This window comes from Pantherophis guttatus, chromosome 7, assembly GCF_059756535.1.
Source record: "Pantherophis guttatus breed Tessera chromosome 7, ASM5975653v1, whole genome shotgun sequence".
Classification (NCBI taxonomy): Eukaryota; Metazoa; Chordata; class Lepidosauria; order Squamata; family Colubridae; genus Pantherophis; species Pantherophis guttatus.
In genome coordinates this window covers 38,687,616-38,975,973 of record NC_142069.1, presented here as the reverse complement: position 1 = coordinate 38,975,973, position 288,358 = coordinate 38,687,616, and the positions used below count along the sequence as shown (strand labels likewise).

At 37.0% G+C, this 288,358-nt stretch overlaps 4 protein-coding genes and 2 long non-coding RNA genes across 8 annotated transcripts; 1 reads left to right on the top strand and 5 right to left on the bottom strand.

Annotated features, from left to right (window-relative positions):
* Positions 1–109,160: 109,160 nt before the first annotated feature.
* Positions 109,161–136,894, bottom strand: EPYC (epiphycan). The gene is made up of 7 exons (XM_087874313.1): positions 136,878–136,894; positions 136,171–136,339; positions 119,485–119,632; positions 118,066–118,222; positions 117,355–117,559; positions 116,443–116,538; positions 109,161–109,331 (listed from the first exon to the last, which is right to left on the bottom strand). Exons 1-7 carry the CDS (start codon positions 136,892–136,894, stop codon positions 109,161–109,163), a joined length of 963 nt encoding a protein of 320 aa, XP_087730439.1.
* Positions 136,895–141,628: 4,734 nt separating this feature from the next.
* Positions 141,629–185,945, top strand: LOC117655640 (uncharacterized). 2 transcript variants are annotated; one of them, XR_015728930.1, is made up of 4 exons: positions 141,629–141,754; positions 143,854–144,021; positions 172,980–173,028; positions 183,868–185,945. It is a non-coding gene; the product is annotated as an uncharacterized LOC117655640 (long non-coding RNA). The 2 variants fall into 2 exon arrangements; XR_015728931.1 differs by lacking the exon at positions 172,980–173,028.
* On the bottom strand, positions 142,858–155,975 carry KERA (keratocan). Its single transcript, XM_087874000.1, has 5 exons — positions 153,436–155,975; positions 152,599–152,733; positions 149,966–152,229; positions 147,622–148,514; positions 142,858–143,553 (listed from the first exon to the last, which is right to left on the bottom strand). The coding sequence occupies exons 4-5, from the start codon at positions 148,505–148,507 to the stop codon at positions 143,387–143,389; spliced, it is 1,053 nt and encodes a 350-aa protein (XP_087730126.1). The 5' UTR covers positions 148,508–148,514; positions 149,966–152,229; positions 152,599–152,733; positions 153,436–155,975; the 3' UTR covers positions 142,858–143,386.
* On the bottom strand, positions 159,129–172,295 carry LUM (lumican). Its single transcript, XM_034403245.2, has 3 exons — positions 171,603–172,295; positions 162,451–163,353; positions 159,129–160,033 (listed from the first exon to the last, which is right to left on the bottom strand). Exons 2-3 carry the CDS (start codon positions 163,331–163,333, stop codon positions 159,879–159,881), a joined length of 1,038 nt encoding a protein of 345 aa, XP_034259136.1. The 5' UTR covers positions 163,334–163,353; positions 171,603–172,295; the 3' UTR covers positions 159,129–159,878.
* A 7,497-nt stretch (positions 185,946–193,442) lies between the features above and the next one.
* Positions 193,443–221,462, bottom strand: DCN (decorin). The gene is made up of 8 exons (XM_034403243.3): positions 221,413–221,462; positions 217,314–217,545; positions 211,425–211,537; positions 201,371–201,584; positions 199,312–199,425; positions 197,513–197,606; positions 196,619–196,757; positions 193,443–195,108 (listed from the first exon to the last, which is right to left on the bottom strand). Exons 2-8 carry the CDS (start codon positions 217,507–217,509, stop codon positions 194,914–194,916), a joined length of 1,065 nt encoding a protein of 354 aa, XP_034259134.1. The 5' UTR covers positions 217,510–217,545; positions 221,413–221,462; the 3' UTR covers positions 193,443–194,913.
* Positions 221,463–227,782: 6,320 nt separating this feature from the next.
* LOC148112813 (uncharacterized) lies at positions 227,783–263,249 on the bottom strand. Of its 2 annotated transcripts, none has more exons than XR_015728933.1 (4): positions 263,076–263,249; positions 229,105–229,268; positions 228,332–228,402; positions 227,783–227,897 (listed from the first exon to the last, which is right to left on the bottom strand). It is a non-coding gene; the product is annotated as an uncharacterized LOC148112813 (long non-coding RNA). The 2 variants fall into 2 exon arrangements; XR_015728932.1 differs by lacking the exon at positions 263,076–263,249 and adding an exon at positions 231,226–231,499.
* Between the last annotated feature and the right edge of the window lie 25,109 nt (positions 263,250–288,358).

The window sequence follows — 288,358 nt, the reverse complement described above, 5'->3', positions numbered from 1 at the left end:
AAGGTCATTTCAGGAGATGTGAGTTTGTTTTCTTCATCTGGGCAGCTGCATGTATATATTTTATCCTTTTATTTGTTTCATTAAAATATTTGATACCTTCTATTTCAAGATAAAAGGATCTTACTAAGAAGGTTATGTGAATTTTGAAATAGCAAAAGGAATAATAAATCAAAATGCATGCAACTCCAAATTATCTAATGACAGCAGAAATTAAAAAAGATTCGCACATGAGCCGATTATATGAACTGAAAGCAAAGATTTTCAAGATCTACCCAAGATAGATGCAGATGACGCCACACATATTTCTGCAGAAACAGAAAGTTCCAAAGAAAAGAGATCAATATCAAAGTCTTATATATTTGCAATATGATGGGCTTTATCCTATGTAGGTTAACAACAAAGATTCAAAGTCTGTCATATTATATTCATGTTACTTGCCCTACAAACAATCTACTCTAAAAAGTTCATAAATGAATAAATATTCATTTACTTACATATAGGGAATATAACTGGTACAGTATTATTCCCACAAGCATCTCAGTTGTTGCAGACTGTATCCTCTGTTGAACCTTATTATAGTGCCCTAGTTGAGGTATGATCAGGGCTTATATAGTGTTCAGATAGGGCTATAGCTGGTGTATCAGCCTAAACAAGTTGTCATACCTATCAAAACTACATCTGCTTCCTTTGCTTCCCATATAAGTTGCTTCAATAGTTTATTGATTCATTTAGATTGTTTTATATAACCAGCTTGCTAACCAAACATATTAAAGCAATACATGACAGAAAAATAAAATAAATATAACATCTGTGCTACCAGGGAATTTAAAAAAAAAATATTTTCACTGGTTACCTAAATGAGAAAAATGATTATTTACAAATTTCATGGTAAAGTTATTGTGATGAAAAAGACAATCTCTTGCTTAATCTATGTTCAATTTTAGGAATAATTCAAACATACAATTAAATCATTCAGCAGAAAATGTTGCAGTTAATTCTTATTTCCTAACAAGGATATTTCTATTCAGTATAATAGTAAATGCATACTATCTTCTTTTAAGATATTCCATCTCAGCCACCAATGCTGCCCTGACATCTGAACCTTGGTAGTATCAAGTATCTTGAGGCCAGGCTCTAGTTTACTGTAGCTTATTTCAGTCCTATTGGGTGCTCATCACTTGAATTTTCTTATAGCTGTAATATGATTCAGATGAAAGTTGGCTTTTGGGAATATAATGGGGCATTTTTGTAATACCTAGCCTTGCATATTTTCCAATCCTCAAAATATTTTTGTGGTAATACATCATAATGTTCCAGTCTTTTAGGGAAGAATGGAGGAACTAGTGAGGTGTCATCTACAGAAGATTCGAGATGAATTCAGTCGGGATTCAGTTTTGATCATGGAACAAAACTGACATTGATTCTTCTACTGGACAACATATGATGAGTTAGGACACTCAGCAACATCTGATGCCATCAACTGTGGCATCTTTCTGAATTGTCTGCCAGAAGTAGGAATAGGCAGCATTGTTTTATAGTTGTTCCACTGCTTCCTGAATGAATGGTCCCTGCCAACTATCATGAGGGAAAAAGCAATCAAGCCTATAATGGCTTCAGTATGGGATCCCTCAATGTTTAACATCTACATTCGGATGTTGGCATATTTGGGAGAGTTATCATCAATATATTGATGATACTCAGCATTATATAACCATTTCAAACCAGTTCAAAAGGTTTCTGAGTCCAACTCAATGTGCTGATTTTAATCTAATAAACCTTTTACAGTTTAGCTTTCAGTTCCCTTTTGGAGACAGGCTTTTTCTCTGGTGGGCCCAAATTTGTGGAACATCTTATCCTCAGGGGTGAAATATGGCCTCTTTTAGAAGGCTGTTAAAATAATTAAGTTCAATTTGGCAATAACAGGATGGATGAGTTGCTGTAGTCATTAAGTGAATCACTGCAGTTATTAAGTGAATCTGGATCACCTCATTGACTTGGCTTGTCAGACGCTGGCTGAAAAGGTTGCAATCCCAACATGACCCTGGGACAGCACAACTGTCATAAATACCTGACAGTTGCCAAAGACCTGAATTTTGACCATGGGGATGCTGCAGTGGTCGTAAGTGTGAAAAAAAAAGTCAAGAGTCACTTGTCACAAAGTTACTGTTGCAACTTTGAACATTCACTAAATAAATGACTGTAAGTCAAAGACTACCTGTAAAAAATATTTACTCAGTCAGTCAGTCTTACTTTGAAAGTCATTAGCTAGGCTTCAGAAATTTATTTTCAGTCTGATCTCTCTCTCTCTCTCTCTCTCCCTTCCTCCCTCCCTCCCCCCTCTCTCAGTCTCTCTCTCTCTCTCTCTCTCTCATGAAACATGGCTGTAGGAGCAAACTATGGCCTAGAAATAATTGTACTGTAATCCCCTACCTGACTTCTGCCCCACTGCCCCTCCTACCCCATTGATATACAGTGTGTGTGTATATATATATATATATATATATATATATATATAGATAGATAGATAGATAGATAGATATAGATATAGATATAGATATAGATATAGATATAGATATAGATATAGATATAGATATAGATATATATAGATATATATAGATATATATAGATATATATAGATATATAAATATAGGTCTTTGGTTATTCGGGTCTTCTCCCACGTAAAATTGGAAGTGTCTTGGCGACGTTTCGACGAAGTCTCATTCGTCATCTTCAGGCTGGTGTTCTCGGCTTCGTGCTTCCAGGAGCAATGTGAGATCGCAGCTGTCTCTTCCTTTTAACTGCTAGTGGGGGTGTGAGCTGATTGGGTGGGAACTTGGCTGTGTTCTGATTGGGTGGAGGTGTGTTCTGATTGGTTAGGGGCTTGGCTGTGCTCTGATTGGATGGGGGGTTGGTTGTGCTCTGATTGACTGGGGGTGTGTTCTGTTTGGGTGGGGGCTTGGTTGTGCTCAGCTTAGTCTGAGTTGCAGGGGGATTTGAGCTGGTGAGCTGCGTTGTTGTTGTTTGGCTTCGTGTTTGTGGCCGTGCGAGCTCTTCATGGTGGGTGTCAGTCTGCTTCATGTATGGATTGGAGGGGTTTAAAGTGGCTAATGATGCAGCTGCGGTCTGGCTTCTGGTCCTTGGTCGTGGCTCATTATCAGTGTGGGTTTGAGTCTGCTTTCTGCGTGGATGTGTGGTGGTGACATCCGGTGTGGCACTCGTGAGTGTGGGTCTGGTGTCATTCGTCGTGTTAGGGACTCGTTTGTCAATAAGGGCGGGTTTCCAGATGGCTGGTAGGCGGGAGGTATCATCTCGTTTGTTCATGCTGTGTGGGCGTTTTTCTATCTCGATGGCTTCTCTGATTATTCTGTTGTTAAAGTGTTCAGTTTTGGCGATAGTTCTGGTCTTTTTAAAGTCAATATCATGTCCTGTGGCTTTAAGGTGTTGGACCAGGGAAGAAGTTGGTTCCTCTTTTCTGACTGAGTTCTTGTGTTCTTCTATGCGTGCACTTATTCGTCTGTTGGTTTGTCCGATGTATGTGGTGGGGCAGGCGGTGCATGGGATTTTATTATTATTATTATTATTTATTAGATTTCTATACCGCCCTACTCCCGAAGGACTCAGGGCGGTGCACAGCTAAACAATAAAAACACATACAATACAAAATTTAAAAAATAGAATAAAATCAAATTAAATAATTTTGGCCCCGACAAATTTAAAACCCCAAACTTTTAAAACCAATTTAAAATTGAATATATAAATACTAAAAAATATTTAAAATTTTAAAAATCTTTTATAAAAGAGGGGGAAAATTAGGCCAGGCCGGCCTGGTGAAATAGTAAGGTCTTTAAGGCGCGGCGGAAGGTGCGCAGATCCGGGATCCTCCGTATCTCTGGGGGGAGCTCGTTCCAGATAGTAGGTGCCCCCACAGAGAAGGCTCTCCCCCTGGGGGCCGCCAGTCGGCATTGTTTGGCTGACGGCACCCGGAGGAGCCCCTCTCTATGGGAGCGTACCGGCCGGTGGGAGGCTATTGGTGGTAGTAGGCGGTCCCGCAAGTACCCGGGTCCTAAGCCATGGAGCGCTTTAAAGGTGGTAACCAAAACCTTGAAGCGCACCCGGAAGACCACCGGGAGCCAGTGCAGCTCGCGCAGGAGAGGTGTTACATGGGAACGCCATGTCGCTCCCATTACCACCCGCGCGGCCGCACTCTGTGCCAGTTGGAGCCTCCAGGTGCTCCTCAAGGGGAGCCCCATGTAGAGAGCGTTGCAATAGTCCAGGCGGGAGGTGACAAGGGCATGAGTGACCGTGCGTAAAGAGTCCCGATCCAGAAAGGACGCAACTGGCGAATCAGGCGAACCTGATGAAAAATCCTCCCGGTCACGGCCGTCAAGTGCTCTTCTAAAGACAGCCGTGAGTCCAGGAGGACGCCCAAGTTGCGAGCCCTCTCCGTGGGGGCCAATGATTCGCCCCCAATAGTCAGTGATGGCGTCAACTGACTATATCGGGACGTTGGAAACCACAGCCACTCAGTCTTGGATGGGTTGAGCCTGAGCCTGTTCCTCCCCATCCAGATCCGTACGGCCTCCAGGCACCGGGACATCACTTCAAGGGCATCGTTGGGGTGATCCGGGGTGGAGATGTACAGCTGGGTGTCGTCAGCATACTGATGGTACTCCACCCCGAAACCACGGATGATCTCGCCCAGCGGCTTCACATAAATGTTGAACAGGAGAGGCGAGAGGACCGACCCTTGCGGCACCCCACATATGAGGGGCCTCAGGGTCGACCTCTGTCCCCCTGTCAACACAGACTGCGACCGGTCAGAGAGAAAGGAGGAGAACCACCGCAACACAGTGCCTCCCACCCCCAACTCTTCCAACCGGTGCAGCATGATACCATGGTCGATGGTATCAAAAGCCGCTGAGAGATCTAACAGGACCAGGACAGAGGAGCACCCTCTGTCCCGAGCCCTCCAGAGATCATCAACCAACGCGACCAATGCCGTTTCCGTGCTGTACCCGGGCCTGAAGCCCGACTGGAACGGATCCAGATACGTCGTTTCATCCAGGTGCTGGGGGAGCTGTTGCGCGACCACACTCTCAACAACCTTCGCAACAAAGCGAAGATTGGAGACCGGACGATAATTTACCAACATTGCCGGGTCCAGGGAAGGCTTCTTGAGGAGAGGCCTCACCACCGCCTCTTTCAAGGCAGCGGGAAAGTCACCCTCACTCAGCGAAGCGTTTATAATCCCCTGGAGCCAGCCTCGTGTCACTTCCCGGGAAGCCAGTACTAACCAGGAAGGACACGGGTCCAATAAACAAGTGGTCGCGTTCAGTCTACCCAGAATCCTGTCCACGTCCTCAGGGGTCACAGGATCAAACTCATCCCAGATAACATTCTCAAGACCTGCCCCTGTCTCTCCCCCTGAGACTACCCAGTCGGAGTCCAAATCTTCCCGAATCTGAGTGATTTTGTCATACAGATACTGAACAAAATCCTCGGCTCTACCCTCCAAGGGGTCCTCCCGCGCTTCCTGGTGGAGCAGGGAGCGGGTCACCCTAAAGAGGGCGGCCGGGCGATTATCTGATGACGCAATAAGAGCAGCAAAATAACTACATTTCGCTGCTTTTATCGCCACTAAGTAATTCCTAATGTGGGATCTTACTAGTGTCCGGTCAGATTCAAGAAGACTGGCCCTCCAACTACTCTCTAGGCGTCTTTTCCGGCGCTTCAACTCCCTCAGCTCCTCGGTAAACCAAGGAGCCAATTGAGATCGGCGCCGGGTCAGAGGCCGCCGATCTCAATATACTCCTTGATTTTCTAACTCAATTTTGTCTTTGGGGTTCCTTAGGATGGTGGATATTTTTCGGTTTGTGCAGAATGCTGTCTTGATGTTATGTTTGTGGAGGATTTTGCTTATTCTGTCTGTGGTGCCTTTTATGTATGGGAGGAGGGCTTTGCCGTTTTCTTGTTCTCTGTCTTGGATTTTAGTGGGGGTTTCTTTTTGGATTAGGTTGGTGATCTTATTTCTTTGGAATCCATTGGATGTTAGTACGTTAGTGAGAGTGTGTAGTTCGGTTTTTAGGTGTTGTTCGTCAGCTAAGCGTTTTGTTCTGGAAATGAGTGTCTTGGCTACAGAGTTGATCTGGGCAGGGTGGTGGTGTGAGAGTGCGTGCAGATAGCGGTTTGTGTGTGTTTTCTTCTGGTAGATAGTGTGTCCTAGGGAGCCATTGGATTTTCTGTAGACTAAGACATCCAGGAAGGGAAGTTGGTTGTTCGCTTCTGTTTCCATGGTGAACTGTATTTTGGGGTGTAGGCTGTTGAGGTGTGTGAGGAAGTTGTCCAGTTTTTCTTTCCCATGTGGCCAGATTATGAAGGTGTCGTCCACATATCTGAGCCAGAGTTTAGGTTTGTGATCAGATTTTTCTAGAGCTTGGGTTTCGAAGTATTCCATATAGAGGTTGGCAATGACAGGTGAGAGGGATGATCCCATGGGTGCCCAGTGACCTACTTACAGCCCAGTGACCTACTCGTGTGCTTCGATGTCATATCCCTCTTCACCCAAGTACCAATCAAAGAAGCCTTGACAGTTATCCAAAACAAATATAACCCCCCAAAGCACATCTTAGATCTGACCAACCACTGCCTATCCAACACATACTTCATCTATAATGGACAGAAATACAAACAAACAGAAGGAGCACCCATGGGATCACCCCTCTCACCTGTCATTGCCAACCTCTATATGGAATACTTCGAAACCCAAGCTCTAGAAAAATCTGATCACAAACCTAAACTCTGGCTCAGATATGTGGACGACACCTTCATAATCTGGCCACATGGGAAAGAAAAACTGGACAACTTCCTCACACACCTCAACAGCCTACACCCCAAAATACAGTTCACCATGGAAACAGAAGCGAACAACCAACTTCCCTTCCTGGATGTCTTAGTCTACAGAAAATCCAATGGCTCCCTAGGACACACTATCTACCAGAAGAAAACACACACAAACCGCTATCTGCACGCACTCTCACACCACCACCCTGCCCAGATCAACTCTGTAGCCAAGACACTCATTTCCAGAACAAAACGCTTAGCTGACGAACAACACCTAAAAACCGAACTACACACTCTCACTAACGTACTAACATCCAATGGATTCCAAAGAAATAAGATCACCAACCTAATCCAAAAAGAAACCCCCACTAAAATCCAAGACAGAGAACAAGAAAACGGCAAAGCCCTCCTCCCATACATAAAAGGCACCACAGACAGAATAAGCAAAATCCTCCACAAACATAACATCAAGACAGCATTCTGCACAAACCGAAAAATATCCACCATCCTAAGGAACCCCAAAGACAAAATTGAGTTAGAAAATCAAGGAGTATATGAAATCCCATGCACGGCCTGCCCCACCACATACATCGGACAAACCAACAGACGAATAAGTGCACGCATAGAAGAACACAAGAACTCAGTCAGAAAAGAGGAACCAACTTCTTCCCTGGTCCAACACCTTAAAGCCACAGGACATGATATTGACTTTAAAAAGACCAGAACTATCGCCAAAACTGAACACTTTAACAATAGAATAATCAGAGAAGCCATCGAGATAGAAAAACGCCCACACAGCATGAACAAACGAGATGATACCTCCCGCCTACCAGCCATCTGGAAACCCGCCCTTATTGACAAACGAGTCCCTAACACGACGAATGACACCAGACCCACACTCACGAGTGCCACACCGGATGTCACCACCACACATCCACGCAGAAAGCAGACTCAAACCCACACTGATAATGAGCCACGACCAAGGACCAGAAGCCAGACCGCAGCTGCATCATTAGCCACTTTAAACCCCTCCAATCCATACATGAAGCAGACTGACACCCACCATGAAGAGCTCGCACGGCCACAAACACGAAGCCAAACAACAACAATGCAGCTCACCAGCTCAAATCCCCCTGCAACTCAGACTAAGCTGAGCACAACCAAGCCCCCACCCAAACAGAACACACCCCCAGTCAATCAGAGCACAACCAACCCCCCATCCAATCAGAGCACAGCCAAGCCCCTAACCAATCAGAACACACCTCCACCCAATCAGAACACAGCCAAGTTCCCACCCAATCAGCTCACACCCCCACTAGCAGTTAAAAGGAAGAGACAGCTGCGATCTCACATTGCTCCTGGAAGCACGAAGCCGAGAACACCAGCCTGAAGATGACGAATGAGACTTCGTCGAAACGTCGCCAAGACACTTCCAATTTTACGTGGGAGAAGACCCAAATAACCAAAGACCTACATACAAACACCCGCGAAAACCTGAGAAAACAAATATATATATATATATATAATTTCTTGTACTGTATACATTAGAAAATGTATGAAATGTTGTTCATATACAGGCAGTTTAAACTTTTAATGGGAATGCCTCAAGCATTTTTCTCATTCAAGACGTGATGCTGTGTGTGTATATGAGCGTGAGAGAAAGAGAGAAAAAGAGTGACACTGAAACTCTGCAAGCTTTTTATAACTGTCAGTTTTTGTTTCACTTTTTCTGTTTTTTAAGAAGTCTCGATTTAGTTCGTGTACTATAGTTAGACAGTGCTGAAACAAAATAGAAGAAAGTTAGAGCAGAATAGAAATAGCAATAGGACTTAGACTTATATACTGTTTCACAGTTCTTTCACAGCCCTCTCTAAGCATTTTACAGAGTCAGCATATTGCCCCCAACAATCTGGGTCCTCATTTTATCCACCTCGGAAGGATGGAAGGCTGAGTCAACCATGAGCCTGGTGAGATTCGAACAGCCAAATTGCAGGTAGCTGGCAGTCAGCAGAAGTAGCCTGCAGTACTGCATTCTAACCACTGCACCACCATGGCTCTTGATGGAAAGATAGATCCATACATTTATCTAGAGCAGTGTTTCCCAAAGTGTGGTACGTGTACCCCCAGGGGTACGGGAAGAGTTTGGTGGGGGTACGCGTTGCACCGGATTTTGGTGGGGATCACGTGGGAATATCCACTGCACCGTGCTTAGCTGCACCCACAAAACAAGGAAAGAAATAGGCATGTATCGCAGTTTTTACACGGGAACTGGGGCCATCATACATCGTATCGCAACTCATTATGGCGGGAACTTCTGCGCATCCTTTGCGCAGCTCGTGTTCGGCCATTTTTAAACTGCGGGAACATTAGCAGTTGACGTTGAGCCGCGGAGCTGTTTAAACGCCGGAGAATTGCAGTGTTATCTAACGGTTAGACAGTCTTGTGAGGCGTGACACGGCATGAATATACTGCACTTCGTTACAGAGACAACTTACTTCTTTAATAGTTAGTTCCGGGCGCCTGTTATCGTGCTTTAGTAAGTTCCACTGATTTTGATTATTTTTATACATAAAATAAAGCATATGTTTTTTATGAGGGGTACTCAGTGTAACGAAAATTATAGAAGGGGTACACATATGTCAAAAGTTTGGGAAACACTGATCTAGAGCATTATTTTTATCTGTTCTTTTACATAATTATAAGATTGAGAAATAAGATAAAATACTAACTCATAACCTACAGACTGGCATTTTTTTCCTTTCTGGAAAAGGTAACAAAATTCTAGAGAAAATGTATCAATTACAACATATTGTGACATGGAGTGTTTGATTGAAATGTTCACATCTTTATTTCCATGTAATTACTGTTTGGTTTCTATTATTTAAATTTGATTTTATTTTGTAATATCAAAATTTGTTCAAAGTTAAAACAAAGTGGGAAAGTCTGATATTATAAACCGGCAATAAACTGAATATACTGAAAATGTTTGATAATGTTTTAATTTCTCTCTCTCCCCCCATTCACAGCTATCCCCATCTCCACTTTCTTTTAATGCAAAACAGCAGCAACAACTGCTATTGGGCAGCTGAACTTATAATTTTTCCTTTGGTTAAATAATATATCTATTAAAATATCTCACAAATGCTTTTTCAACTGCCTTTAGCAAAGTTGTTATCCGTCCGTCCATCTGGTAAAAGTATGTATATCTGGATGCCATTCGTGTGTGTGTTTGCATGTCTATTATTTAAGGACTTCTGTGATGACTTGACAACTATCAACCATTCTTTTTGTAGTACTCACACTTTTATTGTTTTTTTTTTTAAATCAGTGATTTAAAATTGTAGAAAAATAATAATATCTTAGGGCAGGGGTGTCAAACTCAAGGCCTGAAGGCCGCATCCGGCCCATGGGGTGCTTAGATCTGGGCTGCGGGCCCACCCTGGAAACAGCAAAGGACTGGCCCATGGTGCTTCTGCCAGCGAAAACGGAGCCCAGGCATGCTGCATGCAGCCTTCCCGAGCTCCATTTTTGCTGGCAGAGGGTGCAGGAGGCCATCATGGCCGAAAACAAAGCTTCGATGAGTGACATCGAGTTGGCCACACCCCTGGCCATGTCCCCTCAGCCCCCCAAGGTCAAACACAACCCTGATGCAGCCCTCAATGAAATCGAGTTTGACACCCCTGCCTTAGGGTAATATGAAGCTGACATTTTCTCTCTTGGTCCAGTTCAGCTAGGGTGTTGTGGGTAAAATAGGAGGCTGAAACATTATGTATATTTTACAAGACAGCTATAAAATATATTATTTCTTACAGCTAGTAGTGGAGAAGTTTAAGAAATCTAAATCCTACTTTATCCTAAAGTGATCCAAAGAAAAATGTGTTTCTCATGAAAGAAAAACTTGTATTCTATTTATTTTTTTTTGCAAAATCAAAATATGCTAAAAAGATTTCCTTTCATATATGCTATGGTTCAGCAAGCAGCTCAATGTGCCATCTATTAGTACCCAAGAGACTATGGTTGTATCTATTTAACAAAATCCTCACATGTTTCACAAGAATATTCAGCTGCTAAGATCTAAGTCTCAGCTCTGAGATGAGGCAAAAACAGTTTTATTAAAAATGCTAGCAGAAAGGAAATGGAATCTTACATGGTTGACTGCAAAAGTTGGCACCATCATGCTTAAGCTTTCTTATTTCCATCAAAGTGAATGAAGATCAACTGATTGCGGTACAGGTTTGCCAGTTTAAATGCACTGAATCTGTTTTTGATTTAGGAACTACAGTATGAAATAAAGAATATAGCATAATATTTGTAACTTGTCTTACAAAGGTTATCCCATGTGGGGTGCTCTCTCCTTATGCTCATTTTACAAAAAGCAGCCATATCATCTTGAGTGACAAAGGGATAATTAAGCTTTTCTCCACTGATAATTTTTCTTCCCCAAATCATCTCCCTAAAACTCCAATTGAATGGCAGGTCTGGATTAAGACTTGCTGAGGCTTTAAACTATGGGGGTGCAAGAGCCATGTCATTAAAAGAGTAGAAGAAAAGTGCATAGAAAGCAAAATTGACTTGTCTGATTAAGAAAAGGGAAATAACCTCATTTATTAGTGACTGGAAACCCCTTATGGACTTTTTGCTGAAGAAAAGAAAAAAAAACCATGAATTTGGGATTTCTGGGTTTGATGATAAGAAAGGGTAAACTATGAAAAGAAGGAAATTAGGATGCAATATTAAAGAAAGACCATTAAATATAAATGCATTTTTAACTGCGGCTAAGAAGATTAGAATCTACTTCTTTATAACTTTTCTCTCTTTTTCTTTCTCTTTTCTTTCTTTTGCTTTTTTTTGTTTTTTAAATCTCTTTACTATTTTTCTTTAGCTCTAAAACTTATATTGTTTATATCTTGAAAAAAATTCTTTAATAAAAATTATTTTCAAAAAGTAGAGAAAAAGTGTATTACAGCATTACAGAAAATGAAGACAAAAACAACCAAGAAAAAGTTGAGTGGTGGTAGCAATAGGATGAAACATACTGACAATATGAAATCTCACCAGCCTTTAAAGAATGTTGCAACAGGCTATGCCAAATATGGAAGAACTTTGTGAATGGGCAAATCTCTCCAATGATATTATTTTGAGAAAGCATAAATAACACTTTCTCAATGTTCACATATGTCTTCTCGCCCAGAAAGATAGGAAATCCTCCTATTAATCAATGATATACAAACTGACCCTTTTTCATAATCGCTTCCCATTTATTGAATAGTGGGTCTTCCATTTGGTTATATCATTCAGCAGTTCCCTAGCTGGGAAGATAGTATGGAAAGTAAATGTAGCATAAACTGACATGAGTGTAAACATTTAGGGATATTTTTTTTTTTTACATATAAAAACTGAACTGACTTCTGAAAGCAAAAGCAGGTCATTTTACATGTAGGCACAGGAGAGCTTTCTGAGGTCATGATCTGTTTACAACATCTGGCAATATAATAATTTTCTTGCAACTTTCAACTGTGAGCTATATTAGACAACTCCTGCTTCCATGTTAACCTTTAGTGACTGTGAGTTGGGAATGAGGGGAGAAGTGAGCCGGACTGATTTAAAATGGCATCTGCTCTGGGGATTTCTAGTTGTTGAAGCCAAGAGCACTCCATATTAGTACCAGCCTCAGGAGAGGCTACATTTCAGAGGGACTTCCTAAAAGGAATATGCCATGCTGGAAATCCCAGGGATTATCTTTCAGCCTTTCAAATGCCAAACTCAAAGCTATTTCTACTGAGCAGTCCAACATCCTTCCTTGGCTTCCTACATGACATGCGTTTTCTAAAAATGTTTTCTCTTTCTCAGTCAAGTTCTGGCTCATTACCTTCTCTCTCAGAAATAAACCAACCCGATTGGCTCCCTTCTTTGCTAGGGCTATTTCTTACATAGGGTTCCAAATCTATGAGACAGCCCAGTCACCCCTGGCAGGCATCCTCCAACCACAGATGAATGGATGAGAGGATGAGAGTGATTGTTTGCTTGTTTATTATCAACATAAATATGTGCCACCCACTCAAATGCCTTGCATGCCACAGTCTTTACTATCTAAGAATCAATGTAAAAGGGGATATGAAGTTCCTGCTGGTATATATGCACTGGAATTCATTGTGACTATTGCTATTCTTATCTTCCTAAAGTCTTTGTGTTGCTAACATCCTGGTTTAACAATCAATCCTGGCAGCCTACTGTTGGGAACCAAAAATTATTCCTTCTAATGTCAAAGTATAGATCTTGGGAAAGTGTAGATCTATCTAAAAACAAGGAAATGATATCTGTATGGGTTAGGAACTTTACATTGTATTCATAAATATAATGTTTTGCATAAAAAGAAAAGAAAAATAAAGTTTTCAGAAAACCAAAATATCCTAAAAGGAAATTGTGTGCTTTCAAATAACAAAATGAGGAAAGCAGGGAAACAGAGTTACTCCTAGCCTTCTTTACCATCAAATGGTATTCTATCTGGGGCTTTATTTCACTGGTCTCTTATTGTCCCCTTACCAAGTTTTCTTCCATTCCTGTCTGTCCTTCTTTAAAGAGGTGGAATTTCTAAACCAGACAGATGAAGCTCGAGATTCAAAAGTCTGTCCAGACAGGGGAAAAACTAAAAAGGTGAAACTGGACAAAATAATAAATAAATAACTTCCTTATGTACATTTCAGATGTGGATTTCAGCAGGTTCTGACCAGTTCTGGAGAACCGGTAGTGGAAATTTTGAGTCGTTCGGAGAACTGGTAGTAAAAATTCTGACTGGCCTCGTCCCCATCTATTCTCTGCCTCTCACATCCAAGCTGATTGGGGAGGGAATAGAGATTTTACAGCATCCTACCCTTGCCACGCCCACCAAGCGTGTATGGGAGTATCATACCATCTATGAATTACTTTTAAATCATTCTCTGTATAGTCTTTGGTGATATAAAACATTACTTAGAATTTTTTTCAGAATGTAGTCCATTGGATGTCTGAGATATTGATTCTTGTCCATTTTGGGGGGTGATTCAGTAAACAGTGTGCAGGGAAAATCCAAAATATTGAAATAACAATATTACATTGTCATTTATTTTTAGTTCTTCGAATGAAATATATTGACTTTAATCATTTTAAATACAGAATCATACTTTGAGTGACCATAGAAAAATTTCTCTTTACCTGTAAAAGGTTCCATCTAAACCTTCCAAAGGGTATGTCCTACCTTTACAAATTAGTTATCTTTTATAAAGCCTTTTCCAGCTTCCAGCTTCCAGATGGATTAAAATTGCAGTGCTTAGAATTTGCAGATAGGGAAGCTGAGTATTCTTGGAATTAAAGTTTTAAGATATTTAATATGCATGAACTATCAAAGATCAAATAAAACAAACCTACTATATATGTCTTCTATTTTCATGGATTACCATATTTACAGTACAACCATAATTTGATATTTATATAATATGACTTTAGAATCAGTGAAAAATACTGATAGCTTGAATGCTTAAAACACAATAGTAAACTCAACATAGAAGTATGAAGAGAAATTAATTATGGTAGAAATAAACTGGCTGCTTTCCTTGGAATCTAATGCCTTAAGACTTTAGGGAAAGAGGTAAGGCAGGATTTGAAAATAGGATGAGATTGTTAGGATACTGAATTTAGTAGCTGGAACAGTAAGGTGTACAATAGGCCAAAACACATAGCTGTAGGTGATTAGACAGGGTTATCATCCTAGAATGACATAAAAATAAACAAATAGTTAATATTGGTAGAACATTTTAAGAGAGATGATTATATCAGAAAATATAGAAGCTAGGAGATAATTTGAATAGGTTAGGAGGAAAAATGAATTCAAGAAGATAATTTAGGCAAGAAATATTGTCCTAGAGCAGGGGTGTCAAACTCAATTTTATTGAGGGCGGCATCAGAGCTGTGGTTGACCTCGGGAGGCTGGGTGGGCCAACTGGGTGGGTATAGCCGACTGGGTGGGCATGGTCAGCTTGACACCACTCAGTGGGCACGGCCAACTGGGTGGTCATGGCCAGCTTGACGCCACTCCCCAAATTACTGGCATGTTTTCTCTTCACATTGGGTAGACTGGACCAAAGCCACACGGGCCTGATGTTTTCTCTTCACATTGGGTAGACTGAGCTAAAGCCACACTGGCCTGATGTTTCCTCTTTGCATTGGGCCGAGGCCCCTTATATTTTCCAGGATGGCCCCGTGGGCCGGATCTGACCACATTGCGGGCCAGATCCAGCCCACGGGCCTTGTGTTTGACACCCCTGTCCTACAGCAACAACTTCAAAAATATTGATTATATTCTAAAAACATTGTGAAGAAAGAATATACATACTGACTTCCAGTGTTGGCCCATTTACACTTATAAGCTTCTATTTCATGCAGTGGTTACCAAGCAAACATGGGCATGTATGAACAATATTTTAGAAATCAATGGACCCTGGGAATAATTTTGCTCAAGGTTGCAGCTTTTGAGAATAACCCGAAATATTGCTAGAATAATTGACAAGAACAGATGTAACTTTTCTGGTTTCTTCTAATTGTCTTTGAAAAGGAGGATTATTATGTGCAGTGCTAGATTGCTTTGCATTGCAGGATTGTATGATCCCAGTCTCCCCCTCCTGTGCCTTGATTGATAGATTGTACACACATTACTGGTGAACAGGGCTTACTGTCTTGAATAAGGCACTCCAAATATGGCCACTGTAAACACGGAAACAGAAATAGCTATTTTTCTTCTGCCTTTTCTCTGGTTATGTGCCATAGGGGGAAAAGGTGTGAGTTGTTTCTCATCTCTGTTGGCAAAGCTGCTTAAGTCTATTGGAATTTCTGCATTACTTTCCTTGGGATAAAACCTAGATTGAACCCTGGGTGTTTGATCTTAACTGTCACAAGAGATTACAATTTTACATTAACATAAATCTATCAGGCTAAATGAAATTGCTTTGGGTTCAGCCAAATGCAAGTAATGGAGGGGATCAGAGCTTGGCATGTTTGCATAGAGCTTTTAGACGGGGAAACTCTCTCTCCCCTGCTTTTCCATTTAATACAGTAAGCAATGCTTAATGTATTGTTTTCTTTTATTATTTAAAATATTGCCTCCTGGTACAGTGAGTAGATTAAAATGGCAGCGTTCCAAAGAATATCTCAAAACATCACATTTTCTTTTAGGGAGGGTTCAGATAGGATGAATGAAGCACTCTTGATCATTCTCCCACACTCACTGTTGTCTCTGCTTGCCACATAGAGAAAACCTCACAGGAAACAATGGGAGTGGAGAAGAGGTGTAACAAAGGACAACACAAAAGTCGCATTCTTCATCCCCTCCAACAATCAAACAAATTCAAAGCACCACAGGGAGAAATTTGAAAGAAAGAAAATTCTCAAGGACACCGAGAATACAGGAAGAAATCTGAAGTAGGATTCTCTTTACCCTATTTCCCTGGGCTTTGGAAAGGAAGCAACGACCTTGTAAGAAATGTTTTAGGGAGCTTGTATGTTATTATTTTACATCTGGAGTTTTTGCCCTTTATAAATGTATGTTTCAGATTTGGAATTCCAGATTTCTTTCTGGTTGTCAATGTCTCATAATTTAGGTTTGGACAGCTGCTACTTTAAGGAACATTTAACATTTCCCAGGGCCACTTTTCCATCACATACCTCAGAATAACAATGTACAATCAGTATTTGTATCTTAAACCTTTCTAGATATTTCCATTGATCTAAAAGATTATTAGCAAAACCTTGCAATGTGAAGCAGTATATAAGTCTAAGTTCTATTGCTATCCCTCAAGATAGAAAAAATAGTTGGATATCAGCAGCAGAGCTTGTAGTAAGCCACTATGACATCAAAATCAAATTGTGCATGCTATGGTACTTGTTTTGTAAGTGACACAATTATGAAATCTAAAACAATATGAATGTCATGTCATTTGTATGATGATATTATGAGATATGTCATAATTTGTGGATGCCCATTGATGTTAGATTTGTTGAAACCTAATCAAAACTGGCTGATCTTAGAAAAACTGATTAACACAGATATAATTAAAAAATAATAAAAATAAATTAAAAAACTAACAAACAATTTCAGATAATTCCCAAATAAGTATAATGGACATGTTTATGTCTTCACCAGAAGTTGAGTTCAATGTGAACATTTGATTATTTAAATTATTTTATATGTAGTGGGTGAAACATAGATTTCCATTCATTTGTTTTTCTCTCAAGCTACAAAATAAAAAGCATATATTTTAGATTTATGAAACTTGGCATATATGAAATATGTATGAAATACCATCAACTTACACTGCTTCCCACACTTTATGAATATGTATTTTTTGATAATATTTGTCAATCTAAAATTTCTGGCTACCATGGAGACTAGTTGTTGATGGATTTTGGAAATAAGATAACACTCTGTTTTAAGTATTTCAACTTACATCAAAGATTCAGTGCTCTTTTAGTCAAATTTCATTGCTGAAATAAAACTTTTATCATTTCCAGGATTTTTGCCTATGTGGATAAACTATTCCTTCCGTTTTGCTTCAAACAATCACTGATCTTTCACATCAATGCAACTAAGCTCTGATTGTTAAAAAAAAACCCCAAAACCCTAGCTATTTCCTTTAGGAGAAGAAAAATGAAGGTTGTAAATCTTTTTGTCAAAATATATACCAGCACTGCTGAAATTTGGTATGGTATGTTGAGGATGGTTCCTTTTTCTTTCTTCATATTTTTTTCCAGGCAATCAACCCTGCTCAGGATATTTCTGTAGATTATGGTTAGGATTATGATGACCTGAAGTAAATTTCACAATTTCTGAACAATAGTTATACAGGAGGAAGGATGCATGTTTCCTCACATTCTCAAACATAATCTAATATAGTAAAGAGCCTGAGAAATGCCATTCCTCTGGAGAATCGTCAGTCATGGAAAATAAGTCTCTCTCCTCCAGTCTCCAAGAATAAAATAAAAGTCTGAGTTAGCAACAACTTCAGCTCAGATTTTTAAAAAAGGAAGCTCTGAACCTTTAGAAGTATGCTTAAGAAAGAAAAAAAAGAACTTTCAATTTTATGATTTGATGACTATATCTGTTATGATTAGAGAACTCTTGGGTATTTTTACTATATTGTTTACCCTATATCTGTTTATGTTTAAACATAGAGTAAGAGGATATTTTATTATATGTAATGTAATACAGGGCTGTCAAACTCACGGGCCACTGGCTGGATGTGTCACGCACTGGCCATCCCCACTCCCATTTTAGCAAAGGAAAAAAAGTCACAATACATCATGTGACGACAACGTGACGTAGTACAAAATATAGTGTCATTTTGATTGTTTAATTTGTATACTTTTTCTATTACATTTTTATCTTTTCATTTTAACTTAGAGTAAGAAGTTGCATTTTATGTATTTGTATCTGTGCTTAAGAAAATAAGAAATTTCTCTTTTAACTCCTTTTTCCTTTTCCTGATCTCCTCCCTTTCCAACTTTTTTTCCTGTTAATTTGTATTTTATTTCTTTCTTAAACTTAATAACGTTGGTTAAAACAGGAGTTCCTCTCCAAGAAACACACAAAAAGAAGTATGTCTTCTGTGCTGAAATACTCATAGGACTTTAAAATCTTTGCGTAATTCAAACGATTGATAAGAAAAGGGCTACCCAGGAATAAGCTGAGTAAGGATCCTTTCCACAGGACTATGATTGCTGACAGCTGGGGCCTGGGTGAAATTACTGGAAGCCCTGATTTAAATCCTTCAATTTTCCAGGAGGCAGACCTAGAAAAAATGTTTGTAAATTACTTCCTGGCCTTGCTTCTGTTCTTGATATTCCAGCTGTTATCCTTGTGGTCATTTGATGAACTATGTCTGGAACCAAATTGGATTTGGGTCATGTATCTTTGCCTTTTCTTTTTATGGGATGCTTATGATTTTTCCTTTTTTAAAAAATTCTATAACTTTTTTGTGAAATTGTTTTGTGGTTCATTGATAGCTCTGTGGAGACTAGCTGGGCCTTTGGTAAGGATGGGCATCATTAAAGTATAATCTTCCTCATTTGGAATTCCAATAATGAAGTAGAATTAGTTTTTCTGCTCATTTTTATTTCATTTTTATTAGCAAACTAAAGCTGACTGGAACACATTGGCATCTATATTGGCCACCTATTTTCCTCTCTTATTAATATTTATGATAAAAGTCCACTATGTAATATTTTTATCTGTGATGTTTTAACCTCATACTTTGAAATGAACTTGGATCTTTGTCATAATGATCCTTGTCAAATATCTGTCTAGCAAACCTATATAGTATTCATTTAAACAATTTATATGGTCACTCATTTCACTAACGCAACTCTAGGTAACGTAAACAACAACCCAAGACAACTGCTAATGAACTTCCTGCAATAGTTCCAGCTTACTTTGTTTATTGCCTTGGTTCAGTGGTGGGATTCAGCCAGTTCACACCTATTCAGGAGAACCGGTTGTTAATTTTCTAAGCTGTTCGGAGAACCAGTTGTTGGAAGAAATCTCCTTTTGTTTTTTCCACTTTACAGGGCTAATCCTGTAAGGAAGGCAGGAAGGAAACATTCTGGTGTTGTTTCTAGCCTAATCTTTATTGCCCTGCTTACAGAAACTGCCTCTCTGGTTAACCCTTATTACATTGTAACAGCTAAGGCGAAGCGCCCATTGATGTGAGTGATGTTGAGTTGGCCATGCCCATACGGTCACATGACCACCAAGCCATGCCTACCCAGCTGGTCATTAGGGCAGAGAACCGGTTGTTAAATTATTTGAATCCCACCACTGCCTTGGTTATCAAAAGCATGTAGATTGTACATTGTCGATCAGTGGCTTCATGGTTGCATGTAGTATATTAACTCTTTTTCTAATTGTGTTAGCTCCTAGATTCTGCGTCCACTTCTAATCACTATTGCTAGAAGTTAGAGATACCTTTTCCTTGAGGAACAGATCACATGGAATCAGTAGTAAAAGCCATACAATCGATATAATATACCGTAACTTAAATGAAAAACTTCTCAACAACCCCAAAACTCAGGGGAAAAATCTGAAAGGCCCAACTCATGTAGTGACATGGCAGGCCAACTTTGATTCACTGCCCTGTTCCTTTCAGCTCTTCAATTATTAAACATTTTAGATGCTGTGCCTGAATCATCAAAGCTTTGATGTAGGCATGTTATTGATCTAAGATTTTAAAATGATATATGCATGCCAATTATCACGTTATTTGCCTTGTACAGGTATAAGAAACCATCTCACAAAACTACCACAATACTTCAAGATGTAATAGATGATTATTGTTGCATGAATTAGCATCCAGCCTGAAGTTCTCTGCCTTTAATGTGAGCCTGCAATTTGCAATTAATGTTCTGTTTTGCCAGTAATAAAGAATTCAGAGCTATGATGTAAATAATCATTTTCTTTTCATTCAAAAGGAAAAAAAAAAAAGGAAGTATCTTCTAGGTTGTATTTGTGGCATTGCCTGCTTCAATCTGTGGACAGGGAGCAGAGATAAACAACAAGGGTATGCAAGATATCTATACCAAATTCAAGGTCAGAGTGAGTGAAGTAATCCTTTTTTTAAAAAAAAAAGTAATAAAATGCTCCATCAAAAGATTGGATTAAACGACTAATCTGTGGACGGATTAACTATGCACAGCAGCAAGGTGGGGTGAGGGGGAAAAAGAAGGCTATGTTCATTACACTAGAGTATATATTTATGAAATCTTTCAGACTTTCCTTATATTTTTTCCCCAACAATCTGACCTTGGACCTGTGCCCTTTTGATTTATCTTGGCAGGGTATCTGACTTTTTGCTTCCCACTTAGTTTTACTGTGATGTGTCACCTTTTCTCTCTTACACCCCCAGCATTTCTTGGGTTTGCTTCAGGGATGGGTTCTAATTTTTTTTACTACCGGTTCTGTGGGCATGGCTTATTTTGTGGACATGGCTTGATGGTCATGTGACAATTATTTAGGATTTAGCAGAGGTACTGGTCTACTAGGCTTTTAACTGCTTGCAGAGCTGTACCGATCTACCCATTTATTTTTTGCAGGCACCGGTCTACTCATGTATTTTTGCAGGCATCGGTCTACTCATGTATTTTTGCAGGCACCGGTCTACTCATGTATGTTTGCAGGCACCGATCTACTCATGTATTTTTGCAGGCACCGGTCTACTCATGTATGTTTGCAGGCACCGATCTACTCATGTATTTTTGCAGGCACTGATCTACTCATGTATTTTTGCAGGCACCGGTCTACTCATTTATTTTCTTTTAACATTGATCAGCTGTAGGGTGGCTCTTTGAAGCCCTGGGGCAAGAGTTTAAACAGCTTTTTTCCCTCTAGCCATCAGCTGGGACTCAGGAGGCAGCAACAGATTGGGGGTGGGGCCAAATGAAAGGTAAGAATAATGCAGGGGGTGGGGGGGCGCGGGAGTGGGGAGGTGGGGGGCAGGGGGCAGAACCAGTTTGGTGATGTCATATCATCACCGCTACCGGCTCGGGAGAACTGGGCCGCACCGAGAGGAACCCACCATTGGTTTGCTTGATCTGCCAGCTATCACTGGAGCTTAAAGGACCATGGCACTACGTACTGCCACTGAGCTACCTTCCAGATGTGCTTTCTTCCCCATACTTCTTTACCTGGAAAACAGCTTGTTCTATTAAAGCTGCATGCATAATAAGACAGATTTAGTTAAAAAAAAACCACACAAAAGAAAAAAACCCATTTTTTTAAATAAAAAGAAAATAATTAGCAACTCCATCTGGATATTCTGAGCAGGAGATAAACAGTGGGGTAAATGATACTTAACTCTCTCTATCCCTTACTCACCTTCCATTGTTAGTAACTGTGACAGAAAAGAACAAACAGGCAGCTAAACTGTTATTGATGATGGCAAATTTATTTGCTTGTTCTTTTCAATTACACATACATACCCATCATGCTTTTCCCGTTTGGAGTAAACAATGTTATGCAAAATGCAGAAAACAAATAAGAAATAATAAGCCAAAGAAATTAGTGCAAGAAGTAAGAAAAAGAAATATAGCTACACTGAACAATCCAGGGTTGTTGCATACCTTGCCTTGCTGGTCAGTGCTGAAGCTTTCTCTAAGCATTTCATTTATTCTTACCCTTGCTTTACTTCATTAATATACCACTTTCTTGTATTCAATAGTTAATCTTACTGCTATTCATTCAAACTATACCATAATTCAAGCCCATTCACTTTATTATAAGCTTTTCCTAAACTAACAAATATGTAATACATGCACGTTCTGATTCATACCTTCCTCAAAGATCTGCTAAATTTATTTTTAACTTTTCTATAGAATTAATGACAGATGGTAAGAGGTGTATGCTGATTAAATGGAATAAGAAGAAAATGTCTAACAACTTCACCCCAGATTGACTAATTTGATCTTCAAAACAGCATTAATAGGATTGATAAATAGTTAAAAAAAACAAGAAAGCTTTAGCAAGAATTGCTTTTTGTTTAGATTGGCATATCAAATCAAATTTACTTAAGTTGGTGACTTCAATGACATGTCCTTGTAAGCTTTTTTTAAAACAATAACAACATGGAAGAGTTCTGATATTGTCTTTTTCTGGGACTCCCCCCCGCCCCATATCCCAATCTTGCCTACAGATATAGAATATCCCAGTGGTAACCAGATTCAATTCTGCTTAGCTTTTTGGAATCAGTTAAGGTCAATTAAGTGCTACCCTCTGCTGTCATTATATAATTGGTGGTAATATCTTCTGCAGAAACTGATAGTTATTTAAACTAAGTTTCTTTATTCCTTTGAGCACCTGGTCAAATTTTAGTCTGGGAGGCTAAAGAAATACCTATGTTCAGATAGGATTCCAAGAAAATCTATTCTTCATTAGATTTATTTACTAAATTTTTTTCAAAGGGATGGGATACCAGGGATACAGGTACTCCTAATTAACATTACAATTATTACCCATATTACGAGAAACCAAGCAATGAAGATAGCCCAGCACCAGGTAAAAGAAAGCATTGCCTCGAGCTTCAGATTCTGGTGTTCAATAGGAAAAGCCTATTACCTATAGCAGTAATGTCAAACCTTCGGCACCGAGTGCCAAAAAGGTCATGCAGAAACGTCATGTGTGCATGCGCGTGCTCGTCAGGGTTGCGCTCAGAAAAAGCCAAACTTCCGGGTTCTGGCGCACATGCGTACCTGACAATCAGCTGGCCAGCGTGCATGTGCACACTGGTATTCTGCACTGCCGCGCACATGAAAGACAGCTTATCATCGTGCACACATGCGTGCCAGAAAGCCAGAAGACAAACAGGCAAGGCTGCACATACTGGGTAACATGTCTTCACGTGTCACTTTGGGCATGCATGCCATAGGTTCGCCATCATGGACCTATAGGAAGAATGGCAGTGGCATTGAAGAACAATGTAACAATGTAATTGCCTGGTCAGGCTGCATTTTTAAATGTGAGGAATTTCTGTTTTGTTCTGCATGTAAAGCATAGAAATATTTGTCAGGCCAAATCTTAATTTACAAGAAAGAAAAAAAAAATCTACATGTGAAATAAATAATTTTCTGTATTAAAAATGGATTGTGCCAGAAAAACCTTATTGCCTTTTTTTAAATAAAGTAACAAGATTAGTGACGCAGTGAAATGCTCTGGACATAGTATACTTGGACATCAGTAAGGCATTTAACAAAGTAGAACATAGCCTACTTCTTGGTAAGATAGAATAATGTAAAATAGACAGCATCACCACCAATGAATTCTGACCAATTGCACCCAGCATGTAGTCTTCAATGGAATTACATCAACATGGAAGGAAGCGTGCGTTGCAGTGGGGTATCTCAAGGGTCTGTTTTGGGTCCAAAACTCTTCAACATCTTCTTAAATGATTTAGATGAAGGGAACAGATGGATAATTCTTCAAATTTGCAGGTGACACCAAGCCCGGGTGAGAGAATTGCTAATATTTTAGAAGATAGGCTCAAGATCCAGAAGATTTTGACATGGTTGAACACTGGATCCTATCTAATAAGATGCAGTTCAGTGGCAAGAAAAGTTAAGGCCCTGCACTTAGGCAGGAAAAACTGAATTCATAGATATATAATAGGTAATACCTGATTCAACAGTGGCAATTGTGAAACAGATCTAGATTCCTAGTGGACCACTGCTTAAGTATAGGCAGAAAAGTGCTGCAGTGGCCAAAAAACAAATGCAGTCCTGGGCTGCATCAAAAGACGGATAGCATCAAGATCATGAGAAGTGATATCACCACTTTATACAGCACTAGTGATACCACACTTGGAATATTGCATCCAGTTCTGGACATCAAAAAGGATGTTGAGACTCTAGAAAGTGTGCAGAGAAGAACAACAAAGATGATAAAGGATCAAAATTGCATGATAAATGATTGAGAGAGCTCAGTATGTCTATCTTAATGAAGAGAAGGTTTGGGGGAGACATGATAACTGTCTTCTAGAACTTGAGGGGCAGTCACAAAGAAGAGGAAATTGATTTATTCTATAAGACACCAGAGAACAGGAGAAGAAGTAATGGGTGGAAGCTTGTTAAAGACAGATACAATCTAAAAGTAAGGAGAAAATTTATGACAGTGAGAACAATAACCAATGGAATAGCTTGTGGTGCTCCATCATTGGAAGTTTTCAAAAACAGACTGGACAACCATCTGACTAGGATGGTATAAAGCTCCTGCCTTGAGCAGGGGACTGAACTAGAAGACCTCTGGGATCCCTTTCAGTTCTATGACTCTGTGTTTTATGTTCTATTCTATAATCTCAAGCTGACAATTCATCAAGCTTAACTTACAAGGACATGCATAATTTGTTTCTCTAAGGATACCACTAATTGAGTATGTTATGTATACAAGTGTATACATATATATTTATCCACACACATATATATTTGTATGTGTGTGTATGTAAGTGTGTGTGTATGGAGAAAGAGAGAGGGGAAAGGAGGGAGAGAGAGAGAGAGAGAGAGAGAGAGAAAGAGAGAGAGAGAGAGAGAGAGAGAGAGAGACAGACAGACAGACAGACAGACAGATTTGTGTTGAATCTGAAAATAAAAGAACAGTGCAGGGACACTACATTCAAGAATGTATTATGAGATGTAGAGGCAAGCCTAAAACAATATGTTAAGAGGAATGAAGGGATAAAGAACATTTTTATTTGCTGTAGAAGTAAAAGCAAATTTCCTATTTCTACTGTTTCTCTCTTAAAAATTAATTAATAGATTTAATTTTAAAATTTAGTATTAATTCCAATTGAACTGAAATTATTTGCTAGATTATTATGTCATCTATTTTGAAAGAAGTCTGCTTAGACAAGTAATGCTTCCAGAGATATGGATGCTAGTTAAAGAAAAATGTATCAATGTCACAAATTTATTCCCATAAATTTTCCATTCTATTGTACTGAAATTGCATATTGTACAGCAAATAATGCAGATCAGTCCTATAACTGATGCCCATGATAATAACTACTGTTACCTATATTCATATTATTAAAAAGGTAACAAAGCCTGTGTAAATACTCTTTTTTAAAATGCATAATAGAATTTAATACTTCATTAACAATGTCAGTAATAGTATTGTCAATGCTCTCAAAGCTACAAAGGATGATGGATATAGGATTTCCAAAGTAACTTTAGAAATTTGTGAAATTTTCTTTGAAATATGGTCCTATGGTTTCTCTTAAAACTCTTCAAGTATTTTACCACAGCACACTCTGTCAGTATCTCAGTAGATGAATTGGCTAGTCAAAACAGCTTGTTCAGGTTCACATGGAGTACAAAGCCTACAGTATGTTCTTCAAAAAAAAAAGTATATAAGAAATATATACAAGTACATATATTTATTTCTTTTTTTAAACATTATCACAAGGCATGTTGGCATGTTAATTCTTTTTCCTCTCCTTTTCCTTGAAAGATGCAGTGAGAGCTCCCTCTTCTGATTTAATCCATTTTAATTGTCAGTCAGAAACAAGGACAGAAAATGGATAGCTATTTCCATAGCAAACACTTTGCAACCGCCAAAAAAAATGGTTTTTCTACTATTTCAGGCAGGTTGTAACAATATATTTTTCAGAGATGAAGAAATATTCGATTAAATATATTTCCACTTTATTTGCACCTGCGGTTTGATCTAAGCATAGTACACAAAATTGTCTGCTACAACGTCTTACCTGTCAATGACTTCTTCAGCTTCAACCTCAATAATACACAGGCAAACAATAGATACAAACTCAAGGTAAACCGCTCCAAACTCGATTGCAGAAAATACGACTTCAGCAACAGAGTGGTCAACGCCTGGAATGCTCTACCTGACTCTGTTGTTATATCATCTAACCCTCACAGCTTCAAACTTAAACTGTCTACCGTGGACCTCACCCCATTCCTAAGAGGTCCGTAAAGGGGGCGTGCATAAGCGCACCAGCGTGCCCACCATCCCTGTCCTACTGTCCCCATTTATTTGTATTCATTTCCTTCATTCATGTCCATGTTCATATTTATACCTGCTATCTTGTACATGTTTGACAAACTAATAAAATAAAATAAATAAAATAAAATTGTTTCCCAGTTTGTGGGATAGGTTGCCTTAAGCAGCACCCTTCTCCTTTAGACAGAGAAACAATCTGTGGATTCAAAAAGTGCCTTCAATTTATTCATCTGTGTGGGCAGCTATTTGCAAACAGCTGGTGGCTGCAGCTATCCACAGGCCTGATTATTCAAAGTTTACATAATAATCCCTGTTCCCTAAATGGAGACCTAAGTGATGAAAACAGGGTTCCATTAGCTTTAGGATGTCACAGGCTTTTTTCTTTTTTGCCAGACACGTGTGTGACATTTTACCTTCTTTTAATTTTTTGCTTCTTTCCCCAACCTGGTGCCCTCCAGATATTTTAGTCTGTAATTCCCAGATTGGATGGGAATTCTAAGAGTTGCATTCCCATCCACTTCTGGAGGGCTTACTTAGGTTGTTACCTAATGATTCTATTCCTTTCTAGAATACACAATTGGAGTAATTGAATTGTGCTAAGGAGAAAGGGGAAGAAAACACTTCTTAAAACCATTGCCAGCATGTATGTAATGTACTTTACAACCCATACATTTTGCAGCTGGCTAAAAGATTTCCTGTGTCTCCATTATACAACGACAAACACTGTGTAGTACACCCAAGTACTGCAGTTCACCCCATAATTTGGGAAAAAGCCAAAATAAATGCTGCTTTACGGGAAAAATAATAAATGTCAGTGGCTACATTGGTACAGCAGTTTATATAACAAGTAATCAAATTGCATAGTCATGTAAGTGAAAAATGTTTTAAGGCAGCATGACCACATTAACTATGAAGAAGTACTATATAATCTTTAAACGTGAAGTCAATTTTGTACAGAACAGAAGCCATTCTGAATTATAGTGTGAATGAATCAAGTTAATTTTACAGAATATATGGGAATTATACTTTGAAAAAAATTAGATCTTCTTTCTGGCACATTTTGTAAATGTCTTTGAATGCTCATGCTTCCCATTCCCATTCCCATTCCCATTCCCATTCCCATTCCCATTCTGTGCACAGTGTTGATTGACCATATTATGATATAATAGAAACATGATACTCCTCAACCCTGTTAGATTATATATTTTATCAATTTTTTTTTAAAATCACCTTAATGAAGGAGAGCTGGACAGAGAAAGGAACACCATTCTGATGATGCTTTAGAGCAGGGCTGTCAAACTCGTGTTGTCATGGTGTCGTCATGTGACATATTGGGACATTTCCCCCCCTTTGCTAAACCGGGTGTGGGCTTGGCCAGAGCATGACGCATCCGGTCTGTGGGCGGCGAGTTTGACAGCCATGCTTTAGAGGATGGAAAATCTCTTTAGATTATGGGAGGAATGATAACACTAAGATTGTTTGTCTCTATGTACATCTGCCAACTCAGGGGCAAAGGATGGCCAAACACCAGTGTCAGAATACCACTGAGGAATTCACATGACCTCCTTATATATACATATATGTTTACATATAAAAGCAACTGAGTACAATTCTTTTCTGTAGACTGTTTTACTATTAGATTTTGCCTACATTCATTCATGCTGCCTCTGACTTTGTAGTTTCTATTCAAGTTATAGGTAATCCTCAGGTTGTGTCCATTTGTTCAGAACCATTCAGAATTATAAAGGAAGTGGAGAGGGGCTGAGGGGTGGAGGAAGCATTAACATCTTGGCCAAAGGGCAAGGGTAGTCGAAAGGTTAAAAACGGTGAGGGAGATAGGTGGGTGTCCTGCCTGAGCCTCTCTCTTGGGTGACAGAGATAGAGGAGGAAAACCTGTCAGACTTCTCCCCCCTTCAAGGCTGTACCACCATCTGTACATGGAACAGCCAGTGCAGCTGCTCTTGACCATGCTGGTCCTTGACTTGCAAAACTTGCTGTACACCCAGTTCCTCAAGGACTCAGGCACTGGCACCAGCAATATTACTAAGGGCAAAGAAGCCAGTGGCAGCTCTCCCAACAACACTGAGTCCAGGCAGCAACTGCATGTGTGCACTGCTTTGGTTCCTCCTTTCTCCTTTGCTGCTTCCCTCTTCTGACTTGCGTCTGGGAGCCACACTTCTTCCTGTTTCCAGATCTGCAAAGAAAGACTGTTCTCCTGATCAGGCCACCCTCTGGACTTCTTGCCTGCAGAGCTGCAAAGATGATAGAGAAAGTCCAAGTAAGGAGAGTGGCTAGGTCCCAGAGTGAGTACAGCTTCCATATCCAGTCTGATGTTGCCCCCTTCCTGGCTTGGCTAGCCAGGCAAGTTGTGGGAGAGAGTGGCTAAGAAATGGCTCCAGTTGATTCAAGTACAGCCCCATGGGTTGTATTGTTTCCACTCCTTCTGCTAAAGGATTTATTGGCTGATAAGGAGAGTGGCAGCAGAATACAGTGGACTCTTCAACTTTGTTATGCTGTGCAGAAAATGACAGAGATGGGTGGTGAAAAATAGGTGTCTATTGACAATAATATGTTTCACAAGAGGGCCTCATGGAACATGACTGCTGAACTTAGGCCTCTGACTGATGTTGGCAACTTGATGACATATTTAATAGAACAGATTGAATTAGTCAATCTTCCTCCTTACCCAAGAGTTTGAAAAGAGGAGCAATGCAGAGTGAATTAGCAGTCTGAATAACACACTAAGCCCATTATGAAAAGCTCTCTTTTAACAAACATATTCAAGAATACAATTGAGATCCATTCAGACAAGCACCTGGACTTGAATGCACCATTTGGATGCTCGAATGAGACTACCTCCAAAGTTGTATATGATTACAGTACATTCATTACACATACCAAAAAATATGTTGGCTCATATCCTTTGAAAATTCTGTGTTTTTTGACCCTCCAGTGAAACTCATCATTACCCTGAAGTTAGAAGGTAAACAAAAGTATCATTTTAAGGATTACTGCTGTCATAGAAACTGTAATCAAGAAAACTCTTTCATTAGAACAATTATCTTGAGATAGACCATCAATTAACGAAGAAGATTGGAGACTATACACTGCTTTGTCTTTCTTTCTACTGATCTTCATTTGTTTCATTGCCATATTTCATTCAATGGCTACCTGTATCATTCATTTAGCCCCTGCCAAAGGAACAGTGCTCTAAGAACTCCAAAACCACTTGAAGGATTGATACAAGAAGTTCCACAATTTCTTCCTTCTTAAAAATGTTCTCATAAGTAATATAAGTACAACTTTAATTACAGATAAAGAAGCATTAAATTAGCAGTGACTATGTTCATATGACATGGCAAGCTACTGAACAGTGGTAGAAAATCCACAACCCTCACTTGGCCCTTTTGTGATCTTAAGAACTTCCTTAGAGGTTCTTGAATATGTCAGGTAAAAAGATTCAGACCCATTTTTTAGAGATTAAAACAAAGATTTGATGTAAACAATCCTTAGAACCCAAATTTTTCTCCATCTTTTGGAATTTTAAAACTTCAAATCCCTCCAAGTGGAAAAAAAAAAGTCTTAAAGATTTAATCCAAGCCACTCTGATGATATCATAACGTCACCAGCCAACATCAGATGGCCTCAGATAGTGTCAAAATAACAGGTTTGACTGTCCCCATCACTCATTCAGGAAATTAGTTACCTGTCCATGCCATAAACTTTGGTTAATGGACATGCACCACCTGGCTTCTTATCCTTATGTGCCATAGCTACAGATATTCCTCATTTAGCAACTTGGTCATTTAGCGAAGTAGTCATTAAGTGAAACCATGACTGTGTTCATGATCTTTCTTTAGCTTTTATTTGCTTTATAGACTTGTGAGGGTCATAAATGCTGATAAGTTCAAAACACCAATTATAAACATTAAGAGGGCCTAATTCTGTTTGATACTAATGCATTCTTGTCCTCTGAAGTCCCTTCGTATGTTGTGAGGAGTTTTCAAATAAAAAGCTATAGGATAATATTCAAACTTCCTCCAGCTGCAAGCCATCATCTCGATCAGTTCCATGCATACATACACTTATATTATCATGAACAAAAATCACAAAGGCAGCTGCTGTATATTTAACATGTCATGAAATTCAGCTGCAACAGTTCATTCTGCCATGTGCTTTTATATCATGTCCACCATTAAGAGCTTTGTAGAACCAAGTGAACGCTTTGGGGCCTGAGTATCACCATCCAGAGTTGGGATTTGGAAAGTAATTTTCTGGCTACCATTAGCAGCACCCAGATAAATAATGACAACTAACAGTTTTTCCAACCCTATTGCAGGTCATGTTGCAAAAGCAAAATTTCAGATTTCATGTAGCAGAACACAAAGGGAGGTATCAATTATTATTTCAATTCATAACTGAAGATGACCAAATACCACCTGGGATTTTTCCCAAGGCCATACCTTGGTCTAATATCCAATTACAGATCTACCCTACACTCTCCATGCAACACTCACCCTCAACAGATTATGGAAAACTAAGCAGAAACAGATGTTATTTGTAGTTACTATGGAATTGTTCATGTTATTTTCACAGGATGGGAAAGATTCATCACTTTTGTAGTTTAATGAAAAAAGACAGTTTTCTAGTTTGAGACAGAGTTCTTGTGCTGACAGTTTATGGTTTTCTGTACTATCTATATAACCCGAACCAACAGTAATTTATTCAACAAACCATAATTAACAAAATTGTGGCTTTGCACAATATGTAAACACAAATTTATGCTTTATTCCAAACTCCTCATGGATTTGTATTATTATTTTTTTCTGGAAGGACTTCCTTCTCTCAGACTCATACCTTATTTTTCTTGTCTAAGATATACCTTTATTTTTGTCAGTAAAGTAAACCATATTTTAAACCAGTCTTTATTATAGACTAAATGTGCAAATAGGGACCACCTTTGGTGAGAAGGTAACAGCATTCCATGCGTCTTTGGCATTTAGTCACATGACCACGGAGACGTCTTCAGACAGCTCTGGCTCTTTGGCTTTGAAACAGAGATGAGCACCGCCCCCTAGAGCCAGGAATGACTAGCACATACGTGCAAGGGAAACCTTTACCTTTACTTTACCTTTAAATAATAATTTTCCTCCAATATTTCCAAGGTGATCATTGTGTAATTTATAAAGATCATAGATTGAAAGATTCAAGGTGGGGGATATATATTTTCTTCTTTTTCCAATTATCTATGAATCATACTTTCTGCTTGTAAAATTCTTGCTCTGGTGATATGTTACTTACGACTTGTACTAGCAAAATGAACAGTACTAGTCTTAATATACTTTATGGATTGGTCACTTGACCATATCAAAGCATGAGCATCAGCCATACTATAAAGAATTATAAAATGAAATAAGATTCAGGGAAATGAGATAAAATAGATGAGATGAAATAGAATAAAATATAATACATAAGATGAAGTAAAAATAAAAGCATAATAAGATAAAATAGTAGAAAGTAAAACATGTATAATTACATGAATAAAGTTCAAAAACAGTGTATGTTTCTTTGCATGCAACCTCAACGTGTTCTATAAAACGGAAATTCATAAATAAATAATCACAATCACACCAATTAGCCACCACAGTTCTTAACTTCTTAGCACAGATGTATCTATATCACTGAGATGTGCAATTCAGAGCAAAATATTCCATTTTTTTCCAAGTTTGAGTTTTTATTATTATTTAATGTTAGTTTTATAAAGCAACACTAAATATTATTGTGTCAACATTTTTCTTTTTAAAATAAATGTTATTTCACTGATAAATATGCATATTTTATATAACTAACTATTTCTAAAGAGAACATTAATTACACAAGTATAAATCAACATTGTACTTTTAAAATCAATGAACTACAAAAGAATGTGTAGGCATTAAATCAGAATACTACAAGCTTATAATGATAAATGTGTAATAAACACATTTAATTATGCAAAAGGTTTCTTTTAATAACTTTATTCTATAAAACCAAGATACAAGATACATACATTGATTCCTCAGTGTTTTGGAAATGTTTTTTCGTTTTTGTTCTTTAAATTTAAAATATTGATGCTGCAACTGGAATATGGTCTGATATTACAGTTAAACTGTGGTATAGTTATCTTCCTAATCAAGAAACTAAACAATAATTCCAGCAACTCTTGTAAGTTTTTTGTTAGGAAAAATAATAAAAATAATAATGTTGAAGTGGAAATCCAAGCCATCTACCAAATTAAATTCCAGGAAGTATACTTGCGACACTTTCTGTGAACAGGAACTCAATTTACCTAATGCTAGCTTCAACTCAGGAGGGACGCGGTGGCTCAATGGCTAAGACACTGAGCTTGTTGATCGAAAGGTCAGCAATTCAGCGGTTCAAATCCTTAGTGCTACGTAATGGGGTGAGCTCCCATTATATGTTCCAGCTTCTGCCAACCTAGCAGTTCGAAAGCATGTAAAAAATGCAAGTTAAAAAATAGGGACCACCTTTGGTGGGAAGGTAATAGCGTGCGCCTTTGCTGTTTAGTCATGCTGGCCACATGACCACAGAGATGTCTTTGGACAGTGCTGGTTCTTCAGCTTTGAAATGGAGATAAGCACCAGAGATGAGTTGGGAACAACTAGCACATATGTACGAGGGAAACCTTTACCTTTACTTTTAACTCAGTGGTGAAATGTAAAATTTGTTACAACCAGTTCTGTGGGCGGGTAGAAAAAATGCTTTTAAAAGGCTCTGACGATTAGGCAACTCAGCTGTGATCGTCAGAGCCTTTTAAAAGCATTTTTTCAGCCAAAGAAAAAAATGCTTTTAAAAGTAAAAAAAAAAAAAAAAGCCTCTGATGATCGCGCAGCTCAGCTGGGCATGTGGAGGGGGGGGGGCAGGGATTTTTGCTATTGGTTCTCCAAACCAGCCGCCACCATCGCTACTGTATCGGGTGATCAGGTCCGAACCGGGAGCATTTCACCCCTGCTTTAGCTTCAACTCATTCTTTCTTTCTTCACTTTTGACACTCAACTGTATACAACTGTGTGCAAAACTTGCTTCTGTGCATCACTGATGACAATGACACTTGTAAACAGCTTTCCGAGCTTTGCGTTGTGCTATGGAGGTAGCCTTTCCAGTAAAGAGGAAGAAGATGGCAACAGACACATAGGAATCTAATATTCTGCTTACTCCAGATAGGGAGTCCTGAAGGATCCCTCAGGAATACTGTCAGACTAGGTGCCCCCCCTCCCCATTCTCTCCCCTCATGAGTGATTATCATCATTTTAGAGCTGTTCCATCTTATTCTTCCTAAGATATTTTTCCTGGAATTAAAAACATTTGAGAAGTAGGAAAAGACTACTTGGAGATGGTTGTATAGGATTCCTTGTAAAAATCTCTAAATGGGACAAGTTAATTGCACAGTAAAAGTCTTATATGGGAATTCTCTCTGCTTTACCTAGGTTGTTCTTTCTCCCCACAATCCTTTATCTTACAAAGCATGGAAACATCATGCACTTTTTAAAGACATTTGGAGTGGTTTATAAGATGAGCTCATTGAGACATAGGCTTCATAAAATATGCATGCCATTGTTGACTCATATCTATTTAATATATAGTTTCATAAAAGCTTCCTTTACCTTTCATTTAAAATATTCAGGGAGGAACAAATGATAGGTAATCATCAGGAAGCATTGACTGCATCTTCCTGTAGCTCAGTTCAGCAACGTACAATTAGGAATCATCAATACTAATGTTACCGAACTTGGAACCATCACATCTGTCAAAAAGCAGGGAAGAAAAGACTGAAGCCCTGCAACACCCCCTATATAAGGAACCACCTGAGTCAGTCTCTCCTTCTCCATGATCACAGGCCATTTCATTGTCCATTGATGAAAATCAAAATCACTGCAAAATAAGGCCTTCTATCTACACCCTTTGCAGACAGTTCAGCAAGATCTGTTAACACGAGCAAACAATAGATACAAACTTAAAGTAAACCACTCCAAACTCGATTGCAGAAAATATGACTTCAGTAATAGAGTGGTCAATGCCTGGAATGCTCTACCTGACTCTATGGTTTCTTCCCCAAACCCCCATAACTTTAACCTTAGACTGTCTACTGTTGACCTCACCCCATTCCTAAGAGGTCTTTAAGGGGCGTGCATAAGCGCGCCAGCGTGCCTACTGTCCCATAATTATGTTTATACTTATATCTGTTATGTAATACATGCTTGATTGATTAAATAAATAGATAGATGATTAAATAAATAAATAAATAAATAAATAAATAAATAATAAAGATACCATGCTTGATGGTATCAAAAGCTACTGCTAAGATCAGGGGAAATGTACCATTCCATCCAGGTCTCAACAAAGATCATCTAAGAGAATGATCATTTAAATGATACTTTGCACACTGAGAAAGTTAATATTAATTGTACTGGGAGTTTTAAAACAGTAGACAATATGGTATTGCTTCTTTAGAGACAAGCATCTCGGAGATCTGCTATAGGTTGGGTAGCCAAAGAACTTATTAAATCAAATAATATTGTACTGGAATCTATCGGGCATATTCTTAACTGTTAATTAAAGTTTAAAGGGACACTTAAATAAAATAGCAATGATCAGATCTAATTTATTGCACAAACTGAAGGACTGATTGATTTGTTTCCTAAGGCTAAGCATTCCAAAGGCAAGAATCAATGAAGTCCTCTCAATGCGAAGTAATGCTATGAATCCTTCAAAAATAATTTAAGAGGTACCTCTCTGCTATTCATTAAATTATTAAAACTTTATATCTGTAATCTTTAACTGGGTAAAAAGTGCATGACAGAGCAAGAGTTTTTAAACCAAAGTGTCTCAAATAGGCTAACTTATAGTCCAAAATGTAGGATTCATGACTCCGATTTGAAATTTTGCAAATTTGTGATTGCTTCAGTACAGATGAAATGTATTTGTCCATACTTTATTCTTAGTTTGATGCTATGTATGTTATATAAACAACCAATTGTCTATGAGAAACACATAAAATAATGCATTTACAGCCACTGTTACAAATTTATAATGCATTTCTCTATCTTCTTTTATATGTGTGATGGCTCGGCAGTTAAAGATGCTGAGCTTCTCAGCTGGAAAGCTGATAGGGTTTGAGACCCAAGCACTGCACAATGGAGTGAGCTCTTTTTACTTTTCCCAGTTCCTGCCCACCTAGCAGTTCAAAAGCATTCAAATGCGAGTAGAAAAATAGGTACCATTTCAGTAGGAAGGTAACAACGTTCCATGTGCTTCGGCTTATAGTCATGCTGGCCGCATGAACACAGAAATGTCTTCGGACAAAGCTGGCTCCGTCGGCTAAGAAACAGAGATGAGCACTGCCCCCTAGAGTCAGATGCAACTGGACAGGAAACTTACCTTTATATAACATACAGAAAGAACAGTTATGGAGAGTAAAACTACAGGAATATTTCTACCTGAAATAATTGTGCAGATACAGTAGATAAGCTGGTTTTTATTGAAAAGTTCAATTTATACAGATTTTTAAATGTCAAAAAGCTGGCCTCTAGCTGTAAAATCTATGAAATATGCCCATGGTGTCTATATTACACAGAAGGAGCAAATTCCAATTACATATCACTTCATACTTCTCAATTTTCCTTATAAAAAGCCATTTTATTATTCGCATTTCAACAAACTGAGCAAACAAGAAATTCTCAGATGTGTATCAGCTTCTTTGGAGTCTTTTATATTATGACAAAGAGTCAAACAGAATGATCCCAACTTATCTAATTCCCATATTAAATCAACACACCTGGAATGTTGATAAAGAGTTGTCTTCTCTTTTCTTGGGGATTGCAGTACAATGAAAATTTAATTTAATGGACTATTTAGGGAGAGGTGGAAGCTATGTAAGGCATGCTATAAATACCTTTTGCTTAGACTATTTATGCTGTACATTAGCTGAAAATTGCAGGAACCTACCTCGTGCTGGCAAGGACATTATTCCATAAATAGCACTGATCATTTTGAGGTGGCTACTTCTACTCAAGTGAATAATAATGTTTCATTTTTTTTGTTGAATATAATTTTAGTAACATGCGCAGAGATTTGTATTTGCTTGATGAATTGGCATGCTTGATTATAGCAAGAGAGGTTAAGGTTTAGGTGTTTTTCACTTTCACAACTAATTGCTCTCTTAGTTCATAAACAGTAACCTGAGATAGAAGAAGTGGGGAGAATTAATTGAAAAATGAAAAATATAAAAGTGGATAGCCACTTTTCTGTAGCAACTATGATGCAGGGCTGTTTTTAATGCTATGTTATTTGAAAAATAATGCTGGAAATAGGTGCTTTTGTATACCCTTGTAAGAATTTTCAGGAAAGTAGAACAAATCAAAACAACCAATTTACTGCACATGCTTCTTTTAAAGAGGCTATAATGATTGTCCATGACTTCAAGTGTTTTTTTTTTGGGGGGGAATATGAATAGCATTTAATTAAAGATTAACGTTGACCCAGCAGTTTTGGGGTTTGAAGTGAATGACATGAGGGTTAGTCATGTCCTCTTTCCATATGGAGAAATAGACTAGATAGATCATTGAATTTTTATGTAATTTAGGGGAACGTAAGAAAATCATGTGGCTTCCATTTAAATTATATTATTTATTAAAGAAATTAACTTAGACTTTGACATTGTTTTTCATAGGCCACCAGAAACTACCAAAATTGTATTGCTAAAATTTGGTGGAAATTTTGGTGGTATGGTTTTTTTACATTTTTAAAAAACACTATCATAGGTATATTAAACCACTGCTATTGAGAAAATACTTATTCTGCCTTTTTCTAAAAAAGCATCTCTCCCCCTGCCCCCTCCCCCAACACAGCCGGAAAAAGGAGACAAAATGTTCAGCCTTGATTCCTCCAATGTCATCCTCACATCACTGCCAAGACCTCTGCAGCGTAATTGGAAACTGGAAATAATAATAGTTGTAAAAGTGTGATTGCACCAGCCAAAATAAAGTTGTCTGCCCCTTGGATAGTGATTCACATGTAACATTTGGAAGTAATTGTGTTCCCCTTTATGGGCTTCCAAAGGCAATTGCTTCATTTTGCCTAATAGTAGGGCTAGTTTTGACTAATTAAAGACAGCCTCTTGGACCTTTACCTCTCCCAGACTTTATCTATTTCGTAACAGTTCCTCCTCAATGATGTTATTTAAGCCTTCTTGGGGTTTAGCTGAACTGAATTAAGATATCCAGAATAGCTTCTCTTACATTGAAATGTGAATATGAAATTTCATCCAAAAATGTGAAAATAATAGAATCTGTTTCTTGCACCAATTCCATACATTTCTCTTGGCTTGTTCAGAAGCAGCTTAGAGTAACTTCTTTTCATTTGAAACAGGACTGTGAAATAAGGATTGGTGAATCTTTCTGAAAATAATTTTTCACGTTCATGATATAAATTCGTTTATGAACATTTACTGCATCAGTCTGAGAATTTGGAAATGCATACAGTGAATAGAATAGAATAGAATAGAATAGAATAGAATAGAATAGAATAGAATAGAATAGAATAGAATAGAATAGAATAGAATAGAATAGAATTCTTTATTGGCCAAATGTGATTGGACACACAAGGAATTTGTCTTGGTGCATAGGCTCTCAGAGTACATAAAAGAAAAGATACATTCGTCAAGAATCATAAGGTACAACACTTAATGATAGTCATAGGGTACAAATAAGCAATCAGGAAACAATATCAATATAAATAGTAAGGATACAAGCAACAAGTGTATATATGTATATTTATATATGACTTGTATACATTCCCAAATTAGTATATATTTGCATGCATATTTCTTTTAATAATGGCCTTTTTTAAATCTAGCATTATTATTATTATTATTTTTGCAATCAATTTACCCATCAATATCTGCTCCATCCTTCTTCAGGAAGCATCACCATGGCCATTTAAGTATCTTTAGGACATCATCTATTCTTCATTGAAAAGAAGTAAAATCTGTCCTTATACTTGTTATTTGGTACAATAATAATTAGATGAGCCTAGAAGATGTTGTAAGTCACCTGTGAACTGGAAAATGAACTCTGAGTACAAGAGAAAATAACAATGTAAATACAAAAATAGTATAAACAGAAAGTGAAGAAAATAAAGAACAGATAAAACTGATCAGATAAGTCTCAAAAAAAAAAAAAGAAAGAAAGAAAGAAAGAAAAAAGGAAGTCTGTCTTTCCAGATTATAGAAAACTTTTCTCAGTTCAGTATTTATTTATTTTTGAAATCTTTTAACTTATCCAGTTCCAAAAAATAATACATCTAAACATTAGGATGGTATTCCTAATTCCCCCTAGTTTTATTGCTCCTATAGAAAATAGTTGTAGGGACATTATGAAGATAACTTTAAAGATTGGTGTAAATTATCTAGCTTATAAAAAGGTTAAATGATACCAGTTAGCTAGTATCATTTTTATTCTGCCACTAGTACAACAATCTAGTTGAATTGAATTGCTATTTTTTTTTTTAAACAAGGAGACAAATAAAATCTTACTTCAAGATTACTAAACTTGATTTGTTTTCTGTCTTCTTAGGACATAGCAGGCATGCCTTAAAAGCTAATCATGATCCATCTGGGCACAAAGACTTTAAAGTCTGCAGGAAAGGTAGTTGCTCTTTTAATAGTATAATCACATGCTGCAGTAGATAATGCCAAACTGTTTGTGATGCAGCAGACAGATCTCACAGCAAAGTGTTATTGTCTTCCACATTGATCTTTATTTTAAAAGCTGCACAATAAACCTCCTGTGGCAAACATTTCTTATCATGATAATAAAATATTAGATCTTGATGATTTAGACCTTCACTATGATGACGTGCATGGCAACTTCAACTTCTTTCATTACTTGGTGAAAAGTCACAACAAGAGTCAATATTTGATGACCTTGGTTAACGTCAGAAAAGAGGAAATAGTATCAAGGTATGAGACTACGGGGTTTTTAATTAGGAATTTTTTTAAAAAATCTCAAAAGAATACAGCATGAAATCAATTCCATATTGATGCAAGAAAACATTATGGACATGCCCAGATAGTTATATACTCATCCGTCATCAGGCATTTAATTGTATGGCTGAAGTTAGATTTTACATTAGTCAACAGTAACATTTTCCAGTGCTATATAAAAATGAAAGCTGGTGGTTGGTTTGAGGAGCAAATGTTTTAGAAGCTTTTATTGCCTCTTAACATTAGTAAACGTTAGCCATTGAAGCAGAGATTTTCTAGTTATGGAGCAGAAGAAGGGTCTATATAACCTCCCATAGAAAACAAGTTGGGAACTTATCTGCCACAGCTAGTTATAAGGGCAGAAGAAAACTTATTCTGATAAATAATTCTGCTGAAGATGTAAATTTAAGTTCCTGCTTGACTATGGAACTGATTGGGCCAGTTGCTAACTCTCAGTCAAACAAGCTGTGTGGGTTTATAGATGTAGGGATAAAATACAGTAATATATGCCACCTTGAATTTCCAAAAGGAAAGACAGATTAGCAATGTAATAATAAGCAATCTAATAGGCATACTATTGTATCTCTTCATCTATTAACATTTATTAAGTTTGTTTCTTTCGAAGCCAGGACACGTTCACAATTTTATATCAGCAACAGAGAATAAGCAACATGGCATCATTAAATATTGGTTAAGGACAGGATTTCTAGGTAACCAGGCAAAACCTGAATTTAAGGGGACTGTGCACCGTCACTCATGCGCTAGTCATCTCTCAGTTGGATTATTGCAACATAAACTGCATGGAGTTATCCTTGAAGAGTATTTGGAAATTACAACTGGTATAGAACAGTTCTGGATGACACATGTGACATCACTGTTATGTAAATTGCAGTGGCTGCCAGTTTCTTCTGAGTCCAATTCCAGGTGTTGATCATTAACTTCAAACCCTTTATTGCATGGGTCCAGGGTATCTAAGGAACCATCTCAGTCCGATGGGACTAACCCACCCTGCTCTTTTCAGTGCAAGGGACTTACTTTGGATCACTCAGCCAAAGAATTTCAGTGGCGGGGAAGAGCCTTTTCTGCTGTGGCTCCCACCCTCTGGAATATTCTTCTGTTGGAGGTGACGTCCACTCCCATCCTGGCCTTCCAGAAGAGCCTCAAAATGTGGCTCTGCTGCTTGGCCTGGGGCTCCAACAAAGACATCCTACACTGGAGGTGACTGATGAATTAGAGAAGATTCCTACCCACATTTCAGTTTTTAATGTTTAACTTCTCTATTCCTTTTTTTTCTAATGTTAACTGTTTTTATCACTTTTTGTTATTATATTGTAAACCTCTCAAAGTCACTGTATCAGTGAGATGGTGGCATAGATATAAATAAATAAATAAAACACAAAACATATAAGGCAGGGATATTATTGAAGCTGTTACTATGCAGAAGAGCTTTTTATGATGGAAGCACTGTTTTCATTTGAACATATCTAATACCAGTTAGATGGATTACATGAACAATGACTTTATTTATTTATTTAATTTATTTATTTTTGACAACCATGTATAAGATAACAGATATAAGTATAAACATGATTATGAATACAGGAAATGGATGCAAATAAATGGGGACAGTAGAACAAGGACAATAGGCACGTTGGTGCCATGCACACCCCTTACAGACCTCTTAGGAATGGGATGAGGTCAACAGTAGATAGTCTAAGGTTAAAGTTTAAAGGGTTTGGGGATGAAACCACAGAATCAGGTAGTGCATTCCAGGCATTGACCACTCTTTTGCTGAAGTCGTATTTTCTGCAATCAAGTTTGGAGTGGTTTACCTTAAGTTTGTATCTATTGTGTGCTCGTATATTATTGCGGTTGAAGCTGAAGTAGTCATTGACAGGTATGACATTGTAGCAGATAATTTTGTATACTATGCTTAGGTCAGACTGCAACAGCTTACTCCAGAGTAGACAATTACTCTCAAGATGCTTTTCCAAACAGTATGGCATTCTCCATCACTTTGTTCTTGTGGATTTTAATATATCATTGTCAATGATCTTTTGGTCAGATGGTTCATCGATCTCATGTTTGCTCAGTTAGAATGACAGGTCTTAGTTCTGCCATAGCTCCAGGGCTTGGATCTGATGTTATAGGATCTGGTCTTTCAGCTGTTGTATCCTACTTTGCCCCTGATCTCTTTCTCCTCCTTGGGTAGAGGCATACTTGGAGTAGCCATGACAGAATCTCTTGTCAATTGTTTCTGAATCTTCTTCTCCATTTATTTACTGAAAAATATGGGTATTATTGTATAAATTATAAAAAAAATGTATTACATTTCATGAGAATTGCAATAGCATTTTTTTTAAAATCTAAAAAGAAAAGCAGTTAGCAATTTCAAAAATAGTGAATAGCATGATTCTTAATCCTATCTGAAACTCAGTATTTTTTTAATTATTATTCTTAGATTTGCTAGGTTTCTATTTATTCATTTCTATGGCAAACCTGTCAGTTAATGAAAGAAAATTATCCACTTATGTCTTGTATAATAATCATTATAGTACATCTACTCCCACCCTAAATGCAGATTACTTGCTAACGCTTTGGTATCTTTTGTAGAGTCTTGCAGAAAAACTGTAATACTGACAAATGTGAATAAAAAGCAACAATAAAATACTTGATGGATACTAGAGATACTGGCTAATAATTAATCATCATTAAGCAGATAGAAATATCTAAAGTTAGACAGTCATCACAAACAGATTTGAGAAATAGGTGGTTCAATCAAAGCAGGACACAGAACTGTTCTTTTCCAATTAGCTTGTGGCTCAGAATTGAAGCTTAGTTGCCAAGATTTGCTAATGCTAATGGCAGAGGGGAAAATATCTGTAATGGGTGGGGCAGTGATAAAATCTTAGTGAGCTGTGTCATCCATACTGAGATTTTCCCCCACCCACCCCCTGGCCTCAAGTTTTGGAGAGATTTACAATGTTCATCTTTTTTTTTAAAAAAATGTACTGTCTATTGTAAGCTGCTTTTACATTTTTTAAAAAATAATAAAATTGCAATAAACTGAACAATTGATGTTTGGCAGTATAATATTAAAATTTAATATTCCTATTCTAGGGGAACACTTTTATTCCCAGAATCACAAGCTTTTCAGAACTAATTTAAAAGAAATAGGAAGGATTGTTCTGTCATTAGTGGTGAATTATTGCAGAGGTTCCAATCTGCATACAATGGTATGTTGATACTCATTGTTAATTGGTTCCAGGGAGCACAATGAGTACCAAAATGCTGAGTACCAAATATATTTTTCTCATAAGGAATAATATAGTGAATCACAAGGCAACTGACACCAACAAGTTCTAGTTTGTGCATTGAGTACCAAACAAATGATGAGTACTGGGACAAAACTTTTGCATCAAAATGCATTGAGTACCAAATTCAATGAGTTTCAAAGCAGTTGAGTACCAAGGTACCACTATATCACAATGTACCATTAAAAGGGTATTCCTACCAGAACATGCATTTTACTATGAATTTTCACTTTCACTGTAGATAGATAGGCAAGCTCAGAATCTGTTTTCCTTATGACATTCCACATTCACCTTCAAGTAATTGGAGATTCATTGGTTCATTTCTGAAGCCAATCTGCAGTGATCAGAAAATGAAATTCTTCCTTCTACACCAGTGGTGGGTTTCAAAATTTTTTACTACCGGTTCTGTGGGTGTGGCTTGGTGGGGATGACTTGGTGGGCGTGGCGGGGGAAGGATACTGTAAAATCTCCATTCCCACCCCACTCCAGGGGAAGGATACTCTAAAATCTCCATTCCCTCCCCAATCCAGGGGAAGGTTATTGCAAAATCCTCATTTCCTCCCAATCAGCTGGGACTTGGGAGGCAGAGAATAAATGGAGGTGGGGCCAGTCAGAATTTTTACTACTGAATGTACTATATAGGGACAGAATAATTGAATTTTTATGAGGATTTGAATAACATACAGGGGGTGGAAGGGTTCAAGTTTTACAAAACATGATTTTGATTTGGATTATATTCTGAGGAAGTCATGGGGGGAGGGGAGGGTTAGGGAGGGCCAGGGAGGGCTGGGGGGGGGGGAATTGGGGAGAAAATGTATTTGTAAAACTTTTTAAATTAAAAAAAAAGAATTTTTACTACTGGTTCTCCGAACTACTCAAAATTTCTGCTAAATTTCTCCAGAACTGGTCAGAACCTGCTGAAACCCACCTCTGTTCTACACCCAAAATACCCTTCTCAAATATCCCTTTTCTTACTTTCCACAATCCCAAGGAGGCAGTAAGATGCTAGGCTCAGTATTTGATTTGACAATTAAGGTGGGATTTAAATATTATTATCAAATTGATAAGATAACCTTAGTAGGAACTATGTTTCAACAATAAAAATCCTACAGGAACAAGCCCATGTATGCAATGCAGGGAGGTGGATTGACTGTGACCCTACTTTCTTAGACAGTATCTAGAAATATTTAAAATAACAGATTTTAATTCTTAAAATATTTGCTTTACCTGTTGTTCATTCATTCACTTACATTGACTCTTTTTGGCCTTACAGGCAGGATTTTACCATTATTTTCCTATCTATTACTCCTTCTTTACTTCTTCTATCAAGGTCTTTCTCAAATCCCCTCATATTTTCCAAGTATCAGGATCTTTTTCCAATGATATTTGCCTTCATATTGTATTAGCCAAACTATTTAAGTTTTATTATCCTTTCCAGTGAGCAGTTTGGTCATAGTGACCTATTTAAATCTAGGTGCTAATGCCAATTGTTAGTTCAATGACATTATCCCATAATTGTTTTTGGATTACTTTAGAAGACCCAATTGCCTTTGCTAAATGTTCTTGTTTACAGTGTCTTGTGGACATGAGCTGATTACCTTGTGTTGGTCAAGGTCACTTGAAAGCTAACTAGCATTGTAGTCAAAATTACAAAATCTTTATTTTCTAACATCCCTTTTTCCTCCCAAACATGTTTATATAAATAATTTATTATTATTATTCTTTGATATTTATTAAATTGATTTGGTATTAAAAACTTGAAAACATTAGAAAGATTATGAAGCAGTATTTTAAAAAAAGAACAACAACAAAAAAAAAACAGCCAGATGAAAACAGTTCCTCTTCATCTCAGTAAAGGGATGTTTACACAAATGTCCTTTCCATAAGTAGATAACAGGACCAAGCCACAAGGGGTCAAAGGATAAAGTCATGGTTTTCTTCTGCATATTTAGCACATGCTAAATATTAACCTGCACCTAGAAAGGTTACATTTAGTAGAAAGAAACATAGATCCCAGATGTCAACCTTATTGATAAGACCTTGGCAAACGTTCCTGAATACTCAACTTTGGTTTTGATTAAGCTTTAGACTTGAGCTCAACTTACGCTCTCAGATGTACACCATAGCAGAGCTAAATAATTTTTTTATTGTATTCTAAAACAAAACAAAAGAAAAGAAAACAAAAAAGTCACTAAAATAGTTGATGTTTCTTTGTCAAGAAGTGGCAATTCCTTTTTTATATACATAGCAATTTTATTTCTGCTTCTTCTTTCTCTTGCCATTTCAATTATGTAACAGACTGTTTTTCCGCAGTTCAGTTTTGAAGCTGAATAATGATTAGTTGTTGATACAATTGATTAACTCTAATAATAGCTGACTCTCAATTTAGTAACCACATCATGACAATGTAAAGCTTCCAAACATTCAGAGTCTCCCAAATTTGCTAACTGAATTTGAATATGAGAAAAGAGAAAACTATTCAGCATTACATTTAATGTATCTAAAATTTAAGATAAAGTTGCTGTAAGTCAAATCAGATTTACACTTTGTCCTGGCTTGGCCTGCTATTTTTTAGAATGCTGTTTCTGTCATGCCGCTCCAAGTCCAAGCCCAGCCTGGAAAAACTGTGCAATCCTGGTGTTTGCATACTTGTATTCAATTTATTGAACAGTGGAAAAAGTGCTGTGAACTTCTTCCTTCCACATGTTTATAAAGAGGCTTTATATCAAGCCCCAACTGTGACTGAAGGCTATTTAAGGGGAGGGGTAGCATTTATGGAATCTCTTCAACTGATCTTGCCATTGTCCATACTGCCTAAAACTCTGGGAGCTGGAATTCCAATACATTTTGAAGGTATGAGATTAATCATGTACTAGGGCAATTTCCAAAGCACCACTGCATTATTTTCAAATAACCAGTCCTATTTCTAGTCTCTGAATATAAAGAGCTCTGAATATATAAAGTTTAAAGTCCTTGAATTGACAAATTTGATGAATCATCCAACTGAAGTAACATATAATTGTCCCTTTAAAAGATGTCACAATCTGTTTACAGGCAAAGATCAAAATGTATTCACTCAAAGAACAAAATGATGAGGCTTGCTCTAAACATAGCTCACTCTATTTCACTTCATAGAGAAAAAAGAGCTTTTTTGAAATGAGATATTGTCAATCTAAACTGATCCAATTTTTTAAAAAAAGATACTTTTAGTATACTTTGCCTGTCTTTAGATCACATTGGAAATGAATAACTCGGTAGAGAGTTATCAAGAGGTATTTATAGATGTATATCATCCAAAGATGAACTGTCAATGATTATTTCAGCTTCAACCTCAATAATACACGGGCATATAATAGATACAAACTCAAGGTAAACCGCTCCATACTCGATTTCAGAAAATACGACTTCAGCAACAGAGCTACCTGACTCTGTTGTTACATCCTCAAACCCCCACAGCTTCAACTTTAAACTATCTACCGTGGACCTCACCCCATTCCTAAGAGGTCCGTAAAGGGTGTGTGCATAAGCGCACTAGCATGCCTACCATCTCTGTCCTACTGTCCCCATTTATTTGTACTCATTTCCTGTGTTCATATCCATGTTTATACTTATACCTGTTATCTTGTACATGTTTGACAAACTAAATAAACAAACCACAACTTGAATAATAGTTCATAGATGAGATTTTGGCATACTTTTTTGATTCAGTGGACACATTTCTTATTTTAAAATCAAATAAGACATGTGGTAGATTTGGAATATGGATAGATACACAGATACACATTTTTTTTAAAAAAACTCCCTTCTTACCCTTATGAATGCTTTGTGTCTTCCTCAGACTCAGGTTCTACTAGAGGCCTGGGAATTCGAGGGTTTTGTGCAGGTTCTAAGCTGTTCCTAGCAATGCACCCTTCTGGACAGAAAGCTCTGATGTTTTTCCTAGGATCTGTTGGAGCCACTCTCCCAGCTTCGGAGTCATCGCCTCAAGTGCTCCTACCACCACTGGGACCACTTTGGCCTTTACTTTCCATATCCTCTCTAGTTCCTCCTTCAGATCCTGGTACTTCTCCAGCTCTCATATCTTTCTTCCTGATTTTGCTGTCACTATATAATGGATTCCCAAGATAGATATCATGGTTCTTGCTGCTTGCCCTGTCATGGATGTGTGCCAAATCCATTCAAATATGGTCCAATTTCTTGTCACCATCCATATTAAACAGGAATTACATTTGAAATAGCCAGCATCTGGGTCTCCTTTTCTTGATTATTGCATAGAAATAGAGAGGCTTTTGTTAGAAATGTTGAGCCTATTTTGGTTAACCCAAGTTCAAATTAAGTGTGATTACATTTACAGATCAATCTGCTCCTTTTCAAACCTTCCAATTCTAGTGATTATCCCTATCAATTTTCAAATGACCTGGTTGCTGTAATTCCCTAACAGATACATTTGTATTTTCTTTTACAATTTTTACCAGTTTCCTCCTTGGATTAAAGTTGCAGTGTTTTCTTCTCAGGAAGAGATCACTTTTAGAACGTAGCAAAAGTGATTTCCCTTTGACCAGGTAGAAAATAACATCTGCCACTAGATGTCCCACACTGGAAATCTTTATAGCTAGTTTTTCTTCAGTATTAATGCTCCACAGACAGGGCAAGAGAAAGAAGACACTTGGAGGCATGAAGAATGGATTCAGGAAGCCTTCCTAGAACCTTGGCTTGGAAGGAGTACTCTTATTAACCCTCTTTTAGTAACAATAGGAGGAAACGCTTAAAGATATAGATGAAACAGGAAGCCTGAAAATGTCTCCTCATCTCAATTTAAGGCAGTAGGATTCAGGGATTGATATTCTCTCAGGCAGTATTCTTCTGTCCTCCTCTTTCATCCTCCAAGATGAATTTGCCTATGTCATGGCTGAAACTCAGTATAACTTTAACCACTTATAACTTAATGATGGTATGATTCAATTAATAACTGTAGTGATTCGCTTAAGAACTGTGGCCAAAAAAAAAAAAGTCATAAAATGAGATGCAACTCACTTAATAGGTAGCTTACTTAGCAATGGAAATTTTGGGCTTAGTCATGATCATAATCTACCTGCACCTAACTTCAAATAAACCACATTTTATTCTGCAAAATTTAAATCTTGAAAGTTTGTATAGGATTATATAGTTACAATAAAATTGAAGATTTACTTCTCCCTAGTAATTTTCAATTTCACCTGCTTGAATTTCACCTCCACCTCCACAGCGGGTGGAGCAGAAGACCTCCAACCCGCTTATTCTATGTTATTCTATACCTTGTTTGTCTTCCTATTTTTCCTCTTTTTGCACATTTTGTCTTGTATAGGAGCAGTTGAAACTCTACTTTTTATGGCTTCATCACAGACTTAATCAAAGCAGACCAGATGAATTTAAATCAAGAGGTGACTTCTGGTGTATTGTTGTCAGTGAGATAAACTTCACTGTATATAAATTTAAAGAATTCACAGTAAAGGCAACATTGAGTTGAAAAACAACTTTATCTGTATGAAGTTCTAATATGTAATGCACTTCCACAAAATAGGAGGAAAAGATGAAATTTTGTTTCAAGGGATTTTTCCCCCAATATGTGGTTAAAATAATATCTTCCATACCAAGGAAGAAGGCCATGATTAGTGCAGAATTTGACTTAGTCATATTTTCAGGGCATTAATTGATAAAAAAAACTTTGGATAAAAATGTCCTTTGATCTTAGATATGTCTTTCCCTTTGTTATGAATTTTAGGAAACAATTTAAAGGGGAAGTACCAGATCAGGGGGGACGCAGTGGCTCAGTGGCTAAGACGCTGAGCTTGTCGAGCGAAAGGTTGGCAGTTCAGCAGTTCGAAGCCACATAACAGAGTGAGCTCTCATTACTTGTCTCAGCTTCTGCCAACCTAGCAGTTCGAAAGCACGAAAAAAATGCAAATAGAAAAATAGGGACCACTTTGGTGGGAAGGTAACAGTGTTCCGTGCGCCTTTGGCATGACCACGGAGACATCTTCGGATAGCACTGGCTCTTCGGCTTAGAAACGGAGATGAGCACTGCCCCCTAGAGTCAGGAACAACTAGCACATATGTGCAAGGGGAACCTTTACCTTTACCTTTACCAGATCAGTTGTCTGATACAGAGCTTATGCATTAAATGTACTATGTAACAGTGCATTACTATATCTCTTTTTATATTTCTAACTTAAGGTACAGCAATTTAAGTTTAATAAAATAAGAACAGTAGTAACAATATTTTATATCTATCATTTGAACTCATTCTTCAAAACATGATGGGATCTTCTATAAACATGCACTATGAAATACAAACCAGTTAAGGAGACTATGCAAAGAACTTTGGGCAGAATTGAAAAAAAGGGAATGATATGAAGCATAATAGCATAATGTAAGTTGTTTTCAATAATTTGCCATTATTTCTTTTTTGTAGAGATTAGGGTTATGCTTACACACATTTAATGGAGATGGTTACATTGAGGAGCCTTAGACAAAAAGCATAGTATGAGAGTATCTAGAAAATATGCAGGAAAAAGAAAAGACAAGTCCAATCTATTTGAAGATGTCATATTTGGATATTGTTTTTCTCCTTCTGTTCAATTGTGTCTGATTCTTGGAGACTGGAGAAGCCCCAACAGTTTTTTGGCAAGATTTTCAGAAGTTGTTGCCATTGGCTCTTTCCTAGGGCTGAAAGAAAGTGACTGGCCCAACTGGCTTTGTGCCTAAGGCAGGACCAGAACTCATGGTCTTCTGGTTTCTAGCCTGATGCCTTAACCATTGCACCAAACTGTGCATTTGGTGCATTTGTATAAAAATGGACAAAATTACATGCTACTGAATTAGAAATGAGAATAGGTACTCCAAGGGCTCTGCCAATTGGTCCAGGGCCCTGATGGGGGTGCATCATACAGAAGGTGGCTAATGGACTAAAAGAAGGTTCTGCTTTCACCTCCTGTGTTCTTTGTTTCCTTCCTTACCATCTTTGTCAATTTTAAGATTAATTTTAGTGTTATATTTATTATTGTAATATTTTAATGTTTTACTGTTCCTTTATTTGTTATAAGCTGCCTAGAGTCACTTCTTGCTATGACAGGAAGCATATAAATGTCATAACAAAACTATAAAACTATTATAGTCCAACCTCTTTTATTATTTTTATTGTTTTAAAAAGTTTTTAGTACTATTTATTATTATTTAGTAAAATTTCCAATTTTAATTGGAATATGTTTTTGGAATAGTAAGCTGGTCAGAGTCATTGACTGATATGGGCAGCTATAGAAATTGAATAAAGAAAACTCATTAACTGAGTAGCAGTCAAAGAACAGTGATCATCCCATAATAAGACAGCTGTTCAGCCCTTAAAAAGCAATATAAATGACCCTCAAAATGGAGACAAACTACTTCCTCATCAGCTAGTTGAAACTAAACATTTCAAGATGTTAAAACCAATTTGTTGATAACATTAGAACCATAATCAGTCAATCCTAATGTGTTTCTCTCAGGTTGTTGTGGCCCACTAGCTGCCAGTGGAGCTGGCGGCAGACTTGGACAATGAGGAGGTACTGGAGTCTGAGGAAGGCTCTGATGGATGCTCTGTGTCAGAAGAAGAGATAGAGCCAGGGCCGCCCGACATCTCCCAGCCACCGGAGAGGCAGCTGCCTTCAGAAGCTGAGATAAGTGGGTAGGAAGAACAGCTGGGGCCTGTTCTAGATGCACATATGCGTAGAGCTGTTAGGAGAGGAGAACAACTGAGGACAAGGAGTCGACTAAGGAAGCAAGGCACACATGGACGCTGAATGGCCCCTCCCTGGCTGAGAAATAAATAGAAGGGAAGGGGAGTGGTGGTTGTAGGAGACAACTGTTTGGATTTCGGAAGATTTGGCTCATTGTGTTTCGTGCCTCAGAGACTGCTTGCCAGAACATAATTTACAGCTTTGATGCTGGAAGCTTCTGGCCTGGCAATTATCTCAAGGAACTGATAAGGTCTGTTACTGCAGTTAACTCTTTGAATGATTATTGCTTGCAGTTTTTGGTGTGTGAATGCCATTAATTCACAGGAGATAATAAAGAGGGGTTTTTCGGGACAAGGAGTCTGTTACTTGTTTCTGCTAAGGCTGGGTCAGAACACAGGTCTGTGGTTCTGAGAATATTATTCTATCTACAGGGTAAGAACATGCAACTGAAAGTTTTTCTATTAGGGATGGATTAATCTAGCCTGATTTTGCTCAGGTTCTTATTTTCCCATTTTTGTTTGTATCAGTCTCCAGTATTTGGGTATGTGTGTTGTTTTTTTAAAAAAATCCCTATGAAAACTCATATGGTTTTCATGCAGTTTTTTTCTTAATGGACACATTTTTGCATTTAGCACGCCTGTGGTTTCTCTAGTTCTGAGATATCTTGCTTCACTTGCATTAATATAACAAATATTTACAGAACTGTACTTCATGGCATTACAACTTTACTGATCATTTCACATACTGCAATTACAAATAAATCTTCATGCAGGGGTGCTATTCAGCAGGTTCTGAAGAACCGGTAGCGGAAATTTTGAGTAGTTCGGAGAACCGGCAAATACCACCTCTGGCTGGCCCCAGAGTGGGGTGGGAATGGAGATTTTGCAGTATCCTTCCCCTGCCACGGCCACTAAGCCACGCCCAGCAAGCCACACCATGCCCACTGAGCCACGCCAACCAAGCCACGCCCATAGAACCGGTAGTAAAAAAATTTGAATTCCACCACTATCTTCATGTGCTAATTCATTATCATAACCATATCTCTCTTTTTGAACTTAAAGATTGGAAGATAGGCTACACATTCTGTCATACTTCTTTTTTAGATCCCACAGGACTAGAGATGACCTAATTCACTGATTTTAGTAACTTTAGCATTTAATGTTTAGAGTGCCTTTAAAAATAGTGGCATTTGAATGGAAAGAGTTAGGCCTCTAAATGTTCAGTCCTCTTGATTATGTTTCATAATTACAGAAAATGTTATACTTTGTACAGATGCTTAAAAGCATCTTCTTAGATCACATCCAGTAACATAAACGGTTGCTGGTATAAACCCAACACCCCATTTAAAGCAATCGTGGCTGAGCTTGGTAATTGCTTAATAATAAGCATCACAGATAGTTCAGCCATCATGCCATCTAGCTGAAACAAAATTCTACATTTTTTATTAATGAAAATGATGAAATATTTATAAGTTATTTTGTGACAGTTTACAGAGCTGCAAATATTTAGCCTGAAAATAAGCAATATACACACTTGGCAAATATTACTTCATACCTCTGCTGATGTCACTCAAAAAGACAATTTGTTGACTATAATTACAGTACATAAATGACAATGCTATACCGATGATCACTATTAAATATAAGTCAGAATCATACTCTGAAAAAGAATAATGACTCTGCCATCAGTGCACAAATTGTAATAATTCTAACACTTTCAAAATGTGACTTACTGATAAAGTTCTTCATTATTGAATCCAATCTAGGAAGCCAAATTGAATGACAGAAAGTAAATGCTTATTTTACTTCCTCCATAACTCTGAGAGTATTATCTTTAACTAAGCAAAAATACTTCTATTTTTACTTCTACTTCATATATGCAGTCAACATAAGGAAAACTTACATCTAGTGTCTAGTTCATCTGACTATTCAAATTGATTTCCTAAATGTTCATGCTCTCCACCTCCTTGAGTATCTATTATATAAAATCATCACTGAAAAAAAAAAGACTCTGCAGACCATAACTGGGACTTAGGAATTAAAAGGAAAAAGCCAGATCTCCCATAATTTTCTTTTATGTACACCGAGAGCGTATGAACCAAGACAAATTCCTTGTGTGTCCAATCACACTTGGCCAATAAAGAATTCTATTCTATTCTATTCTATTCTATTCTATTCTATTCTATTCTATTCTATTCTATTCTATTCTATTCTATTCTATTCTATTCTATTCTATTCTACTCTATTAACATGTGCTGGAATGCCAAGGTGGAACATGATGAGATGTGCTGTACAGTGTGATGACTCAAGATAAACATCTTCATGCATGTGATGTTGTGATGCACGTACAAAAAGATGAATCTTAGGTCATGTCCGAGTACATTTTGGCATGATCATGATTACAAATGGATGGCTATAAAATCTTCAAGTATATTATCAAGCTTTCCACTTCATCCTTCAAATAAGGGCAATTCCTTTAATCTAAATTACTTACTTATTTCTCTTATTTCTGACTGATACATCACATGTTTTGTTTTCAGCTGGTTGGATGATGCTTCCTGGCTGCATCTACTTAGAAAAATGAGATAACAAGAGATGAGACTCTGGAGAAATATTATAATGTCAAATGAACAATTTCAAGCAAGATGAAGCCATGTTTGAGCAGCTGCCAGTGATTTGCAGTCGGCAGATGATGACTAGATGGCACAAGGATGAATTCTTCAAAGCCAGATGGATTTTTGCAATCCAGATTTGGTAGCCCTACTCTGTATGTGTGGATTAAATTTCACTTTATTAACCATCATCCAATAATAGTATTTCAAAATGTACTTCTAAGAAAAGGGATAGTGAACATGACTTAAGCTAAGGAGAAATTTTACTATGAGAACTTGCATATCAAATTAACCACCTTATTGGCAATATTTTTAGAAAGCAATTTCAATTTTTTAAACCAGAAAACTTCATCTTTTTTATTTTCCTGGATAATACACCTTTTCATATTAATTTCACTCATATCTGATTCTTTTGAGTTCATAATTCTATTATTAGTTGACTCACAGATTGATCTTGATGATTCCTTCAGCAGCAACTTTATATGAACTTCTTGGTGTTTTGAAACCTCAGACAACTTGACTCTTCCCTAATTCTATCTTCCTTCCTCACTTTATGTGGGCAAAAACATCCTAATAAGCTTATTCTAGCCCTGGCCCAGCTGGTACATGGAATGTCTGATTCAGGCATCCTGTTTTTGAAGCCAATAATTGCACTGCCTTGTGTTAGCGTTGCAAATTTTCATGCCCTGTGAGGTTGTCCCGAAGGCAGTCTCTCTAGAGCTATAAAAAGACAATTACCTCCTCATCCCATGAGAGCCACTGAGTTTAAGATCATTTCAGCTGAAGTTACATTACAAAAGTTTCTGTGGGAGAAATGTTTCCTCCCTTGTGCACCCACTTACTGCATTTCCATAAATCAGTAGGTCTGGTTTAAAAATAATCCTACCCGCACCCAGCAACTACTGACTCATTTTATTATCCATAATTACATGTAGAGTCTCTTAGTAAGTAAAAGGGACAGCAGAAAAAAAGCGTTTAGGAAGCAGCTCCTTAAAATAACTGTAAAAGTTAATTGATGGTAAATATGTGAAATACATGTCAGCTGAAGATTAATTCAAACATATAGGTGCTTATTATATGTCATGTACATCTCTCATGGGAATTTTGCTATCTCCACATGTACTTCTTAGAAAATACATCCTCTCTAGAAATGTTTCTTATAGTTGAAATCTGAATTTGGTTTTCTTCTTTCTGATATTCTGAAAGTGTGTTGGGCTCATCTCCCCAAATTTTCATCCAGTCATTGCTCCAAGGTGAGGAAAGAGGGGTTAATGGTTTTTTCACTTTAAATTCTTACAAAGAAAGATATTTCTCATATGGTGGGATTTTCAAATGATTAACCCTTTGAAACATATTCTGTTAATATATGTTGCAAGAGAAGATTGTATTTATGGTGGGATCTGATTCTAATCAGTGAATAGGAGCAGTAGCAGTGGTGGGATTCTGCCGGTTCTAGGCGGTTTGGCCGAACCGTTTGTTAAATTGCTGGCTCGCCCCACCCCTTGCCCTGCCCCTCCGCACCACTGGGCGAGGGGTGGGCGAGCCAGCAATTTAACAAATGGTTTGGTGTTTTTTTATAATTTTATTGGCCTTGCAGCTGCCGCGGGGCTTCAAAGGCTGCCCTACAGCTGATCAGTGTTAAAAGAAAACAAATGAGTAGACCGACGCCTGCAAAAATAAATGGGTAGACCCGGTGGTGGGATTCTACTTCGGTAAAACCAGTTGTTAAGTAGTTAAGCCAGTGGTTGCCAAAGTGGGCGGTACCGCCCCCTGGGGGCGGTGGAATACCTTAGGGGGCAGTAAGAGGCAAGGGGGGCGGCAGGGGGGACTAAGTGGCAAGGAGGGTAGCCCCCACCCTTTGGCCTGTGCTTTGCAGCACTTACCTCCTTGCAAGCAAACAGCAAGAAAAAACAGTCCCTTCAGCTTCAGCATCGGTTAATTAGCACAAGTTGATTAGATCGGCCTCCCGACTCTCAGCTGATTTGCTCTCAGCTGTTTTGCCAGGGCTCTGTTGCTATCTACAAAGAGTGCTGGAGCAGATTTTTTTCCCCCTAGCCTAGCTATGCTGAAAAAGCGAAACTGAAAGTAAAGCAGGGTCTTTGCTGCAACGTTACAAAATGAGGCAGAGAGAGATTTCTTTTTCTTTTTCCTCACCAAAAAAGGTAGGTGCAAAACTGCAAACAATGGGAAATTTAGGGCAAAAGAGGAGAGTTCAAGATTTTAAAACACAAAAGTAAAAAAGCTCTATTTAACTATGGAATTGTAATAATTGAGATACTATTAATTGTATATTGTGTTGAAAGCAGAAATGGTTAAGTTGTGATTCGGAGGAATATATGGGGGAAATTATTTGGTTTATTATTATTGTTAAATATAATTAATTGATTTGTAAGAAATTGGATTGCATGGAAATAATTGGAATATTCATGTTCATATTGATTAATATACAAAAAAGATATTTGATTAAGAATTAATCAAGAATTTGATTAAGATTAGAGATGAGGATGAAGGGTAATATTGGTTTTTTTAAAAAATAGATGAGGAATAAATATGGCAAAAAGGAAATATAGAAATTGTAAATTTAATTGAAATGACTAAACACTGTTTAAATTTGTGAACCGGCCAAATACTCTGTTCAAAGAAAATACATTGTATGTTTGTATGTGTGTTTCTAATTATTGGTATTTATTCATATTTGTTCTCTTTTATTCTTTAAAGTTTAACAATTCATTCTTTATCTTAATATCTTTATATTTGTTTGGGGTTGGCTTTCTTCCCTTTCATCTTTTTTATTGTACAGCAATCTTTCTCCTCAAACCTACCACCTCTCTCTTTTCTTTCCTTCTTACTTTCTCTTCCCCCCCTCTTCTTCTCCTCCCTACTTCCTCTTCCTTTCTCCTTCTCCTCCTCTCTTCCTCCCTCTCTTACCCTCACAACTACTCTAATTTTCCTTCCCTTCCTTCAGCCCTCTCTATTGCTGTATCCTTTTATGCATATGGACTACTCAGAGGGCTGAAAAAGTTATTTCTGACTGGTCCTTGCACTTTTGACCAGTCCTCGAACTTACGACTGTCCTCACATTTTATGTTTTTGCCCTATTTTGTCATCATGGTGAAGAGAAGCAGTTGTGAAATGAGTGACATGGTTGTTAAGAATGCTACAATGGGCATAAATGATGACCAGTCATAAGTGCGAAGACCGGTCAAAAGTGCGAGGACCTGTCAGAAATCACTTTTTTCAGCCCTCTGGGTAGTCATTTTGTGCACATGGACTACTCAGAGGGCTGAAAAAGTTATTTTTGATTGGTCCTCGCACTTTTGACCAATCCTCGAACTTACGACTGTCCTCACATTTTACGTTTTTGCCCTATCTTGTCACCATGATGAAGAGAAGCAGTTGTGAAATGAGTGACACGGTTGTTAAGAATGCCGCAATGGGCATAAATGTGAGGATGGTCATAAGTGCGAGGACTGGTCAAAAGTGTGAGGACCAGTCAGAAATGACTTTTTTCAGCCCTCTGAGTAGTCCCTATGCACATACCCACGCCCACCCGGTCACATGACCAGCTACCACGCCCACCCAGTCACATGACCAGCTAGCCACGCCCATCCGGTCACATGACCACCAAGCCACACCCCCAACTAAGCCACGCCCACAGAACCAGTTGTTAAAAAAATTGAATCCCACCACTGAGCAGTAGCTATCTTATCTGGAGCAAGGAAAGAACAAAAGAGAAGCAATAGTTATCTGGGAAATGATATTCTGCTAGAAAAAGCAAGTAAAGAATTATAAACAGTTTATAGATTGTACTTATTGCAAATGAATCTAGTTAATATTGCTTAATGGAAAAGCCACTTTATAAAAACAAAAATGATCTTGTAAGATCTTGTGTATCTTAATTATTTTCATCTAAAGTGATCATGTTTAGGAAGAGTTGTAGAAAAATAGGGAAAATACTTTCAAAAGATGATTCTCTTTAATGTAGTTGTTATTCACTACCAACATCAAGCATAATTGTATGAATTTGAATTACCCCAGGAAAAGATGCAGCTGCTTTAAAGAATTGTACGTGGAAGTTGGCAACATTTGTGTTCTCGTATGCTCCAAAGCACTGCACTGCCAGCCATGTTTCAAATTAATAGATCTCATTTGAAAAAGAAGAGACTGGAAGCTGATTTCCCATTTTGACAATTTGCTGTTAACCTCTCTTACTTTTTCAGTATTTTGTCTTATCTTCATGGCAGAGGGTCTGGTTATCTTCAGGACTGCATTCTTCAATCATTTCTGCCCACCCATATGTTCAGACAGAAGGAGTGTGCTCCAAGTCTTCTCAACTCACCCTCTGTTCATTCTTCTTCCTTGGAATATGATCCAGAGTGGACTTTAGATGGTTTGTTCCAGGCTTTCTGGTATACAGATACACCCCAAACATATAGACATAATACAAGGAACAACAGAAACACATGCATAGATATGGGGCATACTTTGTTCTATAGAATTAAATACAGATGCCTTCTACGGTCACTCATAATAATTGAGTTAGAAAGAATTAAGAATTAGTAACTACCTTGCTAATTTTAAATTTTTCCTAGTGTATTCAATGTTGTGGAAAAAACAGCAGCTTTATATCTGACTCATGGAAAATATTAGAGTTCAACAGACAATTTGCGAACCATGGGTATCCTAATTTCTGTCTATTCTGAACTCAAACAAGAGTTTAAATTTCTTTTGGGCCCTTCTTGCACTCTTTCAGTTCATTTTACAAAATTTATTCAGCTAAAACAATTAATCAACATGGAAGCACAAAATGGAATTCAATTCTGTTGGTCTTTAAAGTGTGATTTACTCAAACTTAACATGAGCATGATTACACAATCTAACAAATTATTTTTTTTAAAAAAATGTCAGTTGTTAGCAAAGGATATATTATCATATTCATTATTGTTGGTTAACTTCTTCTAAGAACAGGCTGATTTTTTTTTACTAAAACGCTTTATATATTTATATTTAAAAGTTTTGTACTTGGTTGTGTGAGTGGTGGGAGAGAGAAAGTTAATTTGCTTGAGAGATGTATTAAATCAAATTATGGCTGGCAGTTAGAGAGATTTCCATAGGTAAATTGTAATACCAAAATGGCGACACACATACAATGACATCTGATGTAAGTTGCAATATTTCCATGACCATGTCATTATATACATGTCATGGACATTTATTCTTTATAATCTTCCTATACTTTTATTGTTTAACTGTTATATTCTTGATTTAAAACAAGAACACTTCAATAATAAAATATTGGTGAAAAGTTTATCCTCTGTAAAGATGGAAATCCCTTAAATATTATGCTACAGCAATTTTCCAAATGTTATATTACTGAGGATCACAATGATCAATGTAATGTTTAAGATGATATATGGAACTGTCTGATATCAAATCCAATAAATGAACCAACTTTGTTTGTATTAGCTACTAGTCTTACTGCCAGTATCTTTTGTGGTCTCAAGTAGAATTGAGTCTTTCTCCTGCCAAAGGCAGTTTAAAAGAGAGATATCAGTGATTGAATCATACAGTTTTCTTTTACTGATGTATTGCCCCTTCCTTGAATTACACACGAAGAATATAAAAATGGATTATTTTATTCTATTGGCAACATATAACATAAATGAGACAAATAGAAGCTTTTGTCTCACATTCAATTTGAGGTTGTGTATTTTTCCTTCAATCACAGAGTAGTAGGGAAAATCTGCACATAGTATGTTAGATAGTGAAAACATGTCTTTTAGATAAATTGTACACTTTCTAGATATTTGTGGATCCTACTACTATCATTTTACCATCTGCAGATTTCTATCTACCATGAAGATAGAGGGAGGATGAAAAGAGCCTTGGTAGTACAGTGGTCTAAGGTACCCTGTTATTAAGCTGGTTATTAAGACCAGCTGCCTGCAATTACTGCAGGTTTGAATCTCACCAAGGCTCAAGGTTGACTCAGCCTTCCATCCTTTCTAACGTAGGTAAATTGAGTACCCAGTTGTGGGGGCAATAAGCTGACTTTGTATAAATATACAAAAGGATGAAGGCTATTGCTGAGCACATTGTAAGCCGCCCTGAGTCTCCGGAGAAGGGCGGCATATAAATCAAATTAAAAACAAAACAAAAAAAACAAAACAAAACAAAACAAAAATTACGATTCAATCTATGGGCCTGAATATGTCCATAATATCCTTAAAAGCCCATTCAATTATCCTTCTCTTACTCTATTCTACTCTACTCTACTCTACTCTACTCTACTCTACTCTACTCTACTCTACTCTACTCTACTCTACTCTACTCTTCTGTTCCAGTATGCAATATCTTCCAGTAGCATTAAAATTATTAGTGCTTAGAATTAGCAACTATCTTGCTAATGTTTATTTTTTCTTAGGGCATTCAGTGTTGTGGAAGAACATCAGCTTTATATCTGACCAGTGGAAAATATTAGAGTTTAACAGACAGTTTGTGAACCATGTATATCCTAAAGCTCAGATCTAACTCCTTTATAAGGCATAGCTATAACCATTCATTAATTTTACTTATTTTACATGGTTCAAACAATTTTTAAAGGAATCTATTTCAGGATATGCTTAATGCACCGTTCCATAAAGAAGTGAGGTAAAATAAAATAAAGAGACCAGAATACGAATAAGTTACCAAATTTCAGATGGTTAAAGCTAAATGTTATAACACAACACATAACTCTTCTAATTATGTCTGACTTCTATTGAACTTCCTAGAAGTGGAACCCAGTTAAATTGTAATACTACTACATGGACATTAGTTATGAAGCAGCCTTGACAAAGCTAAAATAAATGGTCCTGGACATGGAATTCCTAACTGAAATTACTAAAACTTTGACAGTGTATGAGCTGAGCTGGGAAATGATAAGAATGGTTTTAAACTACCAAAGCACCTCATGCAACACACATACTTCAGTATGAACAGTTTTTTGAGGGTAAATTCAGAAATATCTCCTTTTCAGAAAGAATCGTCTTTACAGTGTGAATCCCACTGAATGATTTGTTTGCATCAAACTCTACTATGATTCCTGCAGCTATTAATCATGCATCTGCCATGGGGGGCAAAAAAGTCAGGAAAGCAGTTGTAGCAGTGCATAGGCCTGTTTTGTGCATCAATCAACATTACATGCATGAACAAAGGAGAAAGTGTTTGAACATACTACTGTGGGTGCCACACTGACTTTTGTGACAATTGGCCTTTGGCCATTATGTTCTTCTTACACTTCTAGCAGCCTGATTAATTTTATGTACATCAACTCAACTTGGGCAAAAACATTAAAACTGCCAAATCTGTGTTAGTAGTTCACAAGATATTATTTCTATTAACAGCAGACTAAACTACAATGGAACAATTTATTCTGTTGGTCTAAAGCAGGGGTGCCAAACTCAATTTCATTGAGGGCCACATCAGGGCTGTGGTAGACCTTGGGGGCTGGGTGGGCATGGCTGACTGGGTGGAAATGGACAGCTTGATGCCACTCACTTGGCATGGCCAACTGGGTGGGCGTGGCCAGCTTGACACCACTCCCCAAATTGCTGGCATGTTTCCTCTTCGCATTGGGTAGACCGGGCTAAAGCAATGCAGGTAGATTGGGCTGAAGCAATGTGGGTAGACTGGGCTGAAGCCACGCTGGCCCAATGTTTCCTCTTCGCATTGGGTAGACTGGGCCGAAGTGATGCAGTCTGGCCCCTTACATTTTCCAGGATGACATCGCGGGACAGATTCAGCCCGTGGGCCTTGAGTTTGACACCCCTGGTCTAAAGAATGGTAGAAGTCAATTCATTGGCAGTTGGCAGTTTATATTACTCTTGACTATTTCCATGAATATACAGATGTGTTATATTGGAATTTTATTTTATCTTATTACTTCAATATTAGTCAGAGACTACAATGAAACATACTTAGATTTTATAGACTCTTTCTTTTGAATGGTCATAAAAATAAACGTAGTATAAATGGAATCTCTTAATTTTTTTTAACAAAATATTTCAATGGCACAAATTTTAGAGTTCTTTTCGGGATAATGTATGTAGCTACTAACTGAGGCAATCATAGCTATCTTGGACAAGCAACAAATTAACCTTTTATTATTCTAATTTTCTAAAGAAATAAAATTATGGCAAATGAGAGTCTACAGAAATAATTTCCAAATAGGTGAAGAGAAACAGAATTTGCCCTTTATCTGTTAAGAATTACCTGAAAGTGTGTATGAAATACTTAGTAAACCTTACTATTAATATCTGGCACAGTATGTGAATATAGCATTTCCATAAAATGCCTATTACAATTGTTGGTGTCACTGGGCCATTCTGAAAATATTTATAATTCCCAGTAGCAGTATTCTTAGTTTCCAATCTATTTGCTATTCCCTTCACTGAGACTTGTTTGAGTCCCCACCTTAAATGCATTCAAAATACTTTAAGGAAATATTTATCTAGTTGAGCATTTAATTGCTCTGTCCAAATTTTTCAGCATTATTGCATTTAAGCCATTTAGGCTGTTTAGAGCTAGTTAAGAATAGCTTCAATATGGCACTAAGTGATAGTGTTAATTTAAATTCAGAAGAGGATAATTAAAGAGACATTTCAGACTCAGCAGTTTTCAAGAACAAGCTATAATCATATCATCTTCATTGTCATCATCATAATTTCCTTCAGTTCAGAAGATATGTTTTGGGGTTTTAGTGGTTCCTTCCTAATACATTTCCTTTTCTGCTTTGGTACTTTAAGCCACTGTAAAAATCCAAGACATATTTTAATAGCAAGAGGAGACAAGAATTAGCTAGTCTAGGGAGTTACTAAATTTTATCTCCCTCCCCAATTGCTAATATGGGGGACGTATATTAGGAGGGAAGGGTACTGTGACTATTATCTAATTGTTGAATGTGAACTGTACCCAAGTGTACATCCTCTGCTTCAGATTTTTCTACTACCCAAATTTCAAAGCAGAAAAATACAAGCAAGACAAGCCATCTTTTTGACTATTTACAAACCAAGGACTGCTCAGCTAGAAAATATTCCTTATTATATAAGATACATGGCAGTCATATCAAACAGTTGGTAGTCTTTAGGTGAGCAGGATACAAATGTTCCCTATGAATAAAAGTCATTTATCATCATTCTGTCTATTGGAGATGGCTGCATGTTTACATTCTCTGCATTCCTTCTCGTCTGTATAGATAATTCTCACAATTTAGGCTGAGGTATTTCTGTCACCAATAGAGTCCTTTTTTGGGTGGTGGGAGGAAAGTTTAGTAGGGATTTAAGCAAACATTTACCCCATTTCAAATTGAAGGCGCAACTCGTAGTCTTTCATTACTTGTATAGTCTTGTCATTCCAAATAGGCTCCTTAATAAAACCAGTTTTATATGGTTGAGAGAATTCACAAAAATAGCAAAGGTTCCCTACAACTTGGAGAAAGCAAAAGAAACTTCAGCAAAGTTCTGCAGCTTGAATTCTTGCTTTCATTATATCTCATTTTATTTTGGTTCTATATGAAGATGTGCAAATGAATATTCTCTAAATATTCTCAGAGAAAAATATTTTTAATATCTTCTCTTTCTGAGGAATTTTATTGATAAAATTGCTTTTATTTTAATTGGGATGAAAACTTTTAAGATCTTGACTGTGGCATAGATCTTTGAATATAAAATATTTTATAGCACAAGCTGTAATAAGTAGTTCATTATAGGAAACATGCATCAAGGAAATAACTATCAATGTTCAAATATGTCAGAATCTATCCAGAAATCCAATTCCCTTTAAAAGGATAGGTTTAGGAAAGAAGCACGATAGATGGAGCAGGCAATAGGAATAAATGAAATGTTCACTTTCAAACTACTAAGCCAAACCTTGCTGAGAAAGTGATAACAAGGTGAAAGAATTTTGTAGAAAGTAAATTATCTCCTTTCTTTCCATCCAATGGGTACTAAGAAGATACTTGCTTTATCAGAAACTTGCCCCAGTAGCATTGACTTGCCAGACAATAGTAAAAGATCCTATTATGTGGCAGGTGAGTTTCTTATATGTTCAGAAATTGTGAACATGACAAATATATCATTTAAGGAGTTGGGTTTAGAGTTATAGCTTCAGAGAGTACCGTAGATATTCTATTATCTGTCACCACCACCACCACCATCCTTATTATTATTTATTATTATTATTATTATTATTATTATTTATTATTTATTGAATTTCTATACCGCCCTACTCCCGAAGGACTCAGGGCGGTGCACAGCCATGAAATAAAACACATAAATATACAAAATTTAAAATCGAATAAAATGAATTAAATAAATTTGGCTGAATTAATATCCAATTTAAAATACCCATATTTTAAAATCCATTAAAAATTTAGAATTTACACTTAAAAGGGGGAAGATTTAGGCGAGGCCAGCTTGATGAAACAAAAGCGTCTTCAACTCGCGGCGGAAGGTGCGCAGATCCGGAATCCTCCGTATCTCTGGGGGGAGCTCATTCCAGATCGTCGGTGCCCCCACAGAGAAGGCTCTCCCCCTAGGGGCCGACAGCCGACATTGTTTGGCCGACGGCACCTGGAGGAGCCCCTCTCTGTGGGAGCGTACTGGTCGGTGGGAGGCTGTTGATGGTAGTAGGCGGTCCCGTAAGTAACCAGGTCTCAAGCCATGGAGCGCTTTAAAGGTGGTAACCAGAACCTTGAAGCGCACCCGGAAGACCATTTATGGTTTGTTGCACAGTCAGCCAGATGTTCTGACTGGATTTGGTATTTTTGTTTACCTATCGAGTTCTTTCCAAAGACCTGAGAAAGGCAGATCTGGATGTTTGAAGGTATTGCAGATATTGACACAAGATGTAAGCTATTCCAAGTAAAATTGCCTTTTGCAACTGACTGAGTGTGATTTTGTCAATGTCAATGGTGTTCAAGTGGTGCTCCATTTGTTTTGGGATTGCACCTAAGGCGTCTATTACTATTGGTACTAACTTTGCTTGCTTTTGCAGTTTTTCTATTTCTTTTTGCAGGTATTTTATTATCTTCTACAGTACCTTCTCTTCTATTTTTCTTTCTCCAGATATAGCCACATCCACAATCCAAACTTTTTTGTCTTTCTTATTGACAATTGTTAACTCTGGAGTGTTATGTGGCAAGTGCCTGTTTGAATTCTAAATTCCCAGAGCAATTTAGCTTCTTCATATTCTATCACTATTTTATGGTCCACCAATTCTTGTGTGCAGGCAAATGATATTTCTTGCAGATCTTCCAATGCATCATTGTTGCTACTTTGTCATACCCCTGCTTGTAGTCAGTCTGTGTGATCTTGCAGCAGCTTATCAGGTGGTCCACTGATTCTTCAGTTTCTTTGCATAGGCAGCACTTACTATTTGTTATTGTCTTCTCAGTTTTGACTTTGTATGCATTTGTTCTTAAGGCTTGGTCTTTTGCAGCCAGAATTGTTGCTGTTGTTTTTAATCTATCATCTATCTTTATCTTCAGGGATAATAATTAAAAATATGAATGTCAACCAAACTGTTAAATATCATCAAGGTTTTCTGGTTTTTAGTTTTGGGGGGATATTTTTGTTTGTTTGATAATTCAGGAACACAGGTTTAAAAAATGTGCTTTCGTTTTCTTTATGTGCATTATGTGAGACAAAGGTTTTAACTGACTAAATACTTCATCAGAGATGAATTATATCCTGCAAGACTCTAATTATTCTGGCTACTCCATCTATTTCAGTACCTAATATAGCTTGTCCTGAATTAATCAGCTTGACATTTGTGTTAAATTGCAATATTTTAAATCACCTATCAGCACATATTGTTCAAGTGCTTTAAAGGTAACATGACATTTTTTGAAATGGTCATATTATTCCAGGAGAGAAGCTGTTAACATCCACTCATCCCAGTTTGTAACAATTTGTAAATGAATCATTATAAACCTTGAGAGATCCATAACTCTACCAATTATTCTGCAGTTGCAGTCAGCATGTGAACTAGAAACAAAGGGAATGGAGAATCTGAAATACAAACTTTATCCAAAGTTCAATTTTTTTGAACTTTATACAAAGGCTTTAGTGAGTCTTTTTATTAAACCATATGTACTGTATGTCATATCAATGACATATCTTCACCATTTCAATAATTCACCCTTTTCTGAAGACATGTATTTGAAAATCCAGTTAATCAAGAAACTGAAGAAACTGAAGAAAATGTGCAACCCTAACCAGGAATAAATAAAAAACTAATGTACAATTTTGTATGGGGAAATGTGACTTGTGTTTTAATGATTTAATGGCAAAAAATGGAGGAGACAGCAATACAAATATTGGCATATTCTTTCATACATTCAACCTGTGATACATGCATTTCCTAATACAGGTAGTCCTCAACTTACAATAGTTCATTTAATGACTATTCAAAGTTACAACGGCACTGAAAAAGTGACTTATAACCATTTTTCATACTTAAGACATTGCAACATCCCCATGGTCTCTTTGGATGCTTGGGAACTGGTTCATATTTATGACGGTTGCAATATCCTAGGATCATGTGATCACCTTTTGCAACCTTCTGACAAGCAAAGTCAATGGGGATGCCAGATTCACTTCACAGCCATGTTCCTAACTTTAGCAACTGCCACGATTCACTTAAAAAATATGGCAAGAAAGGGTTCTGACCTAGGCTCCCTTAACAAGCAGGAGACAGAAATTGGTCCTGGCAAAACCTCTTTTATTTATATGACTGTGAATTACATTCATTCACAGTCAGCAAGGTTTGTCCAAACAGTTTTTCAAAGGAATATTTCTCAACACACCTTATCTCATTTGGCAAGCTGCCACTTAACTTGTTTCCAAGTTCAGTACAAGGCAAAACTTGACACAGAGTCTCTCAGAGTCACAGAACGAATGACTTGTTTCCTGCAAAAGCCTACTCCCTGTTTACTCCTCATTTATTTCTTGTGGGAGGGGCCAATCACCTCCAAGGTAGCTTTACTCCCGAGTCGATCCTGCTTTCTGAGTTGTTCTTGTCTTCTGGCAGGGTTGTGGCCCGCCAGCGGCCTGTGTGGACCGTGGCTGATCCCAATGATGAGGAGGCTGGTGTGGTGTTGTGCCAGCAGCCTGTGCAGCCAGTGCTCGCGTCGAGGAGGCAGAGACTCAGCCAGGGCCTTCAGAACCTCCAAAGTGGAGATAGAACCTCCTTCAAGTGGAGATAGCGAAGTGGAGGAGCCTCTCCTCAATGCTCGAGCACGCAGGGCTGCCAAAAGGCAGGAGTAGCTACTCAGGAGGAGGAGGAGGTCTCCTCGAGAGTAAGGCTTGAGGATAATTGGCCACTCCCTTAGCCTATTTAAGTCACACGCCATTAGTAAGTTTTTTGCTAGAAACAACTTGTAATTATCATCAGAGCATTTTTGGAAAAGTCTTATCGTATCTTGTTTTCTGGGCTGGTTGCCAATCTTTGCCGGACTTTGGTTTATTCTTGCTACTTAATAAATTTAATAAGGACTGTTGATGTGTGTCAATATCCTTGGGAATCCGGAGCTGGGGCAGAACAGGCAGCTCTGCGCATGTGCACACTGGGAACAGGCTCCAGCTATTCCTCTGCCTCACTGCTGTCTAACTCCCTCTCTGCCTCCGATGCAGAGCCGTTGTCCGAGCTTTCCCTAGCCCCTAGGACTGGCCCTAGTTCCTCACCAACTACCTCACTGTCCGACTCTGCTGCCAACTCCACTGGCCACCGCAGGCCACAACAGAAAGGTCATGAAATGGGGTAAGTTAACCTAACAAATTTCTCACTTAGCACCAGAAATTTTGGGTTCAATTGTGGTCATTTTAGGTTGTCACATTATCCTTACCATATATTTCATCTTTACCAATTAATGTAGAATCAGTTTGATGACCTTTAAATGGTTTCTTCTGTGGATATTAAATGTTATTTTCTTCTATTGAGATCCTCTAATCTGCCTGAAGGAAAAAAAATTGAATTATTTGGAGAAATGTGATTGGTTTCCCATTATGAGGTTTTTTTTTCAATTACTTTTTTATGTTTATTTTTTTCAGGTCTCAACATTGTGTTGTATTCCCCTTTTGCTAAACATTTGCAAAACTACTATTGTGAAAAGGCAATGATATTTCTCAGTTTATTGCCTTCATCTGGGCCTGGATTTTCACAATTGTTTTTCCATATGGAAAAACCATATTACCCTAATGTGTATTTTATTATTCACTTTATCATGGGAATGATTTAAATATATTCATTTCCATGTCCTGAGACATATTTGTCATAATTTTTGTTTTGCTTTACTTCTTCAGAACATACAACTTCAGTAGACTTTGTGTTGTGGTTGATTGCTATTTTAAAATGCATAGTAGTGTGAATACTTCCATGTTCCCATAACCAAATGGACATCTGGCATGGAAAAACAGGATAACATTTGTTTACAGCTAAGAATAAGTTTTGGCATTTATTTACAATTCAGGCTAATATAGTTTTCATTTCCTGAAGTTCTTGAATGAGAAACAATTTGTGGTTCTTGTTATTTGGTTGATAGCTGAAGCCCTTCTCCGATCTTTTTACTTAATGGGAACCTTTTTTTCTGTAGAAGTGACATAGATTGGTATTTTGGAACTTCCAATCTGATGAGCTTTCCATCGTGATCAGATTTCAAACCAAAGAATGCTTAACCAGAAGTGTATTCTTAATGTATATAGTGTAACAGCATAACGAGAATTGACATTAATTGAATGATACAAAATATATTTAGTGTCTCCACCTACTATTATAACATAATTGATTGTAGATCTCCTCTATCTGGGCTGTAAAAATCAAAAAGGTGATTAGAAAGAAAAATACTATTTCCTGCCATGTAATGGTCATCCATAGCTCTGTAGCTCCTGTGTGGAAGCCCTATCAATTCTAAGAAAAGATCTAAATAAATGAATGTATTACTTCTATTACAGCATTCACTAAATTCAAAATAGTTATTGATGAAAAAAATTGGAAATTTTAACAAACAAGAGACCTAGTAGAATTTGGTCTTGATTTAAACATGTGATCCTATATTTGGCACTCTATTATATATTAATCATGCATGTAGATTTTATTGAAAAAAAGACTAAATCATCATGCAGTTGTGATTACTGAATTGGTGATCTTAATTTTTTTTTGTCTGCTTTCTTTGCTCACTACAGAATTTGAAATGAAGACTAATTTTGGGATATTTGGATTGGATGAAAATTCTCCCAATTTCACTGGTATCTGTTTTCAAGTCTTAACCCTTAGGATTAGTTTTATTCATCGGAATAGCCATTCATATTCTATAATTTTAGGTTTAGAACACACAACTAGATACCATTTTGGGGGTTTTGGGTATTATAGAATATGATCTGTATACATGAGCAATGGATGAAGAAATTGAGCTCAGATTTTTTTTTACGAGAAAATTTGTTTCCCATGTTGACTTTGATCTATTCTTTTGAAGGGTATTGATTTCATGTGTTAACTAAAAAACAGAGTATTACAAAAGTTATTATAGATTATTTGTTCCATGTGGCAAAGATGAGATCATAACTGTCAAAAATGCTTATTAGAAAGTAACAAAATAGTGACCTACCAATTATTTATAAAAGAGAAGAGCAAGAATAAGTAATAAATGGTCCCAAAACTGCATCTATTTCTAAATGCCTTCTTGTGATTGTCCAGTCTGATGAGGCCAAGTTAGGAGACACAATTATGGTATCCAATTCTGAATTGAAAAATGATTCTGCACCAGGCACACAGAATAAAAATATTTTCCTTAACATGCATTTGAGAAAGCGGGTGGACATTCCCCTATTCTGTCTGCAAGGAACAGAGTATTTTAAATTAAAAATATCTTTATTCTTCAAACTATCCAGATCTTCTTGCAGATTACATTCAAAAGCTTAACTAGTGGCAGAAGAGAAACAGGAAACTATAAGTCAGTTCCCTCATTTCCATTTCATTGATCTTAAAATCAGGAATGGGTTTCCAAGGAAAGGGGGTTCAGACATGTTGAATCAGGCAACTATTTCAAACAGGTTATGGACAAGATATCTATTTTTCCTGTGTACGTCTAAAGACTAGAAGAATAGACTTCTATAGCATCAGGAAATTGTGTCTGAAATTAAATGACTTGCTTTAACCTTTGGAAAGGTATTTCTGAATAAAATCCTCTTAACTGGATAGGCTCCATTAAATTCAGAGTAGAAAGAAAAGTGCACTGAATGCCAGGAATCTAATTTTAATCAGGACATATATATTATGCACTGTGCTGTGATTAATTGGCTAATATAGGAATAATATATTTGTTGTCAAATTATTTGATGCTAACCGTAACTGAAAGCATTTAATAATTTTGGTCAATTAATGTTAGGGTTTGTTTAGAGTTATATTTTTGATTCTCCTTTCTCAAAAATATCATTGTTTTTCAAAACACTTTTATTGGAAATGTTCACTGATAAAATTTAAGATAAATCATTAGGAAAAAGAAATAAGTAACTACAAATTGCACTGTTCCTAAAGTAACTTTTTTTCTTCTGACATGAGATAGGATATATATATATATATATATATATATATATATATATATATATATATATATGTGTGTGTGTGTGTGTGTGTGTGTGTGTGTGTGTGTGTGTGTGTGTGTGTGTATAGTTAATATTTCGGGTTTCTTCCCGTGTAATTGTGGATATATCCCTAAAGAAGAAACCCGAAATATTAACTATACACACATACATACCCGTGAAAACTTACATAAACAAATATATATATATATATATATGAGGAAAAGAAAACAATTACAACTAAATGTATAAAAGAAAAAAAAGAGATTGCAAACTATCCATATTATATATAAAAATTTCTAACTCAGAATTAAAGTGAATAATAAATGATTCTATCATTTATTGAAATATTCTATCATTTGCATCAATCATTAAAACTGTTCCCTTCTGACAGAAATTTAATGACATTTTATAATATTGAATCATTTTTAAATAGTCTACATCAAAAGCAAGTAGACAGTATATAGCATTTTCAAAAACAGATATCTGGAATAATTCTTCATTTCCAACCTCTCCAAATAATTCTGGCTTTATTAGAATTTACTAAAGAAATTTTAAGATGAATAAATTTTGTTAGAAAGCTACTGGCCTATTTGGAATGAACATTTAATGAAGTAAATATGACTGTATATAAGACCCTATTTAATGTATGCTTTGTAATAGAGAAGTGGTAAATAGATATGTCAGGAGAAGCATAGCAGTACTTTCAATGCCTATGAATGAAATATTTAAGATATGTGACTGTTAAAAGAAAAAGGAATACAGATAGTTCTCTACTTACAACTCAAATTGAATCTAGAATTATGACTGTAAGTCATGTTGGTTGTTATGTGGATCACCACATAAGTGTTCCTGATTTTATTACCTTTTTGTAATGATTATTAAGAGAACACTGGCTGTAAAGCAAATGCTGTGGTCATTAAGCCAATGCTGCAGTTGTCAGGTGAAGGCATTATTATCATCATTTAGTGTATGGCGATCTTACATTAGCTAGGAGACTACAGTGTTAGTACATATCAGTTTTTGGCTGCCAGAGTGCTAGTCCATTCATTCATACTCATGTGATATCCAGAATGCACCATAGGGGCAGGCTAGCTCCACACTCAGAAAGGCTCACAGCATTCTGCAGAAGTCACCTTGCACTCGGGCGTCGCATTGGTACAGCTGGATTCACTCTAATGCATGAAATGCCATTATTTTCCCACCAAAGTGGTACCTATTCATCTACTTGCATATAACATGCTTTCAAACTGCCTAGGGGAGGTCCATTGTAACTTTGAATTATCACTAAGCAATTGTTCATAAATTGAGGACTACCAAGAATGAATGAGTCCTAAATTAATGTGAATACAAAAGGAATGACCAATATGACAGAAGTACATTGATATGGCTTGGTCATGAAAGAGGATGCAAGAAAATCAAATTATAAAACAAATATGTGAAGGAAAAGCAAACATTCAAGAGGAAAAAGACTGAGAAAGTCATGGTTTGATGGTGTTAATGATATCCCCAAAAAGGGAGCAGTTTAAATAAAAGGACAATGTCTGAAGCTGTGCATGGACATATGAAAGTAAGGATGTCATGAAAAGTTACAAAGATTTGGAGAAATGTAAACAATAGCATTAGTATAAGCTAAATTAGCTGTTTCTTATACTCTTTATTAGCCTGTGCCTCTAATATCTTTGATTGTATTTTTACTACTTTTCTGTCTTCTGCATAGCATTGCTTACCCCCAAAAGAAACAACATGGATCATATCTAAAAGTTGTGTGTGGGTGTATGTGTGTGTAGAACATTAACATTAAAAAAATTGTAATGGTGAGAAACTTTTCAAAACGTTTAAATAACTTGTCTCTAGAGAGATTAGAGCAAACTGACCAAAAGATTTATGAGTCATTTCATTAAAAGAAATAATTGCTCCTTTTTTTAGTGAAATCACTCTAGATTTCATTCACATTATCCAGCCAAGTGTAAAATTGCTTAGTGCCTTTGATACTTGAATCTCTGAACAATAAATTATTGATTCTAGTATTCTTATATTTGGGCCAAATTGTTGCTTGTACCTGTTTCACATCTTTAGCATAGGCATATAAATGTTAGAGTACTGTATAAAACTGTGATTTTTGCCTCTGCAAAAAGGTCAAAGTGGCTGAAGAATTTGGCTGCTGGATTTCTAAAGAATAGGGTCATGTGAAGCTAATTGATAAAGTAAATATCACATAGACAAATATTTAATAGTTTCAGTCAAGTAAAATGATGTTTCTATGTCTAATACTTTATGCTTAAACTTTGTTTTTACGTAAAGTAGAAGTAGAAGTCATATACAAAATTGTATGTCATTTTCCGTATAATTATTAAAATTTAGAATCTGCATGTATGGCAACTATTTATTTAGTAATACCATCTATTGATGAAAACTTTTTGGTTTATTGTCTCAAACTCCTGCTGAGACTTCTGAATTACTGGATTATAATTATGTTCTATTAATAGACAGAACTAATCTGAATTTGCAGACACCATTAACTCAGTGACAGAAACATTCTGCCCTCGCAAGGAGAAAAGACGGTGTCAAAAATGGCTGACCCCTTTGACTCGATACAAGAAAGCAATGCAGCCAAGCTTGCAACTCCAACAAGACAAAACAAATTAGCAAAAAGAGGAAAGGTGAAAAGGAGACTTTTGCGGTAGCTGCAGAAATGGAGGCAGCAGCTGAGTGCAGTAACCAGCAGATCTTCTTGCCAGCCTGAAAATCATCACGAAGTAAGCATAGTTGATCTAGTACAAGCATCCATAATACAGCAGGACAAGTTGCTAAAATGATTGATGAAAAGCTGCAGTGCTGGAAATAATAGCATTTGGGTCTGTTCAATTCACATTCACTCAGGCTTTTGGCAAAGGAGAGGGAGAGCCTTCACTTTGTGCCATCTAGCCATCATCTTTTACACTTACCATCTTTTATCTTTATTTTTTTATTGATTCTACTGTAATTTCTTTGCTTTATTGTCGTGAAGAGTCATTGAGAGTTCAGTGGCACATAGATTTAACATCTTATTATTAAATTATTATTGTTCCCAAATTATGATTCATCGGTGGCATCAGATCAGGAGCTGGATGATCCAGGACCAGCCTCTATGTGAAGCTGAGCCAAGCAAAACAGAGATTGCTGAAGCTATCAAACAGCATAAAAATGGCAAATCCGAAGAGCTCAGTTGAGTCATTGTGGAGGTAGGAGGCAGGGGCTCTCTAGTATTCAGTTATATTCACAGTCTACTCTCAATGATACATGTACAAAGTCCTGCTGATCTTATGCCTGCATTTTAAAAGGATAATAAAATAAAATGTAAAAACTATCAGGGAATCAGCCTTCTATTCATAAGGAGAAAAGACCTTGTGCAGAGCATGCTTACAGCCAATATAAGAATCTTTTATAGATCTTCCAGACTAGGAAGAGCCATGTGGCTTTAGACAAGGCTACAGCTGAATAGACTAGATTCTCATTGTCAGGCAATACTTGAGGACTCCAATGTATTGTCCAAGTCATTGTTGTCTTTTATAAGAGCACCTTTTGCAAGGTTAAAATGCTTAGTGGCAAAACCAAAATGGTCTGGACCTCTGGATCAAGGGACACCTCTTCCTTTAAAAGATTTATTTACAATCCCTCAAATGCAGACATGTGTTCTTTCCTTGGTAGCTCACATAAATGAAAAATGGCAAGCATCCAATCTACTGATATTATACAAAAGATCCTGTCCAGTTCTTCACACTTACAGATTCAAAAATATCACACATAAACAAACCATGGCTTTAATCACTTCAGTGGGTTCATCCATGATATGTACAGTTATGTGGGAATACAAGTGATTTTATCACAGAGTGATTCACAAATGTATCATAAGAGCTTTGGGACAGATCTTTTTATATATCATTTCAAAAAAGCCCAAATTATCTTAAGTAAGGCCACTGGACAATAATTGTTTATGTCCACTCCATAGATAGGGCAATATCACAGAAGTAGTTCTATTTATTTTGATGCAAATTTGACTCAATATAGGCTGAAACTGGAGACTGAAGTCTGGTAGTTCTAAGACTCTAAATTGTTGATTAATCAACATTATCTGGAGGAAGGAACTTGAAAAACTAGAGATGATAAGACCATATGTGTTGCTAAGCAGCATTATTCTGAAGATAGTGAATCCTTTCTCTTTGTGGTTTTGAAAGAATTGCTTTCCTTTCCTTATGACATTCTGGATTCTAAAAATAACTTCTTTGCATGTTTTTCAATAGATCTCTTTTTAGATTCTTGACATATCTTTCAAAGAAACTGGGACAACAACTTTTTGAATTATTCCACTTTTAAATTAAAATGAAAGTCTCTGCTTTGAAGTCAGGCAGATCAAAGTAATGCTATGAAGAAATTTCACACTGATAGCAATATATCATTGTGCTTTACTAATATTTAGTTTTCAGGTAAAAGAATGATCCTATTTTCTTATTTAAAATCAATCAATTATATATTTCATTTATAGCAAAGCTAATTATATATTTTTTCACTTCTGATGAATAAAAGGTTTCAAACAAAGGAAAATATATTTTGCCTCACATCATATCTATTTGTACATTATTATTTACTAAAATTAGTATTGGTATTGAAGCCATATTAAGGAAAAAAGAATGAATGGTATGATTATATTAATTTGCATGTTTAGTTGCATTGCCCCTGCTAATCACATTACATTCAACCAATTCTTATTAAAGCAATTACTATATAAAGATGAGGCATCTTGCAGCACTTTTTCATAGTAACAAATCTTAATAAATACTACAGCTTATTTCATCAGATGCATGGAATGGCCTTCCTACATTGGTTAGCCACTCATGCATCTAATGAAGTAACAGTTCATAAAAGGCTATAGCTATATTTAATTTTTTAAAAGTCTAAACAGATACAGTCAGATTCCTGCTGCTTTTTGTCTATTATAGATTAACATGACTCCCCTCCTACAATTTATAAGGAAGAACACAGCCATTTAAGAAAATATAGAAGGTACCATCACATCAGATGGTGATTATAAGATAAGCAATTATCCAAGTTTGTGGATGATGCTAAATTATTCAGGCTGATAACTGTCAAAAATAATTGCATAGATGTCCCAAGAGTTCTGCTTGAATTGGGTGAACCAGCTTGCAAATGTTCAGTAAAGTGATATATATGGACACCAAGACCCTTCACTCACACAGCTTTATACCCAAACACAGCTTTATACCCATAACTAATATGCTGTCTGTAACTAACCAGGAAAAAAAATGAACACAATATGTGGCAACTGTGCAAAAGGCAATTTTCATGCTGGGGGTCATTAGGAAAGGGGCTGAAGATAAGTACTACCCACATTGTAATGCCCCTATGCACCAAAGACAAATTCCTTGTGTGTCCAATCACACTTGGCCAATAAAGAATTCTATTATTCTATTCTTCAGAAAGCTATGACTTTTTCTGAAGTATTATGTTCAGTTTATTATTACATTCTCAAAAGATACAATGGAAGTAGAAGAAGTACTAAAAAGGTAACCCAAAAAATCAGGGGGCTCTAATACTTGCACTCTTTGGTTTAGAAAAAAAAGTAACTAAGTAAAGAAGTATACAAAATCATAAATAGCACAGAGAAAGCAATGACAAATTTCCTCTCTGAAAACATTTGAGTCAGAGATCAATCAATATAACTGGTTGAAAGTAGGTTTAGTACAGAGGAAAGAGAAGACTTTTGACATAGTACATAATTAACAGATGCAGTTCATAGTTCATAGTGCATAACTAACCCAGGCAATTCAAGACCAAGTGATGTTCATTAACTAATGGAATTGGCTAAATTCATGGAAGACATGGAAGATTATCAAGTTCTATTCATCTTGAAGACTCATTATTATTCTTGGAGAATCAGCAGTTTGCTTCCAAATGTCAATTGCAGAGGAACAATAACAGGAGAGGGGCATAGCTCCTTCCCCTGCTTGTGGCATCTAGTTGGCCACTGCAAATAACTGGACTAAGCAGTTATTCTTATACATGACGTCCATCTTGAAAGACATTTTAAGGTGAAAATGGTTAAATGCATTCTGCTCCCTTCACTGTCAGCTTCTGAAGAACAGCCATAACTTTGTTTCTCTGCATGATCAGGATTTTTGATCCCATAGGTAACTAAAACAATCGTAAGTAATATGGATGGAAATGAAAGGGACAAAGTAATAGCATGCTTCATCGTTCCTCACATGTATTTGTGAGCTCCCAAATAAGAGTTGGTAGCCTTCAAGTCTTACAAATCAGTAGCCCCCAACCTTTTGGGTACCAGGAACTGGTTCTGTGGAGAGAGGCTTTTCCGTGGACCAGAGGGGGGCATGGTTTCACACACTGCCTGCATCCTGCACACATACAGATGGGACTTCACTTGTTTGTGCAGCCTGGGGGTTGGGTACATGTTTGTATCTATAAGACTTGACAAATTACTGTTAACACTACAATCTGAATTGCCAAGGCATAGCAAATGTCCCTAGACCATGCAAAATTTCACAGACTCTTGCTGAGTCAGAATTTTGGTCATGTTTAAAGGTGTACACATAAGCATCCTCACAATATCCTTATTCTAATGCTTGTACCCCTGGATTTTATAGTCAACATATATAGAAAATATATTTAGAATGCTGAAATGTTATTGAAGTGAATGTCAGAATTACTAAGATCTTCCATTATAAATCATAATATGAAAGTCTGATTGTTTATTATAAAACTGCAGATTTGAAGAATGCCTATGCTTTCATAGTCACTCATATTAACTTAGTTCCCTAGAGTTTTTAATGAAAGATCTAATTGCTCAAGATGTAGCTAAGGATAATTCTGAATTCCATGACACCTCCACCATTTAATCTAAATACAAACACTGTGAAAGTCCATGTTCTCAGCTACAATTCTTGCAAGTGCTTCTGCACGTACACAACCATATTATTTTTTCCAGTTTTGATCACGAAAGCCAGATCTTAGTGTGAGTTCCAATCTTCTGTTCATCCTCTGCATTATGATGATTATGTAAGCAACATGTTCTTACATGTTCTTGTTTCATATCTGTAATCATAACTCTGATATTTCTTAATGTAAGAGGTTCACTGCACTAATGTACATAGCCAAGTAGTCTACTTTGATCTGGCTATTAGTAACAAAGCAGTTTAAAAGGTTAATCAACCTTTACCCAAGCTTTACTCTAAAATAATGCAATAGCTAGGTTTATATAGATACTATCTATTTAATTATTAGATCGGCTCAAGGAACTCACTGTCAAATACAACTCAATTTAACAAGCTTAATAGCATTCTTAAAATGTCATCACTTATGCTACATGTTTTATTTTATCATCTGATGTCAGTGGACATGATTCCTGTTAACTCACCAATATTTCAATAAACATTTAATAATCCCTTCTCAATTAAAGCATATCAGTTCCTTTGCCCAGTTACTCAAAGTATTGGTCTGCTTCATGCCAGAAGGTATAATTATTAATTTTAAGTATCAGGTTAAACACTGATGCTCACCCTGATGCAAGCCCTTTTCTGGCCCAGTGGGTAGATATAAAATTAAGACAATATACAATGAGTATAATAAGGAAGGGTTGTACATTGGCAAAATGACTACTTTAGTCTATTTCCAGGGATTAAATATAATGACAATGCATTAAGGGTTCTGATTTCCATTCACATTGTTTTAAGCACATAGATCCCCATTCCTTTGGTTATTGATAATGGCTTCCGTCATTGAAAAAAGAAAGATAGATATCAATCACAAGAACTATCAGATGCTAATGTCTTCACACAATGATATCGTTTCTTTAGGTCAGTTGAAACTTATTGCTTCATATTCTGTTTTAGTTCAAGGGAATTATCTGTACATCAAAAGGGCGACAAATAACCTAACATACACTGCATTCTGGTTATTCAAAAATAATGAGCCTGAAAGCAATGCTGACAAGGGCAACTGTCTGAACATTTTACTGTGTTAGCCAGATAAAAATGGATTCAGTAAGAAAAGAAAAAGTGAAAATGGATTTTGCCATCTACAATACACCCACTCATCAAAACAAAATGAAATGATTCACATTATATCAGAAATGGTATTTTAAAATTCCAAGCCAGGAACTATAGTTAGCTAATGTTTTCTCTATAATGATTGATGAAACTAAAAGCATTAGCAAAGTGGTCCTAATATTAATTGTATAGAAGCATTATTCACAGAGCTTGATAAATGAAGGATTTCTTAGTTTCCACCTACTGAATCACTTGAATCAAGCCCTCTGCTTTAAACATAATAAAGACACATTGCCACAGAATTTACAGAGGTCTGTAACCAAGAGACGTGATGATGTGAATGTTATGGGCACAAATCTTAACTGTGTGTCATTTTTCAACAGAAGGAAGTACATCGAGCTTTCCCTTGCTCAGTTGAATTGTTGTTGATGTAAGCGAAGGAAACAGTTACGCAGTATCTTTTTGAGGATTGTATGAAAAACAGGAATATATTTATTTTGGGATTGTCTATTACAAATCCTAACTCATTTATTAGAAGAAATTTGAATTGCACAATAAAGTTGTAGAATCAAGCTTCTGTTGAATCAAGTTTGATGTTGTAGAACAGGGATGTCAAACTGGCAGCCCATGGGCCGGATGCGTCACATGCAGGCCACACCCAACCCCCAGCTCCATGAAGGGGAAAAACTTCGCAATACATCACCTGACAGCAATGTGACATGGTGAGTTTGACACCTGTGTTGTAGAAGTTCTGTGACTACCTCGCTTCTGTTTATGATTTTGTGAAAAGATCATTCTCATTATGTTCACTTTATTATTTTAAGCTAGGTCAAGAAGTGGGAGCAATATTGTCATTTATTTATTTATTTATTTATTTATTTATTTATTTATTTATTTATTTATTTATTTATTTATTTAAATTTACATGCCGCCCTTCTCCTGTAGGACTTGGGGCGGCGCACAGAATAAAAACATGTAACAATAAGAAATCCTAAAAACAGCCAATATCAAACTCCAACAGAATAAAATTTTGTAGCAGATCAGGGAAATTGCTGAAACAGCCATGTCTTCAGGTCGGTGCAGAAAGTGCAGAGGTCAGGGGCCGTCCAGAGCCCAATGGGTAACCCATTCCAGAGGGTCAGTGCTGCCACTGAGAATGCCCTCATCCTGGAGGCCACCAGCCGACATTGTCTGGCCGATGGCACTTGGAGGAGGACAGCCCTATGTGATTGCACAGGGTGGTGGGAAGCCGGTAGGAGGTGGTCCTGCAAGTATCCTGGGCCCATGCCATGTAGGGCTTTATAGGTGAGAACCAGCACCTTGAAGTGGATCCGAAAGGCAACTGGAAGCCAGTGCAGCTGGCGCAGGAGAGGTGTTACACGGGAGTAACGGAAAGCTCCCGTAACAACCCATGCGGCCGCATTCTGGACCAGCTGGAGCCTCTGGGTGCACCCCAAAGGTAGCCCCATGTAGAGGGCATTGCAGTAATCCAACCGAGAAATAATGAGAGCATGAGTGACTCTATGGAGGGCATCCCTGTCTAGGAAAGGGCGTAACTGGCATACCAGGCAAACCTGTGCAAAAGCCCCCCTTGTCATGGCTGTCAGATGATCCACCAAGGACAGCCGAGAATCAAGGAGGACGCCGAGATTACGAACCCTTCCAGAGGAAGTCAGCGACTCCCCTCCCATCTGAAGTGATGGGGCAACTAGATCAGGAGATGCTGACATTCACAGCCATTCAGTCTTGGAGGGGTTGAGTCTGAGCCTGTTTCTACCGATCCAGACCCGTACCACCTCCAGGCACTGGGACATCACGGAAAGGGCATCTCTGGGTTGGTCTGGGGTAGAGATGTAGAGCTGGGTATCATTAGCATACTGATGATACCTCACCCCAAAACTATGAATAATCTCACCCAGTGGCTTCATATAGATGTTAAAGAGCAGGGGGGAGAGAACCGACCCCTGTAGCACCCCACAGGTGAGGAGCCTCGGGGAGGATCTCTGACCCCCCACCCAAACAAACTGTGTACAGCCCGAGAGATAGGAGGAGAACCACTGTAGAACAGTGCCTCCCACACCCAATCCCCGGAGCTATCGCAGTAGGATACCATGGTCAATGGTATCGAAAGCCGCTAAGAGGTCAAGTAGCACCAGAATGGAGGAAAAAACCCCATCCTGGGCCCGCCAGAGAACATTTACCAGGGCGACCAATGCCGTTTCCATGCTGTGCCCATGCCTGAAACCCGATTGGTACGGGTCCAGATAATCCATTTCCTCCAGGAATTGTGGAAGTTGGTATGCCACCACAGACTCAACAACCTTCGCTATGAAGCGAAGGTTGGAGACGGGACGAAAGTTGTTCAAGGAGGCTGGATTCAGAGCAGGCTTCTTGAGGAGGGGTCGAACCACCGCCTCCTTAAGTATGGTGGGGAAGACCCCATCCCTCAAAGAAGCATTGATAATCGCCTGGATCCAGTCTCCAGTCACCTCTCTGGTTGCTGTAACAAGCCAGGAGGGACATGGGTCCAACAAACATGTGGAGGCCCCCAATCTACCCACAATCCTGTCCACTTCATCTATGGAAACAGGGTCAAAGTCAACCCAGATGTTACCTTCAAGACTAGTTCCCACTTCCTTGTCAGATCCTGCCCAGTCAGAGTCTAAACCTGGTCTACTATGTCTTCCAAGTAAAAAAGTAAAGGTTTGTCCAGTTGTGTCTTACTCTAGAAGGCAGTGGTCATATCTGGTTCCTAGCTGAGGGAGTCAGTGTTGTCCAAAGATGCTTCTGTGGTCATATGGCCAGCATGACTATATTCAGAGCCACATGAGATCACCAAAGTGGTAGTATTTATATATTTGCACTTGAATGCTTTTGAACTTAAACCAGGCTGTAACCTTAGCTTTTTATCAGTTTATTTTATCAAGAATCCAACATTTGTCTAAATCCAGACTAATTTTTGATTGGGCCACTCTGTATCTTTTCTTTGTATCATGACAGCATATACCAAAGACAAATTCCTTGTGTGTTCAATCACACTTGGCCAATAAAGAATTCTATTCTATTCTATTCTATTCTATTCTATTCTATTCTATTCTATTCTATTCTATTCTATTCTATTCTATTCTATTCTATTCTATTCTATTCTATTCTATTCTTCTAGCATAACTTGATATTCCAGACATCTTTTTTTCTAAATAAAACCAAAGACCAATAACACTTATAGGGAATAGTCAAAGTTGTATCTTGGATTTAAGCAATTTCTAATAAACTCAGAGCTGCAATAAGCAGGTTTCCATGATAGGTACTTAGGGTCCTTTTGTAAATGGAGTAGCCATTGATTGCAAATTGAACGAGAAGAAGCAATGGTGTCAGCCGTTTAGTGATTCAAATCCCTAGTGCCGCTTAATGGGGTGAGCTCCTGTTACTTCTGCCGTCCCAGCTTCTGCCAACCTAGCAGTTCAAAAGCATGTAAAAAAATGCAAGAAGAAAAAATAGGGGCCATCTTTGGTGGGAAGATAACAATGTTCTGTGCACCTTTGGCATTTAGTCATGCTGGCCACATGACCACAAAGTTGTCTTCGGACAGCACTGGCTCTTTGGCTTTGAAACAGAGATGAGCACCACCCCCTAGAGTTGGGAATGACTAGCACATATGTGCAAGGGGAACCTTTACCTTTACCTTAGTAGTGGTGTGGCTGCAAAAAAAAAAAGATAAACAGTTTTAGACGGCATAGATGGAATAATAATTCCCAAATCATAGTGTGTAATTCCATTTCATTCTGCTTTGATCAGACCCTATCTTGTTTATTATGTATAGTTCTGAGCTCACATTTCAAGAAAGGTTCAGAAAAACTGGAACAGGTTCAGATCAGAGGGATTATCAGTAACTAAGCATTGTGAAGAGAGATTGAAAGAGCTGGGCATGTTTAGCCTTGAGGAAAAAAATAACTGAGATGGGTATCATAATGTTTTTCAAATACCTGAAGGAAGGTCAAGACCTGTTCTCTTTCATTCTAAGTGCAGGATGCAGAATAATGGTTTTTACTTACAGGAAAGCAGATTACAATTGAAAGAAAAGAAAATCCTATCTATTTAAATAGTTCAAATATTGGAACCAATTACTTGAGGAGAGGGTAATTCTCCTTCATCAGAAGCCTTCAAGCGCCTGCCTTGATGCTTTAAATTGGTTTCTTGCTCTGAGCAACTCTTATGATTTTAAAATGTAAGAGTCTTGGATTTCAAAAAGAACCTGAAAAAACAAAAGTAACAGCAGAAGCATTATTGAAAAAGGTTTATTATGTGATGTATTTATAAAAACAGTGGGACTAAAACACAGATAGTTAATATGCATTTTTTTTAATTTTTCAAAGTAATGTTTTTAGGAAAATGGAGGGAGGGAGACTATATATTAGATTTGGTTTTATCTTGGGCTGATGTCTTCTGGAGTTGGAGGAAGTTATTCTTAGCTCTTTACCATGGACAGATCACTTTCCATTGCTTCTGGAGCTTTCTGGTGCTACACCTCCTTTCCGGGTGGCAGAACCTATTCCAATGATCTGCCTTAGGCATTTAATGATTTCAGAGAGAATCTGGAGTTGTTCCTGGCACTCTGGAGCCCAGTTCAACTGAGGCTTTAATCGACACTTGGTTATTTTGACTTTAGACTGGATCATGCCTATCTGAACTCTCTATGACCTTGGATTCTAAAAAGCCCCATAGTTTTCAGAGAAACTCTGGGTGATTAAATAGAGTAAGATATGCCTACAACTCAACTGGAAGAAGACAAAGAGTTAATCTGACTAAATCTGAGTAAGAGCTTTTCTTAAAGATTACCTTCTTGTGGTTAGGGCAGTGAAAGGTTTTTTTTATACTCTTGTTGCATCATCAGAGAGCTAACCAATTACTCTTTTTAAGATATCCTGATCCCTTTGGAATGTGGAAGGACAACAGGAACATTTGCAAGGCTGCTGTGAGGATTATCACTATCACTATAATATTGAAGATATTATTCAATATCTTTTAGATAAAATCACTTGGGTTCATATGAAGTTGGAAACGGACTATATGGATCCTGTAGAGTTCCTAGAGACTGTGGATAGAGTGCAGAGAAGAGCAAAAAAGATGATTAGGGGGCTAGAGGCTAAAACATACAAAGAACAGATATAGGAATTGGATATGGCCAGTCTAACAAAGAGAAGGACTAGGGGAGACATGATAGCAGTGTTCCAATATCTCAGGGGCTGCCACAAAGAAGAGGGAGTCAAGCTATTCTCCAAAGCACCTGAGGGCAGGACAAAAAGCAATGGGTGGAAACTAATCAAGGAGAGAAGCAATCTAGAACTAAGGAGAAATTTCCTGACCAGTTAGAACAATTAATAAGTGGAACAACTTGCCTGCAGAAGTTGAAAATGCTCCAATACTGGAAGTTTTAAGAACAGATTGGATAACCATTTGTCTGAAATGGTATAGGGTTTCCTGTCTAAGCAGGGGATTGGACTTCCAACTTTGTTATTCTATTCTATTCTATTCTATTCTATTCTATTCTATTCTATTCTATTCTATTCTATTCTATTCTATTCTATTCTATTCTATTCTATTCTATTCTATCCTATCCTATCCTATCCTATCCTATCCTATCCTATCCTATCCTATCGTTTCCTATCCTATCCTATCCTATCCTATCCTACCCTACCTTACCCTACTCTACTCTACTCTACTCTACTCTACTCTACTCTACTCTACTCTACTCTACTCCATTCCTATTCCTATTCCTATTCCTATTCCTATTCCTATTCCTATTCCTATTCCTATTCCTTTCTACTCTATTCTACTCTACTCTACTCTACTTTACTCTACTCTACTCTACTCTACTCTACTCTACTCTACTCTACTCTACTCTACTCTACTCTACTCTATTTTTGCCTGATTATCTGAGAGGAATTCATACTTGGTGGCTCTCATGTAGTGGAAGAACTGTCAAAACTATAAGTTCAGCTACCTGTATTTCAAATTTCTATCCCAAGTGGGATGTATCTTTCTTTGTGGGAATGGTTTGTTTTATCCATCTGGGAAGAGCCAGTTGTCTCTACTCTACTCTACTCTACTCTACTCTACTCTACTCTATTCTATTTTTGCCTGATTATCTGAGAGGAGTTCATACTTGGTGGCTCTCATGTAGTGGAAGAACTTTCAAAACTATAAGTTCAGCTACCTGTATTTCAAATTTCTATCCCAAGTAGGATGTATCTTTCTTTGTGGGAATGGTTTGTTTTATCCATCTGGGAAGAGCCAGTTGTCTCTTTCTTATCTTCTGATGTAGCACTGCTATACTAGCATTTCAAATGACCCAGTGATGTTATCAGAAAATATACTTAAAGTTATAAGTAATTGAAATAAATGTTCAATGTTGTTTATATCACATGTTTAGCAGGGATTGAGAAAAACCTATAATAACAGGATAGCATCACCAGCCATGTAATGCATCAAAGATCTTATACAAGGATAACATTGTATAGCATGCAAGATAGAAGAATCACTTAGACTGGACAAATAGAAGATAAGGATTGTAACTGTTTAATTCTAAGGAGAGGCAGTAGCCTTAATATACTTAAAGCAAATAGTATAGTATGAAGCATTATTGCACAGAATCTATTTAGAAACTCTGCAATTCTTTTACAAGGAAGAGTTTATTTCCTTATATTTTTACTTTTTTTTTTTTTTTTACTGAGAAACCATTTATAAAGAATAATAGAAAAGGCCCTCTTTAAAAATACATAAAGGACAAATTTGATGCAGATTTTAATTTCTTTCTGTTGTAGCTTGTTGGGTTCCATTGATCTTCTGGTGTTTGATGACTATTAGAGTGGTAGTCTGATTCTCAGAGGTAAATGACAACATTAATTAAATTGTGTTCTGGGAAAATGAAAGTACTTTACAACAATATTTGCATTTCTGCCAATAAGCACTTTGGTACAACAGTACATTAAATTCTTTTCCTACTTCAATAAATTAGTATTCATTATCCAGATGCTAACTTTTATTGTTGCTATTATCTTTGTTATTAACTTTCCAGTCATTCTTTCCAAATCAAAGCAAGAAGAAAATAGGTTGTTTGATAATGTGTTCTGTGGGACTTAATATATGAAAGGCTAAGAACTACTGAACTTACTACATGACAATAAGGGAGACATATACACCATAAATTTATTCCCTCTGTTAATTCCTGAAAATATAATCTAACATAGCAGTTCTAAGTTCCTAGGATAAGGGAAAAAATGATGAATTACTATTACAAATTTTCTCAGTACTTTGAAGAGAAAGTCACCTAGACCTATGTGGACACAGGCATTTTAGCTGTAGCCAGAATGGGAGCTATCCCCATCAAGTGAGGATTTGGAGGGCCCTTTCCTCTGATCACAATAATTTCAGTAATTGGGAAGTTGGCAGAGTGGCATTTGGTTGGCTCCATCTCTACATTACAGACTATATTTTTAATGGTAACATTCCAGGATCTCTATCTGAGTCCTCATTGTTAAGATGTGGGCTTATATTTTATCCTTCACATTGTTTAAAATCTGTATGAAGTTGTTGTACTCAGCCTTCAGATAGTTTGGAATTAAATATCCTAATTATGGTAAGAATGGCCAGCATTTTCTTCCCCCACAACAGTATAATTTTAAGACATTTGGCTATTGTGTGGTATTGTAATATATTATACAAAGTGTAATGGGTGGCCTCAATGAATGAATGGACAAATCCTGGAAAGGCCAGAGACCAACAGGATCTTAGCTGAATTTTTCATAGCATAGGAATGGAACAATTTGGGGATGAATCTTGGGAAATGGATCATAGTCAAGCTTTTTTGTATCTGTTTTTTGAAATGAATATGAAGTGAGCAGTGAACCTGAAGAAGTGAGGATTGATTTTTCTGCATTTGATGCAGTAGGAGGAAGTTGATGTGGAAAGCTAACAATGAATTGTGTGAAGTTCTGTCTTCAATTAACTAATGCAAATCATAGCCAGAGGCTCATTCACTACTATTGTAATCATTTGTCACAACAAAAAATTCAGTCTTTTCCTTTCCTGTGCATAGCTTTTTCCTAAAACTTTGAGTAAAAAAAAAAAAATGGTGATATGTGGTAAGTGCATGTGTGAGTAAAGGTAAAGGTAAAGATTCCCCTCACACATATGTACAAATCATTCCTGACTCTAGGGGGTGGTGCTCATCTGCATTTCAAAGCCAAAGAGCCAGCACTGTCCGAAGATGTCTCCATGGTCATGTGGCCGGCATGAGTATACGCCAAAGGAGCATGGAACGCTGTTACCTTCCCACCAAATGTGGTCCTTATTTTTCTACTTGCGTTTTTTACATGCTTTCAAACTGTTAGGTTGGCAGAAACTGGGACAAGTAATGGGAGCTCACTCCATTATGCAGCACTAGGGATTCGAACCGCTGAACTGCTGACCTTTCGATTAACAAGCTCAGCGTCTTAGCCACTGACCAACCACGTCCCTCAATATATAAAACAAATACAAAATAAATTCATCTGATGAGTTAGGTGACATCAAGTTGAACTACTTCCTGCTTAATGCATGGAAAATTCTCCTCCATCTTGAATTGCCCTTGTGACAAACTGCAACTCTTCTAAGGCCATTCTAGTGAAATTGTAGATTTGGGCTTGCACTTTATCCATTGTCTTTCTTTTTCCTATCCCTGTCAGTTTGTTAGAAATAATCACTTCATAGCAGGTTTTTAAAAATGACAAGGTTGTATTTTCTGCATATTTACATTTGTCAGTGATTCAATGTTTACTTTTGATTCCAACTGTCATCTCTTCCTATGCAGATCCTCTACATCTTCATAGTAGAAAGTATAAAATGGGTGATGATATGCTAACAGTTACTGTATATAAAAGGTTATGTTTGATAAATTATATAATATACCAATCATGAGAAACAGCAAAAACAGAAACAGCAAAAACAGTTATGCTTCAGGATTGGAAAAATATACAACCTCAGATTTATAATCTTGTATGTACACTTTCTGCTTCTCTCTCAATATGATGAAAAAATAGAACAAAAACAAAATTAATACTGGTGGAGTTCGTGCAGAGCTTTGTGCCCCCCAGAGAGTTTGTCGGGCGGCCATTTTGTGTGAACTGACAGCCACCACCCAACTTGTTATTTGACAGAAGAGTTTCGCACTCTCCAGGTTTTCGGCTTGTGATTGCCTCACCAGCGCCGTTTGCCTTACTCTCCTCCCCAGCTTTGTGTTACCAGGCTCGGAAGCTTCGCGCTCCAGCCTGCAGTTTAATCTAGCGGTTGGTGGCCATTCAGAGGAGCTTCGCGCTCCCTTTATGACACCTTTCGTGGTGTTTGCTGCCTGAAGCCACCTCAGATAGCGCGGCTTGTTGATTGGCCTCCAGGCTTCTGCCTGTGCCAGAATTGTATTAATTCCTTTTAAAAGAATCAGACTTTTTGGCTGCTTGGCTGGCCATTTCTCCTGTCACTGCAGATCTATGGTGATTGCGGTTGCGTTGCCACAAGTGGCCATCCAGACTGGTCAGCACAATCCCTATTACAAAGATGACGTTGATATTATTCTGCATGGTCATGTTTATCTCATGCATTTAAAAATTAGTCTAAATGAAGTAATATGTAACTTAATATTTTTTTTTATTTCCTCCCCCCCTTTTATTTTTTATACAAAAGCAGTACAATAAAATAAAACTACACTTTCTCTAAAGTAAAAAAGTAATGGTACCTATTTGCTCTCATAACGGTAAATCCTAAACTCTCTGAAAATATGCAAATTTCCTCCTATGAAAGTTACTGATAATTACTCCTTTCAAAATGGGCAATTTTATACATATTTGCCACAATAACAAGTATAAATAGAATTGTTGGTATTTCCAAAACAATTGTGATGTATTTTGATAGATGAATAGAGATAGTTATCATTTAGCAATCAAAATTGGGACTGGGAACTCGGTCGTTAAGCTAAAGTGTTGCTAAGTGAAACTGAGACCGTGCTTATGATCTTACTTCAGCTTTTCTTTGCTGTACAGACTTGTGAAGAATGATTGTAAAGTTATTTTTCATTCCCATTGTAACTGCAACCATCTTGAGGCAATCATTAAACAAGACAGTCCCTATGCAAGGATTATTTGTAATCTCTATGACAATTGTTAATGAACAATTAAATTTGTTAAGCCATCCTTGAAAACATTGGCAAAAGCATTTGTAGTCTGCAGCAACAACTACTCTGGAACAATTTCCTGGGCACTGAATTTTTTCTATTCTAGCTATTTACCTGACCAGTATCTGTTTCAACACCTTTATGTTGGAATAGATAGCACACATTTAATTTGTACTAAGGACTCCAAATGAATGGCATTCCAGTTATCTTACTTTGATATCATATCTTACAAATTGATTGTCAAAATCTTAGAGTTACAGCATTTAAGTACAAGATTTGCAAAAACATTTAATTAAATGTCCTTGCTGTCCCCTCTAGAGACAGCATTCTCTTGATTGCATTGTGCTAGTGCATTTTTTTTTTTTTTGGTAATTCTGATATAATCTGCTTTTTCTCCAAGAAACTCAGGATGCTATCCAATGTGCCTCAGAAGTTTGTCGGAGGAGGGGTCCAATTTTCACTCTCATTTTGCTCCCATAACAAGCTCCTGAGGCAAATTAGATTAAGACTGTATGACTGTCCAATATCACACAATGAACTTCATCACTAAAATGGATTTTAATTGATTTTTTAAAACTTTTGACAGATGTCTATGGAGATTCTCAGTCATTCAGGTCCTGGTTGTCCCAAAGGTCCTTTTTCAGGAGGCAACTGGACTTTCTTGTTTTCTTTGAAGACGTTTCACTTCTTATCCAAGAAGCTTCTTCAGGTTCTTCTGACTGGATGGTGTGGAATGTTATCTTGATAGTACCTGAATCTATTATAAGAAGCTGCCCTTCCATTTGTGACATTTATACTATACAGAACTGGTGCCATACTATGTGCTTCTATAATGCTATTCAATGTTTGAAGCAGGGGTGAAATGTTCCCGGTTCAGACCGGATCACCTGATCTGGTAGCGATGGCAGTGGGTGGTTTGGAGAACCAGTAGCAGAAATCCCTGGCCTCCCCATGCCCAGCTGAGCCGCGCAATCATCAGAGGCTTTTTTTTACTTTTAAAAGTATTTTTTCTACAAATGCTTTTAAAAGTTTTTTTAAAAAAGGTGGGATCGTCAGAGCTGAAGAGGTTGTAGAAAAAATGCTTTTAAAAGTAAAAAAAAAAAAAAGTTGGCCACACCAACCCAGTCACATTACCCCCCACCAAGCCACGCCCACAGAACCGGTAGTAACAAATTTTACATTTCACCACTGGTTTGAAGCTAAGTTTGTTAAAGCACAAGTGTGATGACCTGGGGCAAGGTATGAAGGCCATACAGCCAGTTGAGAGTTGAAATTTCCCTTTGATGCTCCAACTTTTCTCCCAAACGCTCCCACATTATGCAAGTCCCAGAACAAAATACTCTCTCACACACACAGAGCAGCCTCTGGCTGTGAGCAGTCCAGTGAACACTGTTAGTACAACAGTTTCAAAGAAGTCCAGCAAGGCAAAGGAGCAAAGAAATGAATCCATGAAGCAAGGAATAAGCAATGAGTCCATGAAGCAAAGAAGAAGCAAGCAGTCCTGCATATACCAGACATTGATAATAGCACACAAAACTCTGCAAATTCAGCATTTGTTCCCGACAAATGCTCCTCCCCATGGTGTCTCCTTATGTCTCAGTCCCCAAGTGCGCCTTGTAAAGAGGGACGGGGTCTCTCCTCCCAAGTTGTTGAGTTGGGCTCTGCTGTTCCCACCTCCTCTCCACTCTCCGTGCTTGGGGATCAGGAGGGGGCGGTCTTTGCTCATTGCCTGAACTCTGTCACTCTTCATCTCCACTGCCTACCCTCTCTCAGTCATCCTGGCCCCTGTTCCTCTCTAGTGGCAAGCCATCCCAAGCCATAGGGGCCTGGGGCTGCCTTATCCTGCTCCTCCCCCATTCCTCTGCCAATGAAGCTGCTCCCTTAGTCTCCTTTGGTCACAGCTCTGGTTCATCCTCCCCTGTGGATTCAGGCTCCGACGGGGTCATGACAACAACTGTAGTACAAAAGAAGCCCAAGCTGAAGAACACTTCTGCAGTCTGCATACTGGACCTTTGCCATGGGGGGTTGGGGGACAGGAGGAACTCTCATGTTAATTCCACATATCTTTTTTCTTTGCTGACATCAAGAGATTATGGAAATTGGCATATTTTCAACTATCATTTTGGTAGAACAAAGATGATTCTGCTGCTCCCTTGTGACTTTTATTTTCCTACTCCATGAAAACAAACCAATAAGGTATGGATGAGGTCAAGGAGAAGGCAGGTTACTTGTTATTTGCCAAATATTACTCTTTGAATTTGACAGCTGGTAAGAATGGTACTCATATCCTCAGGAATACAAACATTTGCTGGATAGATTAGAAATGGGACAAAACAGTCCTCAATTTCAAGCATTTTCTATGTATATCATTAAGGAATTTTGATAACCCTCTGATAACCAGGCAATAAACTACAAATAAGATTGTAGAAATCAATAATTTCAATGAAGCCAAGAAGTAAAGGTGATTCGGCTTGTGAAAAAAATAGCATTGTTACAATCTCAGTTCTAAGGCTTACTGCATTTTTGGAACTCAAATTTTTAGATGCTCATGAATTTTCCATCAACCTTGCCAGCAACTACTCAGTGTGTTATTTATAAATAGATCTGGAAGAAATGACTGAACTGACCTGATAATTCTGGGTTCATAATGAAATTGGTGATGGATTGTTTATAAGGAACTCATTATTAAATAGTTACTCTTGGCTTCTTTATAAGAAAATGTGGAGCCTTTGGGGAAGAGTTGCAGTAGTTTTTATATTTTGTCATATCCTAGGAATGCTTTGTGACAGATTTTTTTAAAATTACTTTATTCAGTGGAAACTTGTTGCTTTAACAATATTCAACAATAAAATAAGCTCAAAGAATCTCCAATGGATTTTTAGATGAAATATTTAACAACCTTCAGAATTTTGAAAAAAACAGATGCCTTTTTCAGGTAGGTGTGGAAGGATTGTTGGGAAGATTTTAGCACATAAGTAGCAAAACTATTAACACAATAATCGCTATAGAAACAAAACCTAAGATAACATGCTAGCTCATACTCTTAATGATGCCTCTGTATTATCCATGTACACAAAGCACTAATCAATATTTGGTGCAGGTGGATAATCCCCCTAAACATAGGATTATGAATTCCTGAGGAAATGATTGAGAAATATGGCGAATCTGTATTTCTCAAGGGGCCTGAGCTTATATAATATTTTATTTTTAGGATGATTAGTGATCTCCTGGTCAGTTCCAAGATTCAAATGTGGTAATGGACAGATAAAAAATCTATTTGAATGGAGATAGCCTAGCTTCAGTTACTCTCCTTCAAATAGCTTCCTGTTTACATTGTTTCAAATGAATTCAATGTGGGATTTGTTATGTTTATACAAAATATGGCAGTTGGTCTTCCTTTGCTTGGAACGTCCAATAGTGGACAATCCTCTCCCAAAGTGGTCACATTGATTGCTCTTGCTATCAAAAATTTATTGTGATGTTCTGTTGAAACTCAACTCTTTGTGATTACACAAAACAAAGTAATAATTACAAACTGGAATAAGTCTCAACTGTCCAGCTAGCTAGTCCATGGCAATCTTCTACTTTCAATTCAAGAGACTATTGTGTTTTTGTTACAAAGGGAAATTGCCATTGTGTTCAAGCAGAATTTGGGTTTTTAAAAAAGCTGAACATAAACTGAAAGAAAATGAGTTTATATTTTATCTGGAACATGAAGTATATATGGTCTTCCATACGAGTGGCATTACCTCACACATCTGTTTAAACCAGATAAGAAAATACATATATTAAATCTGTGAAACTGTAGGATACTTTATGTAGTCCAATTAGTGATATTGTGGAATTAATAAGAATACACTCACATTTTTGTCCCAGATTTCTTAATTTCCCCCCCACAAAGAATATATAACGTAGGAAAATGTCTAAGAATTGGGTGCATTTTCAATATTTTTTGGAAATTGGCAATGCAAATATAGGAAGACTTTTATGACCTATTATATAAAATTGTAGGTGTGGAAATGGATGACATTTCTTATTTTAATTACTTTATTTATAATGTAACCAGCCAAATAGAATGTTCCCTTCCTCTGTCAAATACACGCCAAGTAGTTATCTGTTCTGGAGGCAGTGAGCCAATAAAACCTCTGTGTGATAAATGACTATTCTTTTAAGAAATGTACCAGCTAAATCAGAAAGGAAATGCAGGAATCCATATCATTAGGAATAATAGCAACCAAGCAAAGTATGGACTCTGTGGATAAGATAGAACCTAAAATATAGTTTCAAGACATGAATTTAGAAAGACTAAAAGTTGTTTCTCTGTAAATATAGAATTTTAGAAGATAATGTAAAACTAAACATTATGTTTTAGGATTATGTATCATTCACTCTGCCTCTGTTGGAACAGCTGCTGCTGTCTGTAAAACATCTGAACGATCAGCAGGTTCCTCCCCAGTGGTGGGTTTCAAAAATTTTTACTACCGATTCTGTGGGTGTGGCTTGGTGGGCATGGCAGGGGAAGGATATTGTAAAATTTCCATTCCCACCCCAATCCAGGGGAAGGATACTGCAAAATCCTCCTGATCAGCTGCGACTTGGAAGGCAGAGAAAAGATGGGGACAGGGCCAGTCAGAATTTTTACTACCGGTTCTCTGAACTACTCAAAATTTCCACTACCAGTTCTCCAGAACTGGTCAGAACCTGCTGAAACCCACCTCTGATCCTCCCCCTCAGGAAGTGAAAGCCAGAAGTGGACAGTGGGGTCTCATCAATCATTATGTGTCCTCTCAAATGGGTCCCCCCTATCTGGTTAACCTGTTCACTTACAGATTCCTTGGCCTGCTCCAGTACAGAGCAGGGACCTAGAAGTTTGGAAGGCCATGGCTTTTCTATGAAAAGTTGATGGAATTTCTGCACCAATCTGAGGGTCCACATATCTGGCATTTTCCCAAGATTGTTCAAAGACTGGGTATCCCTTCCAATGGATCAAATAGTGCATGCCTTTGTCCCTTCATCTACAGTCCAAAATTTCTCTGATTTCATACTTTTTCTCTTTGCACAATCATCAGACTATATAAAGTTCAATGGCATTCAAGGGTGGGTCAGACCTTGCCCCAATGGGTTTATACAGTATAAGGCAGGTCTGTCCAGTAGTGAAATCCAAAAATTTTCCCTACCATTTCTGTGGGTGTGGCTTAGTAGTCATGTGACTGGGTGGGCATAGGCAACTTGACATCACTCACATCACTCACTGTTAGGAGCTGCACATTCTGAAGCACATTTTGCCCTTCTGAAGCCCCCAACGCTTTGAGTTTTCCTCCGCCATCTGGCTTGACTGCCCAAGCAAACCTTGGAGCCTTCTCTTGCCCCGCTCTCCATCTTGGAGGGCCGCACATCCCCCCCCACCAATCCTCCATACAAACTGCCCACCCTGCTTCTGTAAAGGCAGAGCACCCCCTGCAGTGCGATCCAAAAAGGGGAGTAGAATGCTGCAGAAAAGGGTGCCTTCCACCTGGGCCTCCCTGCCTGTGCCAGCTCCGCATGACTTGGAGCCCCAAAACAGCCCATTGGCTTTCCACCTGGCCACCTGCCTGCTCTCTTTGACTGTTTAGTGCCACTTCGGGAACTCAGCCCTTGGAGCCCATTGTCCCGGGGGAAGGAGGCAGAGCTGTGGTGCCACTTCCCACCAGCAAAGAAGTGGAGTGAGAGGGACGGAAGCTGCTGACAGTTGGTAGCCCCCGTGTGGGGAAAGGACCAGGCCGGCAGTGCCACCACAGGTGCTTTCTCTTTGGCCTGGGCAGCCCCGCTTACCCGGGTGAGCCAGTATGGGTAGCCCTTCATCTTGGTGCTCCCTTCGAGCACCAATGCTCAGAGGTGCTCACCTCCAAGCACTGCACTTGGAAGAGGACGCCACCACCGCTCTTGTTGCCCTCCCACCCAGCCTGGCTGTAGACGTCTGCCTGCCCAAAGCAACCTCCCAAAGCAACCCCGCCACCGTTTGCTTTCATTTTGCGGTGGGAGAAGGAAGAAAGTGAATGGCGGCAGCACAGCACATGCATGTCTGCAGCCTGCCTGCCCTCCAGAGCACTGCTGTGCTGCTGCCATTCACTTTCTTCCTTCTCTCATCACAAAATGAAAGTGAACAGCGGGGGGTTGCTTCGGGAGGTTGCTTCGGGCAGGCGGATATCTGCAGCCAGGTGGGGAGGGAGGGCGGTGAGAGCGGTGGTGGCAGCCTCTTTCATGCGCAACACTTGGAGGCAGCGAAGGCAGCAAGGCAGCCCCAGTGCGCCTGTTGCTGGGAAGGCACGGTGATTGCTCGGCCAGGGCGGCCTTGGCGGGGGCTGCATTGGCTTCTCTGCATGCGCAATGTTCCACTCTGGCCGGCTGTGCGACTACAAGTATGGCAACCTGGTCTTCGGCAAGATGAAGGGCTACCTGCATTGGGTTGCTTGGCACCACTGCCCAGGCCAAAGGGAAAGTGCTGCAGGCTCCATGGTGGTTCAGCTGGGCCTGGCCCTCTCCCCGTGTGGGATGCTGCTTCCCTGCCAGCTGCCAGCGGCTTCTGCGCCTCTCACTCCACTTCTTCACTGGTGGGAAGCAGCGCCACGGCTGAACCTCCTTCCCTGGAGTGCTGGACTCTGCAGGCCAATTTCCTGGAGTGGCGCCAGCAGTCAAAGAGAGCAGGCAGGTGGCTGGGTAGGAAGCCAGTGGGCTGCTTCAGAGCCCCAAGCCCCGTGGAGCCAGCATGGGAAGCAGGCAGGCCCAGGAGGGAGATGGCCTTTTCTGCAGCATCCCCTCTCCTCTTTGGATTGCCCTGCTGTGGGGAGGGTGGACCTCTGCCTTTGCAGAAATGGGGCAGGGCAGGATGAGTGAGTGATGACCAGGTGACCAGTTTGAGGCGTGGCCAGCCAGCGGTCACTACCAGTTTGGCAACCCAGGCCATATGTCTGCTACTGGTTCACCTGAAGTGGTCGAAACCAGTAGCATTTCACCCCTGGGTCTGTCAAACTGATGGCCCATGGGCTAGATATGTCACGCACAGGCGACACCCACTCCAGCTCCACAAAGGCATAAAATTGTGATACATCATGATCTGGCACGTGATATGATCAAGTCTGACACCTATGATATAAGGATTTCAGACTAATTCCCCCAAGCTCAGCCAGTCTCTCTCTCTCATTCTCTTTCTCTGACATATCCCACAGTGGCTTTGCTTTTTGGAAGCCAGCTCGGAAGGTCGCAAATGTTGAACACATGATGCCAGGATGCTGCAATCATGGTAAAGACATGTTGGTTGCCAAGTGCCTGAATTTTTATCATGTGACCATGGGGATGCTGTGATGGTCATAAAGGCGAAGATTGATTATAAGTCAATTATATGCATTCATGTGTTCAGAGAGTGGAAGCTGCGCTAGACCTGGCTGGACACAAGGCAACGCAACATGAGGCAAGGTGAGGAAAGGCAAGAGCCTGAAAGAGACGGCAACCCAAAGAACTGCTAGTCAGCTGGTATAAAGCTAGTTCAGTCCCTGCAGTGCACCAGGGATAGGCAGATAAGCACCGAAGAGAATGAACTAACAATTAGGGGTGTCAAGACTGCAGTGTCTAGCATTTATTCCTTGTGCACATGGAATGCTAACTGGGCATTGGTAGAGTAGATAAAACCAATAGGAATGGTGGTTAAAACAGGGAATTCCGGATAAGGCAGTATCTAGCCTGCTGGAATATAATCAACATACTAAGATTTAGATGCTTATCCCATTTCTTTCTCAGGTTTAGGCAACAAAATTAGATACATGAGCCCTGGTGCCAAAAACGAGTGGGGGAAGCGAAGGGGAAAAGACAGAAATGATCTCTTGTATCTTAGGCTATGTATAATTATAATGATGGCTCTTTGTGTTAAATAGGATTTATCGGAATCAGGATATTGATTCCAATATACTCCCAAATAGCTTTTTATTAAATTAAGTAATAATGGGCTTCTGTTGCATCAGACAGCATTTTTATCTACTGAGAGCCTGTTCAGGGCAACTTTCCATCTCATTAATGCCAAACTTTGTAAACTATCTGAATAGAGTGGATTATTGAAAAAAATAATAGTTATAAATATTTGTGAGATTTTTTTAATGCCCGCCTCCCCAAACATGAAATCATGATAAGGAATAAATTATACAAGCATATTTTACTAGATTAACATGACTTCCTTTGAAAAAATATTATATAGACTCTGATTAATTGATGTAACTAGCCACTAATTTCTTTTACGTATCAGGAAAAAAAATCTCCATTAAAATTGTATTAAAGTGCCAAACGTCACTTGTTGTGACTAAAACTCTATATTTATTAGGACAGTTTCCTCAAAAGAAATACATTGAATCCTCGGAGTCATTAGAGAGGAGATTAATTACTCATTAAACTTTATAGTACAATAGACTCCCCCTTTTTCCTCTTTTTCAAGCCTGTAGACCAGAGGTATCAAACTGGCAGCCTGGGGGCCAGATGCATCACGCACAGGCTACACCCACCCCAGCTCCACGAAGGGGGAACATGTTGTGAAATGTCACATGACGGCAATCTGATGCCTCGAGTTTAACACCCGTGCTGTAAACTCCATTCAGGGTAGACTCAGGGTGAATGGATAGATGGAACTAAGCATTTAGTGGCCAGATGTCTTTCCTAACACCTATGCAGAATTTTCAGCAGATATTTTTTCTTTGTGCCCTAGGAGAGAAACATCTACCGCTTGATCAACTCTCAACCTTCCAAAGTGGGAGATAAGTGTCTTCACCACTAGGCCACTATGCTGCTCTAGAGTACAATAAAGAATGCCAATGTTCCTATTGTAAACCGAAGTATTATAGCTTTTCAGAAAATTATCTTAGATGGATGTCTGAAGTATCTAGCTAAATGATGCTGGAGATACAGTATATATTTGGAATACTGCATTCTTCTGAAAGTAACTTGAAAACAAAAGCTATAAAATCCATGTGTGGGCAGAACATCTTTATTCCAGCTGTGGAACATCTTGGGGCAAATGATATACCAAGCGCAACATCTAGGGAAAAATATGTTTCTAAAAATGTGTGCTGCATAGGCTTCACTGAAAAAGAAAAGAACATTAAAAGGAGAGGGAAAATGAAATGCAAATAAAGTGCACAGCTGATGTTTCCATTGCTCAAGCACTGCAGAACAGGTTGCCATGGTACCACGAGGAAGGCCATTCTCAGCACTTTGGTTATTCCTGATCTCATCAATTGGTACAGCATGCTGGATTGGCATCAAGTTGATTATCCATCTCTACTTGACCTCTACAATCACTAAGGTCAGTGAGAGAATTCACCTCATCCTCCTCTAAGGTCTTATCCCATTTTTCAGTGACCGAATATGATACCAGTGAATAACCATGCCAGCTTTGGGAAGATTAAACTGAAATAATCCTTATTACAAAGTATAGTGATTCTTATACAGTATTTGACCGTCCAATACTCTTTTTGGGTCCCTGGGGTTCCTCAGAATGGGAGTGATCACAAATTTAGTCTCTTGTTTGGGTTTTTTTTGGGGGGGGGAGGGGGAGGAAATTTAAGGAAAAATTTAAGCAGTTCAAGTATTTTTAAACAAAAAATCAGCAAATGCTTAAGACATTTATTATACCCTTTAATAAATGCAAGCCTGCAAAAATGAGTTGTCAGAAATGAAATCTTGGAATGCAACACTCAGTGAGACACGTTACCTTAAAATTAATCTTCAAGCCATCTTCAAGCTAAGTACCTTTGCTTAATCCTGGTCTAATACCTTTGCAAGGAGGATAGGAAGGTTGAATTACATGCATTAAAAAAACCTCTGGCCACATTCTTGTGGAGCATTTTAAGAGAAGAATAGATGGAAAAGTTATTGATATTGATGGAAAAGAATGGCGTGTCTGGGTCTCCTTTATTTATAATTTCTCCATCAGCAAGGAAAATGTTTCACTAATTTAATTTTGATCTTTTCCTGACCATTTCTTTGGCTTGTCCTGCCTTCTTTTCAGAGTGCAGCTGATGACAGCAAAGAATAAATGAAGCTCTGGCTCAAAATTAAGTTACATACTATGGACTACATATTGAGACAATAAGAAAGATGAAGTTAAAATATGGAGAGAACATCAGATTCAGGACGCTCGAAATTTGTATAGATCAATGAGATATTTCTCTCTCTCTTTCTCTCTGTGTACTTGCTGAAATGTGCAAATCAAACTCAGAAATTCTTTTTTTAGGTTGAAGATATTTCTTTAAAACTTGCATAGATACTGCAAAACTATCAGCTTATTTCTGTTTTGAAAATAGTGCCACCAAGTGGAATTACATTTAGTTAATAGTTATCTACATGGTTAAGAGCCTTATGCTTTCATTTGGAAAAAGAATGAAATGTTTATCTATACCAATGTATTCAGGTATTCACATTTCTGTGTGTATAACAAAGATATGAAGAATGAAGTGCTATGATTGAATGAAGAAATCTAGTTCAGTTCCCATCTGACTTAAAATGCATTTTTTCAGCCAATTGAAAAATAAATCTACAAACTTTGGTACGGCCAAACTGAAGAGGTAGAAATATTTATAACATTAGTCAAGTGATATTTATACTCCTGGAATGTAATAAAGAAGAGAAGCCTGAAATAAAAAGAGAGAAAGGGAGAATGAATGAATTCTGGTATCTTAATCTAACTATAACTGTAGGAAAGTATACACAGTCTGTATGGAAAGATAATATATTAGAAATTATATTAGAAATTATATATTAGCCTTATATTAGAAATATTTTAATGTCAAATTTCTTCTCCTTTATTATCAGTAAATAGTAAATAGGTAAACTTTAATACCACATATACTCCCAGATAAGCCAAGCATTTTGGATGTCAAAATTCATCCAAAAAATTGCATTCAGCTTATCCCCAGATTGGTTTGTCTAGTGTTAAATATGATAATACTTTTTTGAAAATACTCATATAAGTCAACTGTGAAAATTAAAAGATGAAAATTTTGAGAGATGGCTTATCCATGGGTGATGCACTTTTTGTAGTGTTTTGATACAAATTCAAGGGTGGCTTATCCATAGATGGGCTCATACCTGATTTTCATTTTAAAAATGAACCCAATAAAATACAATCCATTCCTATTCTTCTTATGAAATAATTATGGAAGAGTACCTCTGCCTTGACTTTCAACCAGGTCAATATTTCAAGCTTTTTGTCGGTTTTCTTGAAATTGGCTCTGAAGATTAATGAAGTTATAACCTAAAGAATTATTTTAAGTACAAATTTATTTATGTATTTATTCATTTACTTATATGGCTGTCCATCTAATAATGTCTCTATGCACTGTACAAAGACTCAAACCTAATCATTAAAATAATAACCCACAGTCTCTCTAGTGTCAAGTGGTGGATAATAAAATCACCAAATTAATGGTAAAACTAATTTAAGAAAAATGATGTGCTATTTAGTATAAACGCATAGGGAAGTCTTGGAGGCCTATTTCTGCTTTAGGTAATTTTGGATTCAGAGGGAATAAGTATATGAAAATCATGGCTTTATTTCAAGGCCTTCTGTTTATGAAAAAATAAGGAAAGACAAAAGAATGCTAACTTCTAAGAAGCAATAAAATCTTACAAAGTATAATGCTAACTTCTAAGAAAGAGAGAGCAACCTTGACTGTTAAAAAATCCTGATGACAGTGACCTTACCTAACCCTTCTCAAATCAGCACCTTCCAAGTTAGGTCTATACTGAGAGGCTTCTGACCAATTTATATAGATCATAGACAATAATCAATCACATCTGGACATGCTTGCTTTTCTTCATAAAGGACACTAGCAAGATATCTACCTGCCTTGCCAAAATAAGGAGAAGTTTACTTTACCTTATCTTTGGCAAGTTTTACTTGCCAAAGATAAGGGATCTTTGACAGAGAACAAGGCCATGCCAAGGATAAGGAATTTCTTGTTTTTATATCAGGTGTGTCACACCAAGGAAGAGGCAAGATAATCAGACAGAATAGATAGCCACATCACTTAGACTTATATACCACTTCATAGTGCTTTACAACCCTCTCCAAGTGGTTTACAGAGTCAGCATATCGTTCCCAACATCTGGATCCTCATTTTTCCAACCTTGGAAGGATGGAAGGCTGAATCAACTTTGAGCCGGTGAAGATGTGTTTAAGATGAACTGATCTAGTGTGCTAATTATTCAATTACATTATATTGTGTAAAATTCTCAAAAAGGAAAATGGAGAACTATATAGAGTGCTAAATAAAGAAGGTTAATAAAATGGTCAAGAGATTGAAAAAGGATTCCCCTACATGAAATGGTGGAAACATTTAAAAATATTAAAAGGGAAGAAAAGCCTTAAATTTTATTAAACGAGGGCACAGAGAAAATGTACAAAGAAAAATGTGTCTTTCACAACATAATTCAGAATCACCCAATTAAAATGATCATCTGTTTATTTAGCACAGAGGAATAATAATGTTTCTTCATGTGGTAAATCATTAATGGAAGATATTTTGCTTTTACCAAATGTGGCATTGAAATTTGGTAGGGAGGGATTCAAAGATGATTAGATCTCAAACTTCCTCAGGAAATATATTACATTTGTCTCCCTCTTTTCCTGCTTCCCCCTCCCGCTACAAAAACATATTTCAAGACATTATTGTGTTATGAAATGTAGATTTTTTTGCACAATAGCCTCCCAGTTCAATGAACAACATCTGTGTTTGGGGAATTATATCTAGAAGCCACCGGGTTAAGAGGTTTGGCTTCATATTTTTAATTTTTCCAGCTACTTGCTTCAAGAATGTTTCAGTGGATGTTCACTACCTATTAGAGATTATTAAAGAAAGGAATCTTTGTGAATACCAAACTGAATTTATCCCATTTGCATTTCCTATATTATGCGGAATATATATATGTTATTATTGATCTGCTTTATCAACATATTCATCCCCTGAAACATATCCCTTTCCCTAAATTGTTTCACCCTCATGTTAACTTAGGTGAGTTATCTTTATCTAAAGTTCATTTTAGAACTTCATTTTCTGTTGAAACTGTAGGCATATAACAAAACATAACAAAAGCCTTTATAAACAGTCAAGAAGACTGCTTTAGAATAAGTGCCCTAAAGGTTGCAATAATCTATTCTTTATAATGAAAAACTGGAAATAGGAATTGATTTTCTATTTGTGGAAGTCTTACTGAATAAAAAGGAATCACTCTTCTACATAAATCTATTCTCCTTTACAATATTTTTTTTTCCATGAGATGAGAGTTAAATTTTATAAACCAACTGCGAAATGGAAATTTAGTGAAGAATCTGACAGTGGGTAGAATTATACCAAGGGAAAATTAGAGAGATTGGTGAACTTCTTATCATAGTTGAAGCAGAAATGTCTATCAGGTCTTTTATTATCGTGACAATAATTTAACTTTCTTAACTTCTATGCAGAGTAATTCTATCAAAAACAATGCCCTCTTAGAAGAGACATTGATTTAGAAATAATGCTAATAGTGTAGGAGTACAGTACTCAAGGAGTACAGGCGTTCATATGTTGGCCCATGCAAGACAGCAGTCCAAGGGGAACAGTAGAGCAAAACATGGTGCTAGTGAGTCCACAAAGCAGTGGTGAAATATAAAATTTGTTACTACCGGTTCTGTGGGCATGGCTTGGGGGGGGGGGGGTTATGTGACTGGGTGGGCGTGCCCAACTTTTTTTTTTTTACTTTTAAAAGCATTTTTTCTACAACTGTGAAATGGAAATTTAGTGAAGCCTCTGACGATCAGGCAACTCAGCTGGGATCACTAGAAGCTTTTAAAGGCATTTTTTTTTTCCTACAAAAAGTTTTTCTACTTTCGGCCAAAGAGGTTGCAGAAAAAGATGCTTTTAGAAGCCTCTCACAATCCCAGTTTAGCTGCACGATCATAAGAGGCTTTTTTAAAAAAAAAATAAAGCATTTTTTCGGCCGAAGAGGTTGTAGAAAAAATGCTTTTAAAAGAAAAAAAAAAGCCTCTGATGATTGCCCGGCTCAGCTGGGCATGGGGGGAGGGCAGGGATGTTTGCTACCGGTTCTCCAAACCCCCTGCCACCATGGCTACTGGATCGGGTGATCCGGTCCGAACCGGGAGCATTTCACCCCTGCCACAAAGGGTATTCTGATGACATTTCTACACAGCCACTGTCCTGTGCCCTCTAACCTCACAGCAGATCTCTGTAGCAGTGATCTCAGATTCCTAAATATGACACTGTTTGATCAAAAGGACTAAGAGCATGCCCATTTTGTCTGCTCTGGACAGACAGAAACATAGAAGACAAACGGTTCCTCAAATAAATAGGTCCCATGCCATGTAGGGTCTTATAAGTGATTTAAACTACACCTGAACAGCTGTGTTTTTTTCTCCATGAAACATTTATGAAGCCTGTTTTTTTTCTTTATGGTGCACATTTATTACCATCTCTTTCTTTCTCTGACTCCCCAATATATCCATGGGCCTTGCTATTCTTTTAATAACCGAAGCAAGGGTTTAATCCCTTATGCAGACACTTTGAACCACAGAGGGTAGAACACGACATATTCTGTAATCTGAAAAGTATCTGACTTCAAAAGCATTTTCATTAAATAAACCTGAATAAAAACCTTCCTGAATGCATGCTGCAGCAAAAGTATCAGGGAAAAAAATTATTCATTTTGCCTAAAACTAAATATCAGAGGTCTTTCATATGTTGCTAATTCTAGATGCTAATTCAAGCCTTATATCCTTGTTTGACTTTTATTGTATGGTTGTGGGTATCCTTGGATTAATCTCGCTCTTCTCTGTACTTTTTATCACTTTCTTTTTTGTGATTTTACACTCCTTTTCAAAAGGTGGGATTTTTATTTATATCCAATGGTTTTGATACAAAGATTATTCTTTTAACTTATAGTAAGGGCGGAGGTGGTGCAGTGGTTAGAATGCATTGCTGCAGGCTTCTTCTGCTGCCTGCCGGCTGCCTGTAATTTGGCAGTTCGAATCTCACCAGGCTCAAGGTTGACTCAGCGTTCCATCCTTCCAAAGTCAGTAAAATAAGGACCCAAATTGTTGGGACAATTTGCTGACTCTGTAAGAGAGGGCTGTAAAGCATGGTGAAGTGGTATATAAGTCTAAGTGCTATTGCTATAATTACCAATAAAACTATGCTATACATAGATATGTGCAAAAGTTCTGTGCAGAAGGAAACAGCTTCAGAAGTGTAAAGTTTTCTCTCAGTGTCTATTAACTGATTTAAGCCTGAAAGAATCCTAATTATGATCTTAAGACACCATTTCTCCTCATGTGCTATTTTTGAGAACAACTAGCACAACGCAAAGCTTGAAGCACTCTATAACTGCTGTGGTACTTAAAACTCAAAACATAAATGATAATCAAATTATAAGATAAGAGTTGGCATCCTTATATATGTTCTGAATCAATTTTTAAACTAAAAATATAGTCTTGACTACCTTCTTATGTTTCTGGGCATGTATAAATATATGACAGACACAGTCAGCCATGAAGTGGAATAGAGATAGTACAGTTTAAATTTATTTAAAACTCTGCACATCAACAGCAACTCATGAACTACTGATGAATCCAACATCAAATGCATTTTTTTCAATACTGTATGCTTTATGGCTCCCATGAAATGCTAAGGTGAGATTCCAGAGCACTATTCTCACCAGTGTAGCTGTTCTGACTGTTTTCATTTTCTCCAACCTCCTCATATCCTGAGAGAATGTTCCTTTCTGGGTTTATAGCTAATATGGTAGCCATGCAACTGGCACTTGTTGATCCCATGTTGCAATCAGTATCTCCGAGGGAGAGGTGTAAATCTGATTTTTCTTTTTCTCTTTTGCTTGCAGCAGCTCCTGCTGCTGCCGCCGCCGCGGCTGCTGCTGCTTTTTTCTCCCGATGCATGTCTTGATACACTTGATGCATGATAAATTGTGTTGTATTTCGAGGGGCTCGCATTCCAGGAGCTCTCCACTCACATAGGTTCATTGGACGGAGTCGTCCCTTTATTGCGGTACGCATATATGCCAACAAACGCTGTTTTCTGATGAAACGCTTTCGATTAATTTTATGATGCTGTTTTTGACAGATCTTACAGAATCTGGGCTTTCGCTGGTGAGCTGCAATATGGCAATGCTTTATTTGCTGCTGCTTCTGTGATCTCTTCCTCCTCCAATAGCTTCTTTTCTTCTTCCGCAATCTACCATTTCTAGAAAATCTGCAATTCTTCCATTTTGAGGATAGATTACCTTTGTACCGCTGAATTTTAGTATTATAATGATTGCAGTGAGACCCTCTGGGATTGTATTTTCCTGCATTTGCTGCTCTCCCCGCCATCACAGGCCATTGATTGTGATATCCTTGTTGCAAAGACAACTGCAGATAACACAGTCGTCCTTGTCTCCACATCTTAGCTGGAGAATGGTGGGAACCCTGTTGCAAATAGGATCTTCTTCACCTTTTATATTTGCTCTCTTGCCAGAGATCTCCTTACCAAGATGTCCTTGTTGTTGTTGTTATTGTTGTGTTGTTTGCTATATATAAGGCAGTTTTTTTGCTTTTAATGAGATGGGTACTCACTATCAGTTGTCCAACAGCCTAACTCCTGATTGACTTCTTTTTCTTCCTTCTCATTTGTGACTCTCCTCCTAGCCTTGTATTGTGCTTGTAACACAATCAAATACTGATCTGAGGTATTGCTTCAACCCAGACTCAATAGGTTTTTGTTGTCACACCACTGACGTTGGTGACCTCTTTCCTCTTGGGACTGCTGTGTAGATTGAACAAAGCATCTTCATCACCCTAGACAACAAGGAACCAATCATAAAGCAATGGGCGTGGCTGAAACTGGGCATTCCGATGGCCAGCAAACTGAAATAGGACCATGCTGGTAGTATTCTTTTGCCTGAAATCCTATGAAAGCAAAACCAATTTATTTGCCTGAGATTCTATAACATCTGCCCTTATTTAATTGCTCTATAATAGGCATGTTAATGTACATGATCTAGCCAAATATAATTTAACCCAAAATAATTTTTGGAACCCTAACTTAGCATAATATGTTTCTCCCTTGTTTTTTATGACATCTTCTTTGAAAATCCTTGCAGATCATTCAAGATGTTCTTCAACCGTTAGATATAGGAATTGTAGAGACTTCAGCAAGAAGCAGGAAGACAAACCTTAAATAAAACTTTTCACATGGAACATAAGGTCCAAGCCATTATAATATGGGTTTAAACAATTATCAAATACCTCAATAATTCCAGTAAATGCAAGATAAAGTAATTAGGCTTCCATATAAAGTAGAAAAAAAGGACTAAACCTTTTTCGTTCCCTAGAATAGATGGTAAATTTATTCATTGAACCAGAGCCAGCTGTGTCTTTAAACAAAGTAAGACACTAATCTCAGGCAACAAATATTGAGTGATTAGGACCAAACCAAGCTGCCATTCATATGACATGCCTGGTTTTTAAGCTTGATATATGAGATTGTCGAAATAAAATGCACTGCCAGTTGCAATGGAGGTACTATGTCATCCTTTGTGCTTGAGCCACAAAAATTTTTAGGCGAGTCATTTTGAAAATTATGGGATTCATTTTTTTTTTCAAACAAGACTAAAAGTCTGCTATTCATTCTGTATCTCCTTTATCATCTGTCTGTATTTAGTTGCATATTTTGGACATGTATAATTCCAAACATTCCAAATGACATTTGAGCATTAATTTCTGATAATTTGGCAGTTAAGAGATGCAAAGATTCTAGTTCTAGCATGTGCTGCATTGACAGTTTTCACTAGAACTGAATGTAATCATTTAAAAAACAAATGCCTTTTCTTTCCCCTAAAAAGAAACTTTACAAAAACATACAGGAAATCTCTCTCACCCTCATTCTTTCTAACTTCATCTAAATTTTGCTAAATTTTATTCTCTAGACCATCTCTAGACCAATGTATCTCAACTCTAATGCCTTGAAGATGTGTGGACTTCAACTCTGAGGGATTCTGGGAGTTGCCAAAGTTGAGAAACATTGCTTTAGACACTTTGATCAAAGAGCTCATGAATATTGATACAGTGCAGCATTTTACCCAACCTCCAGATTTGTTGGACTACAACTTTCATAATTTATGTTGGTAGCTAGGTATTTTATGCTGTTTTAACACATGAGGGCAGTACTAGATTGCAAAATAATCATGACATAAATTTGGGTAAATGAAGCACATTCAGAGCACTTGCAGCATGTGTGTGTATGAGAGAGAAAGAGAGAGAGAGAGAGAGAGAGACAGAGTGTGTGTGAGAGAGAGAGAAACTTCCTTCCTTCCTTCCTTCCTTCCTTCCTTCCTTCCTTCCTTCCTTCCTTCCTTCCTTCCTTCCTTCCTTCCTTCTCTCACATTTTGATAAATAACTCAAATGGTAAACATATCTAATACTGCTTTCTCCGCTCCCTATTTTCCTCACAACAACCTGTATTCTAATCTCTGGTCCATCACATGTAAGGATATATGACATGCATCCTTAACACTATTGCAAACTATTGTTAAAATCATGAGGGATGTAAGAACTAAGACTTTAAGGACATGCCTATCTCTTATAAAAAGATCTTGGTCTTCTAAGAATTTAAGCTTTTAAGAAACCAACTTTTGTACTTGAAAATGTCTCACTTATTACAATATTAAATATATGAACAACAACATTTATATAGTTTATGCTATGTTTTTGGTCATGCACATTTCTATAAGTATTTAATATATTTGCTCAGTTTTACTGTGAAGATATTAGAAGTATTTTTTTAAATTCATTTTTATGTAGTCCACATTTCATAATGGTTGGTCTGATGGGAGTTTGGAGAATTACGGGTTGGGGAAATCTAAGTTAATTGAGTTATTATTATTAAAGAAAAAAGAAAAAAACTGCACACATACTCAGTGGTACATATTGTTTATCCACGTTTTCCACATTTCCTCGTCTTCCCATTTCATTGTGGCACATGCTGAGTTGTGATATTCATATTTAAGCAAATTTACCATTCATTCTGACCAATTTTATGTATATATGATGCCAGCATGCTAAGCGTAGGTAAATTCTAGTATGTTACATGTAAAATGCATTGACTGATACATCCGGATTTTATTATATCTATATATGCAGCTTGTTTTACATTACTGAATTTTATTATGTACTGATTCTATATACTGCTCTTTTACTGCAATAAAGAATTTACAATTCTACAAAAGAACACAAGCCTTTTTAATGTTAAATATTAAACAAACTAATGCAAAATAGTTTTATCTTGTGTTTAATTGGCATCAGTTTAAACGAAGTATTGCAGACTTTATGAAACTTTGATTTCCTCCAGCATGGCCCTTATGGTCTTCTTAGTTAAAAAAAAAAGTGCATATGTTGGGATTATAAAATATAATAAAAATCAAAATAATGTGATTCATAAATGAATAATTCATAATTCATGAATCAGAATTCATGAATTCACAATTCATAAATCACTACTCTCATTGGATTTTTATAGTTTTACTATTACAATTTTAATTCATGTAGGATGATTACATTTTGAACATAATATGAGAAGACTTAGCTGTATTGAGAAGTCTACAATGATGAAAAGATAGAAGAAAAGAAGATGATGGTTTACAGGAAAAGGGACAGACTCAGTAGTGGTGGATACATTAGAAGACCTGAAAAGCTAGATCATCTTGGAAAAGGTTCATTTATGTGATCTCTAATAGAGTTGATATCAACTTGATGGCATATAATCAATAAAAAATAGTAAAATGGTAATCATGAATACCTAGCTTTTCTAACATTTCTACTTACCCCTTCACCAATCATTTCAACTATCTATACAGGTAGTCCTCAACTTACGACCATAATTGAGTCTAAAATATATATTGTTAAGTGAGAAATTTGTGAATTTTGCCCCATTTTAAAAGTTTTCTTGCCACGTTTCTTAAGTTAGTAATATAATAGTTAAGTGAATCTGGTTTCCCCGTTGACTTTGCTTGTCAGAAGGTCACAAAAGGTGATCACATGATCCCAGGACATGTGCAACCATTATAAATATGAACCAATTCCCAAGCATCCAAGTTTTGTTTCATGAGACCATGGGGATGCTGCAATGTCTTAAGCATGAAAAATGATTATAAGTCACTTTTTCAGTGCCGTTGTAGCTTTGAACAGTCATTAAATGAACTGTTGTAAGTTGAGGACTACTAGAGTCATAAATGTGAGCCAGTTGTCAAGCATCTGAATGTAAATCACGTAACCATGGGGATACTACAATGGTCAGAAGTATGACAAACTGGTCATAGGTCACATTTTTCAGTTGTAACTTCGAAATGTCACTAAATGAACTTCTGTAAGTCAAGGACTACCTGTATTGTTTACAAGACCATATAGAAACACTGTACATAGCAGTGGTGGGTTTCAAATTTTTTTAGTACCGGTTCTGTGGGTGTGGCTTGGTGGGCATGGCTTGGGCATGGCAAGGGAAGGATACTGTAAAATCTCCATTCCCACCCCAATCCAGGGGAAGGATACTGCAAAATTCCCATTCCCTCCCGATCAACTGGGACTTGGGAGGCAGAGAATAGATGGGGGCGGGACAAGTCAGAATTTTTACTATTCTGATCTACTCAAAATATCTGCTACCAGTTCTCCAGAATTGGTCAGAACCTGCTGAAACCCACCTCTGGTATATAGTATACATCAATACTATTTAGAATCAGTATATATTTTATTGATTAAATATATATTCATTTTTTTTTAAATTTGATTTATATGCCGCCCTTCTCCGGAGACTCAGGGCGGCTTACAATGAGTTAAGCAATAGCCTTCATACTTTTGTATATTTATACAAAGTCAGCTTATTGCCCCCACAAACTGGGTCCTCAATTTACCTACCTTAGAAAGGATGGAAGGCTGAGTCAACCTTGAGCCTGGTGAGGTTCGAACTTACAGTAATTGCAGACAGCTGGTGTTAATCACAATGCTATTAGCCTGCTGAGCCACCAGGCCCTTACCTTAATGAAACCGTATTACTATGTGTTAAAATAATATGTGCTATGTTTTTAAAGCAGTATCTTATTGTGAAAGAAATAATGTTACAAAACACTACTTTTACTGTCCAAGCTTAGGAGTAGCTTCCAACAGGCAAACAGGGAGGGCATGTATAGGCATATGGAGTTTTGCTCAGGTTGATGGGATTGCCATCTAATCTAATGTCTTCAAGAAGTTTACGAATATAAGTATTTTCACTTATGTTGCAGAAAGTATCTTCATGCATCTCCAGAATATTGTTATTCTAAAAGTAAAAAAAAAAAAGAGAGAGAGAGAGAGAAATATCTATGAAAATTCATGTCTGCTTTTTTTTAATTCAGAACAGTGTCAGTAAGTTTATAAAAACATTAAAAACTGCTAACAATTTAGAAGTATAATATTCCTCATTAGTTATAAGGAATAAGAAAGGAATGAGTTACAAACTATGAGATTCCACTATGAGTGTTAGGAATACTAAATATAGTTAAGACTATATATTTTTGTGTACTATTTTACTAAGCAAAATGGTTTATTTGTGATGTTTATATAATTCTGGATATGGATGATCAGTTAAATTAAGTTAAATTAAGGCCATGAGGGTCAGTTTGTAGCATTGTTTTGCTCTAGCAACAGTTATCATTTTCACTGCCCTGACCAGCCAGTTTAATGAGTTATAATGAAATCAAACCATTTCTTCAATTAAACTAGCAAGCTTTAGAGGTACCATGCAAAGAAGAACTAAAAATGTTTGACTGGAAGTGATAAGACTTGGTGTACAATAACATTGGAATGACCACATGTTATTTATCCCTGCCAATTTTCTCTGAACTTTAAATGGGACATATGCACTGAAATCTAATGTCAGCTCAATGGAATTCATTGTTTGTCTTCATTCTGTGCTGGTTAGGCAGAAATTACAATATTGTATCAAGCTCTGAGTACTACATTTCAAACTGTAGTGAATCCAGAAGAAACAACAAAGTGGATTAATAGTTTGGAATTAAAAACTTACCATTTTGACTTCCGGTTGGAGCCGTTATCGCTGTTAGACGGTCCTTTCAAGACCGCCAGCCCCGTTGCTCGTAAAGAGCCGCCTCTACAGCTGAGAGACGGCTTGGAAGACTCCACGATCCAGAGGAATCGGGAGAAGAGCCGGCGCGACAGGTAGAGCCCCCTTTGAAGTCCCCAGATCGTTGTTTTTAGCGTCTGGGGAGGAAGCAGGGTGAGGCTCCCTATACAGCGTGCTGAGGCTCCGGGCTCCGAGGGTGACTCTGCAATTGCAGAGCTAGGCGATGTGACCAACGAAATGAGAGAAAGCCAAGAAAATTGTTAAAAGAAGCAGGGTGGAATCTGGACTTGAAACTTAAACCGCAAGTATTTTTCTTAGCCCTGTGAATGAATTTAGTAACTGAGAAGAAGTGAACGTTTTTTTAAAATGGCGCCCGGCTTTAGCAATAAGGAATGCTGAAAGCGAAAGTGGAATTGTTTGAGCTTATTTGCGCTACAAAGCAACAAAAAGTAACAGTGCTGGCCAGAAGAAAGAGGAAAAGTTTTTTTAAAAGTGATTTGACTTGTTCCCTCTCCCTTGAGACTTGATTAAAGCTGGGGAAATTTTTGAAAGGTTTTTGTGGTGGAAAGGGAGAGAGGATATCTTTTTTAGAAAGAATCAGGCTGCGAAGAATGGCTTCAAAACAAACAAAGCCAGCCAAAGCTGCTGGTGGGGGGCTCCCCCAATCATAAACCAAAAGAGCAGCCTTTGAGTTCACAGATACAGACCCAAACACAAGAATCTGGATTTAATGATTTGAAGGAATTTATTGCTGGGGCTTTAGATCAGAAATTTGAAAAATCACAGCAGGAATTTAAAGAGATGGTTCAAGAAAAGTATGACAAGATGAAACGGGAAATATTGACAGCTGTGACTGGTTTGTCAGAAGTAGTGCTCCAAGTTGATAAGAAAGTGGAACATCTTAGCTCAGAAGTAGAATCTAAAATGAAGGAAGCTGACCAAAAAATTTCTAATGTTGATAATAAAACACAAAGGCTTGAAAATGAAGTGACAATGATGCAATTTAGATTTATGGAGTTTGCTGTGAGACTTAGAGGTATAAAAGAGAACAATAGAGAAGACCTGAGAAGGGTTTGTGCTGATGCTCTGGCTGTAATGTTAAAGGTTGACCCTGAGGAGATTTTTTGTAAAATTGATAAGGTCTATAGAGTGAATTCTTGGGTGGCAAGGCAAAGGCAATTGCCTAGAGATGTGGTGATCTACTTTACAGATAGAAGAATAAGAAATGATATTTTACAAAAATCTTTTGTTTCTACTATTCAAGTGGATGGAAGAGAGATTGGGATCTACAAAGAACTGCCACCTAAGATGTTGAGAGATAAAAAAGATTTTGGATTTTTGGTGACTGAACTAAAGAAACGGCAAATTCCATTCAGATGGGACACTCCAATTGGCATAATATTGAGGTATCAAGGAGAGAGATTAAATACTCTTCAAAAAGCGGAAGAATTTTATTTCAGTGTTTTTAAACCTGGTACAGCATCTCCATGTACTTCCTCAGTCTTAGCCATAATGGAGGGTGAGAAGGATAAGCAATTTGAACAAGAGCTTGAAGAGCAGAGGAAACAGACGGAGAGGGAGGCACTAGAGACTCAAGGAGCAGTAGGGGGCCTACCTTTGCTGGATCTTCCCTTAGAGTCTTTAGTTGAACCACCTAAAAACACAAGAGAAGTAGCAGCGGATCTTGATTGGATGTTGCATAGTGCTAAAGATCAGCGTATTACTCGAGCAGCTTATAAACAATTTTTAGAGAAACAACAACATGATCAACATCAGAGCCCTAAGACATCACAAGACGAACAGGGAGTTAATGGTAAAGCACAAAAATCCGAAGCTATGGGAGGAGCTAAGCCGAAGACTAATAGTGTGGAACAGAAACTTCAGTGAATGCTCTTATCGCTTCAAGAGCCTGCAGATGACAATTAAGTTTTTATCTTGGAATGTGAACGGATTGAATTCACCACAGAAAAGGAGGAAGATATTTCATTACTTGAGACAATCTAATAATGATGTTATTTGCTTACAGGAAACTCATATTAGAATACAAGATCAAAAATATTTGATAAATTCTAGATTAGGAACACAGTTTATAGCTTCAAATTTGGAGAAAAAGAATGGTGTAGTGATTTATACAAATAAAAGATTGCTAACAAAAATTATAGAAGCAGATGATTGTGGAAGATATATAGCAATAGAACTTTTTACAGATAATGGTCCAATCTTGGTGATTGGAATTTATGCTCCTAATCAGCAACAAGAAAATTTTTACAAGTTATTGCATTCTAAAATACTACAATGAGATTATAGATCTATTTTACTTATGGGAGATTGGAATGGAGTAATAGATCCTAAAATAAATAAGAAAAGCTTGGCAAAATCATATGTCAAACTACCACAGTTTTTTTTTTTATATTTGAAAGAAGATTTGGAATTGAAAGATATTTGGAGAGTGCATAACCCAAAAGAACTGGACTTTACTTTTTTTTTCAGACAGACACAGATCCTTTTCCAGGATTGATTTTATTTTACTTACAGTTGATTTACTCTCAAAAACAAAGAAAACAAAGTTATTTCCGAGAACTTTATCAGACCACAGCCCGGTATGGATAGAAATAGAAATGGGAAAGAATGAGAGAAGATCTTGGAGAGTAAATGAAAATTTGTTTAGATATGAAAAGAATGTAAATGAACTTAAGAAACAAATGAAGGAATTTTTTGAAATGAACTTGAATAAGGGTACCCCTATTGAAATTGTTTGGGATGCGAGCAAGGCATATATGCGGGGGATACTGGCTTATATGAATTCTAAACACAAGTCAAATCGACAAAGAAAAAGATCAGAATTGGAAGGAGAGATAAAGAAAAAAGAGCAGTTGCTTATAAAAAATCCAACAGATGAAAAATTACAAGGAGTTATAAAACTTTTGAAAGATCAATTCCATATCCATTGATGGAATTCCATCAATTCCGCTTACAGCGGAACAAGCAGCAACTAATTTACAATTTGCAAAACATAATACATTTAGTAATGCCATAAGCCGGGCAGATGGTTGGCTTACACATTGAGGAAACAGCAGAGTACTCGGACTATTGGGAGTATTGAGTATAGAGGAAAGGAAGTATTTCAACAAAGACTAATTAAAGAAGCCTTTTTAGATTATTATTCTAAACTATATGCTAAAGATGATATACAGAATGAACTTATAAATAAATATTTAGAAGAAGAGAGATTTATAAAAAATTTCTAATGATCAAAAGGAAAGAACGAGTTTACCAATAACAGTTGAGGAGATTATTGTTGCTATTAAACAACTGAAAACAGCTAAAGCTCCAGGAACGGATGGTTTAACTGCGGTGTATTATAAAACTTTACAAGCAGAAATGGTTGAACATCTTAAAGACTTATTTTGTAGCATACAACAACGGGGAAAAATACCCCCTTCATGGAAAGCAGCTTTTGTTTCTCTGATACCGAAAGAGGAGGTAGGCTCTATAAAACCGGAAAATTTTAGACCAATATCTCTCCTGAATACGGACTATAAAATTTATGCGAAAGTATTAGCCAACAGATTAATGCCAGTTATTCAAGAGGTGATTCATCATGATCAAGCAGGATTTATAGAAGGCAGATACACAAAGGATAATGTGAGGCAAATTATAGACTTATTGGAATAACTTGAGAAGAATAAACAGATCGCTGCAGTGCTGGTGTTTTTGGATGCGGAGAAGGCCTTTGATCGAGTGAATTGGAACTTTCTATTAAAGACTTTAAAAAAGATGGACTTTGGGGATCAGTTTGTACAGGCGGTTGCAGCAATTTATCAAGAACAAACAGCACAAATTATTATTAATGGAAGTTTAACTACAAATTTTAATATAGAAAAAGGCACAAGACAAGGTTGTCCGTTATCCCCATTGTTGTTCATTCTAACCTTAGAAGTCTTGTTGAATACAATACGGGACTCGAGTACTTTCAAGGGAATAGTGATAAGGCAAGAGTATTACAGAACAAGGGCATTTGCAGATGATCTGGTTGTTACCCTAACACAGCCGATGGAATCAATAATTCAGATGAAAGACATTATAGAAGAATATGGTATGGTATCAGGATTTAGACTGAACCAGAAAAAAACCAAGATGAGAGTTAAAAATATGACAGCTGATCAAAAGAAAGAATTGGAAAGGAAGGCAGGCTTTGAAATAGTATCAAAGGTGAGATATCTAGGAGTTCAAGTTGCAGATTCAAATATAAAACTGTTTCAAAATAATTACGAGGTGTTGTGGCGAAAGGTACAAAAGGATATGGAAACTTGGAAAAAACTGCAGCTGTCTTTACTTGGAAGAATAGCAGCAGTTAAAATGAATGTTCTACCTAGATTTTTATTTTTGTTTCAAATGATTCCGGTGCTTAAAAGTGACAAATACTTGATGGAATGGCAAAAAGGAGTGAATAAGTTTGTTTGGAATGAGAAAAAGCCAAGAGTTAAACTGAAAATTATGCAAGATGTTCGTGAAAGGGATGGTCTTAAACTTCCAAACCTGCGATTGTATTATGAAGCTGCAGCGTTTACACAAGCAAGTGACTGGTTTGGAAGGACAAAGACTGGAATATTGAATATAGAAAGTTATGATCTTGAATTTGGTTGGCATGCATATTTATTTTATGAAAACAAGGTGGATAAAGTATTCAACAGCCATATACTTAGAAGCTCCTTGATGAGAGTATGGAAGAAGCACCGACTCAAATGGGATTATAAAATACCGTTGTGGTTGGATCTTGGTCATATTATATGGAATATAAATACAAAGTCACTCAGGAGGGGTTTATATAAAGAAGTACTTTTTAATGATGGGGGCAGATGGCATCTGAAGTCATTAAACACACTGTTGGAAGAAGGGATTAATTTAAGGTGGTTACAGTATAATCAACTTCAACTGAGATGGAGAGAAGATCAAAAAATTGGATTAATGTTGCATGAAGAAGAATTGGTTAGACAGATAAAAGAGAAAGGCCCAATGCATATTAAGAGGGTTTATAATGTTTTGTTAGAAAGAAATTCAGAAAATGAATTGGTTAAAGATTGTATGATAAAATGGGCACAAAATTTCGGAGAACCAGTTATGATGGAAACTTGGGAAAAAATATGGGTTCAGAATGTTAAATTTACACAGTCGCAGAATTTGAGGGAAAATTTGTATAAAATGTTTTATAGGTGGCATTTAGATCCTAAGAAATTGTCATGCATGTATTCTAATGTTCAACCGAAATGTTGGAGATGTGATTGCTTAGATGCTACATATTATCATATATGGTGGACATGCAAGAAAGTAAAGGCTTTTTAGATAAAAATTTGGTGGGTTATGCAAAATGTCCTGAAGAAAAAAAATCAATTTTCTCCTCAATTGTTTTTATTGGGTATAGTTAAGGGTTTTTCAGTGGGGAAAACAAAATTGATACTGTATATGGTGACAGCAGCTAGGTTATTGATTGGTCAATATTGGAAAAGGGATGATATGCCTACAATTCAAGAATGGACTTTGAAGACGGCCAGTTTTGCAGAAATGGCGAAGATATCAGCATACTTAAAAGATCGGACTCAAGAGACATATGCATGGGAGTGGAAGAAATGGATAGATTATGTGCAGAATAAATATCAACTAGGAAGTACCAGATAGCTTTTAGCTAAATGTTGTGTAGAAATGTATAGTTTAGAGGGGGCAAAATAGCTTATTGTCATGAAAAATTGTATAGTACACAGGGGGGAGAATAGAGGGGTGGTAAACTCTGATATAATAAATGCGGATAGATTTCACCTTGGGGAAGTCATGGGGGGTGGGCAGGGTTTGGGGGGTTAAGGGAGGGATGGGGTGGGGAAAAAAATGGGGGGAAATTGATGTTTGTAAAACTTTTTCAATAAAACTTACCATTTAGAATTTGTATTTTTGAGAGAGTCAGTTTGGTATACTGGTTAAGGCACTGAGTTAGAAAATATGAGAGTTTAGGAACAAAGCCAACTGGGTGACTTTAGGCCAGTAATTCTTTCCCAGTTTAGGAAGAAGGCAATGTCAAGTCACTTCCAAAATCATGGAAACTTGCTCATGCATTTCCCAGGATCCAAGAGTGACTTGAAGGCACACATACATTAATCAGATTTAAGCATCTACTATTTTCCAAATGAGATTGTGTTGTTTGTAATCAAAAATGTGTGTGTGTGTGTGTGTGTGTGTGTGTGTGTATACACACACACACACACACACACACACACATATACAATGAAGCCAAAATACAATGAAAATTATGTCATACTTGCAGATGAAGAGATTGGAGACTTTCAGGGAGTGGAACTGGGATGTGATCCAAATTATTACTAGTGATATAAAGATGGTGCAAGTCAATCATATCCTACAGAAAAGGGGAAAAATCCATAAGTATAGAAGGGATTTCTATTCATCTCAGTCAAAATGAAGCATGATATTCTAGGAAGAAGAGTTTCTTTAAATATGCCAACAGTAAGAAGAAGCTAAAAGAGATAATAAACTCTTATTTACTTCAGATACAAAAATTTTAACAGATGTGCATTGAAAGAAACAGAGCATCAAAGGAAATGGCATTAGAGGCATCTAGAAAAAAGACTTATAATCTTAGGATGAGGAACTAATACCCTGCATAATATGCCTTGGTTAATTAAATAAAGTTGTGATCCTTGACTTGATTCTTGTTCTGTTCCTTCCATCTTAATCTGGTTTGAGGAAAACACATATAAAATTTGTATATATACATGATATAGACTGGTTGCATTTCTAAAGTGCTTACATTGAAATTTGATAAAAATGATCACCTCCGTGTTTAGGTCTAATTTTGCCAATATTCACAGCTGTAATGTCAAATAATGTCTTTGTAAGCATGTATTTGCATACATAGATATGAGCTGCAACCCACTGAGAGGGTTTTTTGCACAACCGTAACCCTAACCCTAACCCTAGATGAATTTAGCATAATCTGTTCAAAATCACTAGAGGACATTATCCTACATGATTTAGAACTGTCTGAGTTCTGCATAAATCAGAATTGTCTGCCCTTTTTTTTTTTTTGGCTGTAATAGCACCCCAAATCCAGGAAGACTCTCATCCTATAAATTCCACCTTTTGCTCCTCTGTTGGTTAGTACACATCATTTTCCCAATTGGGAGAATTTTTAAAATCAAGCAAAGGGACTCACTTTAAATGCTTCTGGCTTTATCCCTTTGCGACCAAGCCTGTTATTGCTGATATCAATGAATGTAAGTGTTGCTGGTAATTCTGTAAGTTGACTTATTTTATTATCTCTAAGTATCAGCTCCTGAAGTTGTAGTAAATTTCTAAAGGCATCTTCATCCACTTCTGAGATGAAATTAGAAGTCAAATCAATTTTTTTCAGGTTGCTTTGCCAAGAAAATAAAACAAGGAAATAGTAAAAGTACTCTTAGAATTTCTGACTGGTTTAATATCTAATGCTTGGGTAGGGAGGGGGAAGCTAACAATATTTTGTAGTAGAAATGGTTCTAAAACATTAGTTCAAACTCTTAAATAGCAATAGCACTAGACTTATATACCGCTTCACAGTGCTTTACAGTAATCTCTAAACAGTTTACAGAGTCAGCATATTGCCCCCAACAATCTGGGTCCTCATTTACCAACCTCAGAAGGATGGAAGGCTGAGTCAACCTTGAGCCAGTGACAATCAAACTGCTGTCCAGCTGGCAGCAGTCAGTTAGCAGAAGTAGCTTGCAATACTGCATTCTAACCACTGCATCACCATGGCTCAAATAAACATCTGTTACCTACTACCTAAAAGATGCCACATCATATATATTAATAATTCAGTCTCATCAAATTCTTTGTATTACAGTACATGTTAAAAATAAAATTTAGAAAAGTTATCAGCATACCTAGGTGAGCAAAAACATTTCTCCTTATCTTCTTTATTCTATTGTAGCGAGCATAGAAATGAGTGGTTTGCTTAAGCAAGGGTGGAATAATTTCTAGTTCACGATCATCACAGTATATTGAGGTACCCAGACAGGTACAGAGAAAACAAGTTGAAACAGCTAAAATATAAAACAAGAACGAAATTACCTTGGGATGCAAAATTGTTTCAAGGGTTATTTAAAATTAGGAATATGGAATGGTGTCTATGTTTTATGCTATTGGTATGCATAGCATATCTATTTCTATGTTGTGCATAGATATTTTTTAAAAAAATCATAATTGGTTTGCACCACTTTGAAATCTCTGGATTATTTTATTGTAACATGATGAGGAAAGTTAACATTTAAGTATGTCTAGATAAAGGTAAAGGAGTCTCTGCAGCTTTTATTCCATTAGTCATAGCCAACTTTAATGGCAAGACTCATCTCCGTTTCAAGGCCATTGAATCACTGCTGTCTGAAAATATTTCCACAGTCATGTTGCTAGCATGACATCTCACACCACAGTGGGTGATATGTGTAGAGATAAAAGAAATTAAAATAATGTCTCTCCCTCCCCCACTTAATATAGATGTCGATCCAAAGCTTTATATGTATTCTTAAAAAATGTCTTAAAGGCAAAACTACAGTCTCAGTGGTGGTTCACTGCATTCTTGTCAGTACATCTTTGTTGTAGTTTGAACCACAGGAATATTGACAACTATTATAATGAAATTATTATACATGAGTCTTTTGGTATTGGAATATATGCACCAATATATGCATATATCCCTTGTTTAAAATGCAAGATAGTCTTTATGAGTATGTTTGGGCTAAGTGGAAAAATATTTCCATTTGTATTTATAGACATACTTTCTTTCTTTCTGGTGAACTTCAAACTAATACCTCTCTATTTATACTATTCACTTTATTTCTGTTTATCTCTTCCAAGTTAAAAGTTGCCATACACTCTAATTTCTTTTAAGCAGCTGTCTCCCTTTCTCCAGTTTCTGTTTGGAGAAGACAGCAGCAGTGTAGACCTGAGGATAAGATAAGACAACATGAGACATCTGGGATAATATAGTTCTGCAAAGGGCCTGTCTAGGAAGTGATTCTTGAAATACTTACATGCCATAGAAAAGGCAATAAATTGCTAGAGCTACTTTCTCTAGTGTGATCCAATCAACAAAACGAGTGATGTCTAATATGAATAAAGTTTAAACTTAATGTGTATCCTGACTTAAACTTTAAACTTACTCTTCAGGGATTGATAATAAAAATAGTCAACCTGATTTATCCAAATGAACATAATTGCTAAACTGCATACTTAACAAAAAAATAAGATAACAATTTGGGAGTCCAGCTTGGACAAAGTTCTAAGTTTATTTTAAACGGAAGTTCACCATAATGTGACTTGGAAACTTCTGGTTCATGAGGTGAAGAACCATCAATAAGTTTGAATGTGGATGCTTCTTCTTCATGTTCTTCTGGCAATGGAGAAGATAAATAAATTGCTTGTATTATGGAAGGTAAGGCTGCTCCAATCTCTGCCTAGAGAAAGAAAATTGTATAGAATAAGGCCAATGTATCATTCAGTACTCTGATCCAAGCTTCTGAAATCCACCTCTGGATTTTATCACTCATCATCTAACCCTAAGATTTGTCATCAAGGTTAGAAACACGTTTAAATTAATCCAAGTTTCTTTAAAAACCTAAACTGAACATGCGTCTGCTTTTTTTTTTTTTTTAATGAAATTTGAATTTATAAGAATACGAATGAAATCTTCCCTTATGAATTTTCTGGCAAATGTAAATAATGTTTTTATTACAAGGTCTTTTTCTAGTTCCTTGGATGAGAAGTGAAATGCCTTCAAAGAAAAAACAGAAAGTCCAGTTGCCTCTTTAAAAAAGCACCTTTGGGACAACCATGACCTGACTGAGAATCTCCATAGACTCTTTTGTAATTTTGTATTGTTTAATGAACTGTTAAAGATAAGCATGCTGTTATTATGCCCATTTTTTCAGTGATTTTAGATCTCTGAATAAAATGCACCATATAGTTTTATAATTTTGTACTTCCACTAGATGGCATTTATGCTTTGAAACAAAGATAACAGATCTTCTGTAACTTTTTTATCACAATATTTTTTCATTTGATTTTATTTCTCTTCATCCAGAATTCAATTCTCATCAATAATGATGCATTCAGTTCAGTTCTGCATCCACTACAGCTTTATTTAAAAAAAACTTTCTCATATATACTATATTAATTAATTCACAATATTGTGGCATCTTACAAATATTCTATATTTATAGAATATAGAACATTCTATAAATATAATAGGCAAGAATAAACTATGGGAGAAAAATTAGTCTGCCATTTGTTGAAAAAAATGATTAAATGATTTTTTTCTGTGTATTTTTGTAGGGAAAGCATTAATAGTATTATTAATGGTAATAATAGTAGGTTTTTAATGTCTGGAGTTTTTAATAGATTTATGTACATGTTAGGTTAATTTATTTTTGATAATGTTTTGATTGTTGGTGAGGAGCTGCTTGGAGTTCAATATAGAATAAGTGGCTATATCAGTGTTTAAATGAATAAATACTTCAACAATTATTTAAAATGCTGCTAAAAATAACTTGCAAATTTAGATTCCTTAAGAATTTGCTGTTATAATCACCATAGATCTCATCAAGATTTCAAGCCTGGGATCCTTGGGTGCTTTGGGCAGAGAAATCTGATACAAATCTCCTCTTCTCCCAGGCTAGTCTTAGGTGGATGCATGTCCACATATCTAAAACTTGGCAAGATTGAGAAACACTGCAATAGAATAGAATAGAATAGAATAGAATAGTTCTATGCAATAGAATAGAACTCAAGGCCCATGGGCCAGATCCAGCCTGTGGGTGCTTAGATCTGGCCCATGGGGCTGCTCTGGAAACAGCGAAGGACCAGTCCACAGTGCCTCTGCCAGCAAAAATGGATCACAGGAGGGCCACACTCAGCCCTATCGAGCTCTGTTTTTGGCTGTGACAGCTTCTTGCAACCCTCTGCCAGCAAAAATGGAGCTCCGTTTTCACTGGCAGAGTGCTTGGGTCACCACAAGCGCCCCCGACATGAGTGACACCCACCCTGGCCACGCCCACCTCCGAGGTCAAACACAATCCTGATGCAGCCCTCAATGAAATCTAGTTTGACACCCCTGCACTAAGGGGTTCATATTGTATCACCATCTGATGAAATTTTGTAGTGGTGTAAGTACTGTAACTGCAGATCTTCAAAGGGGCAGAATTCTTGGCTTGGAATCTTTCTTCTGGAACCTTTTGCCCAGCAGTGTAGTTGAAACTGAAAAAGGTTTCTTCTTAAAGGACTGCCAAGAAGTTTTGAGAAAATGGATGAAAAGCATCTTGATGCCTCCATGACAGAAAATGCCTTATCCCAGAAAATTGCATTGCAAATTGCTAACTTGCATTGACTATATTATTGTATGTGCTATAAGGATTTTTCTTCACATGTCTAAAACAATATTCAGCAGGTAATAAATTAATATAAATTGAAAATGCAAAATGGATCATTTAATATGTATAAGAATAAAATCTGAATTTATAATTATTACATAATTCACTCTTACAAGAGATGCTGTTGGCTATATTGATTTAAAAATTCTTTTACGAGTATTTTAATATTAACTTTGATAATTATCTATGATGGCAAGGAGGAAGAGATAGAGGAAAAGGAGATGATGATAGTTATAATAATGGTGATAATACTGATTTCAATTTTTAGGCTGACAATTTTCCAAAGCTACTTACAAGGTATATAGACAATTGTATATAAAAGCACAAAAATACTATAGCACTTAAAGCAAACATACAACAAACATCTATGATTCTTTGCACATAGCAGTTGGCAATAATGGCCCTTTGAAACAAGGAAGAATCCAAATGAATTGACTCCTCAGATGCTTTTTTATTTTTCTTCATTGCCTCTTTCTTTAGAGATTCTTTCTAAAGGGATAGTTCCTTGCCTCAGCCCAATCTTTCTCAACTTTAGCCACCTTAAGATACAGTATATGGACTTCAACTCCCAGAATTCCCCAGATAGCTCTGCTGGCTAGGTAATTTGGGGAACTGAAGTCCAGACCTCTTAAAGCAGCTAGGGTTGAGAAATACTGCCTTAATCCATTAGTGCCTAAGCATCCAACCCAGTTGTCATTTTCTTTTTCACCTGCAGAGGTGTACCAGGGATGACTTTCTGACCAATTTCCACTCTTTTACAAGCATCTCTCCTTTTTCTGAGCTCATATTTGTGTTTTCAGTAATAGGAGAAGAAAAGGATGAAAAGTTTGCAAATATCACAATGTATCTTTGCAAAATGGCTTTCCCTTGAATTTTAAAATAAGGCAAGCAGCATATTTCATTAAAACAAGTTAAAATATACTAGCATATGCTAATTGTTGCAAATGTTTTTAAACTTGTGAGCTGTTGTGGCACAGTGGTTAGATGTAGTATTGCAGGCTGACTCTGTCAACTGCCAGAATTTTCAATTCTAACTGGTTCGAGGTTGACTCAGCCATCCATCCTTCCAAGGTTTGGAAAATGAGGACCCAGGTTGTTGGGGGAAGTATGCTAACTTTGTAATCCACTTAGAGCAGGGGTGTCAAAGTCAATTTCATTGAGGGCCACATCAGGGTTGTGTTTGACCTTGGAGGGCTAGGGTGGGTGTGGCCAGGGTGGGCATAGTCAGCTCGACATCACTCGTGTTGAGAGCATCTGTGGTGGGCCGAGTGCTCTGCCAGCGAAAGCAGGCTCCTGAGCTCCATTTTTGGATGTGATGGCCTTCTGCAACTCTCTTCCAGTGAAAATGGAGCTTGGGAGGGCCACATGTGGCCCTCCTGAGCTCTGTTTATGCTGAGAAAGGCACCAAGGGCTGGTCTTTCGCTGTTTTCAAGGTGGTCCCACAGGCCAGATCCAAGACCCCATGAGCCAGATCCGGTCTGCAGGCCTTGAGTTTGACACCCTAACTTAGAGAGTCCTGTAAAGCAGTATATAAGTCTAAGTGCTGTTGTTATTAAAATCGTATAAAGTAATTCAGCTTTTATACATTGTGTTTTACAGAAAATTCAATATGACTTAAAATTTATTTCATTTTTTAAAAATACAGTTAATGAATTATCCGAACAATTCTAAATTCAAATCAGTTTTGTAGAAAACTTATTTCATTTATACTTTACACATTTATAAAGTACAGGACTTTGACACGTATACAGTAATCTGTTTTCAACATCTAATTGTACAATACAAAGTCTACTAAATGCAATTCTTTCAATACTCCAGAATAAATAACATTAAGGGGAATGTGATGTCAGGGCATTCAGAGGAACATAAAATAAATTGAGATTACTAATCTGTGTAGCTTCCAACTTTCCCTTACAAATTGTGAAGAAAGGTAAAATATGATAATCAATTCTTTACCAATTTAATCAATAGAGAAGTCTCATTTTTCAAAATAAGTCAAAAGAATAATACAGCTGCATGAAGTAATGCTGGAATTCTTTTTTTTTAAAGTTTTTTTTATATTTTAAAACATAAAATATAAAATACATCTTTTTAGAGCAAGGATTTGATCCGGTATAAAGTAAATACAATTACTCACATTCCCTCAACCAATTTTGTTCCAAATTTTATCCATTTACCTCTTAAAAAAAAAAAAGAAAAAAAAATCTTATTCTAAACATTTAGATTTTAAACATTCTACTATGTTACCCTAAATTCTAAACAATTATTTCCAAATAGACATCATTCCAAATCTTTTTCATTTTAACAATCAATATTTCATATATATTCCTCATTTCTAAGACCTATTACATCGAGTCTATATTGTACCTCTTTTAAATGGCAACTAGTATCCATAATCTTGACAAAGAATATTTTCCTCCTCTCTTAATTGTTTCTAAATCAATCAACATTTCCATCTAGAATTTGTCACTCCCAAAATACTTTATTTTAAAGTCTAATATTTAACTGATTCATAATTTAAATAGCTATTTCCCAACAGTGTTTTTCGCCACTTCTATCTCTATTTATTTAACTGGTTCACAGTTTGGCTTAGCTATTCTCCAGTATTGTCTCTTCCACTTCCTCCTGAGTTTATTTTTTGGCTGGTTCGCATCTTAATCAATTGCTTTCCAGCGATGCCTTCCTCCACTCCTAACCTTACTTATTTAAGCTGGTTCACAGTATAATTTTAACTGCATACCAACATTATCTCCTTCAATCCTCCTAAATCTATTATAAAACTGGTTCAGAACTCAGATAGTTGCTTTCCAGCAATGCTTTCCTCTGCTCCAACCTCTATTTTTAACTGGTTCACAACTATATTTCAGTTGCTCTCCAGGTATATTTTCCTCCACTCCTAACTTTTTATTTTTTGGCTAGTTCACAGTTTTGCTTTAACTGTTACCTAGTGTATGCTTTCCTCCACTCCTAACTCTTATTTTTATTTTTAACTGGTTCCCAGTTTTGCCTTAACTGTTCTCCAGTATGATGCTTTCCTCCACTCCTACCTTATTTGTAAGACTAGATCACAGCTTTACTTTCACTGTTCTCCAGAATCATGCTTCCCTCCACTCCTAACTTCATTTGTTTAACTAATTCATAACACTTTATTTTAATTATTATCCAGCTTTATGTTTTCCTCCATTTCTACATCTCTTATTCAATTATTTAACTTTAAATTAATTCACAATATATTACTCATATTCATTTTTAAATCCATTTTCCTCCATATCTTTAACTGATTTAAGATAAAAAAGTATATCGACAAATATCTTAGCTCCTATTCTCTCCTAGGCTTTCTCCCATGCCATATTTATTTCCACTGAATATCAACATTTTAAATCACTTTAAAATCAATTTTCCATAATTATTAAATCTGTAAGTAATTCTTCTTAATATCCAGCACCTTAGAAAACATTTTCTTCTAAATTATTAGGTCTGTAAATAGAGCTTAAAAATTCCAAGTTTAAAAAGGTATCAAAACATCCAAAAATCGTAATTTTCAATCATTTATACTCATTGTTCCTAGTTAAATTGTTGTATATTCATAAAATCAACTTAGATAAAAATAATAGTAAAAAAGAGAGAGAATAGTAACAATATTAATAATAGTTAAAATAAAAACAAAAGAAAAAAACAAGAATAAATAGGAAAGAGAATAGAAATATAACAAAAGAAATTGAAAAGAGAATTAGAAAAAGTAGAGAGGGAAAAAGGGACAAAAGAAAAAAAAAGAAAAAAGAAAGAAAAAAAATAAAATAAAATTGAGAGAGAGCCCAGAGAAGAAGGAAGGTATCTCCTAAAATTATTCAAAGATCAAACTCCCAGACACCATTACATCCATTTAATTCAAACTATGGTATTTTGTTATCTTTTTACTTTATATTCCATTTTTTCCCTCTCCAATCTATCTGAGTATATTTATTTTCCATTTCAATGTCCTCAAAGTTAGAAGTTCTATAAAGTTAATTCTGAATTGACTGTTCCATATATGGTATCACCATGTTCTTCTTTTGTTGCCACACCCTTTTTCTCTTGTTGTCATGCTTAATAAATCAGTTTTCATTATTCCATTTCTTCTTTCTGGTCTTCAATATCCTCCAATACACAGATTATATGTCCAAAGTCAAGCCTCTTGAAATTTTTCTCAAAATAATCCACTTTAAGTAACAGGCAACAAAGTTTCTCTTTCAAGTAACAAGCAGTCTGGAATTTACACTTTCCCTTTTCAGCTGGCAGCCATCTTTTCCATCTTTTCCATCTTTGTTTGTCTTTTATCTTTATTTTTAAAAACATATTTATTTCCTCTTCTCCTTCCTCTCTCTCAAACATAATCCAATCTCGTTTAGCCACAAAAAATAGCCGCAAAAAAATAAAAAAAAAGAAGACCAAATCTGTAATAAAATCATTTCCAAAAAGTCTATAATTAACGCTATCTATCAACAGGTCTTTTCTCCACCATTCTTTTGAGTCTTTTTGCCCCGATGTTTCTCAGCCACTGTTAAGGTTAGGGCACACTTTTTGTAAATCCAACATTTACGGGCAGTTCTCACCTGGGCAGAAGTCAACTCACTTGGCTTTCAAACTCCCTGCTCCGCTCTCCGTTTCTCGCTTCTCCTCCTCTCCTCCAGCATGATCTTTGTTCCCGGTTGCCGCGGTTTCAGGACAGCCGCCATGGCTGTTGTTCCACTGTCGCCGGCGTGAAGGGAAATCCTCCGGCCCCTAGGAACCTACCCGTTCCTCTCAGCTGCCCAAGGGGTCCCTTCTTGTCCCCATGTCCCTTCAAGACAGGGGAGGTCCAAAGATCTGTCGGCAGCAGCTTGGCAGACGGGGTTTTGGCAGAGCTCGTCATTTCCCCATCTGTATCCCCACAGCACCAACCGGAAGTCCTCCTAATGCTGGAATTCTTGATTTCAAGGAAAACTAAAACTAAAAAACACATAGTTTTTTTCTAAAAGGAAGAGACAGATTTTAATATTACTACTAATTAGAAGCCATGTCAGAAGAAATAAACAGGAGACCAGGAAAAGAAAGTCAGACAGAACAAGACCATCACAAGAAGCCAATGTGGGGGCACAGAAAGTTTATTGAAGTTCTGAAATTTAAAAGGACACATGTGGGAGATGAAAAGAAGATCAAGTCATTCATAATGGAATGTAACATTCAGTGAGAATTTACAATAAAAGGGAAAATAGCACTCATTGGGGAAATGACATTTTAAAAGAGGTAGCACTGAGAGAATACCCTGGAAGCAGGCAATGGCACAGCATATACTGTAGCTACTCCTTATAAATCCCTTTGCCTTACAAAATGTTGAGGTAGGGAAGGAATATGCATTTATATATGCATTTTAGGCAGATAAAAGTAAACTGGGAAAAAGAAAAGAGGATTGGAAGACAGCCTTTATGAAATAGAGAAGGGGAAGAAAAAGGACAGGAAAAGAGGGCTGAGAAGCTAGCTTGTAGGCTTTTATGTACGTATCCTATAGCTCAGAAGGGGGGAGAGGGGAGACAGGAAGATAAGTATATTTTTTCACTGCAGTGACTGCACAGTCCTTGAGAACTGATGGAGCCTCCAGACTGGAAGGCGAAAAGAGGATCCTTGTCTACAGGGCTTGACACAATTTTGGGTTATGTCATTTCAGATTACTCAGGAAATCTATGCTTCTCAGTTCAAGAAGGAAATGTACTGGAGAGGCTGTGTTTGACTCCTCAAAAGCCAGGCAGCATCCTTGGGACTGTAACACGATTTAGACTTTGTGAAAATCTCCAACAATCTTCTTCCCACTTCATGTTCACACTATCTGGGCTAAATTCAAGCCATTAAAGAGCCATGGCTTCAAATGACTCAGAAATGTATAATGAACATATTAGCAACTGCAGCAACATGGTCAACTCATGTTTTAGCTCTGTCTACTTAAAATATAGTGCATGAAGTCATCTATAGAAGGGTTGTTTAGGACAGCCACCCCCAACCTTTTGGGCACCAGGGACTGATTCCATGGAGAGAGGTTTTTTCATAGAAAAGAGGGGGTGTGATTTTGTGTGCTGCCTGCATCCCACAGATGGAGCTTCACTTGTTTGCATGGCCTAGTTTCTGGCATCCTACAGATCGGTGCTGGTCCATGGACCAGGGGTTGGGGACCCCTGGTTTAGGGTTCCAGCTCTAAAAGGGCCGTGGTTGCTCTCACTTTAAGGAATATGCTGTACTCAGAGATACACCTGAGCCAGCGGTGAAATCCACTTACCTTTGCTACCGGTTCGGAAACGAAAGCACATGGGAGTGTGTGCGCTATGCACATGCGTGCCTCTTCTGCACATGCACAGAACCTTCTGTGCATGCGCAGATGGTTAAAAAAGGGAGGTAATGACATCCCGGTGGGTGGGCGGAATCTCCTGCCGCCGGCTCTACCAGTTCAGTGAACTGGATATAACTGAGGGGATTTCACTGCTGACCTGAGCCTTACATTTCTGGCATTCAGGAAGACATCAAAATCTTTTTTTTTTAATGGACATCTGGCAACTACCTAAAAAAACAGAAATTGAGATTCATACAAAAATGGTCATGGTATATTCATTCATTTTGGAAGCATAAATCATAAATTTCATCTAGAATGCTGAACGAACTTGCTGATGGTTGAAACTTTATGAATTATCTTGAGAAAACTTGTACGGATTAATGGTTTAAGTACCAAATGAATTATAATGGGATCAATTGGAAAGCCCTCAAAAAGAATGACATGGATTTGCTAAGAACAAGTTGTAGCAGAATAAACTTTTTACTCTCAATTTAATAAGGTAAACTCATTAGTATATTGTAACTTGATACTGTATCTTATTTTCATTTCATTTCATTTTCATTTCAATGCATTTGGCAAAATAATAAATGATACTCATATTTGTAAACCAATAAATTATGGCTCAAATGGATATTAAATTAATATATAGCTGGCTTGGAAATCTCATGAAATTGAAGAATGAAGAAGTAGCAGGTATAATATAACTGAGGAGACACCACATAGAAGGTCAAGATTTATTTTACATCAAGTCCAGAGTGCAAAACATAGATTAATGGATTTAAGGCAAATTCTTAACTTCCTATTAGTAAAAGCAGTTCATTAACGAAACTCATTTCATAGACAGTTGGTAGACTGTTCAGTCAGAGGTTAAACAACCATCTGTTGGACATGTTTTAATTGAATCCTTGCAATAAATAGGGAGTTGGCTGAATGTCAAAGAAGGCCTCTTTCAATTCCACATGTCTATGACTTTCTATGCAGAGAGATTTTAAAAGTGGAAATATGATAAAACAATTGACCCAATTAAAAGCTTTGAAGCACACTTTTAGTTAATTGCATTGTTAATATTTCAACTTTCTACACATTCTGTCAATTTATGGAAAGAAATATTCTTTTACTAACATGGTGAAGTGAGATTAAAGTCAGATTATCATGCATGAACTATCATAATATATGTGGGTTTTCCTCCAATAGTTGAACTTCACACAGTGAATTAATTCATATGAATCTTTAGTTGGATATAAGTTCCATTGCACTGAATATAGTTTACTCCTAATTATATATGAATAATTTATTTCACATATACTATAAGGAATCTTAACAATATCATGTATGTATGTTTGTGGGCATTTTCCCAGAAAAGCAATGGATATTAGAAAAAAGTTAGATTGTAGATAGATTAACCTGGAATCTGCTTCCTTATTCCTTTTTAAAGCTATTGCAAGAAACTGCATATAAAGATAATACAGTAGTCCTTGTTTCACTAGGGTGAAAATATATAAGAATGAAGTTCCTTAGAGTATACAGTATATGTGTGTCTCTAAAACATATTGTTGCCATCTGTCATTTTGAAAAGAAGACAGTTTATAAAGAAATAGACTTGGGGACAAATTACAAAAAAAAGAGTCCAAGAAACAGGAAATCACGGCAGATGTTTTCTGGAAGAAGCCTAGAGGGAGAAATGCATTTCAGATATCTTGGCACAGCACTATGTTGCTTGTATTATAAATATGCAACATACTGTGCTCACGAGAAGGGCAAGCATTTATTTTTTCTCAGTGGAATACTAAACAATATCTCTTTTTCTAAAAGAAATTTTAAGTAATAATTATACCATATTTTAGGGGAAAAAATGTACTGAGATTAACAGATGTATGAAATTGGGCATGTCATAACTGTATAAACCCCCAAGGGAGAAAGCATGATACTTAATTAATATCCTTCCTATAAATACTTATGTTAAGGATAGGATATATCTTTAGAAGAGAATATTTGTAACTCAGGGTTAAATTGTGGGCTCCTTGGTGCTCTCTGAACTTAGTTGTCTTCTTGTAGATGTTTCATTATCAAACTAGATAACATCATCAGTTTCTGCTAAGAACCACCTATACTACCGCACTGTGAGCCAGCTGTAGCTTCCAAATACTCTTCAAGGGTAGCCCCACATAGAGCACATTGCTGTAGTCCAAACGTAAAATGACTAGGGCTTGAGTGACCGATCACAGGGACTCCTGATCTAGGAAAGGCAGTACCTGGTGCACAAGATGAAATTGTGCAAACCCTGTATGCTCCTCTCATATATGAATGAGGCATTTCCTGTGTTTATTTTAGATATAAAATTAAGGGAAATTGAGTTCTCTCAAGTTCAGTTGAGAAAAATGAAATTGATTGAAACAATTTCTAATATTCAGTCTTCTAATAAAGACTGCATATTAACAAGATATGAATAGTGCCCTATTGTCCTGGGTTTTCTATTAAACGTTCACTCAGGGTCAAGTTACATATCATGACTAGCATTGCTGAGAAAATAAAATATTAAACTACAATTATTAATCTCCATAATTGGATTCTGCTGCTTTATTCATGAATTTTTCATTCAACCTTTTTCCCCTTAACTAAGCAGATAGTTTCAATTTCTTTCAAATGAGACTATTCCCTCAGATTAAAGCAGCTATATTTTAAAATGGATTCTGGAGTGGTTTCAATTGTTTACTTATTGGCTTGCCCTGCTTAAGACTCCAGACAGTCTAAATCAGAGATCTTCAAACATGGCAGCTTTAAGACTTGTGGACTTCAACTCCCAGAAGTCTGGCTGGAGACTTCTGGGAGTTGAAGTCCACAAGTCTTAAAGCTGCCATGTTTGGGGACCCCTGGTCTAAATGATGTAGATCACAATACACAGGTAGACCTCAACTTAGAACAGTTTGTTTAGTGACCTTTCAAAGTTACAATGGCAATGAAAAAAGTGACTTATGACTATTTTTCACACTTATGACCATTGCAGCATCCACATGGTCACGTGATCAAAATTCAGGTGCTTGACAGCTCGTTCATATTTATAACCATTGCAGTGTCCTGGGGTCATGTAATCACCTTTTGTAAACTTCTGACAAGCAAAGTCAATGGGGAAGCCAGATTCACTTAACAATTGGGTTACTAACTCAAGAACTGCAATGATTCACTTAACAAATGTGGCAACAAAAGTTGTAAAATGGGGCAAAACTCACTGAACAAATATCTCACTTAGCAACATAAATTTTGAGCTCAATTGTGAGCATAAGTCGAGGACAACATGTAGTACCTGTTGGGCACACTTTCATTCAGGGCAGAAAGGATTGTTATTAGTTATAAGTTAAATATAGAAATTAATCCTGATTGGTGGTCATGAAAGATATTTCTTGTTCTTTGGGCAATCAGAATTTTACCTTTAATTTTGGCAACAGCAGTCCTTTAGAATTATTAGGCGTTTTCCAAACGCCTAAAAGGCGTCTAGTATTTAAGTATTTTGATTATTTGAATCCCATTGTTCATTGTGAAAATTATTTTTCAGTACACATATTTGTTCTGTGATTTTTGTCATAGTCACTATTGATCTTTAAGTAGACAAGAGGATTAATTAAGGAAAGGTGAAATATGAGGAATGGTTTAACTCTGCTTGATGTTAATACATGATTATATAACCTTATAAATGTCATTTTTGGAAATTGGTCTTTTTTTTTTAACCTTTTCAAATATAATGGACAAAGTCAGGCAACAAAATGTCCACACAAAACTATCTTAGCTCTGTATCATCCTTTTCAGTGGTAGGTTGCCCCCGGTTCGGACCAGTTCCGCTCACCGAACCTGACGTCATCAGAACACTTCTGCACATGCTTAGAAGAGCGTGCGCGCGCCCAAGCAAAGCAAATTATTAGTAAAGGTAAGTAGAACCCACCCCTGATGCTTTTGTAATGAATAATATGTCCAATGACTTCAGGTTTTGTTTCACATACATTTCACTTCAAATCTAAACCAAGCATATAACAATAAATAATGGTTTAAATTATTGTGCACTTTAGTCTGTGGCATATTAATTAACTTTATAATTTTCTGCCTTTTTAGTGCCTTCATTTTTCCAATTATAGGAGTCTTTCCATGACTTGCATTCATACTTTCCCAACATATCTAAAGTTTAACTTTATTTTTAATGCTTCCATTTACCAGTTGGTTTTATCTCTTATTTGTTGTGCATGTAGTCCAAGATATTCTCAACAACTGTCTCTGGCAGAATTCAAAGGCTTTGCCATATAACTGCACTATATTATATGGCCTTGGTGGCGCAATGGTTAGAATGCAGTACTGCAGGTTACTTCTGCTGACTGCCGGCAGTTCAAATCTCACCAGGCTGAAGTTGACTCAGTCTTCCATACTTCTGAGGTCGGTAAAATGAGGATCCAGACTGTTAGGGGCAATATGCTGACTCTGTAAACCACTTAGAAAGAGCTGTAAAGCACTGTTAAGTGGTATATAAGTGCTATTACTATTGCTATCTTATCTGAACCTATATGTTATATGCTAAAGAATGAACGCGGAAAGGGATAGGATTCTGATTAGTTGTCACTTTTAGCAGACTCCTGTTGGTCATAATTAATAGTCTAGACGGATTTTAAAAAATGAGGATGCTCAGGGAGTGCTGTGCAGTAATACCAACCTACCTTAAACCCAATTTGAGCAAGGCAAAGCTGCTCCTCAAAAGCAACTATACCTTTTCTTTTTGTGTACTCAAGTATCCAATGGAAGAAATTTCACACCTTTTTAGTTTTCAGAAATATTAAAGGCTAATTTATCTGCTATGCTGTCTAATTTGTTTTATATACAACCCCGGGCAAGGTGATCTGGATTTGTAAAGAGACAATTTTCTTCAATAGTACCTTTTCTGTTGCCTCAAAACTCTTCTATACCTGTTACTTGTCATTTGCTAAAGGCCAGGAGAGCCTTCTATCCAGGAGTGGGCTTCAAATATTTTAGCAAGGGGTTTTCTGCCTGGTTTCTGGGTGGGCGTGGTCATGATGGGCGTGGCCTAGTTGGCGTCCTGCACCATGGCAGGGGGGGCGTTTTGCCCTCCCCTAGTTCCAGAAGCTTTCTTTGAGCCTCCGGGAGGGCGAAGACAGCCTCCCCAGGCTCCAGAGGCCCTCCCCTGGCTCGGGAGGCATTCTTCAACCCTCCAGGAGGGTGAAAACAGCCTTCCTAGGCTCCAAAGGCCCTTCCCAAACTTCCAGTAGGCCTGTATTTTGCCCTCCCTGAGCCTTCGCGCATGCCCTGCACTTACTGCATCTAAAATGGGGCACGTGGGGACTTCTGGGAGGGAAGGGGCAGGGTGAGTGGGGCCAGCCAGGAGTGGGATTTGGGGGTTGTCCAAACTGCACAGAATCTTAGTTAGAGGTTCTCTAGCTAAGGTAGTTGCTGAAGTTTAGCAAGTACAGTCAGAAAAACTACAAAGAATTGTGAAGCAGAACACAGCCAAGACAGCTACTTGACTTCACTTTAAAATGAAAAGTGGCTATGATGATTTGCAAAGCTTCCCTTGAACTTTCACTGAAGGGGGAAAAAATACTTGAAGACTGACAAATCCTTTTTATAGACATCATAAGAAGGGACTGTGATTAGGTCATGATAACAATAAATCAGTTCTTCTTCTTCTTCTATGACTGAGAAGCAGTATGCACATTTTAATTTCATACCTGTGAAGCATAGGCTAAAAGTAAAAGGGTTTGTTTTCAAAACCATTTGCGGTTTAGTTTGCTTTTAGATTTATATTGCTGTCAAAGTTTGCAAATATATCTTTTTCAAACTGATTCACATTTTGTGTTGTGTTGTTTTGCTTATTTTTAATTCAGGATAATCCCCAGAAGAGCTGTCAAGTAGCTATTATAACACTCTTACGCTTCATAATAAGATGCATTAAGCCTGTGTCTATTCTAATAATTTATAAAAATTGGGATATTCTACCAATAATAAGCATATACTTAGGCACTCCTGGGATAACTCAGATAAATTGCATAAAAGAAATATTGATGAAAACCTGTGATTACATTTTGTGAAATGTTTCCACAAGGAACATTTTGAAGGTCACCTTTAGAGCAAAAATGAGTAAAAACTACCCTTCTGAATGCACTCCTTCCTAGTCCCTTTCTCCTGCTGGACCTAACCATATCTTCCTTGTTCTCGTGTTTGCCTCTTTATAACATTTCCTTTTTCCTGTTGTCTCTGCTTGGAAACACCCACATAAATTATTTACTTGAATAATATTTTTCCCTTAAGTCTTCTCTTCTGAACAATAACTCCCTTAGCAGGAAATCTTTCAAAAAGTTCCAAGTTCCTAGGACTTGGAAACTAAATGAGAAATTGAAGCCAATATATCATCTCATCTGCAGAGTTTTGAGGAACAGTAAATTTTCAACACTTTTCACTATTGTTAGCTATCACAACAAGGTTATTCAAATAAATCTAGTCTTCTATTTCAAATTACTAACTACCCATTTTGAAGATTTTCACCAACACAGTGAGAACAATGAAGAATGGAATGGAAACTGAGATCATCTTCCTAAAGTTGCAATCTGCATAGAAAATGAACTTTCCTAAACATCTTGAGAACAACTTCAAGCCTCAAGGAATAAGAAACCATAATATAGAATACTTAAAAGCAGCTGAAAGTCATGTTTGTCTGTTAAGGTTCTAATGGGTTTCCCCCTCCCCACCCACAAGATAGGTTCTGCTCCTAGATAGGCATGATCAATGCTGAGACTGAAAACAGACCAGGGGTGAAATGCTCCCGATTTGGACCGGATCGCCCGATCTGGTAGCGATGGTGATGGAGAACTGGTAGCAAAGATCCCTGCCCCCCTCCCATGCCCAGCTGAGCCGTGCGATCATCAGAGGCTTTTTTTATTATTATTTTTAAAGCATTTTTTCTACAACCTCTTTGGCCGAAAAAATGCTTTTAAAAGTAAAAAAAAAAAAGCCTCTGATGATCACGCGGCTCAGCTGGGATCATCAGAGGCTTTTAAAAGCATTTTTTCTACAACCTCTTCGGCCGAAGAGGTTCTAGAAAAAATGCTTTTAAAAGTAAAAAAAAAAAAAAAAGTTGGCCATACCCACTCAGTTACATTACCCTCCCCCCACCAAGCCACGCCCACAGAACCAGTAGTAACAAATTTTACATTTCACCACTGAAGCAGACACACTCATTGTTTTCAGATTTCTTAATCCAAATATTTCTAATAGCTGAAAAGTAGTTAACAAGCAATTTCTGAATGTGACTAGAAAAGGAAACCAACCACGGTTTGAATAAGATGATTATTCTCTCATCTTCCAGTGCTCAAAAACTGGGTTGAAACTGTGGTCATGTTATTTCCTTGTAAGGCACAACTGTCTGGAACATTTATGGGTGAAGTCTTGTCCTCTCCTTTATTCACAAAGATTTGAAAAGCTGATCTACTGGCTAGTGCTGCATTCTTCACCATAGTCATCAGTCTTCAATCTGCCATGTCTAATTCCAGTCACTCTGCTGGAATCCCATAGTATAGCCCTTCTCAACCCATTTCCAAAACAATTCTAAAAAGTGAACAGTTTCTTGCCATGTTTCACTGTGTCCTAGATGTATATTTATTTCTCTGTATACAATTTATGTCTTTTGGTTTCATATTTATCAATCATTCTCTTCCCTCCATTTTTGTTCATCTAGAGCATGGGTGTCAAACTCGATCGCATCACGTGATGTATATTGTGATGTATCACGATGCTTTTTGCCTTTGCAGATCCAGGGTGGGCATGGCCTGTGCGTAACACATCTGGCCAGCGGGCCGCCATTTTGATAATTCTAGAGCCTCTTTCACTTCCTGAGTCCATCAAACATTCTCTTTCATACTTCCCATTTGTTTAATTTCACACATTTCTCTGGCACGTTGTAACATAATTCTGTTTTACTCTATTCCAATCAACTTTCACATTTTTTTTCTTGTGGGAGATTAATCTAAATTTAATCTATTTTCATATAGGACTTTGTGCTTTATTCATAGAGTCATTCTACTTCATTCTAGTTTCTTTCACCTCTTTTCTTTTCTTCCATGATTATCTCTCCCTAAAATCTATTCTTAACAAAGAAGAATCTGTCCCACATTCAAAATCTTTCATCACCCTTCAGCAATATGTGTTGCATAATAAATAAAACAACATACATCATTTAAGTTACCTGTGCTTGGTCAATGTAAAGTTCTTCATCATGGCCCTGTAAATTATCCAGATCTTCAAAAGCTACTTCATGTGTTTCGGAAACATAAGTTACAGAACTCATTGTAGGAGCAGCCATAATAGCATCAAAGATAAAATATCCTATGAGAATTCCTGCAAAAGCTTTTATTCTTCAATCTTTTTAAGGGAAAAAAAGTATATATATATATATAAATGCTGATTACCAATCTGATTGAAAACAATCTATTAAATATTACCCTGTTTCCCCAAAAATAAGACATCCCCCTGATAATAAGCCCAATCGGGCTTTTAAGTGCATGTGCTAAAATAAGCCTCCCCCCAAAAATAAGCCCTCCCCGAAAATATTTAAATCAGAGCTGGAAATCAGGTAAGACGGCAAGAGGAACCCAGCTTGCTCCATGTGCCCCAAAATAATAAGACCTCCCCGAAAATAAGGCCAAGCACTTATTTCAGGGTTGAAAAAATATAAGACATGTTTCAGAAGAATGGTTTCTTTATTTTTGCTACATAAAACAAACTATCAAATATATTTATATATTTATTATAATCTGAATTTAACAGAACTCCTGGTGTCTTCACAGAGACACCATTTCCCTGCCCAGGGAAAGTGGGCAGATAATTGTGCTCTGGGTTCGTAACATCCTTCAAGGGGCATCCCCTGCTGGAAAAGGGAGTTATGTATGTTACTGGAATGGTACTTTCATAATAACAAAACCCTTTTTTGATTTCTGTTTAGAGGCAAGTTAGAGCAGTGACCATATAATAATCTAACAACGACTACATACTCATACGTAGAATCTCCCCAGCACAAATTTCTAGATATAGTTTATCTTAAGACTACTGTGGCTTAGGGCTAGTCTGGTAGGTAACTAATGATCAGGGAACTATTTCTGAAGAACATAAATAGATAATGTCATCCTTTATTAATCTACCACTCAAAGTGACTTCAGAGTACATTTTTCTGCGCTACTTTCAAAGTGTGTCTCAAAAGTGCTTTTTCAAAAGGCAACTGGCCTTTTTTGTTTTTCCTTGAGGACATTTTGCTTCTGGATAGCAGAAGTAATGAAGCTTTTTGGATGGGAAGCAAAAGGTCTTCAAGGAAAAACAAAGGAAGTCCAGTTGCCTTTTGAAAAAACACCTTTGAGACAACCATGATCTGGATGTCCAAGAATCTCCATAGATTTTCAAAGTATGCTTTCCTATGTTATATCGTCTCTAATGCTCCTATCCATTTTGGACAGCATACAGGTAGTCCTCAACTTATGACCATAATTGAGCCCAAAATTTCTCTTGGTATGTGAAACATTTGTTCAGTGAACTTTGCCCCATTTTATGACCTTTCTTGCCACAGTTGTTAAGTGAATCACTTCAATTGTTAAGTTAGTAACATGGTTGTTGCGTGAATCTGTCTTTGCCATTGATTTTGCTTATCAGAAAGTTGCAAAAAGGTGATCATGTGATCCTGGGACACTGCAACTGTCATCAATATGAGTCAGTTGCCAAGCATCTGAATTTTAATCACATGACCATGGGGATGCTGCAATGGTCATAAGTGTGAAAAATGGTCATAAGTCACTTTTTCAGTGCCGTTGTAATATTGAATGATCATTAAATGAACTGTTGTAAGTTGAGGACTACCTGTATTTTAGTTTGCTGTGTACTAACCCCAGCAATTTATTGGATACTTTGCAAAAAAAAAAAAAACACTGTTCAAACAAGTCAATACTGTGTGTGTGTGTGTGTGTGTGTGTGTGTGTGTGTGTTCAATTTCACTTTTTATATATAGTATGCAAGAGAATAACATATATCCAGATAGAGCCAAGACAAGTAATTAGCAAACTTGGAGAGCACGTCTAGTAGGAAGACTAGACAGGTGTGAGATTGAATATCTTTGGAAGTGGATTTGGATTGAGGCAATTAAATTCCATGAATGATCCCCAAACATTATACTGCAGAAGAACTCAGAAAGATTATATTTCAGCAGAATTACCCAGGCATAATCATAGGAACCATGATTAAATGGGCAGGCTACTACAATGGAGTGGATGAAAATATTTGGTAATAATGGATATTCAGTCAATAAAGGTAGGTTCTTTTGAATGATTTATATCAATAACTTTTCTTTTTCTTTCCTTGACACTTAGTTTGTCATGAAATCTCATGACGGTGTGAGATTTAGTTGACTAACTTTATTTTTTTTAATGTAACAACTGGTTTTACAGTGCAGTTTTTGTTAACTCTATTTGTAATTTGCACTTCATATATCACTGATCGTAATGGATCTTAAGAAAATATAAACATTCCCAAACAAAATTTCATTTTCATTCTTCACGTATACTGAACAAAAGAAGTACTGATATGGGAGGAAAAGTATGCATAAATCTGATGTCCGAAAACAGACTACTTCACTCATGCCTTTTATTTACTTTTTTTAAAAAAGAAATCATTTATAAACTGTGTTTATAATATTAGAAATTCAAGAAACACTTTGCCTTGACTCAAACATTCTGATATTAAATGCTTGAAAGAAGGCCTTTGTGAAGTAGATTTCCTCATGAAGGTATGAGATTCTAATGGGAATAGTAAACAGCAGAAGGCCTTCATTTTCCTCTTGTATATTTCAGGGTTTGTTTTTTTTAAATAGCTAATAGGCAGAACCTACAGGCAGCTAAATCTCTGTACTTTCATTTTTTATTCAAAGGTTAACTGTACTGAACTTTTCAACAATGCTTTATTTAGAATATTCTTTTGATGTATCATGCTACTAAAAGAAGTATTACTTTTCAGTGACTGGACAAAGATAACAAATACCTTGGTACAAATATTAAATGAGATGCTGAGGTTGCTTTTTCTCTCTCTATCTACATGTTATTCCAAAACGTGAACTGAGTTTTACAGTTAGAAGTCTAGGGCTACTTTGCCATAATAAATGTTATCTAGAACTTTTAATATAGAAGGACAATACATATTTATTTATTTGACATTCTGAATCTGATGAGATAAAGATATACTTGAAAAACTGAGTCTATGGTCTATTGAGCCATATAAACTCACATCTCTTCTAGCTCCAGATTGATCACTGATCTGGATTTTTTAAAAAAATAGTAGGATGGACCCAAGTTCTAAATCATATTAGGCTTTGATTTTCAGGTTATTAATATACAAAAATATTGCAAAATTAAAACTGTTTATAAAATAATATTTTTGGTATTGTATGTAGGTGATGATTTAGATAGATGATAGATAGATGATAGATAGATAGATAGATAGATAGATAGATAGATAGATAGATAGATAGATGATAGATGATAGATAGAATTAACCTAGAAACCTGGAAAGTACAGTTTTAATAAGTAAAATCCTAGAACATAGTATAATTCTATTGACTTGCAGAAGATATGTCTATTTTGATATAAATTATATCAAGCTTTGGAAACCACTAACTCAAATTAAAAAGCAAACAGTTAAAATATATGCTTATAATTATTATTCTTTTCAAAATATTAAAATTTCAATTCTTTTCAAAGAATTAAAATTGTTTGAAAAATAAGCATATAATTTGATGTGTGTGTGCGCATCCGTGCCTATGTGTTCCCAGGTGTAACTATTTGCTTATAAATGACAAAAGAAAGAGAACCTTTTACTTTTGTCTCCTTAAATGACATAGAGTCACGAGCGTTGAATGAAGAGTTGATAGTATTAGACTCTAGCCAGTCATGGTCTTGTCTGAGACTGAGGGAAGATGATGTGGTAAAGATCAAATCCTGAGAAATTTCTTGGTGTTTTAGCAAATCAGATAACATCTTCTGAATGCCTAACCTTGTACAGTAGTTAGGTGTAATTTATTTCTGAGGAAAGAGATTATGTTTCAAAGTCTGTACTGAAATAACTAATTCATCATTCATGCCATTTTCAAGAACAAACAGAAAGCTGGAATGCTTAATGCCATTTCTTTTCTATATAAGCAATAAAAAAGGTGAAGTTTAAAAACATTATCTACAGACAAAATCACTTTTTTATTATTTATAGTAAAACATACAAATTTGTTTTATAATCAGGTTTTTATATGTAAATTCTTTACTGTAATTGTTTTGTCTGTCCTCAAAAGAAAAAATAAAGAACTGAGGCTAATTTTTTTAAAAAATTGACAGGTATAAAGATATATAAAAACAATCATATAAATATTAAATATTATTAAAAATTAAATGAAATATAAACAAATTCCAGGTGTGTAGAGTTTTAGTATTATGTTAAATTAACTACAAAGTAGTGCATTCCACATGCAGTAATACATTTACTTTAATTCTACTATGGGCTGTTATTTAATAGAGTAAATTATTGATGGGCATTTTGTGTAGATTATCATACATTATTTTATCACAGTTTAATAGCCCTTTTTTTCTTTATTCAAAAGTATTTCAAGGCCATCCCTGGTTCAGGAGGCTGGTGCTTTGCTTTGCCGGCCCATTTCCTTTTTAATTTTAAAGTATTTTTTTTAAAAAAATCTAAGAACTACCTTGTATGTTGGTCTATGGGCATTTCAATATCCCCAGGCCTTGTGGGAGATATCAAAACAAATCACAATGTAGTTTTATAGAAATTTTAACACGCTCTAGTTTTTCTCATGTTTTGTGCTCTGCTTTAATTTCAGAAAATGTTGATGATGGAAAAGAGTATCTAAAACTACTTGAAAACAATGTGAGAAATGTCCTGAATAATGGATTACAGTTGCAGAAAATCATATTCCAGTTTCATATAAGATAAAAGTGTCTTAAGAATAAGTGGAGTATGATAGTCGGTTGATCACAGAAATGATGAGCATCCTGTTACTTCTTCCACAAGTGCAATTTCATCTATTTGATGTCTGAAAAGGGTTAAGACTTAAACTTTCTTTTCAACTATTTAATAAACTCTGGTCTTGAGGTACCCACTCTAGCTTGTAGTGTTATTGTAATTATATAAAAGCAATGTCCTTATTCAAGTAAACAATAGATACATGTTCTCATATGTATATGTATATATGTACATATATACATACATTTTACATTTTGATAGTCTGGAATGGAAAAACTTTTGAGTGATGCAATATAAATAATGAAATATTTTCTGTGTTAGTTTATAATCAGTGAGTCACAGGTTGACTGTGCCCAATTGCTAGAATGGATAGAAACTGCAAAAGACAGGTAACCAGGTCATATGCCATGAGGGTTTTATAGATGATAACCAGCACCTTGAGTTGTATCCAGAAAACTACTGATAAGAATTGCAGTTCATGAAGCAGATATACTATAGTATAATTGCCTATGTTCCAGAATGTTCTGGAACAGCTGTAGCTTCTAAGTAGTTTTCAAGGGTAGTCCCATGAGTATGTTGCAACAGTCAAAACATGAAATAACTAAACCGTGACTGAATGCTGATACGCTGGTCCAGATATGAATATGGCTAGATTAATTAAAGACATTTCTGTTTGCAGATGCCACCTGCTCCTTGAACAGAATCTCATATTGCTCACCAATCCTAATCTCAGTCTAGAAAACCCCCATTGAGATCTGCATAGCTTCAAGGTAGGTTAGTTATTGAATTACATGTCATTCATATGATTTTATTTGTAGTGACAGTGCAAGGTTCATTTTGAGATTTGAATCTAGCAACAATATTAATAAACATATGATATTCTGTATTCAGTAGAGAGTATGACTGTTTGTATTCATTGAGAAGAACTGGAATTCAGAATTTAAACTAAACATAAATTATTACTGCTGGAAATGCTTGTCTTAAAATGTTAAAATCTCTTCTGGTTAAAAATGACTTATGTGGCTTTTTTTTAGATATATGAACATAAATTCTTGACCATAATATAGATTTATTGTTTCTTTCTTCATATACTGTATGTATGTATGTATGTATGTATGTATGTATGTATGTATGTGTCTGTGCATATGCACATATACTTTGTAGTACAACCTGTGACTGTGGGGTTTCCTTCAGTCAAGTATTAATAGGCCAATCCTATTTAATTATTTTTTTTTAATTAGCCAAATATGGCTAAGTGTTGCTATTTAACTGGGTATCATTATCTTGATGCCACCAATTTGTCATTGTTCAGTTAGTAAAGAATGAGCTTCTTCAAGACTGCAGCTTATTCATAAAAAGATATTACAAGACCACACTTTTATGGAACGTTCTCAGTAATTTCTTCTTTCTGATTTAAATTTAAATAGTATGGAGGAAGAACTATATAATAGGATGCCCTGAGTATTTATGTTTTGTTTCCTTGACAACTAGGAATGCTGCTTCTGCTATCCAGAAGACAAAGAGTACGAAGCTTGTCACATTATTTTGTCTGACCAAGTCTCTGATGTATCTGGCAGGTTGCTTGATTTTGTGTTTCTATTTTGTCTATTCCTCTTCTTTATGACCAGCATTAATCTTGATGATTTTCCATTCCATATTATTATTATTGTATTTTATGCTTACTTTTTATTTATTTTTAGAGATTTAATGTGTATGTGTTTCTGTATCTATCTGATATGCATACAATATTTTATATAGATTAAGATATCCACATCTAAAATGGAGAAAATAAGTTTCAACAAGACAGGGTTTACAAACACATGAATTTCTTAACAGAACTTATCATCACTCTTCAAGTAAATCTTCAAACACATTTTGCTGTTATATAGAAATGAAGACCATTTTATTAAAAAAAAGATAGAATAACATTGTCTAGGTATGTGTAGTTCAAACACATATTTATCTTCATTTTCTATTCAATAGATTAAGGTATGTTCTTACTTTTTAATTGTAAAATAATGGAGCAGCTTAAATGGTGAGTAAAGGGGGAAGATTGCTGAGGTTAATCCCATAATTAAACACAGCAATCTGACATTTACAGTACTGTAATACTATACTTATAAAGATTATACTATTATTGCTTAACATAGGTGAAAACACAATTCCTGAATATCCAGGCCAAGATGCATATGATATACCACAACAAAAGCTGTTTTAAACTAATTTTTCTGGTTTTTAGAATCCATCTCTAAAATTTAAAGTAAAGGAGTTACTAGGAAAAAATAGAAAATACTTCAATATTGCAGGAAATTTTTTTTTAAATGTTACAAAATATATGGAAAGCGTAACAAGTCAAATGCCAGCAAAGATGTTCATTAAATCATTGTATCACAAAGTAGTCTTTAAATAACAAGAGCCCGAAGATGTCGGAAGCACAGCATGAGGTCCAATGGAATTGGGGGTTTGATTCCATTGCCATCCAAGCGGAGATAACGGAGCTGTGGTAAATTGCTCTCATAAACATAATCTCCCGGGATAGGAATTGGACATACTTGAGTTCCATTAAGACCTAAAAAAAAAAAAAAAAACACCAAATAAATATGAGAAAAATTACTAGTAATAAATGTATTAGATTACTAGGTAAAAGCTACTGATACTTTTGAATATTATTATTATTATTATAAATTGCATTGTTCAGGAGATCACCAGTCAACATCGTGTTCTTCTTTCTTTTATGGAACGTGAGAAAGATAACAAAATAGAGATGTTTTGCTGGCCAATTATCAATTAAGTCGCAAGGGTACCTTCAATGTCATTTCTGAAATTATAAAGATGTTTGAGGGGTTTGTTTGTTTGTTTTTTGCCTCAGGAGACAACAGCATCTGGTTGGCCTTGTCTAGGCATAAAAGCTAAACAGAATACCTTCTTATAGAAAATACCTTCTAATCTTTAGATGAAGACTACAGGTGGAAGTTGAAATATGAAGAAAGTTTTAAAATCACTTCTGAATGATTGCCAAGGAGTCAAGTTCAACCAGGTGACTTAATTTTTTTAATTGCACTTGCAATAAATTGCAGGAGTTTCTCAACCCCCCTAAATAGCTCCGTCCATCTATACGTCCGTCCATCCATCCATCCATCCATCCATCCATCTATCTATCTATCTACAGTATCTATCTATCTGAGTTCTTGGGAATCAGGATGGCATGTAAAAATAAATCTAAGAATTGCAATCAAAGTGAAGTCACTGATAATTTAAAGGGGAGTTTAATGCAGAAGCACATTTAATTTAATATGCAATTTCTTCCTTTCTTTACATCTTTTAAAGAGAGCTACAAAGGGCAAATATCTGACAAAGAATTATACAATTTGAGGTGCCCTTATTTGAATTCTCTGTCTTTTTTAAAGATAAAGGACCCTTGATGGAAAGGAAAAACATTCACCTTTATTTTTGCCAGGTTGGTTTTTATTTGTTTGTTTGTTTGTTTGCCTTAAAAGGTCAGAAACTCACTGAAATGTCTTCAGAACTTTATGAATGGGAAATTTTCTTGAAATAAGAGAGTTCTAAAAATCAAAAAACATTGTGTTGAATAACAATGCATTTTCATAAAAAATAGAACCCAAAATGTTAAGAACAAGGCCATCAAAAATGCACATATGATACTGTGAATTTCACAGAGCATTTCATTATGTTTCTAAACAGGAAGCAGGTGCAGATGGTTCACTTTTCCATGGATTTATTCATGTGATTCATTTGTCTGTTATGGAGGTGTTTGGCCTTTTTGTAATTTGAGGCTTAGAATAAATTTCTGGGTATTCTGATTAATTAGAGATTTCTGTTTTCTGCTGTGATTGGTTTTTTTTTTTTTTTTTGCAATAAACTCTCAGCATTTCCAACTGTACAATAGTGAACATTTTTCATTAATGAATATACATGTATACATTATAAGAAGACATAGGATAAAATGTGTGGCTGGGTTCACTAATTTAAGATATTATCTCCATCTTGTTTCCAACCCCCATCCCATCTATTTATCTACTGCTAAACTGTAGAGTTCATATCTCTGCTTGACATACTATTCAACCATTTGATGCTCATCCTACTACTTTATATTCATATTAAAAAGGATAGAATATTTTCAGAGTTACTGGGAGTCAGATGGCATATCAATTTAATATATTATTATGGTTGGCTGCACAAGCAGCCAGATGCTTAGATTGCATTTAGTGTGTTTACTCTCCTATCAAGTCCTTCCCAGGAACCTGGGATAACCAGATGTTGTTTGATGATATTATTATTTTGTTGCATAGTCAGATGTTTAGGTTGGATTTAGCATTTTTATCCACCTATCAAATTCTCACATTATTACTGTTATTCTGATGTCTCTTCCTAGTTTGGGTGAATGCTGAACAGCATTCATCATGATTATCTTAATTAGTTCTTGTATTGTTGTAGTGATAGACATTTCAATAGATAAAATACATTAAATAATCCTACATAATTTGTATGTCTGATTTCTGGCTAGTTCTGATTAAATGAGCACTTTTTTTGAGTTATCCATTCTAATTATTTCATGTGAAATTGGATTCTGACTGGGCAGATCCAAGTGAGCTGCTGGGGCATCTTATAATGTTAATTGGACTGAATTTGATTTTGATTACAATTGACCAATTGCAATTACAATTGATTACAATGAGGTGAATATGATCTTCTGAACTGTGACTTCATCTACCTGTTTATTACATCCAGACCTCTTTTGGGTTGAGAAGATGACCGGAGGAGACCATTCAATGGTTGGATCTATGCAATAGTGTCAGCCTCTTTGAGGGCAGAAACAATCCCTCTGACCTTGAAGGAGGTGAGGGGCCCTCATGGACTTTGCCACTGGGGACAATTGCTATTCAGTTTCCAATCTTCCCTTTATGGCTATTATTATATGATGTTCAATTACCTTTTGCAGTGCTGAGATAGAAGCAGTGTATTCATTTTCATATTATTATTGTTCTCTCAGTGTGTGTTTTTTAAAAATATATATTTTTATTGTTTATTGTGTGTTTTGATATCATTGGCTATGGTATCCTTCTGACTAGCTTGAGAGTTGGAATTGAGAAATTTGTGCTGCAGTGATTTGCTTCCTTCCTCAGTAGTCAGGTTTAATTGGCATTGAATAGGGAAGAGATTGTGCCCATAATCCCCCACAAACGGGTTCAATGTTCTTACCCCTCTTCCCATTTAACATTTGCATAAACTCCTTGGTAAAGTTATCCATAAATTCAGGATCTAGTATCATCATATTGTATTAATTATATATACCAGGGGTGTCAAACTGGTGGCCCTCAGGCTGGATTCATCACACGCAGGCCACACCCATCCCAGCTCTGCAAAGGGGAAAACATCACAAAAGTCACATGACTGCAATGTGACGCGGCAAGTTTGACACCAGTGGTATATACCAATTAATACAGACTACATGGCTGCACAGGGGAAGCTATCATTGTATTTATCCAGTGTCTGGAAACTGTTCAGGAGGAAGCTAAGAAGAACAGACTCATGCTCAATCCTGTCAAGACTGAGTGGCTGTGGCTGTTTGGGGCTCCCTAGATTGGTACTTCATGGCTATCACTATAGCGGTACAAGAAATACTGTTCTTGGATAAGTTGCACTTAGGCATTCATGACATAGTACACAATTTGGGAGTTCTTCTGCTTTGAGCTCTTGCTCAAAGAAGCCCAGAATGGCCTTGTATAGGTCTGCTATATGCAGCAATTGTGCAACCTTTTTTCAATTTGGAGGCCCTTCAGACAGTCAGTTATGCCCTATTCAATTCCTGATGTGACTATTGCAATGTATATGGGATTGCCTTTGAAAACCATGGAAAGTTACAGCTGATTCAATAGGCAGTGGCATAGGCAATAGCAGAAATTTCTTCTTATACCCATTCTCATCACTGCTTAAAGAGCTGTGTTGGTTATGATTTGGCTTTCCAGTGCAATTCAAGATACTGGTTGCCATTTATAAAGCACTTCATTGCATAGGGTTTAGTTCTTTGAGGAGATGTATGTCTCTAATAGTTTCTATTTATTTAGTATAATTGCATAAAGTGGGTATGTTTGGGCCCCTCCAGTTAAACATTGTTATTTTGCATAACTAAGGATGCATGCCTTCTCTAACATGACCCTAATGCCGACAACAGCATCCCATCCGAGATATGTACATGTCTCACCTTCAAATAATCTGAATGTCTTAGAAGACTTGCTTTTCCTGATGCCTGGGATTAGGGTATTCACGGAGCTTTTGACAATTATTTGTTTGTTATTTGTATGGCTGTGTATGAGCATTGATATTTTTATTTTATATATTCTTTAGAAAGAATACGAGCTACACGGAATGTTTTTGGATTTGGGCTATCTTGAAAACTAATGAATAAATATATAAATAATAATAAGGTATCATTATACATGTGAACAATTTCAAAATGCTGCCTTTTTATTCTGCTGTATGAAACATAATCCAGTGCATATTATTCAGAAGGGAGACTTCTAAGTACAAATGTACTTACATCTAAGTACAGATGGCAAATTTCTGTAAGTAATAGGAAAACAGAGTTACTGCAAAAGTGTGGGCCATATACACTTACTATTGATTCTGTTGTTATCAAGATAAAGATGCTCAAGATGGATACCAATAGCTGGGATTATGGTGAGTTCATTGTACGATAGCTGAAGATCAAGAAGGGATGAAATATTAAAGACTTTGCTTGGTACGCCTCCATCAGTTAATTTATTGTGGTTCAGCCGTAGGGAAACTAATCTGAGCGTTGCATCAAAATAATTTTCTGGTATTGCTTCAATAGAATTACTGTCCAAAAATAGCTGGTTCACATTAGCAGGAAGGATTGGTGGCATTTTTGTAAGGGAATTTTGAGCAACGTTGAGTTGCATGAGACTGCTCAGTCCTTGGAAAGTGTTGCTTGACAGAGCGTTGTCCAACAGTTTGTTTTGATGTAAGTCTAACATAGTTAGGTTTTCCAAATTGTTGAAGACACCTTGAGGGATTGTCCTGATTTTGTTTCTTGCTAAACGCAATTGTTCAAGGCTTCTTGGCAGGGGATCTGGCACTTCTTCTAAATAGTTGTCTTCCAGGTACAAGTAAAGTAAACTTTTTAAATTGTTAAACGCACCTTTTTCAATTCCATTGGTAGTGATTTTGTTATTGTTCAGATTTATCCATTTTAGTTGGGTGGCGTTCACAAAAGACTTCTCTGTAATTATTTCAATAAGATTGTTTTGGAGATAGAGGTACCAGATTCCCGGTGGGATGGCAGGTATTTCTTTCATTGCTTTGCTATCACAGTATAAAGCATTTGGGAAGTTTGGAGGACAGAAACAGTCCTGTGGACATTCAAAGGTATAAAACAACCAGTTGTATGGATCAGATTCATCCTCCATCGTTCTGATAGTGCGAGTCCACACAATAGTGGCTAAGAAGGATACCAAAAGGCTGGAACAAAATATTATATTCATAGTTTACCTTAAAAAGAGGGCAAAATGAAGTTACAGACTACACGTGAATCTTTTGTTTCCAACAACAAATAACATTAATTTTATAATAAAATGTGAAGGTTTATATTCTCATAAGAGTCAAAAATTTTATATCATTTCTGTCTGTTCCCCTACCCCAACATTTATTTTAAAAAATATTGCTTAGTAGAGCACTCTGCAGCTAATTTGTGCATCAGTCTAGAATCCTTATAAATTGCTACTTAACTAAGCTGCATCCACATTCAATATTCGTTTAAAAGAAACTTTAAAAGAAGTTTGATTTGGTAACTGGTACCAGATAAGTTTATTCTACTTTACCCTTAACCTGGCAACATATTTTTCTACAAAAAACAAAAAAACAAAAAAACCCTCAATCAAATAACAGTCCGCTATACATCAGATGATTGACACCACTGCTTTTATTGACAGCTTTCCAGCCTTAGTCCAGTGATTCTTTAAATAATTTTTGTATTATGTGATGATAAAGTATTTGGATCAGATTTTCTAGGTCCAGATCCTTTTATACACATAAGAAGAACATCAAAGAATATTGGAGCTGCTCTTTGGGCAAGTCTCCTCTATGTCTGGAGAACTTTGTTTGAAAAATTTCACTTATTCCCAATGCTATAAATTATTGGCTTCTTCTAAAAGAAATGTAATTACTTTGAAAACAGATTCTGTCCAAATATTCACTTCTGTTGCTTGACATATAGATTTCTTTGTCAAGATCCATTCTTTAAAAAAAATCACATTGAAAATAACTTTTTTCATTGCTTGTATAAAATGAATACACAATCCAATTTTCTATTATATGGTAGCATTTGTACAATTCTCAAATAGTACATCTGAAATTATAAGGATCTTGATTGATACAAATAAGCCTTTAAAAAAGGAGAGACCAGCTGGAAAAATATATACTGAAGTGTTCTAAGTACATTAATTAATAACAAACAATATTAATGTTGAAAATTAAAGGGAGTATTAAAAAAACAGGAAAACAGTATTTTGCATTCTGTATGGTTGGACGGGGGTGCGTAGGTGGCTGTGTTTGTATACTGTTTCTCTACAACATGAAATCCAACATGACAATGTTTTGATAGGCTTTGAAATTGATGGATAACAACCTTCAAGATTTCTCGGTATATAAACTCAGGGAGAGACACAGAGGAAGACTAAATAATTTTGAGGGAATACTATAATTTATTAATACATTAATTTGCCATCTCCTTCTGGTACATAAATATTCCCAACATTTTCCTGTACAGGTTTGGTACAGGAGGCACCTGAAAAATCATTAAAAACAAATAACTTTCCTTTCAAAACTAATTGTAGTTTCATTTCTCAGAAATTTATAGCATTCAAGTCTAAAATATACAGATACATCACTCCAAATACCTGCCTATTTTTTCTAATTTAACACTGCTTCAGATTCTAACTTACCTCAGCTTGGATTCTCTTCTTTCTATGATAACTGTTGCTAGACTACAGTATATGAGTTGATCAGGCAACAGGCAGTGTTTTATGAATACAACCTCATATATATGTGTGTGTATGTGTGCATCAGTGACTACAAATTTAACCCCTAAAATAGCTACTTACCTCAGCACCTACACAATAGAATACAGGAAATTCTGTATTTCCCATCAAGATGCCTTTGGAGTCATTCCCGGTAAATACTAAGCTCAAGTTTAAAATAATGGACTGACTGTAGTAGAAATCAGTAATATTAATGCAGATACATTCAGATATTTGCATTCATTTTCAAGCTACTCTAATTAGAGAACAAAGAATTTAAACTAGTGCCATCTGTTCCTGTGGAAACCTTTTATTTGATTTTGATCAAAAACAGATGCAGGAATGCTTTTACAGATATTATTCTTGATTAGGAAGACTAGACAAGACAGTTCAGAAGTCTTGATGAAATATGTTTGCTACTATTGGAAGAGTTTTATACAATTCTTGTTCTTTCCATGAACAAGAAAAATTTCTTGTCTCCAAAATAAGGACATTTTCTAGGATTAAAACTTCGTCATGTATTCTAAATTTTGCTTTTACCATCATTCACTATTTATATTCTTTATCTTAAATCATTTTAATAATTCCTTTACATCTGGCTTTCCAACTAAGGATAAGACACATGGGAGGAAGAAGAGATAGGACCAAAAATCATTACTATTATCATAACCAGATCAATATTCCAGAAAATCTGTCTTTTTAATTGGCTGATTCAGCTGATGATGTCAAACTGAATTTCTTTGAGGGCTGGGTCAGCATTGTAGTTCTCCACAGACTGGCCAGGGTGGGGGGAGATGGGATGGATGCCTCCTGTAGCATCCTGCCAGGCAAAATGGGGCACAGGGGGACTGCATGAGCCCCCCCCCCACACCCCTGGCTTGACTGCCAGAGTCATTGCAAGCTGGTCCTTTGCTAGTTGTAGGCCGGCCCCACAGGCCACATTTAAGCACCCCAGCCTTGAGTTTGACACCCCTAATGTAGGGTAAGAGATACTTATGTAAGCTGACAAGTATCATTGAGTGAAGCATGGATTCATCTCATCTAGTACAATCAACATAGACTTGTAGCAGCTTTCTGGGTTTTTATGACAGAGCACCTGATCTAACATCGAAGTAAATATTTATCTTAATGTTTGCCACTGCTGAAGAGCAAACAAGCAGACTGGCCTACATGTTTCATCAGTAATTGTTGAGAAGAAGGAACAGAGTTTTGTGGAGTCTGCTTCAACATCACGGAGGTCTACTTTAATTAACTTTTGAAAATGCCTTATTGGCTACTGGATTCTTGTGTAACCAGTACTTTCATGATCCAACAATCAATAGCCAGTGCCTCTCAACAGAGAAACTGAACTTAATTCCTCCTACTATCTCCTTTCCTCATGAGACTAACATTATGAAAACGTGATATCTGTTCAATTATAGTGGTACAAAAATATCATATAAGCATTTTTCAGACTTCTGAAAACTTTTGCAATATGATACAGATAGATAATTCAATTCATATTCAGTCTATGCCACTTTCACATAAAAATTTCCATAAATCTTACTAGTCATTAAAGTTGCAGGAAAACAAAATGCTAACATCTCTGCATCAGCAATATGGAAAATGTGGATTAAACTGAGTGGCCAAGAAAATGGAAAAGATGTATAAGTAAGTTTCTATCAAAAAAGGGAAGAAGTAAGAGAAAGAGCAATTATTCAACCACTGTGCTAAGAGTTTTGCATATGCTGTTCAACAAGTATACTATGAGATTGGCTGAGGCTCTCTTCATGCACCCCTCCCAACACAATACAACTCAAAGTGAAAGACAGAAAATCCCTATCCCATAAAGTCATACATGGAAAGAAAAATGTCAAATGAAATGGATTGTGTTAAATAGACAATGAAAAATAAGAAAATATAAGAAGGAAGTTTACTTTTGTTTCCTTGAGTATTGCAAGTTCTTTAACAATATAACACATGAGATCAGTGATGAAATCCAATTTGGCTTGGTGGGTGTGATGTGGCTTGGTGGGCATGGCAGGGGAAGGATACTGCAAAATCTCAATTCCCATCCCACTCTGGGGTCAGCCAGAGGTGGTATTTGCCAGTTCCGAACAACTCAAAATTTCTGTTACCGGTTCGCCGAACTGCTCAAATTTTCTGCTACCAATTCTCCAGAACCTGTCAGAACCTGCTGGATTTCACCCCTGCATGAGATAATATGGAAAATATTAAGACTAGCAGAACACCTGATTATTCTTCTGAGAAATTTTTAAAATTAAGAAGTTCAAAATAAGGAAGAGAATGAAGAGGATGCATATTGTCCTGATAGCTCTAATTTATACAGCAAACATATAAAGGAAAGGTAGGATTGAATGTAATGCCAGCTGGAATCAAATTGGAGTTGAAAATATTAACAATTTTTGAATATGCAAATGCATATAGCTAAGAAAGAAAGAGAAAAAAAAGAAGTTAATGTGTAATTGCACAATTGAGATAGAGTAAGATAAAGAAGATAGGTAATTTTGAATATGGATTTAATTACAGTTACTGTAGTAAAAGTATCAAAGAACCACCTGGTCAGTCCTGATTCAGATAGAAAATCCACAGGATTCAGTTTCAAGCAGGTAAAAGTTGACACTCTCTTTGAACCTGTAAATGGTTCCTTAAAAGAACTAGTTCATTCGATGCTTGCTTGGGAGTTGTGTGGGCTGAGAAAAATAAATTGAGTTAGACTTCTCACACAAACACAAACACAAACACATACACATCAAAATTCTTGTATGTGTCCTTTTTGTACTCATAATGATATAGTGGTGATCTTTTGGAGAAAAAGTAGTCTTTCAGGTACATCTAAATTCTTTATTCAAAGTTTTAACGCTGAATTTCAAATAAATGTAGCTATGAGAATGCTATGTAATAAATTTCAGGGAACTTAAAGCTTTAATAATTCAGTTTTAAAGATAAATATTTTGAAATGTACCAAGTTAATTAAAGTCCCATGAAAATACAACCTTTCAGTGCTTCTGCTGCCATCACTATGCTGTCTTCTGTTAGATAATACCTAAAGGCTGTAATTTAAATAGTAGCCTTTTTCATCTTCAGTAAAATTATGGTCTGACAAACTAACTTTATTAGCCATCTGTTGTTGTTGTTGTTGTTGTTGTTGTTGTTGTTGTTGTTTGGATAAATTTGTGCACAACATAAGTTCTTTTAAAACAACTCTAAAACCTCTACTGTCAATTAGAAGAATAACATCAAGAGGGAGGAACAAAGGTTAATTGGAAACAAATAGTTATGTGCAAATTTTAGTTATTATTTTATCAGTTCTGTTCCTCTCAGTTTGATCAGTTTTCTCTGAAAAATAGTTTCTTTGTAATCTATATATATATATAAAAGCGAAAACCACTCACACATTAATCACAAAATCTCCAGAACCATAAAGTCTACAAACTTGAAAGTTGCCACGTATGTTCCTCTTGGCTTCTAGGTGCTCACTAAGAAAGGATTTTTCGAAATGACCATTAGAGCATTAGTATTTCCTATATTATTATAACACACTCTGATGCTAATTAGTTAAACGTTCTACTTCCCCTCCCAACTTGAAAATAACTCTGGAGAGATTGGGATAGCATAGGACAGGCTTCTGTGGGGCAAGCCTCATGGAGAGAAGGGATAGCATAGGACAGGCTTCTGTGGGGCTAGAAAACCTGAGGGAGAGAAGGGATAGGATAGGAGACGTTTCTGAGGGGCAAGGCTGAGAGAGAGAAGGGGAGAGGAGAGGCTTCTGTGGGGCCAGCCTGAGGGAGAGAAGGGGAGAGGCTTCTATGGGGCAAGCCTGAGGGAGAGAAGGGGATAGGAAAGGATCTATGGGGCCAGCCTCAGGGAGAGAAAGGGAAAAGAGAGACCGATCGTAACTACTCATTAATTTTCAAAGTCTAAAGTGTTGATTTATCAAACCCAATCACATAGTTTTGTAGTGGAGCACAAGTATTCAGCTAGTTCTTAATATAATATGGCATCTGATTTTCATTCATTTCTTTTTGCTTATTTTATTCAGTAGTTATATCCTGCAGATAGACAAAATTATTTAGCTCATTCCAGAAACAAACTAATGTTCAAAGTCCTTTAAGAAGCCTAACATTCAATAATTAAGATTAGAAAAGTGTGTGTAGTTATCATTAGACTCTCTATCAGCTGGATTTTCTATTGAGAAAGGTATGATTTCAATGAACCTGCTGAGTCGTCCCATAGCTTTTTCATCTCTGTTCCTTTAATGAATTCCATTCACAGAAGCTATCTTAATTATTCCTAACTGCTTAATGAAACTTTAATGACCAATATTTATACATCAGCAAGTTACAAACAAACATTAACCACTATTCTGATTGTCATCAGATTAGAAACATCTGACTGGTGACTGAAAAGGAAAAGGTTTAAGACACTGAGTTCTACCTCATCACTATTAATTCCATACTTTCATTATCCCAAATCAACCATAGTAGCACTCTTTCCACTAACTTTGTTTAATGTAACATGGCATGGTCCCTAACCCTAACCCTCTTTTTTACAAGAGAATTATCCAGGCGTTTTGGGAAGAGATGGAGTCAGCTATACCTTAATTGGTTTATTTTGTCTTTGCTTTCCAATCATACCATCAAATGATGATCTTGTAGAGAAAAACTGGAGAGAACTGACCTGATTGGATCTAATCAGTGAGGTAGATGAATACCTGACTGTCAAGGACAAGGCAGGCCCTTAAATAAACTGACTTTGAACTATATCCAGATATGATTCAAGCCAAAGCCAACTGGCAACAATGCAGCTTCCAAAATAGTGGATCACTTGAATATATCAGGATAGCTGTCCCTGCCCAGGTCATCAATTTTATACCAGCTATAGTTATAAATATTTTTCAGTAATCCAAGCACATGTAACTAAGATATAAGTGACTGTGAGAAGAGTCTTCCAAATCAGGAGTTGGTGCAATAATTGAGGCATGAGACAAAACCCTTCCTCCTACAGTTGCCAACAGCTGATTGAGAAGGATCTGCTAGTTCAGGAACATTCTCAAATTGTGAATTACCTTTAAATTGGTGAGTTCAACTCTATACAGAAACATATTTAGTATTTCCTGGAATAATTTGACCCATAAAACAAATGCCATCCCTTTTTGAAAGATACAATCTGAGTCTGTTCTTTCCTTCAGACACTGGGTCAGCACTTCTACTGCATCATCTGATAATAGTGAATTCTGTTCTAATGAATAACCTCCCATAGTAATTTTATGTAAACATTAAAAAAAAGTAGTACAGAACCCTGTAATACTTCAAAAAAGTATTGACATCTCTGGGTAGCTCAGCCCTCCCCAACTAGAACCAGTCCTTCAAGAAGGAGGAAAGACATTGTAAAACAATGCATCCCATGTCTGGAGATTCTCAGTCATCCAGGTCATAGTTGTCTCAAATATGCTTTATCGAAAGACAACAGTCTAGCTGTCTTTTGAAAAAGCATGTTTGAGAGTACATCCCATGGCAATCCATGGAAGAGGTCTAGAACTATATCATGGTTAATGGTATCAAAAACTGGAGATTAACTGGAGGAGATGCAGTGGTTAGAATGCAGTGCTGCAGGCTACCTCTGCTCACTGCCTGGAGTTCATCCCTGACCGGCTCAAAGTTGATTCAGCCTTCCATTCTTCAGTAAAATGAGGACCCAGATTTTTGGGGACAATATGCTGACTCTGTAAACCTCTTAGAGAGTACTGTAAAGCACTATGAAGAGGTATATAAATCTAAGTGCTATTGCTACCCTGTTTCCCCTAAAATAAGACATTACCTGATAATAAACCCAATCGGGCTTTTGAGCGCATGCACTAAAATAAGCCTTCCCGGAAAATAAGCCCTCCTTGAAAATATTTAAGTGCATGCACAGCCGGTTTCCGCCATTTCCTCTGGTTTCCTCCACGTGCCCCAAAATAATAAGACCTCCCTGAAAATAAGGACAAACACTTATTTTGGGGTTCAAAAACGGGGTCTTATTTTTTGGGAAACACGGTATTCGTGTAGTCCACGTTTCTTAATGGTTGTTCTGATAGGAATTTGGAAAATAGTGGGTTGGGGAAATCTAAGTTAATTGAGTTATTATGATTAAAGAAGTCTAAGTGCTTAAAGAGGATTCAGAGGGTTGCCTTCCTCTGATCCAGATCTTCCAAAAATCATCAATAATTCCACATTTTAGGGGGAAAGCTGTTTCACAATAGAGGCACCATAATATACAAGACACACTTCTTGGACTCCACAAAATGACACTACTTCACCAGTGGGAGCCAGGGCTTGCCCATGATAGCTAATCTACTAGGAATTATAGAAACAAGTGGGAAGACATGTTTTTCCAAGTAAGCTGTCCTCATGCCATGTGGGCCTTCTAAGATGACAATCAGTACATTGAATTGAACTCAGAAATTTATTGGTAGCCCTTTGCAGTTCACACAGCAGTGGTGAGCCGCTGTGCCAAATAAAGAATGTGCTGTTGTGTTCTGGACTAATTAAAGTTTCATAATGCTCTTCAAGGGAATCCCCAACACTTAGTAGAATACATTGGAATAGTCCAGTCAGGCAGTAACTAAGCTGCCACAAGTGATCATGAGCAATGCTTCCCAAATGAAAAACAACTACAACTGGTGCACAAGATGTAATTGTGCAAAGGCTATGGTCCTGTCTATGACTGCCACCTGCTGTATGAACAGGAAGAAAGGACTCCAGAAGAAGTCCCAGATTATGCACCAATCACTAGATGCTGTCTGTCTGATATTTTGGGTAGTGGATTACCAACATTCTTAGAAGTTTAAATGTCAAAAGGCAACATTTTGTGGTGATGTGGCTTGGCTCCTATTGAAGTAAAATGAAATTATAACAAGATCCAGATAAATTTAGTTTCTTCCAAAAGTAGTCTGTGCATGTATATTTCTCCCCTCTGTCCTCTGATTTTTTTGGAATGATTTCAGTTTCCTTATTGGCTATAAACATGTGCACTCTTATACAAAGACCTTTAGATAAAGATTCTGTCTATAAAACATAACCCAGAAAAAAATTTACACTGAAATGGAATTTGAGAGTTAATAGTCGATCCCTTTGGAAATCTCAGACTAAGGGGACACATTCATACATTTAGATACAAATGGAAAGTCAGAATAAAATGCAAGCTAATGAAAAAGGATTTGTGACAGAAGTGCTATATTTAGTGCAATAAATCCAGAGTGCAATATTTAGTGTATCGGTAGTTTTCAACCTTAGCAACACATCTTGAAGTTGCCAAATTGAGCTTAAGAACTTGGCGTAAGAACTTCAGCTACATACATACATACATACATACATACATAAGTACATACATACATACATACATACATACATACATACATACATAGCCTCTCATTTTGCAAAGCTTTACTGAGTCTGCTTTAAGAAACAAATTCCCATAGTTGCGTTTTAGTGCTCATGCCTCAAGGGATGTGATAGGAAAAGCCCTGAATATTTCATCTTCCACCTATTGCCTGCATTCACAAGTAGGGCTTACATTCAGAAGTTAGGGTAAAAAGAAGCAGCTGCAAGTATCTCCTGGACAGAGGACTACTAGCTCATAACTTTCTTCGGTTGATGATTATGAGCAATGAGAAAACCCCAGGAAGGAAGACTTTCCAGAATTGCATGACATATGTGAAAAATCCTGTGGCAAGGCTGAGATTAAAGTTTTCATAAAAGAATGCCTATACCATGTGTCCATCTAGTTATTTGTTATGAATGTTTTTCAACCTTAACTGGAGATGTCAACTCCAGGCAACTTTTTCAATTTATTTATTTATTGGTTCGGTTTATATGCTGCCCTTCTCCAGAGACTCAGGGAGGCTTACAATGCATTAAGCAATAGCCTTCATACTTTTGTATGTACCTGCTTAGTAGGGCTTTTGGCCCCCCCTAAGCGGTGTCAGCTTATTGCCCCCACAATCTGGGTCCTCATTTTTATCTACCTCGGAAGGATGGAAGGCTGAGTCAACCTTGAGCCTGGTGAGATTTGAATTTGCAGTAATTGCAGGCAGCTGGCAGCTAAGGGCTACTTAACAGCACTTTAGTCTGCTGCGCCACCAAGGTTCCTGTGTCCTTACTATTTTTATAATATACATCATTTCCACTATAGGTAGACCTTAACTTATGACAACAATTGAGTCCAAAATTTCTGTTGCTAAACAGTTATGTGAGGTTTGTCCTGTTTTATGACCTTTCTTGCCACAGTGGTTCAATGAATCACTGCAGTTAATAGTAATAGAGTTGGAAGGGACCTTGGAGGTCATCTAGTCCAACACCGTGCTCTCGCAGGAGACCTATACTATTTCTGATAGATGGCTTTAGTCTCTTCTTAAAAGCGTCCAATGTTGGGCCTCCCACAATTTCTGAAGGCAAATTTTTATGAATATTTTTAAATCTTAGCTGAGATGTTAAATCCAGTCAACTTTTTCAATTACTGTGCAGTTGTTAAGTTAGTAGCATAGTTGTTAAGTGAATCTGGCTTCCCCATTGACTTTGTTTTAGCGGTTGCAAAAGTGAGACAGTGCAACAATCATAAATATGACTCAGATGCCAAACATCTGAATTTTGATCACATGACCAAGGGTGTCGTATGTGTGAAAACGGTCATAAGTTGTAAAAGTTGTATGGTCATAAGTCACTTTTTCAGTGCAGTTGTTCAGTTCAGTTATAGAATTTGGTAATGCAAATTGTGCCATAAATATTCTCCCTGTTGCCTAATCTGCATGTTATTGATTTTAGGGATTTTTATGATGGTAATTTGTAAATTACATTCTTTATGTACTGGAGAATGGCTAGAGGTATAGTCATTCTGTAGTACATAGTAGAATTCAAAGCCTGATATAACAATCATTAAAAAGTTTTGTCTGAAGAATCTTTAAAAACTAGACTGCAGAAAACTATTTATTTAATGTGAATGTAGCATTACATTCACCAAAGTATTTTTTTAAAAAAAACTTTAGTTTGCATCAATCTACATTTTTTAAAAAATGTAAATCTTTTTTCACAATAATATACACTCAATATGTTTCATTTGCCGCTTTTATTTTCTAAAGTCATTTAATATAGCATGCAGAAATAAGGGTATAACAACAATAGTAATTTTTTTTACTGTAAAATAACCATTCCTTTACAGTTTTAAACTGACCTCAATAGAACAAAATAAAATGCATTAATAAAATAAAACCTTTAAAATGTCGCTATTTTATCAATTCTTCACATGAATATGCTGATTGTAATATTTAATTTTATTTTCCTTTATATATAAAGAATTTATATAGCTATATTGAATTATTGTTTTATGTAATGTAATCAAAAGTATAAAACAGGAGAGATTTTATTTCAAAGTGTGAACTACTGTACATATCTGGTCCAGCCCTAAGTACTAAATATACTATCTTGATGAGAAAATGCCTGACTTCTGCAAACCTGAGTAGAAGTTCATACCCACAAGGAGAGTGGTATGTGTTTATTGTGAGTATACACCAGTGCTTTAAAAAAAAAAAAACTTTTCAAACTCAGGCTATATATAGTGTGTTAATAAAACAGTCTAAGAAATAAACAGGAGAACATTTTTGTCCACAATCTATGGGACATTCTAGCTTTACAAAAAAAAAAAAATCTGCATCACAGGCATTCTAGAATATACACATTAAAAAAACAGCCACACAATAATGCTGTTTATTAACAAAACAAAAGATCTTATACCAGATGACATTTTAGTACTAAAGCATTACTATGGTGTAAAAGTATCATGAGAGAAAGTGTTGTACAACTCATTTCAAAGAAATTTCAGTGGCCACTCGGAGACAGTTGTACATTTCCTGTGGAAGATCAGCTCTTGTGATATTATTTCCATCCAGACGCAGATGTGATACCCTGGAATAGGCTAGTATCCCAACAACCTTACAAAAGCTGTTCACTGAAAATTCTGTAATGTAAATAACATAATATTAGAATATAACTTTCACAATCAGCCTAGGATATTTCCAGATTTAACTAATGCCACGAGTTCTAGCGGATTTTATGTTCCTCAGCTAGTTAAATTCTATTTCCTATGTTATATACATGTTATATTATTCCCAGATATCAGACATTATGCTTAAAGTCTTGACGTAAAAAGTTAAAACACAAAAATACACTTAAGTAAGAGCTTTTAGTTTTAAGCAATGAGATGAACAGATGCTACCATACCAATTCATCATTATGGTATTAATTATAAGCTTTATTTGTCTTTACTGTGCTATAATATAGTGAAATGTGCTTATTGTAGCTAGGAAACATTTACTCTATGTTTGGTCTGTATGTCATGTGATTTTTACACCCTTATACAGGATACGGTAGTGTAGAGGCTTAATGAAGCTGAAACTGCTGGCCAAGAATGGTCTGCATTCCAGCAGTTTGAGCCCAGCTCCATGAGACAGAGTGAGCTCCCATTGTTCAATCCCTAGCTCCTGCCATCCAGCATATTGAACAAATGTAATATTGTGAGTAGATAAATAGATACCACTTTTTTTGGGAGGGGGAATCAAGCTGTGTTTGTATGTGCAAGAGAGTAAGAGCAGGCACTGGACCTGGCCACACTTCAGGCATCGCAACACGAAGCGAGGTGAGGCAAGACCAAGAGAGGAGTCTGGAAGAGCCAGCAACTAGAATGCTGCTAGTTAACTGGTGTAAAGCTAGTTCGCAATGCACCAAGGATAGACATGCAAGCACCAAACAGAATGAACTAGCAATCTAGGCTGTCAGGGCTGTATTGTGTCTACCATTTGTAGATTTCCTTGATGTTGTATGCTAAATAAATAAATAAATTTGCACCCTTCCTTTTGGATGTCTCCAGACAGTGTTCTCATTCTTCAAATAAGCTATAATATTATGGCCACAAATATTTGTTATAAGATGTGCCAACAACAAAAATTCTATGTGAAACAGAAAAAAAATCTCAAATGCATGTATTTATTTTAATATTACAGAATAAAATAGCAAATATGTGCAGCAATATCTATTGTCTTGCCCAGTTTTAGTTTTTGGAATGTTATTGTGGTTTATTCTCAGCTAAGTATGCAGAAGAAGTCCTGATGTCCTTTTCACTGGTTCTTCAACTGTTTTTTTTTTTCCTCACTTTCTTTTTATGCCACACTTGTTTGAATGTGGAAATAGCCTATCATTAAATATGTGGCTTCCAGTTTCTGCTTCATATTTTTTCCTCATTGGAATAATACTGAATGAGTTATAGTAATGAGGTTTCAATATGCTTATTTAATCTCTTCTTGAGAGTAACAGAATGTAGTATGGTTAATATCTATACTAGTTCCCTAATATGTTTTCAAGTATTTTCAAATAAAGCTTTATTTTTTATTATTATTCTAGGAATCCTCATATCCTGGTCTCATCAAGATGCATAGTAATCATAGCTTTGGTAACAGTTATTACCAAGTTATTATTATTATTATTATTATTATTATTATTATTATTATTATTATTATTGTTATTATTATTATTATTGTGAGAAGTATAGTGAAGTTGATTTTTTTCAATTGAAATTTTGGTATAATAAATGACATGGAAAACAATCAAGTTATTAAAAGTTGAGCAATGATGCTTGATGAATAAAATGCATTACATACAGAGGTGGGTTTCAGCAGGTTCTGACCAGTTCTGGAGAAGCGGTAGAGGAAATTTTGAATAGTTTGGAGAACCGGTAGTAAAAATTCTGACTGGCCCTGCCCCCATCTATTCTCTGCCTCCCAAGTCCCAGCTGATTGGGAGGAAATGGGGATTTTGTAGTAACCTTCTCCTGGAGTGGGGTGGGAATGGAGGTTTTACAATATCCGTCCTCTGCCACACCCACCAATCCATACCCACCAAGCAATGCCATGCTCACCAAGCCACACCCACAGAACCGGTAGTAAAAAAATTTGAAACCCACCACTGATTACATAGCAAGTTATGGAAAATATAGGAATTTGTTTGGCAGTAAAAGTAAATGATGGGTTTAAAAAAAACCTGACCAAACTGTTTTGATGAGCAATCATAATTATGACTATCTTCATCAACATAATTTATTATGAGTCAAAATTGAGAAATGGCTTGAAACTATTACTTCCAGAAGAGAAGGCTTTCACATCATGAAGTGAAAGCAGGATCTATGGACTTCTGCTGTTGCTAGCTAGAATATGTATGATTACCAATTATTGGTATTTATTATTATTTTTAAAAAGAGATGGAATGAACAAAAAGATTGGGATAAAATGGTTATATGAGAATTGCGAATTAAATAAGATAATCTCATTTAACTATTACCAACCCCCCATGTCTCTTCTCTTCTTTTAATGAAATATTACTCACTGGTAATTTGGTTGACTTGGAGGTAGTAGTTTTCAAGGTGCTCACTGACTGTCGGAATGTTCTTTAGCTCATTATAGGAGAGATCCAGCTCCACAAGTGAAGAGATATTGAAAACATTGCCTGGTATTCCAGAATCTGACAGCTTATTGTGAGAAAGACGTAAATACTGCAGTACTTTAAAACCCTGGAAATACTGATCAGGAACGCCGCTAATCTGATTATTATCAAAATACAGCATCAATAAATTATTAGGCAATCCTGTAGGCAGTTTAGTCAGTTTATTATTGCTCAAGTCCAGATACAAGAGTGATTTTAAGCCTTTAAAAACTCCAGAGAGTGTACCTTCAGTCAGTTCATTGTTCTGTAGCTGAATGACAGTCAGATTCACTAGTCCCTCAAGTGTATTGGGGGTGATTTTGGAAATCTGGTTATGAGTGAGTTGCAGGTCATCTAGAGTATTGGGAAGTGGCCCAACAACTTCAGTTAAATTGTTGTGATTGATGTGCAGCTTTTTTAAATTCTTTAATTTGGCAAAGACTTTGCCTTTAATATTGGAATTTTTCAGTTGGTTATTGTCTAGGATTAGCCACTCCAGATCTGTCACATTCTCAAAAGCATTATCTTCTATGCCTTCAAGCAGATTATTGCGGAGATACAGGTATTTGATTCCTTTAGGAATAATGGGGAAACTCTTCAGTTTAAGATCATCACAATACATGGCTGAGGGGTAAGTTATAGGGCAATTACATTCTGGTGCACAGACTGCAGATGATAGCTCTAACATTGAAAAATGATAACCAAAATCTGGCTCAAAATCGTAATCATATTGACAGAAGATACCGCTGATCAAAAAAATGAAGAAAGGAAGAGAAGTCAGATACATCTTTGCAGTCAGGATGATTTCTGTTAAAGGAGATAAAAAACATAGAGTTACCTCAATGTTGTGATAGGGAAGCATATTATAAGAACAAAATATAACTTCTGTGTATCTATATCTATATATTTGAGCAAGAAGTGGGCTGGCAGTCACATGGGCTCCTGCTTCACATGGCTGCTGGTGCTGCCACCACAAGACAGGTGTTGGGGCATGGATGACCTGGCTGTGGGGGCCCTGAAGTAAGCCAGTGCAGGGCACATAGGGCAGCTCCATCACACACCGCCTCACCTTGTGGTCATGGCACTGTGAGCAACCAGATGGAATAGGAGGCCAGCCAGCTGCACAGGCTCTTAAGTAGGGCTTATTTTGGGGTAGAGTTATATTAGGTGCATGCGTAAAACCATGCCTGGGCTTATTTTCAGGATAGGTCTTATTTTGTGGAAAACAGTATAACTTTTTGAAAACTGTAGTATTTATTATGCTTAAATGTATAGGTTATTATTATAATGTTATATTAAGTATTTACAGCTTTCATCAATGACTAAATAATATAAGTAGCAATAATTGCAAACTTCTGATATTACCTGGCAATGGTTATTAAATATTTATATGGAAAATAAACTTTCTATAATGTTATAATGTTATTACATATGGATGATATGAATTTTATATGAAAGTACAGAGAAATTTAATATATTATTAACAATTCTAATTGCTAAAATGTTGACTGAAAACTCCTAGAGATTAAGAAAATGGGTCACTTGGGCCAACCATTATTTTCCAAATATCTGTCTATGTGGGTAAAAATAGCTTTATTCGTGGATGGGGGGAAATGGAAGGTATACACATCTTGCTAAGTAGTTTACTTGGCAGTATACCTAGTGGCTCATCCATCAAAACATAATGGTTGCAAAATGCTAATTCGTCCTTTATTTTATGGTGAGCATATTCAATAAATCCAGCATAATGACTAACTTCAGTTAAAAAAAGAAGAAATCCATAAACAAATATATACATACACAAAGAGAAAAATATACTCATAGACTCTCTGTGTGTGCGTGTGTGTTTGTGTGTACACTTTACTCCAAATGTATGTAACAACTTGTGCTAGCAAAAAGAGAAACCTTGAATAGAGTTCAATGCATCTATTATGAAAGGAATTACTTATTAATGACATGCTTTAATGCCTTCATATGAATACGATGTATGTCTGCATCTGGAAAAATGGGTATAGGTCTGCTCATCATATCTGGAAAAGGATATAATGCTGGAGATAAGATTATTATAGGATCCAATAGCTGCTTTACAAGAAAAGTCTGGGATGTTTGGGATTCTTTAGCTTCAAAAAGGGGCTTCTAAAGGGAACATTGTTTTGCTGAATGAAATCATGCATATTAGAAGAAAAATAGAAAAGTAGAGTTCTATCTTTCCACTTCTCAAAATGCTAGGACAAGCCATCATCCAGCATAGATGTTTAGAAGGATGTTTAGAACAGGGAAAAGAACACAGTAAATTCTTCGGGTATTTTATCATGAGATGTAGTGATGGCCACATTAACCTAGATAGATATACTTTTCAATTTGAAACTACCAGGAATCATACAATTTGGGTGGTATTTAAATTAAATAAAGAAATAGGATTTAATACATTTATGATAAGGTCTATAAAAGACTACTATTCTTGAAATTTGATGCTATCTGTGCCTTGGAGACTTCCCAGATATGAAGAGAACAATGGTGGGAAAGCAATTTGTCTCCATCTTTGGCCTGTAAGAAACAAAATGCTGAACTTGATCCAAGAAATTTATTCTTATATTCTTCCATATATTTTTTTTTTGAATATGTAACTAACTGAATAAATTAATTTGTAAATAAATTCATTCAGGATCAGATTCACCAGATTTATATTCCACTTCTCTGGGAAGCATTCTTATGAACCCACTGAATAAACCCATCATTTGATCTTAGACAAAAGCCTAAGAGAGGAAAAACAACAGTTGGTGGTTTTATAAATTCTGACTGGTGGCTCCCAGTATTGTCTTCCCTTATTACTCAGGCTGAATAAAACTCAGATGCCAAAGGAAGGAAACTAGCCTGGGCATCTATATGTGAAATGTATTGAATGATTATGAACATAACAACATAATCAGTGCCACAATGGATCATATCATATGGTCCATCTAACCCTAACCCCATTTTTTTCAAAAAGCTCTCAAAAGAAGGTTAAGAATGCCTGGCCCCAGGCAATGAAGGCAAAGAAAAATTGGCCTTCCACTATTCCACCCTAAAAGCTAATTCATATACTTGGATTCAACTGCTTCCAAACAGGCAAATTTACTGAAATCCAGGTCCTGATCCATATAGACCCGTGATGGCGAACCTATGGCACGGGTGCCACAGGTGGCACGCGGAGCCATATTGGTGGTCACGCAAGTGTTGCCCTAGCTCAGCTCCAGCGCGCATGTGCGCACCAGCCAATTGATTTTCAGGCCTTCCAGTCCCACCAGAAGTCGGGAAACTGGCTGTTTCTGGCCTCCAGAAGGCCTCCGGGGGGGATGGGGAAGGCTGTTTTTGCCCTCCCCAGGCTTCTAGAAAGCCTCTGGAGCCTGGGGAGGGGAAAAAACGGCCTACTGGGCCCACCGGGCCATCGCGTGCCAAAAGCAAGGAGAAGTATGGGGGGGTCACGTGCACATGCGCGAGAGGGCGGGGCACATTGAATTATGGATGTGGGCACACGGACACGCGACACCTCCCTGCGACCCCCACTTTTGGCACGCGACGGCAAAAAGGTTACCCATCACTGATATAGACCCTTAAAAGTGGCAACCAGCACCTAGAATTGCACCTGAAAGTCAACTAGGCTACTCTCAAAATACTGGTGTTACATGGAAACCTACTTATAATCATAATGGCTCCCTAAGTGGCTCAGTGGCTAAGACACTGAGCTTGCTGATCAGAAAGGTCGGTGGTTGGAATCCCTCGTATAGGTATCCTGCGTGAGCGGGGGATTGGACTAGATGACCTCCAAGGTCCCTTCCAACTCTGTTACTATTACTCAAACTGCTGCACTGTGAATCAGCAATATATTCTAAGTGGACCTCATGGCCAGCTCCATGTGAAACATATTGTAATGTAATGGTCCAATCAAGATGTTACTGAAATATGAATGACTATGAGTTTCACAATCTAGTAATGGTTAGAAGAGTTTCCCAATCTAGTAATGGTCATAACTGGCACAAAAGATAAAACCATATGAGGGCCTTTCCGGCCAGAGAAGTGATCTGTCAATAAGTAGAAATAATTTCAAAACCAGTTCAAAATGGATGGGTGGGGAGAAGGATGATCACAACCACAACTAAAGATGGAATAACACTGGCATTGGATGGCTTATCAGACAGAATTACTCTTGTCTTGATGGGAAGTTCTAAATCTGCTTTTAGAATCTAAGAGCCTTAAGAAAGAGCCCCACCTGCATTTCTAATTTGTCCTGAAGTTGATATATCAAAATCATTGACATAGCGATAAACCAGTGGTGAAATCTAAAAACTTTTCATACCGGTTCTGTGGGCGTGGCTTGGTGGTGGGGGTGTCATGTGACTGGGTGGGCGTGGCTATGTAGTCATATGACTGGGGGGGTCAAAAGACAGAAACTCATTTTAACAATGTCCTGCTGTAGCAGGGGGTTGGACTAGATGACCTCCAGGTCCCTTCCAGCCCTGGATTGGTTGCTGTGCTCTTTCAAGGTATCTTCTGAAACTGCATCTAGTGCTAGGTTTGTGATCCTTCCTTCCTCTCCTTTTCTCCCACTACCTCCCTCTCTTTCTTTCTTTCTTTCTTTCTTTCTTTCTTTCTTTCTTTCTTTCTTTCTTTCTTCCTTTCTTTCTTTCTTTCTTTCTTTCTTTCTTTCTCAGCACCCCCCACCCCCTGTTTTGGCCTAGCAGGCTTCAGGGAAGCCTCCTGGGAGCAAAAATGGACTTCCCCAATAGTAGTAAAAAATTCTTTAAAAAGTAAAAAAAAAAAAAAGTTCCGAGGATTGCACGGCACAGCTGATTGCCTGAATGGGTAGTAAAAAAATGCTTAAAAAAAGTTTTTAAAAAGTTCAGACAATCAGCTGTGCCGCACCATCTTCGGAACTTTATTTTTACTTTTTAAAGTATTTTTACTACTGGTTCGGTGAACCAGTCACATGTGTTATTACCAGTTCAGGCAAACCAGCCCGAACGGGTAGCATTTCATCCCTGTAATGAACCCTAACTCTGTACTGATAGATGATCTCCTCTATTGGCTTCATGTAGATATTAAACAATATTTGTTGATAATTTTGCTTCTTCTTGGGGGAAAAAAAAGGCAAAGAAACCAGTGGGTTTTCACCCAAAATCTTTATGATACTGAGGCTTGAGAAAGCCAGTTCAGAAACAAATCAACAAGTTTCTGAACAGAGATTTGAAGTGACATTTTTTCACTTTAATTAATTATTTCACCAATGACTTTTCCATCTCACATAGTCAAATGCTTATTGACTAGACTTAATGATTTTCCATTTACAATTCTAGAAGGGAGATTTTGTAATAAATTTCATACCAAATTGCCTGAGTCTTTGTTGGAGTGGGAAATATTTTCTTCTTGCTAGCAAATCTGTCTATATATAAAGGGGTTGCCATTTTTTTGCTGAATTGCAAGGGTTCTCAGTTTAATATTGGTAATATTTTCACAGTGATTTACTGTTGTTTTAATATGAAATCCATTTTATTAAAAGCTTTTTATGATGCTATTTTTACATTTTCTTTTTATTTATGGTACATTACTATTATGATCTGTGTGATTCGTAAAACATCTCTCTCTCTCTCTCTCTCTCTCTCTCCCCCAGCTAGCTAGCTATCATCTAGCTATCTAGCTACCATCTCTCTCTCTCTCTCTCTCTCTTTCTCTCTGTCTCTCTCCTATCTATCTATCTATCTATCTATCATCTGTCATCTATTATCTATATTTTATCTATATTATCTATATCATCTATCATCTATCTATTTATCATCATTATCATCTATCATCAATCTTATCTTATCTTATCTCCAGCCAATCTCTGATGGGAGAGTATGGATAATTGGAACCAACTACCATTTTATTCCCCCAATCTTATATGGGACTCTCAGTAATTATTTTTTGCAGTGAGAAAAGTGAATGGGAGGAAAGGAGGGAGAAAGAGAGAGATAATACCATGTTTTTTAATTTAAGAAATATAATGAAATAATTGGTAAAATGCTGTGGCATCTTAACTACAGAAGGGTGAGGAAAGAGATAAGGAGGATGAATTGTATATGAATTCTCATAAGTGGTAGATTGTGTCATTCAGCTTCAACCTTAATGCTGCAAAATGTTTAATGTTTATGCAGAAGCTATTCTGGACCTGAAGCTAATTAGCTCAGTTTCAGAAGAGCTGTTGGAAACCAAAAACATGATGAAAATATAAGGATGTGCTGCAGATCATGGACCACAGAAACCAGGTAAGTAGAAAGAGCCAAACCTAAGGACAAATAAAGGGGCAAATAGCATCAGAAAAAAATATTATTGGTATAAACAATGGTTTACTTTGTTATATTTCTCTGTTTCACAGTGAAGTTCCTAAGATATATGCCTATAGGTAAAATCTATACTGAGCTATTGTCAGTATCATAAAAAAATATTGCATTTCCTTATATTGGGTGGTTTGGGAACACCCACATTTTTTCTTTTTTTAAATTACATACTTAGAATTTGGTTTTATGGAGTTTATAGATTTTTTTGGTTGTGTATTCCACCCAGAATCTATTAGAGGTGGGTAGTTATAACAAATGTAAATAAATAAATAATTACAAGAAGGTTTTTGCCCTTCTGTATTTTCATGTAAAATTAGGCAATTTGCACTTCCTAATTGTTATTATGGATGATTTAATGCTTATTGATCAATGAAGACTATATATGGAATAATAAATTTAATATGAAAAAACAGACACTTCTGTAGATAATTGTATGAAAGAGACATGGCTGGATATTTACAATTTTGATATAGATTAGGACAAGGGCCATATTCCATAGTATGCAAATAGACTTTCTCTCATGAAATGAATATCCTCTTGCTTTTAACTTCTCTGTTATGTCCACTCAGTCTAGTTTTATTCCAGCATCTTCCAAAAATTTGGAGTAGGTTTGGCTAACACACAGGGTACAGTGGGAGGGGTAGATGCAGTTCACTCAGTTGCCAGTATAAAAGCCATATAGTTCTTTCATCCTCATCTTAAAAATAATTAGTCATTCAATTAAATAATAAAAGATGTGTTGGCTTCAGAGTCCATAAGAACCACCAACCCTATGAAATTATTCCATTAAAGATGTTTCTGGTATGAGGTTTAGAATTAGAAAAATAGACAGCTGAGTTATAATGAAATTTGCATCTTTGAAGTAAAGCTATCACAGCTGGATTTGAATGGATAGGTATACTACAATAGAATCTGGTATCACTTGATTTCATGATTTCATGGGTTAGGGTTAGGGTTCATGGATGTATTTGAATGTATGGATTTCTTGAATGTATAAGAAACAAGTTCCTACATCAATGTCCCAAAAACTATTTTCCCCAATTCACTTTTTGAATGGAAAGGGAGAGTAAAAATTAATGAACTAAAAAAAAAAAAAAACCATTTTGTCTAAGACACTATTTTTCCACTAGAGAAGAATTACAAAATATCATAGCTAGCAACAATGTCAGTTGTAAAAAAAAAATATGGGGGGGGGGCAGTTGATAGATTATAGCTGAATATTTAATAACTGAATTTTTAGTTCTGAACAGTGAATTATTATGCATTTTGGCATATATTTATGGAATATTGAAATTTGTCTAATATATGTTTGTACACATCAGGCAATTCTTTGGCTTGCAAATTTAAATATCAAATATATATAGTGAAATTAATATTGTTTTATGTAATTGAATTGCTGTTGGAGATACTGGAAAGATCCCTATTGGTTACAGTGTAGGTCTCATTGTACAGATTTCAATAGTAAATGTCTTTCTATAAGAACATAGTATTAACTGTAAACGAGTAGCCTTAGTTGTAGTTACAGTACACTGATCCGAGTTGGTTGATCAGAGATACTTTACAATTTTCCCTTAACAGTGTAGCAACTTTTCCTGCTTCTATTTAAAAGAAAACTATAGAAATATAATAAAATAAGGCCTCATTTAGAATCACACACTTTGGTATTGGAAATATTTCTTAGCTATTTCTGATCTATTTGTACTACTTTATACTTTTTGTATCCCTTTGACTTGCTGATTTACAGATTGGTAAGCCACTCTGTAGAAAATATTAATAAAGTATATTAATATTTAGTTAAACCTGTCAAAATATTATAGAGTAGTTTTACAATTTTTCAGACTTAAAGAAGATTTGCTTCAAGCTGCTAATATATTAGAAGGGCAGCACTGCATTTGTTAATCATGTGAATAATCTATGAACACAAAAAAAATCAAGGATAATCTTTTTCATGCAAGATTATACTGTCTGAAATTTGTGAGACCTCTTTGCTCTGTGTACATTTCATAAACTTGTTTAAATGAGTATATTATTTCCTAAAAGATCAGCAGGAACCAGAAGTTAGCAGAGTATATAGATATTTCTCTAGTACAAATGTCTATTTCTCTAGTACAAATGTCTATTTCTCTAGTACAAATGTACAAATATTCATGTGAACATCTGCTAAAAATTTGCATGCAAGGACTACAATTGTCATTTGGCACCTTCCCTCAGATGGAAAAATCTTTTTCACTAGCAGTTACAAAGAGGGAATCTTATTCTGTACACTTTTCTTTTTCACAGTTTCACACTAAAACCATCACTGCAGTTCCATAAAAGTACAATTAACATGTACATTGCTAGACAAATAACCTTTAATAGTTTTGATGTTCTTCAGTAACCTGGACTATTGTTTTATCAATGCAATTTTCAGAGTAATTTACCTATTTGATATAAGAGTTCTTACTAATAGATGGAAATATTTATTAGATAGATATTGTGTTCCTCCCTATGGTATGGAATAGCTCTTCTGGAAGTGATTAAATTTTGCAAAGAAATGCAACAGTAATCCACAAAATACGAAGAGCATTTTACCATAAACTCAGAAAACGAATTCACAACAGCAGTTGTGTCCAATCTGCAAACTGACAAAGGTGAGTTGTATTTTCAGTGCTGCTTTGTTCAGTTGCTTGATTCTAAGTGTTTAAAACATGCAAGAGAACTTACCTTTCTGACTTGAAACTGCTTGCTTTAATTCCCACAGCAGATTCAGTAAGGGAGTGGATCGAACAATATATGCTATAAACAGTGTCAGATGGTAACTGGCTGCCAGATCCTCTGTGATTCAAGGGTTTAGGGAAAAAAAATCCTAGTCACGCTGTTGTCTGAAGCTGCTATGTCATCATGGTATTCTGGCATGGGGTATGTAAAACTACTGCTGTCTCTAATCAAATGCAGGTGGAGGCTGAAAAGGGTAAAAGACAACCCATCTGTTCTCTCCACGGAATGAGAGATAACCCCTTTAAGCAACCTAAGAAAAGTTCAAGCTCTGCTATAGCACAAACAACAGACTTCTAAAGGGAGACGTTATTCTAAACAATGTCCAGATTGCAAACAGACGTTTCATTTCCCCAACTCACTTTATAACCTTTAGCAAGATCTAACAAATATCCCTCAAGCGTCAGTTCAACCACAAGTTTTCAACCAAGTGACTCATTCATTTTTTCATTATTTCCTTTCTACTAAGTTATGTACAGCCTAAATGTCTTACTAAACTTACTTACTTACTAAGTCTTTGCAGTACAAAATAATAAAGGAACCATGTACGTTTTTCCAAACTAAAAGTTCATTAGCACAGATTAAGATTCTATATGTTGTTTATGGTATATGTATTCATCTAAATATTTACATAACAGCAATGAATTGTCTGTAATAGAGATAAATAGTTGGCAGCTTCCTAAAAGTACACAAACATTTGTCACTTTTAGGACTATTAGGATCTGGAACCAATCAACTTTCTTATTTATGGATGCTGTTCAAGAATGCATCCTAAAGCTTGGATGCAAATGTTGTTGAAACAGACATTGCCAAAAATGGAATAAAATAATAATAAAAAATGATTGGCAAAATTCTAAAGTATTTATCCTGGGTTTAATATCACCAAGAAACTCCCACGAGAGGCCTTGTTTGTCTGGGATAGATGCTTCCTTTAAGGGCTTAACTATAAGTGACAAAAAGAAGTAGGAACTTTTCAAAATCACCTAGAAAGAATATCAAAGAAAAAAGTTATCAACTGTATGTTTATGGTATGTAATATTTGTAGGAGAGTTAATAATGGATAACTAAATTTGTGCATCTTCAGAAGTTTGCTTCATTGGCTGAATGCCAAAATGCCCCATGTTGCACTGTGATACGGCTGCAGTGATGTGGCTTGCTATTTACAAGGCAATAAATATTGGTCTGGTAATACATCGATATAGGAAGAAGGAACTTCTTGCCCTGGTTTCCCATGGTCACATGATTCAATTTAAGGAATATAGTTTCATCTAAATAGCTATGTGATGCAATGGACTCACATATTTATCTCATTGTGGTTCTAATTAGGGGAGAGAAGAAACAAAAGGAGAGCTGTGAAACAGTAGCAGACCAAAAGGTGAGAAAATGAAGGAGAGAGAAAAAGAGAGAGATAGTATCTTATATTCCTTTAATCTTTTTGGGCTCCAAAAATATTCAAAGATAAACTATACATTATGTAATTTTTACATGAATAATTTATTCTGGCAGCCATGTTTAAGCAAGTCAAGTTACATATCCCCATTTTGCAAAATGTCACCTCAATATCATTGTACATATTTTTTTTTCAATTTTCCTTTAAGCAGTGGCATTCTTACATCCCTATATGCAGATTTTGCAGGCCAAAACAGCATATCAAAAACTGATATTGTTAGAGAATTTTATAAAATAACATTAAAAACCTGCTAAAACTCTAAAACCACTAATAACTTTGTTGTGGGTGTTACTATATATTTCATATATTTAAATTATCACAGGATTCATTTAACAAATACCGGTACTTAAAGCATTTGGAAGAGCTTTCTGTCTCATTGTTTACTGTATTTGTCATTATGAGTCCATGATTTGTGCAAAATTATAGAGTTATCCTTTAAAATGTAGGAGTGCACACAAAGCACCACTTTCTAAATTACTAAAGTCGCATATTTTAGGATTATCATGGCTGCTTTAGAAACTGGTCCTGATCATTTTACTTTGTTCTGAGTGATGTGAAGCAACGTGGCTATGGATGCAGAAGGATGTAGAAAGAGCTAGGAGGTCTGCAATGAGCCTGGAAAAAGACAGAGCTGCTTTAATTATTGGAAAAGAAGTAATTCATAATGTCTTCTATGCCTTCTAAAGCGTCTATTTCAAAGACTTGCACAGTTCCAACTGTGACAACAAATTTGTTGACACAGGTTGTATTAAATATCTTTCAGGGGTCATTTTTGCGATGTTGTTTTGCATGAGTATGACTCTAGCTTCAGAATGTATTGAAAATATTGAAGAAGAACACAATTCATTTAAAATGCAATCATATCTGAGTTTGTGTTGTGGTTCTGCATGAATTTGAGCCAGTATTGATTGCCTATCTCTGCAGTTTTCTTGACAAGGTTTCAAAAGTGGTTTGCCATTGCTTTCTTCCCAAAGTTAAGAAAGTGTGATTGATCCAAGGTCATCCAGCTAGTTTCTTCATTTCTAGTCTGATTCCTTAAACCACTGCACCAGATTGGTTATCATAATTGAGTTTACTCTCAATTATTTATCTATATTTAAGTAAAGCATTTAGTTCTTAATTTTACTAAGTTCAGTAAGGATTACACCCAGGAAATAGATGCAGAAGCATAGACTTAATCTGTTAAATAGAATTGTCCAAATCCTTATGCAAGCTTCTTGTCTAAGTACAGAGCAACCCATTAGACCTACTCAGTGGAAACACAAAACATTGCTGGAAGACTTGGTGCTGGAGCTTTTTGGACTGCTCTATTTCCTGCAGAAATGCCTTCTGGTAGGCCATTTAATGTCAAAATGTGCATCACAATGCAATTGATCAGTGTACATATTGACATAATGTGTCTTGATATTAGTACTAAATTATGTCCTTTGCATGAGAATAATATGTTCAGAAATATATTGAAGGGTATGATAAACCTTCAAGCCAACTATTTCACAACTTTGAGAGTGATTTGGGCAGATTTAATTGTATATTTCATAGTTGCTGTACATTGTCAATGTTGCAATATTTTCAGGATCAGACTCAATAAGATCAACAAGAGTTAAAGATTTAACTATATATTCTTTTATTTACATTAGGCATTCTATATTCACTGAATATTCACAGATAGAAGCAAGGGAAATGGTGTAGGTAGCTCCTTATATATACAATGGGTGGAGCTATATGTGGGAGTGGTGAATTATGAATACATTAAGTAGTGAAGAATAAGTTAACCCCTGATACCCTGTCTGTACACTATTTACACATTGGAGAATAAGGCATTTACATCTGACAAATCCCCCTCTAAATGCCGATTCGTTATACAACACCAGTTACATTCAGATTCAGGACAATATAAAATATACAACTTAGAGGTTAAGTATTTATGCTGTTTAGAAGGTAAAGGCTTTGTTAATATATCAGCTAATTGTTCTGAAGTGTCGCAATGCACTGCTTTAATAAATCCATCCTGAGATAATTGTCTCACATGTTTAAATTTTATATCTATATGTCTGGACCTTTGTCCAATGGCATCAGATCTAGATATTTCAATGGCTGCTTTATTGTCTTCATGCATAACAAAAGGCAGAGCAGGTTTTTTCCAGACATCTGAAATTAAATCATTAAACCATACAAGGTTATTTGCGGCCTTGGATAAACAGACATATTCCGCTTCTGTTGTTGAAGTAGCCACTAGTTCTTGTTTACCAGTGTACCAGTAAACTGGACAGTCATTTAAGAGAAATACATAACCTGATGTGCTCTTTCTGCATGAGGTGTCTCCAGCCCAATCTGCATCTGCATAACACGTAAGCTTTGGTTCTTTAATATCATTAGGTTCTAACATTAAACAAAAGTCTAGTGTACTTTTTAAATATCTTAAAATTCTTTTAACAGCTTCCCAGTGGTACATTGTTGGTTTGCTGACATGTCTAGATAATAAATTGAGTGGTAAAGCGATATCTGGTCTAGTCCAATTAGATATGTAAAGGAGTGAACCTATGATTGACCTATAGAATGTATTGTCCTTGAACTCGGGAGAAGATTCATCAGAATTCCTTAGAAAGTCAGTTTGCATAGGGGTATCACAAGGTTTGGCATTGTTTAAGTTACATTTATTTAAAAGATCTATGATCTTATCTCTCTGGGTAAGTTTGAATCCCCTTTTTGTCTTATTAATTTGGACACCAAGGTATTTGTTTACCTTGCCTAAAGATTTCAATGAGAAATGTTCATTTAGTTTAGTTACAAAAGTTTCTCTTCTTTCTTTATGTTTTCCTATGTATAAAATGTCATCCACATAAATCAATACAAACTCAATGTAATCATCACCCCTCTTGACAAAGAAACAATTATCAGCAGTGGTAGCATTGAAGTCCATGGTCTTAAGTACTTTTACTAAACAATCATACCACCGTTTACCAGATTGTTTTAGCCCGTATAAACTCTTGTTTAACAACCAAGTCTCATTTCTGTTTGTGTATGGACTATGAGGTGCTCTCACGTATATTTCTTTATCTAATTTTGCGTGTAGGTACGCAGTCTGTATGTCATATTGGAATACGTCTAGATTGAGTGCTGAAGCTACCACTAGAGCTGTTTTGACACTCTCTGTTCTTACAGTGGGTGAATATGTGTCAGTATAGTCCTCTGGATATTTCTGTGCATAACCCTGTGCAACCAATCTAGCTTTGTATAGAGTATTTCCTCCCTCTAAATTCTTAATTTTATATATCCATCTGGTACCAATAATTGTCTTATCTTTAGGTGCAGATGCAGGTGTAAACACATTTAGTCCTTGTAAACTTTCCATCTCTTTCTTCATTGCTAATTCCCATTTTTCTTTTTCTTCGTGAGGAAGTTTTAACACTTCCTCGTATGTATTGGGTGTTGTTGGTTCACCATTCATGTGCATTACATAATCCTTGTATTTATTTGGCATTTGATTTCTGGTGTTTCTAATGATTTTCTCGGGTTTGCTATCGTTATCATGCAAATATCTTGCTTCCTTTTTTGTTAGTGCGTCTGTCTTTATTTTGAGTTGGCTATTTGTCCAAATTTTGTTTTTGTTTTTATATTTGTCGATATTTTGTCTTTCTATAGTTCCTTTCTCATGAGATTTTGTATCTTCATGTTTGTTTGGGAATATCTCATTAAGATGTAATTTAGACCAGTTAGCTTGTTCATGGAACACAGCTGTTCTGGAGACTATAAATTTGTTGTTACTATCAATGAATCTGTATCCTTTAGTGCCAGTCTCATATCCCATAAATCTGAGTCTCCTGGACACATTTTCTCCCTTTCTTCTTAATTGTTTAGGTATGTGTACGTCAGCTGTGACTCCAAATATATGCATGTGTGCTAATTTTGGTTTTCTATTATACATCACTTCATATGGTGTCTTATTTATAATGCTGGACCATGTTCTATTTTGTGTGTAATTTGAATAATGTAAGGCTTCTGACCAGAATTGTTTGCTTAAGCCAGCATCTTCCAATGTGCATCTAATCATGGTTTGTAATGTGGAATTTTTTCTCTCTGCAATCCCGTTTTGGAACGGAGAAAATGGACTAGATGTGTAATGTAACATTCCTTTGTCTTTTAACCATTGTGAGAATTCTTTAGACATGAATTCGCATCCTCTGTCTGTCATAATTTGTTTTATTTTGATGTTGTGTTGTGTTTCTATGCGTTTGTAAAATTCTTTAAATTTTTGAAATGTTTCATCTTTGTGTTTTAATGTGTAAACAAATCCATAGCGGCTATAATCATCCACTATTGTCAGGAAGTAACGTTTCCTATAAGTGATTGATGGAGTTAATGGACCAACTAAGTCCATGTGTACTAAATCAAAAATTTTGTTAGTTGATCTGGTAGATTTTCTTGGCCTGGGACTAGTTTTTAGTTTTGTAGATTTACATACTGAGCATTCCAGATAATTTTCACAATTTTTTATTTTAACACCTTCTGCGTGTTCAGTCATTTTTTGCACTACAGGAAAACTGGCATGTCCTAACTTCCTATGCAATATGTGAGCACACTCATCATGAATTGGTTTACCTATCTTTGGCTTCTTATCGTTGTGTGCATCTGTGTGATCATGAGATATTTTACATTCATCATTGTCACTGTTGCTAACATTCTCATCATCTATTTCAATACAATCTTCCATATTTGAATCAATGTTATGTAACCATTTTTCTTTTGTTATTAGGTAAGGTAGTCCTCCTTTAGTCACCACAGTGCCTACATTTATTTTATTCTTTTCCAAAGTTGCCTTTCCTTTTGAAAAGACAATGTTAATGTCAGAATCTCTGCTTAGTTTTATGGCACTTAATATGTTATGAGGTATTTCAGGTATTAGTAATACCCCCTCTATTTTTCCTAAACCAGGTAAGGTTACATTTCCTCTACCTAATACTTGAACCTTTTCTTGGTTAGCTACCTTAATTACAAATTTATCTTCTGCAAATGAAGACAATATACTTTTGTTATTAGTGGTGTGATTAGTTGCTCCAGAATCAATAAGCCAATTATTGTTCTCACTTTGTTGTGTGTTAGTGTTGTCTTGTTTATTTAATCCATTCAGTGAACCAGACTTTCTATCCTTTGAATTGTCTCTGCCCCCTCTATTCTCTCTGTGATTTGGTGGGCTCCTATATCTATGCCTTTCTATGGAAGGCTGTCTATAATCGTATTTGTTTCTGTATTCTGATCTATATCTTTCTTTTAAGAATTTTGGGCAATCTCTTCTATTGTGTTCCCTGGATCCACAATTATGACATTTAAATGTTCCACTATATTTTTCTTGGAAAGCTACTTTCCTATATGGTTTATGTTCTGTGTGATTGTTAGAACGATTCCTTCTAGAATTATCTTCTGTTATCAATTTGTTAGATAGACTTTCTATGGATAAATATCCTAGATTGATTGTGTCTAAATGTGACATAAAATTGTCCCATGAAGGATCAAGTGAGTTGATAATAACACTTTTCATTGTTTGGTCTGAAATCACCTCCCCCCTCAAATGCAGTTCAGCTCTTATTTTGTTCAAAGATATTAAATGTTCACTTATGGAAACCCCTGGTTTTATCCTAGATGAAAAGAAGTCTTTAGATATCCTTGTGGTGGTGGCTACACTGTCACTGTGAAACAAATTAAACATGCATTGAATAATTTCTGAAACAGTCAAATTTGGCTTAATGCTGTGATACATTGCAGGAGACACACTAGATATTATTAAGAAAAAAGCTCTATGGTGTAAACAATCTATTTTTAGTGTCCAAGGTCTTTTTGGGGGACTAGTGATAAAAAACAGTAAGTTTTCCTTCATAAAGACAACCTGGAGCTGTTGATACCATTCTTGTAAATTAATGCCATCAACCCTTAGTTTTGGGAAGTCACTGGGTAAATTTCCGACATTATTGGGTCCATTACTTACAACCTGAGGTAGTCCGTGGTCTCGTAAATGTAGAAAATTGCAGAACGGCGTGGGGATGCTCGCTACGAGTCTGCATGATCTTCTCTCCTGTTCATGTCTTCCCGGATCGTCAGCGTAGTTTCGCGCATGCGCGTTGCTCATTTCTTCTTCGGCGTCGTCGTGGAAGGTTCTCCTCATTGCGGCTTGCTCGCTCTGCTCTTCTTCAGATGAGTCGGTCTCTGGTTCGACTTTGGGGGTTCTGGCGACGGTGGCTGTTCTTCCTCTTCTATTGAGAGCGTTGGTGCTTGCTTCGGTCTGCGGCGTAGGGTGGTATCGGCAGGGCTCTCTGGGTTCCGGCGTCAGCGCTCTAGTAGTCAGGATGGGAGCGGGCAGGTCTTGAGGCATTGGCTTGCTCGTTCGCTTTTTTGGTGTCTTTTTAGTTATTTTCAGTTTTGGCCCAAATGCAGCAAAGAGCGTTTTCATCGCTGATTTTATTTGGCGTTTTGTTGGATCTTCCTCGCTTTCTGGTTCTGATTCTTCTGAGGTGTTTGAATCTTCCTTTTTGTTTTCGTTGTCTGATAATATTTTTCGCGCCAGAAATTTTGAACTGAGCTTGCTGATTGGTTCTGCTTCGTTCATCTTGGAGGCCGGTTGAAACCAAGATGGCCGCCATTCAAATTTTTGCGCGGGATCATCGTTTTTCTTCTTTGTAATGATTTTCTCCGCAGTCATATTACTCACTATTTTTGGATCTTTGGGTTTTTCATTGGTGATGTTTTTCTCTCTCGCTGCTCCGCTGTTCTTCAGCATATCTTGGAGGTTCGCGATGAGGCTTTCATCATTCTTCTGGCTTTTTAATAGTTTTAATATCTCTGACCTGAGTTCGTTATTTTCTATTTCGATTTCCTCCTGGTCATCAATTATTTCTTCGTCTTCAGTGGTGTATTCTTCGGATTCTCTCGAAATTGCATTCGTGGATTCGTCGATTATTTCTTGTTCCGTTTCCATTTCTTTGCTGTAGGCCCTGGTGTTGGGCCTATCTTTCTTAGACATTTTAAAGCTTTTTTATTGAGTCAATTAACCATCCTCTGCTACCAATTTGTTGCAATATTTTCAGGATCAGACTCAATAAGATCAACAAGAGTTAAAGATTTAACTATATATTCTTTTATTTACATTAGGCATTCTATATTCACTGAATATTCACAGATAGAAGCAAGGGAAATGGTGTAGGTAGCTCCTTATATATACAATGGGTGGAGCTATATGTGGGAGTGGTGAATTATGAATACATTAAGTAGTGAAGAATAAGTTAACCCCTGATACCCTGTCTGTACACTATTTACACATTGGAGAATAAGGCATTTACATCTGACAGTCAACTTTTATTTTTCATAATTATTTTATTGTGAGTTTACATAATAAGCTTTAAAGAAAGATGTTTCAATAAGTAAAGATAACTAAATGAAAGCAAAGAATTTGTTCTTCTATCAGGTACCAGAATGGCCCAGGCACATGAAAAACACACTGGGAGTCAAGAAATATTTAGAAAAGTTTTGCCTTTTCTGTCTCTGCCAACTTCTAGTATACAATTTACACCATTCTTTACCTTGGTTTCATATAAAAGCAATGTTTTACAAGGTTCAAATCAATACTTTATTTGCATAAAAACCTGTATCCCATTTTATCCTTTAATTTAAAAGGAGGGAAAAAGAAAAACTGCTTTTAAGGAGTTGTGACCAGTGCTCCGTTCACACCACTGCATGCTCCAAAGAGCTTAAGTTCTGTCAATTCAAAAGTTCTGCACAATCCATTACTGAATATCTGCTTATCATAGTAAAATGAAACAAAACTACTAGTTTTATTTATAGCTAAAATACAAAAATAATATTAGATTATTATTTTTATCATAGTGTCTTTCTGAGGTCATGACCAGCATCTTCCCATCATATTTCTCAGCTTAAATATGATTTGAAATCCTTTTATCCTTCCAATTAGAATACAGGACCCTTGGTAAAAGTTCAGAGCATTTTCATCTGCATTAAAAAAAATATTTGGGCCAATTTAACTCCTGAAGATTTCATTGGCATATTTTCTTGGCAGCCATTAAAAAATAATTGCTATTGTTCTCTTCCCTGTTTAGCCTCTAGCCTTGGCATATACAGGAGGTCTCATGTCTGAGCACCAATCAGGTCTGACTTTACCTGATTTGCCAATATTGACTTTAAAAAGCTGAGTAGTACTCTATCTATCCTACATTATAAATATATTGACCTTAGGTATATATAAACAGCCTTTCACAAAATTTCTTTCACAAAATTTCTAGAAAAGTAAAAAAATACCTAACCAAATTAAATTAAAGAGAAAAGGGAATAGGGTAGGTATAAAGGAATCAACACCTTTCACTGTTCCTTTCTGTTGATACACATAGTCCTTTCACCATGTCCATACCCTGATTTATATATTGTCTTAAGTAAATGCCAATAATGCCTGTAGTGAGTAAACTATCTATCTATCTATCTATCTATCTATCTATCTATCTATCTATCTATCTATCTATCTATCTATCTCTATCTACATCTATCTAATAAATTTGTATGCTGCCCATCTTGCCATAGACAACAGACATTCAATTAAAATGCACCAGAAAACATTAAAACAATGAATAAGGATCATACAATAAAGAACAGTTTTCTCCTGAATGCCATCACTCTGCTAAACAAATAATTCCCTCAACACTGTCAAACTATTTACTAAGTCTGCACTATTATTAATCTTCTCATTGTTCCCATCACCCATCTCCTTCTACTTATGACTTTATGACTTTAACTTTGTTGCTTGTATCCTTATGATTGATATTGACATTGATTGTTTCCTGATTGCTTATTTGTACCCTATGACTATCATTAAGTGTTGTACCTTATGATTCTTGATAAACATATCTTTTCTTTTATGTACACTGAGAGCATATGCACCAAAACAAATTTTTTGTGTGTCCAATCACACTTGGCCAATAAAAAATTCTATTCTATGATCAGAGGTGGGCTGCACTTTCTTTAACAAAGGGTTCGCTGGTTGTGGGTAAGCATGCACATGCACTTGGTCCGTTTGCGTGTGCCCCTTTGGGAGAGAAACTCCCAAAGGAGCTTCAAACAGGCTCCTAATTAGCTCAGGCACCTCCGGTGAGAACAGCAGGGGCAGCGCGGAATGCAGCTGGGCCAGCCAACGAGCCAGAAAGTAAGTTATAAATGGATAGGGGTGTGTAGGTGGGCTCAGCCAGTGATCAGAGCTAAGGGTTCACCTGAATCCTTATGACCATGCAGCAGCCCACCACTGCATATGATCACAACATTTAAAATTCAATTAAAATTAACCAGGATAAAGACAAAGAGAAACAAAGTGCACCTAAGAACTACATGGGGTGTCATCTATTCCATTAGCCACCACCAAAGTGCCAGGGATCCAAGATAGTTGATACAGCCATGTCTTCAAGGCCAAAAAGATGGGTGTGGATCACTATGTATATACTTTTGTTTGTTAGATAGAATATGTTTTGATCATCAAAATATGTAAGCTTTTTTGCAAACTCTGTGAGTGAGATGGGTGATATCTAAATGTGACAAATAAACAAACAAACAAACAAGGAGCACTTGCCATTAAAAATATTGCACACATAACATGAAAAGTTGCAAGTGTACTTTTTAGTAAATGAATAAATATATGCATTATTGCTTCCATCTGAAGAAAAATATAATATTGGCCCTACATTTTAGCAACAATCTAATTTTCTTGGAATTGTTTTATTTTTAGAACTACAACCAGACTTTGATTTATACAGAAGGGTATGACACTGAACTTCAACAAGTAAAAGCATTCATTATTTTAAATAGGGAGGCCCCAAATCTATAATTCACTTTGCCTAACATCCATGCAGCACTCACTTTTCAAATGGAAAGTATTAGGACACATACTGTAATAAGTGTTTGTGGTCATTTTAGACTTGTTTTTTATTCCTAAAATGGAAATGAGAGATTTGAGGATTTACAAAGTAGTATTTCTGTACAACCTATTAGCAGACCACAAGATTCTTTACTGAAACAGTATGTCATTTTTATGGGAATTAAGAATTATGTATTGCCTTGTTTCACTTCTTTAAAATATAAGAAACTGACTACCATTAACCCATGTTGTTTCTTACTGTCTTATTTCACAATGCACAAAGAAGGAATTTGGGGGAAAAAATAGAGTGCTTTGACAGTACCAGATACTTTTAGGTTCTTCCTAATTTAAGGAAATAAAAATGCACATATAGACAAAAGATTGTCAAAATTAATATCTAGGTGACATAGCTGGGTGATAAATTGCATCAAAATTTTCTATTTGACATCAATAGTTATACTGTATTTTTTACTAATTTTACATCTCAATTTACTTCAGTGACAAAATTACATTAGAATTTCAACTAATATAAAACAAATGAATAAATCACCAAGCACTGTTTACTAAGGCTTCTATATCTAATCTGCAAAAATCCAGATAACCACTGGATTTTCTGGATAACCAGATAGCAGACAAGAGATACATAAAACTATTTTTTCTGCCATCTTGTGGATATCTGAAATGGTGGGGCACAGATATGATAGCTCTATTTTTTTATACGTTACAATTAATCTTGTAATTAGAAAAAAAAAGAGATTTGGAAAGGATAACTATCTTTTTCTCCTTCATATTTAAAGAAAAGGATTGTGTTGTATATATCTGTAAAATATGGACTTAACTCTTTTATATTATTTTCATGTGATTAGATTACAGATTAACAGAGTTGGAAGGGAACTTGTAGGTCATCTAGTGCAACCCCCGCTCTCACAGAAGATCCTACACCATTTCTGACAAATGGTAGTCTCTTCTTGAAAGTCTCAAGTGATGAAGCTCCCACAACTTCCAAAGGCAAGCTGTTTCATTGGTTGATTGTTCTTACTGTCAGAAAATTTCTCCTTATTTCCAGGTTCAATCTGTCCTTGTTCAGTTTCCATCCATTATTCCTTGTCTAGCCTACAGGTGCTTTGGAAAATAGCTTGATCCCTTCCTCTCTGTGGCAGCTCCTCAAATATTGGAAGACTGCTATAATGTCTCCCCTGGTCTTTCTCTTCACTAGACTAGCCATGCCCAGTTCCTGTAACCATTCTTCATATGTTTTAGTCTCCAGTCCTCTAATCATCCTGGTTGGTCTTCTCTGCACTTTTTCTAGAGTCTCAACATCTTTTTTATAGTGTGGTGACCAAAACTGGATGCAGTACTCTAGGTGTGGTCTTACTAAGACTTTATAGAGTGGTATTAGTACAGAACTTTGCATCTTCCTCAACAAAAGAGGAAGAGAAAGAGGAGGAGGAAGAAGAGGAGGAGGAGGAAGAAGAAGAAGTTGATGATAATTAGTGCTGTAGATGACTTTGTGAGAGAAATGTATTATTACATGTCTCACGGTAAATGAGAACTATGTTCTTTTAAATAATTATGTATTTTTGGCTTACTGTTCCAAAGGCTGGCATGCACGCCAATATTTAAAACCCTATTTAAACCAGAAGTTTTATCTAAACTGGTTTGTGTGAAATTTTTGGCTCTTTCAGGGCTTTTTTCTGAAGGATATCCTGATACTAAGCCTGCATCAGTTAGCCCGTATAAAATGTAATTTGTATTTTTTGTATTTCTTACAGAAGAGGACACTTCATGAGGAGAAATCAGCACATTGTGTAGCTTGAGATAGTTGTGTTTTTATTAGTTACTAGAATGTTCAGTCTGGATCTGTTCAGAAGTGAATAATCTGGACCCTTTTCAGTCACGGTTCAGATCCAGAGATGGGATTAGATTGCATTGGTTGCTGTTGTTGATAATCTATCAGTTGGTTAAAAAAGACCTGGATATGCATAGTGGTCTTTTGCTGGTCTGTTTTAACCAGCCGATGGCTTTTGATACCATTATCAGAACTGTCTGCAATGACTGGAGAGTAATGGCATTGTTGTGCAGTGGATCTTCCCTTTTTTCAGCAAAACACTTCAATTCATATCGGCAAAGGGTGAGACATTGGTCCTGAAGCCCCTGACTGATTGATGCTACAAGGTTCAGTCTTATCTCCAATCCTGTATAATATGTGGCATCATGAGTGCATTCACTATACTCAACTTTACATTGATAGCCCGTGCTATAGAGAAATGATGTCTACCTCTTATTCCAAGGAACTTGAAGACTGGTTGTGGATGGGAGAGAAAAGATTGGGATTAAACCAGGCAAATTGGAATTCATCTAGATTTTCTGTTGACACCAATGTTTCTTTGGACAGATTTCAATTATCTATGAAGGAGCACCTTTGCAAATCTGCATAAATGGATCGTACTCAAGCATCAAGTGGAAACTATTGTTAGAGGGACCTTTCACCAGTTTCCTTCCTATACCCATTGTGACTGTAACCATTACCATCTGGTTAGACTACTGCGATGAATTCCACATCTCCACATGAAGCTCCCTTTAAATACTATTTAGAAACTATTTAGAAGACAGCAGCCCATGTGACATTCAATGTGAAATAAATTACTTTGCTTGCAATGAAAGAGATTAAAGAAAAATAAGAAAGTCTAAATTAGAGGCTAAAATAGTACACAGAGTGAAAGAACAAGAAAAGTATGCTAGTATGAGTTATAGATTATTTGAAAAATTTATACACAAGTTGTAAATATATTGATGAAATAAAACACAACACAATTTTATTAGTTTTGGAAACAATTCTGTGATGTGAAGCTGGCCTGACTGAGTCCATCTTGGAGGCTTCATTGTTGCCAGATGTATTTGAAAAAGTTAATGAATCAATAATTAAAGAAGGGTGAGAAAAGCATCAATTTGGATTTTATTTTTCTCTGATTATGTAATGGCTTGGGTGTATGGTCATGATCACATACATATTTTTTCATTTTATCACCATATGTAAATTATGAAGATGGTTTAAATTATGCAATAATTTAGTTTGCTGAGGCTGACAAAGTATGCAGTAAAATATTGTACTTTTAGAAGACAATACTGAAGCTCATTTCTCATGCATGGAGTGAGACATCAAGCAGATGGGGGGGGTGGGGAAACCAAGTGGAATTTGGAGATTCATCATTGGATTAACTGAAACTCTGGTCATTCTTCTCAAGCCAATTTAAGGGTTTAGACAATGGATCCAACTTTTGCGCCAGTTCCTTAATTCCAAACTCATACTGCTTTTCCATTTATTTACTTTTTAAGCACTAGCAACTAGAAAGATAGCAATGCATCTGGTGAAATGAAGAAGGCTGTTTTCCTTTTCTTGCTTCATTTTACTGCATATCCTACATAAGAATACACTGTTCAAAACCCGAGGAATCATAGAATGAAATTTTTCTGAAGATAGAAGGAGACAAGGAGGCTGAGCAGCCACTCTTCAGTTCTCTAAAGCATTTCAACTAAAGAGAGGGCTTTTAAGGAAAATGGCTGCTTAGCCTTCTCTTTGGTTGAAAAGAGAACATCATAGAAATGATAGTTGATATTTTCTGTTTCCATGATGCATAAAACTGTAAGGAATTACTATAATTTAATCAATTGTGGCAACAGTAGTATTTAAACATTAACAATAAATTTGAATATCTATCTTGGACGGCAAAGTATTTTAATATATCAATTAATTGTTGACTTAAAAGGTAAATTTAGTATTGGTTCAATTATAGTTTCTACTCATTATCTCAGTAACAATGTAAAGTTTAATTTATGTTTGAAATAATAGAAAGAAACAAAAATAGCAGAAACAGAAGCTTTGAATACCTATGTTAGGAATTATACGTATATCTAATCTTTATATCTTGCTCCTAGATAACTGCAGACCTGCAGTTTTTGCCTCCTATGGTTTCCCCATGTTACACATCTTTTGGGATGTGATTCATGGAATTAGTGATTATCTTATGGATAATCTGGTACCTGCCCATTTCATTAAGTCTGACCATATGGGTAAGTTCCAGGTCCTTTCTCTTAAATGTTGCCACTGTGTAGGACCTAGACAGCATGCTTTCTTGGTAGCTGCCTCCTTTCTTTGGAAGATCCCACCCCACCCCTAGAGTTCCAGTAGGTTACTAGCCTCCTGGCCTTCTGAAACTGTAAACATCTGGTTATTCCCTTAAGCTTTGGAATAGTAGGATAGTGGACCTAGGCAAGCTCTATAGTTATTTGGAGCAGGGATGGATTTTACTTACCTTTACTGCCGGTTCGTAATGGGGCCGCACATGCACACTTGCTTCATTTGCGCGCGCACACACTCTTATGTGCAAGCATTTTGACGATGTCAGGATCAGTGGGTGGAGCCTCCCGCCGGTTTTACTACTGGTTCTATAGAACTGGTGCGAACTGGGGGCAACCCATCACTGATTTGGAGGTGTAGGATGTAAACTAGTTTTCAGCGAAAATATTGTAAATCAGAGTCACATGACCATGGGACACTGCAAACGGTCATAAATGTGGACTGGTTGTGAAGTGCCTAAAATACAGTCATGTGACTGGGAGGGGGGGCTGCCATCAGAACTTTTGAACCGGGTCATGAGTACCTCTTGGGGGATATGCTAAACAACTGATTGTAAATTGAAGATCACCTGTAATAACTACAAGATAAATGGCAGCTAATTCTTAGTAAAGGTAAAGGTTTCTCCGCTAGGGGTCAGTGCTCATCTTTGTTTCTTAGCTGAAGGAACCAGCATTGCCTGAAGACACTTCTGTGGTCATGTGGCCAGCATGATTATTCACTGAGATACGTGGAATGATGTTACTTTCCCACCAAAGAGTACCTATTTATCTTATCACATTTACATGCTTTCAAACTGCTAGATAGACAGGAACTGGGGCAAGTAACAGGAGTTTGCCCATTGCATGGTGCTCAAGTCTCGAATCTATCAGCTTTCCAGCCAAGATGGTCATCATCTTAATCACTGGGTCATCACATTCTAATTCTTAGTGATCATACATAAATTATTTTCCAGTTTTTGGAATTTTGTAAAAATTTTATTTTCTGAAAATATAGAAATATCCAATTAGATAATGTGAGGTTTTTTTTAATGGAATATATCTTCTAGAAATCTCTTTTGCCAAATCAACAGTTTCAGCTGAATGAAATATTTTAACTCCTGTTTTTGGGGAAAGCTTTTAGGAACCCTGTATAAAAGGGGCAACATTATTTTCAAATTATGAAGCCTTAAGGATAATAATTTTAAAAGCAGGTGAAGGAACCCCTTGAGTTGCGTAAGATGTCATTCAACTTCTTTGCTATAGGCTGATGCCAAGATTTTGATAGCTTTTTTTGATATGAAGATTATACAAGGTATTAACTTTAATTGTTCTCCCAGCCCACCCTTAATTAATAAGTGATTTATGATCATTTAATGAGAAAGCCCATGTGGTATAGTGATTGACATCCTGCACTATGAGGAAGGAGATCCACATTCTAGCCCTCCCATAACCATCTGGTCGACCTTGTACCAGTACTCCCTCTCAACTGCAATCTGCAAAAAAAAAAAAAAAAAAACAGTTGCAAAACAAAAGCATTGTTGAATCATCCAGTAATAGCTTTGTTCAGCACAGTACATGAATAAGCAGACCCTGAAACCATGCAGGATTTCATGTGGAATTTTATTTATATATGTGTGTGTGTGTGTGTGTATGTATATATATATATATATATATATATATATATATATATATATATATATATATATATATATATATATATATATTTGTAGATTTTCACAAGTAGAGGTATGCAAGTTTTCTTCCTCGCACAAGCATGAAGCCGAAGACACCAGCCTGAAGATGACAAGTGGGACCTCGTCAACATGTGGGAGGGGACATTCTGCTCCCTTTTGCCTTTCAGCTCCAATCCAGGAGTCCTCAACAGTCGCATTCACGACAAACCATTTTATACCAAATTTATATTTTTCTGATAAAGAAATAAAGGGAGACTAGTATAGATCTATTTCAAGCTATTTAGCTCTGTCAGCTAGCCATACCCTCACTCGAATTCGAACTTGGGCTTCCTGCATGTTAGGCAGTTGAATTAACCTCTGAGCCACTAGCTGATGAGAGCTAAATAGCCAGACACAGACTTTAATAGATAATTAGAACTGCAGAAAAAAACTATTGCTACCAACCTGCCTTCCATTGAGGACCTGTATACTGCACAAGTCAAAAAGAGGGCTGTGAAAATACCTACAGACCCCTCACATACTGGACATAAATTGTTTCAAGTTCTATCCTCAAAATGACACTATAGGGCACTGCACACCAGAACAACTAGACACAAGGACAGTTTTTCCCCAAATGCCATCATTCTGCTAAACAACTAATTCCCACAACACTGTCAAATTATTTACTAAGACTGTATTACTATTATTCTTCTCATCCTTCCTAGTGCCTGTCTCTTCCCACTTATGACTATAACCATGTTGCTTGTATCTTTACAATTTATATTGTTTTATTTGTTTCCTAGTACGATTTTATTGCTTATTAGTAACTTATGACTATCACTAAGTGTTGTATCTTATGATTCTTGATGAATGTACCGTATTTTTCGGAGTATAAGATGCACCTTTTTCCTCCCTAAAAGGGGGTAAAAATTTAGGTGTGTCTTATACACTGAATGTAGCCCTGCCCATCCACTGGCCCCCACCCTTTGGCCTCTGCCTCCCAGCAGTTTACCTCCTTGTAGCAAGCAGCAAGAAGAAACAGCTCATTTCAGCTTCAGCACAGCCTAATTAGCACAAGTTGATTGGATCGGCCTCCCGACTCTCAGCTGTTTTGCTCTCAGCTGTTTTGCACAGGTCTCTGCTGCTTGCCGGAAGGAGGTAAATTGCTGGGAGCAGATTTTTTTTCTTGTGCTAATCAAGCTATGCTGAAAATGAAAATGAAAGTAAAGCAGGCTATTTGCTGTTTGCTGCAACGAGAAAAACTTGCTGGGAGGCAGAGGCAGAGACAGATTTCTTTTTCTTATTTTCCTCACCAAAAAAGGTAGGTGCATCTTATAGTCCGGAATGTCTTATATTCTGAAAAATATGGTATTTTATTTTTCTTTATGTACACTGAGAGCATATGCACCAAAGACAAATTCCTTATGTGTCCAATCACATTTGGCCAATAAAGAATTCTATTTTATATAAAGAAATTATGTTGTGAAATTATATAAAAATATTGGTGATGTACTCAGGTTTATCAACAGTTTCAGGAGATGTAGTAAACTTCTATAGAAGTTTATACAAGCTTCATCTAATGAAAAAAATATAATCCTGTTTTATTAACAGAGAGATAATTATTTTTGAGAAGCAGTTCATTTTTAAAGGCTAATAAATAACAATCAACTACAACATATTGAATTAAAAATTCTCTGAAGAACAGAATATCTGTTAATGGGAAATTATTCACATGCTGTGTAGTTATAATAAATGTATGAAATCACATGTTTCTTTTAGTTCAAAAAGCATGTAAGGAAAATGTCTGATCACTAGAGGCCACTGTCACACTTATTGGTTAACTACTTGGCTGTCGTGAAGGTACTTGGGCAAGGAATTAAGGGCCACGAAGATTAAAGATAAATTCATCCATCCTAAAGTATCACATTTTTCAACTCTTGAGTTCTCAAAATCCTAATCCCAGTTTGATCAACTTAATTTTGTAAGAATCTTCAATTTATTCACAAAATCTTTATATGCTTCATGTTTTTTAAAACTTCAGTTGATAATGTTTTATTCTCCACTATCCTGCAAAATTAGCTGCATTCTTTTAACAGTTGAACGTATTTGGCTTCTTTATCTAAAGCTTGATTTTTCTAATTCTGCCAAGTTTTTTATGAGCTCTGGCTACTTTTCTTGGACAAAATATTATTATTTTTTTACATTTCTGTCCTATTCAAAAAGAAGTTGGAGAATTAACAACCATAAATTGCATTAAATATTGGCTTATTAAAGAGAAGCTCCCTGAAGATGGGCTTCAGCACAAGTATGAGAGCTTAGAAGACAAAACCTCTGGTCCAGGTGTCTGACCCAGTTGGATCCTACAATCTTCTACAATCTTCTGTGATCTTGCAATTATCCTGGGACACTCATATGTGCCTTATTTGTAAATATCTCAGTTCCAGAGTCAGAAATATGGGTCAGAAGAGAGAAATTTGATGCATCTTTCTTAGGGGCATTATTATTGTGTTATTAATTTTAAGAATAAACTTGTTTGTAGCTCTGTCTGTTTCTCTTTCTCTCTGTATGCGTGTTCATCTGCATGTATGTTTGCATGCAGACCATAAAAACACAAAGTATTGCCATTATCTGTTTTAATATCTCCCTAATTAAACATTATCTTGAAGACTTATTTCTTCCAAAGTTGTTTTGGTAATAGAATCATAGACTCCCCCAATATCACATAGCTGTTTTAAATAGCTCAGAGATAAATTGGATGATTGCATTAGCAAACTCTTTTGAACTTTTCATAAACAACCCCCATGACACTGAAGGTGATGGAATGTCCAAGCATCCATTTTTCTAATTACCAGTACATAAAGCAGTAATTTTATTTGGGAAAAAGTCATGAGGAAAATTGTGAAAATACCAATATTTTATTCCATTCACAACGTCCTTCCTTCAGAATCCAATACAAATCCTTGTGGTTTTATATGTTTTCAGTTGTTACTAGCTGTCCCAATGCCTTCAGTCCTATCTATAAAATAATGCCTGACTGCAGTTTTGTGTTTTGTGATTTTTTTTTTATGTCTTCCAGAAGACTTTAATCAGGAAGGATGAAAATTTTAACTGAGTTAATGCATGGAAGGTGTAAAAATATTACTATTTAAAAATAGTAGAGAAGCAACTTAGAACTATGGAGAAATTTCCTGACAAAACAATTAATCAATGGAACAGCTTGGCTCCACAAGTTGTGAATGCTCCAACGCTGGAAGTTTTTAAGAAGATGTTGGATAACCATTTGTCTGAAGTAGTGTAGCCTAAGCAGGGGGTTGGACTAGAAGACCTCCAAGGTCCCTTCCAACTCTATTCTGTTCTGTTCTGTTCTATTCTATTCTAAATATTATTATTATTTTATCTTTGGACAATGCTGGCTTCTTTGTCAAGAAACGAAGATAGGCACTGTGCTCTAAAGTCAGACACAACTGGACAGGGAAACTTTTTTCTTTTATTATGATTGAAATGTCAATAGATATTTGGTTAAAGTCAAGGAATATTTCTTATCATACTATCTGTATTGTACAAGTAGCTGTTTTGTGAACAGAATTCATAAAACAGGAATTCAACTATAATTTATTCATTACATTTCCCTTTATCCATTCTTCTTCTATCTGTCTTTCATAACAACAGATGCGTGTATACTACCCTCTCAAAGATAATTCTTCAGGCATTTGGTGAAGAAACTACAATGAACATTCATGACACAGTAAATCTTTAGGGTACTATAAGATTTTCCATTATTTTTGCTGTATCAGAGAAATTGTTATTTTTTTAATAGCCGTCAATTCGGTCTTATAAAGAGGTTTCTCTATATAATTTAATGTTAGATTAAAATCTAACACTTTGTACAAGTAAAATTAAGACCTGTTATTTTTACACTTCCCTCATAATAGTGAATTTTGTCTTTCAAAAAATATATGTATTAATTTATGAACACTTATATTGTATATGCTATGTGAATGGCGTGGTAGCCTAATGGTGAAGATGTTCGCTTCATAAAGTTGAGAATTCAGAGTTGGGTAGTCGCAGATGTTTCTCTTCTATGGAACAAAGAAAAAAATATCTGCTGCGAACTCCACATGGCATCAGGAAGGGCACCCATCCAAATCTACCCCAAATTAAGGGATTACAGAGTCATAAAAAGGGAGGAGTTTTTTACATTGTATATTCTATATAAGAGCGCTGTGGTGGCCTAGAAGTGGAGCTCTCTCCTCACAATCAAGAAGCTGTGAGTTTGATCCTAGTGACAGATATTTTTCTCTCTGGGCGCAAAGAGAAAATATCTGCTGTGAGCTCCACATAGTGTTAAGAAGGGCATCCGGCCAGTAAACACTTAGCTCCATCCAGTCTCCCTGACTCTACTCTAATGCAAGGAATTACATGGTTATTAAAAGGGAAAAAAATCTATAGTTTTCATATATCAGTGTATGTGATAATCCAGGTTTTAACTTTAACTATTTCATTTTATGAAAATCTGCATCTAGGCTATATGATAACTAACCAGATTCAACTACTTTGAATAGCACTAGAAAATGATTGTTAATCTGTGCCTTTGCAATAGGTTCATTTCCGCTGCTTTAGATGGCAGAGCCTATATAACAGACACCAGGATCTTGGAGTTTGCCAATACTGTTTAATATAAAACATACATACATTGAAAATACTGTATTTTGAACAATTAAGAGGTATCCAAACTTTTCTTTAATGTGTCATGTTGAAAGAAATACAGTTAAATTTGGAGATAGGTTTCCCAGAAATGTACAGCCATCTTTGATATTCTTGCTACTACATAAAACCAGTTACAGTGATGTAAAAATAAACTTTGCTTTCAGATTTGTTTTAAAATAATATTTTAGATAGAAGAAGATCTTCTACTTCTGGCCACTTGATAATCCCCTGTAAATCTAGGTATTGTTGAGCAAATAATCTGAATATTTCTTTACACTACATTCAAAAACAGTGTTAAAATTTAAATTAGTTAAAGTGGATGAATGTCCACTGTTGCATTTAAGAGCAATTTATTAATGTAGTAGGCCAACATTGCTTAATTTATACATGCTTGCAGATTTACTGGTCACAATCCACATAGTAATTTCTCAAAGGCTCCCAAATTAATGAGAATTCTATTTGAATATTTTTATCAGATATTTTTATGAACAGGAGCAGTCATTGTGTGAATAAGGGGAAATAAATTGCACTATGAAAACATTAGCTTTGTCACCTAGAAGGTATGGATGATAATGGAGAATTGGAGAATGAAGCAGGAACTTGTGGACATGGCCCCAAGTCCTTTCCCTGATGCTAAATGATAACGGTAAGATTACCTCATGTTTATTGCAAATTCAATTACATAGTAAAAGTTCTTGGTGATTTCCATACAAGATGTGTGAGGCCCCACCATCTCCATTCCATGGGGACATAAAAGTATCAGTAGCCATTGGTGATATATTCAAGAAAAAGCCAGGATCATGAATGTATTTTGAGCCTGTAGATTATTTTCCTAATTGTACATAAATTATCTGGGAAGATTTTAACATAAAATCATAGAAAAGAAAAGAGGTATATATTAAAATAGCATTTTAACCAAAAATATTAACAAAAGCAACATTTCTATATTGCTTATCTGAATATCTAATATTTTGATACCTGCACTTATGATTTAAATTTTAAACAGATGGGAGTTTATGAAGACTTGATTGATTTTTTTTTTAAAGTATGCCTCATTACTTTGTCTTCCAAATATTTTTTTGTGTGGCTGTAGAGTAAAAATGTGATATATACTATTTCTAATTATGAAATACTTGACCAATATTTAGCCCCAAATCTCATGCACAGTGGAATGTTGAAAAAAATCTGTTGTGCTCACCTAAGGGAGAGATACTGCTAACTATATCATGTGTTGTTGATGAAGCAAAAATTTAAAAAACAAAGTAAATTCACTTATTTTTCTCTAAAAACTATCTCATGGGTCTTTTACAAATATAATAATCTCCACTCTGCAGTTAAGTCTCCAATATCAGGCTTTAATAGTTACCAGCAATTTTAAAAAGCAACAGGTATTTAAGTGGAAACACTTTTGTGCATTTATTTGTAGTTTCCAAGTTGTATTACAGATCGTTCATAGATGCATCGGAAAGCAGATGGCTGAATTTCCCAGAATTGCACAGGGTTACTAAACAGGCTTACTCCTGAATAAGCAGCTTTTTTGCTATTGTATCCAAGAGGACAGAAATCATTAGGGCCAATGGCAGCAATTTTGTTGTTGTGAAGGTAGACAACCTGAAAAACAAAACAAAACATAGAAATAAAACAGTTTTGTTGTAGTCAGTTGTAAAAAGGCAAAATTAATATATAAGAATATCTAAATGTTTGAGCCAAAATACTTTTCAACCTTATCTATTCTCATTGGAAACAAAGGACCCATAAACACATGTAATCAGTTTATTTCTATGAGATAACAAGGAAATTTCAGTGCCTTATCTTGTTGTTTGTCATTTTCATATATTTGTACATTCCAAATACATTCCACAAACTACAGGTATATAAATTTCTGATGCTAGACTTTAGCAGCTACAAGATGTTAAAGCAGGAGTTCTAATCACAGATATTTGATATCCTTCTGCAGAACTCAGGAATCTGAAAATCTTCAAGTATTCGTTCATAATGTTTTTTGTGATTCTCCTGACCACTACAAGATTGAACTAACTGTGCTATTTTTATAACATAAAATAAAATATCATCAACATTAAATGCTGCAATAAATATTTCTTCTACTGGAGATTGGATGTCATGCCCTAAATAATCACTTCCAAATTTATGATTCTATATGCTTTAACCATTATGATTTAATATGGCGGGAAAATGATGACCTTCTCATGGGTATGATGTATATTTTTCTGTACCACCTCCAATTACAAGAGAGCAAAAAACAAATATAATTTATGTTTGTCACTGCGTTATTTTATTTCCCAGCTGAGCTTCATTATTTTTGGACTAATAGACTTACTGTAGTTTGCCAAGTTCCTTATCAGTAAACTACTACGCATGTCCATCCACCCTCATTCCTTCACACTCTTTCCTTTGTTCTCTTGCCACGGGTGCCGGTTGCTGAAAGGCAGCTGGCCCAAATTACTTCCAAAATGTAACAATTAACTTTTCTTAGTTAGTGAGGTGTTTTATTTTCTTTATAACAAATAAATGAGTTTTATTAGAAACCTTCCTTCACGTTTCTTTTCAGATTATTGCAACTTGGAATAAGTCACGATCTATCTCCTCTAAACCAGGGTAATTAGTCCCAGAGCCAAACATGGGATTAATAAATGCCCTGACAATGTTGCATTATAAAATTATATCTGTAGCAATGTAAAATTTATAAGGTTTCCCTAAATTCAAAAGAAGTTACTAAATTAGGAAATATTTATAGTCAGAGAGGCTGCAAAGTCTAAGCATCATGTTTTGTATTCAGGAAATTAATATTTTACATTATCTTTATAAATATATTATGTTAATATTATTGTGTGTTTATTATAAACTCCGAGGTTAAGGTTCCTGTGTAAACTCTCATCTTTCAGGTTTGTTGTTGTATTTACCATCTTCAGACCATTGTTTTCCATTAACACATGCATGATTATGTTATTAAAATGCCAATTACTCAGGCTATCATTCTGAAGCCAAAATGCAGCATTTTTCTGCACATATCTTCTTCAGGCCAAGATACCTCTCCAATATAGTGCATTTTATCTGTGAGTTTAACAATATTTCTAATTCTTCTCCTTAGGATATACTTTACCTGTATGTATTTGTGTTCTCCTAGTCCAGCAGGTACTTTGGCCAAATCATTGTTGTCTAAATGGAGTTCTCTCAAATGTGGCACATTGGTTAAAGATCCATTTTCCACACTAGCAATGCGATTGTAACTGAGGCCAAGCCTATAAGGAGAAAAACATGATGCCAATTATGCTAAAGTAAAAGTTTTGTTCTGTATTTAACACCTTGATTTCTTGATTTCATTTGTATTCTATGCATTTTTAACTATGCTGCAAGCTGGCAGGTGCAATTCCACAGAAACCAGATGCCCTATATAGAGTTTAAAGATTTATGAAGGCCCCAGCAAAAGGAAGATATTTTTAAAAACTAATGTTTTACAGCAGGGTAGAATATATGTGGGCTGCATGTGATCCCTTCAGATCCTCAGCTGTGTTTGACCCCAGAGTAGGCATAGACATAATATTTTGACTGTCATTGGATGGAAATGTTGATAGATAAAGCAAGCTTTTTAAACCTTACATAAACTTCCATAGCATCACTTAAGACTCCATATTTTGAGGCCGTTCTGTTTTTACATATTCAAGCATATAGTTGTTCTAATCATCTGAAATTTTACCCCTTAAATCTTTTCTAAATCACACTAGTTTTTAAAGTATTCAGTTATTGAATTTTAACCTACCTTGATAAAGATATTAAAATAATGAAGGATAACTGTTCAAGATTAGAAAAACTAGTTAATATAACTAGTTAAAACTAGTATTTTAAAATGTCTGTTTTCTATAGTAGCTTTAATATTGATATTCTATATTTCTAATTTTCTTTGCAAACATGTTAGGCATGATAAAAACTAAAAAATCTCATTGTTATAAAGTGAGATCTGCATTAATATATTAATATATCTATAAAAAAATCATACTTAGCCAAATTGGGAAGTTCACTTAAACTATCTGCATCAATTTTGCTGATTTTGTTGCCATCAAGATGAAGTTCTGTCAGAGATACAGGAAGACCTAAAATTTAAAAAAAAAATGTGTTTATGTATATATACATATATATACATGTTGCATACAACTGCATATATATACATATATATACATGTTGCATACAACTGCATGCTAGAACATTATTTTTTGAATTTATGTATTATGTGACACTGATGAAAAACATTTTTGCAGTTTAACAGCATTTTTTTTAGCGTTGGCACTGAGTCACTCTGTATCTCTTACATACAAATTACTCTTAAGCTCATTTGCCAGTTCTTATGATAAAACAGTCATGCAACAAGAAAGACCTACTGAAATTCAATGACCTTTTCCATTTAAAACATCTTGAAAAATTATAGTCAGAAGTATGATTGATTTTTTGATTAACTCTTCACCATATCTTTACTCCAATTAACATGCACTCTTGTTCATATGTGAAAGGATTCTTCCATGCTTTCTATTGTTTAAGAAGAGTGAATTTTGGAAAGTATTGCATCAATCTTAGAATGTTTAATTTGCTAGAATGCTTAATTAGTTTGCTGTGTCAGGTCTTATATACCAAGTGAGGAATCAACATATAGAGCTACAGAAGTACAAATCATCTTGATAAACACTGAACACTGAATACTATCAATATAGATTGCAAGATTGATGTGCTGAAGGTGTGTTTTGCTTCTGTCTAGCTCATAATTATTTGTATTGTTCCAACTCTACCACAGACATTCAGATTAGTTCCTTACATCTGAATCAGTGGTAGGTGTTACTGGTTTGCCCCGGATCGGGCGAACTGGTAGTGGCAGCAGTGGGAGGCTCCGCCCACCCACCCGGATGTCTCTGCGCATGCACAGAAGCTTCTGCACATGTGCAGAAGCATTGTATGTGTGTAGAGTGCCCACGCACCCACGAGCGAACCGGTAATGACCGAAATTGAAACCCACTACTGATCTGAATGTGTATGTGGGTTATATAGTATACTGATACAGTATACTGAACCGGTGCAGTCCTGCTTCTTGAGATTTGTTAGCAAGAATCGCTGTAGTAGAGAGACTGAAATTGGAATATCATTCCTCTCCCAATAAGCTGAAAGACAGGGTATACATTTTGACTCTTACAGTAACCAATCCATTTAATAAATAATTCTGTAAGAAAGATTTGAAAACTAATTTAGCCATTTTCTTTTCTTTTGTTCCAGTTGGAATTAGACCTGCAACTTATGTATTCATAACAAATACACATAGACTAGAAATGCATATACTGAAAAGATTCTGAGAAGTTGTAAAGAAGCTATGTTCTTATTGCATACATCCCTCCTATGGAATTCCAGTCTGTCAGTTGAGGTACTCTATTTAATAGGCATTCTTTGCATCTATGTATTACTTTATCTGATGCCATAGTGGTAAATGGCAACCATTTCTTGATAGGGAGACAGAAAAAATTTGTATAAAGATAATAAACTCAAAACATTAGCAAAATAAAAAGTTGAACCTACATGTCCTTTACATTAGTAGCCATTTCCCTTAAATTGAGAATTAAAAATATCCAAATACCAATTTAAGGTATTACTAAAATTAAAATGCATTTTATCCTAATTTCAGAACATTAAGATTTTATCACATGATGTATTTCTTATATTTAGACATTACTTATTTTATATATATTTTAAAACAAAATATAAACAACAGTGTATTTGAATGCTGATGTTTCACATAACCTCTAAAAACAGTGATTTTACCTTTAGGAATAGAAGTTATATTTGTGTCTGAAATACGGATGTAGGAGAGCTTCTTCATTCCTAGAAAGGCTCCATTGTCAATCCCTGAGCTTTTTAATGGATTGGTGCCCAATTCTAAAATACATTAGCAAAAAATAAAAAACAAACGCTATACTAGTTATAGAATCACCATTACCAAGTTATATAATATATTAATTCTAACTTATCTAGTTAATTTTGCTATATATAAGGAAAACCAATGCAGTTAATTGTTGCATCTCTATAAAACTATTCTTGATTTTGAAGGAAGTGGATAAAAGGCAATAGGATTTGATCTGTAGCCAACTATTGGAAGTTCCTTTACCTGACAGTATTCTCTGATTTTTAGATATGTGAAATGTTATTAATTAAAATAAATAGAAGCTTATTGGCAAGCCTAAAACGTGAAATAGTTTTATTTGATCTAATATATGGAGTATCTATCAATTAGCTACCAAGCCAGATCAGGATGCCGATTTTAATATTTAGGGCCCTAAGTAATTTGGAACCAGGAGAACAGACAGATGGCCCCTCCTACTACCAGCCAGGTAGGTTGCTGAGATTGCAAATTGCATTTTGTGGTCACTCCAAATGCTTAGAATATATCTAAGGCACTAATAGGTTTTTTTTTTTTTTTATCATTAGGCCTCTGTTAAATGCAGTCCTTCATTCAGGCCTTCCTTCTATGAATGTTGTGCCAACCATTTTTGTGGTTTTTATTCAACTCTCTTTTTAAATTGAATATGTTATTTTTCTACATTTGTAAACACTTCAATCTTTGTAATAATAGAAAGTGGTAAGCAAAAACATTAAACAAGGAAATAAATAATATTATTTTCTGCAACACTTCCTTTAATTTTTTTCTTATCTATCACCTTAAAAATTTAAATGTTACTAGCAAAATAAAATATCATTTCCTTGCAGTTGTGTTCATGTGCATTCCTCAGTTTCTTCAATTGGCAGATAACTTAATGCTGTGATTGGTTGATTCCTCTGCCTTCATTTCTTTTCCAACCATCATTAGCCAGTGAGAAAAACTGTCCCAAATTGCTTTCCTTAACATGTGGTATAGAGAAGTTGAGTGAATGTGGGGAAGTACTTTTGCTAACACTGTGATCTGTCACTAGGGCTCAAAGAAATAAAATTTGCATAAACATCTCAAAATATGTAATAGTTATGTTTGGGATAAATCTATTTGCAACATACAGCAAACCCATATCAATCTTTTGTATAGAAAAGATATTTTTCTTATTTATTTAAACACAGGTGTGTTGCTCTTTCAAAACATGACAAGTCATGTATTTGAAAAAAAAACGTTTAATGCTTTTAAAGCTTAATATATATGTGTTTATATATAAAGAACTTGTGTAATGCCTAAATGATAGTTTGCAGAGTGCTGGTTAGGAATTATATGAACATGTGTCTCTGCAGAAGGTGCCAGCTCAAGGCAAACTGGCCATGAAGAGTAGAAGCCAGTAATTGGGAAAGAAGGGTATGCCTGTAGCATCCAAATATGATCACTGGAAGCTGAGTAGAACTCTGCCCCTGAGTGCATGATAGCAAGCTTCATCAAGGAGCGTATGTATGGTAAATGTTTCAGAAGAACAGGAAAAGTGTTGCTTCAAACCCAGAAAAGCTAGACAAAGGGAAGATTCTTCCAAGATAGGTTGAGATTGGGTAAAAGTTGTACACATGAACATCCTTTAAAAATGTTTAGTGGGTTATTCTTGACATTTATATCCCAATGCCCCCCAAAATGTCTCTTGGCAATAGATTTCAATGTATGTTGCAAATAACTATCAATTTAATGATCTCAGCATGAACCATATTACACATCTCGTATTTGAGAACAAAGTTTCCCATTTTTTTAATATTGAACTATTAATTGTGACATAATTACTAATTCTCTTTGGAAATTTACCTTAATATTCCGAAGAAGATCTAATTAAGTTTGGATTTCATCAAATTTCAACATTATTTTCCATTTTACCTACTAATAAGTTCCTCTTATAAACTTTTATTTATAAGTAGTGTTGCATACCTATGACAATCATATTATTCAGTCCACTGAAGGCAGATTTCTTTAATTTGACAATATCATTTTCATGTGCGCGCAGTTCCTGCAAACTTTTTGGCATGTTTTCTGGAAGTTCCTTCAAGTTGTTTTTGGAAAGATAAAGTCTCTCCAGTTTCTTGAGTGGAGAAAAAGCTCCAGGACTGATTTTGCTGATTTTGTTGTTAACAAGGATCAATGCCTGAATAGTAAAGTAGGACAGTTGTTAATGCCAGACAGGAAACATATTATCAGAAGCAAGATTATAAACATTCACCAGAATGCTTGTATGCTAATCTCCCAATGGCCTGTTTTGAATTTTATTTTTGAAGTACATTTTGGCAGTGCTATTTTTATTCAGTCAGTATACGAGTGCAAAATGAAATGTGGTTTGGCTGAAATTTTAAAATGACTGCCAAATAGAGTGGGAGAAATACTTGGATTAAGATTGTGGCAGAAGGGAAGGAACTTTAACTCTGCCTTGACACTGCCTCTATCACGCTCACTTCAATTTTCAAAATTTCAATGAAAGACGGGTACAAAAATCTGCAGAGAAATCTTATTTAGCTTTTTGAATGGGATGAGAGCTCAACTTCAATTATAGCTCATTCAGTAAGAACCCTGGAAACTAAGGGCACGTCCAGATAACCAGTATTTTGAATCATTCTATATCCATTTTTAAAAAGATAAAGGTTTTTCCCTGTCCAGTCGTGTTCGACTCTAAGGGGTGATGTTCATCTCCATTTCTTAGTGGAGTGAGCCAGTGTTGTATGATGATATTTCCATGGTCATGTATCCAGCATGACTATACAATGAGGGACACAGAATGCTGCTACCTTCCCACCAGAGTGGTCATATTTATCTATTTGCATTTGCAAGCTTTCAAACTGCTAGGTGAACAGAAGCTGCGGCAAGTAACAGGAGGGCATCCTGTCCTGTGGCACTCGGTCTTGAACCTTTCCAGCTGACAAGCTCAGTGTCTTTAACCCCTAAACCATGGTGCCTTCTTTCCATTTTAAAACACATATAAAATTGAACCAGGTTCTTTGGACTCTCCCCCCCCACCCCACCCCCACCCCAAATCCAGTGGTGATATCTTATTAGCCTAGAAGCTCATTGCTATTGGATTGGTGCTGGCTGTGGAAGCTTGAGGGTGTGAAAGTGTGCATCATTATATTTTCAGATACATTTCAGATATTTGGTTGTTTGGGCCTGTGGGAAACAGCAAAGAGTGATTTGAACAGGGATGTCTGAGCCAAAGGGAAAGAGACATACTTCTATGTACAGAGTGGTGGGTTTATTTCATTTCTTTCCCCTTGTACTGTGGGGGAAGAAAAACTGCTGAAAGTAGAATGCTCCCCCTGTGTAATATCTAATCTCTAGCCATTTTGTGAATGCTGGTATGCCAGGTAATAAAGGAACTTTGGGCATCTACCTCCTTCATCATCTTCTACTTTTAAAGAGCATTTATCCATCAATTTAACTAATAATTGAAGTAGATCATAAGAGCTCAAAAAGTCAAGTCCCAGGTGACAATTTGAACCTTAGTTACTAATATCAAACCAAACCTGGTACATCTAAGTCAGTCTCTCTCTCTGCACAATAAATGCTAACATGATTAGGTTTCAGTTTGAGAACCAAATGTATATAAAATATTTCAGACTAATTACAATTTTTGAATTATGTAACAAAATGTTTCTCTAGATTCCATTAAGGCTAGAATGAAAGTGTATTTATAATTGAAATACAAATATATTACACAAGTATTCAGTTGAAAGAAATTCAGGATTCAAGTCCTAATAGCAGAAATGAATCTAATTGTGCACTTCATCTTTTCCCTAGTGAACAGTGTAAACAATCTTCTTACACAATTAGGGTGTTTCCTTGGGCACAGCTTTTTTTTTACTTCCACCTCTCAATCGCTTAAAAAATGCTTGAAGCTGAAATTTGATCAACTTCATTTCTGCTAGTTTGAAAATATCGAGAAGAGCTAGAACACACCATGTCTGAATTGTTTTTTTTCTCTAGAAAAAATTCCTGCTAGGAATATTTAAAATAGCGTCGCAAAGATTCTGGAGCAACACAAATCAGCTTGTTCTCTCAACACAAAAACGCACAATAAGATTACATAAATTGTGACTGCACAAACTTCCTTTTTTGAGGTTTAAACTATATAGTTGGTGAAAAACAAAAACAAACAAAAATCCACCCCCTTCACAACAATGTTACATTATGAAAGCGCCTTTCCTACTTTTTTATTTTGAAATGCCTCAGATAATGTAATATTGAAAGGATAACAATATTTGTGTTAACCAGATGTTTCACAATAGCTTGAACAATGTAGATTGCAATGAGGATCTCTATGAGTATGAGGGGGGAAAGTAATGGCCTACTTGACTCAGATGAAAAGGCATTATCTGTATCCTCTCCTTGGTTGGATGGATGATAGTTGATTCTAACAACTGTATTGCTTTTGTTTGTTCCTTTTAAAATCAAATGCGTTCTTCCCAAGTCCATTCACTTGGTTTTCTGAGCTAAGATATATAGGTAAGTATAGATGTAGGTTTTGTAGATATAGATATGTAGGTATTATCACTGTTCCTTTCTTTTAGAAAGGCTTCATCCCTCAAGATTTTTCTATAGCTATAAAATCATGTTTGTTCATCTTATTTATTTCTCAAGCAAGTTGCACTCATATTAAGTACAATCATAGGGTAATATTCTTTCAGAACATTTAATATATAATTTTACAGAATAATCCAGTAGGTGCCAAAGTTATTCTAAACCCTAGGTTTCAGCATCTTCCTTTTATAACGATCCCTTCCTGCAATATCGATGAAGTTAAATAACTGTCCTCCTCATACTTTGCTTATTTCAAATTTCTTTGCATCTTTTTTAATCTTCACAAGTCATCCACAACTGAATTTGTTGCATAATTATCTTCCTTTGACCTTCATTCTTGTTTCAATCCTGGGGAAATCTGCCCTTCATAGCTAGGGCTGAAAGACAGGTCTCCAAACATGTAATGCTATTTCAGGTTTCAGATAAATTTGACAGAAGATTCACAGACCTCACTTGATTACTTTAGAATCTATGCTCCAAACAAGAATGTAACATCAAGTCCATCAGTTGATTTCCCAGTACGGTCCAAAGAAGACAGATACTTACATATTTATACTTCAAACTCTCTTGAATGAATGTATGCTTGTCAAGTGGCTTGGAAGCCTGGGAAGTGGCTTGGAAGCAGTGGGGACATGTTTATCTCCTAGGCCTGAGAAACTACTGGTTTATTCTTACAATAGAACTGAATCCAGGAAAGTTTTGTTCATAAAGAAGTCATTTTGGCCTTTTACTCTTCCAAAAATAACCTTCTACAGACTTTGGCTGACATAAATAAATACTTTAAAGGACTTTAAATAAATACTTGAAATGAATCCTTGACTTTTAAATTTAAAAAAACCCAACCAATTAACCAAGGCAATATAACAAACTTCCAATAAACTATGAACATTGAGCTCAACAAGCATCCTGGCCTAGGGCCTGGAGGAAGATGTCTCACAGCTTTCCTAATGCCCAAGAGGGTCCAGGCCATCTGGATCTCAGGGTGAGGAAAGGTTGGTTCATAGTGCAGATGCTACAATAGAAAAAGGACATCTTCTAGGTCCCACCACATGATAATGTTTGATAGAAGGGACCTGGACTGCACCCACATGTCAGATCTGGCGGCCTGGGCAGAAACACTAGGGAAGAGGCATTTCACAAAGAGTCTTGCCCTGTGCTGTTTAGTGCTTTAACAGTGAAAATCAGAAGCTTGAATTACACCTTGGAAGTACACTGGGATCCAGTGCAGCTCCAGCAGAAATTAGTTAAATTGGTGCTTCTAAAACAATGTATACCACTATACTCAGGATCAGCTGAAGCTTCTGAATGTTCTTCAACAGCAACCCACATAGACCACATTGTAGAACTCTAATTGGAAAATGACAAAGGCATGAGTGACTATCATTGATGCACAAAATGGATTTGTGCAAAAGGCCCCATAGCCAGGGCTGCTACCTACTATATGAGTCAGAAGCCCCCAAATCTCCAAATGAAAACATAGGAATTGTTGAAATGCTAGTATAAGAGTTTAAAATTTTAGTAGATTCCTGATATAGAAAATGCAATGATGGTCAAGGCAGTGGAAAATAGCTGTTCCTTTTCTAGTTCAAATTAAAAAAAAACAGTGCTAAATTGTACTCAAATCACCAAACAATTGCACTTATTTCACATGCTATTAAGATAATGCTCAAGATGTTCCATTCCAGATTTGCAAATATGTGGAATGAGAACTGCCAGATGTATAATTTGAAATCAGAAGAGACAGTCCGACATTACTAACCAGCAATGTTTAGTGAAAAGGTAAGAAACAGTAACAATTCCAGTTACCTTGGTATCTTTCTGATAGGTGGAACTTAACCAAACTTTAATACGTGTCTTGCTGAAGGTGAAAAGAGAGAGTGCAAACATTGATATGCAACAACAGCAAATATTATGTTAACAGGAAATAACCCCTGCATTGCAAATAAACAGAGAAAAATAACAAGACTTTTTCTTCTTAGGCTTAGAATGATTTTGATAACTATATCCATAAAATAGAGAGATGCCATTTGGAAGAAAGACTATGACAGATTGAGATAAAACACTAAAGTGCAGAAATGTCATACTGACGATAAATGTACATATTGTTAAGACTATGATTTTTGAGTTATAATATATGGCTGTGAAACTGGACCATTCCAAAAATTGAAGGAAGAAAAAAAAATGCCTTTGAATTGTGCTGTTAAAGAAAATAATTGAAAATACCTTAGACTAGAAGAAGAACAAATAATTCCATTCAAGATAAAATAAAGTCAGACTGTTCACCGGAAACTTGAAAAATGAAACTAACACTTAAATATTTTAAATGCATAAGTCAAAAACCAGTTTGGAGAAGACCTTTTAAACATTTTTTTTTAAAAAAAAGACAAAATAGCTAAATGTTATTACTAATAGTTCAAGCATGAGCTAAGAATTCTGACAATCATTGTAAAACATTCAGAAACAGAATTACAGAGTTTCTCCTTAGAGCTAGATTGATTCTCTCTTTGATTTGCTTCTTGTCCTGCCTTCAGGTGCTTTGGAGAATAGCTTGGCTCTGTCTTCTTTGTGGCAGCTGCTTAGATACTGGAACACTGCTATCATGTCACTCCTAGTCCTTCTTTTCATTAAAGTAGACATATCCAATTCCTTCAGCTGTTCTTTGTATGTTTTAGCCTCCAATCCCCTAATCATCTTTTTTTCTCATCTCTGCACTCTTTCTTGCATCCTGAGATCTTTTTTTATATTGTGGTAATCAAAACTGGATGCTATATTCCAACTGGTGGTCCTACCAGGCCATTATAAAGTGGTACTAACACTTCACATGATCTTCGATTCTATCCCTCTGTTGCAGCCTACGATTGCATTGCAGCCTACGATTGCATTGGTTTTTATGACAGTTGCAGCACAACTGCTGGCTCATATTTAAGTGATTGTCCATTAGGACTCTAAGATCTGTATCGCAGTTACTCCTATTGAGCCAGGTGCCATCTATTCTATAACTATACATTTGGTTTCTCTTGCCTAAATGTAGTATCTGACTTTTCTCAGCATTGAATTTTATTTTGTAGATGGAGCCAGTATTCAAGTCTGTCGAGATCCTTCTATATCTTGCACTTATCTTCTGGAGTGTTGGCTATTCCTGCCATCTTGGTGCAACCTGCAAATTTGATAAGTTCCCCTCATCTAAATTATTTATGAAGTTATTGAAGAGTACTGAGCCTGAGTCCTGGGACATACCACTGCTTACCATGTTAATGCAGTCCCATTAAGGACTACATGTTGAGTATGGTTGATCAGGCAGTTAGGAATCCATTTGGTGGTGATGCTGTCTAATCCACATTTTTATATCTTATCAAATAGTTGGTTGTTGTCTACTTTATCAAATTCCTTACAGCATTTCTCTGGTCCACTAATTTTGTCACTTTGCCAAAGAATGCAATAAGATTTGTCTGGCATGATCTGTTTTTTACAAACCAATAGTTATGACTTTTCCCTCTAGGTAGAAAACAGATGGAAACAACTGAAAAATAAGAACAACCAATCATTCAATCCAAAATTCCATTATGGTCAATGACAGCAAGATTAAAAAATATATAAAAATAATGACCATCTACAGCAAAAGCTGTGTATGAGTTGTATGAAACCTAAATGCTAAGACTTAAAAAATTGAAGAAGAAAAATTAAATAATGTACCAGAAACAGACAAACATATAACATATAAGATACCAATATAATTTTAAAAAGTAACAAAAAAGTTACACAATATTATCCCTACATGATTAAGAGAATTTATGCCTTATTACAGAAATTCCTGCAGCAGAATTTAGCAGAAGCAATTGATGATTGATGATCAGAGAGTTCTGATCTGCAAGCAGGAGCCAAATTTCCTTTCTCTCATGACAATTTTGCTTTTGTCAGGAGGTGATAAAGGCATGCCTACCCAAACTTAATGGAGAAAGAGCAGTGGAAGAATACAGGAGGGGGGTTTTCAGGTTCATTTGGACTACAAGGATATCATCATTCAGTGAGTTGGAAGTGACTGAATAAAAACAACATGTGAACAAAATCAGTAGCAGGATTTATTTATTTAACACATTTACATAGTCACCCATCTTCTAGCCACCTCTGGGTGGCTCCAGAATGAATCTACTACTCTTGTCTTTCATCTTCACTCCTACACTTTTTGTGACAACAATAACCACAAAGAGAATCAGATATACACATTGCAACACTTACATAAAATAACCTATTTGCTTTCTCTTTTTAGTAAATCATAAATTTAGAAACTGTTACATAAGTCTCATGCTATAATTTCTGTTTACCTATTTCCTCATTATACACTTGAGTATTAAGAGAACAGCTTTGAAATATTTGGGGAACAATCCTTTTTCATGGACAAGTTCCCTTAGATATTATTCTAACCATTGTAGTCCAGCTGCAACACATTTTTATTCACTAAATGCATCATCTTATTTGCAAGACTGGGAAAAACAGATGGCTCCTCTCTTTATGCTTTGATTTTTAGCCATTTGAAATTCTTTCATCATTAGTTATACACAAGATATCTGTAAAAGTAGCACATGTTAAAGAAAGGAACATTAATGAAACTCAAAATGTTCTAAACAGCTCTGGGGAAAAGAGTGAGGAGGGAAAGTGTCCGCAAAAAAGTAAAGAAACTGCCATTTTGAACAGTTTGTGTTGTAGTGTATTCTGTCCCTGATGTATATCATTTCCTGTTCATCATCAGTAAAAACAGGAGGTATGTTTTACAGATGGGTCTGTTGTGCATATCTAGATATGCATATGGTTTTAATTCTAGGTTCTAAGCAGCAATGGCGACATTTGGGAGAAAAAAAGGTCATGCACAGTTTAACAGCACTAGAAGGAGTCTCCCCCACCCTGTCATCCCCTCCTAAAACCATTTACCATTCATGTGAAGGTATAGGAATACTTTTCAGTCCAAGATAAGAATTACAAGAACATCCACTGGCAGAGTAAAATCTAATCTGTTTTAATACCAGTCTCTGAACATTACTGAGCTTGGATTGTTTTTTTTTCCACAATACAAATAAAAGCTGCTAAGCAACATCTTTTTTAAGAATAAAAGGAAGGAAGGAAGGAAGGAAGGAAGGAAGGAAGGAAGGAAGGAAGAAAGAAAGAAAGAAAGAAAGAAAGAAAGAAAGAAAGAAAGAGGGGAGAGGAGAGGAGAGGAGAGGAGAGGAGAGGAGAGGAGAGGAAGGAAGGAAGGAAAGAAGGCTCTTCCATAGACACTGATACCAATATGTTAATTAGACAAGTAATTCTACTCTTTCAATTACATCACTCTCAATTAAAAGTGAATTGAACTGCATTTGCTTGTAGCAAGTTCCACCTTCCAAGTTGCAATGGATATGCTTTAAAAAAAATTGTTTAATATCCTTGATCATGTAATGACAGTATCAATTACAAGCAAGGCAGAATCAATCTGGACCAGGTTTCAGAGAAATTATATATGGTTGACATATTGGTAGCTTAGTTCCATCCATATGTGATGTAAATGAAAAATTACTAAATTAGGTTTGTACTAGGCTTGATGTATATCATCAGAAACTGTTGAACTATTCTGATGTCCCACCACATTGCTTCTTTAATACATTCTATTTCTAGGATTAGAAACAGAATGTATTAAAGGATCAATTTCTAGGATCTAGGATTAGAATTTAGGACCTTCTGAAAAGAATGATCTGTTGTCCATCTGAATAAGCTGTATAGGGCATTCTGTGTTAATCTTCATTAGAGGCAATCCAAAGAATTGTGAAGCTTGAAGAGCTTTAAATAAGGGCTCTCTAAAGTTATTCTTTTGAACTAGTTGCCTAAATGATATAATATTAAGCAACATAATTTGAACCAATAGATTAATATCCAACAGAAGGGAAAGCCATAGATCAGCTCCAATGTAACATAAGAACAAATAATGTAAGAACAAACCTGTCAGAACAGGCCAAATCCAACATTCTGTTTTTTCACAGTAACTAACTAAGTGGCCCTGGAAGATGGAGATAAAGACATACCCCTTATCCACTATTATTTCTTTGTAACTACCATGTTTTCCCAAAAATAAGACCCTGTCTTATATTTTTTTTGAACCCTGAAATAAGAGCTTGGCCTTATTGCCATGTGCTCAAAAGTCCAATTGGGCTTATTATCAGGGGATGTCTTATTTTTGGGAAAACAGGGTAATATTTGGAGGTATGGTAACATTAAGCCTTCAAGACTAATAGCTTGGAACCTAAATGAATCTAATTTTCTCTTAAAATCATGCATACTAATGGCTATTAAAATCTTCCTGGTAATGAATTCCATAGATTAATTGTAAATAAGAGTTTTCCTTTTTATTTATTTTCAATAAGATTTGCTGGAAGAAGTCTGGTCTTAGTTTTGGAAGGAAAGGGAAGAAGAAGTTCTCCCTATCCTTTTTCAGGGTTTTTTAAAGACATAGAGGACATAAATAGAAGTGTTTGCCTCTTGAGCATTTATAATGTGTATGTACATTTGATGCTATGTTGTCTTGGAATCATGCATGAAAGCATGATTTCTTATGCAAAGCTGACCAATAAAGTGATATAAAATCATCTATTAACAGTACTTCTGTGGTGTGTGCATAGACTAAGGTGCATTGGCTTTATCCAGTCCATTATTACTGGCAAACACCGATTAAACACTTCCCCTTCTCCTCAGGGATTTCATGAGAAAGAGAAATCCTGTGCAGTATATTGATGGCGTGGCACTCTAAAGCTCCAGATAAACCTCAATTGATGGCTTTATGTAAATGTTAAATAGTTTAGACCTTTAAAAAGCTATGCAAGAGCCAAAGTATACTTGCCATGGAAACAAAAAAGCTCTTTTTTGGAGAATGGCCATCTTCTGGAAACTTTAGCAGCCCTGAATTCCTGGATACATATTCCAAGAAATTCCTTAGATTTAAGAATTATCTTATTATCAAACATCAAATATTAGACTTTCCATTGGCAATTCTAAATCTCTCTCTCTCTCTCTCTCTCTCTCTCTCTCTCTCTCTCTCTCTCTCTCTCCCTCTGTGCCTCCCTCCCTCCCCATCTCTCTCCCTCCTTCTCTCTCTATCTCTTCCTCTCTCCCTCTCCCTCTCATACACACACTGTAATGGTCTGAAATGGTCCCCAAGATGGTCCAGGAGATTGGCCTGGAGTATTTCCTTTCCTGTTTCTCTTTTTTCATCTCCCATTTGATCACTACTTTTTGTTCTTTTCTGCTAACCCAAAACACTAGGCTTTCATTACATTGAAAGAAAGTTATGCCATATGCCATATTTATATGGAAAATTGGGGTGAAGGTGTTTGTACATTATCCCTTTGTACATTATTCCTTTAACAGCAATAACATAGTGTGTTTCACTATAACTTACATGAAGATCCTTCAGATTTTTGAAATCTCCATCCTTTATTTCAGTTATTTTATTGTTCTGTAAATCAAGTAGAGTAGTATCTGGGGGAAGATCTTTCGGAACTTCCTTCAAACCTATAAGGGGCGGGGATGAAAAATTATTACAACCAAAGAATAAAGATACCTGAAAGAAGTTAATTATATTTTAGACTTTCAACTTAATCAGAATTACTGCAAACAAATATATGCTAGACCTTATTATCTAAAAGCTATGAAAAAAATTCATATTCAATTTGTAATATAAACCATTGTGATCCTTTCTCTTTTTATCTATGAGGAATTTCTGAAAGCACATACAGTTTAAATGCTATTCATGCTGATGTGAAAGGATTAAGAAGCCGATTCTAATCATAGTTCCCAATTTCATTAATATTCTCAGATGTCCATCGCTTTTTCATTTTTCACTATTGCAAAGTAGTGATTTATGCATGTATGTATGTAGAATAAATAAAAAGTTAGGTAAAGATTTAAGTGCATTCAATCATTTTGAAAATTCAATGTTCTAATTATAGTCAGTTAGAACTAGACTATAATTCTGTACAACAATCTGAGGCCAGACTTGGAAACTTTCTCAATATTATATTTGCAGGTTTCACCAGACAAATGTTTGAAGAAAGGCCTTGTCAAGGATCTGAAGAGAGTAAATTGTATACAATCAGTATGGGCAGATCAAGCAGTTGTTTAACTGGATATGTATCCTTCTACTAAAATAAACTGTGAAATTATTTCTGTAATGATCACAATTCCAAAATACGTTTTAAAAATGATTAATACGCTCACATGACTGATCACAATATAAATGCTCACTTTATTGAATTAATAAAAGCTAAACATATTTCTTGATTAAACTATATGGATTTTATTATTTCTTTTTGAAACTGAGACTATATTCAGGTTGCATGTGTTTGTGTATGTATATGTGAATATGTGCATACATGTTTATGTGTTGTGTGAAGAATGCAGTGGTGTATTAACCATTAAGCAGACTAAGCATGTCCTGAGGGCACCAGGCAGAAAGTGGGCACCACAAAGTTGAGAAAGAAAAAAAAAAAAACCAATGAAGATTTGTAAAAAAATGTTTGATCAAACTAAATTAAAACATCTTGTGCTTAGAGCATCAGTGAGCCTTAATCCACCACTGGAAGAATGTATTTCTATTTAGCTGTCTATGCTTTAATACTATCAGACAGATTGCTTAAAATGTGCAGCCATTTTCAAATACAGTTTACATGGAATTAAAATTGTTTCATACAATCTCGCTTTACCCACAGTCTAAATTGCACTGATGGGGTGGGGGAATGCTTAGAATATGGGATATGCTATTGTATATTCTTGTAGCATGTGTTCCTGGGTTCTGTGTTATTATTGCATGGCAAAAAAAAAAAAAAAAGGATCACACACAACTATGGAATAAAAAGGGGGGGTTTAGTATTGTTTTGTAATAGAATAATAAATTGTAAAAAGATAGTTGAAGTGACTTAACTTGTTGTACATCAATTAACTTTATTTTAGCAGATTTATATCTCATTTTTTTTTTCATCAAAGAGTCAGTAATGGCATGAATGAATTTCCAGATGTCTCCCTTCTAGGCACGAAACACAGTTAAAGCGATTTATGTCAGAAGTTAACTATATCAAGTACATCCTCTATGCAGTGGTGGGATTCAGCCAGTTTGCACCACTTTGGGAGAACCGGTTGTTAATTTTCTGAGCAGTTTGGCAAACTGGTTGTTGGAAGAAATCATTAGGTCAGAGAACCGGTTGTTAAATTATTTGAATCCCACCACTGCCTCTATGTAGCAATTTCTTTTGCACTATTCCATCTTTTCCTTTTTCCAGGATTCAAAATGTACAAAACATTTATGTACAGCTAACTTGTGATCAATCATGTAATCAAACTGAAACGTGCTATGATCTACTACATTATATTTCAGCGGGCGCTTTGTTCTGGATGCCTTATATGATGTGGTATATTCTATCAAGGTATAAATTGCCCTGATGAGGGGGGAAAAGTGTTTAGAATATGGGATATGCTAATCCTTAATGGCATTTTTTAAAATTCTGGTGGTGCCAATCATTGTTGCATCTGAAATCTCCTGTATTTTTGATGTCTATAACTGAGAAATAGGTAATCTTTCCACTACAGGTAGCCAAAACTACTGTAAAAGGGAACTATTGGAGCATTTACAGGACAAGGAGAGTAGAAGCAATTTTCAAAGTAGGGATAGGAAAGCAAACAGAAAAACAGCAAGAGGCCATTTTGCCAACTGGCAACAAAGTTTTGAACCTTTGTGCTCACTAGATGTAGAACCTTATGTTACTGGTATAGACTATCTCTCTTTAAAGGGTTTGGAGATAAATGAATTAAAAATGTAATGATTGCTGCTGTATTAAGAAAGTATAATACTTTATACTTAAAGTGTCTACTGTGGTTTATTTTTACTTCATTATATGAAATATATAATTTTTGCAAAAATTATTAAAATTAAATAAAAGTAAATCAAAACTATAACACTCCCAGATTCTTGTCTCTAAACTTACTTGTCCATTTTATCCAATACTTTTTCAGAGAAAGTAATTCACTATTGAAGTTTCCTATTGTTTAAACCACAGATTCCTAGCCTCTATTTCAAAGTCTACACTCTATAAATTTTGAGGCTGTAAAAATCAGCTGTGGACTTTTTCTTGGTTTTAATACCTAATGAGCATTTGATTTTTAAGGATTAAGATAAGACACCTTGCCACCTATGTCATCTCTTATCTTTCAGATTTCTTACAAACACAGGTTAAATACATTTGTATAATTCATCCTTTTTTTATTTTAATCAGCTGATAATACATGAAATAAATCCAGCCTTAAGAAACCATGTGGCAATGCTTGATTTTCTGTAATGTTCCTCCATTTATTATTCACTGCCTACTGGCCATATTGCGAGTCCTTTAGACTTGAGTTTAAATAGTTTTAAACATTTAAATACATCAGCTGGACAAAATCAGATAGAAAGATGAAAGAAGTAAGTTTTCCAGAGAGGTTTTAAATATGAATATTTAGCTTCCCCCCCCCCCCCGCTGAAAAACTGAAAACAAACAGAGCACTAGATTCACTCCAGATGGTATCCATCTGATGGTTCTCAAAGAATTCAGCTATGAAATTGTTTATCTTCTAATAAATATATGTATCATGTTGCTAAAAGGGCCTACATCAGAGAAGATTGGGAAGCCAACATGATGGAAAACAGAGAATAAAAATAAATTATACATTCTTGCCAAAGGAACCATACAAATGGTTAGATTCCTTAAGAATCTGTATTGGGAGGAATGCCTTTTAATAAACCAAAATGAGTGAACTGCAAAATGGCTATTCTTCTAATTCAACTTAAATTCAAATAACCAATTAACTCTTACAAGTACTAATTAGGTCACATTCTTGAAAATAAGTCACTCAGAATTTAAGAATAGAAAGGTAACGGTAAAGCTTTCCCCTTTCCAGTTGTGTCTGACTCTAGAGCAGGTGCTCATTTCTGATTCTTAGTAGAGGGATACTTCTCTGGTCAAGGGGCCAGCATGATTATACACTGAGGTACACAGAACACTGTTACCTTCCCACAAAAGTGATAGCTTTTTGTCTACTTGCATTTGCATGCTTTTGGACTGCTAGGTGGGCAGGAGCTGAGGCAAGTAACAGGAACTCAGCCTATTGCACAGTGCTTAGGTCTTGAACCCAGGCTGTCAGTTTTCCAGCTGACAAACTCAGCATCTTTAAACTGCTAAACCATCTCGCCTTTAGAATCAATGAATCAACATGCCTTTGTCTGTTTGAATGGAATTATAGTTGTGGATTCAATAAAACATGATATTGTGGATGCAATAAAGAATTGGGAAATGTATGTGTTTGTCTCTCTCTCTGTGTATGTATGTTTGTGTGTGTGTGTGTGTGTGAGTATGTGTGTGTGTTTCATTAAGACTAGTTATAAAATTCAGTCTCCACCCAAACTGTTATACAGTTAAATCAGTACTATCACTGACTACCAAATATGGCCAAACATGCAATTAAAGAATATTTCTATGCAATTAACGTGCAATTAAAGAATATTTTTACTAACTAATTGGTTAGTTCAAGCACAATTTATGTTTGTACAGGAAGTGGTATTTTGATGTTTGGCAATGATATCATTTTCTACTCTTGTCCATTAGAAATGGAGAAATCTGCAGAGCAGCAATTAGCCTTGTTACAGCATAGCAACATTAATTCACTTGGAGTCTGGGGAGCTTCTACTGCTGATTGCAAAGCAATAATTTGCTGATGTGGGAAGAAGGGAAGGCAGATTTCCTAATTTTTTAGCCCAGTAATTTGGAATAAAGCAACATATACTTAGGTATATAAGCAATGCATATCATTTGTTAGAGTTATAAAATATGTTGATTAATTGGGATATAATCAGAATCTTTGACAGGAAATTTGAACAGACAATCTGTGGAGCTCTATCATATCCTTTGGAACTTACTTGTGGCAACACAACTACCTAGCAGGCAACCTAACAATTTCCTCTTTTACAATAAGGACAGTATTTATCTTTGGAATTCTATAAATATATGTAAATGGAACACTTCATTAAAATAAAACTATATTCAAAATTCCATAGCATCATTTGTAGTTACTTCAACCATTTCATTTTAAAAAAAATATTTTAAGAGAAAGTCAACCATGAATACAAGATAGATACACCCTTTAGAAGTTCATAAAAGCATCACAGAATTTTAAATTTAAATGTGTTTCTCTTATTTTTTACATGCTAATCTGTTTGATAAGCAAAAGAAGTATCTTAACTATCTCTATTCAGTATTTTCAAAATACTGAAAAAAATATAATTCAGGAAATAATTTAGTGCAAATGAATATGGATAACAATTAATATACACCTATTTTTCCCAAACATTTATAAAACAAACCTTTAAAAGATTTTGGATGAATGGTCTGGTTCAGGTATTATCAAAACATTGTATATGCTTATACTATCAGTAAATCCAAAAATTATATCCAGAAATGCATAATGTGCTCAAGAAATCAGTATATGCCACTATTTAAACTTTTATATAATTCTTATGATTACAGTAGGAAATTTAAGAAAACTTGAAATTCCTTTTAAGATATAGGGCCAAGAGTCGTCAGTTAACACTCAAATTTTATTTTTCTATGTACTGTTTAATAATAAAACATAATTAATGTGCATTACATATTAGAAACAGTTTGTAATGGGAACAAAGAACTGAAAATGATGAGAAGAACTGAAGACAGAAAACAACTCAGGAGATAAAAGCTATTTCCATTATACTTGCAACTTACTATAGTTGAAAGAAATTAGGAAAACTTTAAAGCATAATGGTATTATAGCCTTTATATTCAATATTTTTCATTCGTGTTCTGATTATTTATTATTGATACACTGTACTGAATTGTTTTCCTTCTTCCTCATCCAGTCTTAAAAAACACATCTCCAACATGGGTAGAAAGAGGACAAAATAGATTATTAATGCTAAATGAATAAATTGCAGTTAAACCGATGAATTATATGAAGTTCCCATGATCATTTCTCCTTATTTAATTATATCACTTTTGTTCTTCATATGATTAGGAATAAAAGACAGGATAAAATGAATGGAAAGGAACTGGAAACCAAGGCCTTACTTTTCTACATGTTGATAAGATTATTGAACATAACATCACATATTTCAATTTATTTAGAGGAAATTCAACACAGAAATTGAACACAATGTTATTGCCACAGAATAATTCAAACTCATTTAAAACAATCAAAACAAACATTTTATGAGGTAACATTTCATTCAACTTACCTAAATCAGAACACTGAACAACCCGGAGATGGCATTGACAACGAAATGGGCATACTGGCATAGGAGGATATCCTGCAGGTTCAGGCGTTCCAGATCCTGCTTCATCTTCAAGCATAAAATCAAACAAGCCTCTTTGATAAAATGGTTTGGCCAAGCAAAGTGGCAGGAATAGAAGAAAAAGGATAGCCAGTTTCATGATTTAGTTCATCTATTCAGCAGAGCAGGAATGAATCTAGAAGTCAAAGCAAAGGTGTACAAGATGGAAAGATAATTTGGGTATGCACATTTATCATTTAAGAAGCTTCTGGTGTCACAGTATTCTGGTGCCATTGTCCAGATTTCTGGTCAAACGTATCCAAAGGATCCAGATTTTGTCAGCACTGACAACAGATCATTGTGTTGCTACAACCCAAACTGTACCTATTTCATACATCTGTGTGATGCCATAATGCATATACTAAGGGGGCAGGGCTTGTATTACAGCAGCATGATGTATCTTGTGTTATTTGACACCTTCTGACCCTATGCAAACACCTCCAGTTATGGCATTTCTGGTCCTTCTGTTCTTGCATGACATTATTATTATATCTTATATTATATAGTTTTCAGGTAGAGTTTGGATTTTTAAAAATGTTTTAAAAGTCCTTTATTACATTATTTTAAAACATTTTTATCATTGCGGGTTTTTTCCCCTTTTAAATGAATAGAATGAAAATAAAATGTGGGCATGTTTGTCTATCTGTCCACATGTCAATACAATGAGGGGTTGTATTTTCACAATTTATACAAGGAACAGAGAACCATTGTAACCCAGAGTTACAAAAAGCAACATAGAGACAATTGTATATATCACTGATTTAGCTTACATTTTATTAATAACAGATGCCTTTACTGGAACAATAATGATAGATAAAAGTCATACAAACTTTCCATCTCTAATTCTTAGTCAACATAGAAACTGAACTGAAATTTTTTTCCCCTAACATTTTATATTTCGATGGTTATTCTGAAGTTCTGAAACTTATGAGTGGGGTTAGAGTGGGTTAGATTGGTTGATTGATTTTGACAATCAACAAAGTTATCAGGTAGTAACACCCTGTGAAAGGAAGTTGTAATTGCTTAAAATGAACTTTATATATCAAAGGGAGAAAACAAAAACTTCAGTTGTCATAATAGTGCAAATGAACTTTAAGATGATAAAACAGTAGGGAACTTAAATTACTAATTAGGCAACTTTTAATTGAAGATTCAGGTCTTCCAGGGGGAATGATGCAAGGAGAAATGGGAGGAGCTGAAATGATTTCTATAAATAGAAATTTATATAAAGCTCCTTTTGTATACTTAAATTGTATACAAAAGCAAAAGCAAACAAAAGCCAAATCACAGAAAAGATTGATATTATTGCTAGAGTATTAAAAAATGAAGCCACATTTCATTGTTCAATGAACAAATGAAATGAACACAAATGCTCACTGTTCTTAATACATTTTTAGAATAAAAATAGTATATGAATAAATAGTATATTTATTCAGACAAATATGTTGTCTTTTGTTGTTTCTTTGGATCTACCGGTAATTTAGATGGTATCACTGTGGCATGAATTTTGCCCTCTTATTGATCTTAATTAGGGTCAATAAGTATTTATCAGCATACGTTTCATGAGGCAAATAGTTGACAATTATTTCCCACATGAACACTGACATTGTGAAAAGGAAAAATGTTCTTTACTTGTTTTCTCTTTATATATATTTGTGGCATGAGACCTTGCTATTTGCCAAAATGATATGAAAACTATATCTTATACCAGAAAACCATCATGCCATTTTATTAAAATAGTAATTTACTAGGTGATCTATTTAATTGCAGAGAAATTAGAGTGGAAGTAACAAAATTTTAGAATTATGCTGTTTTAGGACCTCTTTCCAGAGCATGATACCATAGTCTCTTGAGACTGAAGGATGCCAATGATATTTTCAGAGAAATCCTTGTACAAATAGAGAATGAAATCCATAAGTTTTTCCAGAGGTGGAAATTATTCAAGACTTAGGATAAAGAGGAGGCATTTTTGCTTCTCTCTGCAGCCTTCCATAAAAGGCTGCAGATAATGCAGCACAGAATGGAGAAAAGAAGAAAAAAAATACCATTATACAAGTGGATTCTCCTTTGTGAAACATTGGATTATCCTCATGATTCCTTCACATATGCATGCACTACCTTTTGTTCCCATAATCACCTTATGAGAGAAAAGCAGGAGAGAAAAATGCCCCAAAGTCACCTCTTAAGTTGCATTATGGGATATAAACTTGCACCCAGATCTCCTATTCAATCCTGACTCCTAACACTCTAGAGGTAACTACCCAGTGGTGGGATTCAGCCGGTTCGCACCACTTTGGGAAAACTGGTTGTTAACTTTCTGAGCAGTTTGGCAAACTGGTTGTTGGAAGAAGTCATTAGGGCAGAGTTGTTAACTTACTTGAATCCCACCACTGTAACTACCTCAACCCAAAGCTATATAGATAGTTTAGACTAGAGTGCCCAGAATTCTAGCCAATTGCCTTATTTTGCATTAACTGATTCATTAGTGTATAGTGAATAAATATATTTTTCTATTTCAAAAGAATATTAGGGAAGAACATGGGCATTAACACTAAAATATATATACTAAAATTGCTGTTATGGTCATCAAATTAGTCATGGCATGTAGACTAATTCATACGATTATGATTTTTAATTATCTAATAGTAATGAAATATGACACTATAAAAACAAAGGGACACTTTGGATTAGATAGTGTATACTTTAAAGAATTGCTTTCAATTAAAGCTTAACTAATTTTGATTCTTGATTTGGAGGTATAAAGGATATATGATTATTACATTTAAATCACAACCAACCAATGCTTATGAATTATTAAAATGCTGTCTTTAAAAGCATTTTAATAATATATAATTAAACAAGGTCATTCTGCCCTTAACAATGGGCCTTATCCTGCTGTATTCTTCAGTAACTTTAGGCTTTCTCATCAAGTGCTCCATGACTGTACAATGGGAGTGAGTCCCATGAGCCTAATGGGATATTCTTCTGCATAAATATTTACTTCAGAATAAACATGCATGGTTATGAAGAAACATACAAAACCTCTGAATTCCTCAAGCAACAAAAACTAGCTATGGGAAATATATTTTGAAACAATACATTACATTACACTGAGCACAGAGGTGATGGTGCATACTGCATTTTGTTGTGGTATTTCTGTCCAGGATTTTAGATCTCTTCTTGCAAGATGAATCAGCTGTAGCTACAATCCTTGGAATAAATATTTAACTTAACTGACTGGTGGAAGACAATACTTTATCTTGCTTTTAGAGAAGAGAAAACTACAGTTCTGTTTTACTTCAGAATTATCCTTTGATAACCATCCTTTGATAAAGCTATAAATCGATTTCAGGTACCCAAAACTTATTAGGTATTACTAACTGGTGAGTTAAATATGGAATTCTGCAGGATGCAGTCAGAGTCTTGGAGAAACACATGAATATCAATTTTCAGACAGGGTGAGTATCTGCTTTTACAGTTCTTTGCTTTTTCCACTGTACAGCTCCGTTTGTTTGTCTTTAGTACTTTTCAGCTGAGAATTTCCCTGTCTAAAATATCTAATCACTACATACATACGAAATATACAACTTTAGAATGTTTAGAAGGATCTTTGATCCTATGAGGACTGGATTTCCTCTTTAATTTAAAATAATCGTTGGGAAGAAAAATATTCCAGTTTTTCAAGTGCAAACATGAAATCTCACAGTTCTTTCGTTTTACAATATCACCCACTCCAAACTCCACAATGCAAGAAAATCCATAGCTGCAAAATGCCTTAAGAAGCATTCTAAAAATAACAACAACCAAAAATCTCCCTAAAATGTAAAATATGGTTAGGAAATATCAAATGTTCCCAAAAACGTTCTCAAATATTACAGATACAACATTTCCCCCCCACAACATTTCCCCCCCCCACAACTAAGAACTTTTCTTACACTCCCAGAAAGATTTTGCTTTTTAAAAGTGAAAATACATTCAGAACAATTATTAATGAAAGCCATACCTTTTCATCCAGGGATTTGCAACAGGCACTCTTGGAGCTGAGATGCAATTAACCGAAAAGAGCCAGGCAGAAGATCCTGCAGGTGTGGAAAGGAGGAGGGGTAGTTGAGTGAGGCGAGACTGTCACTTGGTAAGAACCCCTCCTGCTTCTTCTATTCCATAGCACAGTTAAAAAGCAAAGTTTTCCTCAATGAAAAGACTGCAGGCTGCTGACACCCACAGTACATCATATGGTAATGATATGTCTCCTGTATTGTAGCCAGAAACTTTATCAGCCCCCATTTTTTCTCTTTCCCTTTATTTCTTTTTCATGTGTTCAACTTCCTAAATACTTTTACAGATTAGCAAGAATAATGGATTTCATTTATTCCTCCTTTAGCATGCCCAACTATGAACTTAATTTGAAGATTTTCTAGCTTTGGAGCATTTTTTTCCCCAGCTTTGAATTATATTTCAGAGGGGAAAACTTATTCAGAAATGTTTTTTTAAAAAAAAAAAAAAAACTGAAAGAAGTGGAAGACAAGTTAAATTTGACATCATGTGGAATTATGCTGGAGAGTAAATGCTAAATAATAGATTTTCTTCAAGTATATTTATATCTATGATTGCAAATAAGTAATCCAATAGGTGTTTATAAACTGTTTGAACTGCAATCTTATATCCCTTACTTAAGGTAAAATCTACAAATGTGTCATACTGACGATTTTAAATAACATAACTGCACAATAGATATTTGCATGAACCAAATTCTAACATAGGCCCAGCAATATAAAATCACACTTTCATGTCTTTATTTTAATTTGAAATCATATGTATAGCACACTCTTTGGTGCATATATTGTAATATGACTCTCTGAACTGCAGAACCTGTACTTTGCATTGCAGTTGTCCCAGTAAGGACAACTATAATAATTGGCCTTTAAAGTTACCCATAATTCCTGTTTTAGAAAAAAAAAAAAAAGAGCCCAGTGTTGTTTGCTTCATAGCACATAGGAACAGGACTGAGAGCCAACTATCAAATAAGTACATGGGACTTCTCTGGAATTTTGCCTTCCTTGTATAAAACGAGTCGATTTGTGGCTCTGTTTAGACTTGCACGGTTCTCCATCCCCGCAGGCTGCATCCAGGTGTGAATGCTATCAGTTTAAGAGAAGGGGAGAGGGAGAGATGTGTTATTAGACCTAGAGGTTTCTAGGTCTAGAGGTAATAGTGTAGCTAGTTCATTTATCTGAACATGGTTAAAAGGAAACCAGAAACTTAAAAATATTAGCTTAAGAGATTCATTCAAATTTTACTAATAATGGTTCTGTCAGAAAAAGCTGCTTTATATATTTTTACGTGGCTCTGTTTCCATTCCCTCATCCTTCCAAAGCATTTTTTAACTATTTTAACATAATTAACTATTTTTGTGCTTAAAATATTCAGTTCATAGGGGTCTGGAACGGATTGATCGTATTTACATACAATCAAATGGGAAAATTAGGTTCGGGTCACAACCAAATTGGGTTGCGACCATAGTTATGGAACGAATTATGGTCATGTCCAGAGGTCTACTTTATAAAGAATTTGGCCATGTGGAGATAGAGATATATCCATGATCTGGCCTTGGAAAAGGAAGACACCTATGTCCAATTATCTGATCTGCTTAGTATTAAAGGTGGGGTTAAGTGTGTGCCCACCCATGTGTTCTGGGATCAAGCCCATCATCACTGTGGATCCCACTAATTCATAAGTTGCACTGGAATCTTTCCCCCAGGGATAGGCGTTGAAGTCACCCAAATGAAGAAAACTTGAAACTTCAACAACATATCCAAAGTATCTTCCAGGGGTTTGTGATGTTTCTCTACTCAGCAGATACAATTAAGTACAGCTTTTTAAGTCTGTCATGATTATGGCTGCAGCTCACTTCCAGCCTTGGGGTTATAATGGCCAAAAAACCTAAAACTTGGGTGGGCAAATTTCCAACAGCGCTCCCTTATTGCTCTGTTGCCCGGTTTCAGATATACAGACCAGGTTGGCATATTTATCCATCACTTTTTTATATATAGATATGGTACTATTCTATATACAGCTTCATTTACTAGCAAAAGCTGGACACCAAGATATCCCAAAATTCAACCACCCAGGCCCAAGACTGCATAAAACTGAAATAATAAATAAAACTGTGTCACATTTATTTTAAGGCTAATTTTCTCCCACCTATCATTCCCCAATTCTGCTGTCTTTACTAGGTAAAAATGGATTCTAAATAAAGGAAGTAAAATATTTTCCTCCAGTAGTCTTTTCAAAACCATTTCAAATATGCTTTGCAAGTAATCAGTAATATCACAGTAAACTATGTACAAAATGTTTCCACTAAATATACTGGAGACAGCAGATTGGCTTTATATTGACTAAAATATTTCTTGGACCTCAAAGGGAAGGTTCAGTCTGTCTGGAAACATTTTATTCTTTCTTCTGTGAAATCATATCTGAAGAATTCTTACTCAAAAATGAAAACACAATGTGGATTCGTGTTTATAATTAAAGTAGAGAGGATAGTTAAATTGAACCTACTTGCAATTCAGGTCTATGTTTTAGTTCAGTAATGTTTTAGACTTCATCAAGGAAAAATACAGACAGAATACAGTTCTACAATAAAGCTTTGCACAGCATTGACTAGTATAACTTCAGGGCATAATCTTGACTGGCTTTACATTTTACAAGATACTTTTATGTATTTTGCCTTTAGAAATGGAAAAAAAAATCTAACTTCTGTTTTACTCAGTCCTACTATTGAACAAAGGATTTTTCCCATGTTATAATAAAGGCCTGACATATGAAAAGAACTGCATCATATAGAGTAAAATTATCTGGGTTTTAGATTAATAATGTTGAACCCAAGCAAGATGAAATTATTGTTTGATCATCACAATTCTATATCACCATGATGGCAAACCTATGGCACGCGTGCCACAGGTGGCACGCGGAGCCATATCGGTGGGCACGCAAGTGTTGCCCTAGCTCAGCTCCAGCATGCATGCACATGCCAGCCAGCTAATTTTCAGGCCTTCCGGGCCCACCGGAAGTCAGAAACAGGCTGTTTCTGGCCTCCGGGGGGGAGGGGGAGGCCATTTTTGCCCTCCCCAGGCTCCTAGAAAGCCTCTGGAACCTGGGGAGGGTGAAAAACGGGCCTTCCGGTCCCACTGGAAGTTGGGAAACAGGTTGTTTCCAGCCTCCAGAGGGCCTCTGGGGGGAGGGGGAGGCCGTTTTCACCCTCTCCAGGCTCTAAGAAAGAAATTATGGGTGTGGGCATGCGTGTGTGTGACACCCCCCTGCGCTCCCCCCGCTTTTGGCACACAACGGCAAAAAGGTTAGCCATCACTGCTATATCACATGAAATGTTATATCCTGAAAGTGTGACACTGTCTCTGAGGAAGCAGATTGTGACTTAGAAGAGTTCTGGACTCACAACTTCTGCTTGATAGTCAGGTAAAGGCATTGACTAGTCATTCATTATAGCCATTCCTAGAGTAGAAACATTTGGCTACTGTAACTCAGATGGTTAGTTTTCTGCAATGTATTTTCATGGGATAGGCGCAGTGATTCAGTGGCTTAAAAGATATCAGAGAAGTCTATACTCTGGCAGTTCGAGTCCTACCATCATGTGACAGAATGAGCTCCTGTCACATGCCCCAGTTCCTGCCAATCTAGTAGTTTGAAAGCATGTAAAGGAAAGTAGATAAATAGGTACCACTTTGGTGGGAAGGTAACAGCATTCCATATTTCACCATATTATTCGTGCTGCAGCATGATGTCATGCTGGCCACATGACTGAAGAAACATCTTTGGACAGCACTGGCTGAATGGCTTAAAGAAACAGATGAGCACGGCTCCCTAAAGTTGGCTACGACTAGCAGAATAAAATTCACAGGAACTCCTTTACCTATTTTCCATGGGACTGCCTTTGAAGACTATATATTTGGTGCAAAAGTCTGATCGATTATTGATTGCACATTATACATATCACATTACACATGTCACCTTTCACTGGTTATTAATAGGTTAATGAGTGCAGTTCAAAGTATAATTTTGATTTATAAAATTATATATATCTGGGCCCCAAGATACTTGCAGTACTACTGATTCCAACCTTTGTTGACTAAGGAAGTGCTCCTGAGAGAAGGTGCTGATAGTGTTGTATTTTCATGAGGTGTGGGAGGCTGAAGCTAGAAAGCATTGTTTTTTATCATTATTTGGAATCATCTCCATCTTTACTGGTCTTCTTGGTAACTGACTTTCTGAAAGCTCATGAGGATGCTTTTGTTAATCAACATTATGGTTCGTTTGTTTTTAAAGATAAATTATAGATTTTGATTCTATGAATTGTTTCTTTATTTCTGGTGTTATTATGATTAATTGATTAATTTTATTTATATCTCTATCTAACTTACAATGTCTGGTTTGTTTTCTTAAATGTCTACAGTATAAGTGACTGAAGGTTTCTATGGCATCATCATCAGGATCATTATTGCAGAAAAAAATTAAGTGTGAGCTACACAGAATAAGCACCATTACTATGAGACATTAAGTATTTACTAAAAATCATTAAGTATCTGCTTAATTTTAAAATCTTTCCTCACATACTGTTTGATCATTTTTTTAAAGATTTGCATGCAAGACTGTGATACATTGTTTTAAGATTGGCTTATGATATGGTAGGAAATGCATATAGTATAATAATCAGAATTATTATTCTCAATAAGAATGGCATTCCATGCTGATGGCAGAATTTACATATCCAAAAATTCTGTAAATGAATACATAAATAGAAGTAGTCCTTGACTTATACCACAATTGAGCCCAAAATTTCTGTTGTTAAGTCAGAATGGGGGAGTTTCTCCCCATTTTATGAACTTTTGTGCCACAGTTGTTAAATGAATCACTGCAGTTGATAAGTTAATAACCAGGTTGTCAAAAGTATCTGGCTTCCCCCTTGATTTTGCTTTGCAGAAGGTGACAAAAGATGGTCACATGACTGACACAATAATGGTCCTAAGTAAGAAACAGTTGCCAAGCATCTGAATTTTGATCACATGATCATGGGGATGCCACAAAGGTTGTAACTGTGAAAAATGGTCATAAGTCACTTTTTTCAGTCCTCTTGTAACTTTGAATGGTCACTAAATGAATTTTTGTAAGTCAAGGACTACCTGTATAGCGAGATCCATTTGACAAAAAAAAAAGTTTCAAAATTCATGTTTAAAATAGATATTCTGTTTAAAATGTAAAATAAATACATTTACCATTTGATATGAAATGCATAACTTTAAAATGTATGAAATATAATTTAACAATTATGACTCATAAGAGTTTATCCATCTGATAATGTAATTATGTGAGAAAGAAGGTATGATCCCAGTGAGATTAAATATGTACTCTTCAGGCCCAAGTTCATTGTTTTTATTCACTATATCTAATCAAGTGGCCTTCATTTTCCAGGACAAGGATTGCAGGCAGGAGTGAAATTTAAAATTTGTTACTACCAGTTCTGTGGGTGTAGCTTGGTGGGGGGAGGGGTTTAATATGACTGGGTGGGCGTGGCCAACTTTTTCTCTTTTTACTTTTAAAAGCATTTTTTCAACAACCTTAAGAGGTTGTAGAAAAAAAATGCTTTTAAAAGCCTCTGACGATCAGGCAACTCAGCTGGGATCGTCAGAGGCTTTTAAAGGCAGTTTTTTTTCCTGCAGTCTCTTCGGCCAAATGCTTTTAAAAGCCTCTGACAATCCCAGCTGAGCCGCACGATCATCAGAGGCTTTTTTTTTTACTTTTAAAAGCATTTTTTCAGCTGAAGAGTTTGTAGAAAAAATGCTTTTAAAAGTTAAAAAAAAACAGCCTCTGATGATCGCGTAGCTCAGTTGGGCATGGGCGGGCACAGGGATTTTTGCTCCAAACCACCCGCAACCATCACTACCGGACTGGATAATCCGGTCCGAACCAGGAGCATTTCATGTCTGACTGCAGGGTATATTGACTGTTTAGCATTTAAGAATACAATGCCACCCCTTGACCTGGCATATTTCAGATATGTTAGAATCATAACACTGAAAAATTGCATCCAGAGTAGCTAGGAATAATCGCTGCTACATATTTGAATATGCTACAACCATGTGAGATGATCTGGAAATAATTTTATAAAGAGATGGGAAAAGCGCAAACAACATTTTCTGAACAATTCTTCCAATTTCTTTTCTATGGATCATTGATAATTTTTTAAAAAGAACCCAAATAATATTTTATTTTGTTACACATCATGCATAGTTTGAAGGAACTAGGAGAGAAATGATCATAGGCAGAAAAAGCTAGATAGACATCAACTATCTTGAACTTACCCAACATGAAGTTCAACATGAATGAAGAGAAGGACTAGGGGAGACATGATAACAATGTTCCAATATCTCAGGCGTTGCCACAAAGAAGAGGGAGTCAAACTATTCTTCAAAGTGCCTGAGGGCAGACCAATAAGCAATGGGTGGAAACTAATCAAGGAGAGAAGTAATTTAGAACTAAGGAGAAATTTCCTGACAGTTAAAACAATTAATAAGTGGAACAACTTGCCTGCAGAAGTTGTGAATGCTCCAACACTAGAAATTTTTAAGAAGATGTTGGATAACCATTTGTCTGAAGTAGTGTAGGGTTTCCTGCCTGGGCAGAGGGTTGGACTAGAAGACCTCCAAGGTCCCTTCCAACTCTGTTATTCTATTCTATTCTATTCTATTCTATTCTATTCTATTCTATTCTATTCTATTCTATTCTATTCTATTCTATTCTAACATGATAACAAGTAAGATCAATATTGAGTTCTGAACATCAATATCCTGACAATTTTCCCACTAACTAACCGAAAGCCTCACTATATCATAACAATTGTGAAATTTTACCTCATGTTTTCAAGCTGTAACTGTACTGATATTTGAAGTAACAGAATGGATGTAGCCTTCCAACACTTGTCCTGAAGGAAGAACAAGAAGCAATGGATGGAAACTATCAAGGAGAGAAGCAACCTAGAACTAAGGAGAAGTTTCCTGATAGAACAATTAATCAGTGAAATAACTTGCTTCCAGAGGTTGTGAATGCTCTAACACTGGAAATTTTTAAAAAAGAGATTGGACACCATTTGACTGAAATGGGATAGAACTTTCTGCCTGAGCAGGGGGTTGGACTAGAAGGTCCTTTCCAACTCTGTTATTCTTGACCTATAAATGTTTTACAGAAATTATTTCTAACCTGGAATATTTCTCTAGACAAATGTAATCCCATCATCAAAATTATGTAAATTTTAAATTACATTTGACCTGTACATATACTGTATAGGAGAAGCTCATTTATTTTACTGATACGCCTTCATAGATTTTTGATCGTATTCTGTATTGAAGATAAGAGCACTGGCAGAGAACTCAATTATTAAGCAAAACAAAACAAATATTCACAGAATTTCATAGTAGGATAACTTTTGAGTTGAATTCTTCCACATTTGGAATACTGTCGTGTTTTTCAACCTTAGTAGCTTGAACATGGGTGGACTTCAACTACCAGAATTCCCCCACCAGCCTAGTTAGCTGTGGGAGAATTCTGGGAGTTGAAGGTCATCCATCTTCAAGCTCCCAGGGTTGAGAAAAACTGGAATACTGTATCTTAATCTCTTATTCCTTACATTGAGTAGATGTGTATTATTCTGCTAGCTGGCAGGGGAATTCTGAGAGTTGAAGTCCATCCATCTTCAAGCTGCTGAGGTTGAGAAACACTGGAATACTGTATCTTGATCTCTCATTCCTTATGTTGAGTAGATGTATATTGTCTATTATAATGGTCAGAGTACTAAATCAATAAACAAAACAAAAGCAGCAAAATCAACTTGAAATTCCCAAATAATGTAATCATTAATAAATGGACGTCCTCTGGTTAATTATTTTTTTAATCTACTGTACATATTCATGACTGATATCTAAAGATACTTGATTTGGATGATCAGCAACTATACTAAAAATAAATCTTTGATCATCATCAAATCTGACTATTTTGGTAGTCTATATGTTTGGTTGATAACATGGAAATCATTCCACAGCATTATTTATTGTATCTAAATGAATTTACCTTTTAATGCTCCCCTCCCCCCCCCAATTCTTTCTAGTGTAAATGAATAAATGCCCCAGCAGAAAATTCTGGAGTGTAAACCAAAGTGATATTTACACTGACTAATATCAAAGCATGCTAATCAAAACACAGTCAAGTATTTTGTTCTTAATAATTTACTGTAGTAAATAAATAAATTTCAAAATTGGATGAGAGCATTGTATAATTTATTTCTAATTCATTTTTGCTTTTTTCATTTCATTTCATTAATCCATTTGTTTTTTTTCTGAGTAAATCCAAAACAAATTATTAATGAAGTTATGGTTGGTTTGCTTTGCTTGTACCTTTTTGACTTAGTACTTTTCTGATATATTTCCTGTTGAACTTGCTTATTGCAATTATACCATAATCTCATGTTGTAGTAGGCATACTGTATCATTAGTTATATAATTCTATTAATATGGATGTTTCACTACCAAGGATAATAAAACTCTAATGAAAAAAACCTACGTTCTAACACATTTAGTAAACTAGTCAAATAGGCATCAAAATGAATGTTAGCGTTTTCATTTTTAAAGAAACAATGGAATTCCCATGAAATGCATTGGTAGTTTTTTTTCATGGACTGCGGGGAAAAAACAGAAATATGGTATGGTGCTCATAGCCATGCAAATTATTACTCTCAAACTGTTTATTTTGTATAGAGGGCCTGGGCTGTTCAGAGATTCAAAGTTCATGAAGTGCATACTCTGACTTGTCTCTGGAAATTATCCAGTGCTTGAACTATTATCACATAACATATGCCATCTTAATTTTACAGTTAATTGGTAACTAGACTATTATCAAAAGCATTTATCTCCAAACTATTCAAATTATAGCAAAACAACAAAATATTTTAGTTCTTATCCAGCTGCACAAGTTTTTTTTATATAAAACAGACACCAAAATTCAATGTAATCCTGCTCACTATATACCATTCTTTAAAGTATTAGTATGTTCATTCTTTCCCTTACACTTTTAAAGTATTTCTTTAGTTAGATGAAGAAAGGCAGAAGTTTTGACTGGCAACCATCTCAGTCACAGTCATTAAGTAAAATAGATATATATTATGAAAAGTAAATGATTAAATTTACTGGAGCTTATTAAGTCTTCCTTCTGGTAAAGGAAAAATCTCCATTGTTTCAACTCTTATGCATCGCGTCCTTATAGAATTTTATTTGCTAAGACAAGGCTGGTATTATGGCTGCTGATAGTTTTGTTCCTTGGGCTGCTTTGATAAATGTGAAAACTGGGGTGTTATTCTTTCTTTATTCATTTTCCATTTGAAATTATTCATATATATGTACAATATAGAAATAGGGAATGCATTACAGAAATTAAACAAGATAATTTTAGTTAATAAACACTACTAATATATAATCATGAGATATTTATTTTCAGTGCATTAGAGCACTTCTGCGATTGTGTTAGTATTTTCATTACTATTATTTTCCTTGATTACAACATGATTGGGAATCTAATTTCATCCATCCAGAATACAAGCAATACTATATTTTAATGTGTAAACTTTCTGTACTTTACCAGATTATACAATTGTTATATTAGAAATACATATTTGCATATTTTTTTCTATCATACTTTGCCCAAATTTTTGTCCCAAAGATTTTATTTATTGTATTTCTTAATTAGAGTTATTTCCTACCTTTCCTCCCATAGTTTAATGGGATATTGTGGGCATTCCTTCCTCCAAGGCTTGCTCATCTCTCTCTTGGAATACCGAGTTTATGTGGGAAAGACAAAAGTACAGTCCACGTGCAGTACAGTTCAGTTGGTGATGTTCTCAATAGGGATTGCTCCAAAAGAGGAGCAGGAATCTCAGAACAATTTATGCACCAGGACCTTCATGAAAATATTAAACCAAGAATTCAGGAAGCACCAAATATGCATGCAACTTGAAGAAATGCAAACAATCTAACTCTGTGCAACTGAAATGTGCAAAGAGTTGGAGTATTACCTTTTTGAAGAAAATCTAAAGCATCATTGATGTGTTAAGAAAAAAAAAGCAATAGCTCAGAGCCAAGCTAGATGTATCATTTAATTGAGTGAATTCATAAGGTACATCTTTGCTATTTCTTTTGTGAATTGAGCAGGAGCAGTAGGAACAGCCTTGCATTCTCAAGGGAAAAACAAAGTTACCCAGCAAAATTTTGTCCTCTTGTGATACAGTCATCAGGATAATTACTGATGGCAATGAAAACTTTAAAAGTGGATCTGACAAATCAAGAGAAGAAATATACTGGCCATTAATTGTAAGAATTAAATATCATATCCCGGCAGTGGTGAAATCCAAAATTTTTTACTACTGGTTCTGTGGCCGTGGCTTGGTAGGCGTGGTGTGGCTTGGTGGACATGGCCTGGTGGGCATGGCAGGGGAAGGATACTGCAAAATCCCCATTTCCTCCCCACTCCTGGGGAAGAATATTGCAAAATCTCCATTCCCGCCCCACTCTGGGGCCAGCCAGAGGTGATATAACCGGTTGTCCAAACTACTCAAAATTTCCACTACCGGTTCTCTGAACTGCTCAAATTTTCCACTACCAGTTCTCCAGAACGTGTCAGAACTTGCTGGATTTCACCCCTGTATCCTGGTCATAGGAATCATGGTGCTAAGTTGATGGTGGCAGCAGTTAGGGTAGATATTTTCTTGAACACTTGATCATCACTTTTGATCATTACACTCATAGTGTAATGAATACACTGTTGCTATACTGATGATAATAATAACAGCCATTGTAATCTATGAAAGATGATAATGGAAGAACTACGAATATCTCTTGGGGAAAACTATGGAACATTGTATAGGAATGTGACATGTGGAAATAATTAGTTCCTTAGGTGACAGATGGGTGGAACTGAAATGAGAAGCAGCAGAAAAAGTAATTAGATTATTTGTACCCAAATATGACTGAGTATTTACTTAGAAAAATGACTGGGTTTTTTTCTATATGAAACTTAAGAATCAGTCAATTCATGAATATTTATATGGAAAAAGAATGATTTGTTTGATTGTTTATGATGAAACACAAGGACAATAAGAATTTCTGAATGGACACCATTATTTCATTATTACAAAGAGTGCTGTTAGGAAAAATGGACCTGGAAGTAAAGGAAAATAGAACAACATGGAGTGAAAGTGAAGAGATTGAGAAACAGGAGGAAGGGAAAAGGAGGCTTAGTGGAATGATGAAGTAAAAGGGGTTAGAAACAATTAGGGCTATGAACACATGTTTCCCTATGATTATAAACTGAAACTACCCATTCAGAAAGGACAAGAACAATAGAATGCCCCTGACTTCTGACCTTTCTAGATGGTCCAATAAGACACCATGGCCAATGGTACAGAATACTGTGAGAAGTCTGATAAGACAAGAGGGATGTACTCCTTATTCAGGTTGCAACAAAGATCACTGACAAGGAACAACCAGTTGTATTTTCATCTCAAAACTGATGTCTGTTCTTTTTCTAGAATGTTAATAATTTGAAGTCACTTCCTTCTGCTTTTCTTCTCAGGTACTCGCACATGGAGCATATGCTTTTTGAGTCTTCTCCTGGTAAGATGAGGCTAGCTGGTAACCAACTTTGCCTATTCCTAGAGTGCATTTTCTGCAAACAAATCTTCCTTCTGTTACAGTAATAAAGGCCACATCACTAATCAAGACAGGTCAAATTTCTATTGTCAGGAAGGTTCACATTCACAGAACATTTCAACCAAGAATGGCAAGGATCCATCCAATAGGTGCAGAGTTCCTCCTAGATGTTAAATAAGCTCAAAAATATCAGTTAACTATGCAAGATCTTACTTTGTTAACTCCAGCGAATTGTGTCCACGTGGAGTGCAACCAAAGTAGACATAAGCAATTCTACTTATCAAGAAACCTGCACATCCTACAGGTATTTTACCCCATTGATTTCCCCCTGAAAGAGTATAGAGAAGACTACAGAATAATGATTGCTATAAAAAAGCAAAGCATAAAATTATATTTTACAATCTAATGTGTACAGAAGAAAAAAGTAGCAAATAATGTGCAAAAAGGAGGCAAAGAAGGAGAGGAGGCAAAGAAGTTATAATTTTAAAAAAGTAAAGAAAATACAAAACAATTTTGATGAAATGATATTTTTTGAAATTAGGCAAGCAGTCTCCAACACCTGTTGTGGTCATGACTGGACATGTACAACAATGTTGTGTTATTGTCTGAGAACCTGATGATTTGAAGTAAATGTTATACTGTATGATAAAGAGAGGAGTACAGATTTCAAATCAGTGTATCCAAGAGCAAAATAAGCTTATTTACCAGAGAAATGGAGTGAATACTTGCAAGTTGGATACAAATGGTGAAAAACTAAAAGATCTGTGGAAATAAAATCAAGCACAGATTCAAAAATATGGCTTGTTTTCCTTTTATTCTGTGTAACGCCATAGTCAGATATGATCCATTTAAAATTCAATCATGCCTGGAAAAGTCTCCACAATTTTATTGGCAGTTTTTTTCAGAAGTGTTTTGCCATTGCCGCTTTCCTAGAGCTGAAAGAAAGTGACTGGCTCAAGGAAACCTAGCTGGCTTCATCCCAAAGCTGAATCTAAAATTCAGGGTCTCCCTGTTTCTAACCTGATGCTTTAATCACTGGCTGTCAAAAGCCGGGTTCATCCGGTTATAAAATATTTGCAACAATATTGGTTGATAGACTTAAAAAAAACTTATAGGATTTTTTTGTGAGGATCATTGTGGATTTTTACCGAGAAGACAATTGAGAGACCATGTGAAAATTATATGGGATGCGATAGAGCATTTACAACAACATATCAAGAATGAAGCAGCATTTATTTTTTTGGATACAGAGAACGCTTTTCATCATTTGAACTGGTCTTTTATGTTTAAAGTCTTGGAGGATATGGACTTTGGGGTGAATTTTATACATGGGTTTAAATTGATATACACATCTCAAAAGTCACACATTATAGTTAATATGATTTAATTAAGCTTAATTATGATTTAACTAAGAGGGGACAAGACAAGAGTATCCTTTGTCCCCTTTGCTTTTTATTTTAGTTTCAGAAGAATTGAACAAAGACATTAGGATGAGTAAATAAGGGGTCTGAAAAATTAAAAAAGACACTTATAACTGAGGGCTTTCGCTGATGATTAAGTTTTGTTTTTACCAGAGCCAAGTAACGGCACTAAATATTTAATGAAGAAACTGAAGAGCTTTGGTGCAGTAGACAGTTTTAAAATAAACCAAAACAAAAGATGTTGGTTAAGAATATGACTAGAGAAGATCAAGAGGCTGATGAAAAAGACTGGTTTCAAAATTGAGAAGAAAGTTAAATATCTGGGAGTTACAGTCACTAATATGAACTGTATGCCATTTCAGAATAATTATGTTAAGACATGGAATGATATTTAAAAGGACTTGTTGAAGTGGAATAAATTATAATTGTCATTACTAGGCAATATCTCAGTGATTAACATGAACGTTTTCCCTCACCAGAATTTAACACCTGATAGGTTGTCTAAGATGTTTAATAATATTTAAAATATATATTGGAAATGTAATCAATCCAAAGGCACTGCTTATCACCTTTGCTGGACATCAGTGGTGGGTTGCCCCCGGTTCGCACCGGTTCTATAGAACCCGTAGTAAAACCGGCAGGAGGCTCTGCCCACTGACCCCGACGTGCATGCACAGAAGAGCGGCCCCATTGTGAACCGATAGTAAAGGTAAGTAGAACCCACCCCTGGTGGACATGTAAGAATGGTAAGAATTATTGGGATCAGATATGTATTTTAATTCAAAAAATTCTTAAAATTAGTGTACAGTTGAAACCAGAGTTTTTTCTTCTAGGTGTGATGATAAGCAGTTGGGAAAAAAAGAACAATGGGACTTTGTATTTATCTATGATAACAGCCGTGGGACTTTTGCATGCAAGAGATGGAAAGATCCACAGATTCTCATAACGGACTGGATGGTGAAACTAACTACTTTGATTAAAGAAAAACTTTAGTTTTGTTTCTGTGTAGAAACCACTTTTGGACTTTTGCTTGAGACTGAAAATTTTTTTATATTAATTGTGGGATTTGATGATTAGAATTGTTTATAATTATCTGTGTATTATTGAATTTCAGATCACAAAGTTAATGTATTTTATATTTGTATTGAAGAAAATCAAAGGTTACTTTCTTTTTTGCTCCTTTTTCCCCTTTCTCCCTTGCACTTTACCCACCCAATTTTTTGCTATCTTTTTTTAATGTTTTTATATTTATTCTTTGTAGAAATTTAGAAAATTTAGAAAATACAACTTTTTTAAAAAGCAGGGCTTTCCCACCATTTAAAAATATTTAAAAACTGTTCAACTATTTAGTACAGAGGTCCTATTTATGCCTACACAGTAGAAAATATAGCCATGTAAGTATTTATAGGTTTACAGTCTCAGTTCTGTGACAGTTAAAATTATATCCTTATATATTACTCTACTGAATTTGCATTCGTTTATATTTTTTCTTAATTTTTAAAAAATGTCTTCTGGAATATTTCAAATAGAACATACTGTACGTGAAACTGTAAAATCCACAAATGGCAAATTCATTTTGGGTTTTTTGGGTTTTTGTTTTGAAAAAAAAAATTAGAAAAGGTTGGACCTCTAAGAACACCTGTTTTGGAAAGGGTGCGCTAGTTTTAAGTTGCATTTTTAATTGATGTTTCTTGTATATCTTAAGAATAATCTGATAATAACCTGGCTATATCTTTTGTTTCAGTACCTGCGCAAACAAAGTATATTGATCCAACACACACACTCACACAAATTATTCCCCCCTCCCCCATCTGTGACTTTCCACATGTACATATATTATGTAATTCAATGGACTAATAATCACCATGATTCATCAATTTTCTCTAAAGGTTTAATAAAATAGAAATTTTAATTTTAATTACATTAATACAAAATTACTTTAATTGAGTATAAGGAAGAATTTGACATTTTTACTTAGCTACTATTTTCACTTGATCCTGTCTCAATTTATTTACCTTTTTCTCCTAAGGTTTGAAGCTGTGAGTATTTTATGTTTCCTCATTACTGCCTTGATCATGTTTGATGATCATGTTTCAGGAGCCTTTTCTGGCTCCTGATTCACCTGTGGGTCATAGCATTGGTTATTTTGATGTCCAAGAAATGTCTCCTCAGCAGAGATTTGGCCCACCTCAGACTAACTTCAATGGAAAGAATATAAAGGGTTCTAACTCTATAGGAGATGTGGGCTGTGCAACCTCTCAGTGATTGTCATTCTCTTTTAAAGCAATTTATTTCCCTCAGGAAGGAATACCCATAGCTCTGGGTTTTAGAAGATCTTACACATGTTTTGTTTTATCTGGAATAGTACTGACAGTACTGTTATAACTAATAACTTTGCAATCATTAATACAGTGTTGGTTGGCATTAACTGTTGTCTTTTATTAAATTGGAAATGAACAATCCACCAATTATACTCAAAAAACAAATAATAGACCTTTTTCAGCTCTGCAGAATTTTTTAAAATAATTTCTGATGACCAGAATTGTACACAATGTTCTAAATATACCCTGTTTTCCCCAAAATAAGACATCCCCTGATAATAAGTCCAATAGGGTTTTTGAGCGCATGGCATTAAGGCCAACCGCTTATTTCAGGGTTCAAAAAAAATATAAGACAGGGTCTTATTTTCAGAGAAACACGGTAGTTCCACCATGTACTTGTATAGAGTTCATACAACAGTATTCAGACAGCATTGTTTTCAGTTGCTTTTCTAATCATTCCCAACTGTTTGCCAAACATATATCAATATTTTCATCTAGTTATTCATTATAATTCCTAATAATCACCAGTTGAAACATCATCAGTATATATTTGTTTGGGTATTTTTGACTCACTATGTAGTTTTTTTGTTTACCTATTTGTCTTGAGTTTTATTTTTCATTTTAATGTCTTACTGATTCATGATAGGATTTAATCTCTGAGAAAGTCAGAGTAACGGAAAAAACATACAAGTCAAGAATGTTCCAATAATATAAAGGAGGAAAGTATATTGTAGGTAGTCTTCAGGGAAAAAAAAATATATGAGTGAATGCAAGAAGTATGTTTTTCATTGCAGAGACACTGTTTGAAAAAAAAAATTATAAACCTGAGACAAATACTGACTTAGGTGGTTGGCAAGACACAAAAATGTTTTCAGAATATCATAAATGTGCATCAGAGGCTCTGCATGGAGAGAATCACAGTAAATGTATTCGATGAATTTTGCTGAGTTTATTTTGATTGTATGCAAGACAGAATGATTGATGGTTTCTAAAGAAGCAATCCGTTTTGCTGACAATTGCAGCGTTTGTTAAACTTTTGGCACTCCTAGCTAGTACTTTCTGCAATTCAACTACTGTTTTGAGTATTATTAGAAACCATTACTTTGCAAGGTCAGTATTTTGTAGCGTACAATACAACATACACAAGGGTACTACAGATTTACAAAGAAATCTAAACCATAACATTACACTGATAATGTCCAAAATGTGACAGTCCATTAGTCTAGAGCTGTAACTCTAGTCTATAGGGGAGCAACCTTTTATGAATGGCTTAATTCAGCATTGCATGTCTGACAATGTAGACCAGCCAGTTCTTAGTATGATTGGCTCTCTCTTTCTTGCAAAAACCATTGTCTTATTTCCATATTAAGACATTTGTAGAATAAATATAGATTTGTGTCTTGCTGACAAACCACCGAATTAAACATCTGTGAAACATAATGCAGCATAACATGTATTTATTTATTTACTTATTTATTGAAAACAAATGTTTTAAAACCAACTTTTAGAAACAAACTGGGCAATTTACAACTAACAAACCATTATATATAACCAACCAACTAAACAAAAAGCCAGAAAAACCTGGTGCCATAACCACACTTCTCTGCTGCAACCCACATTTTCAGTTCATTCTTCCAGTGCCTGAGGAAAGAGCCAAATTTTAAATTCTCTTTAAGAGGATAAAAGGATGGAGGCCTGTTGGATCTGAGAGTTGAGCGTGTTCCATTGTGCAGGGGCTGCAATGGAAAAGGCACGCTTACAAAGACCCACAAGGTAGCCATATTTGAAAAAAGGAATCTGGAACATGCCTATCCTATCCTCTCTGGTGGGATGGGCAGATATCCTCAGAGAGAGGGTGTCCTGCATATAACCTCAGCCTGTGCTATGTAGAACTTTAAAGGTGATAACTAGCATCTTGAATTGCAACCATTAGATAACTGTGAGCCAATGCAACTTGTGCAACAGGTATGTAATATAGGTAAACCTAGGGGCAATCAACATTGTGTGTTATCATAAAGCATTTTATGACATAATACAAAATCTCATAAAACATTTCTTCTGGTGATGTGCTACACAATTCCACATGGGCTATTTTCAAGGCAGACACATATCTGAATATTTACCTGAATTTTTAAGAATTATTAGAAGCTTTAACATTGTCAAAGACATTGAGAAATCTGGTAAGAAAATATTTCTGAAGCAATGATCCAGTGAGAAACTGGTTGTGTTAATTAAAGCTGTCATCTTGCTGGCTCTTACATTTTTGAGACACAATAAAAACAGTATACAGAGAAAAAACAAACACCTTTGTGGTGTCCAAAATTCCAGCGCATGGATTATAATATACTCTTTTGTGGAACTACAGACAGTAATAATTATGTTGTTAAGAGTAGCCTTTTACTACAGAATTGTTTGAATTTATATATATAAATTTATATAGATAAGTTAAAAAGAAGAAACAACCACGATCACACATTGCTCCTAGAAGCACAAGGCCGAAGACCCCAGCCTGAAGATAACGAATGAGACTTTGTCGAAATGTCGCCAAGGTACTTCCAATTTTACGCGGGAGAAAACCCGAATAACCAAAGACCTACATACAAATACCCGCGAAAACCTCAGAAAACAAATATATATAATTACTTATTATTACTTATTATTATTTCTTACTATTTTCTTACTGAAAAGCCTCTCTGCCGATCAGGCAACTCAACTGGGATCGTCAGAGGCTTTTCAAAGCATTTTTTTCTGCAACCTCTTGGCCTGGGTGGTAAAAAAAAATGCTTTGAAAAGTCTCTGACGATTCCAGCTGAGTTGCCTGATCGGCAGAGAGGCTTTTCAAAGCATTTTTTAAAAAGCCTCTCTGATGATCCCAGCTGAGTTGCCTGATCGCCAGAGGCTTTTCAAAGCATTAGAAAAAATGCTTTGAAAAGTTTTTTTTTTTTTAAAAAAGTTGGCCAGGTCCACCCAGTCACATTACCTCACCACCACCACCAAGCCATGCCCACAGAACCGGTAGTAACACATTTTACATTTCACCCCTGCTCCTGATACTTAGAAGAGATCCCTACCCCTTTTTTGCTTTCTGCATAGGTCAACCTTGCTACCATCTTCCACTTGCCTGGGTTATTTATGGGTACATAAAGAATGCCATGAATACCCTTGCTCAAAACAAACAAACATCTGTAGTAATGAAATGTTTCGAGAGATTGGTTTGCCAACACCTTAGGACATTCCTCTCACCGGACGTTGATAAATATCAGTTTGCCTACAGGGGGAATAGGTCGACAGATGACACCATAGATACTGCTTTACATTCTGTAGCGAGCCATCTGGAGAAACCTGGGAACTATGTCAGAATACTTTTCATAGTATTTTCAACATCATTCTGCCAAGCATCCTTATCGAAAAGCTGACTGACTTGGATTTTCCCTCTTCCATCTGTGACTGGATCAAAGACTTTCTGAGGGACCAGCCACAAACAGTGAGGGTTGGGTCTGTCATATCCACCTCCCTGAAGCTTGGCACTGGCTCCCCACAGGGCTGTGTGCTCAGTCCCTACCTCTATTCACTGTACACACATGATTGTGTATTGTCTGACCCATTCACTGTGATCATCAAGTTCGCAGATGACACCACCATACTGGGTGTCATTACAGGTGGAGACAAAACAGCATACAGGGTGGAGGCTCAAAAACTATCCACATGGTGCTTAAAAAACAACCTGCACCTGAACATCAGCAAGCCCAAGGAGATGATGTTGGACTTCCGAAGGAAGAAAGAGGAACCTGCCCCACTTTACATCGAGAGGAGCTGTATAGAGAGAGTCTCCTCCTTTAAATTCCTGGGAGTCCATGTCAGCGAAGATCTCACCTGGAAAAACAACATGATCCAGGTGGCCAGGAAGGCCCAACAGAGACTCCATTTCCTTAGGTCTTACGTAAAAACAGGGTGGAACAACAACTGATGACCTCCTTTTACCAGTCCACAATAGAAAGAACTCTCACTTATTGCATCATGGTATGGCATGCCAGCCTGACAGCCGCGGATAGAAAAACATTACAGAGGATGGTGAGCACAGCACAAAACATTGTGGGCTTTCCCCTGATACCACTATATGAGATCGCTAGGGCTTGCTGCCTTAGAAGAATGAGGAAAATCCTCAGGGATGACTCACACCCTGGTCAGCACTTCTTTACCCTCCTACCATCCGGAAGGAGATATAGAAGCATAGCCAGCCTCACAAACAGGCTGAAGAACAGTTTTTAATTTGTGGACTGTCAGACTCCTGAATGCAAAATAACATCATAACTACATAGTACGATGGACTTGCAGGGCCGACGCAACGTGTAACATGTTCACACTGGTGTAATAGGACTGGGTGTTTGTTAATATGATTTATTGGGTTAGGGACTTTCTGTTTCCATTGTATTGTGCTGAGGGGGGGGTGCACTGAGGGAGCTCCACCAATCTCATTGTACATATGTTGTGCAGTGACAATAAAGGTTATTACTAATATTATTATTATTATTTACTTTATTCATTAAACATGAAACTCAGTCAACTGAACATTCAAAAATGCATCACAAATACCATTTACTGGTGCTAATGGTTGATACGGGTTGCTGCCAGCGTCCTAGGTATCAACCAAGTACCTTCTTAAGATGTACAATATTCCAAGTTGTTGTTGTTGTTGTTGTTGTTGTTGTTGTTGTTGTTGTTGTTATTATTAAGCATGGTTTTAAGGAGATATTGCATTGGACAACTTACCAAGGGATAATTCCAAGATATATTTAGATTAGGTAGATATTTTTCAGATAGTCTAGAATTGGTCTAGAATTGACCAATACATCTCTGTTTTATATTCTGTGATGTCTTTATCTTCTATGTATATTTGTTTATGGCAAGATGAATAAAATGGTCTTAGATGAGACCATTTGCAGCAGCTGTTTTCTACATCAATGAACTTTATGTAACCTATTTCATAACAATCTGAAGAGCTTATTTTCATTTGCAGTAGATGGGAAAATTATAAGCAAAATGCAAGAATGTGCAATACAAGCATTTAAGAACAGCCCCATTCTTTTGTATAGCTGAATTTGTAATAGGATCTCAACCAGATGTTTTCCAAAACTCAAAGGCAACTGTAGAAAGAGAGAAAAAGAAGAGGTGAAGAAGGGTCTGTAGTTAAGAGATTTGCTGTTCTGCAAGAGACTTTTTAAAAATAATTTTATCAACAGTACTGTGGAATATAAGATTATTGCAGCAAACTGACAGGTCTGATGAAGTCATTTCCGTTCAAACAGTCACTCCGCTAGGTGTGTCTAATATTATCTGAGCATCTCCAGAGCTGGTCTAATTATCATCTGGCAGTTTTGCTGCCCTATTCACAATAGAAAATGTAATTTGATTTTTTAAAAAAACAGGGAAGATCTATTGGAGCTTCTTATAATTATGCTTGGCTGTAAGCTGTTTTGTTTTGTTTTATTTTGTTTTTTAGGCTTGGACCCATAAGGGAAGCTATAATAGATAGATCTGAGCAACAGATGCTTAGTTCAGTGACTGTGCAGACTACTGTAACACTACTGAAAATTTTGAGATCCAGAGGTTGACAATATGGACACATGTCATTTTTTGGATGAAGTCTGTAGGATACAAAAAAAAAACTATTATTTAATGAGCAATTGAAGTTGTATGAGAGTTTTGAATTTTGAGATATTTTGGTATTTTTACTCAAAATCTTGTAAAATGTTGAGAAAATAGCAAAAAAATGTGAATTTGAGTGACTTTGTAATATTTTGACTATTAATGCCTGTACCAGAGATCTCCCATGCAAACTACCTATATGGACCAGATTGACAATACTTAGTTTTCATCATGCATTCAGTGACAAATTAGTCCTTAGATGGACTGACTGAAATTAGTCCTTAGATGGACTTGCAAACAAAAAGAAGTTGGTAGAAATTTTAAAGCTCCAGAATTAATTATTTCCAACTGCATTTTACAAAATGAACTCAAATATTGTGTGCACTGCATTTAATATAATGTATGTACTTTAGCATCATAATACAATTTCATTCTTAAAAGCCTTTGAGGCTGGTTTTTCTTCCCTTGGCTGTTTCCCATGCTTGCAAAACATAACCTCAGCTTTTGTTTAGTTAAGGGCCGTAGCCAATATGTATTTGGCAAGGAGGCAAAAGCCAGCTGTATGGACTGATTTTAATTATGTTCTTTTTCCATAAAGCTATGAAACCAAATTTATGTTTTCTCCTATTTCACAAACACATTCTGATTCAGCAAGAAATGAATGAATCTCAAACTATCAGATTATCTTAAAAGAATTTTATCAGTTTATCTAAAAGAAAGACAGGAGAAGAATCAGCAGAATTAACCATAACTCAGAGTTGGTTTTGCTAGTAATAGTTCAAAAGGGAAGTATGCCAGTTAGCAGGATTGCTTTAACTAGGGAAAAAACCTTATATTCACTGAAAGAAGCTTTTTAAAATAATAAATAGGTACCTTACAAAAGGCTTTAAACAGTGGTGGATTTCAAAAATTTTTACTACCGGTTCTGTGGTTGTAGCTTGGTGGGCGTGGCATGCCTTGGTGGGTGTGGCTTGGTGGGCGTGGCAGGGGAAGGATACTCCATTCCCACCCCATTCCACCCCCATTCCAGGGGAAGGTTACTGCAAAATCCCCATTTCCTCCCAATCAGCTGGGACTTGGGAGGCAGAGAATAGATGGGGGCGGAGCCAGTCAGAATTTTTACTACCAGTTCTCCAAACTACTCAAAATTTCCGCTACAGGTTCTCCAGAACTGGTCAGAACCTGCTGAAACCCACCTCTGGCTTTAATACTTAATTAGTTATGTTTCCTTTTTTAAAACAATACTTATTAGCAATCTTCCTTCCTTTTTAAACCTATACATTAGGAATATATTAGAGTATCAGTTACAAATTTAAGATACAGCCCTATAGACAGGTAAGTGGGAAAACATTCTATTGCATTCAGTGAAACAAATTTTTGAGAAGTGTTTCAAGTTACATTTAAAAACTTTATTATAAAGCCTCTGTGTCATGCATTTGCAGAAAAAAATGCAAAAATTAAATACTGAGGACAGTATGTCAGTTTAATTCAGGGGTTTGAAAATGACTATCCTTAGGATATAATTTTCATCTGTGTTTATGAAATGCCCTGCTCCAGGATCTCACATGATAATTTTTTTATTAAGTTTTATGCACGAAATAAGACTTTTCTGCTTACCCACAGATTTTAACAATAAATTTACTGAACTGTTATATCTTCCACAATGTTTAATGCAACTTCCATGATTTTCTGTATTTTCTTCTGTAATCAACTCTTGTTTTGATTATGTTTATATTTCAAATTAATTGTGCTTAGATTTTTGGCATGTGTATATAGTTAAAACATTTTGTGCAACCTTAGGATTGCAGCCATTCTAAGAATGGTCAGACTGCCTACACTCTTGACAAGATATATTAGGGGTCCCCAACCTCGGTCCATGGATGGGTACCGGTATACAGTACATTAGGAAACAGACCACACAAGCAGCAAGTAAGTGTGAGAAGCCCCATTTGCTCATGTACAGTATTAGGTTATATGTGTGACACCATCCCCTCCCGCTGCCGCCACCACTGCCACCACTGCGAGTCCACAGGGCCACAAAGATTGGGGACTGTGAAATAGATGAGATTCCAGATATTCTCCTCTGTCCGGTATTTTTCACTATATTCCTAAACCAAGAAAGTCCAGTTGCCTTTTGGAAAAAGCACTTTTGGGACTAACTATCTTCCATGTGTCAACTGTAATTCTGTCTTTGCAGCTTCAGATGTTCTTCTCCTACAACTGCAGCAAATGTGATTCAAGTGGACCAGGAGTGTGTTCTACTTACCTTTATTACCGGCTCGCAATGGGAACGCACGTGTGGGCTCACTTGGTGCACACGCACACGTGCTTCTGTGCATGCACAGATCATTCATGATGATGTCATGGCAGGTGGGCGGGGCCTCCCACCGGTTTTACTACTGGTTCTATAGAACAGGACAGAACCTGGAGCAACCCACCACTGAATTGGATCCAAGTTGTGGATCTTGTATTTACCAGTGGAATTTGCCATGTAGAAACTTGGGTCCATATAGCCATGTACAAACTTGGGTCCATAATATATAGTATTAATGTACTTGCTCTACCTTAATGTATGAAACTCTGATTTATTCACTTTGATCTATAATACAACTAGTACGATATAGATAATCCTGAGAAGACAGATTATTATTAGTCATATTTCTATGCCGCCCACTCTCCGAGGACTCTGGGCGGCTTACATCAAAGACAGTATACTAAATAACATATTGCCCCCAACAATCTGGGTCCTCATTTTACCCACCTCGGAAGGATGGAAGCCGGTGAGATTTGATCTGCTTGAGCCGGTGAGATTAGATCCGCTGATCTGCTGAACTAGCAATCAGCTGAAGTAGCTGCAGTATTGCACTCTAACCACTGTGCCACCTCAGCTCAATTTTCAGTTTTGAAGATTAAATTATATGAATTATATGAACATTCGGCAGAATGTTATGCTTTTTAGTTTAATAGGAACTTTGATTTGACAGTACATGAGCAGTAGATGTCCTTTCAGCTGATCACAGAGTTTAATATCTTATACTGCAAGGTTATAATCTTATCAAATTCAATGTAAAACCAAAGCTGGAAACCTATGTCAATTTTTGATATTAATATCAATTAATTATTGTGATATCTGAATATAATGTGAGAGAGAGTCTGTTATAATGGAATAGAGAACCAAAAATTATTATAAAATGTAATCTGAAATCATTTCTGTGTCCTAAGCCAACAAAATATTTGACTGAGGCTCAAGCACTGCTGAGCTCTGACAGTTAAATAACCATGCATTTTTAAATCATTAGAGGGTTATTGGCAGAAAAATGTAGACTGATCTATCAAGACAGCTATCTGACAGAAACATGCTTTAAATTTCCTGTTAACAAAGTGCTAGAAACCATGAAATATCAAGACTGATGACTTACAGAGAAAAAGATATGAGTACATGGTTTCTAAACGACTTCTTTTTACATGTTACTTTTGCAAACTAAATCACTATTTTTCACAATATTCCAATGAAATATGAGATTATATAGAACTAGAAACTATAGACTAGAAACAAAATGGAAAATAAAAATTATAATTTGAAAATCATTAGTTTTGAAATAGATGTAAACAGGGTCCATTTTAGTTTTTAGACATTGAATATCAAATTTATTAGTTTATGTATTTATTTGTCAAATTTCTATACTGCTCATATCACCTAAGTGATTCTGCGCAGTTTACAGTACAAATATAAAAAGTGGCCTAGAAGCATAAATAAAAACAAAGATAAAACAAAGTTAAGAACTACATTAAAATTAAAATATTATAGATTTTAAAAGGTGGAAGGAGGGCCCTTATGTCACCAACTACCTCCCTGGGTCACATATCATTCTGCAACCCCCATGCCAATTCACACTCATAACACTATTCTGGAAATCCTATGGAAGTAAGATGTTCCAAAGGGCAGGGGTAACGTCAGAGAAGACTCTGTTCCTGAAGAATTAAATTAAAATTCTTTAATTGATGGTATCCATTGAACATTCTTCCAACATTAATTCTATTACTACTACAACCATTACTACCAATAGTGCTAAATATTCTAATAATAATAATAGCACTTAGACTTGTACATTGCTTCAGAGTGCTTTTCAGCATTCTCTAAGTCAGTGTTTCTCAACCTTGGCAACTTTAAGATGTGTGGACTTCAACTCCCAGAATTCTCCAGCCAGCCTGCTGGCTGGGGAATTGTGGGAGTTGAAGTCCACACACGTTCAAACTCTCAAGGTTGAGAAACACTGCTCTAAGTTGTTTAGAAAGTCAGCACGTTGCCCCCAACAATCTGGGTCCTCATTTAACCAACCTCGGAAGGATAGAAGGCTGAGTCAACCTTGAGTCGGTCAAGAACAAACTGCTGGCAGTTAGCAGAATTAGTCTGCAATGCTTCACTCTAACAACTGCACCACCACAGTTTTTGTATTATAATAATAGCAGCATAGGGGAGAGATTCGTGATGTTCACAGGTTTTATATATTTTGCAGCAGGCTTTTCTCAATATGACACCCTCCAGATGCATTGGGAACGTAATTCTTTAGAATGTCCAGCTAGCAAGTCTTTTGAGAATTGTAGAGTCCAAATGTATCCAGAAGGAGACAGGTTGGGGAAGACAATTAAAGATTTAAGCATTAATCACTTTTCCAGACAAGCACAGGAGATAATTGAACTAACTTTTAATAATGATTTAATACAACTTCTAAACTGGCATGATTTCTGGACTAGCAGATGTTTGTCCTTTCTTCAACCTATGTACATTGATCCTTCCTTCAATCTTTATGCATTTCTGCAGGATCCAAAGTGTGACGTTTTGCCTATTTTATTCAATCATACATGATTTTTGCCAATTCAAGCGCTGTTTTAATGATTAAGAAATTCCTCCACATGTGGAAATATACAGCTGTGTGCTATGGTAGCGTGGAAAGAAAGATTTGTGTGAAGGAAGTTGAATTTGAAGAAGGTTTTCTTAAAAAGATATTTAAAGATGAGGGGCCTGAGCTTTTAAAATGACTCAAAAGCTATGGTCACAGACCACTACACTTTTTTCAAGCAGCCATTAATAATAATTTCATTTTTTGTCCACACACATGTACAGATTTATTCACATTGTTATCCAGGTGAATGCAAAGACGCATTTGTACAGTCAGGTTGATGATTTATTTGTTATTTAATCCTACACTATTTAAAAAACATTCTGTGGGATCAGAAATACAAGAAAAAGCAGAAAATAAAATTCTATCAATAGAATTCTACTAAACAAAATCAGGGATCATGGAGATTACTTTTTTTAACCATGAAAATTTCTGGGAGGAAATCAAGATTAAAAATAAAATATTGTCAATTGTCCTCTTTTTATAACTATGAAATCTACTAAAATCTTGTGTACAAAGAAGAACTGGTAGTTCAGCTACATAGAAACAAAGTTAGCAACATTCCTATCTTGCAACCTAAACCTTTTTTTAAAAAAAGGAAAGGAAGGAGAGGAAAGTAAGCTTTGTAGTTATATAAATGATAGAATCAAGATCATGTAAAACATTAGTACCACTTTATAATGCCTTGGTAAGATCACACTTGGAATGTTGCATCACGTTTTGGTCACTGAAAGATGTTTTTTTATATTGTTTTAAAAAACTCTAGAAAGAGTGCAGAGAAGAGCAATAAAAATGGACGCTAAAACGTATGTAGAACGGTTGCAGGAATTGGGTATGTCTAGTTTAATGAAAAGAAGGACTAGGAGTGACATGATAGCGATGATCCAAAATCTAACGGGCTGTCACAAAGAAGAGAAGGTCAACCTATTCTTCAAAACACCTGAAGGCAGGACAAGAAGCAATGGATGGAAACCAGGAGTGAAATGCTCCCGGTTCGGACCAGATCACCTGATCTTGTAGCGATGGCAGCGGATGGTTCAGAGAACCGGTAGCAAAAATCCCTGCCCCCCCCCCAATTCCCAGCTGAGCTGCGCGATCATCAGAGGCTTTTATTTTTAAAGCATTTTTTCTACAACCTCTTCGGCCGAAAAAATGCTTTTAAAAGTAAAAAAAAAAAGCCTCTGATGATCGCGCTGCTCAGCTGGGATCATCAGAGGCTTTTAAAAGCATTTTTTACAACCTTTTTGGCTAAAGAGGTTGTAGAAAAAATGGTTTTAAAAGAAAAAAAGCCTCTAACGATCAGGCAATTCAGCTGGGATCGTCAGAGGCTTTTAAAAGCATTTTTTTACAACCTCTTCGGCCGAAGAGGTTGTAGAAAAAATGGTTTTAAAAGTTAAAAAAAAAAGTTGGCCATGCCCACCCAATCACATTACCCCTCCCCACCAAGCCACGCCCACAGAACCGGTAGTAACATATTTTACATTTCACTACTGCTGGAAACTAATCAAGGAGAAAAGCAATGTAGAACTAGGGAGAAATTTCTTGACAGAACAATTAATCATGACTTGCCTCCAGACGTTGTGGGTGCTCCAATCCTGGAGCCTTTTAGGAAGAGATTGGACAATCATTTATCTGAAATGTTGTAAGGTTTCCTGCCTGAATGGAAAGTAGGTGGACTAGAAGATCTCCAAGATCTGTTCCAACTCTATTATCCTGTTATTCTGTTAATAGTCCATCATTGAATCAATCTCAAAGAATTGACCAAGCACCAAATAATATTGCCTAGCATTTTCTATGTGACTGGTTACCGGACAGGAAATGGCATGCAAGAGACTGTTGCCAATTGGAGCTGCATCTGGGGTACTGCTACTAGTCTGGAAGGCAACATAGGACAGAAAGCAACAATTTTGAAACAGTCTTCAAATATAAGTAAGGGGGTACATTCCCAATGAAGTGGTAGTAAATGGATGGCAACATATATTCTGTTCCTACACTCAAGAAGTGATGGGTGGCCTGAACAGGCAATGGGGCAAGCAGAAAATATCTTGCTAAGGGAAGATGCCTTCATACACAGATTGTTCATGCTACTTTAAAGCTCAGGATGAGGAGACAAATGGCCTACCATACAGATATTCCTCGATTTACCAAGTTTCACTCAGTGACCATTCAAAGTTACAACAGCACTGAAAAAAGGGATTTATGACAGCATCCTCACGGTCATGTGATCAAAATTCAGACACTTGGCAACTATTTATGATGGTTGCAGTGTCCCGGGATTGAATATTAAACCAGAATTTGTATGAGATATTTTAAGATAAAAAAGAAAAAAAGGCTGCACTTTTGAAAATATGTGTCCTGCCCATTCCCTTTTCTTTCTTTCTTTCTTTCTTTCTTTCTTTCTTTCTTTCTTTCTTTCTTTCTTTCTTTCTTTCTTTCTTTCTTGAGGGGGGAAAGATTGTATTAACAGCTAGACAGTAAAAAAGTTGCACCATTTTGATTACCTTTAATCATGAAACAGCATTTTGTCAGAATATACTATTGGTCTTTCATTTCTTTCCTTGATTTACAAGTGTGTATTTTGCTTTTGTCTAAAGGAGAAATCTGAGCTTGTGTCTGAAACTGTGGGGCACCCTTGTGCAGGAAAGGGGAAAGGCATAGCAGTTACTTAAGGATTCAGCTTACCAATACTATATTTCTGTCTTTTAGGAAACAACCACATTAAATCTGCAGCAACTTCTCAGACTGGAAAAATAGATATCTTATTATTTATTAAGAGACATTGAGATCAGTTTTGCTATACCTTTAAAATAGTAATACTAAGCAAGAGATTCTCCAGTATTGAGCCACATGTGACTTCAACCTCAGGAGTTCATAGGAGTTATGATAAGTATGGATCCAGTTGATCATAGGACCAGCATGTGATAAAGGTTACACATGTGATCTAGTATTTTACTCTAGTTTTTTCAAAATAATTATTAGATCCAAAAAGATTCCCAGGTATTTGTGGTGATGTTATAACTGATACCTTCCAATAGCATCTACTTGAAAACAAGCTCTTTCCAGATGAGCAGAAAGGAAAATGTCCAAATAGCAGAGGAGCAAAAGATCAGCTTTTAACTGACAAGATGGCTGGGAAAACTGCAAGAGAAGGAAGACCAATTTGAATTCAACCTTAATTGATTAAAAGATGGCATTTGACTTTCTGCCACATGATTAGATAATCAAGTGCCTAGCAATAACAGGTATCAGTAGTAATATCAGAAACTTTGTGCCAAGATCAATGACACAGTCTGACACTCTAGCAGAGTGAGAGTGACACACTCTTTACACTCTGCTAGAGGGAAATTCCCTGAGGATGGGCTTAAGCACAGTCCAAAAACTCAGAAGACTAAACCTCTGGTCCTAGTGACTGACTCAGATTGCATCCTGGTACATTTACCTTCATTGATGATGGGTTTTGGAACCCCGAGAGATGGCATGCGTCAAAGAGAAGATTAAGGGTTTTTTAAAATGTATTATTAACTAAAATTTTAAGGGGTTCAGAGGTGGGAGGGAGTTGTAAAGGTGAACTTGGGGGGTCCATATAGCCACTGAGTGGGGTGATGGGTCGATTGGATGCAGCAGAGGCGTCGTGGAAGGAAATTTGACCGGGGAGCAGGGGGGGTGATAGGAAGGGCAGTGTAATTGAAATAATGAGTGGGAGGGGCAGATATGACGGGCGCAGGGGGCCATATCACACTCCGGGGGTGCGCATACGCTGTTTACGAGTGATTGCGCACTCCAGCCCCCAATGCGCGACTCGTGTCCGGGGTTGCACAGAGCCTCAGGCCCTGGGTCCGTGGCTGATGTTATGTAATGCCAGGTCGGTTGTTAACAAAGCCCCCTCATTTGTGATCTTATTTTGGAGGGGGGTGCGGACCTGGCAGGTATTATGGAGACCTGGTTCAGCCAGGAGGGGGGGTCCCCCTCGTTGAAATGTGCCCACCAGGTTTCCATGCATTTCATCAGCCAAGGGCTTAGGGGAAGAGTGGGGGAGTGGCGGCAATTATTAGGGAAAGTCTTTGTCTGAGGGAGACCACTGTTCCTCAGATAGCCGGATGTGAGTCCCTTTTTGTGAAGTGGGGCCGTGGGGTGCAGTTGAGTTTGCTGACTACGTACCTGGCTCCCTGCCACATGGCGGTGATCCTGCCTGAGCTGCTCGACGTTATTGCCGGGGTGACAGTTGATACGCCTAGACTTATTGTCATGGGAGATTTCAACCTACCATCCGCAGGTGAAACATCAGAGGTGGCTCGGGAGTTCATGGCTTCCATGGCGGCCATCGACCTGACCCAGTTAGTTCAAGGCCCCACTCACATAGGGGCACACACTCTGGACTTGATTTTTGTCTCTGGTCAGTGGTTGAATGATCTTGGTAGAGGGGACCTAGACATTAAACCCTTGTCATGGACAGATCTTTCGCTCCTTCACTTGGACTTTCCAGCCACTTCCCCCCACCGCAGGGAGATGGAACCGACCAGATGGTTCCGTCCCAGGCACCTGATGGATCCCAAAAGGCTCCTGACAGAGCTTGGGCCATTTCCTGAGACCCTGGCACACAACCCAACCAAAGACCTGGTGGCTGCCTGGGAGAGTGTGGCCACCGGAGCTTTGGACCACATCATGCCTTTGTGGCCTCTGACCCGATGCTGATCTCAATTGGCTCCTTGGTTCTCCAAGGAGCTGAGAGAGATGAAGCATCGGAAAAGATGTCTAAAGAGAATTTGGAGGACTAGTCAATCCGATTCTGACCGGACACTGGTGAGGTCTTATATCAAGACCTACCTAGTAGAGATAAAAGTGGCAAAATCTAACATTTTTCCGCTCTTATCGCATCTGCAGAGAACCGCCCAGCCACTCTGTTTAGGGTGACCCACTCCCTTCTTCAGGGGGGAGTGCAGGAAGATCCCTTGCAGGGTCGAGCTGAGGATTTTGTGCAATTCCTGCATGATAAAGTCACTCGGATTCAGGAAGGCTTGGACTCCGACTGGATGAGTCCAGGGGAGGAGACGAGGGTAGGTCTTGAGAATGTTATCTGAGAGGAGTTTGATCTTGTGGCTCCCGAGGATGTGGACAGGGTTCTGGGTAAGATTAGTGCCGCCACGTGTTTATTGGACCCGTGTCCCTCCTGGTTGGTACTGGCCTCCCGGGAGGTTACACGAGGCTGGCTCCAGGGGATCATAAGTGCTTCTTTGAGTGAGGGTATCTTTCCCGCCGCCTTGAAAGAGGCAGTGGTGAGGCCCCTCCTCAAGAAGCCTTCCCTGGACCCAGCTGCATTAGCTAACTACCGCCCAGTCTCCAACCTTCGTTTTGTGGTGAAGGTTGTTGAGAGTGTGGTGTCACAACAGCTTCCCCAGCACCTGGATGAAGCTATCTATCTGGACCTGTACCAGTCTGGCTTCAGGCAGGGGTACAGCACAGAAACAGCATTGGTCGCGTTGGTGGATGATCTCTGGAAGGCTCGGGACAGGGGTTGCTCCTCTGTCCTGGTCCTATTAAATCTCTCAGCGGCTTTTGATACCATCGACCATGGTATCATGCTGCAGTGGTTGAAGGGGTTAGGAATAGGGGGCACCATTCTGCGGTGGTTCTCCTCCTTCCTCTCCAACCATTCGCAGTTTGTGTTGGCAGGGGGGCAGAGGTCGACCTCAAGGTACCTCACATGGGGAGTGCTGCAAGGGTCGGTCCTCTCGCCCCTTCTGTTCAACATTTATGTGAAGCCGCTGGGTGAGATCATCCGTGGTTTTGGGGTGAGAGTCCATCAGTACGCTGATGACACTCAGCTGTACATCTCCACCCCAGACCACCCCAACGATGCCCTTGATGTGATGTCTTGCTGCCTGGAGGCCGTGCGGGTCTGGATGGGGAGAAATAGGCTGAGACTCAACCCTTCCAAGACCGAGTGGCTGTGGCTTCCAGCGTCCCGATATAGTCAGCTGGTGCCATCGCTGACTATTGGGGGTGAATCTCTACCCCCCACAGAGAGGGCTCGTAATCTGGGTGTCCTCCTGGATGCACGGCTGTCTTTAGAAGAGCATATGATGGCCAAGGCCAGGGGGGCTTTTTATCAGGTTTGCCTGATCCACCAGCTGCAGCCCTTTCTGGACACCTTGTGCATGGTCACTCATGCTCTTGTCACCTCCCGGCTGGACTATTGTAATGCTCTCTACATGGGGCTCCCCTTGAAGAGCACTCGGAGGCTCCAACTGGTCCAGAATGCAGCCGCGTGGGTGGTTATGGGCACAACTCATTGTGCCCACGTGACACCCCTCCTGCGTGAGCTGCACTGGCTCCCAGTGGTCTTCTGGGTGCGATTCAAGGTACCGGTTACCACCTTTAAAGCGCTCCATGGCATAGGACCCGGGTACCTTCGAGACCGACTTCTGCCACCAATAGCCTCCCACCAGCCAGTTTCCTCCCACAGAGAGGGTCTCCTCAGGGTGCCATCGGCCAAGTTATGTCAGCTGGCAACACCCAGGGGGAGGGCCTTCTCTGTGGGAGCCCCTGCCCTGTGGAATGAATTCCCCTGGAAATGCGTAAGATCTCCGATCTCTGCGTATTTCGCTGTGCCTTCAAGACCCTGCTGTTCTGCCAGGCCAGGCTATCGATGTAATGATTTTAAATTGGGTGTTTTAAATTTGGGGTTTTAAATCTGAGCCAAAATTATTTAATAATTTTAATTATTTTTAAATTGATGTCTGTCTTTGTGCTTTTAATAGGCTGTACACCGTCCTGAGTCCTTTGGGAGAAGGGCGGTATAGAAATAAAATTATTACTATTATTATTATTATTTTTATTTGTGAAAGATCAATGACACAATGGAAGATACAGTTGATAGATTGAGAGAGGTTAATATCAAGGAAGGAATTTTCAAGAAGACACACCATCCTCACTATTGTTTGTCATTGCACTGATTCCTCTGTCAACAATACTGAACAAATCATGTCATGACCAGTGGTGGGTTGCCCCTGGTTCGGACCGGTTCACAAGAACCGGTAGTAAAACTGGTGGGAGCTCTGCCCACTGCCTCGGACATCATCATAGGCAATCTACGCACGCGCAGAAGCTTGGCGCGTGCATGAGCAAAACAAGCACACACGCGTGATCCCGTTGCGAACCGGTAGTAAAGGTAAATAGAACCCACCCATGGCTATTAAATATCAAAACATCTGCCAGACTATCACACGTCCTTTATGTGGGCAATCTGAAACTGTATGGAAAAACATCATCTGAAGCAGAAAATTATTGCTCAACGCTGTCCATATATACAGACAATATATTACAATGGAGTTTGGATTGGATAGATGTGTCATCTTTACCATCAACATGGAAAAAAATAAGGAATCAAAAGGCCATATGTAAATAATAACACATATTATTGACAACTTTGTTTCTTCTTGAAAAGTCAAGTGTGGGTTTTGCTGAGCCTGTTTACTTGTTTTCAAATTTAGCCTTAAATACCTTAAATGGCAGTATTCTTTTTAATTAGATAAAATTGTTAATATACTGTATATCACTGGTAAAAAAAAAAAGAAGAAGAAGAATTCTAGACTGCAGTCATGAAATAAGGTAAGAAGGTAGATAAACTCATGTCTTATGGAATTTGGAGACCTTATTGTGAGTATTCTTATAAAATTACTGCTATGGCAGGCATGTCCACTCCTATCACACTCTCTTATCAAAGTATAGAATGATGATGTTACTTCCAAGATGATGATCAACTTTATGTCTAAGGATTATTGTTGTTCTCATCCTGAACCTTTAGCCTTGCCTTTAGCATCCACCAGTAGTTTTAGAATGTTTTGTGGATTATGTGGTGCTTGAAGATGATGATTAAAGAGAATCATCTATGACCAAATCTGGTAGGAAATCTTGTGGCCACTAACAGAGGTGTTCAAATGGAAATTAGCACCTACAGTCAACCCAAACCCTACTTTCATTATATTTACCAAGGATTTTTCATAAAAAAGTACTCAAAAGTGACCTCAATTTATATGATCCAGATTTTATGAGGTCGTCTCTGGCATATATAAAAATACATAGTTCTATCATTGTATAATTATTGTTGTGACAATCTATTCAGCTCCCCATCTACAAGCAAAGTAGTTGAAATGGTTTACAGTGATATAAATATGTATAGGAAAATTGTCACTGTTGCATAGTTAAATTACTCAGGGAAGGTTGAATGCTTTCCCCTAATCACATATGATGGTATTCAGATATGGAGTTGCTCTTCCATGTTGAAAAGCTATAGTTGGATGGAAAAAACATACACACTTATTTAACCACCCAGAGTCCCTTGGGAGTTGGGCGGCATAGAAATGTGACAAAATAAATAAATAAATAAATAACATTTGCTGACAAAAAAGTGCTGGCAAATCAGAAAAGTTAACACAAATCCATCCACAAACAAGTAATTCTTCTAAACTAATTCAATTATCTTTTTTATTCTTTTCCCAAAAGCAATAACAAAAGACATTTCAAAGTTGGACAATGTCCAAGACATAAAAAAAACCAACAAAAACTAGCAAGGATGTGTTGGCAACCAATAGGAAAAAAAATGTGGGACCACCTAAATAGAAGGAATCTGTTTATTCCAACAGGCAGAACTAACACAAAAGAGGAGCAATTAACAGTACTGAAGTAGGAAAGCAAATTGACAAATGGTACAATTTGTTTATATGAAACTCCTGGAAGAACAGCTTTGCAGTAGGGAGGAGAGAAAAGCAGACTTTCTTTTTAGTTTCAACAATTCTCAGACCACTTTAATGGATCTCTTGTGTCTGTCAGTTTGCACAAGTGCCACTGCTGTACATGATGGTGCATTACCCACAATAACCATCAGAACCTTTACACCCTCAGCAAGAAATTGGGAGTAAAGTTTATTTTTAATCAAAAATACCATTTCTAGAATTTGCAGTAATAGAATACTTCTATTGAATTGGGATTGAAGTCTATCTTTAATCATGACTTTGGATCAATCATCTATCCAGATTCAAGTAATTCAGATTTTATTCTTTTATAAATAAATTAGAAGAAATAATACTATGACTATTGCATTGAATTCTTAGGGAATGGCAAGATCTTATATATCTATAGTAGTGGTGGGTTGCCCCCGGTTCAGACTGGTTCACAAGAACCAGTAGTAAAACCAGTGGGAGGTCTCACCCACCACCCCGGATGTTGTCATCAGTGATCTGCGCATGCGCAAAAGCTTTACTACTGGTTTGCAATGCGATCCCGTTGCGAACCGGTAGTAAAGGTAAGTAGAACCCACCCCTGATCTATAGCTATTAAAATCTTAAGGATTTAACATGGAAAATGGTAAACTGCAGGGAGTCACCAATTCCATAAAATCTGAATTACTTGAATCTGAGATAATTAAATTAGAACCAAATGTGCTAAATAGCTACATTCCTAATTTAATCAATGATTTGACAGAGAAAGCTAAAGCTGGAAGGACACAAGTCCCATTCATGATCCAAATTCATCTACTGCTGTACTTCATCCTAGTTTCAGCTTGGAAGAATCTCTCACTTTCTTCTTGATTAAGTACATTATATTCTGAAAGCATTTTATCAATAACATACACGCCTTCCAGTTGTTTGTACAAGAATGGACAAGAAAAAGCTGGGAAAAACTGAACTTGTTCCTGGAGCATTGCATCCTTGAGGTATTACAGAGATTGGGGAAAATGTCAGCAGAGAAGCATGAAGCTCAATAATCCCTCCCTTGGGAGACATAATACCTGCTGGTTGATCTCAGTGAACATGGGGAAAAGTATGTGGCAAAAATGTTGAGAAAGAAAAGGTAGTTGACAATAGCCGGTCGCAAATAAAAGTCTTTTCAAACAGCATCAACTTCCTGACGCCACAGAGAAGCCAGTAAGGACTAAAGTTTATCTAAAGTTAAAATTCTACTATTTCTTAAGTTTGAAAATAATAAACAAGTAAAAATGTAACCTAATTTCTTTCTCACCCCAAGTTTCCATTCTATGCTGGAAACCGTCTATGTTGCAATTTGCTAAATTAACCCCTTTATACAGTACATTCATTTTAACAGTTCACTTTAACCACAGCAAGGAAAAACAGTCTGATGAAAAAGCCACAAAAACACAGTATATAAGAATGTAGGGAATGATGTATTGCCATATAAAGAAGTGATGCCTCTGTAAGGAAGTTGGAACTCTGCTTGACAAATTGCCTTTTGGGTTACCTTTCTCTGGTTATGTATGTACCAGGACATTTCCTGTTTTCAACTCTGATGAAGGGATGACTCTAGTTTAAATTCAATTAATGTGATTCTGATCTGAACATAACATTTTGTTACAGATTGTAGAAGAAATCATTATTTCTTATAGAGAATTGAATACATTACACTGTACATACATTACATACATTACATTCTACTTTTAGTCACAAGAATATCATTTAGTTCCTTGATATAGTTTCTTATTTATTCAAAACATTCGACTAAACTTAATCTATATAATATGACTGCAGTTATTGGGAAGATTTAGGTGTTCCTGAAAAACTATATATGGGTAGTCCTTATGTCAGGGGTGTCAAACTCACATCATCATGGCAACGTCATGTGATGTATCTGTTGTGGTCCGCCAGCAGCCTGCAGAGCTAGCAGCAGAGTCAGACAGTGAAGAGGCTGGGGAGGACAATGGGCCAGTCCTGGAGCCAGGGAAGGCCTGGATGAGGGCTCTGCATTGGACGCAGAGATGGGGCCAGGGCCATCTGGGAGCGATGTGCGGACTCTGGAGCCTCCAGAGGCGGATAGCAGAGAGGCAGAGGAACAGGAGGAGCCTGTTCCTAATGCATGCATGCAAAGAGCCGCCAGAAGGCAAGAGCAGCTAAAGCAAAAAGGATGACTCGTGAGTAAGGCCAGGAGATGATTGGCCCCTCCCAGAAGGCTTAATAGAGCAGCGACGGCTCCTGGAATCTTTGTAGGAAAGCAACATTGCTACATTTGTTTCTTGTCGGTGTCTCTTGCTTCTGAACTTCATGGGGTTTTGCCAAGAAACACCTTTGGCCGGGCGCCAAAGAAGACAAAGATTTGTGATAAGGCCGAAGGACTGTTTCTGAAGGATTTGTTTTAAAATTAATTTGGACTAAGCTGAGAATAAGTAATTCTCAGCTGTTCTAATAAAATATGTTTGTTTAGCATTGATTATGTCTGGTAATAAATACTTTGATCTAGGTCACAACAGTATCGCAACTTTTTTCCCCTTTGCTAAACCGGGCGTGGGTGTGGCCAATGTGTGATGCATCCAGCCCATGGGCTGCGAGTTTGACTCACCTGCCTTATGTCATGGAATTGTGCAGCAGTTGTTCAGATGAAATCGGAGATACTAACATAAACTTGTAGTCTTATATATTTATATTTATATAAAACAGCTCATGCAGAATTCATTTAAAGTGCAATTTATGAAATTCTGCATACTTATGCCCAAACTACAGGCCAAAATTAGATCTGGAGTATATTGCCTACATATAATTTTTTGACTGAAATACCAGGACTTTTTTTTGCATTCAGATTTGGACTGTACTGGTTACTTTTCAGATAGATAGATAGATAGATAGATAGATAGATAGATAGATAGATAGATAGATAGATAGATAGATAGAATTTATTTGCTGCCCATCTCTAATGAAATGACTCTTGGCACCTTCCAGCATTAAAACATTAAAATTCTAACAAATAAAAATCTTTAAAAGAATAAAAATTGAGATCCCAATCAAGACAAAATATATTTGAAAGATAGGAACAGAGGGAACAGGATGTGGTGTTCGGGTGGGTGGGATTGCCTCTTAAGTCATCAACTACGTCCAGTAGTTGAGAATCAGGTCTTAAGGCTCCTGCAGAAGTCAGAAGGGTGAGAGATTGGCTCCTCCTCTTTTGGCCTTCTGCAGGAAGGTCTGAAGACCTGGTTTTGCCAGCTGACCCTCGAAGGGCTCTTCCAATCTCACCTCAGGGGGTAAAGGGCAGGAGCTATGGCAGAAAAGGCCCTCCTCCTTGACCCTGTCAGAATTCTTTGACCAACTGGACCCACAGCATCCCTCCTCCATCAGTATGGGTGGTGCAGGCCAGTCCCATCAGGATGAGATGTTTCATCAAGTAGACTGGTCATGCAGGGCTTTAAAGGTTATAACCAACACCTTGAATTGCACCCAGAAGTAGACTGACAGCCAGTGTAGACCAGAGCAGTGGAGTCATCCTAGGGACCCAAAGAATTGCTCAGGCTGCCACATTCTGCACCAGTTGAAGCTTGCAAATGTTCCTCAAGGGTAGCCCCATGCAGTAGTCCAAATGTGAGATGGCCAGGGTTTGTACGATTAGGCACAGGGACTCCTGATCTAGGAAAGGCTGCAACTGGCACACCAACCAAGGTTGTGCAAAGGCTCTGCTAGCCGTGACTGCTACCTGCTCTTCAAGCAGGAATTGTAAGTCAAGAGAACCCCTAAGTTGTGAACTGGATCTGTCTGGGGTAGTACCACCTTACCCAAAACTAAGTTGGTTAAAGTCTCAAATCTTGTAGCTCTGTGCACCCAAATCCATTTGGTCTTGCCTGTGTTTTTAAAAGAGTCATAAGGGAAACCCCACTTTGCCATTGCTAGGTCAAAAGAAAGGGGACCTTTAATCAGAGTTCTTAATTTCTCAAGATTGTTAATTGTTGAGTTTAATTTGTATTGACTTTTTAAAGGATAGGTTCTCTTTTCTTGGGAAATGATAAATGGAAGACTACAGCCATATATTAAAGGCCAGTGAACAATAAGTAGGTGGAATCTTCTTCCACTACTTTTGACATAGTTATGTTTGGCCCTAACCCAGTCTTTATGATTGTCCTGAGCTATGTAGTTGAAGTGGTTGTCCTTGGATATGCAAAATATTGTTGTTCCAAACCATTTTACTTCATATGGTTTCAAGAACAGCTCCACGTACTGATCTTTGTGGTTTTGCTTGCCCTACTTCTTGAGTCTTTGTTTTGTACTTTGGTTGCAGGGACCCAAAGCTTATCATTAAAAGCAGCCAGCACTGAAAGATTTCCGATCCTTTTAAAAGTACATTAGATATTATTAAGAGTCAAAACCACATTATGACGCAGTTAAGTTGAAAAGCAAAACTAAACTGATCCTTTGTAGGTCACACCAAACTATCCTATCAATGTGTACAAAGGCTCCAGACAGGAGGAGGAAAACTTAGCTTAGATTACATTTTTGCTTTCATCCTTACATTTCTAGAGATTTATTGGATTACAGTATGTGAATTTCAGGAAGAATATCACCAGAGAGACTATTTATTTAATAAAAGTCTGCTTCATGTTGTAATGCAAAGAAATACTAGTTATAAAACTACTAACACTAGTTTTTTAAAAAATAAAGTTGCTCCTTTTATATCCTGTTTTTTCTTCAGGAAACTCAAAGTATTCCTACCTCCCATTTTTCCCTGCAGCTACAGACTTTGGAGATAGCTTGGACCAAGATAAAATAACTGGCCCCAAGTTACTGACCTTCACGGAATAAAATGTGGATTATCCTATTACCAGTCCAGCATTTTAATTATTATATACCGTTTCTCTGAAAATAAGATCTATCCCAAAAATAAGCCCTACATAAGAGCCTGAACAGCTGGCTGTCCATCCATTCTATCGGGTTCCTTGTGGTGCCGCTGCCATGAGGTGAGGCAGGGGGTGGAGCTGCCCTTGGCACCCCACATTGGGTTACCTTAGGACCCCCGCAGCCAGGCCATTCATGCCTCAACATATGCTTCGCGGCAGCAATACCAACAACCATGTGTCAGATTCTGGAAGGTTGGAATGAAATGCCCCCAAACACAGTCCTGGTTTGCAGAGTTTTATCTCCCACTCTGGCATGAACTGACCATCAAGGAATGCACAGCAAAGCAATGAAATCTAGTCAGGGCTAACCGCTAGTGCTCCCCATAATCTTTTAAATGTTTCCTGCCACAGCACCCTATCATGCATGCAAACCCACCCCCATATGACCCTGGAACCGTCCTATGCGCAGGTGGCCACTTCCCAGCTGGCCCCGCCACCGCGGCCAACTCTCAGTGGTTTTTGACGCCATTGCCATCATTGCCACATCTCAGCTGTTCTGCCGCTATGGCTTCATCATTCCAGCCAGAGTAGCTGCCTCTCAGTAGCTTCACTGCCAATGCCACTTCTCAGCTGTTGTCACCACCACACCTCCATCATTCTAGTCAGAACCAATGCGGGCAACAGAAGGTCAGTCCTGGATGGTGGGCGGTGGTTGTATTGTCCCAGAGGGGTCCCGTCACAGCCTCCCTTGCTGGAATGGCAGCCCTGGGCTGCTAGGCGCACCAGAGCTGACACCATGTGCAGCAGGAGCCCACATTGCCACCCGCTCACTTCTGCTTGCTCGTGGCCGCAGTGGAAGAGGAAGCCAAGTAGTGTTCTGGTGCTGCAGCTAAGAAACGAGGCAGGTGTCAGGGCATGGATGGCCTCACTTCAGGGGCCCTGAGGTAAGCTGGTGCAGTGTGCATGGTGCAGCTCCTCCCTCCTGCCTCATGGAAATGGCACTGGCACACCACTGCCCTGCCCTGCTGTGCGCAAGCAGAAGAAGTGGGCCTCCCATACATGGGGAAAAAATAAGACACCCCCCCCAAAAAAATAAGCCCTAGTGCTTATTTTGGGGCCCAAAAGAAAATAAGACCCAGTCTTATTTTCGGAGACACATGGGTATTAGCATGCTCATGGATTAACTATTTCGGATTGAGTACTGCCATTTAGCCTAGGTAGATAAAGTTCTTAGCATTATCATTCACTTTAATTAACTAGCTCTTGCTATATAATTCTCTTGCTATAATGCTCCACACTTCCATTAAATTCCAAAACAACAGCAATTTATTAAATTTATATGGCTCCCAACTCCCAGTGACCCTGAGTGATTAGGAACTTATCTCATTTGGCTTGAGAAAATGTGAAGACGTTTCTCTTGACAAATTCAGATAAATCATCCATCTAACTTTATATGGACATCTGTGCCAAACCCAATTAGATTCCATGAAATTTTCCTTTTTTACTTCCTCTTATGTAAAAGCAGATAAACTTTATTTAAAAGCCCCTTTATTCACTTTAGAATAATCCAACTCTTATAATATAAGAACAGAAAAAATAGTTCTTCTGACAAAGGAACAAAATGCATTTTTCATCTGATTTCCAATTATAGCTGATGGGGAAGGGGCTTGCAACTCAGCAGTAGTAGCATCCAGAAACAGAGCCTTCAAGGCCTGCTCTATCTTAGCACTAGGATTTGATAGACACCAGCTGTCTGATAAACCATGCAAAATGTTATTCCCAACAGATCTTTATGAACTGGGAAGCTTTAAAAAAAATGGGATAGAAAACAGGCTTACTCAGTTCTATCAAACAAATTAAAAGAACACATGCACAGAATGAATTAGGAATGTAATATCTCATTACAAAAAATGTCTCCTTTTCTTTTCAGCCCCAAAGTAACATCACTTTCAAAGTTAGAAAAACATTTTCAGCAATGTCAAACTCAGCAATGCTCTGGCTGAAACTCACGGCTGTGGGTCCGCCTGGCTCCCCTGGCTCCCAGACAGACAGAGGCAGACTACACAAGCGCCATCTAACTTTCCAAGTGATAATGACACCAGAGTAAAGGAATTTTAAAATGTATTTCATGCATTCCGCATCAAAACCAAGCCTTGTATGTTTACTGAAATCTACAAACAATGTGGTTTCTTAGTTTCTGGATTTAGCTTTTGTATTAGTCACTCTATTTCAGAGTATTTTATTCTGATTTATTTTTGCAAGTATTCTATCTTACTTTATTGGTATTGGATAGTTTGTGAATGGTTTATTTTAGGAAAAAACAGAAGTGAGGTACAATAACACTAAAGGAAGAAAACCTTTCAATTAGCCAGTGGCAGTTAAATTCAGATGGTTCTTCCTTTCCTTTTCAATATCATACATGATTTAGCACTGGTGTTTGATCTGCCTATCCATTCATTTGCTGTCATATCTAGAAGATTTGGAGCTTCACAGTGCAGTGAGTCATTTCTTGTAATAGTAGACATGATTGAAAGGAAGGAGCAAAAAAAAAAAAGATAAAGAGCTGCTGCTATAGTTGTAATAATTGTTCCATTTTTGTCTTCTCCAAATAGGTTGAACTTCAGGTTACAGAATCTACATGGCACGTTGGCCATGGCAGCTGACTTGATAATGATGAGGTCAACTTATCCAGAGAGAAACAAGTTAGGGATACTGACTGTAACATTTATTTCTGGCTCAAGAGATTTGGTTTCACAGTTTGAAATAATTAGTATGCCATGGATAATGGTAGGAATTCGTTTACAATTTTATTATGACATGGCATTGCTGCAATATTTAGTTGGAGAAGGTTGTTCAGGTCCATGCAGGCCTCTAAATGTATGCATGACAATATTCTTTTCTAAAACTGCAGCTGTTGGCTTATTTACTTTAAGTTTTGTGTGTGTGTTGACTTCAAAATGGCTTAAATTACAAGTAAAAATAGTGATATTTCACATCAAATCTGTATTGATATTGACTATGTTTTATTACTCTCAAAAAGCTAGAGTGGAACATTTTAATCGAAATTATACATTGAATGTCAGTGGATGACAGGTTGTACAAATCAGATAACAATGCAGTACAATTCTAAAAAAAATAATATGCTTGGTCTTGGTGGCCTTAGTCTACCAACAAGCACAAAAATTGCCATTGGGAAAATGGAAAATATTAATAATATCCACTGCTATGCTAAAATGCTTACCTGATTTATGTATTGTTTTTTACAGGGAGATTCTTTTTTCCAAATCCTTGATGGGAAATGCTGGAGAAATAGTGCTTAATATTTAATAGAAAGGTATGCCTGGGAAAGCCCTACCATTTTAGTCACTGCAGCTTTTTAAGGATTGAGATTAGCAGAGACGCTAAACTCTCTAGAAGCCACTGTTCATCCAGACAGAATCACATTATAGTGCAACTGTGTCTGAGAACCCCATGGAGAAATGTTGAGGGAGATTGGGCAGAGGTAATACTAAATGAATGAACTTCCGGAGAGGGGGAGGTAAAGAAGGTAATGGTAAAAAGCAGAAACTATGATTTACAATCATACACTAATTTCAGGTTGTCAAAAAAAGGGTTTGGATTTCAGAGATGGGAAGCTAATAGTGAGTCACATGATCCTGATTCAAAAATTGGAATACCAAGTTGAAAGTCATCCATCAAATTAAGGAAGACACTTTCTGAATTCAGCAAATCCTTTTCTCTCTCTGGGACATGTTTTTGGCAAGCAGTAGTATGCAGCTGCAGGCTCCAATTGCTACCCTGTGAGCATGTCTGTTTTAATATTTCCAATTTCTATTTTTGAATGTGCCCAGGGCTGAATATTCGTTTGTTTTTTTGCATTTGTGTTTGTGTGTATACACACATACGTCTCAAATCCTTCTTACTACCAATCTCTTGCAAGAAACAGAGATCAGAGTACTCGTTCTACCTTACCATCTATATGACATTTTGATACAATACTTCCTGTGTAGATGGGCATCTTGTTGAATACCTCAGCAGGATGAACTTGTGCTAGGATATATTCTTTTCTTCATTAAATTGAGGAAAATACAAGAAATGTGGGATGTCAAGCATTTATTTTATATGAAAACAGTGCAAAAAAATTTCTAAGTGTCAATTCCCTGTGCTTATAAAGTTCTCCTTACATATCCCTATTCTTTGTTGTCTATACAACCATGCAGCAGTATTTTATGGGAACTGCTACGAAACAACTGCAACACTGAAATTTTGAAGCAGACACCACCCTGCCCTGCAATATCAAGATATGCAATGGTGGAATTCTTTTTTTTTTTTTTTGCTACCGGTTCTGTGGGCATGGCTTGGTGGGCGTGGTGTGGTGTGGCTTGGTGGGCATGGCAGGGGAAGGATATTGCAAAATCTCCACTCCCACCCCACTCTGAGGCCAGCCAGAGGTGGTATTTGCCGGTTCGCCAAACTACTCAAAATTTCTGCTACCGGTTCTCCAGAACCTGTTAGAACCTGCTGAATAGCACCCCTGAAGATATGCCATTATACTCATAATGTATCTTAATAGCTCTTAATATTTATAGGAATTGTCATAAAAGCTGGAAGAGCACAACAGCACCAAAAATCTCTCGGTCATGGTACCTGCCTTATGGAACAGTATCCTCCTTAAGACCCAGATGCCCCCAACTCTGTTAGTCGTCCAGTAGACCTTGAAGTTTTGGCTTTTCCCTCAGGCACTGGTTCAGATTGGATATAGTTTTTAGTCTTTGGTTTCACTAGAATGCTGTTTTACGATATTTTCACAGTATTTTATTTACATTCTTGTAGTAATGTGAACTGCCTAGAATTATAAGATTAAGATTTATCTCTACATGTAGTATACTGTATATAGTATATCTATATGAGCAGACATTGGTGTGCACATGTATCATCTCTCCTGTGGGAGCTGCATTGGCTGCAGATTTGCTTCCAGGTACAATTTAAACTGCTGGTTGTCACTTTTAAAGCCCTTCATTGTTTGGGACCAGGTTTTCTGAGGGACCGTCTCTTGCTGGTTACATCTACCCAGCCCACCAAAGCGGGGAGGCAAGGAATGTTGCGGGTCTCATCCCCTAAGGAGGTATACCTTGTGGGACCCAGAAGAAGGGCTTTCTTCATGGTGGCTCCCTCTCTCTGGAACATCATTCGCCCAGAGATTAGAATGGCCCCCACTCCCAAACTCTTCCAGAAGGCACTGAAGACCTGAGAAATGCAGAGAGGGATGGAGCCCATTAAATGGCTCATGTGATGTGTTGTCGCCGGGATGAAGGGGTGGGGGATTATTATATTATTTTATTATATGATTATTCTCTTTTATTAGTTTTATTGTTTTATATAGGAGGTTTTTATATTCCTGTAAGCTGCCTTGAGTTGCCATGTGCGAATAGGTGGCAATATAAATTTCCTAAAATAAATAAATAGTACAGTACAGTACAGTACAGTATAGTATAGTAATACAATGCAATATAATATAATACAATACAATATATAATTCAAACAAACTAAAAGCAAACAAACCAACCAAATGGAAATAATATAGCAACAGGATATTAGATTGAAGACAGCATCACTTAAAACAATAGTAAGATGATAGTCACAATGCTAGAAAACTCATTGAAAGACCCTGAATACAGTAGACTTACTATGCAATATAGTGGGTTGCATTTTTCACACATACATGCAGTCCTTGGATTATGACTACTCATTCAGTAACTGTTCAAAATTAGAACAGATAAATTCCAAAGATGAACACATAGACACAGACACACAGATACACACATACTCCAGCCCTCAAAGCTCTTAATTCTCTGTTATGTCTTTTAAGGAAAAATGTTGGATGTTTTGGTAATACGTTTTGCTTGTGACAGAAAGGGTCCTTGAGGACCATAAGGCTATATTGGTGCAGCAGGGGACCACTGAGCAGGCTGCCTGTGCAGAGTTAATTTGGTTTCCAGAAAAGATGTCTAGTATCTCACAAATGTTCAGTTTGCACTCTTGTAAAACATTGCATGCATTTGCAAAACTGCGTAGGGCAAAGGATACATACCCACCATCTGTAAACAACAATTTAATTCACTATATCCCTCTAGTCTCAAATATCTCCACATCATAATATGTATGGTGGCTTCCTTCTAATTTAACTAACAACAATGACTTTCCCCTTTTAATATGCATCTTTTCTTTCCTGTGTAACTTCTGCCTTAAATTATTTCCCTGAACTGTGCATGCAATCCAGCAGAAGCACATTTGGACTCTGTAAATATTTAAGGAAGTTTAGCTATGGTATAATTTGAGTGTAAAAAAAAGAGTAAGGGATACATTTGGTTGGGAACCATAATAAAATAGAATATCAGTTATAAAGGAATATTACAGTTGTGGAAAATTATGAAATTATTTGAAACTGGGTAAAACTATTCTGAATAAGAGTTAGTCTATGGCTGGGATGTCAAACTTGAGGCGTCATGTTGTCATCACGTGATGTATCATGACTTTTCCCCCCTTGCTAAACCAGGGGTGGCCAGCGTGTGTCACATCTGGCTAGATGTGGCTAGATGTGGCTAGACCACCCCTGGTCTATGGCATAGAAACATTAGTTCCTAAGTGCTTCACTCATTTTGTCTTCCTCATTTTGTTGCTGCTGTTCTTTATTCTTTTAAAATTTTGCATCATAGAGAGGCATTTTTCATTTTCTATGCTCATCTAACTGTAATGGAAGAGATTAAATGAAAGTGTTTTTTAGTGCCACACTGGGAAAGCCTGCAAATTAGAGAGGTGACCATAGACTAATATGGAGATGATAAAGACAGAACATCGATGACAAGCTTCTCTTCTCCAGGAAGGACACATCTGAAGCCAAAACTAATGAAAATGCTTTGAGCTATCACATTTATGGCTTAGACCCTTGTGGGGAGGTTTTTTTGTTCGCTCCTTGCAAAGCTCTTTGCAAAGAATGTTCCCTTATTCCCTGGGCTTCTGAAACCATAACAATGCTTGTGGAAACCTTGGGTTTGAAAAACTGCACTCTAAGTGGTTGTGTTTCAACTATGCTTCTACCTTATGATATGAATTTCCTCCATAGGAATAATGACATCTGTTTACAGTTATATCCACTGCAAGAATAGCCACTGTCTTTCCTTAGATTATATATTAAATCCAGCAGGACATTCCCCAGAAATTATAAGCACTTCAGCTATATTTAAAGTGATAGGACAGATCCCAAAGAAGGAGTGATGTTGGCACATTGGAAAGCACATACTGACAGGGTGGTGTCAAGGGTCAGTTTTGGAAACATTTAACTGAATGATTTTGAATCATATACAACAAAATTAGTACACTGGATGACTACTAAATTGCTACCCTTCCTCATTGAAGATTATTATTGTTTTGCTACTTGTTCATTCTCTTAAAGTGGTACTGTAAATTATTTTTCAGTAAAATTAAAAGGTAGAAAATAGAGGGTTGTTTTTTAAAAACAAAAACAAATGGAGATAAAAAACATAAGGGTATGTTCGAAATGGGAATGCTGAGTCACAGACAAATTGCTAATATAGGAAACTAACACATTAAATGAAAATTAAGGTTCATGCCTAGAATGCTATCTAGCTTCTAAGTTCTTTCTACAATATATATTAAATATAAACCAAATAAAAGAGGAGGTGCACTATATAAAAGAAATAACTACATCTCTACAGAAATAGAGCATAACAATGATGAAAATTATCTTGAATGCATTTGGGTCAATATTAAAGGGGGTGGGATTACATTGCCATAGGTGTATACCATAGACCACCCAACCAAACAGAGGAAAAAGATGAACTTTTTGCTAGTCAGCTAACTAAGGTATATAGGAAGCACATCACAATAGTAATGGGGGATTTTAACTACCCTGACATCAACTGGGAGACAAACTCTGCACCAAGTGGAAGATCCAACAGATTCCTAACAAACCTAGCAGACAACTTTGTTTCCCAAAAAGTAGAGAAGGAAACAAGGGGATCAGCCATATTGAACTTATTTCTCACTAACAGAGATGAAATGATAGAATGTGTTGGAGCTACAGGAACCGTGGGGGCGAGTGATCATGCAATATTGGAATTCAACATTATGCAAGCACAAGCAATAGAACAAAGTTAAACTAGAGTCTCGGTCTTTAAGAGAGCTAATTTTAATAAACATAGAGAGAGGGAACGATTCCATGGATGAGAAACCTCAAGGGGAAAACAACTCAAGAAGCTTGGGAAATTTTGAAAAGTGAGATTATAAAAGCCCAGTCTAGCACAATACTAGAAGAAGAAGAAAAATAAGAGCTCTCAAAAGAAACCAGCATGGGACTTCCTGTTTGCTGCTGGCCGCCGCCAGACGTTCCTTTGGGATCGTCAGCTTCCACTGCCTGTCAGAGCCGCCTTCACAACGGAACGGCGGCTCGAAAAAACTCCGTTCCCATGAGGAAACGGAGATAGAGCCGGCAGGGGTGGGTAGAACTCTCTGCAGAGTCCCAAAAGTTTTTCTTTTACTTTTGGGATGGAGCGGATGAGATGCCCCATATCCCCAGCCGCTGCTCCGGGCTTTGGGAGACCTCTGCTAATGCAGAGCCAGGCGTCAAAAGCAAGCCTGCGAATTTGACAGATTACTCAAAGAAAATGTGAGCTGGACCTGTAATACTGAAGCGCAAGTATTTTACTTATCTTTTAAAAATTACTTAAGAGAATAGAGGAAGAGAAAGAGGAAAAAAGTTTCTTTTTAAAATGGCGTCTGCCGCGGCTGGAGAAGAGTTTGAGAGGGAAAGTTCTTCCGTTTTTTATTATTACAATGTAGCGGAATAAATACCACTGGCTACATTTGTAGATAAAACTCCGCTCCTGTTTTTGTTTTTCTCTTTTTCCCTTGTTGCTGGCTGGAAGTCTTTTGTCTTGTTTTTTTTTTTTTCTTCTAACAAAGCCTGCTTAGGCGGAAACATGGCACTGAGGCTTGTGAAGTCAGACAAGCAAATAGGTGGGGGGGATTCCCCCACTAAGAATTTAAAGGAACAAGTTTTAACTCTTCAGTCCCAGAAACCTGATTTTAATATAATAGAATTTCTCTTAGAGGAGATTGAAAGAAGGGATGAGATTGTGAATCAGCAACTTGAAAAATTTAAGCAGGAAACTAAGGAATTGGTGAAATCCAAGTTTGACTTTTTGCAGCAAAAAATTTTAAAAGTGTCAGAATTCATGATTCGGTTGGATACAAATACTAATTTACTAGAGTCAAAAATGGATGAAATTCAAGATAAATTGGACAATAGAATTCAAAAAATTGAAAATGATTTGTTAAATATTCAGGATTATAGTTCAGAAGAAAAATTTAAAATGGATGCTGACCAAAAGTCTGGTAATGTAGAAAATCTGCAACAGAGGATTGATAAAGAGGTTCTAAAGATACAATATAATTTCACAGAATATGCAATAAGACTTAGAGGTTTGCAGGAAAATAACAGAGATGACTTAAGGAAAATATCTTCTGAATTTCTAGCTGGGATTTTAAAGATTCAACCTGAGGAAGTGTTTTGTAGGATTGACAGAGCTTATCGAATAAACTCCTGGACTGCCAAGCAAAGGCAATTGCCTAGAGATGTGGTAATCTATTTTTCAGATAAAGAAATTAGGAATAAAATTGTGCAAAATTCCTTCAATTCTAATTTGCAATTGTATGGAAGAAAGATTTGGATTTACAAGGAACTCCCACCTAAGATATTAATGGAAAGGAAGAAATTTGGCTTTCTGGTGTCTGAGTTAAAAAGGAGAAATATTCAATTCCGGTGGGACGTCCCAGTTGGTATTATATTGAGATATCAAGGAGAAAGATACCAGTTAAATACTGTTGAAAGAGCGGAAGAATTTTATCAAAATAGGTTGAAAATGAATTTAACGTCTTCAGATATAATACAGGATAAGCAGAAGGAGCTGGAATTAAAGACAGAGACTGTACCAGATAAATTGCCTTTGGATTTATCGGATACCCCAGCTGGATTATCTACAAATTTGAGAGAAGTGCCATCTGATTTTAATGTGATGACTTATCAAGGCAAGGACAAGCATGGAAACCAATTAGAGGATATACAAGGGATAAAAAAGAAACGCGAGACACAAAAAATTAGGATGGAAGTCAAACCCACAAAAAGAAAACAAAAAAAGAAATAGGTTGTACAAAAATAGAAATTTCTAACCCAAGCAACAGTGAAGCCAGTGATTTTAAAATATGAATGATTATGTGAAAACATAGAGGAGGCGACATATTGGTCAATATCATCCTGAGGATAGTGGCAGATCTCTGCATTGCCGTAATTTTGGGACATGGAAAGAGCCTCAAATTGATGGTTTTGAATTATCTACTTTGAAACTTCTTTTTGTGTTGATAAATATATTATAATTATCTTGAATTATAAGGCAAGAGAATCACATTGGGACATGCAGAAGATCGGGTTGTTACCCAATACGATGATGGAAATTAATAATCCTGATGAAACCCACAATTATTATTATATGGAATATAATTATAATGTCACTCGGGTGGTTGTTTTTACTTTTATATATATAAGAAGATGTTTACTACTGATGGGGGCAGATATGATTGGAGATCTTGAATAAACTGTTGCATCAGCAAGCTATGTTACCCTATTATGGATGTTGGTTTTAACAATCCAGTGGAAAGACTTCAAGAAGATATTATATGGACTATAAATTTAAAGTTATTGTCTTTTCTTTTTTTATTTAGATATAATGGAATATATATATATATATATATATTTAAGTAGTGTGGGCAGTGAATTAAAGATATCAAGAATTGTTGTGTATGGTAAATTTGTAAGACAGTGGGTGAATAAGCTAGCTACAGACTGATTAGTTTAAGAAAAGGGATTTTTAAGTGATACATTTAGGGGAGTGGAGGAAATGGATAGAGTGGAATAAATGTTAAATTAGATTTTATGGGGAGCCCGCTTTGAAATGTTATTAAAGTAGGACTTATCGTATAGTTTTAAAGTGGAAGGTGGTTTTGAATTGTTGCAATAATGTATAGATATAAAACACTATTATGCTAAATTAGAAGTTATTTTATAATAGTTATAGTATAATGTGTTTGTTTTTTTTTGTTTTTTTTCTCTTCTTCTTTTCTGAAATGTATGGATAAAGGGGGATTTATAATACTTTTAGTAAGTAAAGGTCAGTATTTTGAGGAGGGAGTAAGTAATCTGTTATGAATTAGGGTATTTTTTGTTACGAAGAAGTCACAGGGGGGGAAGGGTGGGGAGGGGGGGTTAGGGAGGGGGGGGAGGGGGGGGGAAAAGGGGGAAAAATTTGTATTTGAAAACCTTTTCAATAAAAAAAAAAAAAAAAAAAAAGAAACCAGCATGGCTGCATAAAGAACTTTCTGACAAATTGAAAGACAAAAAGGACAAGTATAAAAAGTGGAAAGAGGGACACATAATTAAGGCAGGATATCAGCAAATAGCCCAAGTCTGCAAAGATGAAGTGAGGAAAGCTAAGGCTCACAACAAACAAAGGCTTGTGACAAAATAAAAAACAAAAAAAGCTTCTTCCAACATGTCAAAAACAAGGAAAAAGACAAGTAAACAATTGGTCCATTGCTGGTAGAAAGTGGCAAGAAGGTGAAAAGCAACAGGGAGAAAGTAGAACTACTTAACTCATTTTTTGCATCTGTCTTTACACAAAGGAAAAAAAAACAGTCCAACTATCCAAAATAACACCACAAAAAACAGATTAGGAACACAAGTTAAAATAGGGAAAAAAATGGTAAGCGAACACCTGTCTACCCTAGATGAGTTCAAATCACCAGGACCAGATGGACTACACCCCAAGGTCCTGAAGGAATTGGCAGACAAGATTTCAGAACCACTGAGCTATATCTTTCAAAGATCCTGGAGCACTGGGGAACTGCCAGAGGACTGGGAAAGAGCTGATGTAGTTCCCATCTTCAAAAAAGGGAAAAAAATAGATCCAGGAAATTACAGAGCTATCAGCCTTATCTCAATACCTGGGAAGATTCTGGAAATGGAGGCAAAAACATATGAAAAACGGTTGCCAGAACTGGATATCAGTGATGGGTTCCTCCCGGTTTGGCCCGGTTCTGCCGAGCCGGTAGCAGTGACGATATGATGTCACTGAACCGGTTCTGCCCCACCCCCACCCCTCCCCCACATTATTCTTACCTTTTATTTGGCCCCATCCCCAATCTATTACTGCCTCCTGAGTCCCAGCTGATGGCTAGAGGGAAAAAAAACTGTTTAAACTCTTGCTACAGGGCTTCAAAGCCGCCCTACAGCTGATCAGTGTTAAAAGAAATCAAATGAATAGACCAGTGCCAGTGCAAAAATACATGAGTAGACCGGTGCCTGCAAAAATAAATGGGTAGACCAGGGCCTGCAAAAATACATGAGTAGATCAGTGCCTGCAAAAATAAATGGGTAGATCAGTGCCTGCAAAAATACATGAGTAGATCAGTGCCTGCAAAAATAAATGGGTAGATCGGTACAACTCTGCAAGCAGTTAAAAGCCTGGTAGACCAGTACCTCTGCTAAATCCTAAATAATTGTCACATGATCATCAAGCCATGCCCACAAAATAAGCCACACCCACAGAACCGGTAGTAAAAAAATTTAGAACCCACCCTTGCTGGTTATGTCTAGTTTAATGAAAAGAAGGACCAGGAGTGTTCCAATATCTCAGGGGCTGCCACAAAAAAGAGGGAGTCAAGCTATGCTCCAAAGCACCGGAGGGCAGAACAAGAAGCAATGAATGGAAACTAATCAAGGAGAGAAGCAACCTAGAATTAAGGAGAAATTTCCTGACAGAACAATTAATCAGTGGAACAGCTTGCCTCCAGAAGTTGTGAATGCTCCAACACTGGAAGTTTTTACGAAGATGTTATATAACCAGGGGTGAAATGCTCCTGGTTCAGACTGGCTCGGGTGAATAAGTAGCGATGGCGGCGGGCAGTTCAGAGAACCGGTAGCAAAAATTTCTCCCCCCCCCCAGCTTGCTTACCTTAGCTGCTGGTCACAACACCTGCCTTGCTTCGCTTGCTCCCTGCAATCCATTGCAATCCATTGCATCAGCAAGCAACTGAATCTCCCTGCCTGCAATCAAGCTCATCGGTGATCAGCTCTATCTGCCTGCTTTGCTGGCTGATGAATTCTGGGAGTTGAAGTCCACAAGTCTTAAAGTTGCCAAGGTTGGAGACCCCTGTTCTATTGGGTAAGTTTTTTTCCCCTTTGGGAGCTTTAAAAAAAAAGTTAATTGGGGTTTTTTTTAGTTGTTCTTTTTTTAAGACCTAGCCATTTAAAGTTTAGGAAGTTTTAAATTTAGCTGCTTTTATATAAAAATAAAAATAAATTAAAATAAAATAATATTTGTGCAGCTTTCTGAGATTTTGTATGTTTCTGTAGTGTTTCACTCTAACTACACAAACACACAAAATCTCACAAATCTGTATGTGGAATTTTGTGTGTGTAAAGTGTGAAAGTTGTTTTTTGGGGCTTTTTATGGCTGTGTGAGGTTCCTGCTTGTTGCAGGGGCCATTTTGGGTCTAGCACTGCTTTTACATTGTGGGTGAGCCTGTTGTGTTGTGTTGTGGTGTGTGTGTGTAAGGTGTGAAAGTTGTTTTTTGGGGCGTTTTGTGGCTGTGTGAGGTTCCTGCTTGTTGCAGGGGCCATTTTGGGTCTAGCACAGCTGCTTTTACATTGTGGGTGAGCCAGTTGTGTTGTGTTGTGTTTTGTAGGTTAAAAGAGGGCAAAGAAGTGACATTGACTTGGCCACACCCACCCTGACTAACAAGCCATGCCCACTAATTAAGCCACACCCACAGAATCGGTAGTGAAAATTTTTAGATTTCACCCCTGTGTATAACCATTTGTCTGAAGTGGTGTAGGGTTTCCTGCCTAAGCAGGGGATTGGACTACAAGACCTCCAAGTTCCTTTCCAACTCTGTTATTCTGTTAATCTGGATATATGTATTGTTATTACGCTTATTTATCTATCAGTATAAATAAATCTTTTCAGTATATCTTGATCACTTTCCAACTATGACGGTTAAGCCATTTTTTAAAAAATAAAAGGAATAATCAAAATCTTTAATGTCTTCATGTTAGTACAGAAAACTAACGAAACCTTAATCAAAGCAAACATATACTAGAAATCAGCTTCTGAATAATTATCATTTTTCTTTCCTTAAGGGTAATAACTGGAGCAAAGGCTTCCTGGGAGATCATTATGTCTTACAGCATAAAAAGATAAAATGCCCTCAAGTTGACTTCTGGTGACTGTATATATGTCATTTTCTTGACTGTATTATAGAAGTGATTTCTTCTGAGACTTTTTTTTAAAACAGAATTATCTTACAAAACAGTGAATAGAAAAAAGAATGATCTTTAAGAGGCTAGTATACAAATAGCTTCCTAATTCGAAATCAATTTCAAGTTGAAGCTTGAAAGCAAAGCAAATCTTAATAGATATTTTAACTATACAAGGTACCAGGTGGGCAACAGTATTTATCTAGTATTTTGTATTACATACAGTTTCCAAACTTTTTTGAAGTATAATTATTAGTATAATTTGATGTCACTCAAAATATGTAAGAACCTCTCTGTTGGGGTTCATGCAGCTAGTGATACAATCAAATTCCAAAAGCAGTCAAGGTCACAGGTGCCAAAGCATGAACAATGCTTTGTCCAGGAGAATTGCCATGTGCTGAATATGTACTTTATAATTAAGACTACCTCTATTAAGTGCAGGTGGTGGTTCAGAAATACTACATTCCCTGGAATGTTCTGACTTGTTTACATTGAACTACTATTCATTTCAAAGAAAAATCTGGTTACTGCTCTGTAACTGGAGGTCCCTTGCAAATTTCACATATATGAGTCATGCGCCTATTCAAAGCCATTTGGGACTTTCTAATGGACGGCAGAAGCCTTATACCATATGGCAGGATGCAGAGTGATGCAGCAAATACAAAAGAACCAAAAGTTAATCTGAGATCAAGTGCAATAAAAAGAGCGGTTCCATAGATGACCGTTTGAAGTACAGCAGTTGTGTTCTTTATCATAGTCTTTTTGGATTCACATACATAATTAACAAACTTGCCCGAAGAAGACATAAGGTGACTGAAGAACGGACAATCTTTCTAAAGGCTGTATCCCTATAAAACTGGATGAAAATGTATGGCTAAAAACATATAGTTGCCCAATTTATCTCTGTTCACCAAAATGCTCTGGAAGAAGATAGCCAATGCTGTGTTGTTCTTACTGGCACTATGGATAAGATGCCACATGGCTGTTTAGTCAGCTCATAACAAAGTTGATAGCTGTACTTACCTATGTGAAAAAGTGCTGAGGGAAAAATTCATAGCTGATTTTTCAATTGTTTTTTGAAGAGATTAGAGAAGTACCCAATAATTTCAGGATTTAGTTGTAGGCTTAGGTAAAGAAGCTGCATAGCTCAGAATCTGTTGCTTTTATATCTTAAAACAGTGGGTGGGAGAAGCAACTGCTTTCTAAACAGTACAAAATAATGCAGTATTTATGAGAGTCTCTAAAAGGCAAAACAACAATTTATGCCCATCTGAAGAGAACTGGCACTTGTGAAACAGAGCCCTAAGGCAGAAAGCTGAGTGCAATTGAATGACAAAATAACTCTACATATGATAGATAGCAGAAAATAAAAAATCTGATACAATAAATGGCTCAAGCATAAATGTGTTATCCCTGTAGCAGTTAAAAATAAACAACTAATAAAAGTTTGGCTGGAGCTATACAAAGCCATATGGGGTACCCCCATGTTATCTTAGAAAATGTTAAATTGTATTCCTAAATCATACATAAAATAAATAAATATCATATTCTTGAATAATATATTATTGAAAATAAATCCTCCACCTGCCAGATAATGAGTTTTTCTTTCAAACTGAAGACACATCCAAGCAATTGTGATATGGCCTGGGGATCTGAAAAAATCTTGAGTATTTCTAGCAATATTTAACACTTTTGGACTCAAGCCACAGCAAGTATACGAAAGATATAAATGTATTTTTGTGTGCGCGCACACACACACACACACACACACACACACACACACACATATAAAATGTTTTTTCCTCTAGCCAGGTTTTCCCTACGTAACCAAGGTTTTTCTGCAGCCCCAGCTCAGTAGAATCACATCCACTCGATTCTGGGCTTTTTTCTTTTCTAGCAACCAGCAAGCTCTTCCTGCTAGGTGGGAGACCTATATAGATCTATTTCCAGCTCGTTTGCTTTCATCAGTATATGAGAATGACTTTAACAGCCTGGACTGAAACAAGGAGAAATTAATTATATCTATGTTTAAAGTGCTTTGATTATCAGGAATAATTTTCTTTAATTTTCTCCCCTCTGGTTTTTAATATTTGATTGCTTAAAACATTCAAGCAGTTCCCCTCTAGGGAGTGTAGTTTTTATTATTTCCCCATACATCATTTCAATAATCATGTCTCTTGCTGATGGATGACGTTTACCCATATAGGTACATGTCTCAACAGATTTAGCAGTTTTTACCCTTCTGTAGGCATTTTTCCGTCATCATTACTGTACTTGTTTACTTTTATATACCAGAAATATCCATTTAGAAAATATAGTAAATCCCGAATCAAATTATTTAATACAACATTAATCTATACAAGTAGTACAAAGAGAAATTCCTTAACAAAGCACACTCAAGTAAATAAAAAATAGAACTTTTTTTCATCAACACATATAATATCTTCTTAAATCTTTCTTTTAACAAAGAAATTTATAGCAGGGTTTATAGCAGGGTATAAATAAAATGTCCTGGCAACATGTTGAAAAGATTTGCAAAGAATAATTAGATATGATTGGTGAATGTTATACATGGAATAGCATAACCTAAAACAGAAATTGCTGAATAGAAAAGAAGTATGTAGGATTGGGGACACTTCCATACAATGGCTCTGCACCAGCTCAACACAAACTCTACATAATTATGGTCCTGTGATATCAAGCAATGTTTGAGAGTTAAGCTGATTTATTTCTGGCTCAGCTGTTCTGTAGCTGAGCAGTAGCACTAATCTTTGACATACTATTCTCTGTGGACTTCGTTTAGGTCATCTATATATCCATTTTTAAGAACATTTATATCCAATGCACATGAGAAAGGAAGCTTTATTGCTTGCAGCTCTTCCTCATAGGATCCCTTTAGGATTTAGACAAATTCATGTATAATATGGATGAAGGTGTTTCTCTAAGGCTTGTGGAATCTCTGAACTGGGAAGTGATTTTTAAGAATTATGGTTCATCTTCAGCTTGGGTGTGGCCGGGGCCGAGGACGACGCTATGGTGATGGCGGCTGCTGCGTGGCAACCAGGTCGAGGGCGGTGGTGCTGGAGAGCTGGAGAGTTGTTGGCGTTGGAGGAGAGGAGAGGAACATCAAGCCTTGACATTGAAATGGGGGAGTTGAACCCCATTGTGCTCAGGGGTTGAAGGATACATGGCTGACATTAAGGGTTTGTGTGGAAAGACCTGGGGTTGGAGAGGCTGGTGGACGGCTCAAGTATTGGGTCGCTATGGATGGCCTCCCCACCCTCCCTTTTTCTGGCCCTGTTATCGGCCTATTGGCCAATGTGGACTTTCTTCCCCAGAGCTTGGGACCTGGCTCTGTCTTTCGTCCTGTCTCCTGGCTGTATGGAGGACAAGGCAGTTACGGGAGGATGGATGGAGCCAGCTCCAGACTTCGTTCGCCACGGATGGGACTCATCTTTCCAGGGCCAGGAAGCCCAAACCACCGTGAGAGGGTGGTTTTCAGACTTTTTCTGACTTTTCCCATCTTGCCTTGATTAGGATGGCCAACCACCGTGAGAGGGTGGTTGGATAGTTTCCCTCAGCTGGACTGAACGTGAGGACTCCTACCCATTACCATGAGAGGGTAATGGTGACTCTTCCGATTAACTTAGTCTTGCTTCCTGGACATCTGAAACCATCATTAGAAACCCCTAGGCCATGTCTAGGCCAAACCTGTATTATCACTCTAGAGTTAAAATGTATTCTAGGGCAAAGCTTCTTGCGCTGCGAGATTCCCCCCTCTCACAGGCCTGGCCCTCTATGTTATCGAGGGCCCACCTCAATGACGGATCTTGGGACCCCGAGAGGTGGCATGTCGCAAAAAGGGGATTGAGGGGTTTTTTAAAGACTTTTTAAAATAGACTTTTAAGGGGTTCTGAGGGTGGGGGAGGTTATGTGGGTTTGGGGGAAAACCCACGGGGGTTGCAGACCAGTCTGGTTGCTATTAATGGTGCCGTAGGGGGTGCAGACTCTGGGGGAAAGGGGACTGTTAGAATGCCCTCTAGTGAGGGCTTCTCTATTAACACGCTGAGTGGGAGGGGCAGGTATGGCAGGAGCAGGGGGCCATATCATGTGGTGGGGGCACGTGCTCGCTATCTCCGAGCGATTGCGTGCCCCGGTCCCCTTAGCTCTTCCCGTTCCCCAGGCTGCTTAGAGTCTCAGCGCCCGAGTCTCCGGCTGATGTTATGTAATGCCAGGTCTGTGGTAAATAAAGCCCCCCTCATTTGTGATCTTATTCAGGAGGGGGGAGCGGACCTGGCAGGTATCACGGAGACCTGGTTGGGCCATGAGGGGGGAGTTCCCCTCGTGGAGATGTGCCCATCAGGCTTCCGTGCATTTCATCAGCCGAGAGCTCAGGGCAGGGGCGGGGGGGTGGCGGTCATTCTAAAAGAAGGTCTTGATCTGAGGGAGACCACTGTACCTCAGATAGCCGGATGTGAGTCCCTTTTTGTGAAGTGGGGTCGTGGGGCGCAGATGGGTCTGTTGATCACGTACCTGGCTCCCTGCCACGTGGCAACGACCCTGCCCGAGCTCCTCAATGTTATAGCCGAGGTGGCGGCTGATACCCCCAGACTTGTGGTCATGGGGGATTTCAACCTGCCATCCATCGGTGAAACATCTGAGGTAGCTCGGGAGTTCATGGCTTCCATGACGGCCATGGACCTGACCCAAGTAATTCACAGCCCTACTCATATGGGGGGACATACTCTGGACTTAGTTTTTATCTCTGGTCAGTGGTTGAGTGGCCTTGATATAGGGGATGTAGATATTGAACCCTTGTCATGGTCTGACCACTCGCTCCTTCGACTTGACTTTCTGACTGCCGTACCCCGTCGCAGGGAGGCGGAACCGACCAGGTGGTTCCGCCCCAAGCACCTGATGGACCCTGATAGGTTCCAGATGGAGCTTGGGCCATTTCCTGAGACTCTAGCTCATGACTCGACTGATGACCTGGTGGCCGCCTGGGATAGGGCGGCTGCCGGGGCTTTGGACCGGGTCGTGCCTTTGCGGCCTCTGACCCGGCGCCGAACTCACTTAGCCCCTTGGTTTTCCGAGGAGCTGAGGGAGATGAAGCGCCGGAAAAGACGCCTAGAGAGCGGTTGGAGGGCCAGTCGTTCCGAGTCTGACTTGACACTGATAAGGTCTCATATTAAGACCTACCTAGTGGCGATAAAAGCGGTGAAATCTAGCTATTTTGCCGCTCTTATCACGTCATCAGATAACCGCCCAGCCGCCCTGTTTAGGGTGACCCGCTCCCTTCTCCATCTGGGAGCGCGGGAGGACCCCTTGCAGGGCCGAGCTGAGGATTTTGTACAGTATCTGGATGATAAAATAACTCAGATTCGGGAAGACTTGGCCGCCGACTGGGTTAGTTCAGACGAGATGACTGAGGCAGGCCTTGAGAGTGTTATCTGGGAGGAGTTCGATCCTGTGGCTCCCGAGGACGTGGACAGGATCTTGGGACGACTGAACGCAACCACATGTTTATTGGACCCGTGTCCCTCCTGGTTGGTGCTGGCTTCCCGGGAGGTTACACGAGGCTGGCTCCAGGGAATTATTAACGCTTCTTTGAGCGAGGGGGTTCTGCCGGCCGCCTTGAAAGAGGCGGTGGTGAGGCCTCTCCTCAAGAAGCCATCCCTGGATCCGGCTATTTTGGCTAACTATCGTCCAGTCTCCAACCTTCGCTTTATTGCGAAGGTTGTTGAGAGTGTGGTGGCGCGACAGCTTCCCCAGTACCTGGATGAAGCTGTCTATCTGGATCCGCTCCTGTCCGGCTTCAGACCTGGGTACAGCACGGAAACGGCATTGGTCGCATTGGTGGATGATCTCTGGAGGGCCCGGGATAGGGGTTATTCCTCTATCCTGGTCCTATTAGACCTCTCAGAGGCTTTTGATACCATCGACCATGGTATCATGTTGCGCCGGCTGGAGGGACTGGGAGTGGGGGGCACCGTTCTGCGGTGGTTCTCCTCCTATCTCTCTGACCGGTCGCAATCTGTGTTGACAGGGGGGCAGCGGTCGACCCCAAGGCGCCTTGTTTGTGGGGTGCCGCAAGGGTCGGTCCTCTCGCCCCTCCTGTTCAACATTTATGTGAAGCCGCTGGGTGAGATCATCCGTGGTTTTGGGGTGGAGTTCCATCAGTACGCTGATGATACTCAGCTGTACATTTCCACCCCAGACCATCCCAATGATGCCTTGGAAGTGATGTCCCAGTGCCTGGAGGCCGTGCGGGTCTGGATGGGGAGAAACAGGCTTCGACTCAACCCTTCCAAGACCGAGTGGCTGTGGCTGCCGGCGTCCCAGTATAGCCAGCTGACGCCATCGCTGGTTATTGGGGCAAATCATTGGCCCCCACGGAGAGGGCCCGCAACTTGGGTGTCCTCCTGGATGCGCGGCTGTCTTTAGAAGGGCATATGACAGCCGTGGCCAGGGGGGCTTTTTGTCAGGTTCGCCTGATACGCCAGTTGTGCCCCTTTCTGGACCGGGAGTCCCTACGCACGGTCACTCAAGCACTCGTCACTTCTCGTCTGGACTATTGTAACGCTCTCTACATGGGGCTCCCCTTGGGGTACACCCGGAGGCTCCAACTGGTGCAGAATGCGGCTGCGCGGGGGATTATGGGAGCGACGGGGCGCTCCCATGTGACTCCTCTCCTGCGCAAGCTGCATTGGCTTCCAGTGGACTTCCGGGTGCGCTTCAAGGTGTTGGTGATCACCTTTAAAGCGCTCTATGGCTTAGGGCCAGGGTACTTACGGGACCGCCTTCTGCCACCAATAGCCTCCCACCGGCCGGTTCGCTCCCACAGAGAGGGCCTCCTCAGGGTGCCGTCGGCCAGACAATGCCGGCTGACGACCCCCAGGAGGAGAGCCTTCTCTTTTTTTCTTTTTTTTCCTTTTTTTTAATTGAGTTTTAAACAGAGATATAAAGACAATACAAAAAATACAAAGACATTACAAAGACAAACGAGTTCCCACCACCAACCTACCCACACCATACTTTACATATATGTTTTGATCATCATCAGAATATATATTGCTTTATAAGTTAATATATAAGTAATACATTGTCAATTCAGATGTTTTAGATTAGAAATAATCTTGCATCTCCTCTTTATTTATTTATTTTCTACCCTATTTTCTTTCATCTATATTTGTTCTGATTCTCTTTTCCAGCCATTGATACCACTGGTGCCACACAAGATAGAATTCACTTTCTTCTTTATCTTGGAGTTCTAGTGTCAGTCTATCCATTTCGGCACATTCTGTTATCTTTGAGATTAGTTTGTCTTTGGTTGGGAGTTGATCTGATTTCCAATTTTGCGCAAACAGTAACCGTGCTGCTGTCAAAATGTGTATGATGAGGTATTTTGTCTCTTTGTTGTGTTGTGTTGTTATCATTCCAAATAAAAAAAATTCTGGAGTGTTTTCTACTTGTTGGTTTATTATTTTTTCAATAATTTCCTTTGTGTCCTTCCAGTATTGTTGGGCCTTTGTACATTTCCACCAGGCATGGTAGTATGTCCCCTTTTTTGTTTTGCACTTCCAACAGCGTGGGGAGGTGTTTGGATATATTTTGGCTAGTCTGGCTGGTGTTAGGTGCCATCTGTAAAACATTTTTATGAGGTTTTCTTTGTAGGGTATGGCTCTTGTCATTTTGATGTTCTGTTTCCACAATTTCTCCCAGTTTGCCAGTTGGATGTTGTGCCCTATGTCCCTGGCCCATCTTATCATATTTTCTTCTACTGTTTCTTCCAGTAATTTATATCTAAGTAAGTAGTTATATAATTTGGTTATCATTTTTTGTTCTGGGCCTTGTAAAATCTTATCCAATTCGTTCAAATTATTCGAGATTCCATATTGCTTTTTGTCTGCTATGTGTCTTGAGTGTATTTGAGTATAGGGCCACCAATCGATATTTATGCCGGAGTTTTGGAGTTGCTGTCTTGAGATGAGTTCGCCTTCATGATTCAGTAAGTCTTGGTACCTCATCATTTTTCCTATTTCGAGAGTGTTCGGGTATATCAATGCTTCCATCGGGGACCACCATTTTGGTATTTTAGTATAGTGAGTTCTCTTAATATCCTGTCAGATCTTGAATAATGAAGCTCAAATTATATGACATTGGAAGTACATGTGTCCTTTATCCGATCCGTCCCATAAGAAAGCGTGCCATCCTCTTATTAAGTCAAAGCCTTCTAAATATAAAGTTCTTTTGTTGTCGAGTTCCATCCATTCTTTAATCCAGGTTAATCCTGATGCCTTATAGTAGAGTTCCCAATCTGGTGTTGCTAGGCCTCCTTTGTCCCGTGAATCCTGTAGGGCTTTGATTTTAATTCTGGCCTTCTTTCCCTGCCATATGTAGTTCATTGTTGTTTTGTTGAGGTTCTTAAAGAAATCTCTTCCGGGGTGTATTGGTATCACTTGATATAAATATAGTACTCTTGGTAATATATTCATTTTTATTGAGGCAATTCTGCCCATCAATGAGAGTTGTAATCTACTCCAAATTTCTAAGTCTGTTTTGATTTGTTTTAACAATTTGGTATAATTATCTTCTTTAATTGTAGTTGCTTTTGCTGTCAACCAAATACCTAGGTATTTTATTTTCTTTACTATTTGAAGTCCTAATTCTTGTTCTAATTTCAACTGTTGTGTTTGGGTCATATTCTTCGTCAATACTTTCGTCTTCTGCTTATTTATTTTGAGGCCCGCAACTTCCCCGTATTCCTCTATCATTGTCATCAACCTGGTTCCAGATCGTATTGGGTTTTCCAATATGAAGATCACATCGTCTGCAAAGGCAAGTAATTTATACTCCTCTCCCCGAATCTTAAGGCCTTCTACGTCTTCTTCCTTCCTGATTTCCGTTAGTAAAACTTCCAGTGCGATTATAAATAATAGAGGTGACATGGGGCAACCTTGTCGTACGCCTTTCTGAATGTCAAAAGTTTGTGTCATGTCACCATTTATTGCAATTTTGGCTGTTTGACAGGAGTAAATCTTTCTTATCAATTTAAGGAATTTCTCTCCGCAATTCATTAATTCAAGTTGTGATGTAAGAAAGGACCAATTTAAATTATCAAAGGCCTTCTGGGCGTCGAGAGATATCAAAGCTATTTCCTTATCTATTTTCTTATCGTAGTATTCCAGTATATCTATGATCGTTCTCAAATTATTTTTAATCTGCCTCCTGGGTATGAAGCCGTTTTGGTCTGTATGTATGTATTTATGAATTATTGTTTTAAGTCTCTGCGCTAATATTGACATGAATAGTTTGTAGTCTACATTGAGTAATGAAATGGGTCTGTAATTCCTAACTTGGGTCCGGTCTAAATCTTCTTTGTGTATTAACGTAATAATGGTTTCTGTCCATGATTTTGGGATTTCAGCTGTCAATAATGCTGCGTTGAAGACTTGTAGCAATATTTCGTCTATTTCTTGTTGGGAGTGTTTATAAAATTCAGTAGGAATTCCATCTGGTCCTGGAGATTTATTGTTCTTTTGTTTTTTACGAGCTTCAGTCAATTCAGTCATTGTTATGGGGCGGTTCAGGGTCTAGGAGGAGAGCCTTCTCTGTGGTGGCACCTACCCTATGGAACAATCTACCCCCAGAGATACGAGTGATCTCCGACCTCCGGATTTTTCGTCGGGCCCTAAAAACTTATTTTTTTCAGCTAGCCGGTCTGTCCTGATTTTAGGGTTAGTTTTAAAAATTTTAATATTTATTTTAATTGACAAGTTTTAAATTATGGGCCAAATTTATAAATTATTTTAACTTTATTTTTTAACTGTGATGTTTGTATAGATGTTTTTTATCTGGCTGTTCACCGCCCTGAGTCCGAAAGGAGAAGGGCGGTATAGAAATTCGAATAAATGAAATGAAATGAAATTGCTTTTGAATTCAGAATGATGGCAGTATAGAAAGGCCCTGAGAAAGCCTGCAGGTGTTTCCTAACAGTGCTGTGCAGTCATTTTCAATTAATATTCCTGCCAACAAAAATAAGCATCCTTGAATCACTTGACCAATAAAATGTATTATTGTCACAAAGGTTGTTGAGAGTGTGGTTGTGCGACAGCTTTCCCAGTACCTGGATAAAACGTCGTATCTGGATCCGTTCCAGACGGGTTTCAGGCCTGGGTACAGCATGGAAACAGCATTGGTCACGTTGGTTGATGATCTCTGGAGGGCTCGGGACAGGGGTTGCTCCTCTGTCCTGGTCCTGTTAGATCTCTCAGCGGCTTTTGATACCATCGACCACGGTATCATGCTGCACTGGTTGGAAGAGTTGGAGTGGTTCTCCTCCTTTCTCTCCGACAGATCACAGTCTGTGTTGACAGGGGGACAGAGGTCGACCCCGAGGCCCCTCATATGTGGGGTGCCGCAGGGATCGGTCCTCTTGCCCCTTTTGTTCAACATTTATGTAACGCCGCTGGGCGAGATCATCCGTGGTTTTGGGGTGAAGTTCCATCAGTACGCTGATGACACCCAGCTGTACATCTCCACCCCGGATCACCCCAATGATGCCCTGGAAGTGATGTCCTGGTGCCTGGAGGCCGTACGGATCTGGATGGGGAGAAACAGGCTCAGGCTCAACCCATCCAAGACTGAGTGGCTGTGGTTTCCGATGTCCCGATATAGTCAGCTGGTGCCATCGTTGACTATTGGGGGCGAATCATTGGCCCCCACAGAAATGGCTCACAACTTGGGCGTCCTCCTGGATTCACGGCTGTCTTTAGAAGAGCACTTGACGGCCATGACTGGGAGGATTTTTGATCAGGTTCACCTGATCCGCCAGTTGCGTCCCTTTCTAGATCGGGACTCTCTACACACAGTCACTCATGCCCTTGTCACCTCTCGTCTGGACTATTGTAACACTCTCTACATGGGGTTCCCCTTGAGGTGCACTCGGAGGCTCCAACTGGCGCAGAGTGCGGCTGCAGGGGTGGTTATGGGAGCGACGTGGAGTTCCCATGTAACAGCTCTCCTGCGCGAGCTGCACTGGCTCCCGGTGGTCTTCCGAGTGCGCTTCAAGGTTTTGGTTATCACCTTTAGAGCGCTCCATGGCTTAGGATCTGGTTATTTATGGGACTGCCTGCTACCACCAATAGCCTCCCACCGGCCAGTACACTCCCATAGAGAGGGGCTCCTCCGGGTGCCATCGGCCAAACAATGTCGACTGGCGGCCCCTAGGGGGAGAGCCTTCTCTGTGGGGGCACCTACGATCTGGAACGAGCTCCCCCCAGAGATACAGAGGATCCCGGATCTGTGCACCTTCCGTCGCGCGCTTAAGACTTTTTTATTTCATCAAGCTGGCCTGGCCTAAATCTTCTCCCCTTTTTAAATGTAAATTTTAATTTGTTTTTAAATTATGGGGTATTTTAAATTCAGCCAAATTATTTAATTTGTTTTTAATTTATTTTAAATTTTTGTATTTATGTGTTTTATCTTGTGGCTGTTCACCGCCCTGAGTCCTTCGGGAGAAGGGTGGTATAGAAATTTAATAAAATAAATAAATAAATAAATAAATAAATATTAAGCCCTTCTTTCAAACCTACAGTACCCTTTGTATCAATCAGATCATAGTGTTATTAACAATGGAGCCAGCATGATATGAAAAGGCACAGGTAAATTCAAGGATTGTGAAGCACTTCGGTTCATCTTTGAATTTGTAGCACTGCACAGCTGTAGTAAATTTACAAAATATTGCATTATAATTTAAAAGTAAAACAAATTTTATAATAGAGGGTACTAACATACAAAGCTGTACACGTTGAATGGGATATGGATAATAAAATTGTAGTGCATGATGAAGTCCAAAGTGTCATTTGCATCATTTTAAAAACCAGATCAAAACAAGTTATTTCTGAATCAAGGTAGAATTCAATAATAACTAGAAAAAGTTATCCTGACAACTCTCCATCTATATGTTCAAATATAACAACTTATAAATATTTTCCCTTACTAATCACCAAAATGAGTTGGTGGTAGGATAAAGAAGTTCTCAATGCCAAAAAAATAAACTATGAGATTAGAAAATAGTTCTATAAAACCAATGATATATTGAAAAGATATATCTATTTGTTAAAGCTTATAGAAATGAACTTTATGTTGCCCTTCAAATTTGTAAAGAGTTGATCATATTCTTGGTGCTAAACCTGTGTTTAATAGAAATCCCCTCCAAAAAGTTATGTGAACAACTTTTCAGTGCTTTTTTACTTCAGTGGCTACATGAACGTCAGTATTTATTACAACTGAAAACTACAGACTTGTGCTTGGAGACAAGGGACAATTGCAGTCAAACCAGAGGTATGTTGACATGCAATATATAATGAAAAAAAATTCCCAAGGATCCCTAGTTGTTGAACATGAGCTTCCCAACACAAAAAAACCTCCCCCCCCCCAAGCAATAGATGACATCCTGCTGGAACTACTGTAAATCTTTGAAAAATACATCATTATTCTTGGTCAATAAGTAGACTCTACTCTATAAGTAGACTCTCTCCACACACACCCCGGGGTGGGGGGTAGAGTGATGCTTCTAATCCCTAGGACCAAAACAGATATCTCAATGGCCTGAATAGGCCAGGCCTATTAAATAGGTCAGGATTGTAGGTTCAGGCTGAATACACACATTCAGAGTAGTAGAATTTCAGATGTTCAGCATCAGGCTGACTATTCTACAATGCTACATAGAAGCTGTGATGACGCAGTGGTTAGAATGCAATATTGCAGGTTAGCTGCACATAGCCAGGATTTTGATTCTGACTGGCTCAAGGTTCAGCCTCCCATCCTTCTGAAGTTGGTAAAATGAGGACCAGGATTGTTGGGGACAATATGCTGATTCTGTAAACTGCTTAGAGAGTGC

Coding starts and splice junctions, on each gene's coding strand:
- EPYC (XM_087874313.1), bottom strand. Junction 119,633..136,170: donor TTTACATTGACCAAGCACAG/GTAACTTAAATG, acceptor TTCTTTCTCTAG/GCAGAGATTGGAGCAGCCTT. Junction 116,539..117,354: donor TAAAGCCAGAAGCATTTAAA/GTGAGTCCCTTT, acceptor CCTTTTCTGTAG/GATATGATTGACTTGCACCA.
- KERA (XM_087874000.1), bottom strand. CDS start 148,507: ATGAATATAATATTTTGTTCCAGCCTTTTGGTATCCTTCTTAGCCACT. Junction 143,554..147,621: donor TGATAACAACAGAATCAATA/GTAAGTGTATAT, acceptor TTTTTTTTTTAG/GTCTTAATGGAACTCAAGTA.
- LUM (XM_034403245.2), bottom strand. CDS start 163,333: ATGTATCTGACTTCTCTTCCTTTCTTCATTTTTTTGATCAGCGGTATC. Junction 160,034..162,450: donor CCAAGTCAACCAAATTACCA/GTGAGTAATATT, acceptor TTTACATTACAG/AATTTTCAGTGAACAGCTTT.
- DCN (XM_034403243.3), bottom strand. CDS start 217,509: ATGAAACTGGCTATCCTTTTTCTTCTATTCCTGCCACTTTGCTTGGCC. Junction 211,538..217,313: donor TGTTCAGTGTTCTGATTTAG/GTAAGTTGAATG, acceptor CGCCCCTTATAG/GTTTGAAGGAAGTTCCGAAA. Junction 201,585..211,424: donor AAAATCTGAAGGATCTTCAT/GTAAGTTATAGT, acceptor TTTACTATTCAG/GCATTGATCCTTGTTAACAA.